Genomic DNA, 288,358 nt, shown 5'->3' with positions numbered 1-288,358 from the left:
CAACAGAATAATTCATATCTGGATTTATAAAAATCATAAGATTAGGTGCTGACGTGGTACAGCCTTATGTAACCCTTCGCCATAAATTAAAAACAGGCTCTGGTGTATAAGACAGACTTCATGGGCTCAGACAGACTAGAGAAACATATTGCTTGAGGGACTATATCCTCTTCCTCACTCTGAAGTATGCTCAGTAAGCATGGTGAGAGGGCTCACAATTCCAAACCAAGAGAGATGCAATCCTTCCTCCTCTTCCCAGGTTGTGGAATGGTGATGGAGTGACTCCATGACCAGCATCATCCTCAGTGGTGCAGTAGTCTCCATGGCTGTTATGCCTCTCTCCTATACACGCAGTGGTCTTTCACCAGTGGATGCAGAGAGTCACAGGGTGTGTCTGCACAGCAAAAGCAGTGCATGGGCTAGCCTACCCATGCAGTGCACTGTACAGGTTAGATGACCTGAGCTAGCTAGAATCCAGCCAGTGTGGGTAACAGTAGCAGTGAAGACATTGCAACACTGGCTGAGTGGGCTAGCAAGCCATGTACATACCCAAGGCCCATGCTGGGCTTTACTACCTGCTCTGAAAAGCCCATGCTACACGGTCTTCACGGTTGTGGTTACCCACCCTAGCTAGATTCAAGCTATCTCATGTAAGCTGACCCACACCCAGCTTTTGCTGTGAATATACATCCATATGGAATGTCTTCACAGATTGTTAATCCAGTCTCTTACTTGGATGTTACCACTAACCCTCCTCCAATCCACTCACAAGACAGTCTCACCCGATTTTGGTGGTGCTTTCCATCTGGGCTAACTGACTTGTCTGGAGCCATAGGCTAATACCAAGGTGCTGTTTTCATTCAGGCTGATAACCTGCCCACTTTGCAATGAAGATGCTGATAGTCCTCCAATGCCATCCCACAATGCCCTCCCATGTGCCCAAAAGGACAGACTGGTTCTCCCACAAGTCATTGGGAAAGGAGCAGAACCAACCAGCTTACTTCAGCACAAAGAACTGTGGAATATGCCTCCAGACATCACAGCGACAAACAGAGGGGAGTGCAGCACCAGTGAGGACATAGTAACTCAGGTATGACTTTGCAGTGTGGCTGCTCATACCCGAGCTAGGCCAACCTAGACCTGACTGCCAGTCACCCAGGTTAACTCTGCAACTAAGATATACCATAGTATAGTTCCATTGTTCTGCCCCTCAGGCTTCTACTACTTCTGCTGGAATTCTGCACCACTGTGCAATGCAGAATTTGCACAGAATTAATTTTCTCCACTGATTCCCCCCCCCACCCCCGCAGAATTTGTGATTTCTGCATGAAAAAATAATGACAGCCCAGCCATGTGGGCTCCTGCTGGCAGCCTCAGGCAGGAGCCCCAGCCACCACGTGGCTGACGTGATTGCATTGTGTTATTTTGACAAAAAATATGCAGAATTTTAAAATATTGTTTACAACCTTTTTAATTTTTTGGCACAGAAGTATCTCAGGAGTATTCTATGCATGAACAAATGACACACATAGAATCATAGAATATCAGGGTTGGAAGGGACCTCAGGAGGTCATCTAGTACAACCCCCGGCTCAAAGCAGGACCGATCCCCAATTAAATCATCCCAGCCAGGGCTTTGTCAAGCCTGACCTTAAAAACTTCTAAGGAAGGAGATTCCACCACCTCCCTAGGTAACGCATTCCAGTGTTTCTCACCACCCCCCTAATGAAAAAGTTTTTCCTAATATCCAACCTAAATCTCCCCCACTGCAACTTGAGACCTTTACTCCTTGTTCTGTCATCTGCTACCACTGAGAACAGTCTAGAGCCATCCTCTTTGGAACCCCATTTCAGGTAGTTGAAAGTAGCTATCAAATCCCCCCTCATTCTTCTCTTCTGCAGACTAAACATCCCCAGTTCCCTCAGCCTCTCCTCATAACTCATGTGTTCCAGTCCCCTAATCATTTTTGTTGCCCTCCGCTGGACTCTTTCCAATTTTTCCACATCCTTCTTGTAGTGTGGGGCCCAAAACTGGACACAGTACTCCAGATGAGGCCTCACCAGTGTCGAATAGAGGGGAACGATCACATCCCTCGATCTGCTGGCAATGCCCCTACTTATACCTCCCAAAATGCCATTGGCCTTCTTGGCAACAAGGGCACACTGTTGACACAGAGACAAACAGTATTCAGGGAGTACAGACCTCTTCTGGAGGATCTACATATCCTATCCACCCACATAATGCAGCGGAATTATACTGGTTCCACTGCATTTGGGACCTTCCATGACCTTTATTTTGGCTATGAGAATTTGGCATAGTTGAGCACAAAGCTTAGAAAAAGAACATTATAAGCTTTGAAATGCAGATCCTTTTAAAGGATTTGCCGATAGCTCACATGTCCAGTGGGGATCATTCTGGAATACTCTGTGGCATTTTCTGATTTTAGAAAAAGATAAAAATCAAAAATTCCTAAGAGTAGAGCTGGTCAAAATGTTTTTCAATGAAAAGCTTTATCTGTGAATAGACAGCTTATTGGAACAGTACAGAAGTTTTCACAATTGATTTCCATATTGTTCAAAAATTTCTCATTTCAATTTGGATCAAAATGGACATTGAATTATTATTAAAAAAACAACAAATATTGAAAAGTTTTCATTTCAATACATTTTGGTATATGGAAATTTTTTAAAAATACAGTTTTCTCTTCATTTTGTTCAACATTTTAATGGAAAATACTCAGCATTTTCCAACCAGCCCTACACATAGGAAAATAAGTGAATGGTGCCTCTATCTAGAGAAAAAAGAACAGGAATACTTATGGCACCTAAGAGACTAACAAATTTATTTGAGCATAAGCTTTCATGGGCTACAGCCTACTTCATTGGATGCATGCAGTGAAAAATACAGTAGGACAATTTTATAGACACAGAGAACATGAAACAATGGGTGTTACCATGCACACTATAAGGAGTATCTGATGAAGTGAGCTGTAGCTCACGAAAGCTCATGCTCAAATAAATTGGTTAGTCTCTAAGGTGCCACAAGTACTCCTTTTCTTTTTGCGAATACAGACTAACACGGCTGTTACTCTGAAAACTATAAGGAGAGTGTCAGTTAAGGTGAGCTATTACCAGCAGGAGAGAAAAAAAGCCTTTTGTAGTGATAATCAAGGTAGGCCATTTCCAGCAGTTGACAAGAACGTGTGAGGAACAGTAGGGGGAAGAATAAACATGGGGAAATTAGTTATACTTTGTAGTCATTACACAAAGTAAAACTATTTCCCCATGTTTATTCTTCCCTGAGACTCTCTTATGCAAAGGCTTCTCAGGGAGTCTTAGAAAAGAGCCTGTGTCTGTCTACCTCCGTTCCTGCTCTGAGAGAATTCTCCCTGCTGTAATGTGGCCAGAGCAGGGCTCAGAACCTCACCCATAGTGTATCTGAGTACAGCAATGTGACATGGCATAATTGGTAACAAAAGAGTTATTAATATCAATTCTTTTATCCCTTCTTTGGCAGGTTTTTTAAAAATAAATTCTGACCCAGACTTACTGGACACAGTTAACCCCGCATGGTCCCATGGGAGTATATTCTTATCTATGTTATCTCTATGGACCCTTCAATGTACCATCAAGCACCTCATAATCTTGAATACATTTATCTACCTCAAAGAGGGTGTTGTGAGGGATAAGTTCTGTTATCCCCAATTTACAGATGAGGCACTGAGAGGCTAAATGATTTGCCCAGAGTCACACAGAGCAAGAATTGAAAGGGAGTTTCCCAAGGCCCCTAACCCCTACACTGGATTATCCTTCCTGCAAAAGGAGTTTTTTACCCTCTGTACAAAATGGGACAGCTGCCCCAATATGGACATTTGCCTCTCCTCAAGGGCAAGTAGTACTCTCACCACTGACCTTCATATCTGTTCCTCCAGGGGAGTGGCAGCTTTAATCTGTGAAGCCAGGATGCCATGGGAATATGCCAATCAGAACAGTTTTGGTGTAAATCTGGCATATAAGGCTTAGGGGGTCAGAAACTATGTTTTTTAGACTTGGAAGTATCAAATCACACACTCCAGCTTATTTAAATTGCCACTGGTAGTCTATAGGCTTATTATTGTTATTAACTCTGCAAACCACCTTATGCTAGGTTAATCAAAACATCACGAGATTTCAGAGCAGACAGTTAGAGTAGATGCATGTGCAGAGCTCTACTTGCCTGAAGCATGAGGATTTGGTCTTTTTAACATTGACATGATTTCTGCACACAATGGTAACATATTGTGTAGTTTTTCTAAAAATATAACACTAAGCTTTTTGGGCTACCAGTCTGTAAATATGAAAGTGCAGGTTAATATTCTGATAGCTAATTTATCACTGTATAATATTCGGTTTGTGTACTGAGCAGAAATAATACAGTTGTGCCGAGCTGAATTTAATAGCCTCATTTCAGTAGAGTTTAGTGAGCTCTTTCTGCATTACCAACACATTCAAAATAACAGTGTACTAGCATTTTTCTGGATTACATTTAAAGACATTGCCCTCTAGTGTGACAGATTAAAAACCCTTGATTTAGTTTAGGGCTGTCAAATTATTACAAAAATTAATCATGAGATTAAAAAAAGTTGCGACTAATCACAGTTTTAATCACACTGTTAAACAATAATAGAATACAATTTATTTAAATATTTGTGGATGTTAGGTAGGAAGTGTGTGAGAGTATGTTGGGGGAGTGTGTGCGAGAGAGAGAGAGAGACAGACAGACAGAGTGCGCATATGTGTGAGAGAGATAGAGTCTGTGTGTGTTGGGGGAGTGTGTGAGAGTGACCAGAGGCTCCAGGTCCTGAGCAGCTTGGCCAGGGACCCCACCATGGGCGGCGGGTATAATAGGACCTGGGCTGCAGTGGCCCCAGCCCTTCCCTGAGACCCCTACTGCCTCCTCCACTCCACCCCCAGGTCCCCACTGCTTGCTGCATCCCTCCTTCTCGGGACAGGGGAGTGAGGAGGGACGCAGAGGGCCAGCAGCTGGTGGACTGAGGAGGCTCAGCCAGGTGCTGGGGCTGGTAGCTCGGCAGGGGAGATGGGGCATTCAGGGGCGGGAGGAGCTTGCGCTGGGGGAGGCCGGCAGCTCGGCCAGGTGCTCAGGGCCGGCCCACTGCTGGCGAGGGGAGGAGGTGGTTGCGTTAGGGGTGGGAAGGGCGGCTGCTTGGCCTGGCGCTTGGGCAGGGCCGGCTCCAGGCGCCAGCTTTCCAAGCAGGTGCTTGGGGCAGCATTTAGAATGGGACAGCAGCCCATGTCCCGCGGCAGCAATTTGGCGGCAGCTCCGCTGCTCTTCCCGCCACGGCAGCTTTTGGGTGGCAGCTCCGCCCAAGCAATTCAGTGGTGACTGCTTGGGGTGGCAAAATTGGTAGAGCCACGCCTGTACTTGGGAAGGAGACCATCAGGAGTGGGGGGCCAGCGGCTTGGCCTGGCGCTTGGCGGGGAGGGGATCAGGGGGGCCAGCAGTGGTGGCTCAGCCCGATGTGGCTGGGGTGGGCGGGCCAGGGCTCCGCCAGTCGCGGGGCTCCTCAGAGTCAGGGTTTCTCCTTTTACAGGGTGGGAGGGGGCTTTCGGGGCTCCAGAGTGTGGGGGGCAGGACCTTGGGTGGAAGGGGTGTGGCTCAGCAAAGACCGGCTACATGGGTGGTGGAAGGGGTTCACCCCAATATCAGCCCTCCCTAGCCCCGCCTCCGCTCTGTGCAGCAGACAGGAGGCTCCCAGTCCAAAGCAGCTTGGCCAGGGGCTGCTCCATGGGTGGAGGCAGGAGCAGCAATGGAATCCCTGTCTTGGAGCCATGCAGTGGTGCCCCCCAAGTACAGCACACTCGTGTGCGATTAATGCTAATTAAAAAAACATTAATTTGTTTTGCATTAATTGCAGGTGTTAACTGCAATTAATTGACAGCCCTAATTTAGTTACAAAATGCAGATTGACATCAGTTTATATCATAAAATTTAGGGTCCCAATTGTAGGATTTTCAGTAGGCCTGTATTGGCCTAACTCTGTGCCGGCTGGTCAACAGGACAGTCATTTTGTTCTGTATTTGTACAGCACCTAGCACAACGGGGACTTGGTCTATGACTGGGACTCCTGGGCATTACCACAAGAATATTAAATTATCATTGGGCTTCAGTGGGAGCAGAGTTAAGCCAGTACTGAGCACACCTGAAAAATCACCATGTGATATTTTCATATAGCTGTACAAGACACTTTAAAACTTACTTTCATATCCTAGCAATAGATCTCATGCAAAAAAATTTAAGAAATTCAAAAAAACCACATAAGTACATTAGATTTGACCAACATTTATGCATCATGTCATTCATTGGCTCCACAAATCAACTGTCCTTGGCCTTTGTTGTCTTTAAACACAAAATTACAACCCACCTATATTAATCCTTCTGTGCAGTTCCAATTTGCCTCCAGCTTTCTCACCCTTCCTTTTAACCATCAATTTCTTAAATTTATCTTTAACAGATACTAGGGAGAAAGAGAGAAAATGGTAACTGCTAACTACATCCTTTATGGAGTAACTGAAATAATTGATTTTTGAATGAGTAGTTTACTTTATTAGCATTCTGAGTGTTCATTCCCCACTCTCCCAAAATCCATATACAGTACATGCCTCTTTAATAGAGCTGCAAACTATGTAACCCAATACATAACAGTAATAATAATACCATCAACCAATATAGGAAATGTACAGTACTGTGCATAGGTTGTGTCTTGTCATAATTAAACATGTTTTTATAACAGTATATTACCGGGGGAAATAGAATGAAATCAAAACCAGAGACACTGTGTGAACGTGACAATGCCTCTGGCTGGGTCATTTGAAAGGACTGTAATAGTGAACTCTGGATTTAAATACCTATGTCTCCACTGCTTGAGCTAAATAGATAAATCGGCTTAGAGGCAGAAGCTGACTCAATACGTGGCCAAGCCACTAGTCGGGGACAAAAAACCACACTGACTAGAGATAGGTTGCAGTAAGTTCTCCTCTCTTCTCATTACATCATGGCTTTGGCTCATTGGGTGATTTAAAGCAAATGGAATTTTGAAAACAGTTAATCTGAAATATATAGACTTGTCAATATATTTCTTATTCTGTTCTCTAGGTGCCTGTCACCATAGCAGCTACATGATCTGGTAACTCTTGTCCTCTCATATAAAATGCTTAATGTTCCCTGCATGAGTTGAAAGGACTACTTTTAAGATCATGGTCACACCATCATCCCTAAGCTTGCTCGCTCCCTCCCTCTCTCTCTTTTAAATAGATATAGCATTGTGTACTGAAGAATCAAAGCGCCCACTGGGATTTTCTAACAAAATGTACTTAAAACATAGAAAGGATATTCTACTGTAGGAGAGATCAAAATATCTCCTCTATCCTGTCTTCAGTTCATTGCTGGGTAGATCTTTGTCTGCTCTCAGAAAAAAAAACAGATTAATATAATTAAACACAGGTCCTAGACAGAAAATTATTTGCAACTATTTACTGCTTGGTCTGTGTTCCGGCACCTTTACTCAATCAAGATAGAAGTAGGTGTTTTAATTATAACACTAGCAATGAATTCAGAGATCATTAACCCTTTCTAGAGCATTATATTAGAGCATAGATCTAAATGTCTGCTATGAATATAAGATCTCTTTTCTCTCTGAAGTTTTCTGATAGCCTCATGATTTGGATGAGCAGGCAGTATAAATGGGGAGTCCTCACCAGGGCTGAGTGGAGTGGACAATTACCTCCCTTGTTTTACACACAACACTTCTGTTAATACACCCAGAATGACATTAGCCTTTTTTGCAACGGCATCACATTGTTAATTCATATTCAATTTGTGATTCACTAGAACCCCCGGATCCTGTTCAGCAATACCACCGTCTAGCCAGTTATTCACATTTTATAGTTGTGCATTTGACTTTTGCTTCCTAAGTGAAGTACTTTGCACTTGTCTTTACTGAATTTCATCTTGTTGAATTCAGACCAAGTCTCCAATTTATCAAGGTCATTTTGAATTCTAATCCTGTCCTCCAAAGTGCTTGCAACATCTCCCATTGGTGTCATCTGTAAATTTTATGAGCATACTCTCCACTCCATTATCCACTAATGACAATATTGAATGGTACCAGACCCAGAACTAATCCCTGCAGGACCCCACTAGACACACCCTTCCAGTTTGACAGCAAACCATTGATAACGAGTCTGAGTGCTGTCTTTCAATCAGATGTACACCCAACTTTACAGTGATTTATTCTACTAGGTCACATTTCTACAGTTTGTTCATGAGAATGTCATGTAGGACTATATCAAAAGCCTTACTAAAATCACAATATAATCACATCTACTGCATCTCCCATATCCACTAGCTGAGTAACCCTGACAAAGAAGGAAATTATGTTGGTTTAGCATAATTTGTTTTTGACAAATCCATTCTGGTTGTTCCTTAAACCGTATTATGCTGTAGGTGCTTACAAACTGATTGAGAATTTGTTCCGGTATCATCCAGATATCAAAGTTAGGCTGACTTGTCTATAATTTTCCAATCCTCTTTGTTATTGCACAGTAAAGCTTAATTTTAAAAAGGCTAACAACTCACTACATAGAATGTGAATTTTTAAAGCTGCTTTTAAAAAAGTAGCAAAACAAATAAAAGCATTATTTGACCTGTCATTTACCACAAAATCATCATCATTCACCTAGTTATAGTTCCTGTTGGCTTTTCATATGCTTCCAGTTCCCTACCTTTGTAGGACTCCTTGTTTGCTATTGTTAAATGAGCAGTAACAAAATGACCTCTCTGAAGGTGGTATTGTTCTAAACTGGAGAACTTTAGTAAAGCACCTCAACATATAAATCACCTCAACAGCCATACCATATTTGTGTAGCATGAATAACTTTCATGGCATGGTCATGGCTGGACCAATAGAGCAGTAACTACTCATCTACCCTTCCTACTTCACCAACATCAACATATGCCCTTGCTTTTGCCACCCTGATTCTGAATTTCTGTTCTGCATCTTTTAGTGCAGTTAGCCACATTATAATCCCCTTGACAATAGAGAATTAGGTGATTTTATTAGCCTACAGAAAAAAATATTTATTCCTTAAGAAAAAATCTTCTCCAAATAATAGATTTCTAAAGGGAAATTCAGCTAGGATGAGAGAAGTAATACTCCGTCTCCAGTAGCTAAGATCTGAAAAATATAGCTGTGGAAATATACTGTGAAGTGCAGCTTTACTAAGACCCATATGGAAGTCTGAAATGGCAGCCTGTGTGGAGGAAGAGCCTATTCTGTAATATTCTAAAATGTCTTGAGAAAAATAGAATGTTCAAGTCGTATTGACGGGATATTTGACAATAAATCCAAGCTACAGACTAAGGATGGAATGCCCCCAAATATAAACACCCTCCAACATTGGGGAAGGTTCAAATCCAAATCTGATCATCACAGCCTGCCTTTACTGCCAAGGTTCAGATCTGGATCCAAACTTTGGGTGGGATTTTCAGGACACCTTATTGCCTTAGGCCGCTTTGAAAATTCCAGTTTGTTTTGCTCAGGCCCATGTCCATTATGGATGACACAGAACTTGTGCTTTGGAGGATTATTTGAATGACTTATTGCCACAGATCCAATCTTTTTTCTTCAATAGAACTAGTTAATAACTAGATCAATCATCACTAAGGTTGATTGGAAGCCGCCCTGATTAGCTGCTTCCAAAGGACCAGATCTATATTTGGAGTCAGACCATATTGTGTCTTGCTAAATTGCAGCCAATTTCTTTACTTGATGTCCCAGACAAGGTTAGGACTGTGACTTGGACATGGTGCCCCTTACAGCTAGTGATACCAGTACTGTTATGAGTCAGGCCCCACAAAATCCCGAGGCTTTAAAATACATTTTGGATTTTTTTTTATTTGCCATCTATATTTTGAGTCTTTAGAGCGGGAGGGAGGAGGGCTTTAAGAAAAACGTGTACATTATTAAACATTTATAGTGTGGTAGCATTTATAGGCCACAGATTGGGCCCCATTGTGCTAGGCTTTATACGTATATATGACAAACAATTCCTAGCCCAAAGAGGAATTACCAGTATCGAGCGACTCATGATTTTATCATGAAAATTGGCAACAGCGTATCAAAGGATGATGACTGTGTCCACTGCTGACAGAGATAATTTAACACTTCCTAAAGGAAAGCAGGATGCCAGTTTTCTTCAGATAAATAGCCCATTGATTCAGCTTTTCCACACACCAGAACCATCCTGCATCTCGCCTCTCATCTAGCCAGGATCTAGCAGACAACCCTTCCTATACAGTAATATGTTTGAGGCAGGGTGACCCTCTGACAAAAGTTTGTGCTCCCCTGAAGGTTGCAACCCACAGGTAAAGAACCCCTGAAACAGCATTTCAACCCATATTTTTGAAGCTGATGACTGTGCTTATGTTGCCCTGTTTCCAAGATAAAGTCACTGAGGAGGTGGTAGCAAGGCAAGCACCAGGTTTCTTTAGATTTCCTTAATCTTTGTCAAGCATGTTTGCATCCTGAAGGGTGTAGATACACATGCAGTGCTATTGCTGGATAATAAAGAGACTTCCTCCTATGGACGGACAAAGGAGATCATCCTGCCAATTCCTTTCCAGAAGATCCAAGTTCAATATTTTAGATCTGTCAGCAGACAGATACCACTGAGGTGGTGTGAAATGACTGTGGACCCTAAACATGATAAAGAGTATTGCATATGATTACCCTCAACAAGAAGAGAATCAATGTTGGATGTCAGCCAATTCACCCTGGAAGATCCACTCATCCTGGATTCTACTAAAAATGACTTAGTTGTCTTTTCTAGACAAAAGATGAAAATATAATGTTAGCAGAGGAGCCTCAGAACCAGTATCAGCATCTGGAAGCAGAGTTTCTCAGTGCACCCAACCTCCTCCACAGCAAAAGCCATAACATTCCCTCCCTTGCCCCCAACCACCACCAGCAGCAGAATAGCCTCAGGACCACAGAACAAGAGATTGCAAGAGCTTTCATCATTTATGTCTGAGGTTGTTTTGCTTTTGTCCTATTCTCTCTGTGGAACCTCAGTTGCAATAGCATCAAATTAAGAGGGGCACCTAACATAGAATGCAGGACTTCACAGCCCAAATTCAACCTCAAATCCTGTGTGTTTAAAAAAGGATTTTTAATCACATCTGGTGATAATCAGAAATAATTATCAAGCAAAGTATGTACTTGGACTGATACCAACTTCCAAGATTGGTGAAATCTGGTTGGCAGCTCAAGAAAAAGATTCAGAAACAGTCCAAAGCTAGTGATGCAGTGCAGCTCACAGGAGAGTTCGCAGAAGAGAGTGACCCAGTTGGTACATCAGTCACTGTGCATATTGTCCTAGAGGATGACTTTAACAATGTAAAGTCACCTTCATGCATAGGTCCTCCAGCCTTAAGAGCACTCAGGAAAGCCTCTAATGAGCTTAATCAAGACTTTAAACTAGTGGACTCTCTGACATTTAAAAGGATTACCAATAACTAGAGCTATCAAGCACGCGATTAATCTTTTTAAGCTTTTAATCGAGCTGTTAAACAAGAATAGAATACCATTTCTTTAAATATTTTTGGATGTTTTCTACATTTTCAAATATATTGATTGCAATTACAACACAGAATACAAAGTCTACAGTGCTCACATTATTTTTATTTCATATATTTGCTTTGTAAAAAAACCAAAATAAATAGTATTTTTCAATTCCCCCATTACAAGTACTGTAGTGCAATCTCTATCACGAAAGTTGAACTTTCAAATGTAGACTTATGTACCAAAAATAACCGCATTCAAAAATAAAACAATGTAAAACTGTAGAGCCTACAAGTCCACTCAGTCCTACTTTAGCCAATCTCTCAGACAAAACAAGTTTGGTTGCAATTTGCAGGAGATAATGCTGCCCCCTTCTTGTTTACAAAGTCACCTGAAAGTGAGAACAGGGTGTTCGCATGGCACTGTTGTAGCCAGCGTCACAAGAAATTTACATGCCAGATGCACTAAAGATTCATATACCCCTTCATGCTTCAATCACCATTCCAGAGGACATGCGTCTGTGCTGATGATGGGTTCTGCTGGATACTGATCCAAAGCATGTTCATTTTCGTCATCTGAGTCAGATGCCACCAGAAGAAGGCTGATTTTCTTTTTTGCTGGCTAGGGTTCTGTAGTTTCCGCCTTGGAGTGTTGCTCTTTTGTTGCTCCTCATCCCTCTCAGATTTTGGAGGGCACTTCAGATTCGTAAACCTTGAGTGCTGTAGCTATTTTTAGAAATCTCACATTGGTACCTTCTTTGCGTTTTGTCAAATCTGCTGTGAAAGTGTTCTTAAAATGAACATTTGCTAGGTCATCATCTGAGCTTGCTATAACACGAAATTTATGATAGAATGCGGGTAAAACAGAGCAGGGGACATACAATTCTCTCCCAAGGATCCCAAGGACATACAATTCTCTCTCACAAATTTAATTAATTCATTATTTTTCTAATGAGTATTATCTGCATAGAGGCACGTCCTCTAGAATTGTGGCCGAAGCATGAAGGGGCATACAATGTTTAGCATATCTGGCATGTAAATACCTTACCAAGCCAGCCACAAAAGTGCCATGCGAACGCCTGTTCTCACTTTCTCACATTATAAATAAGAAGCAGGCAGCAGTATCTCCTGTAAATGTAAACAAACTTGTTTCTCTTAGTGACTGGCTGAATAAGAAGTAGGACCGAGTGGACTTGTAGTCTCTAAAGTTTTACATTGTTTTGTTTTTGAGTGTAGTTATGTAACAAAAAAAAATAAAAAAAATCTACATTTGTAAGTTACACTTTCACAATAAACAGATTGTACTACAGTACTTGTATGAGGTGAATTGAAAAATACTATTTCTTTTATTATTTTTACAGTGCAAATATTTGTAATAAAAATAATCTAAAGTGAGCACTGTATACTTTGTATTCTGTGTTGTAATAGAAATCAGTGTACTTGAAAATGTAGAAAAACATCCAAAAATGTTTAATAATTTCAATTGGTAATCTATTAATTAATCGTGTGATTAATCATGATTAATTTTTTTTAATTGTGATTACTTTTTTTGAGTTGATTGCATGCGTTAACTGCAATTAATCGGCAGTCCTACCAATAACCTTTTTGTCCGCCACCCCCATTCCCTTGTCATTCTTTTTAGTTAATATACTATATTTTTATGTCAAGGGCTTTAGTTCACCAAGTGGTTGATGCGCATAATGGGCAATTCAGACCAGGCTGCACTTTCAGTTACTTTATCTAAAATAAAAACTCAGGGGGAACAACCCACTCTGGAGGGAAAATTGAAGCTTTTCATTCCAAAGCTTATTTAGAAAAAGAAACAACAGTACAAAGTGCTTGCAGGGACAAACCCTGTTAGTGACAGCAACCTCCTCTATCTGGAAGACAAGATATTTCATAAAGGATCTATAATTTTGCATCCCTCTCCAAAACATGAACTAAACAAGAGTCTTTTAGAACTTGATAAAAAGAACTTGGCTCAATTTACACATCAAAGACAATCTAGATGCCACCAGGCTGAGATTTAATGCTCTGATTGACAGAGGGAGCTCCAAATAGATTAGTTCCAGCTAGACACAGATTTTATTCCAAGAAGGTAATACTCCAGGGAGATTGTTAGCAAAGTAGGCTCAGGGCTGTACTGCACCTACATTAATCCCTGCAGATAGCACAAAAGATCGGAGATCTAAAAATAATATTTAAAAACCAACAATGCTTCCTTTGGATCTTTATAAAAAAATCTGTTCAGCGCAGATCTTTCAAACTTCTATCCCAGTGAATGGATTTGTGAACTGTATCTGCATTCTGATCCTGGACTGGAGGGAAGAGATGAACAAGGTTGGGGTTTTCAAAGGTTTAGGGAGTTAACACTCCTAGTGGAAGCAGTTTGCTCTTCATATTCCATTCTAGGCACTGAAAGACATGAGGTTGCTCAAAAGATGTCTTTAAAATGCTAGTGTGATGCTAGTTTTTAATCTTCTCCTGAAACTTCCATCTCAAATTTAATTTTCTCAAAATCAACCAAACTGATCAACTTTCAGGTTTCAAAATTAGCTTGGATACCTAAGCATTAGCCGGCCAAATTCCTGGGATCCCCTGACCCAGTGAGTCATTTTCTTCTTCTCATGATTCTAGGGAGTTGTTCTACTATCTTTGGGTCTACAGCCCAAGTTAACATTCTGGTCTTCACACTATTACAAATTTTACTGTTTAAGAAAATCAAAGAGGGCCTCTTCAGGTGGTTCTTCCTTCTCTCTCTGAGTAGGATTAATGTAATTAGAATGGCAATAGTCCATGAAATACCATATTTACTGCATATGTTTCCTCCCGTTATAACCAAAATACACATGTACGGCTTGGACATCTTGTTCTCTCGCTTCATCTGACATGGTGCATACCCACACATGCACCTATCCAATCTCAAGATGGCTAGAAAAAGGGAGAGCTTGCTTTTTAAGTCAAGCTTTTATAACATCATGTCAACTTGGCTTCGGAAGAGACTGGGTAGGTAGAAGCAGGAAGGCATACCCCTTTGTGAAAATAGAGTTGGCATTGGTAGAGTCAATTATTCAGTTGCTCTTCTTACCAAATACCAGCTAACATTCTGGGGAAGTAGTCTTAGACATGCCTAGCCTACTCAAGAATTTGAAGCTTTTTATACTGGGGTGTAAAATTAAAAGAGATACTGTTACATTTCTGGAGAAAGCGCCAGAAAAGCTCACAACATATTGAGTAGAGAGTTTGTTACAGATGGTGGAAGGAGTACAATCTGGTTGAATAGCCATAAAGTCTTAAAACAACAAATAAAAGACTGTATAAGATAAATAGTTCATAGATTATATAATCATACCAGTTTCCTTAACAGGTTTATTTCCAGCGTTAACCTACTCTATTTAAAATGCAAGGTGGAGATAAGTAAGAGGACACATGGCTGGCAGAACTAAACACAAGTCAACTCCTTTTGGGTCCAAGTTTTTCCAAATCAATTGCTTTAGTGTGGTTTTTTCCATATCTCCCATTTTTCACAAGTTTCTGTAGATTTGGTTGGACACCAGTGAGCTCACTTTGTATTGCTTTTAATAAAATATGTATATCTTCAAAGCTGGAGGTGGTGGTGGCGGTGGCAACAGCAGCAAAACAACCCAGGTAATTAACCAATATATATCAAAAGCCAGGCCCTAAACTTCTGGGGTAAAGAATGATACTACCCCAAAAAACCAAATGCCTCCTAACAACTGCTTTCATTAATAACTTGTTTCTTGTGTACTCTGTAATGTTCACAGAGTTGTTTAGATTCTGGTACATATGTGAAATGAATGAAAACTGTGGGAAGTTGTGTGTAGGTGTACAACAGCCAAGCTGCTAAAAGTTGAGTGCGACTGATGTGGAGATAGCAGGCTATGTGTGGAGAATGATAAATACAGGGGAGGAAAGGATTAGTCCACATGTGAATGGTAGCTTGTTATACATTGTCTGCAGTATGCCGTAACTACCACACCCAGGAACTTGATTGGCATGCCGGGCTGTCCCCTGCAAAGCCCCTTGGGGGGAGGAGGAGGTAGAGGATAGCTCTCCTCAGCAGAAAGAGAGGCAGCCATTTTGGGACTTTCCTGGTAAAAGGGCCTGAAACTGACCCAAGCCCATTGGTCCTAAGGTGGCGGGGAGGGTTCAGAGAGTCCCTGAGGAGGCAAGAACAAGACACTCTGCCACCTTGGATGGGGGTTACACAGGTGAATCCTTAGAAATTAAGTTTTCAGGTTTGGACAAAACCTACAGCTGAATGCTTCATAAAAAGGTCAGTGAATTTCACGCAGCTCTTGTGTTTATGTGATGCCAAGTGTCACACAGTGGAACCCATTCATTCCGCTGATGCCAAAAAGTGATTTTTTAATGGATTTTTGTGATATAAAGGTAACATAAAACTAAGTGTAAAACAGCTGAGAACCAATGGGGAAAAAAACGCTGCTTGCAGTATAGCTCTCCAAACACTGAGGGTTTTTTCAAGTTTCTCCTCAGAAAAATCTACAATTTCTGAAGGTGCTCCAGTGCCTCCCACCCCTATTTCCCTACTTTACTGCCGCCTTATTTAAGTCTTGCATAAACATGTTTAGCAATAGAAAACCCTTCCAGACCCACCGGTTGAGTCATCTTCCTCCTCCACACTCCCAGCTTCTGCCATCCCATGTGGAGAGAATAAGTGAAACCATGTGCAGAATTCAAATCTTAGTCTCCTGGATGAAACTCACCCAGTGCACACATCTAGCACAAGGCTCTAAGCCTCGCATTAAGGGCATGAGCAGTGCTTCAGTGTGCAGACGGCCTCATGCACTGAAGTGAGTTTCACCTTAAGATTTGGTGACTAGTCCTAAAGTTGGGAGTTGGGGGTTAAATATAAATAACCCCTCGTTTTCATTTAAAACATGCTTCACATGGCATAGGAATAAATGGCAAGAAAACTCAAGTGTACTAACCTGAGCTAACTGTTGCCTTGAAGACAAGCCCTGACACAATAGTCAGCAGTGACTGGAGATGGTCATGGTGACTTTGGTTTTAAAAAGGTGCCTAATCCCCTTGATGTCTAAGCACTGAATCTTCTCCCTATTTTCATGAATAGGGCTTGGTAAGGGACATTTCTGCAGTTGAGCTAGCTTCTTGAGTGAGAGCAGCTACGCAGGGAACCACCACTCAAGCTACCGAGTGATTTGCTCAGAAGCACAGAGCGATTGGATTTGCAATTAACGTGTTGCAACTCAAGCTGCCGCATCCCCACTGCACTGCGAGCTCCATCAGTGCCAGCGGCACTTGAGCTTCAGCTTCCCATCCCAATGGGCCAGCTAGCTTGAGTTTAAAGCACCACCTAACTGAAGCTAGCAATTTGTGCGTGGGGACGGGAATCAGGTTGGGAGTAACAATCATAGGTGCTACCGCACCCCCTGGCTTGAAGTGGTTTCCATCATATACAGGGTTTACAGGTTGGTTCAATGGCTCTCAGCACCCCCACTATATAAATTGTTCCAGCATCCCTGGCAACAGTTAAGCAACATCTCAAGCTAACACTGCAGTGAAAACAAGCACCTAGTCTCAAAAGTAAGCACAGGTCAGAGGCAGGGGAGTTTTTCACTCCAGTTACATGCAGTATAAACGAAGGCACTTCTGCAGACAAGCTAATAATTTTATGTCAGTTGTCAGAAGCCATCATGGGGATGGTCAGGGCTAGTGGTTGGAGCCATGGGGTCAGAGCCAGAATCAGGAGTCCATAGAGGGATTGGAGCAAGGCAGGAACAAGAGCAAGGCTTGAGGAGTTTGCAACCACTGTCAGGCAGGAGAGAGGGTAAGCCCTGGAGTGTAACTGAGCAAACTGAGCTGCTGTTCCTCTCATGGGGCTTATATACCTGTCCTGCGTGTCACCAAACCAGTTCCTGGCTTGTGAATTGGTGGGAGCCTTGCACAGGAGCTACTCATCACTTCACAACAGTGTTTCTTAAAACTAATTAATAGATTTCCAAGACCAGATGGCACCATTATGATCACATAGTCTGATGTTCAGCGCAACACAACCTAGTACTTCCTGCACAAGGCCCAGTAATCTTGTGGCTGAACTAGATGATATTTTTTAGAAAAATATCCAGTCTTAACTTGAAGACTCCAGGTGATGGAGAATTTACCGCATCCTTTAGTCAATTCTTCCATGGTTAATCCATTTACTGTTAAAAAGTTGCAGCTCATGTGGAGTTGAATGTTTTCCTAACCTTAGCTTCTAGCCATTGGATCTTTATATGACTACATTTGGGTTTGAAGCCAGTGTTATTATAGTACTGACTTCCAATACCAAACACCAAAGCAAACTCTATTAATAAATATTAAAGATTCCAAAACTTCGACTATTTTTCTAAACAGTATGACTCGCAGATTTAACAGGAGCATCACAAGACCCAACCAGTCACCAGTAATAAGTGATGTGCTCACTTCTTCACAAGGAATTGAACTAAGATCTCTAATTTCCTGCTCACAGTCTTTAAATTATAACTTTTGTTTATTAGCAACAGCATGCTGAACTTCAGCACATGATCCAACGTTCAATCCTTCTCCCATTGGGGTCAGGAAACATCATATTGCAATACCCTTATTCACATTTGGTAGTAAATTACTCCACTAATCATCCCATTAACTTCAATGGAACTTCACAACTACTCAATGTGAATAAGAATATCAGTCTGGGCTTAAGGTTTTGCTATTGACCTCAGTGAGAGCAGGCTGGGGTCATTACAGATTAAATGCTCCATGAGATCAGTCCCCTGAATCTTCCAGTCCCACCAACCTCCCTTTAAAGGGGACATTTTAACTCACACACTAAATTCTAATTTTTTTGAGTGGACAAGAGTTATGATTCTAGTTGCATTATTATTGAAAATAAAGAGTGGGGCTCACCTACATTTTCACTTCCTACTGCTACTTGGGACTATTGTTAGTGATTATTTGATTGAGAGAAGAGGAACATGTGGAGAGGGAAATGAGAAACAATGAATGGTTAGACGGCTGTGCTCTGCAAGATATATTTAGAATCAATCATATTGCAGTTTGTTCAGCCAGGCTAGTGATCGTAAATTGTACAGCTTTCCCCAGCTCACTGGCTGTGCAAACTATTCACTTTACACCCTTTGAATTGCTTCATGTTTCCTGCACAGGCATTTACAGTGGAATGAATGTGTGCAGGGAGAGGCACAAAGTGAAAGAATCCTTGTCTGGGTCCAAGCTGAAAAGCCTTGGCTCCCTGCAAATGGGAAAACAAGGTGAGAAGAGAAGGTGGAAGTATAAAAGCGGCAGAGGGAGGGGTTGTTTATTGTTGGTTAATTGCAGTGGTTTTGATTTGTTAGTCCCAGAGACGTTATTTGTTTTGCTTCACTTCATTACATGTTAACAGAATTGTTCACTAAGAACCCAGAGTCTGGCTGCCCCCTGCACAGGAGCACAAGGAAGGAAGAGTACGTGTACAGGGGACTGGCTACAGTTTCAGTCCATATTCCCCCTGAATTTGAGTATGGCTCCTGGCTAGAGCAAGAGCTCCAAAATGGCCCATGCTCACACTTCTTCCCCCATCAGCTGACTGGAGAGGGGAGCATGTACTCAAGACCCTTAAGAAGTGCAGCTGTGTCACCTCACACATTCATAGAAGATCTGGAAACCAGAATTGTATGGGAATGATCTGAGTTTTGTCATGACATATCTTTCACAGAACGTGTGGTAGCAGTGAGGTGGGAGCGAAGACATACCTGAGGTGGTCTGTCCAATGTAGCAAAAGAGCATCACCCATGGACCCCTGGCCTAGAGCTGCTCTGGAGCATTACATAGGAAATTTCTTGTGTGGGAAGTGAACAGGTCCCAGGATAGTGTTCCCCACTGGGTGAATATCTTGTTCAGAGCTGAATTGTGCATCTCGAATTCGTGATCTGTGGAGAAGTGCCTGCTGAGATTGTCCACCAGAGAGTTCTGCACACCTGGTAGGTCTGTCACCAAGAGTGTTATGTTGTTCCTGATGCACCAGTTCTATAAGCTGATTGTTTTCTGCACAAATGGGATGGAGCAAAATACCTTCCTTTCTGTGTAAAGGTAGTCATGTTGTCTGACATTATCTGGATATGGCAGGACCGAATGAGTGGGAGGAATGCACTGCAGGCTAGACAGACTGCTCTGAGTTCTCGTAGGCTAATATGAACCCTGGTCTCTCAAATAGTTCAAGTGCCCTGTGCAGTATGACCGTCCAGGGGGGCTCCCCGTCCTGTGAGGGACGTGTCCATGATGATGGTCATGTCGGGCGTGGATGTAAAAGGGACTCCCACATGCACTTGTTCCAGGTTCATCTGCCGAACAAAAGAAGCCATGACTCCGGTGAGAATTGTTACCAGACAGACAAGAAGAATACCAGGGTAAGCAAACAGACCAGAGCTAGGCCTGTAGGCAATAGAGATGAAGCTTGTCAAATGGTGTTATGTAAGTACATGTAGCCCAATAGGGAAAGACAGATCTTGACTGTGGTCTGAGGATAACCTGTCTTATCAAGTTCATGGTTTGGAATCTTTCCCTAGGAATGTAGGTCATGCTGCAGTCGAGACTAGGGTCACTCCTATATGAGCTCTGGGGAGTCAAAGTGGATTTTTCTTTGTTGACACAGATTCACAAGGAAGTTAGCAGACACAGCAGGAACAGGGTCACTGACAGGCAGAACCAGCAAGGAGATCCAATCTGGAGCCAGTGCTCCAGATACAGAAAGACAGTATAGCCACCCTCCTGCAGAAAGTGGATTGATGCCAATTTTTGAATAAAGACATTCAGTGGGCATAGACTGAAAATTGGCTTCCATCCTCCATTTTTCCTAGGACTAAGAAATATGGGAAGTAAAAGCCTTTCCCCTTTGTTGCTGAGGTAGCACTTGCTCTATAGCCCCTTGCTCAAAGAAAGAGTCTACCTCCTGACAGAGGATGTCCTCATGAGAGTAGTCCCTGAAGAGGGGCAGAAAGAAGGTTTGTAATGTGGAGGTGAGAAAAACGTGACTGTGTAGAGTGAATGATCTCTAGCACCCTCTTGTCCATTGTTACTGCCCTCCAGTTGTGAGTGAAGTGGGTGAGGTGGCCACCAAAATGTGGGGGGAGTGTAGGATGACATCAATATAGGAACATGGTTCTCAAACATCCTCATCAGTAGTAGCCCCCAGGTGGTGGGTGGAGTTGAGCAGTGACAGTAGAGGTGGAGAAGGCCAAGTACCTGAGTCTTTTTACCCTCTGCAATTTGTACGGCAGTTCATAACAGCACTTGTGATACAATGGTTATGGGGATGGTCTTGGCCACTACACTTGTTTGTGGTGTTTCCTCTATGGAGCTAGGGTAAAAATAACCAGGGAACAGGGGGGTTGTTCTGGTGTCTTTGACTGAGTAAAGGGATGCAACAGTTTTTCCACTGAATAATTTAGCCTCGTCTAAAGGTGCGGCCTCAATGGTATTTTGTACCTCCCTGGGGAACCCCAAAGACCAGAACCAGCACCTCCTTACAATTGCTATAGCTGTCCCTCTCAAGGCAGTATCAGCAACATCCACTACAGCTTGAAGAGATGTTTTATCTACCAGGCTTCACTCATCAATCAGAACTTGGAATTGGGCCCAGTCCTTCTGAGGGACTTTGTTCTTAGAGTCTAAGAATTTGGAGTAGTTGGTGAAACTGTACTTTGTTAACAGGGCCTGGTAGTTATCGATTCAAAACTGAAAGCTGGTGGAAGAAAATACCTTTCTCCCTAAGAGGTCAAGGCTTTTAGCACTGTCATCCATGGGTGTTAACTTGGCATGTTGTAGCTAGACCTCTCCGTGACTGCTTGGACCACCAGGAAGTTGGGTGATGGGTGTATAAACAGGGGCTCCATTCCCTTGGCTTGTACAAAATAACATCTCTAAGACCTTTCTGGGGGTGTGGATGCAGGAGTATGCTAAACTACCCTGGCTGGTTGCATAATGGCCTTGTTCACTGGAAGGACCACTCTTCTAGTACCAGAAGGTTGTAGAATATCCAGTAGTCGATGCTGAGTATCCAGGACCTCCTTAAGTTGGATCTGAAACTCAGCCTTCAGCCTCTGCAGGAGCTCTTGGTACTGTCTGTGGTCATCAGATGGGGATAGCAAAGATGGGCAATTGCCTCATCTAGCAAGGAGGAGGATACCCCTTTTGGAACTGTCAGTCTCAGTCAATGAATGATCCGGCAGGATGGGACAGGGGAACATTCCCGTCTCCTCAAGTTGGTTTCTTCTTCTGGTGTCGCAATGTCCCCAAGCAAGGTTGGACCCAAAAGAAAAGGAGATTGTGGGTAAGGTAGGGCAAAGAGTCTCCAGAGGTGTAGGTTTCAGTGCATCCAGGTAGTTTGGACCAACATATCTGATGCATCCCTGGTTATCATGGATGGCGAATCGTTGGGGGGGCAGACTGGTCCAGAGCAGAGTCAAGCCTGGAACTCTAGATGGTATCAGCAGGTGCCGATCCTTGGGCTTATGAGTTGGAACTGAATTCAGTACTGACAGATCCTTACTTAGTTGCATCATACCTTCATGTTCAGGAGGTTTGAGAGGACCTAAGCCCTTAGGGACAACACATGAGGACTCATCTGACTTGGGTGGAATCAGGGAGGGATCTTTTAATCTCTGAGCAGTTTAGAAGATCTGTCCTTGAGTTTGAGACAGTGCCCTTTACTCTCATCAGATGCCCTCAGAAACAAATTCTTTGTTCTGGCCTCAGCTCCTGAGTTTGTGCATGGAGAGGCACTGCCCACTGACTGAGGCCATTTTACAGGAAGGGTCTCCCCAGCCCAGGTCCAACTGAGGTCTACATGAGATGCTTCTTTAATCAGAGCTACTGTGGAGTTAAATGGAAATTAAAAGGAACAGTCACACAAGTGAATGCCTGCAAGCTGCGTGGAAACAAGTTAAAACACCATAATAGAGTCTGAAACTAAATGTGTACTCCAAATGTGAAGGGGGGAGGGGAAGTGCTACCATGGCTAAACAGAGTAAAAGAGGTGTAAAAGGCACAAAGGCACTCTTTAAATATCGGAAGTGAAATTCTAGTGAGGAAACTAGAAAGAATAAAGTCTAGCAAGTCAAGTATGAAAGTATAATTAGGCAGGCCAAAAAGCAGCTAGCAAAACACACAAAACCTAATAGCAATTTTTAAAGTACATCAGAAGCAGGAAGCCTGGCAAACAAATCAGTGGGGTCAAAACGCTAAAAGACCACTCAAGGAAGACAAGACCATTGCAGAGAAGTTAAATGAATTCTTTGCATCGATCTTCACTCCAGCAGATATTGGAGATCCCCACACCTGATCAGTTTTTAAGGTGACAGGTCTGAGGAACTGTCCCTGATTGAGGTGTCAGTTGAGGTGGTTTTGGAACAAATTGATAAATTAAACAGTAATAAGTCACCAGGTACAGATGGTATTCACCCAAGTGTTCTGAAGGAACTCACGTAGGAAATTGCAGAGCTACTAACTGTGGTATGTAACCTATCACTTAAATCAGTTTCTGGACCAGACGACTGGAGGGTAGCTAATGTACACACCAATTTTTTTAAAAAGTCTCAAGAGGCAATCCTGGCAATTACAGGTTGGTAAGCCTAACTTCAGTACCAGGTAAATTGATTGAAACTATAGTAAAGAACAGAATGACCAGACACATAGAAGAACATAATATGTTGGGAAAGAATCAACACAGCATTTGTAAAGGGAAATCATGCCTCAGCGATCTATTAGAATTCTTTGAGGGGGTCAGCAGACATGTGGACCAGGGTGATCCAGTGGATATAGTGTATTTGTACTTTCAGAAAGCCTTTGATAAGGTCCCACACCAAAGGTTCTTAAGCAACGTAAGCAATCGTGAGAAAGAGTGAAGGTCCTTTTATGGATCACTGACTGGTTAAAAGATAGAAAACAAAGGGTAGGAATAAATGGTCAGTTCTCACAATGGAGAGGGGTAAATAGCAGAGTCGCCCAAAGATCTGTATTGGGACCTGTGCTGTTCAACATGTTCATAAATGATGTAGAAAAAGGGATGAACAGTGAGTTAGCAAAGTTTGCAGATGATACAAAATTACTCAAGATAGTTAAGTCCAAAGCTGACTGTGAAGAGTTTCAAAGGGATCTCACTAAACTGGTGACTGGGCAAGAAAATGGCAGAAGAAATTCAGTTGTTGATAAGTTCAAAGTAATGCGCATTGTAAAATATACAAAATGATGGGGCCTAAATTAGCTGTTACCACTCAAGGAAGAGATCTTGGAGACATTGTGGATAGTTCTCTGAAAACACCTGCTAAATGTGCAGCACCAATCAACAAAAGCTAACAGAATGTTAGGAACTGTTAGAAAAGGGATAGCTAATCAGACAGAAAACATGATATAAATCTACTATATCATACTATATAAATCTACAGTATGCCCACACCTTGAGTACTGCTTGTTTCAGAAAAGATCTACTAGAATTGGAAAAGTTACAGAGAAGGACAACCAAATGATTAGGGGCATGGAACAGCTTCCATATAAGGAGACATTTAAAAAAACAGGACTGTTCAGATTAGAAAAGAGATGACTGAGTGGGGATATGATAGAAGTCTATAAAATCATGAATGGTGTAGAGAAGTGTTATTTAGCCCGTAACATAAGAATCATGGGTCACCCAATGAAATTAATAGGCAGAGGGTTTAAAACAAACATAAAGAAGTACTCCTTTACATATCACAGAGTCAACCTATGGAACTCGTTGTCAAGGGATGATGTGAAGTGAAGGCCAAAATTATATGGAACTCGTTGTCAAGGGATGATGTGATGTGAAGGCCAAAATTATAACTGGGTTCAAAACAAACAAAAGAATTAGATAGGTTCATGGAGGATAGGTCCATCAATGGCTATTAGCCAAGATGGTCGGGGACACAACCCCATGCTCTAGGTGTCCCTAAACCTCTGACTGCTAGAAGCTGGAACTGGATGACAGGGGATGAATCACTCAATAAATCTGTTGTTCTTTCGCTCCCTCTGAAGCCCAAGTCACTGGAGTGTGATGTCCGTTTTTGTGTACTTATGTGTGGTTAACAAATTACACAGGCAAATGTTATGTTGTGGACACAATTAAAGCACAGTTGGGTTTGCATATGAACTGCAAAGTTGTGTGTACAAATGATTTATGCATGTACGACAGAGGCTGGATTGAGGCCATTGAAAAATTTCAAGATTAAAGATGCAGCAGGATGCTGTGTTTCTTAATTGTGTTCCACATGCTGTATACAGTAATATAATCTTGATAGGGCAGTTCCTGTATTGTTTGCTCAAGGTCCGATCTGGATAAGTATCCAAGTGCCCAGCCAGAACCACTTCCACTAAGAACCAAGATCTCAACACTTAGTCAATGGGTATTTTGACTATGTAAGCACTGAAAGATTAAACTTTATACAATTATCCAATTAAAGTCATATATAGCATTGACTCAGTGTCAGTCTCGCTTGTATGTGATTAACTAATGATTTCTTTCATTGGTGGTATGCTGTGACCCTGCTTGATGCCATTAAAGTTTGTGACAACATAGGAAAGCCCCAACCAGCAAATTGTGAATGACTTAAGTGCTTTGGAGATTGCTGATTTGGCTGCAGCACTCACAGGAATTCATTCTCAGCTGGTTTCCTTAAAACAAAGTGATCCTGTCTTTCAGTTTAAGAAAAAAGCTGCAACTGTTGAAGCAGCATGCACTTAATAAGCTACTTCTAAATCTGGCTTCATCATTTCAGTCTGTGGACTAGCAGACCAGAAGCTGCAGAATCCTTCTCAAGTAAGTCTTTTCCTTTAACGTACAGCATGCCTATTTCTTCATTTAAAATGTATAACAGGCAGCCAAACTCTTCAGCACAAGACCCATCGTGCTGCAATCTGATATCTGAATTTCCTGTTTTAATGTGATTTAATGTATCCTGTTGTTTAATTTGGCAGACATTACTGCCTTTAAAAAAGGAAACATTTAATATATTATGGGGCAAGATGGCAAATTACATGGGTGCAGCTGCCCAGAGCTGCAATGCTAGAAAGCTAATTGAATGATTTATACTTGACTGTCATAATAGGTTTTTTGGGGAAAAAAAGAATTCACCTTTCATTTGCATAATGCACATCATGGAACAAGCCTATTTGCTCTCATGGTAAATGGAATGTGCATCAAGAATATGCTGCTGGCCATCAAGTATGAAATTAGGAAAGTGATTTTTTTATCTGCAAAAGGGAAAAAAGTCATTCGGGCATTCTACCCAAATAATACTAAAGCTGATGCATACATATTAAGCAATACTTAGTGATTTGTACTAAATATTGGAGGAGAATGTTTATAGTGGATGATTGTTGAATTATACAAGATATTAGTCAATTGTTGCTAAATCTTAACATTAGCTTTCATGTATCAAAGAACTTATTTGTATGCGAGACAGCATAAATCCTATTCCACTTGCCAAAACAAATGGCACGTATGGTAGCCTGCCTTTCTCAAGAGTATTTGTACAGTTCACCAGACATGTTCATCAGGACCTGATGAAGTGAGCGGGGTCAGGAAAGATAAAGGGAAAAGGAGCAGTTTTTACTGTTTAAGTCACAACCGTTGTAGGGGGAAGTTAAGAAAGGAGGTCCTTGCAGCGGATAGCCCAAGGGTCTCTACATACGATTGCTGTAACATACACATACTTCTTCACTTAGTAGCTGCTTTACTAGCTGCTTAGGTTCCATTAACATAGCACGTGATCCACCAACAGTGAATGAGCAATATGTGTAGTGTAGAAATTCACTGTAACTACATAAGCATACAACACGCTGCGTCTCTGCTAGTAATGTCCAATTACACTTTTAACACAACATTTTCTTCCACCATCCTTCAGCAACACAACATTTTATGTATGGGAAAATATATTACCTGTATAAGTCAACTATTCAAATAACTCGTTTGTCATAGGGAAAATATCCAAATACTTTCTTCTGATTCCAGCCAGCCCCCTAACCTACTGCAAGACCAATAGGAAAGAGGTACATGTATTTCTCTGGGTTATTTTCAGATTGTTCATAACAAAACCTTTTTAAGAGACACACAACATCAGGCCAACTCATTTATATGCAGACATGCTTTTGAGCACCTTTTTTCAGAATATGCTGAAGAATGGAACTAGAGCAGCCATTTCCTTATTTATTGTATAATAGAGATGGAAAATCTTTGGAGGATTATGCACAGAGAGATAATGAATACATGTGAAGAGGAGGAACAAAACCACCGGCATAGGACTTTGGTGAACAATACCTATTTCCTCTGGAAACAAGAACAAGTATCCTGGGATCAGAAAATTAGGGTCTGTAGTGAATTCTTGGGATAAGAGAAATTTTGACAGAGTTTGAGTTAACCCTATGATAGCACACAAATGGGCAGAACTCTGACAGCTGTGCCACAGGGGTTCTCTCAGCTGCTGATAGTTCAACATAAATTAGACTCAGGACATGCAATTTCAGTGTGATAAGACAGCCAAGAGAAGGTATTACAATCTCAGGTGGCATATAGGCATTGCATTTCTGTTATTCGTATTGCCATTCCTTTTCAGTCAGAAGAAACTGCCTTTCTACACCTGGGAGTCTTGTAGGCAAATAACATGGTATCACCAACCCAGGTTGGTCAAAAATGATCATTCTTCCAAAACATTGTGAGACTTTTAAAAATAAGAAAAACACTGGCATTTTTATTTGCCTCATGATTTCTGTGTCTTTCAGATGCATGTAGGACACATTTCCATGCTTTTCTCTGCGATTAAGAGGGCTAGAAACTTTCATTTAAAAAAGTAGAAAGTAGAGATTCTCACATAGTCAGCATGACTGCAGGAGCTGGAGCTTAAAGGAAAGCATGAATTATCATGAGGTTTTACTTGGGAACACAGAGTTTTGCTTCAGAAGAACACCCAGCCTTCTGACCTCAGATGGGCTTGAGAATTGTGTGTTATTGTTAATTAGGGCTCAAGATTTTGAAAAAACCTTTGGTAGAGCCTTGAGATGGGTGTCAGCCTTTCTAGCTATTTATTGTTTTATGAGAGATGTTAGCTGAGTGGTTTCACTGTAAGGCAGCTGCATTGCATGGTGCCAGAAGACACATTCTATTTGTATTCATTATTAAAATTTATCCACAGTGCCAATTATAATATATTTTAATCTCCTTGCTGTAGGAGACAGGCTCAAGTGTGTTGCAGTTTCCATCCCCAGCTTGGAACTGTTGCTATTCCTTTTGTTGGCATAAAATTAATTCTGGGGTATTAGCAGTTATTGTACATAGCCTCCTGTCCTACCCTCCATTTTCTTCAGGACAGGTAAATTAGAAGTGACATACCAGCTCTCTCTCTCTCACACACACACACACACACACAAACCCCACTTCTGAACATGCTCAACTGCTGCTTGGCTCATCACAGAACCTCAACAGATGCTCCCTGGAGACAAGGACTTACGAAAATTCTGGGTGGGATCAATGGGTCCAGGAAGCAATGGAAACTTGTGGCATGTTCCCCACTACACCCAAATAGATATACAAACAGGAATTAAACACATTTAAAGCAGCATGCCCCCCTCCATGGTCTTCTCCATGGCCTTTGCCATTTAGCCACAGGGGAAAGCACCACATGGTAGCTTGGCCTCTGAAGTAACTGCTAAATGGTTGGGGTAATTTTTTGAGGGGTGGGGGCATTTGAGAACAAGGTTGCTGGGGTGGAAGGACTCCCTCCACCCCAATGCGCATGGAGGCTCCAGGATCAAGGGGTGGGGAGAAGAGTTCCCTGTATTTTAAGGCCCAAGCTTTCTGCTTCCTTTTCAGCCCCCAAAAGCCATCTCCTCTGATTAAATCAAGTAAATTAAACTCTACGAGCTTTGTCTTACAGAATTTTCTGTCCCCATCCTATAGGCTAGATTACAGTGAGGCCCCCCAGGTCAATTGTATTTTTTAGAGTTAACGGTTAAAGTCCCACAGTGACTTGATATGGCACAAATGGTTTTGAGTCGTTACACGACATTCATGGATGACTATGGATAACAGGCTTTAGAACACATGCTTGTATTAATTTGAATGGACTCAGTCAAAATAAGACTATTGTAGTGACATCTTATTCTTTTGTGGCTTCTGCCTTTGACAGATATCCCTGTCCTGAAACATTTAATTGTTGGACTTACTGATTTTTGCAGTTGTAAAGAAGTACGGAAACATTAAAAAATAAAGAGGATATACTGAATGTCTATAATAGTACCAGGAAGACTTTCCAAAAGTCACTGGACTAGATCCAGGTCATGTTAATTTCATTGTTAAGACAGATTCACATAATAAAATAGGTTCCTTTTGCAGGTCTGTACATTAAGTGGTCTGTAGTGCTGATTCTGCAGGTCATCTAGACTGGACAGTTGTAGAGTTACCAGGGGAGAACCTCAGCACAGGAAAAAAGTGGGTGTGGATAGGAAAGAAGGAGTATCCATGGTAATATGTAGAGCTCAAACAGTGGACAACAGTTACAAAGATTTAACACCCCACAGGCATTGGAGAAAATGATTTATGCAAAAATGTACACAAAAATCCATCAAGAAGTTTTGATTTCAAATTTTCATTTTTGAATAGTTGTTTCCTTTTAAGTGTTTTTTGTCCCTCTCACCCACCCATCCTCCTCCTTTTTTCCCTCCCAGCCCCTCAGCCAGCCACTTCCCTCCTCTTTTTTCCCCCTCATTTCATTAATGAAAATAAGTGTTGGGCAGTAGGGGGAAAACAAGAGAAGATGGAGACAAAGGTGTTGGAAAGATAAGAAAAAATGAATGATATACCAAATTTAAAAAATATATATATTATGTCAGGGTTCCCTCCCCACTCTGAACTCTAGAGTACAGATATGGGGACCCGCATGAAAGAAAGACCCCCTCAGCTTATCTCTACCAGCTTAGGTTAAAAACTTCCCCAAGGCACAAATTCTTCCTCGTCCTTGGAACCGTATCGCTGCCACCACCAAGTGAGTTAGACAAAGATTTAGGAAAAGGACCACTTGGAGTTCCTGTTTCCCCAAAATATCCCCCCACCAAGCCCCTTCACCCCCTTTCCTGGGGAGGCTTCAGAGTAAACAAGGTGAGCACAGACCAGGCCCTTGGACACTAAAAACCAATCAGGTTCTTAAAAGCAGAACTTTATAATAAAGAAAAAGTAAAAGAAGAACCTCTGTAAAATCAGGATGGAAGGTAATTTGACAGGGTAATCGGATTCAAAACACAGAGGATTCCTCTCTTGGCAAAACTTTAAAGTTAAAAAAAAAACAGGAATAAACCTCCCTCTTAGCCTAGGGAAAATTCACAAGCTAAAACAAAAGATACTCGAACGCATTTCCTTCCTATTACTTACAATTTGAAATCTTAGATGCTTAGTTTAGGTATGGCTTTAGTAGATGTATTTTCCCTGCCCTGGTTCCTCACTGTCACAGAGAGAACACAAAGAAACACAAAACAAAACAAACATTTGAAAAGTATCTTCTCCCCTTATTGGTTCTTTTGGTCAGGTTCAAATCAGATTATCTGAGTTTCTTAACCCTTTACAGGTAAAGGAGGGATTTTATGCTACCCTTAGCTGTATGTTTATGACTATAATATATATACATACAATTTAAACAAAAAGAAGGAAATTTTTCAAACATTTTTTCATTCAACTTTTTTGACCAACTCTAAAGCCAAGCCCTGCAACAAACAAGTGGCTTTCAATAGGTTTCCACGTAATTCAGATGCAGCCCTGCTGCAGCTCTAATATTTGCCAGAAAGCAGCCACCACACCATCCCAGCCTGGCTTCTGGGAATGAGCATACCGCATGTGTATAAGTATTGTGCAAAGATATAGATAATAAATGAAATGAGGGAGATGGTTTTGCTTGCGCACACAAGATGACACTGGATTTGGCCTCCATGGAGTTGTGGTGAGGCACAGAAATATTTGCCTGTGTGTTCTGTACCCTAGTGAACGGAGGGAAGCTAGGAAGGGCCAGCAGCAGCTACAGAAAGTAGTACTTGATTGACTGCGAAGTCTGCGCCAAGGAGTGGAGGCTGCAGCAGAAGGTGCATCTGGGGAGTAGATAGGCCTGTCCCCTGCAGAGAGAAACTGGCTTCTTTGCTCCAGTATAATCTGCACAATGCAGAATCCCTGTAGCACAGGGAAAATCTTTATACTGCCTTTAAGGAGCCACTGTCCCCATGGCCGGCTCTACCAAAGACAGTATAACGTACAGTGGGCCTGATTCTATGCAGAACGTGAAGGTTGGGTTTTAGGGCAGAGCAAAGAGAATATTAATTGTGCAGATTCCTAACTGTGAAGCAAACATTTCTAAAATTACTCTGCTCAGCTATGCAGTACCGCAACTTTTTTAGGCCCCTACCTCATTCCTCTGTAACATTTTCATTATTGTGGTTGGGAAGTGGGCTACACCTTTACCAAAGGCATTTAAGTTCAGAAGATACTGAAGCTAGTTTTAGTGTTCAGTACTAAAAATACTCAAAGTACATTCAGGAAGCAGACAAAAGAGTAACTCATCCCTGAAATTTTCTTTCTAAGCAAAATTATAATATACTTCAAACAACATAACTGGCTATCAATTTATACAGATACTGACTGGGGTAGTCATATGAAATGGACCATGACTTGCACATCAGTGTCTGCTTGAGACTGAGTGAACAGGCAAGTAGGTCAGGCCCCCTTCTTCAAGACCTGCAATTTGTTCCATCATTACTATAATTAAAGCAGTGTGGAAAAGTCAGACTTAGATTGCTTTCCCCTGCTATGATTTGTTTGTTTGAGTGGTGTGCTATTCGTGCACCAATGAACACGTTGAAAAGTTGGGGCTGTGAGAAGCCTTTTCATAATTGAATTGCAAGTTTGTCATTTATCTAGGATTGTACAGAATTTTATATAAATGTTCGCCTCACAACACTGATGGTATTCTGTGCTTTCAGAGACCATGGCAGGTACATTTAGCCAGTTTAACCTCTGTCAGATTCAGAATGACTAATATGAATGGAGAAAAATAGCTAAATGGATCAATTATTGACCAAACAATTAAGATTCTACATTCTTAGGATGGATGGCTGTTGAAAGCCCGCACTCCCAGTCCATTTTCATCTACTAGGATGTAAGCAGACTTGGCAGAATTTAATTTTCATTTTTTTTCCTAATTTTGATTTCGATTTTTATTTAAGAATTTTTTTATTTTTATCTTTTATGATTTTTACAGTTTCTGGAAATTAAGGATGAGGGGATAGGATTGGCATTTGGACAGCATGGACACTGGAGCTGCAGAGGGTCTCCTAGCACTGACAGTGGGGCCCTAAGACACCAGGGCACAAGGAGCAAGGGAGGCTGTGGTCCCAGCCCCATGGAGCAGAGATCCCCTACCAGGAATGCAAGGAGGAGGATGAGCCCCTGACAACAGGGTGCTGCTGAACAGTTCTTGCCCAGGCACGGTTCCCACATCCCTGGCTGGTGAATGAGGAAGCAGGGCTATGACAGCACAGCTGCAGAGGGCTCCCCGCGTGGCTGTAGAGCTGATGACCTGAGCCTTGCAGATGCAAGGTGCAGGGAAGACTGAAGTCCTGGTGGGGCAGTGCAGAAACCCCAGCCAGGGCTAAGACCTGAGCTGCTGCAGAGCCAGTAACACTCAGTCCCCACACTGGCAAGACAGGGGCAGAGAGGGGGGAAAGCTGCACTCCTGCCAGCTGTTACCAACGTGTATCGATTTAAATTTAATCCTGCCAGGCCTCGATGCAAGTATGGAAGAAGTATATTACAACCCATGGTTGAGTGTCTTCTATATATGGAGTCATTTAATTTGCATATCAGTAATTTTCAGAATCCAGGATGGTTTCATTCATTATCAGTGACAATTTTCTATTTTTTCATTCTAGCAAATACTAAGTATCAACAATTCATGTCCCTAAAGGAAATTCCAGTTTAACATGTTAACTGGTTCTATTTGGCAGCCCAGCTTTGGAAGAGATCAACAAGTCTACCATTATATTGGTTCAGAGGTCTACGGGACCCTGTAAAATAATGAGAAAGTGACCAAGGTGTATTGGAGTTTTCACTAGGGATTAAAGACTTTCAGTAAGAGGGTAGTGAATTATGATGCCTTTTGGTAGATGACCACAGCTGAAGTTCATTGCATATCCTGTCCATTATGAATACCTGCTCTATAAAAGATGGTTAGATTTTAGTGGTGTGGAATTTATGCCATGTAATATCTAGCCTGCCTAGAAACAGGAGTTGTCTCTCATTAACAAGCAAATGGGAATACTTTCCAAAAAGATGTTAAAAGGAAACCAGGCTGATGAGTTTTTATGCCAACCCGGCATAGTTTAAGAAATTAATACAAAGCTTTCTTGTCTAAACGCACATCAGTATTTTGGAAGCCATTAGAGCAAGAAACCATCCCCAAACCCAGGGCAATAGAAGAGGAACATCTGTATTACTTGGAGGGGCATGCTTAATTGTGCGATGGGAAGAACTGCATAGTTTTACTGACAGTTGCCTCAAAGAATGGTGCATTTAGGATATGATCCAGAGCCCTGAAGTCTATGGAATTTCAGGGGATCAGCCTTCAAGCAGCCTTAGTGGGGTGTAGTGTGCAGTAGAGTAAATATGAAGATATTTGTTCACTGTAACCTTCAGTTCATTACATTGAATGTAGCAGGTTGGAAGAGTAGACCGGGAAAAGAGGGGGGAAAGCATGGGTGAGCAGGAGATAAGGACAAGGATGCAGAAGGATAGGAATAGAAAGATGTACAGATCATAAGAGCAGAGATGGAGAGAAAAGGAAAACAGACAGACAATTGAAGGACAGTAAAGGGTAGTTGGTGGCACTGGAGAAAGAACGGAGAGTTTGGTGAGAGGCAAGAAGTATTGTGCTGATGCCTCAGATGAAATAAAAAAGGAGAAAAGTGATGCTGATGGCACTGGACATACTAAAATTCTGAAGGCTACAGGCTGAGGTTGCAGTAACTGGAAGGAACTCCTAGTAGTTTTATTTAAGTCCCTGTCCTTTTTCCCTGGATCCTATTAGCGGGGACGAGTACTCTACAGAGATGAAATCACCAGCATATGGTATAGTGCATTGAGTTACTTTATTTGGAATGAAAAAAAATCAGTTATTGTTTATAACCTGTTTAAAAAACTTAATCACATGAATCAATGCAGTATTTCTTAGCAACTTGTTACCAGTGAAACTTTTAGATTTGTTTACACAAAAAAAAATGTTGTTTGATAGAGAATATTTTTAATCAGGCACTAAAAATGCATAGTTTCAAGCATGCACAACCTTTGTGGTGCTAAAGATCAAATAAGAATCCCACAAGAGTTAATGGAAACAACATTTAACAGCTGAGACCCCAAAATGAAAACATTTTTCTGACCGCTACTCTGAGAAACTTCCAGTTGTCATAACAACCTGCTGCAGTTCTTTTAGTACTGCTACAAAGGAGAACTTCCATTGGCTTTTGATACCATTAGCAGGAAAATAAAGCCTCCCGAAGGTTAAAAAACCATTACTTTTGTTTAAATATATATATATATATATATATATACACACACACACACACACACACACACACGTAGAAAAAAATTCTCAAATAAAAATGAGATTTCCATTTCCAGCTCTTTGAACTGTGGTCTGTAGAGATTTACTCTGAATCAATTAATCTTTGAGATAGCTACTCTGTCCTGCTCCACCTTCATCCAAAACCTGCAGGTGTGCACAGTGTCTGGGTAAAATGGCATTCACCACATAAATAAGCGTAAATTAACCTTTATCAAAAAAAATTAATATGCCTTGCTAAGCCCTTCTGCTCATAACAGGTTCACTAGATGTGCTCCAGAAGCCATTATTCTGGGGCATCTGAGATATCAGACTAGTCCAATAGAATATCTAATTTTGAGAGGCTCATTTAAAAAAAACAAACAAACCTCAGCTACTACAGTGAATGGTGCATTAGAAACAGGTATGAAAGAAAGATAGCTAAGCGTTGCCTTATATCGGGGTAGGCAACCTGAGCCTGAGAAGGAGCCAGAGTTTACCAATGTACAGTGCCAAAGAGCCACAGTAATATGTCAGCAGCCCCCAATCAGCTCCCCCTCCCTCCCGTCCCAGCGCATCCCGCCCACCGGCAGCCCTGCAGATCAGCGCCTCCCCATCCCTCCCCACACCCCCGATCAGCTGTTTCGTGGTGTGCAGGAGGCTAGGCGGGGGAGTGGGAGGATTGAGGGCATAGCAGACTAAGGGGAGGGGACGTGAAGGGATGGAGCTGGGGCAGAGCCAGGGGTTTAACAGTGAGCACCCTCCCAGCACATTAGAAAGTTGGCACCTGTAGCTCCAGTCCTGGAGTCAGTGCCGATATAAGGAGCCGCATATTAAACTTCTGAAGAGCCGCATGTGGCTCCGAAGCCACAAGTTGGCCACCCTTGCCTTATTTACACTCATTTTGTTAATATAAAAGGGAAAAAAGACGAAAGTTTAAACAACTCCATAGCTAAGATACAAACTGGACACACCTGAGCCCGGTTCAGTATTTCAGTTATCGGTACTATTTACATTACAATAATGCCTAAAGGCCACCATTGAGATTAGGCCACCATTGCACAGGGCTCTGTACCAACACATAACAAGAGTGTCTGTCCCAGATATACTACCATCTAAATCGTTAAGACAAACAATGGGTGGCAGGAGAAAGAGGTGAAGTGACATGGCCAAGGTCACACAGCAGATCAGTGGCAGAACTGGGAGTAGAAAACATGTCTTTTTATTCCCAGTGCATTCCTGTTCCACTTAGCCCACATGGCTTCCAACTTACGCAGTGATTCATAGAATCATAGAATATCAGGGTTGGAAGGGATCTCAGGAGGTCATCTAGTCCAACTCCCTGCTCAAAGCAGGACCAATCCCCAACTAAATCATCCCAGCCAACTGATGTCAACAGGGCTACACTAACATACAGCTACTGAGAATTTAGCTCCAGAATCTGAAAGTGTATTAAGAGTGATACCTTCAGTTCTCACTTAAAATATTGTCTGCACTTATTAAGATCTCTATACGAGCTATTCTAAAGCTATTAGAAACCAGGCAATCATCCCTCTAGCAAAGGAATATTGGAACAAGAAATAGTACAACATTTAAACTGTTAATAGAGCTCTCTGATGTTATTTCTTTTGAAAATATTGCCTGGATTGCTACAACAACACATTACTATTCACAGATGTATCCACTTGCACAGGAGAAAGAAATCCTCTTTATGAGCAAAGTCTTCAAAGGCATTCAAATGCTTATGAAGATTTAACTCTATATGGCATTAAGAGCAGAACGCTTTAGAGAAAAGATCATGTACCATATGGAAATTAAGTAACTGAAGTTATTCCATTATGATAGTGTGAAACAGGATAAGGGTTCAATCCTGCAGGCACTTATGCACATGCTAATTTAATATTGGGCTTCTCTATGTGGAGCGTCACTGGTTGCAATTGTTTTTGTGATGCAGATACTTGCTCAGGAGGGACTTGACTGAGAAACTGATTTCACGTGGAAAGTCATTGTATGGTGTCACCTTTGGGTAAAAGCTGACTTAGCCAGAATTTTAGGCGGGTGGATGTGAAAAGATCTGTCTTATGAATTCCCAAGCCATTCCAGTGCCACTCAAGTAAAAGTCGTCTGTCATTTCAAAGGACCTCTGTCCTGGTATGAAATGCTAAAGACCCATTCAATCCAATGCAGATCAGGCCAAATTGTCAGAAGCAAAGTAGCAAACATTTTATTCTTTGTATTTGTCCCTTTTCCCTGTCTAGGGCTGTCCATCGATCAAGCATGAATATGTTATTTGTAATTGCAAAATACTACTAACAACATATTTGAATCTGTTGGATTTTAATGAACAGCTTGTAGCTAGTAGTCTACAGAATATTCAAAACTGAACATTTGTTCTGTGCAGCTGGCCACCAGGTCACATGATGTGGGGACTCTTTTCTGATTGGACAAGGTAACTTTTATCAAAGAAGCAGTGCCTGAAGAAGTCATTGGGATGTTGAATTTCTCAGAGACAAGATGGGGAGCAGTTTAGGGAAATAAGTCAGGTGATAAGCAGGACTACAAACCTTTAGGAACCCCAACATCTTTTCCTGTTCTCTTTTGCACACACAAAGAACATTATATCTGACTTCAGACATGGCCACAGATTGCAAAGCAAATGGGCTCCTTTGTGACTGAGGAAGGGAGAAAGATCACTTAAGTTTGTTGGTTGTTAACAGCTTTTTCCACATTCACACTATGGATAGTTGAATTAGTGCTTCTCATGCAGATCACTGTCATGCATGAGCAAGGGTCTCAATCCCACATGAATAACAGCTCCTCTCCAAACACACGTGAGCTGCTGTTAAAGAGTCCATCATGAGTGAGAGTTTTGCTCCATTTCTGGAACTAATAGGTAAATAAATGTTTTAAATTGCAGCAGACCAGAACTTCCATTTTGTCAGACACTAATGGAACCTGAGACTCAGAAGTGCTGGGATGCATTAGGCCAGACCTCTGAAGCTTTGGACACTCCCACTTCCTCTAGTGGACCACAATAAATATGCAGAGATCTGTGTTAGTAGATAATTGAATTTGGGCCTAAATTTAGGTTGCATAGTGAGTTCTCTCATCTCTAATAGGAAATGCTGCTGAAAGTGTCATGAAAATGATTGTACTACTGTCAACAGTAAGAAGTTCTCTAGCCTTTCCACCAAACCAGCACATTTCATCTTGAAATGGTAGGGAGAAGAAGTGCTTCTGAACTGACATACTTAGGGCAGATTATAAGGTTAGAACATAGCCCTTAACCTCAGTTTGCACATATGTAAAAATCAGCATCACGCTTCCCTTCTTCCCGGGGCTATTCAGACTTCCATAAATTGTGAACATCTGTAAAAGAACTTAGAGCCTCAAGTGAAACGTGCTCTAAAAGTGCCAATTCTTCTATTACCTCCTCTCCTGTTCACAATATGGAACCTTGCCTTTAATGTTTTTATTTAAAAATAAAGGGCCATTAAATTTTAATCTAGAGGGAAAGCAGGCAGAAAATTAAGAATACCTTTCTCTCTTTGCCGTTAGGGACCCTTACAGATCTGCGACTGGCTTTCTAATGGAACAGAGCACTTTAATAGTATTAGGACGGGGGAACTATACCATGACCTTCTGTTATCTGATTTTAAAAAGCCCTCCAACAGAATCACTCCAGATCTTACTTGATAAGAATTGATTTACATCATTGTAGATTGGTTCACAGTTCAACAAACAGGAATATATCATGTGCTACTCTGGATCAATGAGAGCCCATGCACTCAATACCCTTGAAAATTTACATGTGCTATAGATTTAGTTGATCAGCAGGACTAATTAAAACAATGCAAATGTGCTATTGATCCAGTTCTGAAGGATGTGTGATAAACTGTGGAGACTGGATGGCTGTGTGGGTCACAGAGAGGCTTCTGTTTTGTGTGGCTAGGCAAGGATGTAGGGGACTGTCCCTTTACTGGTGACAGCTTACACACCAATGCATAAAGAGAAATGGAGGCATTGTCAAAGGGTTCAGAAAGCTTTGCGCATGGCAGACCCACTAAGCAGGAGGGGCCTGGAGCGATGGCCGAAGAAAGAGCATGCTGTGCCTCTGCCTTTGCACATGCACCTGGAGCAGGAAGCGACCCTGAGGGGAGATGCTCGGGAGTTTTAACAACGGACAGTTACGCTAAACCCCGCAGCTCCAGCGAGGAAAGCTTTGAGTTACAGAGCAGCACCAGGTCAGAAACTGAAAACTTTGTTAACAGCAAAAATAAGGCTGAAGGCTATCAATCCCATCGATTAAAGCACTGTCAGAAGGGGGGTGAAAAAAACCCTGGTTGGGAGCACTCTTCTCTATATCCAGTGGGAAACACCAGCCAAAAGTGCCATAGGCGGAGGAAGGTGCAAACCAAAAGCAGCTCATCTGCATCTGACTTGAGTGTTGTGAGTCAAGGATCATTGAGCTCTGTCTCTATCGTGGAAGAAAAAATTGAAGCGAAGCTCAAGTTCTCTCAGTTTCTTAATGAAGTTACTCTCAGAGTGCTCGATCCCATGAGCATGAGGGCGTTTAGAGCTGCTAAGCTGAAAAACACCTGTGTGGCCGGTGGGAGAAGCCTGGAAGACTTACGTATTAAGAAGTCTCCTGAAAGCTGGAAAGAGAACACATTAGTCAGGAAAGGCCTTCAGAAGACAGACCTAGAAAGCTTAAGAAGTGATGACGCTGTGGGTGGGGCACAAATACTCAAGTTAGAGAAGTCTTTGTCTCTGGATACAGGACCGTTTGGCAATAGTGTCTCATGTAGAAGTCCTGTCCTGCCTGCAGAAACCAGGATTTCTCAAATCAGTGAAATGGCGGCCGGAAAGTCTGCTTCTCTACCTCGAAGTACAAGCACGGTGAGCCTCTCTCAAACCAATTCTTTTGGCTATGTAGATTTAGCAGTACTGAATATTGATATGACTATGGTAATTGTCTCCCTTGGGTGGGCCCTAACTGTATACAGAACCTTATCACCCAAGTAGAGCAAGACATAGGGTATGTCTACACTGCAGCAGGGAGCAAACCTCAGCGGTGTGGATGTTGCAACTCGGGCTAGCCACTTCAGCACTGACCCAGGGATGCTTGCACAAGTCCGTCTACCCAGGACGGGAGGGTCACTTCCTGCTGCATTGGAGACATACCAATAGAGGTTTCTTTTTCAGAAGCTGAAGGCACTATCTACAAGAAATAAGGGGTGGGGGTAGGGGGAAAGACAGTGAAGGCACTATGCATCCTACCAACCCTTTCCTCAGCCACTCTCTGAAAGCAGGACTGGGTGATACAAAATTCAGTATGTTTATACCTTTGTGGCAGATCCTATCGTCTGAAAACCTCCCTAGGGTTAAGTGTCTGGCATTAACAGGTCTAGCAGAAGAGATTCCTATCTGGCTATTTTTAAAAGCTAGATTAAGAACAGGGAGGGAAATTGCTCTGGGCTGAGGCTCTTGACACTGACTGGCAACAAATTAAATTTATGTAATGTCTAATTTTTAAATCTTGGTTGCAGTAGCTTTTTAATTACTATTATTGTTATTGCATAAAGTTGTCAGGCATCTTATGTTGCAGAACTCTGAACCGATCCATAAAATAGTTATGCTCCAGGATTATTAATTGTGGGCCTGCTAAAAACATTAGCCCAGAGACTGTACTTTTTAAACACACAGATCTCCAAGCTGTGACCTTACGTGAAGACAGCTATTAAAGCAATGTGCTCTCAAAAGATCACTTTCAGATCAAGTGTTGCTCACAAGAGGCTCGCATTTGACGAATACAGTAGGTCTGCTTATTCCATGCAGCGGACAACACCCCCCTGTGCTTCCCTATGCGCTCGTTCTAACTCTGGTCATTTAACGTAAGTATCAGCAACCCAGGCTAAGGATTTTATAGGGTGCCCTTGGATGTTATCTATCTACTGTCTATCAAAGAGGGCCTCAGGGGTGGGAGACAATGAAACAAAGAGAAGCTGCATGTTCCGTCGCAGGTCACAACCCCTACACAGAAAACGCAAGCACCTTCTCATGAATAGAGGTAACCTCACTGGGCCTCAGATCCGGTTCTATTGCAGGAATCATGTTTTCTTTGCGGGTTCAATTAGCCACTTGTCACATCATCTTTTCCACTGCACAAAACCACGCTCTGTACAGACCTGAGAGGCTAGGAACGTTCAGCCAACCGAGAGGTATGACTGACTCAATGTTCGTTGAGTGCTTTATAATTCCAATCAGTTAATGTAAGCATTAGCCTACTTTACATTTTAATTATTCAATTTAAGCATCAGCCTGTTCTAAATCTAGTCATTTAAAGTTTAACGTGCATCTTATAGCAGCAAGCCATGCTCCAGCCTGAAAAGATCCATATGTGAAAAGGAAGGAATGGTGGGGGAGGAAAAACCTTACATACAACCCCATTCACTGGACTGGGGCTTTCATGTGAGATAAAGTTACTGTATAACTATGGTGGGTTATTAGAATTTCCTAACTGAATATATTGCTGTAATTTAATATGGGGCTATTAGATAAACTTGCAGGAAAGCAACACAATAAGTAAACCTTGCGAGACAATAGTATACTTCCAAGGCTGAAGTGACGTAGCTGTTTTGCCAGGCTAGGAAACAACGGATCAGAGGGCTACAAACAATTAAAAAAGCACTTCTCTGGACAGAAGTGGAGGGGGGGGGGAGGAGAAGGAGGTGCACAACTGTCAGGGGCATAGGTTGCATGCAGTGTTGTAGCCACATTGGTCCCAGGATATTAGAGTGACAAGGTGGGTGAGAAGAAAAGGAGTACTTGTGGCACCTTAGAGACTAACCGATTTATTTGAGCATAAGTTTTTGTGAGCTACAGCTCACTTCATCGGATGCATAAAAGTGGGAAATGCAGTGAGGATGTTTTTATACACACAGATCATGAAAAAATGGATGTTTATCACTTCAAAAGATTTTCTCTCCCCCCACCCCACTCTCCTGTAGCATCTTTTATTGGACCAACTTTTGTTGGAGCGAGACAAACTTTCAAGCTTAAATAGAGCTCTTCTTCAGGTCTGGGAAACTAACTCAGAATGTAAGAGGGGCATGGTAGACACAGAGAGAGGGCCTGAGGAGGAGTCTGAAAGAGTTGGATCCTTTCCCAGATTCAGGAAATGGTAAGACTTAGGGAGAGGCAGACAGGCATACAGACTGATTTGTTGTTTTTTGTGATCTGTGTTCTCTGAAGTGCTTTTGTTTTAAATAAATACTTTGCTTTAAGAAGGCTGTTTGGTTACATGGTTACCACTATCACTGCTCTCAGGTGGATCAGAACTGCAGGAACTAACTACCTCAGCAGTTTGCAATCACAGGGGACTGAAGCCCAAGACTTGGTCTGAGAGTTGGAAGATAGAATGATTCCAGCCTGAGACAGGTGACAGCTAGAGGGCTGAGAGGGGATGCACATGAAGAAACCAGAAAGGGTAAGAGATGCAGTTCACCCAGTGACTGTGATATCTAGGTACAGTGTTAACATCCCATCTCTTGCAGAAAGTGTCATGGGATGTTTAATTCCCCCCCCCCCCCACACACACACACACACACACTTGTATATTTTATTTTAAAACACATTTGTGGTACCACTGCATCCTAAACACCAAGGTGGGGCAACAGTTTGGTACCAACTCAGTAGGTGACATTCTTCCCCCTGGAACAACTTGGGTTTTCCTTAGAGGTCCTCCCATCCATGCATTGAGCCAGCATAACCTTGTTTAGTTTGTAAGATCTGATAATGTCACAGCTGCAGGGGATATGGCAGAATTCCACAGGATGTAGCTGCAAGCAATAATATAATGATGAAGCCAATAATAAAGGAAAGTGATACTGAAACCAACTATCTTGGAATTGGAAAAGGTTCAGAAAAGGGCAAGAAAATGATTAGGGGTATGGAACAGCTGCCATATGAGGAGAGATTAATAAAGACAGGGACTTTTCAGCTTGGAAAAGAGACGACTAAGGGGGGATATGATAGAGGTCTATGAAATCATGACTGGTGTGGAGAAAGTAAATAAGGAAGTGTTATTTACTCCTTCTCATATCTCAAGAACTAGGGCTCACCAAATGAAATTAATAGACAGCAGGTTTAAAACAAAGAAAAGGAAGTATTTTTTCCACACAACACACAGTCAACCTGGAACTCCTTGCCAGAGGACATTGTGAAGGGCAAGACTATAACAGGGTTCAAAAAAGAACTAGATAAGTTCATGGAGGATAGGTCCCTCAATGGCTATTAGCCAGGATAGACAGGGATGGTGTCCCTAGCCTCTGTTTGCCAGGAGCTGGGAATGGACAATGATTACCTCTTCTGTTCATTCCCTCTGGGACACATGGCATTGGCCACTATTGGAAGACAGGATACTGGGCAAGATGGCCCTTTGGTCTCACCCAGTATGGCTGTTCTTATGTTCTTAACTCCATCCCAGAAATCACAGCCATTGGCAGCATGTTTCTACTGCAGGGAAAGGAACAGTTCTCAGAAGGAAGAAGCAGGCGTGCTGCTCTCCACAAATGGGAAAGAGAGCTCCACAACATTCTGTGGTGGATTTCCAAAATGCACGTTGTGCATGCCACAATAGGAGCATGCCTACTTTTGTACACAGGAATAGTTGTGGTTACAAGTGCGAATGCATGAAAGTGGGGTCTGAGATGAAAAGTCTATCCCTATAAAATTGAAATATTGCATGGGTATAGACAAGGTTGGTTCAAAACACATCTTGGGCTCTTGCCAATCCATTCTGTTGAGTGCCTTCTCCTATGAAGAGCACTAAAACTCCCTCAATTCACGTTTATAGTAAGATTTTGAAAGGGTGTGCAGCTGCAAAAATGAAAATGACTGGAAGTTGGGGAAAGAAGAAAGGACCCAGAAATAGGGGCACAACCAACCAAACTGAAGTTCAGCAAGTTGTGGGGCGTAGGGCTTTGTGTGACATAGTGACACGGAATCTGGAGAGAGAAGAGCTTAGTGCCAGCTTTGTAGAGTGACATCTCCAAAAAATGCCTTGTCTTCCTCCTCAGTCTGTACTGTACAGTGATCACCTCCTCAGTCATGAAAGAGAAGGGAATTCAGCTTGGTGAGAAAACCAATTAGTTAGAAAGCACACACTTTGTAGGAAGATCAGTGCATGTTTAAATACATTCTTGACCAAGACTTCAATTAGTGTGTACAATAGAACATTCCTTTTCTGTTGTGATAGGTGAAGAAGCAGTATCTGCAACTTTAAAAATAAATAAATAAGCAAAGGGGGTACACCTTAGTGAAGTATAAATTAGACTATCGTGCCCCTTCCAATCCCCCTGAAAAAGATTAAAATGTTTTAACAGCTGAAAGAATTATAACCAATAAGAGATATTTACATGGACAACATTTAAATTCTATAGTTGTGTTTAGAGATTCATACGATTCTAAGGCCAGAAGGAACCATTGTGATCATCTAGTCTGACCTCCAGTAGAACACAGGCCACAGCACTTCTCCAAAACAAATTCCTAGAGCAGAATCTTTTAGAAAAAAAAAATCCAATCTTGATTTTAAAATTGTCAGTGACAGAGAATCCACCATGTGCCTTGGTGAATTGTACCAATGGTTAATTACCCTCACTGTTAAAAATTTGAGCCTTCTTTCCAGTCTGAATTGATCTAGCTTGAATTTCAAGCCAGTGGATCGTGTTTACACCTCTCTCTGTTAGACCAAAGAGCCCATTATCAAAAATATTTGTTCCCCAAGTAGATTCTTATAGACTGTAATTAAGTCTGGCATGCCATCATCCAGACAAATTAAAAAAAAAAAAATCACAAGGCACCAGGCCCAGACGGCATCCCAGCTGAGGTTTCTAAAGCTGGTGGAACAATGCTCCAGCACAAACTTTACCAACTCCTCGACAAAATCTGGAGCTGCTTGACTTTCTTCCATCTGACTTTAAGAACACCAACACTTTTACAATATTCAAGGAAGGGGACAAGTCTTTGTGCGGGAACTACAGAGGTATTGCCCTCCTCTTCATCACACTGAAGATCCTTGCCCAGATCCTACTAAACCGCCTTCTCCCCCTTGTCAAGGAACTCCTCCTCGAATCAGAGTGGCTTCAGGCCATCCCGAGGCACAGCTGACATGATCTTCGTGGCATGAGAGATTCAGAAGAAGTGCAGAGAGCGACACCAGGAACTGTTCATGGCATTCATTGATCTAACCAAGGCCTTTGACTCTATCAATCGTGATGCCCTATGGAAGGTGCTACGTAGGTTTGGCAGTCCACAGAAATTCATTTCCATCATCAGACTAGTCCGTGATGGGATTACTGCCACCATTCTGTGCAACGGCACAGAGACCGAACCATTCATCATTCACACTGGTGTCAAGCAGGGCTGCATCACTGCTCCAACACTCTTCTCCCTTTACCTTGCCGTGATCCTGATTCTCATCCGTGACTGTCTTCCTGATGGAATCAGGATTGAGTATCTGAGGAGTTGACCATCCATACACCTGTTACGAATTATACCCGACAGGTCAGGCACAAGAACTGCTGCGAATTATACCCGACAGGTCAGGCACAAGAACTGCTGCGAATTATACCCGACAGGTCAGGCACAGTTCGAGTCTAGGCTGAGGTACACGAACAAAGTCCACAACTGCAGAGTTCCCAAAGATACTAAGTTTATTACGCTCGAGCTTGGTGCCCCCCTGCTAAACAGGAGGGGATCCCGAATGCAGGTTATACAGAGATTATATACCTTTTAGCAAAGCATGTTGCCTCATGCATCGGAAACCTTAGCCAATAGACAAACCCTTCCCTTATCTACCACCTATCCCTGCTAAGTGCATCCCCCGTGCTAAACCATTACTTCAACTACACAACATGGTCCTAAAGCAATGCACCAGTAGCCTTTCTTATCAGGATGGGAGGCTCACATCAAAGCCAGGAGGCAGGGAGTTAGGAACAGACAAAGAACAGAAACCGGGAGTCGAGACAGGCTGGAAACAAGGGGAGGGGGAGGATTTCACAGGAATGCAATATCTAAGGAACACTCCTCCTGGTGCATGATGTGTTTAATTTCAGACAATGGTGGGCCCCAAACCAAAATGGAGTCTCATATGCACATATGCTAACTTTTCCTTAACACACCTCCGATGTCTCCAAACAAAATCTAAGATCACGAGAATTGGCATCACTGACCTTCAGTATGCAGATGACTGTGTAATTCTCACACACACACACAGGCCGACCTGCACACCACCCTAAATCTTTTTGCAGCTCCCTATCATAGCCTGGGTTTCTCTCTCAATATTGGGAAAACCAAGATACTCTACCAGTCCTCACCTACACAAACTACTCTTCATACTCCACAAATCACCATCAGCGGAGAACCCCTGGAAAATGTGGACCATTTTCCTTATCTTGGTGGCCACCTCTCCCAAACAGCCAGCATTGACACAGAAATTGAATACAGAATCCACTGTGCTGGCACATCCTTTGGAAGACTACTCAAATGAGTCTTCAATTAAAGGGATCTGCAAATAGGCACCAAGATCTTGGTTTACAAGGCAGCTGTCATCCTTACCCTTCTCTGTGTGTGTTAGTAACCTATAGATGATACCTCAAGTGGCTGGAGTGGTTCCAACAGCATTGCCTCAGGAGGATTCTCAGGATCAACCGGGAAGACCGACGCACTAACATCAGGTTACAGAGTGGTAGCCATATTAGCACTGGTCATGAAACACCAACTCAGCTGGGCTGGGCACTGTGTACGTACGCCAGACACTCGCCTCCTGAGGCAAGTGCTCTTCTCTCAGTTAAGTGAGGGAAGAGGGGCTTGCAGGGGGCTGTGGAAGCGCTTCAAAGACATACTGGAAGTACACCTTAAAAAAGGAGGCATCAACCCAACAAACTGGGAGGACTCAACGCGGAATAGAACACAGCGGCACAATATCATACACCAAGCCACAGCTCGCTTTGAGGAGAACAGACGTGCTCATGAGACAGAGAAGTGACAAAGGAGGAAAGAAAGGGCACAACAGTCCAGATAACAACTATGTCTCCTCCAAGATTACACCTGTCACTTCTGTGGGAAAATCTGCAGGGCACGAATTGGGCTCCTCAGCCACTTAAAAACCCACCAATGAACCCAATTGGCAGACATCATCCTCGCATCGAGGGATAGCCAAAGAATCAAGTCACCCCTTAACCATCACTTTGTTAAGCTAAATAGATTGAGCTCCTCAAGTCTGTCACATAAAATTTCTAATTCTTAATCATGTAAGCGGTGATAGGTAGTTACATGGCATTATCCTTATCAAGGTTCCTCCCCCACTCTGAACTCTAGGGTACAGATGTGGGGACCTGCATGAAAAACCTCCTAAGCTTATCTTTACCAGCTTAGGTCAAAACTTCCCCAAGGTACAGAATATTCCACCCTTCGTCCTTGGATTGGCCGCTACCACCACCAAACTAATACTGGTTACTGGGGAAGAGCTGTTTGGACGCGTCTTTCCCCCCAAAATACTTCCCAAAACCTTGCACCCCACTTCCTGGACAAGGTTTGGTAAAAAGCCTCACCAATTTGCATAGGTGACTACAGACCTAGACCCTTGGATCTTAAGAACAATGAACAATCCTCCCAACACTTGCACCCCCCCCTTTCCTGGGAAATGTTGGATAAAAAGCCTCACCAATTTGCATAGGTGACCACAGACCCAAACCCTTGGATCTGAGAACAATGAAAAAGCATTCAGTTTTCTTACAAGAAGACTTAATAAAAATAGAAGTAAATAGAAATAAAGAAATCCCCCCTGTAAAATCAGGATGGTAGATACCTTACAGGGTAATTAGATTCAAAACATAGAGAACCCCTCTAGGCAAAATCTTAAGTTACAAAAAAGATACACAGACAGAAATAGTTATTCTATTCAGCACAGTTCTTTTCTCAGCCATTTAAAGAAATCATAATCTAACACGTACCTAGCTAGATTACTTACTAAAAGTTCTAAGACTCCATTCCTGGTCTATCCCCGTCAAAGACAGAATATAGACAGACACACAGACCCTTTGTTTCTCTCCCTCCTCCCAGCTTTTGAAAGTATCTTGTCTCCTCATTGGTCATTTTGGTCAGGTGCCAGCGAGGTTACCTTTAGCTTCTTAACCCTTTACAGGTGAGAGGAGCTTTCCCCTGGCCAGGAGGGATTTCAAAGGGGTTTACTCTTCCCTTTATATTTATGACAATCCTCTCTCTCTCTCTCTAACATCCCGGTCTCTTTCCTATCATATTATTTTGGTGGTAAATTGCAGGGAGTTTTGCTCCCCTCTGCTTCATCTCTCAGAGGTGACCACAGGGCTCTTGGTAATTTCTAGCTTTGTCAAAACACAGATCAGTGAATGCAGGATTGTGGCTTCTTCCTTCTGTCAAATACTACAGTGTAAAAAGGAAATGGCTGATGCCCTTCACAATATAGGAATTGACACCACCTTTCCAATTTTGTTAAAATTGGCATCTTTGTTGTCCTCTTAAGACAATGAATTTGATGCACAATGCCTCAGCCTTTGATATGGTATTATGGTCACTTCATCTGCCTATCCATGCATACTGTACAATATTATCTTACATGGTCCTGTAATATCACACAAGAGCCATATGTCAAAATCATCAAATTTGGGTGCTTAAAGTTATGCATCTGAACTTATGGCCTGATCCCACTGACCTAACAATCTTCAGAAGCAGTAAGTGCAGAATCAGAAAATTTGGAACTGTTTTCTCTAATCAGTGTTTTCCCTACAGTGCTCCCTGTGAAACTGCCAGTATGGTATGGCTAATACCCAATGAAGCACTAATGAATAGTTTTCCACATATCTTATGCATTCACAATATAGTCTCTTGTGACCTCAGGTATATACAGGTTAACTTTATACACAAGGCCTTATGGTAGGAGGGCCTAGAGCACAATACCATGAGTTATAGGAACTTATGACCAAAAGTAGGGATTCCTGCTCTGTAACCTCTCAGTGACTCACTTGCTAGCTATGAAACCAAACCCGTGACTGATTGTTTTCTGTTCCTATTTAACTGAACAGGTAGTTGTTAAACTCCCGCCACCCTTGCACTTCTAAGCATGACTCAAATACGGAGCACTAGATCGTCTCCTATTGCTTTGTCTGTGACAATGGTGACGTAAGTGCTGGCGCTGCCATGCAGCCTATGTGCAATTCCATCTTTTGAGGAATAGAGTTAAACCAATTCCTCTTGTCATGATAAAGCCAGAATCAGCTCCTTTGCCCATTGTCAAGAAGAGTGCAACCATCATGCATTGCAGGAGATACCAATGTAAAGTTTTTAGAGCAGCAGATGTGGCCCAGTTTTACAAAGACACAAGATAAACAGATTGTGTTTTGAGAGTTCTCCTTGGCTGCTCTAAAACCTCTCTGCTGTTTACTAACGGAACTGTGCCTACCTGACTACAATGCAAAAAGCTGAGGGATTCACAATAAGATGTATGTGGTCAATTATAGTTTATCTGGCTGTCAGATAAAGACTAGATCAGCAGCTATTCTAAAATGTGTGGATTGCTATAAGCCAGTACACAGCATAGTGGGCAATTTCCTGATGCTGGCCAAGAAGTTCTCTGTCTAAGATGCTTGGCAATCGAAAATTGGAGTTTTGACTTAACTAAATTGGGGGGAGGGGGGAGAGAAAACAAACCATTTTCCTACTAGGTCTAATGTTTAGCTCCAGAGGGGCACTTAGTAAAGGGAAAATCTTGCACTAGATTGAGTGATACCAAGCCCTTACAATTCACATTGATTTCAGTATCTCTAAACATCTGGCTCTCAGGAAAGCAATGTAATGAGAACCTATGTTTGGTGGGATTCTACTGCTATTTTGTTAATGATATTTAGCCCACCTCTTACTGACAAGCATTTCCCAATTGTGTAGTTTGCCTTTGGCTGAGATGGTGCATATACTTTTGAGATGGTGCTGTACTTTTATAGCAAAATAAGCGCTACTGGCCTGTGTAGCTGACTGTTGCCAGACATGACTGCAAACTGAAGATATGCAGTGTTGGTGTAACCATGTACCCACCTGGTCTCTCTGCAAACTGAAGAGACAGCTAACCAAAGGAAGATAGGAAGGAGGGATGGGACAGCAAATATGATGAATCGTTGATTTTTTATACTGATCAGATACAGAAGGAATACTGATCAGTATTCTCCAGCTCAGATTTTCCTCTTTTGTGTAAAAACTTTCCTGTATAACTTACGAGAGAGAACAGTTTTTGAAGATGTCACTACCCACTTTCAGCGCATATTCAGTGTTAGGGGGCTTATTCCTTCACCCACTTACTTCCCTGGTCCTTCTCGCATGAACAGAGAGCAACAATACCCAAAGTCCAAAGGTGCAAACAATTCGATGTTTATTGGGGTGAACTTCCAGCAAGCATGATTCCAGTTTCCTTCCTTAGTATCCTCCTTCCCAGCTCTGACACCACAGAGCCTTACACCTGTGTCCCTGTTCCCATTCCTACCCTTAGCCAAACATTATTCCAACTTCCTTACTCCCATTCCCTGTTCCCATTTCCCCCTTTAGCAAAACATGATTCCAATTTTCTTACCCCTGTTCCCATCTCACACACCCACATGCCCACCCCCACCCACACCCAGTCACTTCCTCATTGACTACAGATTATATAGTAAAACTTGAGTTCTGCTTAGCTATACCTTAACCAATCATTTTCCTGAAATTTAACTAACCAATCCTAACATATTGTAACATGATTATGTAACCAATTATATCCCACCACCTCAATTAGTTTACACCCAGCAAAATTAATTATACAGCAGACAGGAACAATCACAGAACCAGACAGAGATTATACAGACAAACAACAGCAAAGTGGGAACTATAATGACAAAACAATACAGAAGTGAGGATTTCACATCCCAGCTATTGATAAGTGAGTTCTTGCCAGACAGGATGCTATCAAACTAAGTTTCCTTTTACATTTTCTAGGCACTTCCCTTTCTCTGGAGGTGATAGGAATACAATCCTGTCCTGATAGTGCCTAACAGCCCAATAGCACCTTATTTCAGTGTGACTAGTTTGGAATGTGAGGATGTGACCGTTCGCTTCCCCGCTTATGGCTGCCTAAGCACAGGGCCACAAACTGTCACAGTAAGAGAAGGCCCTTACACCGGCAGACAGTGGTTTTGATTCTTTCTTTTATACCTCTATCACTAGCCAAGTGATAAGAATACACCTAAATTCTTAGAGTATAGGCCTTTACAGACAGGCCTGAATATCTATATCCTAACATTCAGTGACTGAGTTGACATCTTATCCTACTATGGTATGGCCATTTGGTACACACAAGCAGATGGATTGCAGCGTGTGATGAATCTGTTAGGACCAGAGGGAATCATTATCACAATAACTTACCCTGGCCTGCATAGCGAAAACCTCCGAGTGGTGCCGAGGTGGCACTCTTCTTGTTTAGAGTGCAAGGGAAATCCCCAGAGGGAAAGCTCACTCCGTTGTGCCGTTCGTATGAGGTATTGACTTTTTTGTCCAACTCATTCTCTGGCTATTAGAATTTTAAGAATTCCAATCAGTGTCTTACTGAATGCAATTAACAGAAATATAGAAGTAACTTCTTACCATTCCTCCATGAGCAAAATAAAGGTCCAAACCTGAATCCATCACAAAAGGTATTTGTGGAGAATCAGGGGGGAGAGAGAGAGATCGATACTCCTGTACTTTCAGCAACAGTTGGATTTTAAGTAATCCATCTTCTCTGTAGTCTGACACATCAAGGCCTCAGTGCTGTGTAGATTTCAGAATTGTATAGGAAACCTTAGTCTTAAAACTCTAATGCTCAATGAAGCATTGACAGTTCAAGAGCAGAAGCCTTGAGGAGTTAGGCTAGAGACTGGAGTGATTATATAAAGTGTGGATAATTCTGACACCAACCATGCTCCCTACCTTCCCTCCTGCACTCACCAACACCTTGTTGCATTATTATTACAGCATAGGAATCATGGGGATGTAGTCTTTGGATGGCTTGGTATGGGAGGAGGAGCAGGAGAGAGAACATTTGGTATTTTAAAAGGATGCTTTTTATATTCAGTTCTATCAGAAGGGGATGGAATAGCCACAGCCAAGCTCAGGCATTTGTTTCAGCAAGCATCCCTTTGCTTAGGAGCTCTGAATTGACACCATCTCGATTCTAAAGGACCTTGCTTAAGACTTAGCATTCACAGATAAAAACCTGACAATACTGAGGTCAACAGGAGTTTTGCAGGGCTAGGATTACATCGCAGGTTTATAGGCCTGTAACAAAGCAAAGACTCACTGGCACGGCTCGTCGTGGGAATTAGCACTTTTCCAGCCTCGGAGCGCCCTCTGCTGGCCAGTGTCTCACCTCCCTCAGGCCCCCCCATGTCCCTCCCGGACCCCGGTGCCCTTTGCCTTGGGGTTCTGCTGCAGCAGTATCCCACTCTGGGTCTCCCCTCTCAGGGGAATCCCCTCCTCCTATGCCCACCTTGCCTCAAGTGGCTACTGCCAGTTGTCATCTAGCCCTGGAGCAAACTGCACTGGGCTAGATGTCATCTAGTTGTCATCTAGCCCTGGGGCAAACTGGGGCACTGGGGCAAACTGCAGTCTGTGATGGCCACTCATCATTGGCAAGGGGTAGGACCAGCTGCCTCTGCCTATTCCCAGGCTACACCTCTTTAGCCCCAGTACCTGCCTTGGGCCTTTAACAAGGCTGACAGCCTGGGAAGTTGCCAGGCTGGAGCTCCCCTTGCCTTTCCCCAGCCCTGCTCCGCTTCAGGTACCCTATTCCCAGGCAGCTAAGTCCTTCTCCCTCCAAGGCTGGAGAGAGACTGACCCAGCGCCTCCCTGAGCCCTTATAACGGGGCCAGGTGTGGCCTGATTGGGGCTTGGCCCAGCTGTGGCTGCTTCCCCAATCAGCCTAGCCTTTTTCCACCCGAGTGGGGTAACTGCCCCGCTACAGGGCCCCTGGCTGTGCTTGCATATGTTTTCAGCCAATTAGCCCCTTTCATTTTTCCGTTCTTATTTTCTCGGGTTTCATCGGTCAAGCAAAAAAACCTCCATAACCTGTCTGGTTATTGTCTCTGTGGACAGCTGGTAATGGTGTCTCCACAAGAGCAGAAATCAGAAGTAAAGGAGGAAAGATGCACAAGCCTAAATTTTCCATTTCCTTTTTGTCTTGATGGGTAACTACAATACTATATTTTTATCACTTTGCAATGCTACGAAGAGCTACATTCCCTCTCCCCACACACACATGCAATTCCCAAAGAGTATCTCCCAGCAATAAGCAGGTACTGTTGGCCTCTCCTGTGCTTCTAGATCCAGAGGGGAGTTTGCCTCCAGTGTCAGGGGTCTCTCTACTGTAGCCAGCAGAAATGTGGAAGAGACCAGCTCTTCTGCAACTGCTGCCCAGAACCACATATCAAAGAAACAAAACCCATTCGTTATTTTGATTGGAAGGAAATTGTTTAACCTTCTCAAAACAAGGAAAGGAAACCTCCTGGAGCTTGTGGGGAGCGAGTGAATGCACAAGGTGAAGATGGACGCACAGCAGCTTATAATTTAGGGCTAGAGTCATAAGGAGGACTTAGGGTAATAGTGAACATTGCAACATCTAACCCTGACACCCACAGCCCCGAGTTAGGAATCCAGGCTCCCTATACAACGCATGGGGAGTCTCAGATGCCTAAAAGAGGGATTCACTGAAGCCAGCGCACTGAGTGGGAAGCTGTCTATGGTAACCAATAGACGATGCCAAGGAGAAGGGAGTGGCCTAAGCCCTGTCACTCAGATGTACTTAGCATTCATCTCCAGTGGTGCTGGAACTAGGGGTATGGGGGTGCTAGCTGGAAGTAGTAATAAAAACCAAATACATGGTTTCCATCATCAGCACTCCTGCTATAAAAATTGTTCCAGCACCCACGTTTGTCTCCCATTTGGAGAAATGTCTGCAAATCTTCTTGTGGATTTAGGGGTCTAAGCCAGGTCAGTCATTTTTCATGAAAAACAATGATAAGATTGTGGAGTACCCCCTTATCCTCAATAGTTCAGTGGTTAGGGCATTCACCTGGGAGATGGGAAACCTGGGGGTCATGTCTCTGTCTCTGTGAATCAGGTAAGATGGGGATTTGAACGGAGGTCTCCCACATCCTGGGTGACTGCTCTAATCTCTGGGATATTCAGTAAAATGGGGGGGTGCACCTCCACTACCACCTATTCCTCCTGGCACTCTTTCAAGTGAGTTGGGTGTGCTCTGAGCATGCCTATGGGATCAGGCCCCACAGGTGAAATAGGTAGGGGAACTTTTAGCTGTGAGCTAGGTGCCTAGCAGCTTGGCACTGCCAGGAATTAGGTGGCTTTGCGCTTGCCCACTGGCAGAAATTTAGGTGCCTAAGTAGCAGATGTGTGGGAGCTCTGTGAATAGCAGTGCCACCTAGATGTTGAATTTATGCACCTCATTCCTCCTTACGCATCTAGCCTTCAGTCTAAATAATATAAAGGAGGTGTGATTTAGGAAACAGTCACAGAAGGGGAGTCTAGGAAAGCCATAAGGAAGAACTTTCTATGGTAATAAGCTGTGTTTAAGAACCAGTAAGTACAGGGTTACCTGCAGCCTGAATAAAAATAGGAAAAGAAAAAAGTTATTGTAGTATTATAACCAAGTCTTTGCTGTTCTCTACCACAAAGAGCATTCCAGAACTTGTTGGAATTTAAAGTGACAAAGCCTCAGATAAATAGTGTCTAACAGAGTTTAATTAGTCTTCACCAATAAGCTAGCTAACAAATTTCTGTTTGCAAGTATTTTGCAAATGGTTCTTGATTTCTGAGGCTGCATTAGTTATTTGCAAGCGTTTGCTAAACAGTTTATTTAAACAAATGTCAGCCTATGCAGTGTTCATGAACTGTGTGTTTTTTGATGTTCAACACTGGAGGTGTGAGATTAGTCCCTTAAGTCTCATGGTAGGCTCTCCCTGACTGGCTACCTGCAGCTTTTTAAATGAGAATACTGAACAAATAAATAAGAGTCTTGTTCCAACACACATACTCTTTTATTCCCCCTGAGAATAAAGACGCTCACCCCAAAAATAGCTATTCCTGATATTTGTACTCACAAAAACCGATAGTGTGAACATGATCCAACTGAATAGCCTTTCAGAATTCATACTAGTGCCTACAAACCTTTACTTTTGCAGAAGTCAACCAACTTTCTTTGCAGCAGAAACTCACACAGTGTACTAGACACAGCCTATTTCTGGAGATCCAAAGCTGAACCATAGTCAGGCAACAAGAAACTGGTGGGATGACTGAGCAGAAACAAAACATAGCAACTAGCAGCAAGACATGCTCAGCATTAGAGAATCTTTATCAATACAAATCAAAAACGAGGGATCATAAGCAAGCAGTCTGGATAAAGGCCCTTTCTTCCCCAGGTAATCATCTCTTTCTACCACTCTAGCAGCAAAATTCTTATAGTCCTCTCCCTAGACAGCTAGGCCAGGAAATGTACTTGGAAGTGTGTTTTGTTTTTTTTAAAAGAGGAATTTGAGAATCATTATGCTACAAAAAAATGAAAAGCCTCAAAAAGTCCCTGCTCATTAGGGATTTACATGAAAGGGTAAGATAACAGAGACTGTACTGAAACTCCCCCCAAGTCTCTGTATTTAGCTGTGGAGCTCTAATGGGGATTAGACTCTTCAGTTGTATTGCATACACAACTCTTATTCACATTTTGTTATGTTGAGGTCTGATCTCTTTCACTGTCTTTTAGTGGCAAATGGAAAATGGACAGTAAGCCAATGCAGAGTAGAAGCAGAATCAGATGATGATGATGATATCAGCAAAAAAGCAAAGCTGTGGAAGGAAATAAAGCAAAATGTTATAATTGTACGATCTCTAGCCAAAGAAATAAGATTAAGTGATGTTAATCCTGTGAAAGTAGCTGCCTGGATTGAAAAAAAGCATGGGGGTTAGTGTAAGAGCTGGGAGGCTGCAAGATGGTGATCTTTTAGTTCAGCAGTTCTCAAACTGTGGGTCGGGACCTCAATTTAATGGGGTCACCAGGGTTGGCTTAGACTTGCTGATGCCTGAGCCCCATCACACGGGGCTGAAGCCAAAGCCCGAGGGCTTCAGGGCTCAGGTTACAGTTCCCCTGCCTGGGGCTGAAGTCCTTGGGCTTTGCTTCCCCACCCACCCAGGGTAGTGGGGCTTAGGCTTTGGCTTTGGTCCCCACACTTGGGGCAATGAGGCTCAAGTGGGCTCAGGCTTTGGTCCCGCTCCTGGGGTCATGTAGTAATTTTTGTTGTCAGAAGGGGCTCGCGGTGCAATGAAGTTTGAGAACCCCTGTTTTAGTTGAATGTAAAAAACGAAGAGCAAGCTGATAAACTGATAAAAAGTAAAATGCTATGGAAAGTGAAAATAAGTTGCCAGCTACCAAACTGCTTGACTGAACTATAGGGGGTAATATATAGAGTGCCATTAGAGCTCACCAATGATGAGAGCACTAAAAAGCACAGGTGAAGATGAAGTTTTAGTAGTAAGAGACTAATTAATAAAAGAAGAAGAGAAAGCAAGCCATCAGCTGCTGTACTGAGGTCATTTAAGGGAGGGACTGTACCCGAGAAAGTACCATTAGAGTTTCACATACTCAGAACCAAGCCATATATCCCCCTCTCCCTTAAGATGTTATAAGTGCCAACAGTATGGGCATGTAGCAGCTGTTTGTAAAGGGAAAACAAGATGTGGCAAATGTGGGGGAGAGCATTCCTATGAAAATTGTATAGAAGGGACAGAAGTCAAATGTAGAACTGCAGTTGTAACCACAATCGGGTATATAGAGGGTGTATTGTGGCAAAGCAAGCTAAAGAGATACAAAAGAAAAAAATTGTTAACAACATGTCTTATGCGGAAGCTATAAAGCAACTCTCAAAGCATCAGTTGGAGAAGGAGATACAATCAGCAAAGGAAAAGGGGAACGGCAGGCGTAGCCTCATTCTATAAAGAATATGATAAACACTGCAGAAAGAATAGGTGATCTACCAGTCACAAAAAAGAAAGATTTATTGCATTTTTGATAGAAGTGTTAAATTGTACATTATAAACTGGGCAAAAAGCAAAAAAAATTGAAATTAAAACAAATGCAGCAGAAAATTACTTGTATATTAGCAGTTTGCCAATGGACCGTATTCAAGCAATTTTGAATGACGTTAATGGTGAAATACGACTGGTATGGGGATCTCAGTCTGGAGTTGGAATGCACACAGTCTGATAGCACGTGGTCAAAAACTAAAAGAAAATATCCTGGCAATGAAAACTAAACCAGATGTACATACATCCTGGAAATAAGGTTGGTTGAAAAGCTCACTTTTAAAATTCCAGGGTATATTCCCTTGAGGCAAGACTAAAAAACAGGATGAAGAGGCAGCATAAGGGAAAGATTAAACTACATAGCCGTAGAGCAGGGGTCTCAAAGTCCCGGCCTGCGGGCCATCTGCGACCCAAGAACCTCCCCACTCTGGCCCGCAGAGGAGAGACGCATGCAGATACGCTGCCCACTGTTGGCTGCAGATACCACCCCCCGCAGCTCCCATTGGCTGGGGGAGAGGGACAGAGGTACCATCACTAGTCACTGAGCAGAGTCAGCCATGGAGGCAGCATTATTAGTTGCCAGGCAGAGTCAGCCATGGAGGCGTCATTGTGAAAAAAAGTGATGCCTATAAACAAGTGAAAATACCGAACACAACTATCTGATGCACACCTGGCTGCAATCCTGAAGGTTTCAACTGCTCAGTCCCTGCAGCCAAACATCAACAAACTGACGGAACTGAAGCGTTGCCAAGTGTCCGGCGAACACTAAAAACTCTCTGGCAGGCGAAGAATGGTATAAACTTGTACAACAGTTTTATTATTTCTAAGAAATTCGAAATAAAAAATACAATATAAACGTTTTCTTTTCTGAACACCATCTTCAGTGACATTATTGGCCCGCTGGGAGGATTTGAGGACTGGCACTGGCCCTAAGGTAAACTGAGTTTGAGCCCCTGCCGTAGAGAATGAAGAAGGACACCTAGAATATAATGCTGTTTAGAGCCCAATGCAGAAGAGTAATATTTCTTTAGGGATTTACAATATCTATAACCCACATGGGAATTCAGGAAGTTCAGAGCTACAAGAAATAGTGAAAAATGCTAAAAGACCATATATTATATGCAGCGACCTAAACAGTCATAATAAATTGTGCGGAAGACAGATAACTGATTAAAATGGTGCATGCTTAGAGAAGTTCATTGATGAAAACAACCTACTCATTTTAAATGATAGCACCACAACTAGATTTAATGCAGCAGATGGTAGCTTTTTGTGCTTAGTCCTGGGAATTATAACAAGTAAATGCAACTGGGAAATATATAAGGAATATACATTACTTTTTAAGGGCAAGGTAAGATTGAAGGTAAGGGAAAATTACCCTCCTAGAATTTTAAGAAAGCTAACTGGGAGCTATTTACAAGTAAATGTACTGAATTAGTGAACAACCATTGTGTGAGTGATCATATAGAGAATTCCAATGACAATGCAACAAAGGGATTAATAGCAGCAGCTACTGTAGCTAGATACTGAAGTACCCCAAAACTAAAAATTCACTTCCATGTGTAATGAGGAGTGGGAAATGGCTGTTAAGGAATGGAACAAAGTCTATAAAAAAGTGAAAAGTACAATGAATTGTAAAGACCTAATGAAGTATAACCAAAATAAGGGAATAGCACAAAGAATTATAAAAGAAAAAAAAAGAAAAAAGCAAAGAAAGTGAGTAGGAGGAAGTACTGTGAGTGCATAAACAGAGACACCAAGACATCCGAAATATAAAGGCCAATTGGAAGAATGAACGGAATTCAGACTAAGAATAACCACATCCCGAGTCCTATTGGGATTGACAACATAGTGGGAACTTCTGATAACGTGAAAGCAGAAGTTTGACAAAACCTTTCCGAGGAACATGTAATGATGAAAACCAAAGTGAAGTTTTCCACTAAATTAAAAGACAATTCATTGAAGAGAATCATGATCTATTACGTAGCTTGGGTAAACATGAAGATACTACACTGAATTAATGGTTTTGTATGCAAGAACTTGAGAAAGCTATTGATATTAGCAAGAATACATCCCCACGTAAAGATAATATGTGTAACATAATGTTTAAATCTCTCTCTGACAGCAGTTTGAGGGTTATCGTGGAAATATTTAACACTATATGGGGGAAAAGGAGTGATACCAGTAGGGTGGAACCATGCAGTAGTAATTTCATTACAAAATCCAGGCAAACTAGCCACAAAAATGGATGCCTATAGACCAATTGCCCTTATGTCCTGCTTGTGTAAAATTGTGGAGAGAATGGTGAATGAAAGATGTCTGCCTATTTGGAAAACAATGGTATTATAAATAAGGTGCAGAGTGGTTTTAGGAGAGGAAGACACATCATTGATCACATTGCTAAATTAGAAACTGAAATACAAAGAAGTATGAGGCACGAGGGTTTCATGACAGCTGTCTTTCTAGATATTGAACAGGCATATGACATGCTATGGAGGGAAGGCTTATTGTACAATGTAGGTGCACAGGGGCTAAGGGGAAGAATGTCTGGAAGGAATACGGAATTTTTGAGTGAAAGGACCATGCAGGTTGGAAAAGTTATGTCTTTATATATATTTAAAATGGTACACCACAGGGAAGTATCAACTCAACCTTATTTAAAATTATAATAAATGATCTCCTAAATCAAATAAGTGCTGGGATAAGTGTCACACTGTTTGCAGATGATTGTGCTCTGTGGATTAGGAGTAGGAATATTGAGGTGGCAGAAAAGAGAATCAACAAAGCATTACAAAAGACCCCTGACTGTGGAAATGCATGGGGAAATCCATTACTAAAAATCGAAGGACTGATCTTTACAAAAAAGAAAGCTACAAAGGAATGTAAACTGTATCTGTATGGAGAATAATAGATATAGTTTAAAAGGGTCAAATTCTTAGGGGTTATATTTGATACTGAAAAAAGAAAAGGAGTACTTGTGGCACCTTTGGTGCCACAAGTACTCCTTTTCTTTTTGCGAATACAGACTAACACGGCTGTTACTCTGAAACCTGACATTTGATACTGAATTACTTTGGAAAGATCATATAAACTATGTTAAAGATAAATGTACAGGAAGGATTAACCTGCTTAAAAGTCTTGGTGGGACTTGAGGACAAATAAGAAAACACTGCTGATGGTATACCCAACTTTAATCAGACCAGTTATTAACTATGGCTGCCAAGCTTTTGGGTCAGCATCAAAATCAGAAATAAAAAAGTATGTTTAATACAAGCCCAGGCACTACAAATTGCGTGTGGTGCATTTGTTACAACACTTATAGGTGCACTTCTGGTCGCTTCTAGTGAAATGCCAGTTACACTATGAAAAACTACTGAACCTAACTTTCCAGGCAAAAGTTAATAGGAATTACAATGCTGAAAGTATCAAACAAATTCATGAAGATTGTTGGGAATTTTATAGGTGAACTGTAGCACACAACATTAGAACTCCACATGCCATTCAAGTTAAAGTGGATGCAGGAGTTGAAAGATAAGGCAAAGCTGAATGAAGTCAAAACATTTCTAATCATGGGAAAACCAGTTATGGATGGGAAGTTGCATGTCTAAACGTGGATTTAGACTTCTTTTATAAACTTTGGGGTAAAAAAGAGACATAGGTATTAAAAATGAAGTGTACCATATATAGCTAAAAAGTTGAGCCAGTTTTGTCAAATATATACAGACGGGTCTAAAAAAGAAAAAACCAGGAAGAGCAGGGAAGGCATACTGTATACCAAAATTGGGAATTAGTATATCTGAAAGAATATCTGATTAGCTAGCTGACATGGCAGCCGAACTAGTAGCAATAATGCTAGCATTAAATTGGATCTGGGATGTACGCCCAGCAGCAGCAGTTATTTTTTCTGATTCAATCTCAGGGTTTACGGTGATCAAAAAGGGTGTCTCAGTATGTAGAAGTGATTTATTCAGAGAAGTTAAATTTCTAATAACAGACTTAGTGCAGATGTGGATACATGTAGCATTAGCTTGGATCCCAGCGCATATTGGGAGAACAGGGAACAAAATGGCACACAAAGCAGCTAAAAGTGCTGTAAGAAATGCAAGGATTGACATAGACATGCCCTTGAGTCAACAGGAATTCAAAAGCCTAGTACAGAAAAATGTAAAAGAGGAATAACAAAAAAAAAATAGATTTATGCAAAAAAGATTTTTTTGCCCTAGAGTTGAGGATTATGACATACTTCAGGGACCGGATAACACGAATGAGGTGCTTTTGTTTGGTGTACTAACTGGCCACTGTGGCTTAAACAAAAATATTTTTCCAGTAAAAAGACACAAAAACAGACTATTTGCACTCTGTAAGGTGGAAGAAATAATTGACCACCTTTTATGGGTGTGCAAGAGCTTTGATAAAGAAAGGGGAAAGATTTTTGAGAAATTCAAATGTCAAGGCAAAAAAATTACATTATGTGATTTAGTAAAATCATTGGGGAAAAGGAGACTTATTAAAAGATGCTGTTACTTTACCTGAACAACACAGGGCAGAAGGAGAGGACCTAAACTGCTAAGTACTGAGGAATTATAGTTGGTGGAGGCTATAGACTATTGAGTCAAGTCTGCTTTGCCATAAAAAAAGAAAAGGAAATGTTACAGACAACTGGTGTGATGCTGGGAAGAAAGTTTTATTTCTCACTTTGCAAAACAGCTAATGTTCCTCTCCCATGAAAGGGAATCAAACAAAAAAAAAAACACCTATAGCTGAGTCATTATTTAATAACATAATAATTAATTAGACATCATGACAATTAGATAATAGGTATTTTCCACTCTAATTGGACTTCTAGTAGCAGAAGGAAAGCTATTGGTCACCTCTACTGGTGACTTGGCTATTTAAGTACAATAGATCAGCGCTTTGCTCTATGCATTTCTCAAAACTATGAATCCATTATAGTGGTAATAAATGTTACTGTGTGTCCTTTTAGCTGTAATGGAATTTTACAAAGGTATACGTGTGTTGCTTTAATGTGACAAGAAGACAGAGCTAGCAAGCAGTCAGCTTTTAAATCCTTTCTTTCTGTTGAGAAGCAATTGTTAGCTGCTTCACTGCTGATTATTCTTTTAATCTTGCTTTATGGGAAAGCTTTGTTGTCAAATGTAGCTCAGACTGGTTGTAGAAATATACAATTTTCCATTTCATATCAGACATCAGTCCATGAATTCTGGTATCCTACAGTGGAGAGCATATGAGGAAGCATCAGAGGAAGGCAAATCCTTCCCATAATCAGATGGTCTACGTTAGGGAACAGAACATCAGACTGGGTTTTATTCTCTGCTCCCTCCACCTACTTGCCATGTGACTTTGATTTCAACTGGAATTAGATTCAACTGGATTAAATTTAAAAATCTGGGCTCTAACCTCTCTGCCTCAGTTTCTCCATTTATAAAATAGGGATAAAAAATTTTTTAAAGCGCTTGGAGATCTTCACATAAAAAGTGCAATGTGAGTGCCTATTGTATAACATACCCAATAAATCTGCAATTCCTGACCCATGTGGGGATCAGCCTATTCCCTAAATCACAGTTTCATTACCCTTATTTTATCACACAAAGTAATTTGTTATTGAATCCATTGTGGATGCCTTATTGAAAAGCAAACCAAAATATCTGGCTTTATTGTTTCCTAGGAGTATTCTGATTCTGACTTTCATACTAAATGGTTCTATCTTATTTGGGGTCTGTTCAAAACATTTGTGATATAGCCTGAAATTGTCAATACTTTACCTTTGTTTTTAACTGTATAGTAGAAAAGGAAGTTGTGGTGGATGTGGAGATGCAATGTAATTATTTAAGAACACTGAGATGTAATAATTTTATGAACGTTGTACGTGACCTGGTCAGTGAGATGAAGTTATTGTATATGGGGTTATAAGACTTTCCTATGTGACTGTATTGTTCTAGCTTAATAAGGGGCTACAGGAATAACAGCCAGAGAAGCAATGCAATAATGAGTGATAAGCAACCTATAAGCAACCTCAGCAAATATTGGGAAGGCAATTACAGGGCAATGGCATGCTTCCAGGCCCCAGGCTGAAATGACTTAGCTGTTTTGCTAATGCTGGGAATGAAGGGATCAAAAGAACACTGAACAGTTAAAAAACAACTTTTGAAGGAGGTGGTGGTCACTTGTCAGAAACTGCCTAGGGCAGTGGTTTTCAATCTTTTTTTCATTTGCAGTCCCCTAAAAAATTTCCAGTGGAGGTATAGACCCCTTTGGAAATCTAAGACAGCGGGTCTCAAATTTTAGCAACCCGAGGACCCCCATTTTGATTTTAAAATTTCCACAGACCCTCAAGTGCCCTGTTCAGCCCCAGGCCCTGCCCCCACTCCACCCCCATTCCACCTCTTCCCACCCCTTCCCCTCCTCTTTCCGCCCCATCCCTACTGCTCCCCCTCCCTCCCAGCATCTCCTGCATGCCGCTGAACAGCTGTTCCCTGGCCTGCAGGAGGCACTGGGAGGGAAGAGGAGGAGTTGATCAGCAGGGCTGGTGACCCTGGACAGGATTCCGCCCCCTCCCTCAAGCGCACTCCATCCCCGTTCCTCCTCCCCGCTCCTTCCCAGTGCCTCCTGCATGCCACTGAACAGCTGTTCCCTGGTGAGCAGGAAGCGCTGGGAGGGAGGGAGAGAGAGGAGTTGATCAGCGGGGTTCATGGACCCCCTGGAGTACCCTTGTAGACCCCAGGGGTCCACAGACCCCAGATTGAGAAATGCTGATCTAAAACATAGTCTGTTGACCCCCGGTGGTCTGCAGACTACAGGCTGAAAACCACTGGTGTAGGAAGACAGGATGACACGGAGGGAGTCTAAAGAAGTTGGGCCTTCCTAAATCCAGGGAGTGGTAAGCCTTAGGGAAAGGCTGGCATATGTATAGACTGGCTTATTGTTTTTAAGATATTTTCTCTTACATGCTTTTGTTCTAAATAAATAATACTTGGCTTTAAGAAATCTCTCTGGTGTCTAGATATCACTGTCATTGCTCCCAGGGGGAACAGAACTGCAGGCTCTGCGCCTAAGACAAACCTGCTAAGAAAATTACAAGTAGTACCACAGTACTGCAGCCCCAGGCACTGTCTGAGAGAGAGAGAGAGAGAACTGGAGAGACAGGGTGTGTGCGGGGGTCAGATCAGAGGTGTAGTTATCCTGGTAACTGTGAAAGAAGTACACAGAAATATTGTATAGGGAAGTTTAGAACATTTAAAAAAATTTCAGCAGTATTCATTGGGGTAACTGGTTATTTGGGTGTGATGGAGCGAATAATGCCCCAGTAGACAGTGACACTGAGATGCTGTGCATTATCTTTAAGAGGCTTATGCAGTGCAAGGTACAGAACCCCTTCTGCCACCAAGGGACTCCAAGAAGGGCAGGAGCTGAAGGTGTTCTCCGGATAGACAGTCAGCACAGAGCAGAGATAATCGGCCTCATTGCAGCTAATTCTGATTAGCACCACAGAAACAGAACATAGGGATCCCTGCACATATTGTGTGCTGTGACTTCTGCCAGTCCTGGACTCCCAGCAGTACATGCATAATTAATTAAGGAGGCTGTAACTCAGACTTCATTGATTCTGTTGTGGAAGAGGATTTTAAGTGGCAATGAAGAGGGGCTCCAATCAAGTGAGTGTTTAAAGAACTGTTAAGCAGCTGGCCAACTTCATTCTTAATGTAACTCATCATTGTCATTGTCTTCTTGCTACACTAATTTATTTCCTCTCTTAATGCTCCACACTAACTACAAACAGAGTTACCAACACTTGCAATATTTAGATGTTTTTCTTAAAGCCTCAGCTGCTGGATCAAGAGAGTACATGAGAATCTTAGCTTTCATTAAAAAGAAGTATATTTCTAGCCATCATTATTGTGGAGAAAAGCTTGAAAACATTAAGTGAATGCCCCCAAAAGGCTCAGAAAGCAGAAGGTAAACATAATCTGAAATGTACTTTTTTTTTTAAAATCTCATGATTATTAAGACAATCTCATTATTTTGGGGAGCGGGGGGTTTTGAATGCATGCTGTTAGCAAAAATGTACAACTGAGGTAACCACTGAGTTTTAAGTTTAATGGGTCTGAATAAACAGCTACTTCCTCACTTTTGGAAGAAACACAGTTTGAAGGTGATGATGGTTTCCATGAACAGGGATTAGACTGGAGATGCTTTTGCTGTTGTTGTCACTAAGGTAAAATACAATATTATGTGCACTTTGGAGCTGCTCTTTACGGAGAACCTGAAGTCAAGGTCAGAGTAGTGGGTCTTAGAATGTAATCCTGGAAACACTTACTCTGGTGCACAGTGCTTATTATTGTGAATAGCCAAACTGAAAGTAACAAACATGTAGGAACAGTGTGCACTAGCAAATAGTTGCATATGCCATATTGACATATGCCTATTGTGGATTCTTTCTGCACACATGTGGAATGTACACAGGAAACACAGAATTTACCCATCCACATTTTGTGGTACCAATTTTTGATGATTTGGCCCTTTATTTTCTTAACAGGAAATTATTTAGCTTCCCTATTTTGAAGCTTTGGGAAAAATCATAGCTTGATGACAACTTACATGGACAAAATATACTGCATTAATTTTTACCAAGTTTTTTACCAAAAACTAGACTGCTACATTTCTGATAACGAAGAATGCCAACAATTGTCTTTAGTTATAAATAATTTGTTTCTGTGACTGTCTGGTTTATTAATAGTTTGCCCAGGCCTGATTTTAAATATAGTTTGATAAATTTTCAAAACTTCAAAGCCTCACACATGATAATTTATTTAACTCAACTACTTAGTATACAGGTAGCAATTTCTTCAAAGCAACAGCTTGTTTAAAATTCCATCTGCATAAGTTATTAATTTGACCTGATTTGTAATATCTTTCTATAAAAGGATTTCTTTAACATTTCAAAGAACCATGCTTAATCACTTTGTTTTTTAACAATCAGTCATGTTACCATTTTCTTTTCTATAGTCACATGAAAATGCCTCTTTCCTTTATGCACTTTTGCTTTTATGGGATCTCTATTTGCTATAATTTCAAGTAAGTTGTTTCCTCAAGAATTCTGAATGGAAGCTGTGCAGCAGTTTCTCCTTTAGAGGATTTTATCTTCAGGCTGTTGATCAAATGGAGCAACATTTTCTGCCCTCTTTTCCTTCTGACTTGGCTTCATGTTTAATTGGGTAGTTTTTAAATTATTTATTTATTGTTACATTGTGCCTTGATGTACATTGCCTACAGGTTGCAATTACTCATTCCCAATGGGAATCCCTTTGAATCGCTGTAAGGAGTGGGAGGTAGGGACAAATTATTGAAAAGCAAATGTCTGTTTTCACTATTGTATCAAAGCTCAGCAACTTTTATGTGAAATGTTCTGCTTTTCCCCATTCCCACTCAGGCCAAATTTTTCAAAAGGGATGAATGATTTTAGATATCCCAATATTTGAGCACCCATCTTCAGACACACTAACGGGACCTGATTTTCAGGGGATAGATGTATGCTCAGCAATTTGTGAAAATAAGACCCCTTTAATGTGTCTGTTCTGGGCCAAGGTGTTCGAAGCACCACAGGCCGGCAGAGGCACTCTGGAAAACGAGACCCACACGCAGCTAAGCAGCGAGTTATCGGCTTTATTGAAGGTTAGTGACACACCCGCAATGGGGACTCCAAGCATTGCTGTCACGGAGGCGGAGAACCCAGCACACTGGAGCTTTGCCTGGGATGGAGTCCAACGAAGGGGCGATCAGCGAGCCATAATAAGCAGTGCACAGAAACAGCTCATAAATATATAATTAGGTACTTTCCTAAGGGGGCTTTCCGCTACCTGGCAATGGGCCATGTAAGGCAGACAAAACCGCCTAAAACCGGTTTGAGTTGGTTCTCCATGTCCTCCAGTGACCGGGCGGCCTCGAGAAAGCGGAAGTTCCCTAGCTAGACTGTAACAAAGTCTTCCGCAGTCCCTTACAGTGTCTCAAGTTGAGTACCCAAAAATTGAAGCAACCACAATCACTGGATACTTTTTTTAAATCTTGGCCTTATTAGTTTATGGGGGTTTGCCCATTTGGCACGAGTAGTGTTCCTGGAAAACATATTGCAGTGTTTATAATTGCAACAAACTTCAACTTTTTAACAATCCAATCAATAGCTGTTTTAGTTGTTCCTGTTCTTAATGTGTTTTTAGCAGGATTTATTCTAGTTGGCCAAAAAATAAGAAGAGAAGTTGATAAGAGAGTATTGATTTAACATTAGGTGTAATGGCCTATTGATTTAACCTTATTCTGCCCCACTGGAAATGCCATGGCTGTCTACTCTAAGATTCCTCTCTATTGTCACAAATAATATTTAGTAGTGTAATCTTTCTCAATGGCTGTGAAATAGCCATCCCTTAGCCTTTCTGCCTTACCTATCTCTATTAGATTAAAACAACCTGCCATCCTTAGAATAACTTTCCACTCTGAACTCAAATATTTTGTTTCTTATTTAACTGAAGATGCCTCCTGGCCTGTTCAAATGCATATTGTTATTACAGGTATCCCACAGTATAAAAGGCACATGGTTACAAAAAACTGAGGGAAGTAGATGCTGTAACTGATACTGATCCTTGTGTTAAAAAGCAAACATGCTGTTGCCTATCAGTAGTTCTGACTAAATAAGTTTCTTGTATTCCATGCTGGCTGAGGGAGTTCAGTGCAGACAAGAACAATGAACTCTAAACAACTCATATATATTGATGATGTCTGAATAAGTGCCTTAAGGAAGCTGAAGGCTCCTCCCATTCTGAGAAGATGACTCTCCAAGAGATGGGGCTACAGTTGTTAGATGTAGACAAGCTGTGGTGACAGGGGATATGAACATCAGAAATTCTAATAGCTGGGCATATAACGTTCATGAGAACCTATTCAGTAGCTTGCCTATGAGGTGTAAACTGGTAGCGCTCACGAGACTTCCAGAGTGTGCTGTGGATGAAGCAGTGGCCATGGTGAATATACAGAAGAGAGGTCCTGGAAGCAGAGTTTCGATTACTAGAGCAAAGATGTCTTTTTAGGGCACCTGTGGTAACTTTCTTTGAAATATCTCCAGTACCATGCATACGGCCAGCTAGACAAGGGAAACTCTGTGGTATCAATGTGTAGGTGAGAAGATTGGGCATAGAGAAGGGCTTCAAATGATGATGTGGAAAAATGGGGTAAAGAAAGAAGTACCAATATTTGAAGAAGGCACAAAGCTGTTTGGGTTAGACTAGAGAAGACCGTGAGAAGCTTCAAAGGGAACTAACAAAGCTAGGTGAAAGGGTAGCAGAATGGCAGATGAAACTCACTGTTTACAAATGCAAAGTAACATGTTGGAAAGAATAATTTCAGCTGTGCTCTAAATTAACTGGAAAAAAAATGCAGGGAATAGACCAGAATATCTTTGTGGACAGCTCAATGGAAACCATGCCACTCAACATGGTGGGGTAGTCAGAAAAGTAGAGAACATGTTACTTACTACATATAAAGTTTAGGATGGAAAATATACTGACAATATTCTATAAGTCAGTGGTTCACCCTCACCTAGAATATCTGGTGTAAGGGCCCCCAGGTTCCCAGGCAGCCATCACACCCTGGCCACCACTGGGCAACTCATCCAGAACTACTGGAAGTGATGAGCTAGCAGAAATCTGAACCCCCTCCCAGAGGTATCGCCCATGATGATCCTGATTGGGATGATGACAACTCTACTGATTGGCCTAACCATATTATTTAAGCTAAAAGGAGGCACGGGAAGTTGTCTGAATGCCTGAGACACTTCCTGACTGGCAGCTGCACTGGACCTGAGTCTTGCTTGATTCTTGCTTCCTGACTCTGGCTCTGACCATCCCTGATCTCACCATTAGGTCAAATTGCCCACCTCCCAGTCTTGACACTGGGTATGTTTTGGTCACCTTATTTCAAAAATGGCAGTGCAGAAATAGATTTCAGATATGAGCAATGAAACCTAGTAAAAGTTTAGAAAGACTTCTGTTTGGGGAGAGACTGGTGGGGTTGAGACTGTTTAATTTAGAGGAAACATCAGAGTGGGATAGAAAACAATGAATGGTTTAGAGCTGGTAAATAAGGTGCTCCACTTTAGACTCTTATAATACAAGCATAATGAAACCTTCAGTAAAACTGAAAGGCACTAAATTTAAAACTGCTAAAAGGAACCATTTTATTCAATGTATAACTTCCCCGTGGAACTCTCTGCCACAATATAATATGGAGACCAATGAGTTTAGTAGGATATAGAACACAATTGGGCATTTATTTGGAGGATGAAAAAATCCACATTTATGGTAGATAGACTAAAATGTTTGTTTAGAAGGAATACATACCCTCAAACCATAAGCCAACTGTGGACTGACAAGTTAAGAAGAAACATTCCTCATGGAAAAGTTCTTCTACACATTCACTACAGCATTTCTTGTACTTTCCTGACACATCTAGTATAGACCATTCTGGGAGACTGGTTTAGATGGTGTGATTCAGCGTGGCATGGATCTTAACTTGGTGGTTGTTCTATAACTTGCTTATAAATTTGTTGTTTAACTATAGGCACATAAAGCACTGAAGGCTGCAGAACCAGGGTTACCAAGTTGGTCACCAACAGATCACCTTTATGCTGTTAATTGATTTGTATACTTCTATGGCATCCTTTCTTGTCTCCTCTAAACCATCTTCTCACAGGGCAGTCACAAGGAATTAAAAAGATATTCAGCTGTACTAAAAAAGGGGGAAGTATAATATGAAAGACACCATGAGCCAGCTTTTGGTATCCTTATTTATGTTGCATAGTCTCTTACTCTGCAAGTTGTCTTGTTGATTTCAGTGGGACCTCTCATGAAGTAAGAAAGTCACTATCTGGTCTTATGTAACTCTATAAATTAATGGTATGTTCCAGACAAAGGTCCTACATAAGTCTAAGTATGCTATTTCAACACTATTGCCTTTATCACCAAACTTGTAATCTCATCCAAAAAAAAGATAAAGTTACTTTGACAGGATCAGTTTTTCATAAACCCATGTTGATTTGCATTAATTACAATATTCTCCTTTAATTTTTATTAATCAGGTCCTGTATCAGCAGCTCCACCATCTTGCCTAGGATCGATGTCAGGCTGACAGGCCTTTAATTACCTGACTAATCTCATTTACCCTTTTTAAAAAATTGGCACAACGTTAGCTTTCTTCCAGTCTTCTGGAACTTCCCCACCACACCAAGACTTACTGAAAAAAAATCAACGTTAATGGTCCAGCAAGCTCCTCAACCAGCTCTTTTAAAACCTTGGATGCAAGTGATCCGGACCTGCTGATTTTAAAATGTCTAACTTTAGTAGCTTCTGTTTAACATGCTCCAGCCATACTAATGGAACAGAAAGAGTTTTATCACCATATGATATATAGAACAGAAATATTTATTGAACAGGTTTGCCTTTTCTATATTGTTATTGCTAATTCTATAATTTCCATCTAGTAATGGACCAATACCATTGTCAGGATTCTTTTGTTCCCAATATATTTTTTAAAACTTTTTACTTATAGTCTTTAAGTCTGCTGGGCCTAGATTTCTCCTCATGTCCCTTTACTTCCTTTAGCAATTTTCTGCAATTCCTAACTTCTGATTTGTATTCATTACTATCAGATGTAACATTTTACAAATGTAACAAATGGAAGAAATCCCCTTTCTTCCACTTGTTACATTTGTAAAAAAAAAAAAAAAAAAAAAATTACAGCGGTCTTCACTTCCCCTTCAAACCAGGTTGTTTTTTAACCAGTACAGTTTTCTTCTGTTGTGGGACTGTGGCATCTAATAAAGTGTTCTTAAATGATTCCCAGTCATCATTCACATTTTTCTGGCTAAATTCTCCCTCCCAGCTGATTTGGCTCAATTCTTTTCAACGTGGTGAAATTGGCCCTATTAAAGTACCAAGTATGTACATTATTATTACATTTTACTTTATACTAATAGCAAATGAGATGTCAGGAGCCAGCAGTACTCCTCCCTACCTCAGTTGTATAGGAGTATGTTTGTTTGAATGTGAGACTGCATAGGGATGGCTAAATCATGTCCATCCCTCCAGGAAGTGGCCTGGAAGGAGGAAGTTCCTATGTACTGGTGGTGAAGTCCAGCTCTACAGCAGTCAATGGTAAAACTCATATTGACAACTGGGGAGGGCCCTAAATTTGTAGGGTGAAATCCTGGCCCCACAGAGGTCAAAGAATCAGGATATGTTCCAGCCCTACATATATATATGTATGTATAATCAGCACTGACTGCCATAAGTCTTTTTTCTGGCTTACTCATGGAAAATCTGCGTGTCTTTTTTTCTTTGACTATTTGAGTTCTCTTGTTTCCATTTGTTTCTCTCCCTTACTTTTAACCTTCACCTGAAACTTTGTGTCTTGCTGGATTCATTATCTTGTCATGTTGGTGACAACTCTGATCTCCCTGGTGCTGTGCTTCAGTGCCTCACACACCTATTGTTAAAATGAACAACAGATTTCACAGCTGAACTATATGACTAAATTCCATCTTGGGCTTCCGCTCTCTGTTCCTGGGTTTGGACACCAGCAAAAGAATTTAATGTAAATATAGTCATGTATTACATGGTTGCGTATCTGTTTTACTTATTTATTGTCTGCAGCCTGCATTTCCTGCTTTAGAAGGCTGATTCATTTGTCAGTGAGTTTTTCAGCATTGAACTTCAGTTTGATCCTTTGTAGCTTTGATACAAATTGTTCAGCAAATTAATGCGCTTTGTTTATTTTAGTGCAGGAGCAAACTAATTATATTTCACTGTTTGAGATTCAGGGCTTGATTCTTATTTACACTAAGGATCCTTACATGCCTCTGGTATTGTAAAGGGGCCTTCAATGTACTTTACACCCAAATTAAGGTCCCTTTACCATGCTGGAGTAGTGTAAAAGGAGGCTTAGTGAATCTATCTGAAATATTTATATGACATTCCTGTCTCACAATCTTTAAAAGTATTTATCCTCATTACTCCCCTGGAAGGTAGGTAAGTACTGTTATCCCCATTTTACAAATGGGGAACTGAGACAGAGAGACTTGATGACTTTCCCAAGGTTACATAGGAAATCTGTGGCAGAGCAGGAAATTGAAACCAGGTGGAGCAGGGATATGAACTACTGGACCATCATTCCTCTTGGAATCTGACCTCAAATTATTATTACAGTAGTTTAACTGAAGGTATGTCTACACTGCATACCACTGGTGGGTACATATAGCTACATGCCACAGTGAAAAGTAATCTGTGCAACACTATGGTCTGTAGCCAGATGCATCAGTGAAAGACTCTAGCAGTTGGGAGGCAGTGGGGAAAGGCTCTGGCAGCAGGGAGCTGACACTACACGGTGCAGACAGGGGAGGCACTGTTTGGGTGTGTGGAGAGTCATGTAGGGTATGTCCTCCACAGTGTTCAGGTGTATCTTTACTTGCCCAAGCACTGCCTCACGGCCTATGCTGCTGCTTATAACCATGCCAGGGGAGCATGCAGTGTATGTAATCTACACACTGCTCTAAGGAGTGAGATTGGGGCACCATTGTGCAAGATGCTTTATAAGCCTATAGTAAGAGACTGCAAACTATTTGGGGCAGGTAAATATAAAAGAAAGGGCAGGAGAGAGGGAGTATCCCATCTTACAGATGGGGAACTGCGGTACAGAGTAAGGCCTCGACCAGCAAACACTTAACTTCAGTGAGACCTCTCATGTGAGTAAAGTTAAGCATATACATAAGTGTTGGCAGGATTGGGGTGCTAGAGATCACATAGGAGATCTGGGGAAGATCCAAGAACTGAACCCAGATTCTTGAGCCTCTGTGCTGCCTTAGCCAAAGGACCATCCTCTGATTCTTCCTCCAATTTTGGTTCTCAAATGAGAAACTTTTGTTTTAAACATTCCTTGTTTTCACCTTTAATTGAAAGCGAGTGGCAACAAAAAATAAACAGTGTTACTTAAATATTTATTAGTTTACTAGCTTCCCAGTCAAACATTGCCTATTCCCCAAACCTGTGCATTGTGCTGGGAACGAGTTATTCCTGTTCTTCTGTGCGCACCTATTGTTTTGATGCCCAGAGCCAGTCTCGTGGTGATGCTGAATACAGTACAGTTCTAAAAATATTCACCACCCCTCCAGATGAAAGCAGCTGTGTTGTCCAAGCCAAGTGTCTGACCCTGCACCACTGAAGTCAATGGCACTAGGTCAGGGCCTGTTCTGAAAATATCCAGGTATTTTTCACATTAATGTCCTTAGATTTCTAGAGGTACAATATCATTATGGAAAGGCCCTATGGAATTTAATAGGAAACAATAATCATTCTATAGGTCTCTTTTAGAAGTATCCTACAGAATGTACGAGAGATTGCCATGTTGTCAGATTGTACAGGATGGTCCAAAAAGCCATGAGCCCATCCTCTACTAAATTCAATAGTAATTGAGAGTAGTTTCTATGAAGATATTGAATTGCTATCCAACAATATTTAATAGAGAGAAAACCATTTTCTCAGATCTAACCTAATTTAATGTCTCTCCTCCATCAAATCTGCCTGAGGGAAACCTGGTTCAATTCTCAGTTCTACCACAGACTTCCTGTGTGACCTTGGGCCAGTCACTTAGCCTTTATGTGCCTCAGTTCCCCATCTGTAAAATAGGCACTGCAGATGTGAATGCCTGCACAGATCCTGATCAGGTGCTCAGAAGTGTGCAGACACCCATCCTCATCTCCTCTGTGACTCCATCCTACCAGCTGCTATATTGCACTTAGGGCCCCAGCCCATGCTGACACGAGAGGAAGTGACTCTATAATGTGTTGGCAGAGGGGACAGGTTCCTTCCTATTGGAGTAGCAACTGAGGAGATCATATGGGCCACATTGAAGCCATCACCCAGAGAGCAACCCCCTGCTGACAACTCCAATAAGAGAGCTCACAGGATTGAACCAAACTGGAGCCCATCCTCAATAGGCAGCGAGGAGCAGCTCGCTGTGGGAGAAAAACAATTCCAGTGACACCACACCCTCTCCCCTCCTTACAAATAAACAACTTCAGGGAGTGCACTCCAGTCCCTCTCACTCACCACAAAAGGAGCGATAATGGGATTATGGCAGAACCTTCTGCAATTTCAGGAGGAGGGAAAGAGGGTTAGGATATAAAGGCCCGTTTGGGGGTGGGGGGGCCATTGACTTCATGCAGAGCAACTCCCAGAATCCTTCCCTTCCAATGGTTTTGCAGCTCCTATCCCTGCAGCAAGTGCAGATCCTCTCACGCCACGTTCCATGCCAAAGCTGGCACACATCAGAATCCATTAGCCCAACAAGGTGCTGGGAGATGCGTCACTAAGGGGCTAATGTAACACTAACACACACAGTTCACAAGCACAACAGAACGTTAGTTTCTGGTATAGGATGTCATCGTATGAAATTTCTCATTCTTCTCTCCATAGCCTCCTTATGGCCTCTACTTAAGTTTCAGCCTTCTGTTCCAGTTCTCTCTATTGCAGCCCTGTGAGATGTGAATGGAAGAACGATCTCTTGCACCTGCATCGATTCACATATGGTCTGTGGCTCAGATGTCACTCAAAGTCTAGGTAAGGCAGAGACCCAAAGGAGAGTGTGTGCATAGTGTCTGGCATGTGACTAACGATATAGCTAAAGAAATCACACTGCTTCCATGATGCAGAAACAAATCTTACTTTTGAATCAAATAATGGTATAGGCATTAAAGGAGGGAAGAATCTCTGAATGGGGAAGAAAAGAACTTGCTCAAAGTCATGGAATTCCATCATTTTAGCTATTTTAGCAGTAGGATACAGAGTCAGGAACATTTTAGGCCTGTTTATGGTCTTGTTTTAATACCTACAAATCCAATTTGTAAGTAGCTTTCCTCTTACACTATTACAGTAATCGGTTGGCAGGCTGAGTCTATTGACAGCATACTCAAAAGAGCTGATGAAAGGAAAATTTACTTTCCCTTACAATTTTATTGTAACAGGATATTGAATGGCAAAATGCCCTGCCAGCACATGATCAGACATAGGTACTCTACTTCTTTACGGTGGTAAGGATCTGGCACGTCTACACTGTGAGAAAAAAAAAACCCAACAACCCACACACGGCAGTGGGTCTCAGAGCACGTGTCCACTGACTCAGACTCATGCATTGGAAACGTTCCAGCTTGGGCTGGAGCTTAGGCTCTGAAAACTGCTGGGAGGGGGCAGGTCTCAGAGCTCAAGCAGGAATGTCTACACTGCTATTTTTGCCCCTTAGCGCCTGCCCGAATCAATTGACCTGGTCTCAGACTCGCTGCTGTGATTTGTTTAGGGTTGGTGGTGGGTTTTTTTGCCAGTGTAGATGTGCTTGTGATCTCTCTAGGACCTACCTATAGCAGAACAATAATGACATATCTCTATTAGACATTTTATTGGACTTTGTTTGCTTGGATAATACCAGTCCATTTTACTTGAACCACACTTACTAATTATGTACATTGCAGTGTGTATAACTCAGTTCAGACTCTTTTCTATATACTGCACCTTTAAATACCTGCTGCTGAGGCAGCTGTCATTTTGTGGTCAGACGCAGCCCACTCTGGGGCAAACAAATTGTGCTCTCTCATGGAGACTTTACATTTGCTCTGTCTTTTCTGACCAAAAACGTATGGTTACTCTTTCTGTGTAAGAAAAACAACAGATCCATCTTCTTTGTAGGACAGCTCCTCACAGAAAAAAAAAGTCCTACAGAATTTAATAAGGATGAACCTTACGGGTCTCTGCAGATACTTAATGGGGTTCTGTAAAAATTACTCTAAAACCTATAGAATCTATCTTAGGTATTTAGATGCAGCAGTGGTCAAAAAAGCTAACAGAATATTAGGGACCATTAGGAAAGGAATAGATAAGACAGAAAATATCATAATGCTGCTATATGAATCCACACCTTGAGTACTGCATGCATTTCTGGTCGACCCATCTCAAAAAAAAGATAATGAGAATTGGAAAAAGTATAGACAAGGGCAACAAAAATGACTAGGGGTACGAAACAGCTTCCACACAGGAGAAATTAAAAAGATGGGGACTGTTGAACTTAGAAAAGAGATGACCGAGGGGAAATATGAGAGAGGGCTATAAAATCATGAGTGGTGCGGAGAAAGTGAACAAGGAAGTGCTATTTAATCCTTCCTAGAACACACAAACCAGGGGTCACCCTGTGAAATTAATATGGAGCAGGTTTAAAATAAACAAAGTACTTCTTTACACAACACACAGTCAACATGTGGAGCTCATTGCCAGGGGATGTTGTGAAAGCCAAAAGTATAACTCGATTCAAAAACAAATTAGAGAAGTTCCTGGAGGATAGGTCTATCAATGGCTATTAGTCAAGATGGTCAGGGATGCAACTCCATGTTCTGGGTGTCCCTAAACCTCTGATTACTAGCAGGTGAGACTGAATGATAGGTGATGGATCACATGATAAATTGCCCAGTTCTGTTCATTCCCTCTCAAGCATCTGGCAGCAGCCACTGTCGGAAGACAGGGCTTGATGGACCATTAGTCTGTCGTTGTATGGCCATTCTTATGTTCTTAATTATCCTTCCAACACCCCTGTGAGGTAGGGAAGTCCTATTATCCCCCATTTTACAGATGGGAAACTGAGGCACGGATAGATTAAGTGACTTACCCGAAGTTACTTAGAAAGTCTGTGATGGAGCAGGGGCTTGAACATGAATCTCCTAGGTCCTAGGCTATTCATAGATTCATAGATATTAAGGTGAGAAGGGACCATTATGATCATCTAGTCTGACGACCTGCACAACGCAGGCCACAGAATCTCACCCACCCACTCCTGCGATAAACCTCTCACCTATGTCTGAGCTATTGAAGTCTTCAAATCATGGTTGAAAGACTTCAAGGAGCAGAGAATCCTCAAGCAAGTGACCCGTGCCCCATGCTATGGAGGAAGACACAAAACCTTCAGGGCCTCTTCCAATCTGCCCTGGAGAAAAATTCCTTCCCGACCCCAAATATGGCAATCAGCTATTGCCTAGACCTGGACCATCCTTCCTCTCTGTGGTACCTTTTGAATAATTTTTGGAAACCTCCTATACAATTCTATAGCAGATATTTTATTTTAAGTTCTGTAGCCCTTTTCCACAGGAATAATCAATTTTTCTAAAATCTACACTTATGAAAACCTTATTTTCTTTTGTTTCTTCCTTTCAATACTTCCTTATCTGGGCTCCTCAGTTAGAAATAGATGGTCAAAATACAGAAGAAAAATCTTTGCTGAAGTTTTCATGAAGAAAACTTCCCCTCTCCTTTCTCCCCCCTCCCCCACTTTTTTTTGGGAGGGGTGTCAATCTTTGATTTCAAAACATTTTGACCAGTACTCTCTGGAGTCATGGGCCTTCTTGCTTCACCCTATTAAAAACAGTAATTCATCATGCTCTTTTGATCCTACCCTAAATGCAGAGTCCTGCATTCTGTGCTGGCTTACATCTGTGCACCCCTTTTGAAATCTACTGGCAAGCTACTGTAGCTGCTCCTTGTATAGACTGACTTAGTTTGCAGATTTTTTTTTTCAGTTAACATGTCTGTTCCTTCTTTTCTGCACTCCTGATCTCATAGCTGCATTTTGAGTGATATACTGCACTTCATAGGGTTGAGGCACTCCTGTGAATTCCAGGGGAGAGCATTATATCAGTCAAAATTTCCCATGAGGATCTGAGCACAGAATTTTGCCATTAGGATTTAAATTCTTTGACTCCCTGTTCTCAGGTTGTCAAAAAAGGATTTCCTATTAAGAGAGGCGGGGTGGGGGGGAGGTTTAGAATGCATACAAGCCAACGTGCAGACATTAAGACCCTAATTCTCCAAACACTTAAACACATGAGTAGTCTTGCCAAGTTCAATGGGGCTCCTCATGTGTGTACTTAGGTGCCTAAGTGTTTGCAGTATTGGGACCCAGTAATGAGTAACTAAGCAAATTGCTGGCAATATAAACTACATGGAGGTATCTTAGTAACCATGTTGTAGTTCCAGCCCAATGCATTGTTATTCTGAACTGAAGATGTAAACCAAAATTCTTCATTTCATTAGTTATGGAACTCAACATTTCATTTTGTAATATCTAGTGCCATTAACATATATTTTAATGGTTATCAAAGAAGAGAGTCAGAGGACATGGTGTTGCTAGGAGACTGTTACTTTAATCCTGTAAATCTTCCAGGTTGCATATAATATCCTGGCAAAAAAAATTAGACTCAAGTCTGGCAGAACTAGAAGAGTAACTTTAACAAACAGGCATTCTACAAATGCCAGATTAGTTTAATTTCACCAAGTGCATATTTGTTTACATTCTTTAAATGGTCCATACTTGACTATTATTTGTTTGTTCACTGATACTTGATTTAGTGAGGCAGAGCAAGCTTTGTTTAAGCATATTGAGCTGGATTCTGCAGTACTCATGGAGACAGAGTCCCACTGAAGTCAGCTAGGAGCAACTGGCTTCAATGAGAGTTTCACCTGCATCAGAATTGCAATATCAAATCCCATGTTACATACCATGGCCCTGATCCTGCAGGGGGTTCACCCACACAGAGCTCATTGCAAGATTCAATGTGCCTCGCTAGTTATTACCACCGCTAGAAATTACCTCGCTAGTTATTTACCACCAGTAAATGCATTTCTTTCCATGCAGATACAGGTCCTAGCATATGCAGACTAATGCCACTGAAATGTTTTCAGTTGCCATTATGGAGCTCTGAGCTCTAACTGACCACGTTTCCTATTTTTTAGCTTCACTGAAGTAGTGGAGTCAAATGCCTTCTAAATCAGAACTTTCTATTACCTGGTTCCCTTAATCACAAAGATTTTTTTTTCCCCTCAGAATTCATGTTTAAGATTTGATGCTAGGTTTCTGATGATGATGTGTTCTTTGTGACTCTGACAAATTGTGCTAAACATGAGAACCCATTAACTTCAGTGGCACAACTCATGTGCTCAAAAGTTATGCATGTGCCTATGTGCTGTACTGTGACTTTAGGACTACTTTGGAGGCCTATATGTTAATGATGTAGATAATGCGTTCTTTATCTAATAAGGGACATAGAGCTTTTATTTCTCTAGGAGTCTGGAAAGATCCAGATAATATTTCAGTGGAGGTTCTTAAAGCAAACTTAAGTAGACATTTGATAGGTCTCTTACAAAAGATATGGGAAGAAGGAAAAGCATCATAGTGAAGCTGCCAAAGAAAGACGACCTTTGTCAGTGTAAAAACTGGAGGGGCATTCAATTGCTGTCTATCCCAAGTAACATATTTATACATATTATTCTAGACAAAAAGAAAGTGATAGATTCAAGGTTATGACAAGAACAGGCAGGGTTCAGACATGAGAAATCATGCATAGATCGAATACTAACCCTACGTATCATCACAGGACTGTCAAACCAATAGCTTTATATGAATTTTATATATTTCCAAAAAGCCTCTGATACAGGGGATAGAACAGTTTTATGGAAGTTGCTACACTGCATGAAATCACTCCTACATTTGTGAACATCATTCAGTGCTTCTATGAAAATATAAACATGCCAAGTAATACATAACAGTGAACTGACTAAGCCATTTGATGCTACTACAGTGTCAGACAACATCTTATGTCACCAATGATCTGTTTACTGGTAATAGATTGGATAATGAGAGAGAGAGAGAGAATACAGAACAACCAAAGGGCATACAATGGCCTTCCACAGAGAAGTCTGAGGATCTTGACTTTGCAGATGACGTCATCATGCTATCCCATACCCAGAGAGACATCCAAGCTAAAACAAATGATCTCCAGGATGGAAAAAATCAACACCAAGAAAACTAAAACAGTGAGAATCAACACACCAACAAGACCCACCAAGAACACTATCTGGGACTGGCATGAAAGAGGTCTGATAGTTCACTTATCTTGGCAGCATTGTAAGTACAACAGAGGGAACGGATGAAGATATTAAAGCCAGAATAGTGAAAGCCAGACATGCCTTCGCAACTCTAAAGCCAATCTGGAGAAACAGAAATCTTGCCCTCCAAACAAAGTTTTGAATATTTAACTCCATTGTAAAGTCGGTCTTACTATATGGCACTGAAACTTGGAGACTTATTAAGACCTTACTATCTAAACTCTATGTTCTCATAAACAGCTGCCTTAGACAAATCCTTAATATCAGATGTCCAGAAAAAAAATCACAAATGAAGAATTTTGGAGGAGGACAAAACAGAAACTGATAGGACAGAGAATTACAGAACGAAAATGGGGATGGCTTGGACATGTATGGAGGAAAGATCTGAACAACATAATAAGACAACGATTAGACTGGAACCCTGAGGGCAAGAGGCAATAAGACCAAGAATGACATGGAAATGCACAATAAAAGCATATTTGAAAACTATCAAAATGACCCAGGAAGAAGCTAGGACTGCAGCAGGAGACCACCAAAGAAGGAAGGCAGTGGTGAAGGTTCTTTGTTCCACATGGACCAGAAAGGCATAAAAGAGCTTTTATTACTCTAGGAGTTAGACTTTTTGATTTCTCAACATAATCTCCTTCCTTAGAAGTTTTTAAGGTCAGGCTTGACAAAGCCCTGGCTGGGATGATTTAGTTGGGGATTGGTCCTGCTTTGAGCAGGGGGTTGGACTAGATGACCTCCTGAGGTCCCTTCCAACCCTGATATTCTATGATTTCACACCATCCAAAACCCAGTGAGGTCAGTCTTTCCATTGACTTCCTATCTTTAGGCTTTGGATTGGGACCTGGATACTGTGCTTATCTTAAGTTACTGTGCTTATTTTAAGTTACTCACGTAGTTTTATGCTTGTTAGATACAAAAAACTCTGAAGCTGAATGAAAAATGTGATATGAGATAAAATCCTGACCCCATTGAAGTCAATGGGAATTTTGTCACTGACTGCAAAGGAGGCAAGATTTTCCTCACAGTATTCAGAGAAACTCACTTGACAATGCCTCTCAAACAGTTAATGATCCTGGCTGGTTTATAATTATATTGGATATATATTTAGTTCTCAAATCCCATAGTACAATACAACTATTATACTACAGCTGTGTCCCCCATTCTGAATGTGCAATCTGTCCCCCACTGTGGGGACTGTGAATAGCATTAGTGACAACAAGCATGGCTGAATCATTGACAAATTCAACCTTAATCATCTTCTTTTTCTTGCCTTGAAAACTAGACTATTTAAATCTAACTGGATCAAAACTATCCAAAAATAGCGGTGCATAAGGAAAGACAGGCAAGTGAAACTGCTAGATAATACTGGCTAAATGTTCCTGAGAAACGTGACATGTGTGAGAAACCAGATGTAATTTTAACAATACAGCTTCCTTTTTGACAAAGGAATCTCCAGAGTCTGATTTCATGTATCCACAATAAAACTTAACAACTCGAGTGTAAGAGTAAGAACAGACTCCTTTAAACTTACAGGAAAAAAGCACCACTGAAGAACATTGATGCAGAACATACTGAATATGAAGAGAAAAGACCTCTTATGACCTTGTAGTAATTAAGATACCATCTAAGTCCAGCACAGAGCTCACCTTACTCAAACATTTCACAAAGACACTACAGGACTCAATGACTAGCCTTGCAGTTTTGCAAAAGACCAAAAATCCTTGGTAATTAACGTGTGCGGGTTTCAGACTTTTGTGCATTCTAAACAGATAGCACATTATTTACTAGAACATTAGGGCTAGATTGTGGCTGACCCTTGAGAGAGAGTGCATGGGGAAGAGGGCAGGAAGACCATCTCTCACTTGCACAGCCTACCTAAAGTGAGATGAAGAGAAAGGATGGTCCAGTGATCAAGACACTAGTTTAAGATTTGGGAGACCTAGCTTCATGTCCCTTCTCTGCTACAGGCTTCCTGTATGACCCTGGGCAAGTCACTTAGCCTCTCTGTGCCACAGCTCCCCATCTGTAAAATGGGAATAAGAGCACTTCCCTACCTCGCAGGAGTGTAGTGAGGAACAATACTGTAAAGATTGTGAGGTGCTCAGACACTACAGCAATGGAGTCCTATAAGTAGCTGTATGTTCCCTAGGCATCCAGACACCTTCAAGTGGGTAGGGAAAGACACTTTACAAACTTTAGTTAATCGGTCTTATGAGCATCAATGACCCACTGAGGTGGGTATTATTAAAACCTATTTTACAACTGAGTATACCAAGGCACAGAAGCCCACATACTTGCAGAACTAAGCACATGCTTAAGTCCCATTGATTTGAATAGGTTTAAAGTTTTTCTAAATAGGGGTGGTATGCTGAATTGGGGCCAGTGTGCTTACACACATTCAAATTGTTAGTCAGTGGCAGAGTCCAAAATAGAACCAGGCAGACCTAGTCTTGCTATAAAGCCTCCAAATGAGTTTTGAAGTTTCAAGTTTTAACACTGGATGTTACTCACATAGTTTTAAGACTACAAATATCATATTAACCATCTTAATGAACAACCAGCCTGTTCTCTCCTTTTTGCACACATCTACTCTCTTTAATGTTAATGGGGATTACATGTACAAAACAGAGGGACACAGGACTGGAAGGGACTTCTGGGTTATTGAGTCCAGTCCCCGGCTTTCACAGGCAACCATATACATAAGAGAATTGACTTCTACAAGTGAAAACAGTGCTGGCATCAATTGACAGCACTTCTAGGAATTTGATCCTCTGTTTTTTACCTCATGCTACCGACACATTTGCCAGAGAGGTAATTTGAACCATTTCCCTTAATTAAGGTAACCTAGCACTTCTGCCTCCCAGTTAATTGCAGAATTGGAGAGGTTTTTTGTTTTAAATCTCTTCCATAATGTCTGGACAATAATGCTGTTCCCTTTGTAGATTCCAGGGCCAGAAGGGCCCATTATGATTGTCTAGTCTAATTTCCCATACAAACGCAGGCTATAGTACTTCCCCAAAATGATTCCTTTTGAACTAGAGCATATCTAAACAAACAAAAAAAAAACCAAACAAAACACACCACCACCAGCAGAGACTGATTGGACGAAGAAGATCAAAGATCTCCTTAATATTAAATCTCTGATCTCATTCTTTCATCTGTTAAGTAAGGTTTTTTCTTAAAACAATTACAGGAACAAACCAAATGGTGTATCACAGGCCAATGGCTTTTTAATTAAATAGAGCACCCACTGCTCCAGAAATAAGCATAGCATCCTTGGCGTGGCTTTGAAGTATGATAAATGTTGGTTGGGACTGGGATAAAGAGAATGTGAATCAAATGCATATTGTTACCCCTCTGCTGTGCGACAGCAGGTGTTGCGTCCTTGCACGTCAGATTCCTTTTAGAGGAGACATCAGTGACATAGCATCCAGATATATTATTAGTGCAAGTTGTTTATATTGCACTATAAACACTAGTCCTTGAACAGGTGTGTCACAAATAGCCCACAGGCAATCCCCCTCTTCCAGGAATCTCAGCTAAAACACTGCTGCACAGTTCCCTGGAAGCTACTTTGCCTTGAGAACGGATTCTGATTAGGAATTTAAGTCAAAAAACAAATTCTCTTGCTGCTTGCCACAGCTTCCCCCCAAAACGAACATTACAAAACAATACAAATATTTCTTCAAAGACTGAACAGTGTTCATGTGCTAAGAAAAATAACTTTTTAGACTATGTTCAACAGCAGCACGTAGTGACTCATGCCATAACAATACTATGATGTGAGTACACTTATAGATAAATAAGAAAATGTACACTTCGTATTAGCCAAGAATTTAAGAATATAGGGTTCAGAATTTTTGTAGTGCTATCTACAAATAGGGAAAATAAGTTATTCCATTATATTCATCTCCAGTATGTAATCATATATATGTACATGTACATAAATGAGTTTATTTCAGCGATCTTAGGACTCATATGTTGCTATGCTTCACTCAGACTTTGCTCACAGAGGATATTATAATGGCCATCCATAAAGTCAATATCTGCCAAGAGTTACTGCACAGTGGTACTTGCAATGCCATAGTTACTTCCTAGTCACTTCTCAGACACCTCTTTGTACACCTTCTGACAAATGCAAACTTTTAAAATGTTTTAAACTGCTGTGCTGAAATACCTTGATGTAATTATAGACTTCACTTCTGGGTTAACAATGTATATATTATATACAACCACACAACTATATTAGCAATGTAGGTAAATAATGTCAAGTACTAGCTTAAGAGATAAGTACTTCAAGTGGTCTATTTGATTTCATTTCCTTCTTGCTCCTTGGCATCTACTCACAATATTTTCAGATGCATTGTACCTTGTGGGGTCAATCTGAAACCAAGCTTGCTGCAAATGCACTGTAGAATGGTGACTGGGATATGTAATGCTGTTACACCTTTTGATTTTAGCCTTTTGTAGTCCTGGAGCATAGGAGGACACTGAATGACAGTAAACAAACCAAATGCAAGCTCTGTTGTTGTATCCCAGCATGGTAAAGAAAGTGAAAACAGTGTAAGTGTACATCTGTTTGTGGTTACATTTTAGATTACAAGCTCTTCAGGGAAGGAAATACCTCTTACTCGATGTTTGTACACCTCCTAGCACAGTGGGGCACCAGTCTCAACTGGGCCCTCTTGGTGCTACTGTAATCCAAATAATAAATGATTAACAAGCCAGAGGAGGCAAATACAGCACAGATGAAGTCTGAGTTTGGGAAGAGAGTGTACAGCATGTATAAAAGCTGATTAACTGAGATGGTCTGCTTATAAGGTGAAGCATAATTGTACTCAAAACCTTTGGGGCCCCTAAAGTGGCCTCCTAAGAGGGCACTATTTGCTGATTGTCTAATATGGGTTGCCTCTTGTGCAGGTTTCCCTGGATTGTTTGCTAAGTAAAACCAGAAACACAGGGGCAGATCCTCAGCTAGCATAAATTGGCATATAGTTTAACTGAAGTCAATGGAGCACAATTTACACCAGCTGAGGATCTGCTCAGTAATAACCCAGATTGAAAACAATGAGGAAAAGTGAGAGTACAGTGTAACAAGGGAATGAGTTGAACTCACTGAGTGAGTCACCACTGAGCAGACCCTCAGCTGGCATAGATCAGCAAAGCTCAACTTCACAGGAGCTATATTGATATATACCTGCTGATGATCTGGCCCTGAGACTTAAAGCCCTGGTCTACACTTGGGGGGGTGGAGGGGGAAGAGGGAAATTGATCTAAGTTACGTAACTTCAGCTACGTGAATAACGTAGCTGAAGTGGATGTACTTAGATCGACTTACCGTGGTGTCTTCACCGCGGTGAGTCGACTGCTGCCACCCCCCAGTCGACTCCGCCTGCGCTTCTCGTAGGCGGTGGAGTTCAGGAGTCGACAGGAGAGTGCTCGGGGTTCAATTTATCCCGTCTAGATGATGTTCCATTAAGAAAGCAAGACAAAAATCCTGAGAACATTGTGAGCTAAAACAACCTGAAAATGTTACAGTTTTTCTAGGTATTCAGGGGGAGAACCGTAGGTTACATTTGAAAAATATTGATGATCTCCCTTCGGATTTCTTTGACACTCATATAGATTTGAGGTACTTGGTTTGGAAGACAGAAAGGTTTATAAAGTGAGAATTATACTGGAAATTCATTTTTACCTTATGATGCTGTGGGAATTCCTAGACCTTCCCAAGTTTCAAGAGGAAAGCTTCAGATATCCTCGGTTTTCTCTTAGGAGAGGAATTCGATCCTTAAATTATTCAGTCATAACAGAAATAAACTTTTGGTGGCAAAGAATTCTTATACAATGTGATATCTCCTAGCTCACAAAGAGATGAAGAAATCAATTCTTGTTGGATGTGCCCAAAATATCACACTTAAAAGCTGAATTTTCTTAATATTTTCCCTTGAAAATCTCATGGGAATACTTTTTCTGTGGTACAGATTCATCCATTGCATTCAGTATGGTGAGACCAATCAAATGCAACTGTATACTTCATCTGGTTCTATTAAAATTAACATGGATTAAAGTTCAGTCTAGTCCTGAGGACATTTTGAATGGTACTTTGTAGTCTGAATAGATAATTCTCTGGAATTATCTGTGTATTATCACAATACACAGACTGTCTATAATCAGATAGGGTTAAACCTTGTGACACTAATGCCCCATAGAAACAAAACTAAAAAAAAGGCTACACTGGCTTCTCTAAATCTTTATTCCGACTATGGGCACAATGGAAATGCTGAAATTAAATTGATAGTCGCCCACAGGTTTAACATCCTAACAGATGATGTGCCAGGAAGGTCTGTCAGTGGCACCTTGTTTACTACTCTCACCACCACAGAAATAAAATCCAGTGTCCTCCTCAACAAACAACAACAACAAAAAGGAAAAAACCATCAGACAAATACTGGCCCATTTAAGGGAGCTTCTCTCCCTCTTCCCCCCAGTGTTGTGCTCTTGTCACTCAGGCAGCAACTCAGACTATATCCATGATCTTATGTCCCTTAAATTGGAAAGGGAGTTTTTCCCCCATGGACTTCAGTGGGTGTTGAATTATGCCCTATATTATCCCTCTCTCCCACCCAAAAGAGAATATCTCCTCCTCCCCACTTCTCCTCTCCCAGTCCTACAGTGAGATGCCACATTCAGATGAAAAGGTGGCCCAAAATGGCCCTCTGCCTGAGGAGGGAATTGAATGTAGGCCTCACGGGTAAGTGATCTAGCCATGAAGTAATAAGGTGGGCACCTCCTCCTACATTCAAAATCTGGCAGGGACCCTGCTAGGCAGCTTCTGAGCAACATGGGTGAGATAGGTTTCAGAGTAACAGCCGTGTTAGTCTGTATTCGCAAAAAGAAAAGGAGTACTTGTGGCACCTTAGAGACTAACCAATTTATTTGAGCATGAGCTTTCGTGAGCTACAGCTTACTTCATTGGATACATAGCGTGGAAACTGGGTGAGATAGGCATTCGCCTACCTAGATCGCTCTGGAGCTTAGGCAGGAGATAAGGTGTCCAGATGCCTAGAATGAGGCTGCAGCGTGCATGCCCAGAGGCAGAAATTTAGGCACCTAGGGAACTTTGACAGTGAAAATGTAGGTGCCAAGTGAGTTTAGGCACCTACAGGGTTAGGCGGCAGCCCAGCAGTATTGTTGTAGATTGCAGTGGCACCAATGCGGAACGTACACACCTACATACACCCTAAGCTGCCTGACTACAATAGAGGGGTTCCCAGCTCTGGATTTGCAAGCAGAGACAGACACCCAACTCTGTGAGGGGCTGGGGTTTAGCACCCAGCCGTGTGGTCCACATCGCCCATTGGCTAGTTGGGCAGTTTCCACACCGAGTGTGCTGCCTTTTGTGGATCTCCCATTCTTAGTCGCCATTTATTGTAGGAGTTTAGGCACCTAAATCAGGCTTTTTGTATCGCGATTTTATTCCTGTGATTTCCTAGGTGCCTAGAAGTTAGGCATTGCAATGCTGAGGACTCAGGCCTTCTAACTGAAAACCAACATCTTAAAACCTACCTCACAGGCACTCACAGGTAACCAGTGCAGGTCCCTAAACATAGGTGTTGTGTGTTCTCTATCAGGCTCCTTTGGGGGCAGCCATATTCTGCATCAGTTCTAACTTGCCAATCAATTTAATTTTTAGCTCCATGCAGAGGACATTGCAATAGTCTAACCTAAACGTCATCTTTGTTATTGACCTTCTAATACAAACCTCCTTGCTAACATGGAAGGTCTGTAGCAACCCGCCCTAATTTCCATGCATAAAAGCTTTTCAACCATTTGGATTTAAATGATGACTACTATTCCTACCAGTAGTAATGTGGTAGCAACCACAGCTCCAGGAGTCAGTATCAGGGCAATTTGTAGTTGACATTATACAAATACACGAGGGGACATGAATTCACAAAGTTTACTATGTAATTTGAAATCCATCGTAATAAATAAATAAATACATACATACATACTTGGTGCTTTTTCTGTTCCCTTCCGTCTGAGCATCTCAAAACTGGCTCACAAAAGTATCAGATTAAGCCTTATGGCACTTCTGATGAGGGATAGTAAGTAAGCTGTCACAGGAGAAAAGGTCCTCTCATGGATTGGTAACTGGTTAAAAGATAGGAAACAAAGGGTCGGAATAAATGGTCAGTTTTCAGAAAGCAGAGAGGTAAACACTAGTGTTCCCCCATGGGTCTGTACTGTGCCCAGCCCTATTCAACATATTCATAAATGATCTGGAAAAGGGGGGTAAATAGTGAGGTGGCAACAAAATGGCAGATGAAATTCAACGTTGATAAATGCAAAGCAATGCACAGAGGAAAACAATCTCAACTATATGTATAAAATGATGGGGGTTAAATTAGCAGTTACCATTCAAGAAAGAGATCTTGGAGTCATTGTGGATAGTTCTCTGACAACATCCACTCAGTGTGCAGCGGCAGTCAAAAAAGCAAACAGAATGTTGGGAATCATTCAGAAAGGGATAGGTAAAAAGACAGAAATATATAAATCCATGGTACGCCCACATCTTGAATACTGTGTGCAGATGTGGTTGCTTCATCTCAAAAAAGGTATATTGGAATTGGAAAAGATTCAGAAAAGGGCAACAAAAACTATAAGGCGTATGGAACAACCTCCATATAAGGAGAGATTAATAAGACTGTGACTTTTCAGCTTGGAAAAGAGACAACTAAGGGGGGATATGATTGAAGTCTATAAAATCATGACGACTGGTGTGGAGAAAGTAAATAAGGAAGTATTATTTAGTCCTTCTCATAACACAAGAACTAGGGGTCACCAAATAAAGTTAATAGGCAGAAGGTTTAAAAAACAAAAGGAAGTATTTTTCCCACACAACGCAGTCAGTCTGTGGAACTCTTTGCCAGGATGTTGTGAAGACCAAGACTATAACAGGGTTCAAAAAAGAACTAAAGATCATGGAGGATAGGTCCATCAGCTATTAGCCAGGATGGGCAGGGATGTGTCCCTAGCCTCTGTTAGCCAGAAGCTGGGAATGGACGACAGGGGATGAATCACTTGATCATTACCTGTTTTGTTCATTCCCTCTGGGGCACCCGGCATTGGCCAGTCGGAAGACAGGATACTGGGCTAGATGGACCTTTGGTCTGACCCAGTATGGATGCTCTTATGTTCTAAATGTAATGTAATTATTCCCACTTTACAGATGAGGGAAACTGGGACACAACAAAGTAAGTAAGTCTCTCACCTAAATTCACACATTAGCTCAGTAGCACAGCCAGAAAGAGAGCCCAGAACTCTTTATTTTCAGTCCTTCATTTTAAACTACACAAACCATCCCCCCAGCCTCTTGAATAAAACTAGAAAACAAAGTACCAGACAAGTGTCTGAAGGTCAGTCATTTTCCTCTGATGCCGGCAAAAACTAGAAGCATAATGGAAGCAATGAACTCAGCCCCTTGTGGCATGCAGTGACCCTTCCAGCTCACACTCACAGCAGCACTGAATAGCCCTGAAAGGAGCTGCGTCCAGTCTCCCTTGTCTGCAGGGTCTTCTTTTGAGGTAGTGGTGTGGGAAATCAAGTGATACCCCATATGACACCACCCCATACACCAGCATTCCACACCCAAAGAAAAACTCCAGAGGTTAATCTTTAAACCAGTGCCACTTAAACTACCCAGTTCTTGCAAACTGAAAAATCATAGGGCTATTAATAAGATATGATTACAAAAAAGCAATTCTGGACCCCAAGGTAATTTTTTAATCTCACAATCTGGGATTTACCACTGACTGTCCCAGGCTTCCAGGAAACATGCTGTGATTGCATTATGTGCATTACATCCATGAGAATGTAGCTAGAAAGGGCTTTTCCTGCAGCTGGCATCTTGTACACCAGGATATAGTCAAGAATGAACCACTGGATTTGCTATGATTCTTCATACATTTCATCAGAGATTATTATGTATCCATGGACATGACTAATGGCTTCATGTAATGGGCAAATCAAAAGTATATGAAGGGGGGGGGGGGGGTAACAGAGTAACCAACAGTTTGCCACTTTGAATGTTTTCCTGGCTATTTGACAAGTAAATCCATTTAACCATTACATTTGCATTTACCCATTTTATATTTAATACAACGGTTACTCAGTAATGTTTAAAGAACTCATGATTAATAGGTAATGCTTTCAGTGTGAAATTTTAGGATACTGAAATTTAAGTAAAATTAATCTCAGAACCTTAGGATTGCAGAACTGCTCTGAGTTTTCATTCCCTAGCTACAATAAACATGAGCCCAAAGGGTTAATAAGGTTCAGTGCTATTGGTATGGCAAGTAGGATTCAAAGCAGTTATTGAGGGTCTAATACTAGATAATGATGACTAGAAAACCAGAGGGCTAATGACATTCTATGCTATAGATAATAAAAGAAATCAGAGGTTAATGAGATTCTATGCTATGAATAAACAGGAGTCAAAGGGTTAACAATGTCCTAGAGCATATATATTGTAAACAGAAATCAAAAGGGTTAATGAAATTATAGGCTACTGATGTAGTAAGCATGAATCACATTTTTATATGGTTCAAGGCTACAGATATGGTAAGCAGGAATCAAAGCGTTAACGAACAGGTTATATGCTACAGCTATGGTACAGAGAAATCAAAGGGTTAATAGAATTCTGTGCTAGAAATATGGTAAATGGGAATCAAAGGCGTTATCAGCAGGTATGAAAGGGTTAATGTCCAAGATACATGTACGGAGCTGCTAATTGTAAAGACAGAATATTACTTGGAAAAACTAATTTGATTACCCAAAACTCCTGCTAAGGATGCTATGCTTGTGGCCATTGCATCTGGCAAGATATCTGTGAAACAGATTAATTGAACTCAAATTAGCGTAAGATTAAATCACTTGATTTCAACAGCCAGCAGAATCCTTCCATAGTGCTTACCATGCACAGACTAGCTCTGCATTTCAACTTTTTCCTATGAAATCCAATAGGCACAGTAACCTGTTACTTGCTTTTTCATTTTCTGCCTCAGCGCTACAACTGAGTCATTCTGTTGCCTATGGCTCCTGGGTATACAGTGTTTCTGCAGCGTGCTGCATTATATCTGAGTTAATCCGTCCACGTTATTTTCTGCTAATGCAGTTGCGGGGTTCGCTTTCTGATGCTTTGTAGACACTTGTCAAAAGCCATTTGGAAAGCCTAAACTATGCATAAATCTGCACAGTGAATGTTTTCCTTTATTCATTTGCTCCTATTATTTGATTTCTTGTAGGCCTCTGCGACAGAAATGGAAAAAATAAGGTAAGTCAGACAGTTTATGTACATCTCATTATAGTCAAGAAATATTCTATTGCACAATAGGTGATATAGGGTCTTGAAAAAATATTTTGCTTAATATGATGGGTGTGAAATATTGGATTGCATGATAATGTGGCAGAGGAGAGCCGTGGTTTAGAGACAATAGGAAGTGAATGTGGTTTGGCTAGTAAATTTGTTTTGCAGACATGTTAATTCAGAAGGGGTATTCTACACACAAACATGTTTTCATTATCAGATGCAGAGTATATTTGATTATATAAATGTTGTAGTCACTTGTCCATTTACTGCAAAAGTATGCCATTCTGTTTTCATGAGAAAGGTGGATCAATAATTTATGAAAAATCTAAAGAAAACATAGGCTTGAATTCAAAGCATCTAATTACTGTGGTTTGTTTCTGTGTAATGCTGTAATAGTGGTGTTCATTTCATTTCTTGACTACCCAGATAAATCTGGTGTCTTCTGTGTTTCAAATGTTGCTATACTGTACAGTTTCTGAGCACAGCTCTCTGCTTTAAGCAAAGGGAGATGGCTTTTATAAATACATAAGTAGCCCCATCTCATGTCTGAGTGTAAGCCTGCTTTGGGGAGGATATTGCTTTTGTACATGTTGCAAAGAAAAAAGAGAATGAATTGTAGCCATTTTTAATCAAATACAGTCTGCTAAATACAATCCACAAACCATATCAACCGATATATGGAAATACTTAACTATTGATTATCCTTAAAGTATTTTTATAAGGCTTATTTTCATGTCCAGTTATATCTACTAGACTCTCAATTTGTTTTCAGTTAGCAAGCCCAAATTCCTTCTCAGGACCTACTGAGGCAGTTTGAACAGCAGGGCTAACTGATAAAGCACAAATCTTAGATTTATTAACTTTAAAAAGGCTACTAAGTTTGTTAAGCAAATGAAGGGAAGTTGCAGTACTCTGGGAACAGCTAGGGAAAGGCAGTAGTGCTCAGTTGTAAGAGAACCCAGAGGTTTGAAGTTAGCATTTGGAGACTTCTGGGCAGGAAGCACAAACAAGTCCCTTGCTGGAGTTTAGTTGGAAAAGAGTGGGAAGGATTAACTCTTACAGTACACTTGATCAAGATGCACGTTTTGGAAGTTCCTGGTATAATTTATTAATTAAGTTAGTGCTGATTTTACATTTCTATGCAGTGTTGTCTCATGGGAATCAAAGTGGTATAATTTATCAGCTTGATAAGACACTCGTGATATAGTGGGGTTATTTGTATACAAAAGAATATAAATAAACGGCACAAATCCTCAAGTCAATGCAAGTTTGGCCTGAGTAAAGACTGAGTAAGAACCTTGGGATTTGGCCCAGTATTAAACAAAACTTTGACTGTATTGAAACAAACATCTGTGACTATGCACACCCATATTTTCATGCACAACTTGGTTCACAGTGCAAGCAAATAATTGTTTATGTACTTGTGTGCACAGATATGGGAACCTCTACAAATATCATCCCCCCCCCCCCCCCCAGTGGTCTTGGTGTCTGCTTTTAACAAACACAGCTCTGGCTGTATTTGCAATAATAGGCTGTGGAGCCTAGGAGAAGAATGAATTCAGAAATATATGCAACAAGGGCAAAATTTTGCTTTGACAAGAGATACTTAGCAGCTGACTAGAAAATATTAACATAAGGATATAAACATTTGGGGAACGGATGTTGCAGCTGCTATCCACATAGACTCCACTGAAGTTAGTTACTCTGTGAATGGATCTGCTACAAAGTCAAACCGTAGCAGCCCAATGTCACCCCACTGAAGTAAATGGGTGTTTTACTATTGACTTCAGTGGGAATAGGGTCAGCCTGTATGCTAGCATCTTGATATTTATAGCTTGTTGTTTACACTTGCTGTATACAGTATTTTACAAAGCAGACATTTGTTCCCATTCCATATCTCATCATAAGCACTCTCTGCCCCAGAGGGGCTCAGGAGTAGGACAGTAGGCCAAGATAGGTGGTCATTGGCAGAGCTACTTGGGGGTAAGCTGCACTGCTGCAACCTGAACTTTGCTTGGCTCATGCCAATCATAGTTGTCTCATACCTGAACACAAACTAAATCCACCTTCAGCATTTTGAAAAATGAAACATTAAAATACTACAGTACCATCACTTTAAAGGTTTGATGAACTCACAAGCCCTGTAAGATCTTGCCTTCAGGAGCTGTAAAAGTCTCTCTCACAGAGAGTGTGGAGTGTGCTCAACACCTTAAGGCCAGTGCCCTTGGTTTCCTCAGGACTACAAGGCAGTACTGCTTGTAGCTGGGAGAGTTTCTGATGGCTGGCATGTGGGGAAAAGTACAGTATCATGGTGGGAGCCATTCCTATCCTGTCTGGCTTGTGCACACACTGAACTCTCGATGTGCTCTGTCTCTTCTGCTACCAGCTCCTGCCACATCCACTGGGTGGTAAGCTGCAGAGGGAGGTGTCATACACATCAGCAGCTGGGAAGGGCTGGTGGCCATGTGAACAGCAGCTGAGATAAGGCAAGTGAAGAGAATAAGAGCCTCAGGCCACTTGCACTTTTTTGGAACTAGGGTGACTGAGACAGAGCTAAGACTTGAGAAAGCAGGAGGAAGGGGCTTACACCAGGACACAGAGAGAGAATCACATTCATCTGGATCTCATCTGTCTGAGCTTCCACAGGGTGAGAGCTAAAGGTTAAAAAAGGTTCTTGCATTCTGTTCTCCATTTAAAAAATGAGCCTTTTAAGTATCAAAAATAAGCACAGGGACTCCACATTTCATATGGCCCACTCAAACAGCAGTCCTTGGGACGCCATAGGGCCAAATATCTGAAGATTTTAAAACCTGTTCTTATAGAAGTCCTACTGTATTTGAGCAAACCCGATGCATCTGAAGTGGCCTTGAGGAATGGTGCAGTAGGTTCCATAAGACAGACAACTGCTGACCCAGGGATCTACCACACTTTGGAATTTTTGTGGTGTTCTGTTGTCCCAGAGCACTTGACTAGCAGTGGTGTTCCAGAGTCCTTTTGCACAGAGGGAGGAGGAGGGGAGAGTGGGAGATTTTCAGAATTTATTCTGGCATGTGGAGAACTTCCTACAGAAATAGAAGCATGCTATTTTTCTGTAAAATTTCAGTTAGAAAAATAATTGCTAAATGAAATCTTCATGCTGTGACTAATTCTTAGCAGTATAGAGTAGTGTTTACAATAGCTAGAGGTACCAATATATTAGGCAGGAATTAAGGCTAACTACTAATCACAAACCTCTTGGGGATCAGCATTTATCTAGGTTGGGTGTGCATGTTTATCCAGACACTTTAAAACATTAATTACTACTGAGTACAACCTTTTAAAGCACAGTTTTTGGATTCATTGCTCAAATGTGTCTACCAAGAAGGGATGAAAGTTTCAGACCTATGGTATGTAACAAAGTAGAGTTTTGAAATGTACATTATGTTCTGTTCTATTTAGGTTACTGGTTTGGGAGCTGAGTGCCAGATTTTCCGGGTGATCTAGAAAATTTAGCATAAATTAAATATAATTTTATTTAGCATTACTTAGTTGGTTTTTTCATGCTTCCAGCCTTGCACATCCATGTTTTTTGATGCACCAAAATGTGGCCACTCTGAAGATTGTGCACGCAGATCCAGAGGTCAAAACTGATAGACAGTATGACCAGGACAGGGAGCCAGGACTTGGGGGTTCTACTGCCTAGTAAGTTACAGATTCATCCCCCTTCAAATTATAGGGTAATAATATTTTCCTACTTTGCAAGGAAATGGTTGTGAAGTTGAGTCTAAAAAGTCCTTTCAGATCCTTGGATAGAAGATGACCATCTCAGAATACAAAGTTAATTTATCTGTTTTCAACCCTAACTCAGTTTTGATACCATCCCGTGTGGGAAAAGCTATTTTTCTCTCCAGGTAATCCTAGTGAGGTCAATAGGACTATTTGTTCAGTCGGGTTCTGTTCAACCTGAGTAAAAATATCAAAGTATATCCCTAAATTTAAAATGGCAATCCAGACATACCAGGAATCAGTTCTAGATCCACACAATGCAGAAACAGGATTTATTGTATCTCCCTATATGGAAGTTTAAATAGATGACTCCCCCTGCTAATTCCTTTTTTGCATCTCCTATTCACATCAGTGGTATAGCAAGATCATGACAAGTAATTAGTTTAATCATAGTGCATGGAGCAGTGGTTGGTTCCCTATTGAGGTGTTTACATTCTTTTTAGTGTTAGTTGTAATAATTATAAAAGTAATAGGACTTCTGTGACAATTCATCAAAGAAACTCAAGTCAGTCATTTCTGTAAACTGCCTAAAGTCTTGACAACCCTGTGATGGGAGCAGGTCTGATCCTCATGTTAAAGATGACAAAAATGAGATGAACGGATTTGCCCAAAGCTCACACTTACAGAGCCGGTGATAGAACCTCTCTCTTGAATTCTCATACTGTGCTTTGTAGCTGGATATTTGAGCTGATCTGGGATAACTGATGGGTCTGCTTATTGATTAGTGCAATTTTAAAAAATAGGCAAAGACACCCAGAGCACTGGAGGAACGCTGTTATTGTAGTTGAGTAAAAAAACTGAACACACATGCATGTCCACTCGACCATGCTGCATTCCCAGCACTTGTTACAGCTCTCTTCACATGGTAATGCATACGCCTGCCTGCCACTAAGTTCCTTCCAGTCTGCCTTGACTCCTCTATGGTTTGCTCTTTCTCCCACCTCCCCCCCTCATTTTTTTAAAAACAATAAGAATTTTCCCATCGGGCAGCACCAGCAGCAATAGCAACAGTAAGAGACCTAGTGTAGACAAGCTTCTGAAGCCACTGGTGTTCCTAATGCTGTCATTTAATCCTGCTCACAGGAGTTCTGAACTACTCCGTTCTCTCAGTCTCATCCCTGACACAACTATCCCCCTTATAACCAAATCCTCAAGGAGACATGACAGACATTAAACAGGCTGAGAGCTCGGGGAAAGCCTCACAGGGATGAAGGAACAGAATGTATTAAGCTGTTACACGGTCACTGCTGCAGATAGTTTTTCTTCTCATAGACTCCAAGGCCAGAAGGGATGATTTTGATCATCTAAGCCCAAGGTCCTGTAGAACACGGGCCATAGAGCTTCCCCCAAATGATTCCTAGAGCACAGCTTTTAGAAAAAAAACACCCAATCTGGATTTAAAAATCACCGAGGATCGTGGATTCTCCAGGACTGACAAATTTTTCAAATGGTTAGTTACCCTCTCTGCTGAGATAGCAGTTGCAGTTTGTTGCTCTATGGCTGGGAAAAATCCTATTGCCCGGAAACATGGAACAAGCAGAAGTGATGAAAGGCAATTAAAAGCGTCCAGCAGAAAAGTTGACAGAGAGAACAGGACAGGATGGGGCCTGGTTGAATGATACCAGGTAGAACAGGGGAGGGTGGCCACAGGAAATGACTGGGAGTAGAACAAAGAACTGAACTGATTCAGGGGTGAGCTTTGTACTGCTAATCTCCTATCAAGTGGAGCACTACAGTGAGTCACAGAGGAAAGGGGTGTGCCTCCTTGATACAGCCTTACAGGTAATGCCTGGGGATAGAGGAGTGGGAAGGTACATTATTCCACAACTGAACATTATTAAGGAAAAAATTGCAAACTCTGGCCCACAGTCAGTTCAAAGGCAGTAACAGTCCAGTTTGCTAACCAAGACAAAGTAGGCTGTTATACTATTAACGATGATGTAATTACTTGTTGCTGCTACAAAACAATTTGATTAGAAGAGGGAGAGGCTCTACTACTTTGTTACAGCCATCGACATTTGCAACTTTAAAAGCACCTCTATGCTACCCCACAGTTTGCTCTATGGGCATGTGAATAGCAGCACTCACCAGAGTATTGTGCTGTAAGTCCCATGAGCAGATGCTGCCAGCACAAACTAAAAAGGTTCCTAGTTCGCATTAACGGAATCCTCTTCAAACCAGACTCCATTAATGTGAGCTAGGAAACTTTTCATTTGCACTCACAGTGTCCACACGAGGGAGTTACAATGCAGCACTTTGCTGCGCATTGCTGTTCACACTCCCAAAATCTGAACTGTGGAGGAGCAGTGTAGACATGGTTCTAGTTGTCACTGGCAAGGGTTAGGCAATTCAATTTGCAAATTGATCTGTGATTTACAGACCAACCATTCAAATACAGTTGAATATGTCCACATGGACTGACTTTTTTTTTTTTTTAATCCAGAATACAGCAACCTGCCACCCACCCCCATTTTTGGGGGTGGGGGAGGGTTAAAATAAAATCCAAACAGGACTGAAATTATTTAAGGTTATAATGAAGGCTCAAGGCCAAATAAGGGTATAGTACACAGCACAGGAGAATATTCTAAGGAATCAGGTATAGACACACTTTCCAGAATTCATGTCTGAAAGATGAAATAGTGTGTGTAACACTGAACAAAGCATGAAATGTTTTTTTCACTAAGGGCAGCACTCTTGTAAGTGGCTATAGGACCTTTAAAGTTGATTCCCTGCAAGTATGTGACCATTCTGCTGCTCAGGTGGTGTGTGTCACTTTGGCCAGACAAAGCTCTTGTTACTACATTACTCTAAAAATAAGGTTACCAAAAAGTTTTCCCAACTTGTTTAACACCACTCATGATTTTAGTTCTACAGTCTTACTGCTAACCAGCTAAAAATGGCCTTCATCTCAGATCACTGTATACTAACTCATGGTGTGAAATTCTTTATAAAAGCATTTTCAAAGGTTCTTAGGTTTCTTACTGCACTTGCTGATGGATCCACTGACAGCTCTATAGCTGACCAAGAATCAGCTTACATCAGATTTGTGCAAAATGGGACTTGTACTCTGTTGCTATATACTTGGAATCGGGGGTGGCTAGTATACAAAAGACAGGAAACCACTCAGGAGTGCTGGTGATCTAGGGAGAAAAGCTCAAATGAAAACTGATTGATCTGAATTTAACTGAAGAGCCCTTCTTGACTGCCACGTGAAGTGGCATAAAGGTCAAGTTTGAACAAGACACTCCACAAGTGGAATTTGTGAAGTTCATCAACTATAAGCTGGGCTTGCTATTCTGATCTCAAAAGACTATACCTTTAAAAGTTGGAATTTATTTTGAAACATTTAAATTTTACCATTTAAGTCCCAAAATACTATGCTATCTTCAAGCTTTTGCTGATAGCTCTGAAAATACATGCCTCAAAGGTATCTACCATGTATCAAAAATGATCATTTGGCAGTCCTCCATTTGGAACCACCATATTGCAGTAACTGAGTCAGGAAGTAGCTTAATTTAGGGGCATTCTTCGGAGATTCAAACAGGCAAATTGGTGAGCATGTTTTACTTCATGATGGAGTTTATCACCATTTTGACAGATGTCTCTATCTTAAGAAGATTATCTCTTCTTAGAGATGTTGTAAAAGCTAGAAGGTGCCATGAAGTACTGAATGGCAATCCTGGTCCTTTCTTCCTTCTCAAAAATTAGCTTTAGGTATGGGAAATTTGAAGGGCTAAACATTATTTATGGGGTTTTAGCGACAAATCTGCAGGAAACCCCCCCCATAACTTTATGCTTAATGTAGCATTTAACATGTAGATGCTAGATTTTCTAGGCTATAGCCAACACTAACCTGGCTTCCAAGCTTAGATTCCAGAGTGGCCTACAAGATAGAGAATATTGAGCAGTTACAGTAAAGTACACAGACAATTTGCTAGGCCACTTAACATAGATAATAAGTAAGGAGGAAGATGAGAAAGTGCTACATCAGTGGTAGCTTTTAAATACAACTTCAGAGGCACTCAGATGCACTAGAAAGGACATTACACATGTATCTTTAAACAGAATTTCTAACCACCAGGACACCTGCCCATCAGGATGCATTACTCATGGTATAAATATGGTTCTCATTCTGTAGCAATGAAGTTGTAGAACATGGGTTTTTCCACAATGAATTTAATAAAAAACAAGCGCATACACATACACACAAAGCATATTCCAAGATTTCATACAGATGTATGTGGACAACCCAAGTATAAATGCTTTACAACCCCACTGGATTATTCTCTAGTGACCAGAAGTGGGAGTAGTAAAAAAAAAAAAAAATTATTCATGAACCCAGGCACAGTGAGTACCCAATAGCAAGCAACAGTAGTGGAGGACTTAGGCAAGGACTGTTTTGCATGATCAGAGCTAGATTTCAAAGTGGATGGATATAAAACTTAAATGGAATGCAAAAACTGGTTGAAAGACTATATCGTTGTAGTTATCAACAGTTGGCTGTCAAACTGGGAGGATGTATCTAATGGGGTCCGGCAGGAGTCTGTCCTGGGTATAGTACTATTTAATATATTCATTAATGACTTGGATAATGGAGGGAGTAGTATGCTAATAAAATCTGTGGGTGACACTAAGATTGGTAGGGTTGATAGCATGCTGAAGGACAAGATTAGAATGCAGAGCGAGCTTGACAAATTTGAGAATTGGTCTGAAATTAAGATGAAATTAAATAAGGTTCAAAGTTAAGGGGAAAAATAAAATGCACAACTACAAAATGGGGAATAACTGGCTAGGTGGTAGTGCAGCTGAAAGGGATCTGGGGATTATAGTGGATCACAAATTGAGTATGAGTCAGCAATGTGATGCAGTTGTTAAAAAGGCTAATATTCTGGGGTATATTAACAGAAATGTTGTATGTAAGACACAGTGAGTAATTGTATTTCTGTATTCAGTACTGGTGAGGCCTCAGCTGGAATACTGTGTCCAGTTCTAGGCACCACACTTTAGGAAAGATGTGGACAAACTGGAGAAAGTCCAGAAGAGAGCAACAAAAATAAAGGTTTAAAAAACCTGGCCTATGAGGAAAGGTTAAAAAACTGGGCACGTTTAGTCTTGAGAAAAGATTGAGGGGGGAAACCTGATTGTCACAGTTTCAGGGCAACTGCAGCTGTACTCCCCACCGTGGTCCACTAAGGGCATCCACTTTAGGTTTCCAGCTCCCAGCTGTCAACTCTCTTGGGTGGAGATCTGTGTGTCTCTCCTGCCTGACCAGAAATCTTATGGCTACACAGCTCTCTGCCTTACATTGTGATATCCTCAGCAAGCCAGGCTGCCTAAAATGGCTAATGCCTTCACTTTGCTTTCTCTCTGAGGGCCATGACCAATGTAGCTATAAGTCACCACACAGGTTCTTCTAAGCAAGCACATTTTCTCTTAAGGTAGAAGTATTACAAAGAAAACATTTAAATAATAAAAGAACCTACATGCAAGCTAGACAGTTTACCCAAGATCATTCCCAACTCCAGCCTAGGGCTGTGGTAGACTTTAGTCCTTCAAAACCCCCAACTCGGTTTCCTCCATAGTTACAAATTCTTCTGTCTTAGATCCAGAACCAGACCAGAGACTGGGCAGATCACCCATATCTTTATACTGCTCGGGCCTTGAATCTTGGCCTCCTGTAACAGGTAATCAGCAGACAATGGCCCTCTCCTCAAGGTAGAGCTTCAAAAGGCTGGGTTATTGCATAATCAAAGTTGGAGAATTTGCATTAACCTCTCCATAGAGATTCCCCAGAAAGTCCATTTAACACTCACTGTCCCTTAACGCATACTGGTCTGGCACATTTTCCATATAGTCTTTTGAACTCAGATCTCACATCTATCACCTCTGCCCCCTAGAGAGGTTACCTACAATCCCAGCCCACAATCCAATAAGGCCTTGCAAAGGATATTACAGGAAGTTGCTGTATCTAATCACACTTAATAGTCTTCAAATATGTTAAGTACTGTTACAATGAGGATGATGATCAATTACCCTTCATGTCCACTGAAGGCGGAGGAGAAGTAATAGGCTTAATCTGCGGCAAGGGAGATTTAGGTTAGATATCAGGGGGTGGAAAGTTAACTATAAGGCTAGTTAAGTACTGGAAGAGGATTCAAGGGGAAGTTGTGTAATTCCCCATCATTGGAGGTTTTTAAGAACAGGTTAGACAAATAGCTGTCAGGGAAGGTCTAGGTACACTTGGCCCTGCCTCAGTGCACTAGATGACCTCTTTAGGTCCCTTCCAGCCCTACATTTCTATGATGCTATAATCCAGAGTGTTATTAAAGTGGGGAGATTTTCATTGATTTTAAATAAGTTACATATTCTCGGTTTTTATTCACAGTCTCAGGCTGCTATCAGTAATGGCACTTTATCATTTTGATTTACATTGACATGAGGGCAAACCTAAATATGAAAGATCAAGTGAGAGCCAGACACACTGAAAGCAGGAGAATAAAAATGAGAAACACTGGTATAATAATCCAAGCCATGGAGGCAATCATCTCTCACATTGACTTACTCAGGGGAAATGAGACCACAGCTTAAAAGCTGGGACAACCACATTTTCCCCATGAGAACGCTACGTATGAAATCCAAGGCCCAGAACCTGCAATGTATGGGTGCACCTCTTTGCAGTCCTTTTGAAATCAGTGGGGCCTTTACACGGATGTAGGGATTCACTGACATGAGTTACATTGCTGGACCAAGCCCTTGTCCCACCCAGGGATAAGTGATGATAAAAATAATTTCTAGTCTACTTCCTTTCTATACAAGGTTTAGGCCAGAAGCTCTGTGCTGTACTTGGCCGCAATCTCACCATCCTTTGGTGTTCCCACTGTCTTCCATCCACACTCCTGTACAGAGCCACTGCAGAGTTTAGCTCCTCAGCACATAGATAGCACTGTTATGTTCACAGCACGCACAAGTTAGATAAAAACAGAAATACTCTTCCTGGAAGGTTGCAATCTAACTCTACTTTATTTCTTAGAAATGAAAATGATAATGCAGGCTGCTCTCTAAGGCATAATTCACGCTACCTTTCTTTAAGATGACTCTTTGCAGACTGACTCTGCTAGCACACCTTGCTCCAGAGCCTCCTAACCTGCAAGCAAGACAAGGAAACCCTCCCACGCAAAGTGATCGATTGGAATTCCAACACAGTCCTCAGCAGACCATAAGCCAAGGGTCTCAAACACGTGGGCCGCGGGCAGAGCTATTTGCTGTGGCCCGCCAAGCTCCCTGCACCCCCCCCCCCAGTTATTTCCTGCAGCCGCCAAGCTCCCTTCCCCCACTGCCCCCCCAGCATGCCTCATCCCTGCTCCTCTACCTACCTCCAGGCGCTTCCCGCTGCCAAACAGCTGGCACTTAGCAGTTTCCAGGAGGGAGGAGCGGGGAGCCACGTGCTCAGGGGAGGAGGAGGAGAAGAGGTGGGGCAGGGGCGGGGATTTGGGGAAGGAGTTGGAATAGGGGCAGGGAGGGGGGGAGTTGGTGTGGGGACTTTGGGGAAGGGGTTGGAATGGGGGCAGGGCCTCATGGAAGGGATGGAGCGGGGGCGGGGCCAGGGGCAGCGGGGCAGTGTCAGTGGTGCGGCCCTTGGGCCAATATATTAGTCTTCATGCGGCCCTCCTGGTAATCTGAGTTTGAGATCCCTGCCATAAGCAGTGCATGAGCTCTCCTCTTCTCAGTCCTTCCTCCCGTACAGCAGTTCAGCTGTATTCTGTGCTCCTGGTCCCCTGAAGGATTTTATCACCTGCAGGTTCTTCACTATGTTGACAGGCTCCCTTAACACAAGCGCTTTCAACAGTGACAAGTTGAATACCATTGAGAGAGAAGGGTGGTTCTGTGGTTAAGGCGCTGGGTCTCAGGAGACCAGGGTTCTGTTCTTTCTTGTGTGACCTTCAGCAAAGTGCTGAGGGGCAGATTTTTCAAAGGCATTTTTAAAGATGCCAGTAGGCTCATAGTCGGATTTCAAACTCCCAATGGGAGTGGACACCTAGGTGCCTAGTGGGATTTTCAAAAGCACCCATCTGCATCTTCAGAAGCCTAAATAGCTTTAAAAATCTGGTCCTTAATCTCTGTGTCTCTCCCTTTCCCATTTGTAAAATAGGAATCATACTACTTTGCTACCTCACACATGGGTGTTGAGGAAAAATGGATCAAAGTTTGTGAGGTGCTTATGGGCTATGGAAATGGGGGCCACAGGTACTTAGACTAATGGTTTTCAACCTTTTTTCATTTGAGCACCCCTAAAAATTTTCAAATGCAAGTGGACACAGGCTGAAAACCACTGACCTAGACAGACATTCCCACCTTCTTGTCAATTCTCTTGCAGCACACCCCTGTGCTGTCCCAGCCCCATCGTAGCTTTTCTCTTCTCAAGTTGCAGAGCAACTGTGAGCTATTTGTTGTTCCCCTTTCTGTTGACCCATTCACCTTGGAATCTTTTTAATCTTCCTACCAGACAAACCTATAGCAGGGAAGTACCAGAATCAGTCCTGATGTGAGAGATCTAGTGTTCCTGTCATGTACTGGATATGGACTGATTACAGAGCTCCTGCCCCAGAGACATACATGAAGGTGTATTCTCTTTAAGACAATGTACTCATCACTCCAGCTATTACCAGATCAGGTAAAGCATGTTGCACACTGTTCCACCTAATGGTGGAACAGTACAAAACAGTTTAGCATTACATCTCGCCCTTTAAATTTTATAAATAGTAGGAATGTAAAACTTAACTATCCCACTATCTTTGAAGTTCAGTATGATTCAGTCTGTTATGCATCTCTGAAACATATTGGTTTTCTAATTATATAACCCAAACGCCTAACAACTTGGTCATTTGGCTGCCCATTCATTACAACTGGCTGTGGCTGGCTTGAAATCTTTGAGTCATCTTTTTTTTCCTGCATCAGCCACTTGTAAAGTTCTCTGTTGACTGTTTTTTCTGAAGAACAAACTGTCGATGTTGACTGTTTCTGTTGAACTTTCCACTGTCTGTCTCAAAGGTCATATGATCTGTACGACTAATTATTTTTCTTTAAAACAGCTGGAGTTCTCTATCCTTTTTCCTCCATCCAGTGTGACACAAAGCAGTCACCAGATTCTAGAGCCAGAAGTTCTCCAAGTGATGTCTGTTGAAAAAGTGTTTGTAAGCTTGGGTAGGGGGCTTTTTATCCAGTTTGGCTACTCGCTTTATGCCTGACCACTTTAGAGAGGAGTACTATTGTTCCAACATTAGAAAAAAATCTGAGTCGTCTTCCCTTCAGGAGTTTTGCTGAACTCTGAATGCAAAGATTTGTCTTTAAGTTGTTTCTGTGGTGAACTGGCTCATGCAGTTCAGAATACCTCAAGGGCTAGTCAGGGCTGTCAGGTGACTTCAGCTCAGAGAGGTTGATGGTGATTGTAAGTCCCTTGTGAGAGGACTGTCAGTGTTCCTGAGTAAATTTTGAAGTTACTAGTCTGTGAATATTCAGTTTCATTGTCCAGGCAGGCTCCATCACCACATGTGATAGATCCCAGAAACAATGCCTTTTGATTGCTTGTAATGAGTCAACTCCCTGACAGCTTTTGTGCAGTAAACAGCTGCAAAATATCAATATTTTGTGCATTTATTACCATATTGTACCATTGGCTGGACATGCATTACTTGGGCTATGAATCTTCCCATATCTTGTGCATTTAGTCTGAAAGTTTTTGTAGTTAGCCTGGAATTTGTCCCTCTTAGACTCAAGGGTCTTATGATAATTACTTTTAGCATTTACTCTGTTTGTTTACAGCGTCTAAGTTTCTGATTTTTCAAGTTGGGCAAGTTGCTCTTAATTTTCCTGTTTCACCAGCTCAGGCTGCTTTTTGCTATTTGAATAGCTATGTGCAGGGGTAAGTCTGTTTTAGAGTATCATCTGCAAGCCATATGGCTAATGTATTGCTAGTATTTTCATGTTTTGGAGGCCCAAAAATCAGTTTTCAGACAATGCATATAAAGCTTTGATAAAAGATTCATATTCCCCAGCTTGTTGAATTCTCTGGTGAAAACATGCCCTTTCATAAACCACATTTCTCAGCGGTATAAAGTATGCATCAAACCTAGCCAGAACCCTTTCACAGTCATCTTTAGAGGTCTTCAGTAAAAAAAGTAAAATATTTAAAGATATGCTCTGCCTGCTTCCCCATAGCATAAATTAAAGAGCATACCTGGATGTCTCCAGTTTCCTTATGGAGTTTGGTTGCAATGAGAAATCTTGCAAAAAATGTTGCTTTCAAGGTGTTCATTCTGAAAGTCTGTGAAAGGTGAAGTTCTCTGGGGCATTGAAGAGTAATGAGAGCTACCCTGCAACCTTTGTTCCCTTTTTTCCCCTTCCTCTTGCAACCTTTGTTGTAGCTTTCCTTCTCTTTCTGTGCTCCTCTGGCAGTTAAGTTACCTTTATTTCTGATGATATGTCACATACCAGATATGAACTGGTTACAGAGCTTCCATCCCAGAGACATATGAATGTGTGTTCTCTTTAAGATACCTCAATGTACTGAAAAAAGAAAAAGGAGTACTTGTGGCACCTTAGAGACTAACCAATTTATTTGAGCATAAGCTTTTGTGAGCTACAGCTCGCTTCCGATGAAGCGAGCTGTAGCTCACGAAAGCTTATGCTCAAATAAATTGGTTAGTCTCTAAGGTGCCACAAGTACTCCTTTTCTTTTTGTGAATACAGACTAACATGGCTGCTACTCTGAAACCTGCCAGTATAATATTGTTGAGCGTTTTATCACAGCTCCCATGCGATGGGGAGGGAACAGCCAAACTCAAATGTCATGGCTCGTCTGTGAGGGAGGAGATGAATTAATTTGATGTTTTGGACCAGATTCTCGTTTTTGATCACACTCCTTTGCACAGCTTAGGTGGTGTAGAGGAGCCAGATCTGGAACTTCCCAGTAAGCACAGCTCTCATTTGGTGCGGAGGTGAAGGAGCTGGCTCCTACACCGCACTTAAGGAGTGTGTTGGGGAAGACAGCAGGCAGGGCAGGGCTCCTTGATTCTCAGTTGGTGTATGGCCATTTAGGGACTATATGCAGTTGGAGTAACTTAGAAAAACCCCTAACTCCAAGCCAGGGCCAGTACAGACTAGCCTAGGGTATTAGAGTTACAGCTGGCTCATAAACCCCTACTCCCTCCATGCTTTCCTGCACTGAGCCCACAAGAGAAACTGTAGCTCAATATCCTTTCCAGGGAAAGCAAATACATATGAGGCTACAGCACTTAAGAGGGATACTGCTAATAAGTGCCATCCATCTAGATCAGCCCCACCTAAGAAGTAGTGGGTCTTGCATATTCTATATATTACAAGCAATTCTGGGTAATAGGTACATCCTGTTAATAGGAATGTATCCTTTTACAGTTTGATGTTCCTGTTTCTGTAACCATAGACTCATTTGCTAGCCTTTTACCATAGCCTACTTGTAAACTTGGCAAAGTCTCAAGACATTTAGTTAGGAAAACACAGATTGTTTTTACATGCCAGGAGTTTCTAAAGGTTTTCCTTCATAGACTATAAAGCTGCATGTTATCTGTCTAAATATAAAAATGAAAGCATTCCTCAGGACAGATGTCTCCTTAACTCTGGCATATCTTCTGTGGTGGTGTTGGAGCTTTCATCAGAAAAAGGTGCCTATCCCTTTTTAGCGGAACTGTATGTACATTGCTGTGGATTTCCACTCTGGAAGCATTTTCCTTCGGAAACTGAAATCTGTTGTACAGGTGTTTAAAACAGTGAAGAAAAAGGTTAGCTAAAAAAAACATTATAATCCAGAAACATGTGGCAGACAACAGTTAATTGTCACTGGTTGGTGGGACTAGAAGGAAACCCTCAAGTAAGATTGTAGATATTGTGACTGTAAATCGACTTTGGCAATAGTTTTGTAGTTAAAATTCCATTGAATGCACTTCTGGAAATGCTGGGTGGACCTGACCTACCTTATTGAGTCTTTGCATTCCCATCTCCATCCCATGAAATAATCCCTAAATCTCGCTACAATATAAAAATGAGATTTGCCAATGTTTTTCTGTTTGTAGTTCCTACAGCTGTGAGCTAATAATGATGACAGGCAGAGCTAGCATTTCTGACTCAGATGCCAATGTGGATTGAAAGTGTCCCTGCTCCTTATTTATCTTTTATTATATATTGGTATCCTGACCGTGCTGTATTCAAAATAGTAGAATCATGATTCATCATTCCCACATCCTCAGATGCCTTCCGCATTATTTCCTAGAATGACAGCTACTTGTCGTGGGATATCTAGCTCATTATGTACAAATTAGCTAAAAAACAAACAAACAAACAAACAAACAAAGTATTGACTTGTGCAGACCACACAAAATTAATTTGAGATCAGCAAACTACAGTTGTGCAGAACATAAGGTGAAAATGACTCCAGAAACCAAGTTATTTCCTAATCTAAAAGAAAAGTTACTACAAATCTGAGGATTCAGTGTGATATCACTGTCTAAAAATGCAAAAATAAAGAGTATTAGTTTCTATATAGTAATTCTGTCGTCTGTATCTATAACAGCTGTTCAGTTTGAAGTCTTGCCTGTTAAGTGTATGTATGAATTGGAACTCACACTAAAGTATGCCCAAACCAATCTGAGTTTTGTATGGCAAGTCTTTGCTAAATAATTTATGCACTCTCAAGACCATAGTTAACTAATTTCTTTGTTATTGGTCACCAGATTTATCCAGAGGTTAGTTAAATTAAAGTGAACTAAGACAGAAGACCTTATAGCCAGCAGGTAGAATCAGCAAACAGAGGAGATGCCATCCATTTACTTGGGGAAGCTCTTTTACATAAAGCAATTGGTTGCACTTTCCATTCTTACTCTGCCAGTTTTCTTCAGCACTGGCACATTAGGGCATTGGCCTGCGGTCGTGCTTTAATTACTGAAATTAAGACCAATCATGTAATAGCAAAAAAGTGTAAAGGATGCTAGTATAAGCAAAATGTCCACTGAGTTTGCCCACTTTAATCACTTAGGGCCTGATTTTCATAGGTGCTGAGGATCCACAGGACCCATTGACTTCAGCTGGACACTGGAAAACGTGAACCAATGTTTTATACTGTAAAGACTATGATGGTTTTGTGGTTAAAGCAAAATACTAGCAGTCAGGTGATTGGGATTCACTCCCAAGTTCTGGCAAAAAAAATTTGTGCAACCTCAGGCAAGTCACAAAAATTCTGTATGTTTCTCCAGGTGAAAACGTTTACCAACTTCACTGGGGCACTGAAGAGCTTAAATCCATCAATGCTTTTAAAGCACTTGCAGATCTTTGAATGGAAAGCTCTGTCAAAGTGGAAATATTATCTATAATTGTGTTTTTTCTGAATTGTTAATTCTGCATCTGACATTTTAACATATTGCCATGGTAACCAGCAAAAGTCCTTGCCATGAGCATGTCTTCAAAACTTGTATTTACAACCTGGAAGTACAATGGGATTTGGATCTGCTAACTAAAGGTAGCAAAGCTCCTACTTGTAGTTTAAATCATGTAAATGGACGTAAAACTTGTTTGTAGTCAAAAAAGAAGAAGAACCAACCTTGACTGGTAGAACTATAGTGCATACAGGAATTGTTTGAAAGGAAAAGTGGAGCTATTATGCACAGCCTAGCACTCTGAAAGCTCAAAACTGCAAGATATTTCTAACTGTGAATAAAAGCGGGAATTATATTTTTGAACAATGGGTCTGGATTCGCTGCTTTATTCTGTTCTGTGCCACTGTAATGGCATTGAAACAAACTACAGTCGAAATTTGCAAGCCTAGCACTGGTAGTTCATGGAACTCTAACTAGGGTTCATTGTAATCAAACTTCAAAGGCAAACATTCACTACCCTATCACCTCCCATTACTCAGCACTGTTCCTAATCTTCTTACCTTATACACCTTTACAAGCATCCTGAGGCTTGTTGGAAAGGGAGAAAGGAATCCAGCTCTGAGGAAGTGGTTCATTAGTTTCCTATTTGTACAACTCAGACCATGTCTCACCCTGCCTGATTTTGCATGGCTACCCAGAGAGATATTAGGAAGCAATGGGAACTATTATTGCTAAGAGGATTCCAGCCACCTATTACCGAGGGATATAAAAGAGTTGAGAGAATCTCCTTGCGTTCCCACCCCCATCACCACCTGATCCCATTCAGGGGTTTCTGGGGGGAAAAACTAACAGGAAAAAAAAATCTGTTTCTGGGAAATGTTGGACAGACCTTTTTGTGAAGGTTCATTCCATGACTAGTCGAAGAGTGTATAACAGAGTTTTATTTTTAATAGTCCAAAGACAAATTAGTGAGATAATTATATTCATTCTGGAGCACAAAATAGCTCAAGTATGGGAGCTGTTGAGAACATTTACCACAGTGAATTACTGAAATACTTCTTGTAGTTTATTCTGTTGAAATGGGGCACTAACAGAACAGTGCTACATTTTTTCCTTATTGACTTTTCAACATACCAGATTCAGGTGTATGAACAAAAGACAGCAAGGTCAAGTTATTAAGGATTCTAAAGCCCAGTCAGCTGTTGTGTTCAGTTTATCCACCCCTACTGTGCAGATAATACTTACATACAATACAAGGGTGATGGGAAGCTTACCTAATCAATGCTGGTAAAGTGCTTTGACAGTCATCAGATGAAAGATGCTAGATCAGCATGCAGAATAGTAGCAGAATAAGTAAGAAGTAAGATGATATTTAAGTGTAGATGTTGCATGAAGTATTGCCATTGCAATTTTAAATAAATATGCAGCATGGTTTGGATTGTTTGGTAGACACAATAATGTTTAGCACTTATCTAGAAACTTTCATGACACTTTAAAAACCGTCAGCCACCCCTCAAGACTCCTCTCTGACTCATGCACTTATTTTCCTCCATTTTAAAGATAGGGAAACTGAGGCAGAGAAGATTTAAGTGACTTGCCCAAGATCATACAGGAAGTTTGGGTCAGACCCAAGATTAGAATTCAGGAGTTTCTGGTTCTAACTTCGCTACCACTGTATCTGAAGGAGAGAAATAAAAATCCAACCTTACTAATGAGAGTAATCCTTACTGAAATGAGCAATGCCACATTACGCTGGGAAATAGAGCTCAGACCCACACCAAACAAAGCTTCCCCTAAGAGTAAATAATAATGCTCTTGGCATTTCTGGCTCCTTTCCCCAGTCCTCATGACAGACTCTAACACTTTCTTATGGCAATAGGCTCCTCCCCATTGATCTTTGTTTCCAAATGTTGTGGGTTACTGGCACCCCTTCAGCCAAGGCCCAGGTGCACACACCCTTCCTTAATCCATCCCTGGAGGTGAGTAGTCCCTGTGAACCCAATGGGAACCCTTGTAAGACTAAGGGCTACTCACAGCTGTAAGGAATACAGGACTAGGCTCAAACTGTTTAATGGGAAAGCTCATAACTATTCTGTAGTTTGTCAAAGGGTCAAGTTGCTGATGTAAATGGGCACTATGCTACTAATGCCAATAAAGTTACTCCTGTTTATTTCAGTGGTGAATTAGGCACCCTCTCACTCTCTAACCCAGCTGAAGCCCTAAGGATTTATTCCTGCCTCTTCCTGTGTACTAAATTTATAGTCAACCAATCAGGGAATAGAAGAAATAGCATGTGATGAAGGTGATGTAATGTTATGAGTGTAGTTACATACACTTTCCTTTCACATCACTTCAAAAAATTAGAATTGCCCTGCTCAAGCTATCCCTTTTCCATACTCCTCTCTCCCCGATGTATTTATACCTCTCTAATTGCTGGTGTGTCTGGCAGCACACAGCTTGTCTCTACTATGATCCTGACCCCACATTCAAGCAGCAGCAACAGCTGCGTGAACTGTCTCTAGATTTTTGTGTGTTTAGGGCTTAAGATATTTCAACATGTTAGAGCCGCACACCATCCAAAGGTTTAATTTGCAAGTGCATATTAAACAAAACCTTAACTTCTCAGCCACTGGGGTGCTGAAAGGCCAGGGTTATTGGTTAAAAATTTGGACAAAAGACAAGTTTTGAAGCTTATCTAGTCTATTGATCCATTCCTAGGAAAGTGGATAATTGTTAGTGACAGGAGCTAGATGACATGGGCTGCTCCAAGAGGAGCCAATGATAAAGGACTGCTGGGCGGACTAAGATATTAATAAAATGCAACTTTCATCATCATGCCTTCTTCAATAGAGGGTGACAGGTAGGATGTGGATTTAGATTGTGTAACAAGGTAGGGCAGGGCTCTCCTACAGTAACAGGAGACTGCAGCTGCACTGGGGTTGCACCGTTGGAGCATGCTACCCTTTAAAAAGGCATTGAAATCTTGCAGAAAATGCTGACTCACTGTGACACATATAGCTCATTAACTCCACCCTGCATATAAGACAGGTGGGAGGAGCTGTTTGGTCAATGGGAATGAGGGCTTGGTACAGATGTCTTCAGGGAAACCTCTAGAAACAGCCAAGCTAGGGACGAAAGGTTAGGCTGAGGTTTTTATTTCATTTCTCAACAAAGCCAAACCCCAGGAAGGGGGTGCGGGACTAATACTATGTGTGTTGATTCTCTTCGGGGCAAAAGAGAAACACCAACAACTTACAATGGTGGTTAACCTGTGCATTATATCATGTACATGGCAGATGAGACATCATATCAGGCAGAGCTCCCCCTGGAGATGCTGGCAATGTGGAGAGCCCCACTGGTCAGTTACTCCCTGTCCTGAGGAATTCCTCACTGGGAACCATTGTCTCAGCTTACAGGAGGAAGATCTACCCAGCAGCCTTCCACCCTCTCAAGAACATTAGATGGGCTAAACATCTAAAAATATCCTATCCCAGCAGGACGTTTGGATGGAGCCCATTTGAAAAAAATAGTCACATGTCAAATTGTTAACAATTCTTCCAATCTACTTATGATTCCCCTGACTTAACTGGATGTGGACAATGGGGACCTTCAACAAATGGTTTTGATCTGACTTGTGTGACTCCATGTCCCCTCATATATTCTACCTGAGGGCACTCCCTTAGCTGCAGCACCACAGCTATGGGACACGTATCATTCACAGCTGTGGTGCAGAATTTGAATTCAGTCCTAGGGGCCTAAGCAATTCTGCTGAAGTCTGATGCTAGCCAGCTAAGAAGAGAAGACAGTTATGGTGGTCAATGGGTGGCAGAGAGGAAGGATGACCCAGTATTTAGGGTGTTAATCTGGGCAGTGGGAGACATGGGTTCAATTCCTGGCTCTACCCCCTTCTTCCTGTGTGACCTCAGACAAGTCATTTGGGGAACTGAGGCACAGAGACTATCTATAAAATGAAGATAATAGCACTTCCCTACCTCACAGGGGTGTTGTGAGAAGAAATACATTAAAGTTTGTGAGTCACTCACATGCTACAGTCACAGCGGTCATATAAATATCTTAGGTACATGGGTGTGGCATAAGAATCTAAATAGTCATGGTACAATGACCTAACATTTAGGCTATTACATTGCATCATTAAGTGAGGATGGCACATTATACTGATGTAACATATATAATGATGTTATATCTGTGAGAAATATCACAATGCTCTCTGCACTCCATACACTGACAAAGTAGGTTTGAGCTATGAGTTCTCTTCTTACACATACTTAGTTGAGAAACAATAAGATTTACTCTGATTGTTGCATACAATAGAGAACTTCTTAAAAATTCCAAGAAATGTTCAAGAACAGGAGTGAGATATACAGAAAGATCAAAAGCCATTATTGATATGGTACTCCAATATATAGGAGTTCTGATGGTTCAAGGGACTCTTCAGCCAGACAGCAATACTGTTTGAGTGCTAATTCTAAAATAAAAGGATATCAGTTGCCATTTTAGGAAATTAGTCTTGGTAAGTTTGCCTGGAACAGATTCAAAATGGAGCATTTTAGGCATGGAATTTAAAACAAAAATAGCATTGCACATTTATATGAATTAGAGCAGTATCGGCAGTTGCACTGGCCTGGATTAACCTAAAAACTAGACTGACTGTACAGTATATATATGGTAGTTCCACGCAAGGTGCTGTCACTGCTGGTAGACAGAACCCTGCATCCATAGAGGACCAGCCTGTAAGAACACGGTTGCTGCTCTAAGGACCCACTGAAGAGTGACACTGCAACCTCCCTTCCCATGTGTGTACATACCCAGCCCCTCCCAACCTTCAGCTGTTTTCTGTAAAGACACCTACTTGTATCCTAAAATTTTTGACTTCAAGGTAGACATTCCTGGATTCTCATTGGATACCAAGATGAGGTCACAAGTAGAGATGTATCATACACACATCCCTCCATTTCTAACTGCCTCCAGGCTCCTTTAAAAATACATTTTTGAAAGAGATCCCCCAAGCCCACTTCAAAGCCAGAGTGCAGAGCAACAGCCGGCATTCCGGTGTCTAGCTCTGCAGCACTAGCAGGGAGCCCTGCCCCACCACCTCTTAAATGGTGGGATGGGAGAAGTGTCTTTCTGGGGCAGTCCAATATGGAATGATTGGTGTGAATGCAGTTCAGCTCTGCTAGCATCAACCCTTGTTTTTTAATAGGCTGGCTCCTTGTGTGCGTGTGGTGTTTTGCTCTAGCAGGAGACACATCAGCAACAAGTGCACGTGATCAACACTGCAGCCAGTTAAGAAGTTGAAAGAGATGGAACCAAGAAGGAGAATGAATAAATCCTGCAGCCACACTGAGTGAGGAATTAAACAAACAGCTCAAGATTGGAGGATAGTAGTAAACGTGTTCTCCTTGACTGGTCCAAAAGTTGCACTTAGACGGCTACTATAAGAGTTATTATGACACACAATCATCAGCTGGGCTCAGAAATGCACCCCCATGATATAGTTTTGCACATTTATTCTGGATGCATCACTGAAGTTTTACCTCATCTTCTAAAGGGTCTAATGAGAGTAGGTCAACAATTTCCATATTTTGAGTTTGAATTTTTTTTCCTTGGAAGTTCAATTTTCAACTGAAAAACCTGAGAGTAAGAAAAAAATTTAAAACATTTGCAGGTGTTTTTGACTAGGTATAGAACTAATCAGAAATTTGACATGAGAAAGTTTGTAGCCTCTGTAAAAATTCCTGCAAAAAATAATTATATAATTTATTTGACCAGCTCTAATTCTGTTCTTGGCCACAGTCAGAATCTAGATACTGAACTAGAGACCCAATCCCATGAGCCTTTTATGCACTGGAGCTCCGAATGACTTCAGCGGGTGTCCTGAGGTTACAGGATAGAGCCTTGGATGAACCAAAGATTTGATCCAATTTATGTTATAGAATTCTATTTAGGACACAGATTTTTATGATTTTTTGTGCTAAAAGTTTCCATCCAGAGTAATTTCTGACAAACATCCAGTTCAATAAGTGTTACCAAAAAACTATAATCATATTTCATTTTATTAAAACTGGTCTTGAGAAAGAAATAAAGTGTTTCCATCTAGAAAACTGTGATGGGCTTTTCTAGTTTCATTTAGAACCTTTTGAGACATTATGGGCAGGACTGTCAGGGATGGGCAGATACAAGTGTACTGCTAAATTTGAACACACAAATACAAATGCATGCACAAATATTTGCTTGTGCACATGGCCAGTTGTGTGTCTCATTACCCATTTGGTGCACAGTAACAGGCAGATTTCTGTGCCCAATCATGCTGGTACATTCACTCATTTTAAATAAAGGTTAATCTTTATGATAAGGATTTCGTTCTTGAGATGTGTATTAAATAAAATTCCAGTTTCATCGTATAAATATGAAGAACCAAATTCTGGTTTTGAGGACATCCATAACCACACCAAAGTCAATCAAGTTGTATGGGTGCAACTAAGACCAGAATATGGCCCCAATAACTAAACACAAAAGCAATTAGTTAAATCTGTCTAACTGTTCTCTCAAGAAATCAAAAAGTGGGTTGCTTAGCAGAGGTGATCCTATAAAGGGACAGTACAGTTGAACTCAGTACATTTAGGCATACTCTGGGAGCTTTCTTACAACCATAGGTTGATTCCTTAATTACAATGCCACTTGTGTAAGAGGACAGTGGGGCCAGTCTGCTCCAGGGTAGGCACATGCCTCTCTGGCTAGTTGGTTTCTCCTCTACTATGCAGCACTCTAGATACATACCCTCTTCTTCTCCACCATCTGCTCTGCTTCCTGCATCTTAGGCAGAAAGTCCTCTTGGGGCCTGCGAGCTTCCCCTTCCTATACCCAGTGCCAACAGGGGAAGATCCTCTTCAGGGATACAAAGGCAAGAAGGAGCTGAACAAGACAAAAATGTATGCTGCAACACAAGCCTTTTCGCCGGGATGTTTCCTCTTAAATCGAAATACAGCTTTCAATCTTATCTCCATGTTATTCTGAATAGAGCGGTGAAGTTCAGTCATATGAGAATTAAGCAGAGTGTCATTTCTCCCCAAAATAGGTATTTTGGGAGCCTCTCTGACTTCACTGGATTTTGGATCAAACCCAGGATGATCAGCTGCTTGGATGTAGGGTGGAGGAGTAAAAGGAGTTGAGAGCTTCTAGAAGCCACTGGTTAAGGTTCTTAGACAAAAATGCAGAGGGCTGGTGCAATTTCCCAGCTCAGATGGAGTCATCCCGTCTCTGGATACTGTAAGTTATTCCTGCCAGAGATGGCCTATTGTTGAGTCATAAAAACGTTACTGAAGAGCAACTAGATTCCCAACTCCCACCTCTCCTCTGCACCTGCATAAGCACCTTACCATAATCTATGGTTAGCATTTTTGTGGGAGCCTCTTGTATTAAAAAAAAGTGGCAGCATATCATGGTGTGCCTTTGAATTCATTGTATTCTACTAAATATTGTCTAAATTGTATGAAATCACCTTTATTGAATATAATTACTCAACAGGAACCCCAGTGCATCATTGTTGAAACTTCACTTCAAACTCTGTTATTCCAGCACTTTGTGCTACTCTTCTACTAATTTATTTTTACCCTCTTTGGTTTATAGTTGTTGAGCTTTTTGTATTTTCATTCAATTAGCTAAACAAACAGACCTTTCTCAGTTCGTACCAATTTGAAAATCAGAAGTGTTTAAATTGCAGGAAACATAATATGACCTAGTCATTCTGTTATGCAGTATTAGTGTTTAAACACTTACAGCAATAGTTGCATTACAACTGGCATATGTTAGATAAATAGGTTAGACAGAACTGAGAGCGAGATAGAAATTTAATTGCTATGACATGCAGTTGCATGGAATAGTTTATTGTTTGGAACTCAGTGACATTATCCTCTCTTGTTCTCCTACATATGAGATGTTCCTCCTTTTCTTCTGTCACTTCTGCTAACACTAACATTCCGCCACCATTACCAAGGGAAGGGATATTCATCACCATACCATTATAGAACAGGGAGGATTTTCAAGGAGTTTATACTGTAAAATACATCTCCCACACCAAGCAGTGTATAAAGTCCATGTAAAATCATTAACAGCAGCATGCAATGTTACTTCAAGTAATTGTTACCCAGATGTACAGGCAAGAACCTGCCAAGTCAGGGTTACAAGACAGCCTGCACAAAGTGCGAAAAGATTTAACACTGAACTAAATACATTATTTAGGCAATAAGCCTTGCAACACAAATGTCGACTTCCATAGCTGTGTCTTCTTACCCTCCTCCTATTTTGTCTCTTGTATTTTTTAAGATGCACTTCAGTTTATGAAGAGTGCCCAATCTGGAAGTCTAGGCATCTAATATGCTTTAGAAAATACACACAAATGTGACACTAAGTCAATGTATGAGAGGATGAGAAAAAAAATCCCCCAACTATTCATTTCAACTCCCTCCATGACACCAATCAATGCTCCCCTTCAAGGAAAGCCTAGGATGGTAGAATCTTTTCCTTTGATCAAGTCTTAATTTGGATTTAGTTTACTGTGGCTCCAATCTGCTCTTATGCCTTAATAGAAAACTGCCTTTATCCAAGAATGAGAAAAGTTTCATTTCCATAATCCAGAAAATCCTGATTCTAAATTCACCTTACAGTAGGTGAAGTGGAGACATAAGTGCTTTACCCTGTAATAACATTACTACAAGCTTCTGCGCACATGCATTATGAAATGTACTGTCAAAACAAGCCCACTGAGATTCAAAGATCAGTCTAAAAATAACAGGCATTGACTGGAGAGAACATCTTGTCAATAAACCCTAGCAATCAGTGAAACTGCTGGGAACAAATAACTACACTCCATGACTGCCAGAGCACACCCCACAGACCCCCAGGCATTCCCAGTGACCAAGGAAACTCTGGCCATGCCAGTGTTGTGCTAGAGAGGTTCCATGAAATCTCCTTTGTTAGAATTGCAACAGCAAACGTAAAGAAGGATCGAGATGATTTCTCTGTGTTTGAATCCGCCTGTCTTGATTCTGCTACAGCATTATCATCAGAGATTAATCAATCTCTGGGGCTCCCAAAAATACTTCAGGAGATCAGAGTTTTACCTTGGATTGGACTGGTTTATAATCAAGTGGGAATTACTTTCAGAAGCTTTTTTGCAGGGGCCATGCCCGAGGCCCCTCTTCTGAGGTCCTCACCCAACCCACCTACCTTCAAGTTATACAAGTTGAACCCTGTGCTTTAATGTATTGTGTATTTATCAAGAGTAAAGCATAAAACCTCATAGGAGATGCAATATGAGTTTGTTCTGTGCTGCTACCTCCTTCATTAAACTAAAACTTTAAATAACCGTAACTAAACACACACACAAAACCTAAAAAGTGAATACATTTCCCCATCTGTCCTTTGTGTGAGCACTTGGGCTTGTGGTACAGAGGATGTGTTACAGGCTAAGGGGAATAATTTCTATGAGATGCCTTTTTAAAACAGACAGAACTTCACTGTGGCTGGCCTCCAGGCCTACTTGCAAAGCATGACAAAGAAGAATGGCTAGGAAAAGGAGTGTCCCAGGGCTGAATACAGGACTGGGGGGCAGGAAGTTTTAGGTCCAGATCCTCAAAGGTACTAGGCACTCAACGCCATTTGAAATTAATGGGAGTTAGGCACCTAGATACGTCTGAGGATCTGGGCTTTCATTCTTATCCTGGGTCTGACAGCGGCCTTGCCAAGTCAGGGAATATTTCTGCCTTGGTTCCCTCATCTGTATATGGAGAAGATTTTTTTTAAAACTTACATCATATTGGTATTGGGAGAATGAATGAGTTAATTTCTCTAGTGTGTTCTGAAGATGAAAAATGCTGTACGAAAACCTTGAGTAAAAGCTACCAAAACTGCTGATTTTCCAGCAAAGAGATATATGTATATCCTACATATTCTACTTCCAGTGAGCAGCTAATTCCTGGATCCCAAATAGAAAAGGTCAGTATTCTCGGTAGAGAACTCCTTCACTCTGATTATGCCTCACACATCCCTTCTAGAATCCTTCTGTTGGCTTCTTGCCTCTCCTCTCTTCACATTCAAGCTCTCTCTCACACACACACACACACCAGCAAAGCCCTTCATGAACTGACCCCCCACCAAATCACTGTTCTTGCTCCCTTCACTCCTTCAATCGCTCCTGTTTTCCCTGCTTTGTGCTTTCCTATGCTTGAGGCAGGCTTTCGCTTCATGGGCCTGAATTACCTCATCTACTGCTGTAACCCCAATTACAAAGGATGTATTCCTCGCTTACACGGGTGTAAATAAGAGGTGAGGGGGGGAAGTCAAATTTCAGGTTTTCCAAGCACCCTCTTTTTTCAAATTTCTCCTTAAAACCCACTTCCTCCCACGAATTCTTCCTGCCTTGCGCTCCTCCCCAAGAACTTCTATACAACCTCACATAGCTGAATTGTTTCCCCATGCTTTGTGTTGATTTCTTCTGCACAAAATCAGTGGCAGAGGTGGGGCTACCTGGCCCCTTCATATTTCTAAATGGTGCACAATACCATGGACTCCAATGGAGCCATTTACACCAGCTGAGGATATGGCTCATAGCATCTCATGCTGAGAGGAATTGAACAATGCTAGTTCTGACACCCTACAGTTGCAGGGGCCTTCCTTTGGTAGGATCCCTTTCAGGGAGGTAGAGAGAATGAGAGCTCTGTGCACCTGCTGCTCACTCTCCACATCACACGTGGAGTCATCTAGAGTTCGTTGGCTGTCTAGTGTGCCCTGTGCTGTGAACACCCCACCATAGCATATGAGGAGCATAAGTACCTAGTGAAATGTTGATGGGTTGGGTATCTGAGCTCTCCTTTCCTTTTCAGGTCATGGCTCCCCTCCCTTAATGTTTGTGTGTCCCATAGGGATCTTCTCACTCACCAACTGCCTACCCTCTCTCTCACCAACTGCCCACACATAAGGGACTCATCTAGGATGCTGAGGCTACTATCACCCCTTTCAGCTGCCTTCTATGAGCCCTCCCCTCTTCCCAGCAGCAGCTCAGCTCTCCAGGCCCTTCCTATTTCCCCTGGCTTTCATAGCCTTTGCCAGGGGCTTCTTCCAGGCTACTTTTCCCCTCCAGCAGCTGCTGATACTGTATCCATTACAGGCTTCTTCCAGCTCCCTCTCCCCATACATGCTCTCTTTGAGCACTGTCTCCCTGACCCCCACAGCCTGCCTGTCCCTGTATCCAGCTTTGAGCCTTCCCAAACCGAACAGTTATAATAAGCCCCACTCCCGTCACCAGAGGATGACAACGGTAGGACTGTGCATGCACAACAGAGTTCCCCAGGAGGTGCCCACACATAATTAAGCAGAGGCCAAGGGCTGCGGAACTTTTTGGTGACCTATCTTCCCATTCCTAAAAACAGTCACCTCTCCAGGTAAGGATAGAGCTTTGAAAAGCTTTGCACTGCTGTTCTCTGAACTAAGAGGACTGTCAATTTCAGCTGATATCTAAATTCACTTGAAAGAGTGAGCTCTTCAATGTACATGATCATCTGCATTGCAACAGGCAAACTAGTTTTAGGATACACTGTTCCCATACACAGTGAAGAAAGGTCTTGCTCTTTTATTCATTTATATGGACCTTGGGAGATGTATCATGGCACGCCTGAACAGAATGGACTTTAAACAAACAAACAAACATCATTCCAGCCCTATCAACTGTGCTCAATAAGGCTGGGTGATTACAAATGTTCTTGTATATTTCCTCTTTGATTTTTAATCCTTGTTTACCTTGCCAGGTCAAAATGACCAGAAAAGTGGTGGAACACTTGGTAAAATTGCCACCGAGCTTCCCAGAATGAACCTCGTATTTACAGGATCTTAGTGAGACCTCAGCTTGTTTTAAACCTGTGTATTCACTTGTGCTGTCTCCATTCATCCCCCAGAGAAAGACATATGGTTAATTGTAACCTGACTGACATCAGCTTGGTAAGAACTCCTGCAGCAAATTACTGTCTTCTTTTAAAAAAGTACTGAAAAGAACCTGAAGTTGAACACTGGAGGCAAAAAGGAAGAATTATATCAGTGCTTTCACCCTAGCCATCGAAATTGACAAGACAGACCACTCTGAAATAAAAAGCCTTCTAGTATAAGGAGGATAAACTTTCTCAACATTTCATTTCTATTTGTATGTACATAAAATTTAATGAAATATTTAGTGATGCTTGAAATGACAGCACAGCATTTTAGAAGATTTACAGAATACAGGCTTGTGTATTCTGAGCTATTCCTGCTCCCTACTACAACACAAGGCATTGATCTTCAACTTTGAAACTCACTTTAAACTAGAACTGTGTGAAGCTAATGATCGGCTGAACACTTCATTAAATGTTATTTAGTTTTCCTCTCCCATCAATTAGTCCCCCTCCCTCCATCTCCTTGACTTTTATCTCTAATCCTTCTTAGCCTGATTCTAAGACAAGAGCTTGGGCTGAAAACCTTTCGATTTTGTTTTCCCCGTCTAAAAATATCAACGTTCCGCATGACATCAATCTCAGTGACAATTCAGATGTTTCTTTTAGCAATATGGGGCCTGGTTGATGTTGTGTTCTTAGCATACAAACAGAAGTTAGATAAAAATGTAAAATATTCCATCTGAAAGGCTGGATGTAACTACTTTATTTCTTAGAATTCAGACCACCACACAAGAACTTCAAAGCAGAAAGAGACAAAGCAGGCTACTCTTTGAAACAGAAAGCTACAACTCCACTCCACCTTACTCTATGCTGGCTCTCTGTAGACTGACTTTGATCATATATTTCCCTGCAGAGCCCTTGCTGTAAGCAGGACCAGGAACCCCCTTACTCTTAAAGTGATAGCTGTAATATTAAACAGTTTTCAATACATCACAAAGGAAGGAGGTGAGAGTGCTGGGAACCTCCAGGATTGGCCTCACAGATGCTGGCTAGGTTGGTGGAGCAAGAAATGGGGGGAAAAGAAAAAGCAGTTTCTAATTGGGAATAAGAGTTGAAAGAACCCTTGTAGTGTTGAGAGGACAGTTTGTCCAATTATCAAAAATATAAACCTTGTGAGAGTGGTTATAGCTCTGTTTCAAAGTCACACAGGGACTGAAAGAAATAAAAGTCAAGGGTGAAATCCTGACAGATTGAAGTCAATGGGAGTTTTGTCACTGACCTCCCGAGAGCCAGGATTTTACCCTATCGCTTCAATTACACGTTTAAGGCACAGGCCAACGTAAGGCCAGTTATAGATCCTAAATGCAGAATTCTTCCCAGAGTTCCCCAGAATGGTGGCCAGTGTTGTATAGTAGAGGGAGGGCTCTCACCCTGTATTCTCCCTGACTGCATGGAGCATTTTGCACACCAGGGTGTACATGGAGGGAGCAGTCTCTATGTTCAAGGGAGTTCAGGAATTAGTTGTAGCTGGCTGCTGTATGGGAGCTTAATGGGAAAAGGAAGGTAGAGAACAGAGGGGGTTTCTTGCACCCTCCCCCAAATTGCTCACCCATGAAGCAGAAGGGCACAATTAGACAAAGCCAAGACACGTATGCACTGGATTCAGAGCTAGGCTCTGCCTTGCTGCCAATTTGATTCTGACAGTTAAAATGGATCACATAGGAACAGGACAAGTGGACACTGAGCCCTGTACCACACATGGATGTCACTTCTCAGCAAGATTGCAGTTATCAGCAAGAGACTCAGAAATGCTGGTTTTAATTCACCTTCATTTCAATCACATTTCGCAGTGGTTTGCCTTCTGACAAAGGAACTTTCCCAGCCTGAGCTATCAATACTCTAATGTGATGTGAGTAAATAAAAAGGATATTTCACTTGGGGCTTGATCCCACAAGGTGCTTAGCACCTTCATCTCCCACTGACTTCAGTGGCAAGAGAGGGTGCTTGTGTAAGGGGACTGTTCAGTGGGGGTGTTTTGGTTGGCTGGCTCCCAGTACTAAAAAGGGGGAAGGGTCAATGGGGAATCAGGACCCTGAGACTGACTGCCCCCAGGAACAATGGGGAGAGGCCAATGCTCTAGGTCAGCCTGAATGACAGGGCAGGCAGGCTAATCAGGGAGTCAGGAGGCCAGGGAGGTCCCGTCCTCTGCGTGAGCTGGAATTGCCTGGGTCACACAGAGTGGGGCCGAGCTAAGGAGAAACCAGGGGCTTAAGCTGAGCTGGGGAGCAGAGCTGTGCTGGATCCAGAGGGACCAGAAAAACAGCCCAGAGAGAGCAGACCCTGTGCTGGGAGCAGAGCTGCAGCCCCAAAGCCAGAGGCACAGCCCAGAGAGAGCAGACTTGCCCTGGGAGCAGAGCTGCAGCAACCAGAGCCAGAGGGGCCAGAAAAGCAGCCCAGGAAGCAGGTCAGTGCTGGGAGCAGAGTCACAGAAGCAGCCTGCAGAGCAGACCTGTCCTGGGAGCAGAGCTGTAGCAACCAGAGGTAGAGGGGCCAAAGAAGCAGCCCAAGGAGCTGGCAGCAGAGCAGCAGCAGTGCTGAGACAGAGTGGTGGAGCTAGGGCTGGAGCAGTCTGGAGCTGGGTGTGGTGAGCAGCTGGGGAGAGCGAGGGGGACCCTGGGCAGCAGGCCCAGCACAGGGAGACGCCTCAGCCAAGAGGCTCTGCAGGCCAGGCTTGGATCGTAACCCCGACAGGGCGGGGGCGACACTGGGAAGAAGGGTCCTGCCACTTAGAGCCTGAGAGCATGTGGCCACCACCAGAGCAAGTGTCCAACCCACAGCGTCCCTGCAGCAAAGCCAGGGCCTGAAAAGGAGGCCTGGGACTTACAAGGAACAGACTGTGAACTGCCCTGACATTCCAGAGACACTTTTCAGAGTAACAGCCGTGTTAGTCTGTATTCGCAAAAAGAAAAGGAGTACTTGTGGCACCTTAGAGACTAACCAATTTATTTGAGCATGAGCTTTCGTGAGCCACAGCTCACTTCATCAGATGCATACCGTGGAAACTGCAGCAGACTTCATATATACACAGAGAATATGAAACAATACCTCCTCCCACCCCACTGTCCTGCTGGTAATAGCTTATCTAAAGTAATCGTCAGGTTAGGCCATTTCCAGCACAAATCCAGGTTTTCTCACCCTCCACCCCCCCACACAAATTCACTCTCCTGCTGGTGATAGCCCATCCAAAGTGACAACTCTTTACACAATGTGCATGATAATGAAGTTAGGCCATTTCCTGCACAAATCCAGGTTCTCTCACTCCCTCACCCCCCTCCAAAAACCCACCCCCATACACACACAAACTCACTCTCCTGCTGGTAATAGCTCATCCAAACTGACCACTCTCCAAGTTTAAATCCAAGTTAAACCAGAACATCTGGGGGGGTAGGGGGGTAGGAAAAAACAAGAGGAAATAGGCTACCTTGCATAATGACTTAGCCACTCCCAGTCTCTATTTAAGCCTAAATTAATAGTATCCAATTTGCAAATGAATTCCAATTCAGCAGTTTCTCGCTGGAGTCTGGATTTGAAGTTTTTTTGTTTTAAGATAGCGACCTTCATGTCTGTGATTGCGTGACCAGAGAGATTGAAGTGTTCTCCGACTGGTTTATGAATGTTATAATTCTTGACATCTGATTTGTGTCCATTTATTCTTTTACGTAGAGACTGTCCAGTTTGACCAATGTACATGGCAGAGGGGCATTGCTGGCACATGATGGCATAAATCACATTGGTGGATGTGCAGGTGAACGAGCCTCTGATAGTGTGGCTGATGTTATTAGGCCCTGTGATGGTGTCCCCTGAATAGATATGTGGGCACAATTGGCAACGGGCTTTGTTGCAAGGATAAGTTCCTGGGTTAGTGGTTCTGTTGTGTGGTATGTGGTTGTTGGTGAGTATTTGCTTCAGGTTGCGGGGCTGTCTGTAGGCAAGGACTGGCCTGTCTCCCAAGATTTGTGAGAGTGTTGGGTCATCCTTTAGGATAGGTTGTAGATCCTTAATAATGCGTTGGAGGGGTTTTAGTTGGGGGCTGAAGGTGACGGCTAGTGGCGTTCTGTTATTTTCTTTGTTAGGCCTGTCCTGTAGTAGGTAACTTCTGGGAACTCTTCTGGCTCTATCAATCTGTTTCTTTACTTCCGCAGGTGGGTATTGTAGTTGTAAGAAAGCTTGACAGAGATCTTGTAGGTGTTTGTCTCTGTCTGAGGCGTTGGAGCAAATGCGGTTGTATCGCAGAGCTTGGCTGTAGACGATGGATCGTGTGGTGTGGTCAGGGTGAAAGCTGGAGGCATGCAGGTAGGAATAGCGAATAGGAATAGTCAGTAGGTTTCCGGTATAGGGTGGTGTTTATGTGACCATTGTTTATTAGCACTGTAGTGTCCAGGAAGTGGATCTCTTGTGTGGACTGGACCAGGCTGAGGTTGGTGGTGGGATGGAAATTGTTGAAATCATGGTGGAATTCTTCAAGGGCTTCTTTTCCATGGGTCCAGATGATGAAGATGTCATCAATATAGCGCAAGTAGAGTAGGGGCTTTAGGGGACGAGAGCTGAGGAAGCGTTGTTCTAAATCAGCCATAAAAATGTTGGCATATTGTGGGGCCATGCGGGTAGACACTGTTTGTGATGTTCCCTGCCACAGAGCGGGGTGATGTGTTTCCTTTAACCTTTCCCATTTTTTCTTATTCTTCTTAAATTTAATTGTTGATTAAATAACTTGCATTTGCTTTAACTTGTATGTAACGGTCAGTGGATCAGAGAAGTGCCCAGTGCAGAGAGAGTACCCCGGAGTGGGGACACCCTAGCCCCTGTCCTAGGTGACCACAGCAGGGCTGGGGGTCGAGCCCCCCAGGAATCCTGGGCCCAGCCTTGTTGGGGTTACGAGGACTCTGCCAGACAGGAGAGTGGAAGGGGAGTCCTCAAGGGCAGGGAGGCCACTGAGTAAAGGAAGTGGGAGCGAGGACTCAGATCCTTTCGCTAGCCCACTTCACCAGGATAGTGCAGAAGCCAGGAAAGTTCCGCACAAGAGCAGGACTATTCCCCCGCTTTACACTTGGCTTCTCACAGAGAAGTCCCCTTGACAGCAGCATCTGTCATAACAATAAGAAAAGGAGTACTTGTGGCACCTTAGAGACTAACCAATTTATTTGAGCATAAGCTTTCGTGAGCTACAGCTCACTTCATCGGATGCACGCGGATGTAACTCACGAAAGCTTATGCTCAAATAAATTGGTTAGTCTCTAAGGTGCCACAAGTACTCCTTTTCTTTTTGCGAATACAGACTAACACAGCTGTTACTCTGAAACCTGTCATAACAATGAGGTTCCTAAAATGGCTATTGTAACATTTTACACTGTGCCAGAATTCATTGCCTGAACAGCAACAGACTTACAACGGTGTGGAAAACTCTGATCCTTCCTATATAATTTAGGCATAACGTGAGAGGACAGATGAAAGTTAGGTCACTCAGTCTTATAAGAGCATTTTTAAACAAAACATAAGAGGTCACAGGGTATTGTAAGCCAAAAATAGGAATTATTTGTATCCATCATATATAGCACACTACCAAAGTCTGAGAAACTGGGGAAGAGGGGTAACCCACCGCCTCCAGATACTCTTTCCAGAACAGAAATGCAATCTACTGGATTATTGGAAAACTAACGTTCAATGCATGGCAAAAACTACTCTATAACAACTACATAACTGAAGACTTACACTTTCTACATTTGCGCCCTTGAGTCAGCATTCTCAGAGGGCCCTGAACTCTCTTCTCACTTCCTCCTTTGGTCTGACGCACCCCAGCGTTGATTACCTTTGGAAAGCCTAGCAAATGTGATGTTTCTTCCTAAGGAGGCTGGATAGTAGGGAGGGGTCTTTTCATGTCTACCACCACCCTATCTTCACTGCAACTCAGGACTGCAATGTGGGAGTCATTGCCGATTACTCCTTCTCCCATGCAGTCTGGCTGGGACTAAGAACTCACATAGGGAAAGTGGGGGTGAGAGGTTGCAGAGTCTGAACAGTGAAAAAAATTTTCCAAATTAAATTTTTCCCACAGGGAAAAAATGATAATTTTCAAGTTGTGTTTCAAATTTGAAATTTATTTTGGTTTTTGAAAAGCTTTTGTTTGTTGCTACTGAATGCACTATAGATTGCATGTCTAATGCCTTCCCCCAGACATTGTTTTCTCTCATTTTTCCTCTTTTCACTTTGTACGTTTTTAAAATTCTCCATCTTTGAAAAAAGTGACAGACTGGAGGAATGAAACACCAACTTTCCCATTCTACCTTTCCCAAACGTGGAGATGATTGGAAACAGAGTTGCAGAAAGGAAGGGGACAGGGAGGTGTAAAAATACATACAGTCAGGACCCCACCTATCTTATTGCATTTACTAGCAAAACAGGAGGAAATGACAACACTTCAAAATTTTTGATTGTCTCAACTATTTCATGTAAAGTTCCCCAAGAACAAGTGAAAAAAAGTGTTTCATTTTAAAATCTATGAAATGGAAATAGTATCAAAATTGTTTTTGCCATTTGTTAACTCTCTCTAGTACTAACTTTAAGAACTACACAATATAGCAGACTATATTTTTAAGATGTGAGCTTAAACATACAGTAATAAACCTGCTGGTTTGTTAGTGCATACCTTCTCTTAATCACAGCTGAGCTGAAAGAAAAGGATCTAGGCCCAGATCCTCAAAAATATTTAAACTCCCGACTTCAGTGGGAGTTAGGCACCTAGATACCATTAAAAATCTGACCGTTAGTGCTTGTGCAGCCTCTCCCCATGGTGTGGCTCAAGTCTCCTTCCCAGTGCATGTTATTTGGAGTGGCTTCTCCCCTTTGCTGGGTCCTGGGTTCTTGTGCAGCATCAGGTGCCTCCACCCAAGGTGATGCCTCTCTGTGTCCAAGACACAAGGGATACTTTCCCTTGGGAAGTGAGTAATACTACCACTCCTGACAAGGAGTATCAAATCCAGTACATACAAAACAGGGTACATCAACAAAAGTCCCAGTGAAGAAATTATTACCAAAATTCTATCTTCCTGCTCCCAATAAGGACAGAGTTAGTGTTAACTAATAAGTACTAAAACCTGAACAAATTTCTCACCGCTCACAACTCTTCCCAGCCACCAGCTCCCTGTCTGGTATCTTCCCAGGCACATGGTAGGCTCAGGATGAGTTCAGAGATGAGTGTTGCAGCACTGTGAACATCAGCCAGCTTAAACAAAAAAAAAGGGGTCCTCTTACAGAATCTTTGGCCCTGGCTGGAGCAGCGTCCTCTCCTGTCTCCCTGGTTTGGAGATCTGTGGCTCTCGGTAACCCAACTGCCTGGCCCAAGCACTAGATCCCACAGCAGTTCCAAGACTCACTTTGTAGGGAGTCAGACAGACTCCCTGAGCTGTTCAGCTTCCTCTCCACTCCAAACTCAGACACAGACAAGGTTTAATTTGAGTCAGGCTGTCCCCTGCCACTGAGGGGCTGAGCGGCCCTGGCTCATCATTGGCCCAGTAAACTACTTGTCCATATCATCCAATGCAGAAGCCTCCCTACTGGACTCTGCAGGTGTTTCTGGTCCATTCTGCCCTCACTCCTGACTCCAAGCATGCTGGGAAATGGTGTCAGATGGTTCTGTTAGTTGGTACTGTTGTAATCCATAAGACCCCCCTGAGAGGCTCAGTCCAGAGTTCCAGAAGTGGAGGTTACACTTGGAACATCTACAGCACTTGCCTCTGAGCATGCTATCAGACACCTAGTAGGGGCTGATGTACTACAACCCACTCTGCAGGGCGTCAGTTATAACCTTAATCTCAGAGATTAGTACCTTTTAGAAACACTAAACAAATTTTCTTCTGACGTTAAACTTTTCTCTTTTCTGAAAGAGGGTAAAAGAGCAAGCCCGTTTTGATGTTTCCAACTACAGCCATTCTTTTGAGTTACTGGACTGCAAAAATGTCATTTGGAGCAGTGTGTTATCTTCATGTGTGAATACATTAGCAGCTGAACCCAGTTTTTTTTTCAAAATCTTCGGACTGAGGCAAAACCTGGAGAATTTCAGAGCAAACTGAGTGTGTTGGAGAAAGCCAAGGAACTAAAAAGCATGAAGGGGCAGCAGTATGGAATTTAAGGATGGGGTCTTCAGTAGTGTTCAGTGTTGGCCTAAATATGCTCCCAGTGAAGTCAACAGTAAGAAGTGCCATTGGCTTCAATGGAAGCAAGAGTTAGACCAATGCTCAGCATCCTGAAAACTCAGTCTGAGTTTACGGCCTGAGTATGTAAATGGCTGAGCTTCTCCTGAGTAGTGCTCAGCACTTTGCAGGATCCAAACTCCCATGGCATATGCTACCCTGAAGTGTAGTTAGTAGCGTGCTCCGGAAATCCTTCACATTTAAAGATTCTCTCTAAAATGTAAGATTTGTTAATAATAGCATGTTGTACCTAAAATAGCACCTAACATTTAATCTTTGGCAGCTGCTGTTGGAAAGGTGTGTTTAAATATTTTAACCGTTTACATCTTCTTAATGTAGTTTTAGTTAGATATTGTCCAAACAGAATAAACTGCCTGCCATCCATGAGCTCCACAATTTATATCAAGATAAAGATTGAAACTCTTTTCTACTGCAAATATAGTTCTGTTTTTCAAGATAGCTTACAAATCAGCATGACAGGAGTTAACCAAGCAGTAGTAAGTAAAAAAAGGCAGATAATTCAGGCAGTTCATAATAAATTTAATTGTGCACTGATTGCTCACACCTGGTGGTTTTTTGTGAAAGTTTTTGCTGAAGTTCTTTCAGAGAGTATTGGCCTTTATCTAGATACAGTAAGTGGTTCAGCCCCTGATATAAGTGGCCTACAGGCTTGTTATTCATCTGAATACATCCACCACCAACCACTTCATCTAGTTTAGGAAAGTATCCAGAATCATTTCAAATTCCTCCACTACCCAGTCTTCATGCTCCTTGGGGATCAATTTGACCCATGATGCTTCCAAAACTTTTCCCCCTAGACATCTCCAGGACCACCATCTCTCAGATGTTCTCCAATCTAGCTTTGCCTACTGCTTCCTCAGAAGAATCTGTCTCCCACACATCACAGTGACTCTTCTAGAACTTTTTCCTGTGTAATTATTTCTTTGTATAATAGTAGCCAGAGTCTCCAACTGAGACTGTGCAGTATGAAGAACCATATGTCACAACACCTGGTGAGACAGGGTCCTTGCTCTGATGAATTTGCAATCTAAACAGTCAAGACAAACAAAAGGTGGGAGAGGATACAGAGGTGAAATGTCTTGCCCAAGGCTACACAGCAGGTCAAGTGTATTAAGAGTGGATTGCAGATGGTTATAGTTGGACTTATAAAAAACAAACTTACTGTTACTACCCAGAAAACAGATATCAATCATTCTATACTCTATGCAATCAAGGGACAATAAACTGATTTTCAAATTAAAAACCTTCCACAGGAAACAGTCCCTGCTAACTTAAAGCTATCTCCATTTGTTTGGGTGGCATATGATTCCAGCCTCAAATATTAGCTAAATTTTAAAACTAGTGTTTTGAAAACATATCTTTAGCAGTTATTTGTGTTATGCATTGCAGTAGCACCTATGAGTGCCCAATCTTGAGCAAGAGTCCCATTGTGCTAGGGGAAAAACAAACCAAAAAGAGGCCCTGTCCAGAAGAGCTTACAAACTACCCACATATCCACTTATATATATAGAAAGTGTGAAAGATTTTGAGGAGATATCAGACACCTAAGTGCAATTCCAGTGGAATTTGTCCACAGATCACACACACACACACCCCTACAGTATTTTAACTACAGCACCAACAATATGCTACTCACAAGAAATTACTGAGAATATTAAAACAGCACAAATAATATGTGAACAGGCTGTAACCAGCAAATAGATTAAATCCCAAAATGATTATTCAGTTTGAGATTTTGCTGAAGTAAAAGTAAAATCTGAGTAATAAAAAATAGCTCAGTATTATATAATTAACATTGTTATTTCTTTGTCACAATAGAGTATTTCTTAAGTGTTACTGTAGGGTTCTAGATAACCATTAAGATATGTTATTTAGTATCGAGTCTAAGAATTAACTGCTTACGTCAGTGGTGGGTAACCTGCCACCCATCAGGGTAATCTGCTCGTGGGCCACGAGACAGTTTGTTTACATTGACCGTCCGCAGGCATGGCTGCCTGCAGCTCCCAGTGGCCGGCTGTGCCTGCCAATGGTCAATGTAAACAAACTGTCTCATGGCCCAGCCAGCGAATTACCCTGATGGGCCATAGGTTGCCCACCACTGGCTTAAGTGAACTGTCAAGAGTACAGTGTCTTGTTGAAAAGATAGCTCTGAAATGATCTATGATTACTTAAGAGACTGGAGATCCTTAGTCCACAGTGCCAGCAAGTATAAAATAAAGGTTTCTTTGCTTTAAGAAGATCAGCTTTACAAGTACAATACTCAAAAGAGAATATTAATAGTATCTGCCTAGAAATAATCAGATACAGGGTATGACTAGGGTTTTCACCACATTTTTCTATAGCTGCATGGTTTTCTGAACTTGTTTCTTTTCCTCCAAATTTAATCAAATTGTACTCAGCTAGCTGTTAAATTCCACTTCTCTTCAGGTCTGCTAGTAAATCTGGTGCATCTAAAGGTTCCAGATGGACAACCTGGAACCTATTTAGCCATAGAAAAAGGTTCGGGGTGTGTCCCTAAGCGCTCCACATCTCCCTACCAGTGTGCCCCAGTCCTGATGCATAGTGATAACTAGGGTTGCCAACTTTCTACTCACACAAAACAGAACACCTTTGCCCTGCCCCTGTCCCACCCATGCCCCACCCTTTAAGGCCCCACCCACCTTACTCCATCTCCCCTCCCTCTGTCACTTGCTCTCCCCACACTCACTCACTTTCACCGTGCTGGCTCAGGGGGCTGGGGTGTGGGAGGGGGTGACGGTTCCAGCTTGTGGGTGTGGGCTCTGGGGTGAGAGGTTTGAGGTGCAGGAGGGGGCTCTGGACTGGGGCAGGGGATTGGAGTGTGAGGGCTCTGGCTGGGGATGCAGACTCTGGGGTGGGGCTGGGGATAAGGGGTTTGGGATACAGGAGGGTGCTCTGGGCTGGGACTGAGGGGTACGGAGGAGGATCAGGGCTGAGGCAGGCTGTTGGAGTGCAGGGGGGAGTGATAGAGGGTTTGGGGTGCAGGAGGGTGCTCTGGGCTGGGACTGAGGGGTTTGGAGGGTGAGAGGGGGGGATCAGGGCTGGGGCAGAGGGTTGGGGCCCAGGAGGGGGTCAGGGGTGCAGGCTCCAGGCGACGCTTACCTTAAGTAGCTCCCAGAAGCAGTGGCATGTCCCCCGTCTGGCTCCTACATGGAGGCACAGACAGGCAGCTCCACGCCCTGCCCCATCCGCAGGCACCGCTCCCACTGGCCACGGTTCCTGGCCAATGGGGGCTGCGGAGGTGGCGCTTGGGGCAGGGGCAGGGTGCAGAGCTCCCTGGTTACCCCTACGCATAGGAGCTGGAGCGGGGGGGGGGAGGACACGACATGCCAGCTGCATCCTGGGAGCTGTGCCATGGCACCAAGGCTAGCAGGGAGTCTGCCAGCCCTGCTGCACCAACCGGACAGTCAACAGTCCAGTCAGCAGTGCTGACCGGAGCCACCAGGATCCATTTTCGACCAGGTGTTCCTGTCAAAAACTGGACACCTGGTTACCCTAATGATAACCTCTAGCAAGATTCAAAGCAGGGCTATTACGGTATTCAAATTTTTTTTATCAGTGACCTGGGACAAAAATTCATTACTGAGAAAGTTTATAGACAACACAAAGATGGGGAGAGTAATAAATGAAGATGACAGAGGTCACTGATACAGAGCAATCTGGATCATTTGGCACGCTGGGTACAATCAAACAATATGCCTTTGCTCAAGCTAAATCTAAGGAGTGTAGGCTATACTTACAGGATAGGAGATTATCCTGGAAAGCAGTGATTCTCAAGGAGATTTGGGGGCCATGTTGATTAATCAGCTGAACATGAGTTTTCACTGTGACACTGTGCCCGAAAGGGTTAATGTAATCCTTAGATGCGTGAACAGAGAAATCTTGAGTAGGAGAGAGGTTACATTCTCTCTGTATCTGGCACTAGTGCAGACACTACAGGAATACTGTGTCCAATTCCTGTGTCCACAATTCAAGGATATTGAAAAATTGGAGAGAGTTCAGAGAAGAGCCAAAAGAATATTAAAGGACTGCAAAACATGCTATAGAATGGTGGACTCTCTACTGGTGCACCCCTCAGACCAGTCATAGCATAGCAGCTCTTTCCTGTCCAGCACCTCATGTCAAGGTCACTCTGGTCCGTGGTGGTCTGCCTGTTCTCATGATTCAGCCCTCCAGGTCAGGTCACTTTAAAATCTCTCTACTTCTAGGGGGACAGAATTATTTGTTGGACTTTCTCAGGCCTTGCATCAGGTCTCCAGCCCCCAAAGTCCTTACACCCTTCTCTCTGGGCTCTGAATTTCCCTTATCCCCTCTTATTAGGGGACTTCACACCACCTTCCCATTAGCTGGTAGGGGAACCCAGGCCCACCTTTGACAATGTGTTCCTCTCCAGTGACTCTCGAAGTAGCAGGTAAGGTCTGCTTGTCACATGCCTTGCCACTAGCCCACCTGGACTCTTGCCTACCATTAGTCTTTCTTCAGGCCTTTTCCCCCAGTCCCTTCCTGGGCTCTTTGTAACAAGTAGCACCTCCCAGGGCTTCTGCCCAGAGGTCTGCTTCCTATTCTTGTGTCAGGAGCTTTCTCCAGTCCTGCACCTTCCAGGTATCTCTGCTTTCTAGGGCCAAGAGAGGGACAGCAGAGTTCTTCCCTCTCTTATGAGTTGGGTGAAACCTTGTTACAGGATTAAGACTGATAATTGAAGAGTGAGTTCACACCTAACATAACTGTAAGCATAAACCGCCTCTAAGACAAAAGGGCTGTGTGAACCCACCCAGGAGTTTTTGCTGAGTATTGTTTTGGATAGGAGCGTTTGTGCAGGCATACCAAAGAAACTGAGAAGAGACAGGAGAGAGGGCGTGCACACATACACGTGCCAAAAGGAGTAGCTAAAAGCACAGGACCCTGGAAGAAACCTAGGGGGAAGGTTTTGTGTCAGGGATGCAGGCTGAAGAGTGTGCTCTTGATGTTGGGAGCAAAATAAGTTTTCTCTGAATGCTGAAGAACTCAAATAGCAGGAGACAAGATCTGGTACATTTTTTGAAATTAAGCAAAGCTACATAAAAAAAATGCTTAATTACCACTAATTTCTACTCCCAACTGGAACATACACAGGGCACCAGACATTGACTAGGTACACATCTCTCCCTGCAGTCCCTAAAACTCTAGCCCAAAGACTCCTTGGACTTTACTGTCACTCACTGTTGAGCATCACCACTTCCAGCTTCCTACTACCTCACACCAACCTTCCTCCACCCACAGGCTTCACTGTTCTGAGGTGGCCTCCTGGCGCAAAACCCTCCAGTTCTAATACCAGGCCTCCCAGGCATCGCTCTACCTTTAGCTTAAGGACCAAAACCTGCTTTCTAGGATCACCTTCCTGGCCTTCTTTTTCCCATTACCCTCTGCTCCTTCCTTTAAGAAGTCCCAACTCCTCTCCAGCTGTGTTTCATCACTAATTATGCCTACCACCCCTTCCCTGTGCCTCCCAGTGGCCTAATTGTACTCAGGCACTTGTTAGATCCTGATTAACGAGTGTGGGGTTTACACACCCTACCACACATACCTTATCATGAAAGACTCAAGGAGCTCAGCGTGGGATATACAAAGGTCACAGGAACAACTCTGCACCACAAAACTTGAATTAGGCTGTTAGGATCCCTATACAATGAATGGGGATAAGTAGATGCCTTAGACTGTAATCTACAAGGCCAGCACCCTAGGTGGGGACCTGCCTAAACTAGGCAATGGGAGATGCTAGCCAGAGGAGTTTCCTAAGCCTCCCCCTCTTTTGGAGATAGGCACCTAAGTCCAGGCTGCTGGGAGGCAACTAGCTTTGCTAGCTATCCATGAACTGCAGGAAAGCAGGTGCTCAGCCACCTATGTTTCATGTGAGGCACAAAACAAAAGGGGCAGGAAGGAGCAATTCCCTTATGACCTTTAGCCTAGTGGTTGTGGTACTCACTTAGAGTGTGGGAGGCCCCCAGGTTAAGTCCCCCTGCTGTCTCAGGGAGAGAATGGGTATGAACAGGCAACATGCTACCTCTTCAGTAAGTGCCCTAACCACTAAGCTATAGAGTCCTTCTAACTCTTTCACTGGCTCAATTAATATGTAATTGTCTAATTAAAGTGAAAGAATTTCAGTAGGAGAGAATGACAGAGCCTCACATCAGACTATTCCATCATTTACTGGTTAGGGCACTTACCTATAAAGTGACTGATACCTGTTCAACTCCCTTCTCCATCTCAGGAGAAGACTTGAACTGTGGTCTCCCACATCCTGGGTGAATACCCTAACCCAGTAGGTGAAAGGTTATGGGGGGGTCCTCCTTCTCTTTTCTCTCTCCCCTCATTGGTTGTTTCATGTAGGCTCACCTGAGGTGCCTGATCCCATAGCCATTCTCAGAGGCCACACTGCGGATCAGGCCCTTGTACACAACTGAGGCGGATGAATGCCTGTCTTTCCCGGTTTGCGAATTGCTCTGGGCTTTAGGCGGCAGATAGCCATCTGGATGTCTATCACGAGGCAGCACTGCACGTACTCAGGCTGGAGATAGGTGGCTGGGTGCCTAGAGAAAGGCTGGAGTGCAAATGCCCAGAGGAAAAAAAGCGGTGCTTAATTAATTTAGGCACCTACATGGTGAGGAGGCAGCCAGCCAGGAGTTTTGTGGATCACAGTGGTGCCTAAAAACATGACTTAGGTGCCTAAGTACCTTGGTGGCTCACACTCTCAATCTACCAAAGAGAAAGTTAGGGGTGACTTGATCACAGTCTATAAGTACCTACATGCGGAACAGAAATTAGATCATTTGCTCTTCAGTCTAGCAGACAAATGTATAACATATCCAAGTACTAGAATTTGAAGCAAGACAATTCAGACTGAAAATAAGGTGCAAATTGTTAAAAGTGAAGGTAATTAACTATTGGAACAACTATCCAAGAGTTGTGGTGGATTCTCCACTAGTGGAAATTTTAAAATCGAGATTGGATGTTTTGGTCAGAAGGTCCAGTGACCAACTGGCCTAGTTGTCAGGTCGTGGATTTACAGTTTCTACCAAGCTAGACATCTCAGAGAGGGCCCCTGAATCAACCCCATGTGCTCTGATTGCTCCTCCAGAGGTTTGGTCACTACCAGGTGGAGGCGGGGCAGCATGACCCAAGCCCATCCATTCCGCCCGTCCGACTCAGTTATTGAACTACTCCAAATTATGTTTTTCCCTGGGACACTTCCTACCAGTCTGGAATGCCTCAGTTTGGGGTGTGGTCATTGGCTTAGTAAATTCTCCTGGGTCTCTTATGGTATGTCTACACAGGGATAAAGAGATCCACGTATGGCCTGGGCCAGCTGACTTGGGCTCATGAGGCTCAGGGTTTGGAGCTGATAAATCACTTTGTAGATGTTCAGGCTTGGGCTGGAGCTCAAGGTCTGTGACCCTGCGCTGGTGAAGGGTCCCAGAGCTCAGGCTCCAGCCCAAGTCCGAACATCAATACAGCAATTTTTTAGCCCCACAAACCCAAGTCATCTCACCCGGGCCAGCTGCGGCTGTGTCACAGGTCTTTTATCCCCGTGTAGATGTATGTGTTTGGTGGGGAAGGAAACATACTTTTAGTGTCCTGTTCAATCAATCTCATTTAGGGTTTCCAGCTAGCAAAGCTATTAAGTCTCTCCTGCTAGAGCAGCCTTTACAAAGCTGTTGCCGCTCCTGGCACAGCTCTCAGCATCAACCTTGCTTCCCAGTGCCATATGCAGCTCATTCCTGCCCCCCCTTTTCCTGGCCTCCCAGTGTTCTTTTAAACTGTTCCTCCACTAGGAGCATGCCCTGCACCTGTTGAAAGGTGGGGCCTTCTTAGCCCAGCCCTGGTTCAGTGCGGGGCCTCTAGACCCCATCTCACACCCTCCCACTCAGTTTCCGAGTCACCAGGTCTACTTGGGTTGACAGTCCCCCCAGGTCTCGTGAAAAGAAGTCCACATTTGTATGGTCTTTATTGGCTTGATGCAGTACTTCAAAGTGGTATGGCTGCAGGGATCAATACCACCAGATGACTCAGGGGTTATGGTCCTTCATGGACTGTAGCCATTGTGGGGGCATGTGATCTGTCACTAGCTGGAATGGTTGGCCCCACAGGGAATAATGTAAGGTCTCCACAGCCCACTTTACCACAAGAGCCTTATTCTCTGACACCGAATAGGCATCTTCAGGGACAACAGCTTCTTGCTGAGATGTAGGATGGGATGTTCCTCTCCCCCTATTTCTTGCAATAGTATGGCTCCAAGGCCGACATCCAATGTGTCCATTGTAAAGTGAAAAGTTCTGAAAAGTCGGGGTGAAATAAAACGGGTTCCTTCATCAGCTGTGTTTTTTTAATCCCTGGAAGGTCTTGGCACAGGCCTTGCTCCACCAGATCTGTCCAAGTGAAACATATTTTACTAGGTCATCAAGGGTGTGGCTATGGTGGCAAAATTGGATATGAACCACCTATAATGCCCCACTAGCCCCAGAAGCATCATACTTGTTTCTTTACAGAGGGGATCGGGTATTTTGACAAGGCCTTTTACCTTCTCTACTAATAGGTATCGCCCTGCCCCACCCGTGGTGTATCCCAGGTAGTTCACTTCCCAGTTGGCTAATTGACATTTATCTGGGTTAGCCATCAGCCCAGCCTCGTAGAATGCTTGTAGAACTGCTGTGAGGTGTTTTATGTGGTTGACCCATGTCCCACTGTAGATGATGGTATCATCAACACAAGCAGCTGCATGCTAGGTTGGCACAATACCTTATCCATTAACCTCTGAAATGTAGCCGCGACCCATGCAGACTGCAGGGCGTGATTCTAAACTTGAATAAGCCCCAGGGCTAGAGAAGGTCATCTTTTCCCTGGATTCAGGAGCAAGGGGGCTCTGCCAGTTCCCCTCAGGTTAGGTCAAGGGTGGATATGTGCCTGGGTAGCCTCCAGACTCTCCAGCAATTCATCGACCTGTGGCACAGCATAGGGGTTGAATTTGGATATTGTATTCATTTTTCAAAAGTCAATGCAGACCCATATTGAGCCATCCTGTTTGGGCACGAGCACTATCAGACTTTGCCACTCACTGTGTGACTCCTCGATGATCCCCGTGACGAACATGTTCCGTAGCTCTTGTCACACAGTCTCCCACCGTTTTTCTGGTTAATGGTTGCATGCTTTCTCGCACTTCCTGGCTGCATTCAGTCTCTATACAGTGGGACACTGGGTACATGTGGCCTGGTAGTTGCCAAAAACGCAGAGATGAACGTGCTGATGAGTTTGTGTATCTTCTCTTCCTGCTAAGGTCATAAGCCTTCCCCAGTTGATTTGGTCCCCCAACTGAGAAACCATCATGGCACAGGGGTCACATTCAGGCTCAGGAGGGAACGGAATGATGAAGAGTCCCTCCCATTCTTTCCATACCTTCAGTAAGCTGACATGATATATTTGGGTTGCTTTCCTCTTCCGAGGCTGGCAAAGTTTATAACTTCACTATTTCAAAGTGGGCCAACAGCTTGGATTCAGCAGTAGGTAGCAGAAATAGCTCTTGGTCCCCCAGTTGGAATTCTCAGATAAGGCGCCTTTGTTGTAATTCTTCTTCTTGTTGTGTTGCTCCTTCAGCAAGTTCTCCTTTGCAAACTCGCCCAGGGATTTTAGCTTCTCTCTGAATCGTAATACATACTCTATTGAGTTGGTGGACTTTGACTCCTGCCTCTCCCACATTTAACAAATCAGATCTAATATTTCCCAGGGTTGTCTCCCATACAAAAACTCAAACGGGGAAAATCCTGTAGAAGCATGGCAATCTTCCTGTATGGAGAACAGAAAGGAGGTTAGGAGCTGATCCCAAAAACAAGGATGGAAGGTCATGAACTTATTTAGCATCACTTTTAAGTTTTATTAAAAGTGCTCCACCAGCTTGGCAATCTGTGGGTGATAAACAGATGTTCTTAGGGGTTTCACCTTCAGCAAGTTGCATAGCTTCTTCAGTAATTGTGAGATAAAATTGATTCTCTGGTATGTGATTATTCCTTTAGCAAACTCTATCCTAGTGAATACTTTCATCAACTCGGTGGTGATGACTGCCACCTTCGTGGAGTGGAGAGGTATCACCTAAGGGTAGTGTGTAGTATAGCGCATTATCACTAAGATATTTGGTATCCTGCTATGCTTTTTTTCAAAGGGCCTATTAAATCCATTCCTACTCTTTTGAATGGGGACCTACCATAGGGAAGAAGTACTAGAGGGGCCTAAGAGACCTTCCTCCGGCTTTCCCACTGACATTTGGGGCCTGAAGCGCACTAGTCCCACACTTCCTGGTGGACATCATACCAATAGAATCTTAGGGTCACCCTTTCCAATGATTTTCCCCACCCAAGATGTCCTCCACAGAGTATCACATGGGCCAGCTTTAACACCTCCCTTCAAAACTTTTGGGGAATAAGGAGTTACATCCAAACTTGCCCTGTCTGTGGGTCTTTCACCACCTGGTAGATTTTTTTACTTTGTAATTTAAAGTGTGGCCATTGTTTCAATAATCATGGGTCTTGTACTTCATCACTGACCTGGGTGAGCTGTTCGTAGGCCTGACTCAATGTCAAATCACTTTGTTACTCGGCGATGAAGTCAGGTTGGCTCAAAAAGCAGGTCTGTGTCGGGGGTGGAGTATGCTGGTCCTTAGCTCAAGCCACTGAGGACGTTGATATTCCTTCCCCGGGGTCATTGTGTCCACCAAAGCTGACCAAAGCTGGGGGCATCCTCTCATTGTGTCATCTGCTTATCCCTCTTCATAGAATCATAGAATATCAGGGTTGGAAGGGAACACAGGAGGTCATCTAGTCCAACCCCCTGCTCAAAGCAGGACCAATCCCCGGTTTTTGCCCCAGATCCCTAAATGGCTCCCTCAAGGATTGTACTCACAACCCTGGGTTTAGCAGGCCAATGCTCAAACCCCTGAGCTATCCCTCCCCCCTCTTCCCCCTCTGGGACCTCTCCCCTCATCCTAATCCCATCAGTTCCCAGAAGAACTGCCAGTCTCGCCCAGTTATCACAGGGTAGACTAAATTCAGGGCCACCTGTATGTGAGTGGTAGCTGTATGGTTCTGTATCATTACCTGGACTTACCTTGTGGGTATGGATGTACATCCCCATGGATGTACTGAAGGAGTATAGTGCCCAAAGGTTCTTTCTCACCCCAGCTCTCTCTGACCATTGTCTGACTACAGCCCACGTCTATTAAGTTTTGGACACTGACCCCATTAACCTATACCAGAACCACCAGTTTCTCTGATCCCCTCTTGCAGGCTCTGGATTTGGCTACCCAAATCTGTCCATAACTACAATCTATATTCAAACAATCTTGTTGGAACTGGACTGGTTGACTTCACACGAAGCAGTTGTCTGACTGGGGCTTGGAGATACACTCCAATCGAGCTCCAGGCAGAAGGGAACTTGCTGCCCAGGAATTCTTGCTGATCGGCCATAGACATAGTGACACTTGGAAGGTATGTAGCGAATGAGGCAAGACGCTACAGGAAGAGAAAGGATAGTTAAGGCAGTTGACTGCCGTGCTGGAGAATTGGATTCTATCCCTGCCACAGAGTTCCTATAAGATTCTGAACATAACCACTTAAGCTGAGCCTTTAAACCAAAATCTTCCACGGCAGGTCACTAAACTGAATGGTCTTTGTTTTCTGGGTGCACAATGTGAGACACCTGGGACCAGATCGGCAGAAGTGCTGAGCACTCACAACTGCAACTGAAGTTAGTTGGCGCTGTGCTATGAACAATATACAGTACTAGAAAAATGCTAAGTACCACTTCTCGCAACTTCCCTGGAATCCTCTGTACCTCACAGCTCAGAACCCTCCTCGCAGGAGGAAACAAGCATATTCAGCATTAGCAAATTTACCACATTGCCTGCTGGTGACTCATTACAGCTCAGCAGATTCATCACAGTAGCTTTCCCCATAACACCTCAGAAGACCTTTGATCTTAAACTAAACTATTCTACTTTCATAGCTTTTAGAAAGCTCCAGAAAACAGAACAAACATTAACACTTGAAACTAGGGCCCAGATCCAGAAAGGTAGTTGGTCTCCTAATTTCCATTGAAACCTTTGTGAATCTGGGCCTAGGTGTCCACAACTTGGCATATCTACTATTTAAGTCATTTTAAGATTCAAGTTTGTATTAAAATTTGGAAACAGATCTAACATGCTTTATCAAATTGAATAAATGCACTTAAAGTAGCAGACCAGTGTTAGTTAAAGCAAAAATGGCAGAAATTATGCTTTAACTTGTCTTACAGGACATAAATAGTGCTGTATAAAAAGTATATAAATAACAATGTCAGAGCTTGGATAATGCTAGTAGCAGATGTCTCCCGATAATGTATGTGTCCATTCACAGCCCCTTCATTTCAAGACACTCTTCAAAAAAGTAGTCAGTTTAACCCTGCCCTAATATACGGCCTGATTTTGACATCTTTACTCCTGGTGACTAGTACCTTACTTCCCTATTCCTTTCAAGAGCAAGAGCAAGGGTGGCAAAATCAGGCCAAGTATTATTCACTTTGTGTATGTCTGCTCAAACAGTTATTCACCTAAGCCTTGGAAAGTCTGAGAAAGCAACAGCTGTGAAATGTCCAACCCTCAGGAGGCAGGAGAAACACTATCATCTTCACTCTGGCTTGTAAAAATCTTCACATCTCTTCTTGTATACCAGGAATAGTGTTTTTGGAAGAAGAGTGTATGAGCCAAATTTATGCTTAGCAGAAGCCTCCGCTTTTGCTTCAGCTTTTACCCATCTGCAAAAACTGGGGATTTCTTTTTCTTTTCCACTGTGTTTTCCTCTCCCAAAACATTATTACTTAAATATGCTAGTTGCAAAGCAGCTCTTCTGCGTCTGTCCCAGTCATAAAAGGATCTGTCATCTGCCACCCTCAATAAACGGAAAAGCAGCTATTTGTTCTTGCAGGACAGTGAATTGATGTATTGTGCATAGTTAACGAGCAAATATCTTGGACTTGTTTGCAAAGTGACTATTGGTCTCAAAGTAAGTGTGGTTCCTGACAGCTTGGTTGGAGACTAAATTCAAAGTAATATATTGAATATACCAGGCCAATAGTTTGCCTTGTAGAATAAGTGAAAAAAGGTTATTACAGTAGTATGCATGGAGTAAGACCTCACTTGACATCAGAATTTGTTTCCCTTCCATCACCCACAGAGCAGGATGCTAAGGAAACTGTTGTGTGGAAGAGCCTGAAGACATTAAGAATCAATAAAGATATGAAAAAAGAGAAAGCTCAGAAAGATGAATGATATTGTCAGCATACAGTATAATAATACAGTATTCCAAAATAGCAATCAGGAGGTTTTATCGGCATTTAATCAGGCTATTTATAGAGGAGGACATTTTTCATGCAGGAAATAACACTGGCTGTATACTATAACTATAAAAATATTACTTTTAAGCAGGCCATGCTGGTTATATTGTTTTAGCAGCTAGTCCTTTATGGAGAAAAAAATGGTCACTGAACTGATAACATTTTCCATTCCCCCCCCCCCCAATTATAATTTCTAATGCATGACAGATAACATATGTATGTGTTATCACTGGCAGACTAGAAGAGCACACAATTTCCCACATAAGTCAGGAATGCTGCTAAATTCATTTTCATATTTATATGCCAGGCAAATAAATAAATTGTATAATCACTCATTATCTCTCAACCTTGCACTTGCGAATTGGATTAGAGTGACTACAACTGACACTGATTATCTGAGACAGGATGTTATTAAATCCCTTTTGGGGAGTTTTGTAAGCTGAGATCTGTCATATTTGGAGCAGAGAGCATTTCTCTGTATTAACTTGTGTATGAGGACTTACTAGCAAAGCAAGAAACAACAGGCACTGAGAAGCAATAGAGAGAGAGTAAAATTAATATTTCTCCATTGTGTACCAGAATATTAATTTGCTTATTTCCTTAATATGCTTTGGCAAGCATATCTGCATGAAAACTGCTAGCTGTATGCAGTACAGAATGCATGGACGTAGCATTCCTAGGGTAGGATATCTTCCCACATGGATGCTAATGCTACATCACTTTCATTTTACACCAGGTTTGGCAAAACTTACCAGTGCATTTTAGCTATATAGATAGATTTCTGGCAGTCAGATTTTTCCGAGTTTTGGGTTCATATGAATTGCAAAACTCAAAGGCCCCATGTAAAGAGTGTCCCTCTGGAGCACCTCCCTAGCTGGGCTGGGGCCCCTCGCTATGCCCAGTTTCCACCATAGGGTTGGCCTAGTACAAGCCACAGCCTCCTACCTGTGGTCGTGGCCTCGCCTTTGTGGGTCTGCTTACTTTGCTTCTGAGTGGGGGAAAAGAAAAAGTATAGGTCAACATAAACCAAGCCCCTCCTGGGGTCAACAACTGCAAGACACCACCTTACTTCAGGGATGCCTGGGTAGCAGCTTTGCTGGAGTCCTTATGGCTGGGTAGCCAAGTCAGTCCCTCTCTATGTGGCTTGCCCCTTGGGTTCGCTGGACTCCTCACAAAACGGGGTTGGTTTCTGGCATAAGGATTCCTCCTGCTGTTTCAGGAGCCACTCTAGTCACTCCCTTCTCAGGGCTTCTCCGCCTTGCATACTGCAGCTTCCTCCTTTTAAAGCCTTCCTTCTTACCATGCATGATTTGCAGGGCTACCTCAGCCCACAGAATCTCCCAAGCTCTTCCCAGTCAGTGCTGGGTTTAAATACCTCATCACATACCCTGCCCCTCAAAAATGACCCCAGAGAGTTGTGTTCTATGGTGGGCATGCTGTCCTTGGCAGCTGTAGTGTCTGCCCTCTGAGAAAAGAAGCAGGCGTTTTTATGGGTCTTGCTGACTCTGTGGGACACCTAGAACCTGTATGGTTGTAGAGATAGGTACCAGTGCATGATCCTCGCATCCACTTCCTTTTCTATTACTGAGTATGCCTTTTCACACAGCAATCATTTTCAACACAGATACAAGATGTGGTGTTCCTCTCCTTTGAAGGTCTGTGAGTACAGCCCCAAGCCCCACATCTGATGTGCCTGTCTGGAGTACGGACTTCTTTGAAAAGTGGGGGTTGCAGAGCACTGGTTCACAACATAAGCTCTCTTTTAATGTTCACAAGGCCTTATTACAAGCATCAGACCACTGTACCTTCCATTGTCTTCCATCCTTCATGTGGTCAGTAAGAGGGGCTGCAATAGTTGCGAAGTTTGGCATTAAGCACTGTGTTACCTAGCCAAACCCAGGAACTGTCTATCTTGCTTCTTGCTCATGGGCATCAAGTAATTGGCCAAAGCCTGCACCTTGTCTGCCCACCTCCCACCATGTATCCCAAGTATGTAGCTTCATGGTTTCCGGTCCTGCACTAAACTGGGTTGGTAGTTAGGCTGGTGCTGGCGATGAACTGTACTACTGTGGTAATGTGGCTGGGATGACTGTCCCAATCTTGGTTTTATATATAACTATGTCACCTAAATAGGCAGCAGAGTATCGCCCATGCAGAAGGAGAACCCGGTCTATTAGTCTTTGAAAGATCACTGCCACATGATGCAGCCTGAACACATCATTCAAAAGTAATACAGCTTGAATGGTGTGGTGAATGCAGTCTTCTCTTTGGAGTCCGGAATGAAAGGAATCTACCAGTACCCTTTTGCAAAATCAAATGTAGATATGTACCTTGCTGCCCCGAGACATTCCAGTAGCTTATCTATCGCAGGCATGGAATATACATCAAACTTGGAAATTGCATTGACCTTATGGAAATCCATGCAAAATCTCATTATGCCATCAGGTTTGGGGATGAGAACTGTGGGGCTTCAACACTCACTGAGTGACTCCTCCACCACACCCAGGACCAGCATAGTTCAGAGTTCAGTCTTGACAGTGTCCCACATCCTCCCGTAAGGGTCAAGCAGTCTCTCTTACTGTTTGTCCAGGTTGTATCTCAGTATAATGATATGTCAAGTACTGTTTCACAGTAGACTTGAGAACACTGCTTCTGTCAGCTGGTCCAGCTGAGTGTCTTGAGTTGGCTTGTCCCTAGTGTCTCCCCAATCTCAACAGAGCTGGTCTTTACCATTGTTGGGATCTCAGGGCATAACTCAGGGTCTGTGGCAAGGGGAGTGATAAAAAGGGCCTCCCTATCATGCCAGACCTTGAGTAAGTTGACATGATAGATTTGGATTTCTCTCCTTTTCCCTGGGTGCCATACCTCATAATCTACGGGGCCTATCTGACACAGTACCTAAAAAACCCCTTGCCATTGGGCCAATAACTTGGACTGGGAGCTCACCAACATTGGCTAAATCCCACGAACACCAGTCCCATCACCTCCTTTCCATCTACCCACATTGGGACCACTACTTTAGTGGGGCTTTTCTTGCATGCCCTAGCCTCTGCAGTCCATGCTTCCCCCAGTCACACTACATGCTGGGGCAGTCTCTGCAGCAATGACCTGCCTATCCACAGGACAAACACTTCCCACCTGACAGTGCAGACGTTGGAGGCGGGCACTGCGGGAGGCTCTTCTGTCAGCCTGACTTCGCTTGCGTCTCAACATGATCCCTACTGGGCAGAGACTATAGGGCCGAGGGAGGGGGATTCCTTCTCAGATTGTCTCCCTTCCTTGCTGTCCTGCTGTGGGGACCCAGCCTCCTTTCCGGGAATCTGGATCCTAGTGGGGGTGAGTCGGGTCTTATGCCACACATCACTGTCTCACAGTGAGTTCCTTTGTCTGCCAACGTTCAGCCTCTGGGTGTCTCAGTAGGGTTATCAGCAACTAGATAATTCTCCATAAGACCCACTGCCTCCTTCAAGGTCTCAGGCCTATGCCTTAACACCCAACCTGAAGCAGGCAAGATCTTGCTCAGTGAGAATGAACTCCACCACCTATTCTCCCATCCGGAACTCCAGCCTCAGCTACTGCCAGCAGTGGTCCTTTAACTTCTGGGCTATCGCCCGAGGGCATGTGCCCAGTGAGTACCTCTCCTCCTGGGAATGCCTATGGTGAGTCTCCTGGGATATATCTAAGTATCTGAGGATGGCTCTTTGACCCTCATATAATCCTGCACCCCTGCTGAGTCAAGTTCACAGTATGCAGCTTGAATGGATCCCAACAGCTGGGTTGCGAATAGTGTGGCCCAGTGCTCCTGCAGAGGAAGACTTCTGCTCAAAAGCAGTGAGAAGTGCCTTAGATTCAATCAGGGTGCCCATCTTAGCCAGCTTCAGAGCTATGGGCATGCGGGGGTGGGGGGGCAGAGTTCACGGCCTCTGAACCCTAAGTGTCCCTTGGGGCTGAAGCACTGTTGCATCTGTTGCACCAGGTTCTGTTGTTATGCCTGTTGGTGCATGGCTAATTCCGTCATCATCAGTTGCTGCTGCTGTACCAGCTGTGGCTGGGTGGCCTGCTGCTGCTAGTTTTCTCTGAGCCATTGAAATAGTTGTTCCAGATCCATTCTAAGGTTGTTTTGGTCAGGCACCTCTCAACTTTGAACCTCTTTCCCCTCCCCCTTTTCCCCTTCAGCAGGGCCAACCAACTGCCTGCACTCTCCATCACTTTGTGAAAAGAGTCCTTCTGGGGCACCTCCCTAGCTGGGCTGGGACTCCTCGCTGCACCCACTTTCCACCACAGGGTTGGCCTAGTACAGGCCACAACCTCTTAGTCATAATAGTGGCCTCGCCTTTGTGGGGCTGCTTACTTTACTTCTGGGTTAGGGGAAAGCAAACGTTCAGATCAACGCAAACCAAGCCCCTTCTGGGGTCAATAGAAAGGCAAAAAAAGTCCAAGACACTGCCTTACTTCAGGGGTGCCTCAGCAGCAGCTTTGTTGGCATCCTTATGGCTGGTTAACCAAGTCAGCCCCATCCCATTGGGCTTGCCCCTGCAGTTGCTGGACTCCTCGCAGAGCTGGGGTGGTTCCTGGCATGAGGGTTCCTCCTGCTGTGTCAGGAGCCATTCTAATTTCTCCCTGCTCAGGGTTTCCATATTTTGTGCACTGCAGCTTCCTCTTTCTAAAGCCCTCCTCCCTACCAAGCACGACTGGCAGGACTGGAGGGGTGGGGTGACCTCAGCACATAGCGCCTCCCTAGCCTCTTCCCTGTCAGTGCGGGGTTTGTACACCGTGTCATACCCCAGTTCTCCACTGCATTCAAGCACAGGAGGATGCAGCAAGCCAGTTACAGCCGTCTGATCATCGGTTACCCAGCCACAGTGGAAGTTAGTCCAACTTTCCCTGCAGGCATAAACTCCAAGGGCAGGCACAGGGTCACCTGGGGAGCAGGCACAGTAGAGCTCTGTTTCACCACGCCCCTGTCCCAATCCCACCCCAGCATCCCAGCATGACTGTTCCATACACTGGCATAGCAGCTTTCATGCAGACACATGGATGAATTTTAAGTGGCAGGCTGCAACTTTTATTAAATTTAAATACAGGAGAGGGGCACTACCTGTCCATCACCTCTAATCTCCTATATCAAGCGTTTAGGTGGTTCCAGTACAAGGGTTACAGGGCTCCTACCATATAACCTGTAACTAGATTAGGAGTTACAGGGACCTACCATATAACCCGTAACTAGGTTGGGAGTTACAGGGTCCTACCATATAACCCATAACTAGTTTGGGGGTTACAGGGTTCCTATCATATAACCCATAACTAGTTTGGAGGTTACAGGGTTCCTATCATATAACCTGTAACTCATGCAAGGGAGACAGGGCGCCTACCATATAACCCATAACTCAGGGTAGGCTCTCCTCAGCCTACACCCCAGAACCCACCTTGTTCTGAGTCCTACCACCCTCCCCGCAGCCAGAAAGATGGTGACCTCAGCCCATGAGGGCTCCAAGGTCTCACCCAAGCCCGCAAGGGCCATGAGGTCTCACCCAATCTCATGAGCCTAAGGCCCCTCAGCAAAATCCCAGTTCTTTTATTTCTGGGAACCATTTATTTTATCCTTTTAAACCACATTGTGAACTGGCCAAAAGGGGGCATCAGCATCTAGCTTGGTCACACACACCCCTAACCAGCCACCTGGTATCACAATTCCTGCCCATTCCTTTCCCACACATTCCATCCCCATATGACAGCACCTCCATTTGACAAATGCACGCCAGGCAAATCAGACTCGGAGGGCCTACTACAAGGGGCTACCAAGCCCACAGTTAGTCCTTCAGCTGTCACAAGCCAGGGTTACAGACTTGTTGGGGCCATCACAAGCAGATCCCTATTGACAACTGGGTGAGCCCCCAGAATCTGTCAATCTGAAATCAAGACGAAGCATCGGCAGACACCATTATCCACTCCTGGGACGGGCAATTGCAAGAAAAAGGATGTTAAAACAGAGTCAGTGTAAAATGGAGGCCCTTGACAGTCTCCTTACCCAAGTTAGCCAACTGTCTATTTAGAATATGGACCATGGATCCATGCATGGTTGAGAGCTGTTCCACAGGGAGGCAGCCCAGACATATTTCTTCCTTTGTGCCAAAGAATGGCTGCTTGTAGTATCCTAGGGTGGAACAGGGCTCAATTCATCATGGAGGCAGCTAACCCCCTGGGGCCACGGGGATACCACAAACACACTCCCTAGAAACTGGGAGGGAGATGGGAGTGGGAGAACCAAGTCTCAAGTTTACACCCAAATATTTTGGGTTGTAATGAGGTAGCTGCGGGGGAGGAAGGGGGCATGTAAAAGCTCAGTTCCATAGGTTAAAATGACTTTGTATGGATTTTTGAAGGATGTGTACTGGATTGCTAGCAGAATGTTTACCCAGTGCATAGTTGACATATAAATTTATGAAAGGTAATGGCAGAAGGGCTATCCAGAGAATAAACCTGTCTAGGCAGTAAGTCAGTGTGTTTCCCTAGGATGCCGATCAGCACCCTAGTTACACCCACTGCTATAGGGGAGGTGATGCATCAGTCTGACAGTGATCCTGCTATATCCAAGCCAGCCTTATGGACTTGCCTAATGTAAATGTGAGGAACCCCAAATGACTCTTTGGAACAATATGTGTGAAGTGGATTTCCCACAAAGTACCGAGGGAAAAGTGTCTGCTTCAAGCAAGTGTGTTTCAGCAGCCTGTCTCTGCCAGAAGTAACACAGTGAAGGCAGGTAACTGATCAGCCAGACTATATCCCAGTCCAAATGGAGTGAGACACTCCACCCAAGAGAGGCAATGACTGTGGAACGAGAAACCTAGGTGTGGGTCCCCTTGCTGAACTCCTAAAGGGAAATATAGGTGCAGTTGCCCTAAATTGCGACATATAACCAGAAGCCACTACCCAGAACACAAAGCTCAGGTGGCCTCATGGCCACCTGAAGTTCCGTCAGTGTAATTTCTTTTGCCTCTTTAAGAGCCTCTATCAGTACCCTGACCAATTCCAGCTTCTCTGCAGGGAACCTAGAAACACAACAAACTATGTCCAGTTCAATGCCCAGGTATGTTACAACTTCTGTTTTTTCAGTGGTGAGGGGGGAACCCTGAGGCACTCAGCTAGGTTCAGAAATGCCTGAAGCATGCACTCACCATTGTCTGTCCCAAGTTTTCCTGCAAATAATAAGTAATTGAGATAGTGCACTATGTGATTCAGGCCAATCTTGTATACAATTGCCCAACATGGAGATGTCTCTTTTGTAAGCAGCGCGTGACACTGTGCACCTCATGGGCATGGCTTTATCAAAATAGTAATAACCTTCAACCTGAAACCCAAGCAAATTACAGTCTCTGAGATGCACTGGAAGCAACCTGAATGGAGACTTGATGTCGCATTTAGCTAACGTCACCCCAGCGCCACATACCTTGACTGTGGCTACCGCTGTATAAGATGAGAAGTAGCTCATCCAACACAGTTGGGAGTCTATATAGTGATTTACCAATAAGCCCCAAGGGTAGGACAAGTAGTGAATAAACCTGTATTCCCCCTTCACCTTCTTCAGTACCATACCTCGGGGAGATATGCACAATTCCAGCCTGGGAAGGGGCCTGCCACTCTTCCTGCTGCCACTTCTGTGGTTCTCTCTGCCCTTATGATATGCTCAAAGCCTTTAATGGACTTCAAGTTCTCTGCCCTGCAATGGCACCTCATTCCCACATAAGATTTGAAAACCAGACAAAAAATCCATTTTATAAATAAGTTGCATCTTTTTTGTTGGGGTGGTTCAGTAACAAATTCCATAATCCGTCTCTTAATTGGAGAAGGAGCCTTTCCCATGGTTACTGACAGCCAGAAGAAGTTCCACGTGGCACCTGGGAGTTAGGTAATGCTGGGAGTTAAGTAATACTAGCCATTCCACAATCCTCCCCTGCCCTATGCTGTCTGATGTCCCACAGCAAGTGTCTTCTTCCCTCACTGCTGAGGCTGTCCCCCTTTCACCGCCAGCCTCACTGAGTTCCGCCACCCATTGAGGCAGGCGAGGGGATTCCCTACTCAGGGAGAATTCTCCAGTCTGAATCTCTGGCTAGTTTAAGTTCACTTTGTGAACTGGAGAATCCAGCCCATTGCTTTGGTGTGATCCCTTGTGAAGCTTGCAAGACTTGCTCTTTCATTAGAAAAACGTTTGTGGGGTTTTTTGCTTGGTTTTGTTGGGTTGTTGTTTATTTATTAAACTCATTGGTTTTAACAAGTTTCACTAGTTTTGGAAAAATCTTTGACTGAATTCTCTTTGTTGCCTTTGGAAGACATTAAGGAGCTAGTTATTTAGATGCAGTCTCCAGTTATGTACCTATAGATCTGCAGATACAAAATGGAGGTTGCACTGAGACCTCTTTGAAATTCAGGAAGTTAATTTGTACTTCTACAGGTTTTTTTTTCCAGTCACCACTTGATAAGAAGGTGAGCACAGAAAGAAGAACCATAAGTGTTTGTGTATATAAAGTAATTAATTACACATATGTTAAGAGGCACAGAATGGGCTGGATAATCACAGCAGGAAGGCAAGGACAGAAACTATCAAACATAAGATTGACAGCTCACTAAAAAAGCACTCAGCACAAATGTACAGTGGAAATTAGACATTTTTCCTTGCCTCCTTTTTTAATTTTCAGGTTTATCTAACCTGTAAGTTAGTGTGATGGAGAAAAATCCACTGAATCTCAGCCTATCCCTTATTTTTACATCCTCATGGATATCTGCCCACACATGATCCATGTCAGATGCCAAACTGAGAGAAAACAAGCTTCTCAGAGGCGGTGAGCTTTGCTCTTTTTATAAACCCTGTTACTGTCAAGTAAGTAGTAGACTGTGCCCGTCTCCTACTCAATTGAGCAGGGAAACAAGGTATATATGCCCCCTCTCCAGCATACATACAATCCTGCTCAGCCAAGACAGACATACCCTGATCTTGGGTCTGGTGCAGAACCAGTGCATAAGTCTTGAATACTTCCTTTTTTGAGCAAAGAGGTGGAGAGGGGACATTCCTGTGGCTCCACCCTCTTGCTGGCCAGAGTAGATGTCCAGCCATGTGCAGAGAGGAGAGGGAAGGAATGTAAATTACACCCTTTCAAAGGCTGCTGTAATTTACCCCATTTCCGCTCTTTCTCCTCAGTCCCCTCCCCCTTTCAGAACAAGAGGGGAGCAGGGTTCAATTGTACCTCAGAGGGATGTCTCTGAGGTACAAGACCTCCAGTGCTAGTCAGTTCTGGGGTAGAGCAGCTTATGTATCACCATCTGCTCAGGGCTGTGCCTAAAGCATCATCTATCCCTAACTAATCACAACAAGATTTCAGAGAAATAGGAAAGTTTGCCTGAAATACGTTACTGGTGGCTAAGCCATAGCACCCCAACACTTATCTCAAACAAGAAACCTCAGCTGATCTTCTAAAATGATAAACTTCTCAATGATTAATCAACAGCTGAAGCATGATGATATCTAGAAACTAATAAGCTCTTCTCTTATTTACACTAGGGTATTTAATTTTTAACACTCCAGCAAGGCATCATTTGAGTTATTATTCATTAAGATGCTAGAGTATTGGAAGCAGACCAGACCTCATCACAAGATTGAAGAAACCGCTTGTAGTTTTGCTATCAGTTGTTAATTGTGAGGTGCATATAAACCTGTCCTGTGGTGCATTGGTTACATTAGAACATCAGTAAGATTATTCCCTCATCTATGGATCATATAGATTTTTCAGGGTTCTTTTAAAGCACTCTCCGATCAGATTCTTGTAAATGGTGATGCATAGTTGGCATTTTTGTATAGGGGTTAACAGATGTTTTGCATAATTCTTCAATTTCAAAAGGGGAATTTTCATTTAAATTCTAAGTTAAATGGCAGGCTGTGGCCCTTATTTTCCCAAGTAAAGGCATCATTCTGCTACCCAAACACTCAAACAATGGGTATTAATTATTATTATTATCATAGGGTATTAGTCAATGTGGGTAAATCTTATAGTAGTATCTTTAATGGGTATTATAATCCAGAGGGATTATTTTCTTTAATTATATTATTTGCTTTGGCAACATCCCGTTGGGCCAAATTCTGTTCTCAGATATATCTACGTTAATCTGGAATGATTTCACTGACTTGACTGAGCAAAATTTTGCTGTGGTCCTCATTGGGAGTTATCCGAGGAAGGGTTTAGATCCTCAGGATTTGGCACAAAGCTACTACTACAATAATGAAGTGCACTTACAAAATGCTGTTCCTCGGGGTACTCAAAGTGCGTCATCTAGGTATCCCTTGCTTTTGAGATGTAGCTGTTGCCAACTTCACTTTACCGTAACTGCAGCAATCAGTAAGGTTGTCCTTTACATCGTTGTTCCAGTTCTGTTCAGATATTCTCAGTGCAGGGTTATGCAGGTGCAGCAATTACACCCTGTTCTGAATATGCATCCCACTATGTCTAGAGAAGCCTGTACAAACACATGCTGATGGGTTGTTCCTTATAAGACTAAGTACTCATTAATTATGAACACTGGAAAGTAGGATATCCTGTACACGTTGTCATTAGCCATCAGATACATTACAAGCTATATAAACATTCTTGGTTGTTAAATATGAATAGTAATTAGGTGAACAAAATTACGGTCTTTGTTTCCATGCCAAGAAGTATTAGGCTGCATTTTTAAGGCATGCGGGAAAACAATCTGGATTCAGCTTGTAGGGCCAGAGCCAATAGTTCTTACTCAGATGTTACTCAGGAAAACCTGCCATTGACTTGAGTAGGAATTTGCCTAAACAAGGACTGAATAGAATTCTGGGAAATATCCAGTCTTCCCAGTACTGCTTGATGTTAATGTTGGGCAGTGATTAAATATTGTACAGGAGTTCCTGTTGATGATATGCCTATCTGTTATCCTTTTGTTGGCTCTGAGTCCACTTCTGCTGAGTGTTAATTATGGTTTCTGTTGCTTGTTCGGGTTTATTTGCTTTTGTGTTTTTCATTTTCAGCAAACATTTTACAGCTATTTTTCTGCTGCTGTTGGATGTGCACAGTACATGGAATGCAGAACTTGAATCTCAGCCCAGATTTAATTAAACGTACTACTGCCACAGTGCACGAAAGTTACTTTGTTGGCCCAATTGATACTAAATATAAATCTGTTTAACTTGATGTGGTACAGTGCAACTATAAAGACCTAATTACTGAGCGGGTGCTGCTCTAGTGAAGTCAATGAGGATGCACCCATTTAGACCCAGGGTGAGTTTGGTCCTACAAATCTTTTTTGTGACCTACAACAGGTCTCATGTAAGATAACCAACAAAGATGTGGGTTGAAACAACATCTTGTGTGTAGATTTAGTATTGCTTTAAAGTAATATAGTGTGAATTTCAATACGTTACTTGAATATCTAAATTATGTCGTAACCTGCTAGTAAGCAGGTTGTCTAGCTAGGTTTCCACTCAGATGTCTTATGAGCTATACCTAGCCATGGTTTATCCTCTATTCATGCTGCAGGGTACGAAATTCCTGGGTGCCAACCTGCCTATGGCAACCTAGAATTCTCCAGGGCAGGCTCGCAAAATCTTCACCTACCCTCTGGGACAGGTAATTAAAAAGTGATGTTTTGTTAAGTTATGCTTTCTTTCTAACTTTCTCATGTCAATCATTTGTTTCTATTCTTCACATCAGTCTTTAGTTACTCACATCTATACAATGCTATACAATATTTCTGAATCAGGGAAGTAGCAGCAAATCTATTTGATAGTATTCTAGATGATTGTCTTGTGGCAGCTTGTAGTAATTATTACCAATATGTATAAAAGCTGCAGTATTTTCAGATTCCTCCTATTAGTTGTTAGCTTTTCAGTCAGTGTGGTTATGAAAATACATACACATTTCACCCATTATTGACGTAACAGTAATTTGACCAGGTTACATTTCTTAATTGCCAATGTTTATATATTTCTAGATCTCTTTTGTTCTTTTTTTCCTTGGGCTCCATGAATCAGGTTCTCTCAAAGTAATAGGTGCATAGATGATGAAAGGATATGCTGGAGACAGGCTTACATGGAACAGTCATGATTAATTTTAGCTTGATGTTCCTGTGTAGAACGTAGTATAAAGTAAACTAAACTAATGACTTTTTCCATTTTTTCCCCATACTTGTCTTTCATTTTCTCCTACTATCTCCACGGATTTCTCCTTTGTTCCTTTTGCTGGTATCCACCCAACATCATTAAAAGTTGCAGGTACCTAGAAATGATACTGTTCACTCATCCAATAAAATTTTCACTGGGACAAATATTCAAAGTGGAAAATTCATAAGACAACAAAATAATGGTAGGCTTGCCCTTAGGGTGTCTTATTGCAATATGCAGATTTTCCTCCGAGAAGTGTTGTGGTTTCCCACCCTTACAGAGATCTTAGTACAAGAAAGAATATATATATATAGGATTCTTCAGATACTTCTTGGCACACTGTATATTACAGAGTGTGCTGAAGAGGGGGAAGAGACATTCGACATTTGGAGAGAAGTAGACTTCCATGAGCAGCGGACATGTCATGTACTGGGAAAGTGGTTTAAATTACAGTACATATTTTCTAATCCTTAAATTAACTGCAAATGACTTCTATTTTTACCATGGTCCAGATATGAGAATAACTTTGCTTCATGGCATCTCTGCTTCCTGTCCTGGCTGAAACCAGGAAGTGACCAATGGAACCAAGATAAAGCAATATATTTCCACCCTTACAAAAAGAGTTTGCGTTTCAATTTGGCTTGATGTTTGGGAATTCATTTTAATCAGAACTAGTTTGCCCTCCCATAGTGTAACCATTCAGTGTGATCTTACCTGTGTTTCTTTTTAAATGGATTACTATCATGGAGTTTGGAGGGCTTGACTATGGTATAAGGTACAGTATATAGTAGTCTTGGTTTATGACCAGCTAAATGGTCATGGGGAATATATGGCCAGCCCTCTGTGGAGAAAAAGGTGGTTAGGGACTATTTAGAAAAGCTGGATGTACACAAGTCCATGGGGCCGGACGAGTTGCACCCGAGAGTGCTAAAGGAATTGGCGGCTGTGATTGCAGAGCCATTGGCCATTATCTTTGAAAACTCGTGGCGAATGGGGGAAGTCCCAGATGACAGGAAAAAGGCTAATGTAGTGCCAGTCTTTAAAAAAAGGAAGAAGGAGGATCCTGGGAACTACAGGCCAGTCAGCCTCACCTCAGTCCCCGGAAAAATCATGGAGCAGGTTCTCAAAGATTCAATCCTGAAGCACTTACATGAGAGGAAAGTGATCAGGAACAATCAGCATGGATTCACCAAGGGAAGGTCATGCCTGACTAATCTAATCGCCTTCTAGGATGAGATTAGTGGTTCTGTGGATGAAGGGAAAGCAGTGGATGTATTGTTTCTTGACTTTAGCAAAGCTTTTGACACGTCTCCCACAGTATTCTTGTCAGCAAGTTAAAGTAGTATGGGCTGGATGAATACACTATAAGGTGGGTAGAAAGTTGGCTAGATTGTCGGGCTCAACGGGTAGTGATCAATGGCTCCATGTCTGGTTGGCAGCCGGTGTCAAGTGGAGTGCCCCAGGGGTCGGTCCTGGGGCCGGTTTTGTTCAGTATCTTCATAAATGATCTGGAGGATGGTGTGGATTGCACTCTCAGCAAATTTGCAGATGATACTAAACTGGGAGGAGTGGTAGATACGCTGGAGGGCAGGGATAGGATACAGAGGGACCTAGCCAAATTGGAGGATTGGGCCAAAAGAAATCTGATGAGGTTCAATAAGGATAAGTGCAGGGTCCTGCACTTAGAACAGAAGAACCCAATGCACAGCTACAGACTAGGGACCGAATGGCTAGGCAGCAGTTCTGCGGAAAAGGACCTAGGGGTGACAGTGGACGAGAAGCTAGATATGAGTCAGCAGTGTGCCCTTGTTGCCAAGAAGGCCAATGGCATTTTGGGATGTATAAGTAGGGGCATAGCGAGCAGATCGAGGGATGTGATCGTCCCCCTCTATTCAACATTGGTGAGGCCTCATCTGGAGTACTGTGTCCAGTTTTGGGCCCCACACTACAAGAAGGATGTGGATAAATTGGAGAGAGTCCAGCGAAGGGCAACAAAAATGATTAGGGGTCTGGAACACATGACTTATGAGGAGAGGCTGAGGGAACTGGGATTGTTTAGTCTGCAGAAGAGAAGAATGAGGGGGGATTTGATAGCTGCTTTCAACTACCTGAGAGGTGGTTCCAGAGAGGATGGATCTAGACTATTCTCAGTGGTAGAAGAGGACAGGACAAGGAGTAATGGTCTCAAGTTGCAGTGGGGGAGGTTTAGGTTGAATATTAGGAAAAACTTTTTCACTAGGAGGGTGGTGAAACACTGGAATGCGTTACCTAGGGAGGTGGTAGAATCTCCTTCCTTAGAAGTTTTTAAGGTCAGGCTTGACAAAGCCCTGGCTGGGATGATTTAATTGGGGATTGGTCCTGCTTTGAGCAGGGGGTTGGACTAGATGACCTCCTGAGGTCCCTTCCAACCCTGATATTCTATGATTCTAAATGGTTTTATTCTTGTAATGCCTGCTAAGCACACCTGAAATTCATTCACTGTCCATTTGTAGTCCTTAGTTCCTAATAAAAATGAGCTTGCATTTAGGGAAAAAATATCACAGCTGGATTTCAAACACTCCAAAGTTTTAGGGTATTCAGATCCTGAATTTTGGATCAGGTATTACTAGTTCCTGCAAAAATGTTTACCAACTTTTAAATGGAGCAGAGTAAGCTTAAAAGATTATGCTAATATCATTGCATGAGCAGCTGAAAAAGAACTGCAAAATGAACCAACCATGCAAAAATAATTTTGTGATGATAAAACCTAAAAATAATTATGAGTTCCAAGGTAAATACACCCAAACCATATGCAAACTGTTCAAAATTCTTAGTTCTTCAAAACATATCTGGAAATCTCACCAGAATTGGCTTTCTGGTTGTATTTTAGGAGTTCTGCTTCTGGGTGGGACCAGGAAGTGCACAGGTGTGTGAAAATGAAAGATACTGCCTATAAAAGTTTTCAGAAAATGTAAAATGTGGGCAGATTGAATTTTATCCAACCTGGTTCTTCCATGATTTAAAAAAAAAAAAAAAAAACCCCACTCCAGTCACTTCATAAAGAAAAATCTCTTTCTGACTTCAGAGACCATAAAAGTGGCCCCTGTACTGGGTACAGTACTGTAGGCTGCACTTAAGTAATAAGTATCTCTTTACAAAAGGCAAATTCAGGCCATTTCAGTCAGTCTCTAATAAAAACCTGTTAAAAAAGTTAAAGCCACTTTAATCCGTAAATGAGTTCTTGAAGCCGCTGGCTGTGCAGGGCTGATGCAGACAGAATCCCTGTGCAGGAGCTTGTTGTACTGTGCTTTTCACAGCTGCTGATGAACAGTGCTGCAGGTGCTCACCTGAGCATCTGCTGCCAGATGTTAGCCCTTCTGATGCTGTACAACAATCCCCTGCTCCTAGCCTGGCTCTCTCCACTGCTAAGGGAGAGCTATTGACGAGTCCCTGTGTAGGAGTTTTGGGGGCAGGAGAGGAGGTTTCCTGCTCCTCCTTCTCCCTAGTGTACCCACAAAGGAGAAGACAGAATTTAGCCCTATGCTGAAAAGCCAGCTGAGCTGAGTGTGTAGAATAAAACTACCCTCTGCTCAGCTAATAAGTCATGACACTGGAACTGGGAGAACAGTTGTTTGAACTGATTTCACAACATGCTGAGCAATGGCAGACTTGCTAGAGGTGTACTCATTTAGATTCTTGCGGAATAGGAAACTTCTCAGTTTGCAAGTCCTAAAATAGTGCCGCGCAGCATCTAAAACAAAGAGGTGAGGATCAAAATAAAGAGCTAATGACGACAGCACATATCTGATTTGCCATAATAGCAAGTTAATCACCCAGCTGAAAATCATTTGCAAATGTCAGAAAACTGAAGATATTTTTAAATACTCAGCTACACAAATTTCATTCAGATAACATTAGGGGCCATTTCTGCCCTCAGGTAAAGCTCTCAGTACTCCCATTCCACTCAATAAGTATTGTGCACATGTAACTGAGAGCAGCATTAGTTCCCAAGGAATCTGAATTACATTTACAGGACATAGATTGTTCAGGCTAAATGATGTTCTTTAACTCACCCCATCAAGCGTTGGTGTTCCTGGCATCTACACACTGGAGATATATTGTGTTGCCAAAAACCTTGCACAAAAATCCCTATTATTATTCATCCTCTTTCTCACAGCATGCTGCTCTGACTATAGAACACAGCCATTGTGTGATAGACAGTATAGAATGTCAAAGAACAGTCCTATAGCAGCTGCCAGTAGAATTTCAGCAGTTACCACCCAAGGTATCTGAAATGCCACTGCTATTTCCCATTATAGGTAACAGCTGTATTGTCTCTGATCCCATTACTGTTGGCAGATGTTTACTTTCTAAAGGTTGGCCCCTGTATATTCCCATTTTGGGTACAACACAAATTGCTTGTGTGACTTTTGCCATGAAAGATGACCAGAGTGCAAGTGTGCATAAAAAAAGGACAATCAGTTAATGAAACTTGTTAATATATAGATATACACTACATACAGAGTATGGGGAGGGGGAAACATTGCTCTTTCTAACTCCTCCTTCCAGAACCAACCTAAGATGTCTTCTCCCAGAGCCAGAAGAATATATACATAGTTGTTCCATTCAGTTAACACAAACCCTCTGTAAATGCCTGGCATGAAACAAAATTTGATATCTTCCATTGTTGTATGCAGTGTCATTGTAGCTGTGTTGGTACCAGGCTATTAGAGAGACAAGGTGGGTCAGGTAATATCTTATTGGACCAACTTCTGTTGGTGACAGAGACAAGCTTTTGAGCTTACACAGAGCTCTTCTTCGAGTCTGGACAGTGAGAACGTTTCCCAGACCTGAAGAAGAGCTCTGTGTAAGCTCCACAGCTTGTCTCTTACCAACAGAAGCTGGTCCAATAAAAGATATGACCTCACCCATTTTGTCATGAAACCAACAGCTCCTAGAGAAACAGCCCGATGCAGGTGAGCTTTAAACCAAAAGAAAGAAAGCAGGAACAAGAAGGAGAAAAAAACAGAGGGGAAAGAAGTTGCCAAATGTGAAGAGAGAGATTGTATCCCTCCATCTAGCAAGTTCTTTGAATCTGACTGCTTTATCTGAAGTAGGACAGGAACTGATTCTCTTTCCTTATGCCACATCATCTTTCCATAGGTCTTCCTTGTCCTTTTAAAGGAAGTGATAAAAAAAGATTCAATGTGCCTCTGTACATGGCACTTCACTGATCCTTACTATGTGCTGTATTCTGACAGCCACGCACCTTTCTGATACTGAAAATGAACATTTAAGACAGGCACAAAACAAAATGGGGCAGTGTGTGGGTGATCAAATGAGCTTCCTCTTAGCAAAGCCATAATAGTGTTTGAATGTGGCTGTCAAGCTATTCTAGATGGATCAAGAATAAACAAAAAAGAAAAGAAAGTAGATGAAGAAGCAGGAACCATTAACATTATTAGAATATAGTGTTATGTGTATGAAGAAAAGGAGTACTTGTGGCACCTTAGAGACTAACCAATTTACTTGAGCATAAGCTAGTCTCTAAGGTGCCACGAGTCCTCCTTTTCTTTTTGCAAATAGAGACTAACGGCTGCTACTCTGAAACCTGTTATATGTATGAGAGCTGATGTGGCAGGTCTTCCTTAGTAATAGCCTGAGGGAGTGGAGGAAGTACTTATTCTTAACTGCAAGCCAAAGCAATCATTGACACCCCCTCTCCCCCCCTCCCAGAAGTTGTGTTAAGGTGATCTGGTGTGATTTAGGGATGCTTTATGAACTGCCTAGAGAGCTTCCACTTTGCTTCCAAACTGTAGTGGTAAAATAGACGTCTACCTCTAATTTTGCTATCCCCATTTCTTATTCCCTTGATATTTTTTTATTATTATTCATGACTTACTAGCCTGGATTCCCTAGAAAAATAGAGGGCAGATCATTGGGTCTTTCTCTGACATTGCAGGATATAAAAAGTAGTCAATGTTCATGCCACAACTTAAACTGACTTGCTACACTGACAGGCAACTTCTCAACAGTCAACTTGTTAGGCAAGTTGAGCTATTTGTTACAAATAAATGATCTGACCTTTTTCTGAATCATGCTTATGACTGCAAATGTATTTTTGTTTTTCACATGCTTTTACTAAATAGTTTATGCAAACATGTATCAGCCTTTGGTATATTAGCAAATAACTGAAGTGAACAGTTGTGATGCTCAGTGTGTGATTGGTCATCTAAGTCACATGGATATTTTTTTCTCCCTGATTGGATGACTGGAACTTTTAAGACAGGAGAATAGAGAAGAGTAAACAACAAGAAGAGAATACCTTTGTACAAAAGCCAATATCACACATGAACAAAGTGTAGTCGTTCTCCAGTTACACAAATATTTGCAAATGGGCAAAACAAACAACCACTCACAATCTGAATGCATGTTCAGAGAGTGTTAGTAAGAGATAGGAAGCAGGCTCACCTCTTTGCTCTGCATTTTGTTCTTCTCTTGCATCTTTTCTAGCTGTTCACCCTTATGTTTTCCCCAAACACACAGACAAATTCAAAAGTGATATAAATTAAACGCCTTTACTCAAACTCTATTAGACCTATGTGTAACTAGGAAACAATTCCATTTCATGAGAAATATCTAGCTTTTGCAGTACAGTTTTATTCCAATGTGGAACAAAAACAAGAGCTTTTGACATTCATGAAAAAGCAAGAGAGAGAGATCTCAGAATAGCAAATAGCCTGGTGGTTAAGGTTCTCACTTGCAATGTGGGAAATCAAATTAAAGGCCCTGCTCCTAATCAGGGAGGACAGGGACTTGAACATGGGTCTTCCAGTTCTCAGCCAGGTACACTAGGCTATTGGCTACTCTGCAGTAGAATAGTCTCTTCACACCTTCCCTAAAGAAATTCCATCCTGGAGCTCAGCAATGTCTCCACTGAAATCTAAATATTTCCACAAAACATTTCAGTTTTGACATAATAGCATTTTTGGTGGAAAAAAGTTTCCATCAAGTTTCACATTTGATAGAAAGTTTGACCCGCTCTACTTACAACCCTTTGCTAATGTCTATTTAAATATGTCAGTTGCTCTAAAAATTGCTGCGTCTAGATAAGTCAGTCAGTCTAGACTCGAAAGAGAATCTAATTAGGATAGCTTGGCGGGGGGGGGGGGGGAGGGCAAAAGAAAGTATAGATTATGATAGTTTAGACTTCCTCTATACTGACTAAGACTTCCTTATTGTTTGCAGTGTTGTTGTAGCTGTGTTGATCCCAGGAGATTAGCGACAAAGTGAGTGAGGTAATATATTTTATTGGATCAACTTCTGTTGGGGTGCAATGGCTGGCACTTGGCAGGAGTGGCAGCTAGTGGTTAGAGAGTGGTATGGGAGCTTAGGCTCTCCTACTCCATCAGGATTTGGCCCAGAGCCCTGGGGTAGCCAAGGTCAGGCACCCTTGAGCACCTTAAGACAGTCCTCCCTGGACCACTTCTTACCCCTCCACTCTATACTTCAAGCTTTTTCAGTCTGTAACCAAAATAATGTAGAACAAACATAGTGCCTTTAGTCAGTCTGGCTTCTAGCGGAGCAGTTCCTCTCTTCTTGGGTATGTCTTCACTACCCGCCAAATCGGTGGGCAGCGATCAATCCAGCGGGGATCGATTTATTGCGTCTAGTCTAGATGCGATAAATCGACCCCCCACAAGTGCTCTCCTGTCGACTCCTGTACTCCAGCGCCATGAGAGGTGCAGGCAGAGTCAGAATATGGAAGCAGCAGCAGTTGACTCACCATGGTAAAGACACCATGGTAAGTCGATCTAATTACGTCGACTTCAGCTATGTTATTCACATAGCTGAAGTTGCATAACTTAGATCGATCCCCCCAGTGTAGACCAGGGCTTAGAGGAGCAGCTTCTGTGTCCTTCCTCAGAAGCTCCCAGGGAGGGTCCTTCTCCCTGCCTTCTGAGCTGTCTGGGTGCCTTTTAAGCCCCACCTCCACCTGGAGCATGCTCAGCAGGGACGGTGGGGTGGGGTTGTTTAGGCCTAGAGTTGATCCTTGACCCTTTTACTCCTGCTGTGGTGTTTGTATACCCTGTCACACAGGGAAAAGAGAGCAGCTTTGCTACACAGAGCTCTTCTTCAAAAGAAAGCTTGAAAGCTTGTCTCTTTCCCAACAGAAGCTGGTCCAATAAAAATATTACCTCACCCACTTTGTCTCTCTAATTAGATGTCTTTAGTCACTTTTGGCTTAAGCCACTAGCCTTCTTATTTTTGTGTGTGGCACATTTATTTTTCTCTCTCATATGTATAGCCTCATCGAGCTGTAGCTCACAAAAGCTTATGCTCAAATAAATTGGTTAGTCTCTAAGGTGCCACAAGTACTCCTTTTCTTTTTACCCCTCAAAAGAGTCTCTTCAGCAAAATTGGCTATCTTGTTAATAAGAGCTGCAAATGCATTTTGAAGACTCCGGATACAAATCAAGTTAACAGAAATATTAAATCACTCTTCAGAGATCTGACTGAGATTTTCTATGCAGGAGAATTATATAAACTGCAGAGGTTGGCATAGCTAGCGGTGCTGCTTATGTTACAGTATGGGTATCCTGATTTATAGCAATAAGTTATTTCCTTCCCATCAACTATGCTGCATCCTGGATTCCTCGTGTTCGGCAGAATAGAATATTCCCCAAAATAGAGGTTTGAATTCCCCACTGTTCACTGTTATTTGGGTAAGTCATGTCTCTGCAGTTTTCAGCACCTCAGGGAAACCTGACTGCCTGGTGAAGAGACTTCATTTAATAACTCGGGAGTTTTAATCTATTCCTGAAAGCTGTAATTTTATTCATTATGTTTCAATTTGACCCAAAAAGAGCCTTTGGTTACTGATAGTACATTCAGAATAGAGCAGTGATTCCCAACCAGTGTGCCTCGACACACTGGTGTGCTGTCCGGCCTGAACAGGTGTGCCATGGAATTTTTTGAAAAGTACATGTGAGAACAAGGGGAGGAAAGCTGCTTTCTGATTGGCCATCTGCCGTACTGCCCCGCCTCCTCCAGAGGCAGAGCGACCGGTCAGAGCTCAATCGCCCTTTCTTCTCCCCCGCCCCTCCTGTGTGAGCCAGGGGGTCAGCTCCTCTGCCCCTCCCCTTCCCTCTTGCAGCCTCTGGAATGTGAGGTGCGCCGCGGCAGAGAAAAGGTTGGATACCACTGGAAGAGAGGAGATGTTGTATAGCCATAGTATGAACATATGCCAAGAAACACACCATTTTCTACTGAGAATAATGGCATTCACCGCACATAACAGCTGGCAGCTGATCCTCTAAGGACTTTTTGCATATCTAAGGTTAGCTATTCATCTTCATATCATCTTTTCATATGATATTTGTATTGAATTCAATGTGTTGGGAAGTTCTAGGCTTTCAGAATTTATGTTCTCTCCACTAACCTGCATATTGCGGCCCTCACACACTTGCCACAGCAGAGATGACCCATACCTGCTGATAGTTCAGGGGGCACAATTTAAAGGTTCAGCCACCCCCAGAACAGCTTCAGTCATGCCCCCCCCCCGCGATAGCCCCTCCACTTACCCTCAGTTTCCCCTCCTGGAACGCACGGCGCCTCCCTGCAGCTCCCAGCTGTTGCTCCTGCCTCTCCCCATTGGGCTCAGCTCGTAGCTTGTTGACTCCAGCAGCTACCATGCAGGGAGGGGGCCTGGCTGCACCAAGTGTTTGAATATGGCCAGCAAACCCTGGCAGAAATCTGGGAGGGGGATGTGACCCCACAAGCCACCTCCACCCTTCCACACCTTCCCTCCCTCCCCCGCATTGCCTCTGTATCCTGGAATAGGAATAATTCCCATTTAATCCAGAGACTGTTAGGCTGATGCAGTCAAAATGTGACTTCAAGCTATTTTAAGTTAGGGGATGCAACGGTTCTGCCCTCATATGAGCTAGTCCATGATTTCAGCCAGGTTCAGACAGGTATATTTAGCAGAATTAACACAATTATAACCCAGAAAGAGAAATTCTGCATTAGTTGTCTGTACCCTGGGGGACAAAGAACAAAAGTAAAGTAATCACCCCAATGCTGCAGTAGTCCTATTGTAAGATATTGGTCCAGATCTTCAACTCACATAAGTGGGACCATTTACATCTGGCTCATAGTGTTTAGGACCATAAATACTATAGTACTTATAGATATAAATAAATAAAAAGATCTCTTGCTCTCCTTTCTGTCTCCCCTTTCATGTGACCCCTTAGTGTTTGATGGCTGTTGGTATGCTAGCTTGAGCTCTTTAGGTATAGTTGGAACTACAATCAGGGACCCCTTCCATTTGTGTGTGTGTATGGATGGGGACTGGGAGCTATAAAAGCAACTTGACATCCAAATCTAGCTCATTCAAGCATTTATTCTAAAGCACATACATTTCCTCCCACCCACACAAACACTCACTTGTCAGCAGCTTTCCATATATGAATGGAAAAATCAGCACGTAATTCATCAAATGCACAATACACTCTCTGATGCTCAAACCCTTTGAAAAACATGGGCCTATCAGACTGGACAAAGAAGGGCCTATGACAATTAGGGTCCAGACACCCTAGGAAAAGAACAGGGAGTCTGAACCCCAAAGAGTAAGCAATTGAATCAACTGGATGTATACAGTGTTATTGTGTGTAAAATATGTCAAATAAGGTCAGTTTCAAGTCTCCCTCTTATGAGCTTTTTTCCCTTTTATTTTTTTTTTCCTGGTATGGCAACTTATCATTATTTAGGGTAGGAAAATTCTAGCCAGGATGTCTTAATGTTTTCCCATTACCACCAACAGCTCGTGGTTTGTCTCTTCCTGGGTATGTACAATGCTAGGGGCTTGGAGCTGGTTGGGGAGGCAACCCCTCCCTGCCTCTCTGACCAGCTTGCTGTTGTGAGGTGGAGCTGACTGTTGCAGCACAAATTATGAGCAGTTTTATATCTACATAAATACTGTCTGTATACATCTCATAATGACCATCAAGTTCAGCGCATGACAAGCTTTCATAAAAGACTTACTTGACCTATTTTTATATACACGAACATCGAATCAACTGGTTGTATAAAATTGCTTATTCTTTGAAGTTCAGACCCCCCTGTTCTCCACTCAGGGTGGCTGGAGCCTGATTGTCACAAGGTCATATGTAGGAAAAGGCCCTCCATCATCAAGGACTGAATTTGTGAGGAGCTCAAGTCTGTGCACACCAACATTCAGGTCTGAGGCGGTAGGGGGCATACTGGATATTTACCTGTTCAAATACCAGTTTGAGCATGCAGTTAATTATACTTGGGTCCAAACAACCTAATCTGAACACCTCAAATCTTTGGGGATGTATGGATTGGGTTCCAGATCTAAACTACAGTAGTCCTCTGTTTCTAGAATGGGCTGAAACGAATCCCATATCTAAATCCTCCTGAATGAGGCAAAGTTCAGATGTGGATCCAAACTTTGCAGTTTGGGCCCATCTCTCCACTTAACATGTGCACAAATCAGTTTGTTCACAAAAGTGCAGACATCGCAGCTTGGTTTTTGCATTCCCCTTTTGCAAGTTTTCCCCTTACTATCCAAAATAACATCTTGATCATTTGATACTTGGTGAGATAGGATATTCTATTCCCAAAAAAACCTGCCCAACACAGTAATACAATTGCTGTTTCATTTGGGACCTTTTTAATAACCTGAAGAACGTTTGGAAAAATCTTGAGCATTTTCTTTCAGAGTAAAGTTCTCAACAATGTTGTGTTGCTGACACAGCCAGAATGCCCCTGTTCCCAATACAACCAGAATGCACTGGCACATCTCTGATCCCAGTCAGAGGTTTTCTGCCTTCTCTTCACCACCTCAGGCTTGAATGGCTACACTGCCCCCATTTGGGCTGTTTAATATTTGTATTAGGATAGGCACTGTAGGCATTTGCTTTTCCCTCTCATTAGTCAGGCTTTCTTGTACCTCAGTTTCCCCTTGCTGGTCTGCAGTCTTCCTGTGTTGGTTGGTAGTTTGTGTCTCACTATCCAGTTCCCCTGTGACTGGTTCGCATTTTAGCTCACAGATGCATGAAACAATAGGGAAACAGAAGCAGGCCCCACAGTCACACAGCACTCCTCCCCACCCTGTTGAGCCTTTTCCTCCTCAATTGATGGATAGTCATCTCAGCCAGCACTAGCAGGAAGTTGACAAGGGGGGGTTGCAATGTTGTGGGGCCACAGGTAGGCTGTGCATAAATACAGAGATGTGGGGGAAAGTGCAGCCAGAATATGAGATTCTGGAGGCACAGGAAAAGGGGCTTCAACTCTTGGCAGATGTGCACCATGGCTTTCCCATGCCACAGAAGAGGCAAATGTTGGGACTCCATGAACCATGCCAACACCATGCATGTGTTCATGTCCCTATGAAGGAGCTACCAGTTTATGTCCCCGAGTGGGCTTAACCCAGATTGGCATTAGCTTTGCAAAAATGTCTTCCTTCCCTGCAGCTCTGCAAGCAGAACATTTAAAAATGTAACCACCAGACAAGTAGAGACCATACAGCAGCTCCTGCATTCCCTCAGAGCTTTCTGCCATGGTCTGTACAACCCTCGTCTTTCTCCTCTAGAGTAAGACAGCCTTCTACGCAGTCAGTTCCCAGTCGTTATTGCGTCCTTGAGTTGCCTCAGGATCTTGGCTAGGAATTAACCTGTGAAACCCCAGGCAATAGTATGACTTGGCAGATATTGGAGAGGAGAATGGCAGAGCTCAGTGGTTTGAGCATTGGCCTGCTAAACCCAGGGTTGTGAGTTCAATCCTTGAGGGGGCCATTTAGGGATCTGGGGCAAAAATTGGGGATTGGTCCTGCTTTGAGCAGGGTGTTGGACTAGATGACCTCCTGAGGTCCCTTCCAACCCAGATATTCTATGATTCATTGTCTCCTCTAAGGTACCCAAAAGGCCTGGTCCAATACTGGCAAGTATGGGTAGTCACACTGTTTATGGACACACATGACAGTGCTAAAGTAGTTTTTCATGTCTGCTTTACAGTCATATAAGCAAACCAATAAAATATGTATTAAATTTTGGAACAGATCAATTTGCAGAGAACAACATGATAAAAGGTCTGCAAACACATTTTTAATGAGGCAAAGTGAAAACATCCCTCAGTGAGAGGTTCCCTGAAGATAGGATAAATATTTAGAATCTTATTGACTGTCCATATTTTTAGAGAGAGATTTTAGTTAATCAAAATGAATAATAGCTTAAAAACCATTCGTTATCACAGCAGAAGTGCTTTAGAGATCATTAGAAGAAATGAAGAACCACTGATGCAAAAGTTATTTCTTTGTTGGATTTTGGGTCCTATCCTGCCATTCCTTGCTCCTTTGAAACTTATTACTGAAGAAGATGTGAGTTTTGAGAAGTGAGGAAATGCAGGATTAGACCCTTTCTGAGCTGTACTGCACAAGGGGCTACATATTTCCACTTAGGCCTGGTCTGCACTACATGGTTAGCTCAATGCAAGGCAGCTTACATCAACCTAGCTCTGGAAGTGTCTTCACATAAATTTGACTCCCGCCAACGTAAGTGCCCTGCTATGCCAACTTAATACCATCATCTCCTCGAGTGGCAGAGAGTCAGGGTCAATGTAATTAGATTGCCACAGTGCCAGTGTAGACACTGCATTACTTACATAGACTGTTACTGGCCTCCAGGAGCTGTCCCACAATGTCCCATACTGACCGCTTCGGTCACCATTATGTACTTCACTGGCCAGGTAGACAGGAAGCTCCCCTCCCCTTTAAAGCCCTGCAAATTTTTGAAATTCCTTTTCCTGGTTGCCTGGCTTGGCAAGCACACCTAACAGTTCTCCATTGTTGAGTGGAACTGCCCACCTGACCATGCCTGCTACATGCTCCAGAGGCGCTCCTGCCTGGAGTACACAGGAGGCGTTGGATCTCCTGGAACTGTAGGGAGAAGAGGCTTTGCAGACAGAGCTCGCACCAGCCATAGAAACGCTGACATCTATGAGCGGATTGCTCAGGGGATGCAGGAAAAAGGGCTACAACAGGGACCAGCATCAGTGCTGAGTGAAAGCCAAGGTGCTGTGGCCGGAATACCAGAAGGCTAACAATCGATCTGGTACAGAACCGCAGACCTGCCACTTTTACAAAAACCTACGTGCCATCCTTGGCAGAGACACTACCACTACCTCCAAGAGCACCAGAGATTCTTCTAAGGAGCCTGAGTCCCAGGCCCCTGCCATGAACAGCAAGGAGGAGGGGGTGGAGGAGGAGTATGGAGGACAGGTGACTGGAAAATCCTGCTGTGCAGCAAACCAGGACCTGTTCTTGACACCACCACAATCCAGCCTGTCCTGACAGTTGAGCATTGGCGAGTCTGATGCCAGGGAAGGAACCTCTGGTAAGTGTGCTGTTTATTTTGAAATTACAGGGATGGCACCCCCAAAGTAGCAGGACACATCTTTTGATTTGCCCATTTTAACCTGTGCTAGAAGAGGTAGTGAAACAACCGAGAGATAGAGTTGCTATTTGCTTTTCATTCCCCTCTAGAGTAAGGCAGTGGGAGCTACATGGAGCAGTTTTTTTATATGCAGTGGAATGCCCCGTGAATCCTCCATAGAGATCTCGAAGAAACTTCCATGGAAGGACTCTGCAATCCTCTGCTGAAGGTTTCTGGGGAGGGTTGCCTTATATCTTCCTCCACGGTAGGACACCTTCCCAAGCCACTCAGCAATAACTTCAGCAGGCACCATTGCCATACACAGGCTAGCAGCATATGAGCACAGGCGGCATTGGGACACCAGCAGCAGCTGTGCTTTCTCTGCCTCTGTTACCCTCAGGAGCGAGATACCAGCTAAAATCACCACCACCGGTGGAAAATGGTGCCAGTATTCAGTGCCATTGCCCTATACAACTATATCATGCTAGCAAGCTATTCACCTTGCATTTCCCTCACCCCCTGATAGGCCATACTCACCATGGCTGGTGCTGTGACTGACACCATGCTCTATCAGTCCCAAGCAGAAGTGAAAATGTAGTGTTTACATTTTGAGGAACAAGGGGAGTGAGATCAGCATCTTAAATTTTGATTTCCAGTGTGAATACACTGACAATGGTACATCTGTGTGTTGTATCTGCAGCTGCTGCCATTGCGGTAGTCAGGATCTCCCTCTCTACACCTGCAGAACACTTGAGCCAGATAAGGAGGAGAAAGAAAAGGACTCAGGATGACATGTTCCAGGAGATCCTGAAAACCAGCGCTGCATCAGAGAACAAGCACAGGGCCTGGAGGATCATCCTTGCAGAAAAGCCTGAACAAAGAGGGTGGAGAGGAGAAAGGTTCAGGAAAAGGAGAGAGACACTCAGCAGGAGATGCTTGCGCTTCTCAGACAGCAAAGAGAGATGCTTCAGATTCTGTTAGACCTGCAGGTTCAAAAATCCCATAGTCACCTTCCTCTGCAGCCCATATAAAACTCTGCATTGGGACCTCCCTATACACCCCCTCAACATTCCATGTGGCATAAGGGGTTTGTGCAATTTATGTGAAGACACTTCCACAGCTAGGTTGATGTAAGCTGGCTTGCCTCCACCCAGGGGGACACTAAAGAAAATAACAGCTTTACAGACATTACTGTGAAAGACACAGCTTGTTTTTTGTACCTGAAATGAAAAAGACTGTTCTTTCCCCTTCGTAAGTTCTGTTTACTTAATTTATTAAGTGCTAAGTGTCTTTTTTATTTGCCTGGTTCATGTTACACAATAAAAGTCTATTTTTTGGAACATAATTCATCTTCATTAGTTCACAACATATGCTGGCTGGTGAGGAGCAGGTCTGACAGTGATCAATTTCCTGTTACTGCACGGTGTCACAGAACTCATAACATCATTCACAAACAATATTAATAGGTGTATTGACAATGTTAGATTCCTACATACATAACAATCCCTACACAATTTATTCTGGGCCACAAAAGAGCAAGGCCAGGTAGAGCACACTACAGCAACACACAATCCTCTGGCTCACTATAAAAATGGTCTTTCAAAGCTTCCCTGAGCCATATAGCTCCATGTTGAGCTCTTTGCATAGCCCTTGTATCTGGCTGTTCAAATTCAGCAGACAGCCGCTCCACCTCTGCCCTGCACCCCAGCAGAAACTTTCCCCCTTTTGCTTCACATATATTATGCAGGACACAGCAGGCAACTATAACCGTTGGGATATTTTTCTCACTGAGGTCCAACCTTTTAAGTAAACAATGCCAATGACCCTTCAAATGACCAAAGGCATATTCAACTGTCATTCTGCACCTGCTGAGCCTGCAGTTGAAGCGCTCCTTGGTGCTGTCGAGATGGCTGGTGTATGGCTTCATAAACCAGGGGAACAAGGGTTAGGCTGGGTCCCCCAAGGTCACTACTGGCATTTCAACGTTCCCAATGGTAATCTGCCAGTTGGGAAAGAAAGTTCCTGCTTGCAGCTTTCTGAACAGTCCTGTGTTTGTAAAGACACGTGTCATGCACCTTTGCTGACCAGCCCACAATGATGTTGGTAAAAGCATCCCCAGTGATCCACCAGCATGTGCATAACCATAGAAAAGAAGCCTTTCTGTTAATGTACTCTGTGGCAAGGTGGTCTGGTGCTAAAATAGGGATATGTGTGCCATCTATCACTCCTCCCCACCCTAGTTCAGGAACCTCATTACTTCAGAACCATCCACTATGTCCTGCACATAGCCCAGAGTCAGAGTCCTGTGTAGCAGGAGGTGATTAATGGCCCTGCACACGTGAATGACAACAGCCCATGGGGTGGATTTCCAACTCCAAATTGATTCCCGACTCTGGCATTGCAAGTTTCCACAGTGCAATCAGCACTCGCTTCTCAGCGGTCAGTGCAGCTATCATTTTGGTGTCCCTGCACTGGAGGACTGGGGCAAGTTTGACAAACGGACCCAGGAATATGGCCTGTGCGCCCAAAAGTCCTGCAGCCGCTGCTTGTCATCCCAAACCTGCATGACAATGCAATCCCACCAGTCGGGGCTTGTTTCTTGAGCCCAGAACCAGTGCTCCACCATCTCCAGCTGCTTCATGAATGCCACCAACAGCCTTGTATTGTTTCTTCCTATGTCCCACAGCAATCTAGCCTCCAAGGAGTCATTTGTTTCCCGCAGTTCCTCTTACAGCTCTGCAAATACTGCAGGATCAGGTGCCCTGTGCTTGCAACACTCATGACAATAGTACTCCTGTCAGAGATGGTGGACAGCAAAGACAGATGTGCGGGTTTGTGGGACTTTGAAAAGAAAGCATGAAATATTATGGGTGGCAGATGAAATTATGGGATGGAGAACAGTGTATTATGGGAAATTGACCCCATGCTCCCAGTCACCCCTGTGCAACTCATTTTGGCCCCATCAGGCATTGCAAGAACTTCCCAAAAGTTGCTCTGGAATATGGCAAATTGCATAGTGGGATACCTACCCACACTGCACTGCATTCTGCATTGATGCAAGTGTTCCTGGTAAGGAAGCATGCTGCCAACTCAAGGAGCCAAGTGCGCACACACACACAAGTGATTTAATAAGTGTAGCAACTGTATGCTGAGGTAACTTAGGTCAACATAATTTTGTAGTGTAAACATGGTCATGGTCTTTGAAGTTGTTAGCAAATGTGCCTTTCCTGCCTTTTCTTTTTTTAAATCTTTGTCCTGATGCTTTAATGTAAGGGGAGGGGGGGAGAGAAAGAGAGAAGTCCATTCAATTATTTTCCCCACTAAATCATTTTCCTGTGTTTTTAATTATAATATAGAATATATGCCATGTGATGAAGAACTGTGAATGCATGTTGGCAATAGTAAATCCTGAATTAAAATGTAGTGATTCTCTAGAGTTAAGAGGGTATGGTCATCATGCCTCTGCAGAATTGGTGTATGACAACTGGAAAAGAAAGGCACTTTTGTATTAAATGGAACGAGCTTTTGGAAGGTCATTGTTTAGGAGGAAAGAAAAAATGCAACGTAATTGACATGACTACTTGAAACTCCACCTTTGATCAATCTCTGTCTCATACCTTCTTGACAGTGCTATATCAAAACAGAGTGAACCCTTTCCAACATTGTATGGTTTCAGAGTAACAGCCGTGTTAGTCTGTATTCGCAAAAAGAAAAGGAGTACTTGTGGCACCTTAGAGACTAACCAATTTATTTGAGCATGAGCTTTCGTGAGCTACAGCTCACTTCATCAGATGCATACCGTGGAAACTGCAGCAGACTTTATATATACACAGAGAATATGAAACAATACCTCCTCCCACCCAGTGTCCTGCTGGTAATAGCTTATCTAAAGTAATCATCAGGTTAGGCCATTTCCAGCACAAATCCAGGTTTTCTCACCCTCCACCCCCCCACACAAATTCACTCTCCTGCTGGTGATAGCCCATCCAAAGTGACAACTCTTTACACAATGTGCATGATAATCAAGTTAGGCCATTTCCTGCACAAATCCAGGTTCTCTCACTCCCTCGAGGAAATGGTTTCAGAGCTGCACCCCATATGTAGAATGCAGGAAAGCATGTCAAGTATTCTTAAAATTGTGAAAAAGAAAATTTGTGCCAAATTCATCCCTGAACTCCACTGACTCTCTTGGAGTTATGTGAGTTCTGAACTTGACCTATTACATTTTCTTTCTGAAAGAAAATATTCTTCCCTTATCTAGCGTTGTTTCTGTCTCTTGTTGTTTTACCGTTGCTTCCTGTGTTTTTCCATGGACAACCGGAAGCAAAGTAAAGCCTGCGTGTAATCAGCCAAAAAAAAAAAAAAAGCAATGGCCTTTACTTGAAACTGGTAAGGTGTGTGTATGGTGATTCATTCATGCAGAAATATACAGCCAGAGATAATCCTTCTCCATGCTAACACACGTTAGGATCCATCACTGCTTTCATTATTAATCCCAATACTGGAGATTTATTAGACCCCGATTCAGGAAAAAATCCCTATTCAAGAGAGTTAAGGATGTGTTTAAATCCCATTGAAATCAATAGGACTTAAGCACACACTTAAAGTTATGTACATTGTGTTGTCCTGAATCAGGATAGACTTAATCACATGCTCAAGTGCTTTCCTGAATTGCGGCTTTATTGGTGTATTTGTTTGTGAACATCTGGCAGAGTTTCCTGGTTTTCAGCATTCCCACTCTTTCTCTCTCTTCCCTTCCCTCTCTTCCTGCCCACCCACCCCCAAATCTTATTTCTATATTTCTCAGCTTTCAAACTTTTTGTAAGTTTTTATTAATAGATTTTATTTTAAATTATATATATATTTTACACACACACCTTTGACCCTATCATCAATTTTTTAACCTGAATGTAATATATTATATACAGCATGTTACTAAAGCAAACTCTCTTGTATACTTTTTAACTCTTAAAAAGAAACTTAAAAAGCAATCCAGTTTATCTATCAGAATGAGTTAAAATGGATGTTAAATAGGAGTTGTTAATTTTTAATTCATTTTTAAATGTTGATACTAGAAGGTAAATGTTGGACAATTTTGTCTTTCTAGTCAAAAAGGTGGTCACTGGGTTACGTCTCTAGAAATGGTCCTCTCCTTTTCTCAGTATATGGACAGCCCCACGTTTCAGAATCACTGCTTACTGAAACAGAGTAACCCTGGTCTTGAAAGTAGCTTAAATATGTTCTATCAACACTTTCTATTCAATTTTACATAGTTATAGTTGTTGCCTATGGTGCTAAGTCAGCCAAGCATTCAAGCATGTACTTAACTTTAAGCAGGTGAATAACCCACCATTTTTGGCAAAGCACGTAAATACTTATACCCTTCAAAGCTGACTTCTTGGGGACTAAAGCATCTGCCAAAAAATTAAGCACGTTTGAATGCTTTGCTGAACTGAGGCCATAAGCAACAAATGGGTCTCCATTTAACACAGTATTCCTGCTTCTTCTCCTTTCGTCTTCCTAACATGCTCATAGAGTAATGTATCATAGTAATAATTATAAGGCCGACTATAACTGTATGCATATTTCTAAAGATACTTTCCTATAAGCAACCACTATGGACCTGTTCCAAAATGCACTGGAGTCCATGGATAGATTCACTATGCACTTTGGATCCAGCCCTATATTTGGCTTATAGTTCCTTCAAGGTACTGATCCTTTAGGAAGAAGTGGAAAAATAGAAATCCAGACCACTGTGTTAAGCCGAGAAGCATTTGTTCTCTGAATTAAGATATATTATTTTTAAAATAAAGTAACTACTAGAGGTAAGCCAAGTACAACTGTAATCGTGCAAAAAAAAAAGTAATAAAAACAGAAACAGTGTTGGCAAAACATTAGGCTATTTCCAAGGTCTAGGTTACTCTGTTACAGTAAGCAGGAATTTTAAAGCTTTTTCCTTTAATATACGTAGGTTCTTTTTGTAACAAAAAGAAGAGATACAAATGAGAGCCAGTGTATTAAAGACAAGTCAAATAAGTATCATATTGCCAACTCTCAAAATTTTATCTGGACTCTAGCAATTCTGGAATAGATTTTACCTGTCTCATGAAAATATGATGAAAGGCACCAACTCATGAATTTTCCTTGATTTAGTTTGGCCACCATCTCCTATTACTGCCAACGGGGCTGAAGATGGCCATTGTTCCCTACTGTCTACCTGTTTGTGGAAGTGAGGCTGCCACCCCCCTCTATTTTCAATGAGATTGAAGACACACCCTCAGGCAAAATGGCTGCCTCTTGGTTCAGGGGGCTTGACGGGACATAGACTGTGAGGAGCAGTATGGATACTATGAAAGGTGGATGGGACAAGTGAGAGAGGGTTGGCATGGGGGAACAGGAGGCAATTTAGGAGTTACGGGGAATGGGTTGCAGGGGATGTCAGGGGCAGTAGGGAGGGGTGGAGATTAGGGGTGGGTGGGAGGCAGAGAGAACTGCCCAGTCTTGGGCAGAGAAGTAGTAGCGGGGAGATTCAGGGAATTGTTGCTTCTTGCAAAAGCTGACCCAATCCCATAACAAAGCCATAGTGTGCTTGAACACAATATCACCTGTGGGTGAACACTATTCACAAATTTCAGAGTAGCAGCCGTGTTAGTCTGTATTCGCAAAAAGAAAAGGAGTACTTGTGGCACCTTAGAGACTAACTAACAAATTTATTTGAGCTCAAATAAATTTGTTAGTCTCTAAGGTGCCACAAGTACTCCTTTACTATTCACAAAGCAATCATTCCATATCTGACCTATCAGTCCCCATCCTCAAGGAAACTTGCACAACACTTTCAAAAGACAAGCCTGGGATCTTAAATTCATAACTTTACTAGACACTAAAAATCATGGACAGAACAGAGACTGGATTTATCACCTATTACAACACTCTATAACCCAGTAACAACCCTCCAAGTCCTCCCACAGCTGCCTTTCCAACGCCTCCTTTCCTTCCCCACCCATGACTGTAAGGAAGTTAATGGGCCACTTCATCTTGAATGGTCCCATGAAATATGAGTGAACTACTTGTGCTAAACAAGCTGTAGCTCACGAAAGCTTATGCTCATATGAATTTGTTAGTCTCTAAGGTGCCACAAGTCCTCCTTTTCTTTTAACCTGACTTGAAGAAGAGCTCTGTGTAAGCTCAAAAGCTTGTCTCTCTCACCAACAGGAGTTGGTCCAGTAAAATTACCTCACTCATCTTGTCTCTCTATTGAGACATTATCACTTATGAGTGATTGATATAAATTAAAAAGTTCTTTAATCTGTGTATCTGTAACTCATCAACCCTACACATTAACAAATTCTGTGTGAGTGTGACTCATATTAGGTCAGTTTGTCTCAAGCCAGCCCATTTTTTCCCCAAAGAAATAAGCTTGGAGTGGGATTGATAGCAGATGGCGGGTCCCCAACCTCAGGGGTGAGGAGAGGGTAAGTGGAGTCTCCATCTGACCAACCAGGAGACACATTTTTGTACACCGTTAAGGTTGACTTTTCAACCTAAATCATCTTAGACACATTAGCAGAGGACTGGAGGGGAGTTAAAAAAAAAAGTCAAAAGACAGCCTAAAAAACATGATTTGATAACTTTTAAAATCAAAATTTTGGGCCCCACTCTCGTGATTTTGGGTGATTCTGTTCTCTTGAGACTGGTAATTCTATATGTGGCCTTTAACCAATGGTATGTAGCCCCTTGACATTCTTTCAGGCCCCAGCACACTAAGTTTAGGTACAGGCATAAGCTGTGTTTACGTTCAAAACCTTGCTCCTTTGACATCCATGGTAGTTTTGCCATTGACATCAAAGGAATCAGGATTGGGCCCTTATTTTATCAAATGTTATATTTAGCATATATCAAAAGTAAGCAAGGTGACTGTACAGGGCTCACTTTTCTGCCCACCCTCTGTGCTCAGCTTTTGTCCTGCGTGGGCAGCTTACCCTCTCTGCCCTCAGGCCCCCTGGGCTCCTTCAGATTACTCCCTGCTCTTTCTTGAGGACCCATTCCTAGGCTTCCTTACCTGGAGTCCTCCACAGGCCTCTGCCTGCCTTCTGCACTCTTCTCCAGTTTGTTTCCCACTGCTGGGCTTCCTTCCTCTTACCTCCAACACCTAGTGCAGGTGTAGCAGGGCAGGGCTGATTGAACAGGGCTGACTGGCCCAAGGGCTCTGGGCTCTTAAAGGGGCAAGATGCCTTATTACGGTGACAATGTGATTCATTTGGTAACATTCATGCCACTATGTCATAGTGTATTCAAGTACCATATCAGGACCTGAGCTCATGCTCAAAGCCAGCATAGCAATGAAGTACTAGCAGAGTCTGTATTATTATTACATTACAGTTGCAGCTAGGCATAACAACTTTTTATCGGGACCTCATTTTGCTGTACGCCGTACAGACAAAGTAAGAGACAATCCCTGACATGAAGAGTTTGTAATCTAAATAGACAAAGCCAGATTATTATTATTATTATTATTATTGTTTTACAGATGGGGAATTGAAGCTGTTTGTACATAGCATTACGTAAAGTAGTTTTAAATCATTTCAGAAGGAAAGACATCACATAAAACCAAAATTTGGTTTTTAATGTATTCTAAAATGTATTATATTTTTATTGAGGATACTTCCACAAAATGTCCGGTGATGGCATTTGGCTACCAATGATGTCCAGTGATGGCATTTGGCTAGAAAGGATGGATGGAGAGAGACTGTCAACATGATTATTTTAAATAAAATTATAACAAAAATTAGTTAACAAATGAATAAATACTGTTCTCTTTCTTGCTACAAAAGCCATAATTTTTTTGGAAATATGGATAATGAGGCCACTTGAAAATAGTGGATCATTAAAGAGTCTTCCAGAACTTCTAAATGCTATAACTGCAGTGTTTGTTCTTCCAGTACTTTGCAAGAACAGAAGGGGGAATTACGGAAGCGCCTATCCTACACTACCCACAAACTGGAAATGCTTGAAACAGAATTTGATTCTACACGCCAATATCTTGAAATTGAACTGAGACGTGCTCAGGAAGAACTTGAAAAAGTAACCGAAAAATTGAGAAGGTATTTTTTTTTAATAAATAAACTGTATTGGGAATATACAAACTATTGTACTTAACAATGTATAGATATTCACTCCATTCATTATATAAACATGTTTATAGTACACATTGCACATACACATATTTGTTACATACCACATATATATATATATATAGATATATGTCTGTGTGTCACACACACACACACACACACACACAATGTATGTCATTAATTATATAAAGATTATATAACATACAATACACACTATGCACACACAAATATACACACACGTGTGTGTGTGTATATTTGTGTGTGCATAGTGTGTATTGTATGTTATATAAACTTTATATAATTAATGACATACATTGTGTGTGTGTGTGTGTGTATTATTATATACACACACACCTATCATAAACACAAAGGATATTTATATTCTCTTTACTAAATACAGTGTAACTGCATTGACATTAGTTGAGTTATGCTGCATTTACGTTGGTGAGAGCAGAATTAGGCCCTGTTTTTCAAAGGTGAGAAAAATTTATGTTCAATGTATGAAATGTTATGAAGTTTCATATCATGGCATGGTAAAACATGTTACATTTACTTCCAAAACGTATGACGTGAAACAAAAAGCCTTCTATTTAAAAATAACACAAACTGTGCAGAAAATAAGGCACAGGCCTGTTCTAAATTTAGGGCCCAATCAGTATAAATAATCGTAATAATCTAGTCCCCATTGACTTAAAAGGGAGCAGGCTCTAGCCTTAAGTGTGCACATGACTCTTAAAATCATTACTTTTGAAAAACTCTGAACCAAAAGATTCATTTATTTATGAAAAAATGCAGTTGAACTTTTTCTGAAGGCATCATCATGTAGGAAAATGGACAGTGAATCACACCTAATGCAGGTACAAAAGTACCTTTCCAAGTAGAAACAGAAATCGTGCATAACGTTTCTTAATTGGACTGTAGCATTAATAAAAGTGATAACAGGTAATTGCTATAAATAAAGAATTTTTAACAGGTTGAATTTTAAGACACCAGTACAGGAAATCAGGTTAGCACATGCTTAAAATTAAGAAAAATGGTTTCCTGAATCAAGGCCTAAATCAAGAGATACAGCATAGACTGCTTTACATGATTTTGCCATCTACTGGCTTCTACATAGAGCAGGCAGTCAGCTGTCCACACTACTTCTGTCTACAGCACATTTTTCCCCCTCTCTCCTATCGCTTCATTTACATCGGAGCCGTTCAAAATAACTCCATTCTCAGTATAGTTTTCTCCAAACCCTTTCACACTGTTTTCCAATAAATTGCCATGTTAACCATCCTTCTGACTGTACATTAAATTACTTTTCCTGAAGAAGTACATTTTGCAGGGCAAGTGAAAGGCGCAGGTATAGAACAGGGAATATTTGGGACTTTCTGGATTTGAAATAATATTTTACTTCAGGCACATCCTGCTTAAAGTGTAAGTCAGATATTTCAGTCATGTTATAAAAAACTCCCACAAAATGTGTATTCAGACTTGAAATTAATCGGAGATGCTCCCTTTTGATGCAACTTTTAAAAGCGCATCCAGGTAACTCGTTCACTATGCTTGGAATACTTATAGGAACATGCCTCTGTATTTAAGCATAGTAACCATCTTCTGCCATAAAACCCGCTTCAACTTTGCCTTTTAGAAAATGTGCAATAAACCTTCCATCAGGACTATATAATTTCTTCCCTACCATCTCTGCTTATTTATAATATACATTTGGATCTCAGAAGGAGCCATGAACATTATAAAAAGACTAATCATGCAGTCAGTGGGAGTTTTGCTAGAGTAAAAACTGCAATATTAGGTCTGTAGACAGGTTGTTTATATAGGTAGGGTCTGATTTTCAGAAGTTCTGAGTGTGATGGGTTGGACCCCCCTTCTAGGCCACCAGCTGATGTACTGGGGGCTCACTGAGCCTGCCTGTCCCACCAGCCTGGGTGCTCCTTACTCTGTGCTGCTGTAACAGGCTCTCAAGCCTCCTTCCAGCACACACACAGGTAGGGAGACACCCAGCTGTAGAATCACACAGTCTGCAATCAGCTCTGTGTGGGGGGACTCAGCTTGGGGAATTGCCCCACACTCCTGTGCGCATACCCTCTGGAGCAGTGGTGGGCCACATGCGACCCATCAGGGTAATTCATTGGCGGGTCGCCAGAAAGACTGTTTATATTTGCACAGCCACCCGCAGTTCCCAGTGGCTGTGGTTCACCATTCCTGGCCAATGGGAGCTGCGGGAAGTGGCGGCCAGCCCATCCCTGTGGCCCACACCACTTCCCACAGCTCCCATGGGCTGGGAATGGCGAACTGGGAGCTGCGGTCAGCCATTCAAATTTAAACAAACTGTCTGGGGGCCTGCCAGTGGATTACCCTGATGGATTGCATGCGGCCCATGGATAGCAGGTTGCCCACTACTGCTCTGGAGTGTGTACCCAAAATTATAGTGTCTTGCATTGTATAGAGATCTATACGTTGTAAGCTCATGAAATTCGCCCCTTCCCTCAATGTGGAGGAAGATATGCACAGTTTTTTGCCCCTCCAATTATGAATTGCACAAAGTGGGTTTTAGAACAAACAAAAAACAAGTTTATTAACTACAAAAGGTAAATTTTAAGTGATAAGGTATAGCAAAGAGAACGCACATTACTGAGCAAATAGAACAAAACACGCAAACTAGACTGAATCCATTAAAAAAATTGGCTACAAATAGTAATTTCTCACCCTGAATGTTGTTTTAGGCAGGTTGCAGAGTTTCTTGAAGGTAAACTGCACTGCTTGCAGTTTAAATCTCCAGGTATACCCTTCACAGGCTGACCTTTCTTCCTTGTGCTCAGCGCCTGACTCCCCCAGCTTAATTCCTTTGTTGCTTCAGGTGTTTTCAGCAGTCTTCCTTCTTGGGTGGGGAGGCAGTGGAGAAGAGTCTAGATTAACTCACTCCTGAGACTTAAATAGGATTTGTATATGGCAGGAATCCTTTGTTTCCCAGTTTGACTCCCACCCCTTCCCATGAAAAAGTACCAGCATGTCAGAATGGTATCCTGTACCAGGTGACATGATCACATGACCCTGCAGTGTCAAAGCAGCATCCCAGGAAACTTCTCAGGAAGGAGGGAGATTAGTATCTTCAAAGTCCTATTATCCTTTCTAATGGCCCATCCAGGCTGTTTGCATATTTCTGGTGGGCATTCCCCAGGTGAAAACACAGTTGTAATTATTAAATAGTCAATATTTCTAACTTCAGATACGTAAATGATACATGCATACAAATTGGATAATCACATTCAGTAAATCATAACCTTTCCAATGATACCTTGCATGACTCATCTTGCATAAAACATCTTAGTTATGCCATATTCATATCATAACAATATTTCTATGAAGGATATGGGGTGTAAGGTCACACTGAGCACCTAGTACTTCAGTTCAGGTCAATGAGCCAGATCCAGTGCCTGTTGAAATCAATAGAAAGACTGCTGTTGACATCAGTGCACAATGGATCAGGTTCAGTGGATGCTGTGGATGTTCAGAACCTCTGAAAATCAGGCCCATAAAGTGTTTCCATTGATAATGTTCTTTGCAATAAATGAAAGTATTAAAATCAAATGACTAAGAGCTTTTCTAATACTCTACTTGGTAGTTGGTTTTTTATTACGAAGAAAATTTATGCAAAAAAAATTATGTTCCAGGCAGGTGCTTTCTCCTCCGAAGACTTATCATGTGGGAAGCCCAAAATACTTTACAAGGTGAGCTTTAAAAATCGTTTCTATTGAGAATAGCAAAAACATAAAAAAAATGAGGCAAGATAAACACCTAGAAATCCCCAAACTGGAAACAAACATTTTAATCAAAAGTATGATCCAAAAGAGTGTCAGCAACATGTAAAAATAACTGTATGAAGATCAGTGTGTAAAGAACAGTAAGAGCAATATAATAACACCAAGAATTTATCTCCCACGTTGTTCATTTCTAAAGGAAGAGAAAGGTAAATGCGAACAACTGTTCTAGATAAGCACAGAGTAACATGGTCCCACTTGTACACTAAAAAACATTTCAGTCATTAAAGTCATACTGCTGCTCTGAGCAGCATTCTCCTTGAAGGCTGGACGCTCCATTAGCCATTGCTTCAAAAGCCTCCCACACCCTTCATTTAATCTATAGTAATGCCAAAACAAACTGTCTTTTTTGTTTGTTTTAAACACAACGATCTCCTGTTTAGGGAGGGTACATTTAGATGATTTGGTGGCCTATCATTCTCTAAAGGAGTAGGATTTTCTAAGCACACCATGTTGACCTAAACTGCTCCCACTGAATTCAATGGTAAAACTTCCATTGACATCAGAGGGAGCGGGGTTTGGCCAGTGCTGAGCAATTTTGAAATTCCCACCCTTAGACTATAGTTCTGCTTTGAAAAGTGGCTGAAATGGCATTGCGGGGTTCCGTGTGCCTCGCAATGATTTCCATATCAGAATCATAGAAATGTAGGGCTGGAAGGGACCTCGAGAAGTCATCAAGTCCAGCCCCTTGTGCCGTGGCAGGACCAAGTAAACCTTGACCATCCCTGAGGGGTGTTTGTCCAACTTGTTTCTAAAAGCTTCCAATGATGGGAACTCCATTACCTCCCTTGAAAGCCTATTCCAGAGTTTAACTACCCTTATAGTTAGAAAGGTTTTCCCAATATCTAACCTGTGTTGTGTTTAAGAGCGTGCTCAGTTTAAGAGTAAAAAAAAAAAAAAAAAACACACCATGCATTTTGACTACCAGTCCTGAAAACTCAAACTGAGCTCAAGGAGCCCTGCTGGAATCATTCCTTCTTTTGTACTCCAACCAGTAATAAAGGTTCTGCTGGTCAAATTAGGCCCACGCCCACATCTGTACAACTCTCAGATTATGTCTTCAGTAACAACTGTGCAAAACCCATCATCTCCAGTTGGAATTTAGAATAGAATTCTGTTGCTGCACAAGGAGTAAAATCCACTTAAACATATGTGTTTAAGTGCTTCACTATAGGGGGATGGACTTCCGCATGTATTTAAGTGGGTTCCTGAACAGGGGCCTCACAGCTGTGTTGGCTCCTCTGCAGCGCTAGTAGGAGAAAAAACATCTTATATTTGTAAGAAAGTAGATAAAACTTTAGAGAACAGACAAGGAACAAACCTGTTGAATAAGAAGGTGTCATTTGTAGTCACTCTTCAAAGCAGCATTGCTATCTAGGTGAAATTTCCTCCTGCGCAGAGGAACAAGGCCTATGCTCCATTTAACCAACATTTTGAGGTCTCAGTGCACATGCTTTGTATGAGCTCTCTGCACAGGGGTGAATTTTATCTTGCAAGGGGAAGGTATTTTCTGCTACATTAGACCACAGATATTTAATGGTAGTGATGATCAGAATTCTTTTTGTTAGACCCTCAGAAACATGAGCAGTTGCACTGCATGGGTGCACATACCCACACATACAGAGCACAACGGGGCCGTACAATTTGAATTTACTACAGGACACAGAGAAGGCACCAAAAACATAATAAATGAACAGGGTCACATCAAATAATTCATTCTTTGTAAAAGGCAATTCACAGCTCAGTCAACCCAATTACCACTGAAATTTACAAAGCTGCCAGATTTACAATTTGAAAGTCTTAGGCACTGCAAAATTCAGACAGACAATCTGGGTGAATGCTTTTTCTACAAGTGGGGTTATGTTACCATTTGTTCATTGCAGCTCAGATTAATTTTCCCCACTCCTGCTTTATTTTTAAATGTATTGCCAAAAGATTTTATTTAATATTATATTCTTTTCCTTTCATACCTTTAATGCTTTTTTCCATATATATTTCTGGGTCCATTTCCCCTTCCCCATTCACAGTACTGACACTTCTTTTGGCCCCGTGGGTCTTTTATTTTTCCAGTTTGGGTTTTGTGCGTGCGTGTGTTTATCTACTTTATTTTGACTACCTTTGCATACAGTTCTCAATAGAAACACTTTCTGAAGCTCAGCTCCTTCTATATTGTGGGGGTTTTCATAAAAATGTAAGGCTGGAAGAGACCTTGAGAGGTCATCTAGTCCAGCCCTCTTCACTGAGGCAGGACCCAGTATACCTACACTACCCTGACAGGTACTTGTCTGACCTCTTCTTAAAAACCTCCCTTAGAAGCTTATTCCAGTATTTAACTATCCTTATAGATAGAAAGTTTTATCTTAGATATTAGGGAAATCTCCTTTGATTAAGATTATTCCAAATCACTTCTTATCCTACCTTCTGTGGACATAGGGAACATATGTGAAGACTGTTATTAGGTTCCTCCTCTCCCCCAGTCCATCTTCTTTTCTCAAGACTAAACATGTCCAGTGTTTTTATCATTTCTTTATCGGTCAGACTTTCTAAACCTTTTATCATTTTTGTATCTCTTCCTCTGAACTCTCCAATTTGTCTACATCTTTTCTAAAGTGTGGTTCCCAGAACTGGACACAGTATTCCAGCTGAGACTTCACCAGTGTCAAATAGAGCAAGATAATTACCTCCCATGTCTTACATACAACACTCTGTTAATACACCCCAGAATTATATTAGCCTTTTTTCAGAATTGCATCACAATATTCACTCATATGCAATTTGTGATCCACTGTAATCCCACATACTTTTTAGCACTACTGCCTAGCCAATTATTCCCCTTTTTGTAGTTGTGTGTTTGATTTTTCCTTCCAAAGTACAGTATTCTGCACCTTATTCAATTTCATAATGTTGATTTCAGACTAGTTCTCATTGGTTGTTTTGAATTCTAATCCTGTCCTCCAAAGTGCTTGCAACCCTTTCCAGCTTGATGTCTTCCACAGATTTCATAAGCATAATCTCTACTCCATTATTCAAGTCATGAGTAGAAGCATTGAATTGTACCAGACCAAGGACAGACCTCTGCAAGTCCCCTTCCCAACCCCGGACACATCCCCACAGTTTGCTGGTGAACTCTTGATAATTACTCTGGTCTTTCAACCAGTTATGCATCTTCCTTATAGTAATTTTATCTAAACCACATTTCCCTAATTTGCTTATGAGAAGTTCATGTGTCCCCTGTCAAAAGCTTTACTAAAATAAAAATGTATCACATCTCTTGCTTTCCCCCATCCACTCGCTAGTAATCCTGCAAAAGAAGGAAATTAAAGTGGTTTGGTATGATTTCTTCTTGACAAATCCATGTTGGCTTTTATTTATAGTCCTATGATCCTCTAGGACTGGACAAAATGATTGTTTAATAATTTGTTCCAGTATCTTTCCAGGCATCGAAGTTAGGCTTACTGGTCTATACTTCTCCAGATGCTCTTGGTTCCCCTTTTTAAGTACCTTTCTCCAGTCCTCGGGGACTTCACGCATCCTCCATGAGCTTTCAAAGATCGTCACTAATGATTCTAAAATTGTTTCAGTTAGTTCCTTCAAATACCTTTGGGTGAATTTCATCAGGCCTTGTTGACTCGAATACATCTCACTTATCTAAGTATCCTTAAGCCAAAACAGGAAAGGAACAGGTTAGTGTTCCTTCCCCCTTGTCATTAACATTAATTGTGTTAATTATCTAGTCACAGTTTATCTTTTTAGTGAAGACTGAACAAAATTGGCATTAAACACCTCAGCTGTCACTGTTTTGTTGAGGTTTGGCTCTTGTTTAGTGAGCTTTGTTAATTTTCTAAAAATTTGATTTGAAAAGGAGTACTTCAGAGAGCTAGGGTTTATATGCTACAGGCCACAAACTCATGTGGATAGAGCAAAACTGGATGGAAATGAAATAGGGAGTTAAGAGTAGGAGAAGCAGGGAGCAGTGGCCCATGCCTACTGAACCCCATGGAGTGGGGGCACTGTCAGAGTGAAGAGTTTAATATTAGAAGGGCCCACCAGATCACCTAGGGCTTGTCTACACAGAAACCGCTACTGCAGCACCGTGGTGCGACCACAGCAGTGCCTCTATAGCGCTCCAGTGAAGACTCTACACCAACAGGAGAAACCCTCCCGTCAGCGTAGGCAATCCACCTCCCCAAGAGACAGTAGCTCGGTCGATGGGAGAATTCTCCTGTCGGCCTAACACTGCCTACCCCGGGGGGTTAGGTTGGTTTAAGTGCATTGCTCAGAAGTGTCAATTCCTAGTGTAGACCAGGCCCTATGCTGACCTCCTGTTATATCACAGGCCACCAACACTACCCAGCATCCACACTAAGCTCAACAACTAAAATTAGACCAAAATATTACAGCCCACAGGAGGTTATTATGTGTCACAGGAAGAGTTGTGTTAATGTGCTCCTGTGCTCTTTGAAGTCAATAGCAAAACAGTGCAGAATCAGGCCTGTGCTCGATTAGGAGCAAAGCCCCAGGGATCGGCTACTCTCCATCGTATGCCCCCATCTGAACAGCATAGATAACTAACAAGCTAGAGAAGCATTAGGTCATGTTCTATGCCTGTAACTTTCTTAAGGGTGTAGACAGGCAGCCTCATAGGGTATGTCTACACAGTAAAGAAAAACCCATGTCAGCTGACTCAAGCTCGGGTTGCTGGGCTGTTTCATTGCTGTGTAGACTTCTGGGCTTGGGATGGAGCTCGGGCTCTAGGACCCTGCAGGATGGGAGGGTCCTAGGGCTTGGGCTCCAGGCTGAACCTGGAAGTCTACACAGCAATGAAACAGCTCCGCAGTCCAAACCCGAGTCGGCTGGCACAGGCCAACCACAGATTTCTCTTTGCTATGTAGACATACCTGTAGCATTTGTTCTCTCTCTCTTCTATTGCTTTTGCTGGAGGAAGGTGGGTAGGGTGTAATACAGCCTCAGACTTTTCTTTGTCATGCTGAATCTGGCTAGCAGTGACAGCATATATAGTGGCTGCAGAAGCAGACATCTATATGGAGGCTTAATATGAATTGCTGCATGTGATAGGAATAGAGAAGATACAGAGATCTGTGAACTCCAGCCAAGCCATTTAATCACCTAGAAATTTGTAACAATGACATCAAGAGATGTAATCAGTTCAGCTGGTGATTTCATGAACTGACCTCTAGTCCTGTACAAGGGCTCGTTGTACACACTCTCTCACCAATTTGGTCATCCACTTGGCAGACAGCATTACCACAGAGCCCTTTTCTAGGGTGAAGTTCACCTCTGTGTAGTTGTCCAGCAAAAGTTCAGTACAGCATCTTAGCCCTCTTTAGGCTCTCAAAATAGGGCTCAAGGGCCTTGAGTTGACCCCTCCTCCCCGGTGGGAGTTTCCCCCAAAGGGAAGTCCTCCTTTTTCCACAGCTTTACTAGGGGCAAAATTTTTCCTCACAGATCTTAACACCTAGATTCCATTCTCCCTACCCTGCAACCCCAGAATAATTCTGCGCAGATAGGGAAAGCGAAATCCCAGAATTATGATCTGCTGGTGCAGTCTCTAAATGGGGAATTTTGCCATATAATTGGAAGGAAAATCTTTACAGCACAAAGCAGTGGAAATAGGTCTGAGATGCCATTCTATTTCATTCTAAATCAGAGATAGGCCTGATCATCCCCTCACCCAACTCTAGGGCAGTTTGAATCCATAGTTCAGTCCTCATTTCAAAGCTTTTCCCTATCTCTATAATCGGTCAAACCAAAACCATTGGTTCTAGGCCCACTGTACTTTGGGGAAGCTGAATTCAGATTCAAACTTCTCAGCCTAGGCCCAGTTGTTCATTACATCCAAGTTCACTATTAGCAGGGTCCATTGCCTAGGACATCATAGTGAAGAAGGCCTTAGGTCTGTTCCCATAAGATGTCCAATGCAGAGATTTGAGAAGCATTTAGATTAACTTTTCAAACCTGAACATTAAGTTGCCAGTGGCCCCTTCTGTATGCAGGTAGGGGCCATTGGGAACTTAATGTTCAGGTTTGAAAAGTTTGTGAATCCATGCAGTTGATAATCTGCAGACCATGCCTCTCCCCCAGCTCCACCACCAAAATTCCTTAGCATGGTGCACAGGATACAGTCCCTCTGTTCAGGTTCTCACATTCTGGTGCTCTATGCATACTTATGCCCGGGAATGGCACTGGCTCTTGTGTTTTCGGGGCTTCTGGCACAATTTGCCTCTAAATATAGTAAGAAAATATGACAAAGTGGTTGTCTCAAGAAGTGGATGGTAAATATATTGCTAAAGCCTTGGGCTTTAACATAAGAATGGCCATACTGGCTCAGACCAAAGGTCCATCCTGTCTGCTGACAGCGGCCAATGCCAGATGCCCCAGAGGGAGTGAACCCAACAGATAACGATCGAGTGATCTCTCTCCTGCCATCCAGCTCCACCCTCTGACAAACAGGGGCTAGGGACACCATTCCTTACCCATCCTGGCTAATAGCCATTAATGGACTTAATCTCCATGAATTTATCTAGTCTCTTTTAAACCCTGTCATAGTCCTAGCCTTCACAACCTCCTCAGGCAAGGAGTTCCACAGGTTGACTGTGCTCTGTGTGAAGAACTTCCTTTTATTTGTTTTAAACCTGCTGCCCATTAATTTCATTTGGTGGCCTCTAGTTCTTATATTATGGGAACAAGTAAATAACTTTTCTTTATTCACTTTCTCCACACCACTCATGATTTTATATACCTCTGTCATATCCCCCTTAGTCTCCTCTTTTCCAAGATGAAAAGTCCTAGCCTCTTTAATCTCTCCTCATATGGGACCATTCCAAACCCATAATCATTTTAGTTGCCCTTCTCTGAACCTATTCTAATGCCAGTATATCTTTTTTGATATGAGGAGACCACATCTGTACACAGTACTCAAGATGTGGGCATACCATGGATTTATATAAGGGCAATAAGATATTCTCCATCTTATTCTCTATACCTTTTTTAATGATTCCTAACATCCTGTTTGTTTTTTTGACTGCTGCTGCACACTGTGTGGACGTCTTCAGAGAACTATCCACGATGACTCCAAGATCTCTTTCCTGATTAGTTGTAACTAAACTAGCTCCTATCATATTGTATGTATAGTTGAGGTTATTTTTTCCAGTGTGCATTACTTTACATTTATCCACATTAAATTTCTTTTGCTATTTTGTTGCCCAATCACTTAGTTTTGTGAGATCTTTTTGAAGATCTTCACAGTCTGCTTTGGTCTTAACTATCTTGAGCAGTTTAGTATCATCTGCAAACTTTGCCACCTCACTGTTTACCCCTTTCTCCAGATCAATTATGAATAAGTTGAATAGGATTCGTCCTAGGACTGACCCTTGGGGAACGCCACTGGTTACCCCTCTCCATTCTGAAAATTTACCATTTATTCCTACCCTTTGTTCCCTGTCTTTTAACCAGTTCTCAATCCATGAAAGGATCTTCCCTCTTATCCCATGACAACTTCATTTACATAAGAGTCTTTGGTGGGGGACCTTGTCAAAGGCTTTCTGGAAATCTAAGTACACTATGTCCACTAGATCCCCCTTGTCCACCCGTTTGTTGACCCCTTCAAAGAACTCTAATAGATTAGTAAGACATGATTTCCCTTTACACAAACCATTTTGACTTTTGCCCAACAATTTATGTTCTTCTATGTGTCTGACAATTTTATTCTTTACTATTGTTTCAACTAAATTTTCCCAGTACGGACATTAGACTTACTGGTCTGTAATTGCTGGGGATCATCTCTAGAGCCCTTTGGGGTTACATTAGCTATCTTCCAGTCATTAAACTCCTAACTATTGATAGGCAGCAGAAGTAAATATACTTTAATATTAATGGGAGCCCAAGTTTATGCTGAGGTGCAAAAATACAGGTAAAAAGAAATATGCAAACCTTCTAATTATATCATCTCATCTTTGTTTTAGGATACAAAACAATTACCTAGCCTTACAAAGAATTAATCAGGACTTGGAAGATAAACTTTACAGGATGGTAAGTTTTTTTAAAAAAATTAAATATATTTTTATGGTTCTTAAGTTACAGGACAAATGGCTGCATAACTGGTATGATTAAGCTTGTGTTGTACACAAGGGGATACTAAACCAGGGAGCATGACTTTATCAATCTAATGAGCCAGCCCTGTAGCTGGCGTATATCTGCATAGTTCTATTAACTTCAACAAAGATGTGTCAATTTATATCAGTTGATGATCTGGCTGGACAATTTTGGCTTTAAAAGAATTCTGGTTAATATCTTCTTTTTCCTTAGGTTTGTAATATTTAGGTTTTAATTAAGAAAAAAAGATTTAAATGAGGCAATCCAAATGACCAAACTGAAAAATTTTTCATGGCTCTTTGGTACATTCATTCAGCTTTATCAAGTGATTTAATTGAGCTTGGAGAGTTTTCATATTCTGTCATAACTATCAGTCAGTCTCAGTATATTCATTTCTGTGTCAACATTGGTCCTACTGCGATAGGCCAGTTAGTAACTAAGGGGGAGAAATTATTGCACCAGGTATGGGCCTCTAGGTTTATAAGCATTATGAATAAAGCACATGAACATACAGTCACACTCTGCTTGGAGCTGTAAAAATACCCTGTAATTTCATCAGTGGGGATGCTTATTTGTTAATGCACTTTTAACATAATATTCATTTCTAGGAAGATTTTAAAGAGAAATGTGGGTGTGATGTTGAGGAGGGATATGCATGGAACAACAATTGTAAACATTGTGTTGTGAGGAATTCTCTTGCAGTGCCTGGATCTCAGAAGGTCTTCAGGTCTTTACCCTTCCTGGACCCTTCACATCAACCCTGTAACCATCCATTCCCAACTCACCTTCCTTTCTGGTCCTTTAACAATCCCTCATGCATGCACATACATACTTAATGCTGACACAGCCCTTTAAGGATGCTAGTGCAACACCTGGGGCATATTGCACAGAATAGCATATAACAGTTGAATGGAGAGGCAGACTGGAGCTATGCAAAACAAACTGGGCTTGACAATGTGCCTGATGAAGATGGGGGAATTTCAGATTTAGAAAAAGAGGACGACAGGAAATGGATTGTTAGACATTGGAGGGTGAAATAGGGAGGGAATCCAGGAATGCACAATTTAAAGCCCTCCCCCCACCCCCAGCTCTAAACCAAAAATTGGAAACAGAACCTTAAATCTGAAGATTTCTCCTCCAGGCTCCAAATATCCTTGGACCCATTCATATCCCAGGAATTTTGTGCAAATAAAGGATGCAAGATGTGATCCATAGTTAATAAAACATCAAGACATTAGTAACTGGAAAACAATTGATAAAGTGAGGGGCAATGATGGAGAGAGTGAGCAGATTTGTCTTTAAGTTATATATATTTGATTATATCCTTGTCCCCCATCCATGATATGCTCATTTCTTCTTTTATTGTAAGATCCTTGGAACAGGGATTGTGTCTCCAGCTGTGTTCGGAAAGCATCTAGCATGCTGTCATTGCGACCACAGTGCAACTAAATAATGACACTTCAAAATTCCAATTGGTAAACAAAAAGAAAGAAAGAGGTAACTCCAGGCACTCATAGAAAGTCACAGTTTTCTAGGTCATACCAGATACTTCGAAATAAACATGAGCTCTCAGACCCACAAGAGAATCTGTGCTTTAAAGCATGAGAAGAGAATCTCGCAATGAGTGGAACAGGACATGGTCCCAGTGGAGACCCTCACCTTTCTTTATTCCTTCCAGCATGAGAGGAAGTGAAGACTGATTCACAGGAACTGAAGAGGATCTCCAAGACTTTATGGAGCACTTAATCTCAGAGTTGCTTTGTCTTCTGAACATTGAGACAGGAGAACCTGTTGGCAAAACCAGACAAAATCAAATGGAAACTAATAAAAACAAGGAGGATTATAGCAGATAGGGTGCCATGCTTGATTCAAATGGCCCAAATCATTTGATTTTCAGCACACATTGCAAAGCCCAAGCTTTTCGGAAGAGTGGGGTGAATTAAAAGCTGAGCTGGCTATTATTGTAGGCTAGGATCACAGAGGTCTTTCTCCCCCCACTTTCTGTGTTGGGGAAGCAGCGGGACGGATTTTTGTTGTCTAGGTCAGTTTGTGTTTCACTGTATTTCAAAAGCATTTAAAGCCTCTGGATGGATGGTGCTGTTTTATAGAAATCCCAATAAACTTAAAAAATAGGCAAAAAACAAACTCATGCAAGCCTTGCTTTACCTTTGCCTATATATTTTGGTTCATATTTGGGTACTGAACAGTTAACATATCCAAATGGAATGAACAGGGAGGAGGTTGGGGAACAAAGGCAATACTTTTACAGTCCTACAACAGCATGTCTGCAGGCGGAGTCCCATTGAAGTTAAAAGAATGCTGTTCAGACAAAGGGCTCTGAATGCTTCTCTGCTGGTGCAGGATTGGGGCCTAAATTTGCTTTGTTTTTGCATCTATCCTCCCCCCCCCCCCAAAAAAAAAACAGAAAAGAAAAATATTAGGTGGACAAGGCAAAAAAAAACCAAATCTAGTAACTGCCCTATTTTGGAGGAATCTGGAATTTTAAATTCACTTGTGCCTACTGTTAAAAGTGGCGTAAAAATTAGTTCCATTAAATAGAAAAAAAAACTGAGATTTTTCTTTGTGTATCAGTTGTTTTTCTCCTAACCTGTGCCTGCTTTTAAATACTGACCTATAAAACATTTTTTTAAAAAAAACTTTAACAACCTTGTGACTCTAGCCAAGTATTGTTGCCCAACTGAAAGTCGAAAAACAAAATGTAATCCATACTATCCCTGCTGAACGTGGCTAAAGGTTGAAACATGCGGTCCTTATTCAGATAAAAAAAATCAATGTTAGTATGGTCTAAATAAGCACTACCATACTAAATTCATGTTACACCAGAAGCTAACAGATTAAGAACTTCAGCTTCTGCTGCTACAAACGTCTGTTCATAGCATAGTCAAGATCTGGATTTGGAGAAGATTTGCATGCTCCTGTCATCATCAACTTGTAGAGAAGTAAAATACAAACAATATCACAAGGTTCAAATCATTGGGATTTTCAGTCTTTATTGTCCAATTTTTAAGTTCTTCACCATTTTGACTTCAGAAATTACACCCAGGTGGTCTACAGCTATAGCAAGGCATGTATCTATCTATGCCATACATTGGGATATCAGAGGAAACTCAACCAACCAACACCCTTAATCTACAGCAAATTTGCATGCAACAATTTCACTGGTTGTATGAAGGAGATTGCACAGGTGGATTACTTGGTCCACCTGCACAAATCAACACAAATCTCCCAGCACACACACACCCTCCACACAAATACCCACACAGAATATGCAATAATCCGAAACATCACCCTGAAACCTAGAATATCTGTTGAATTGGTGTGAAGCACTGAGGACAGCTACAAGCATAACTGAGAGCTCTTTTTGTTTAGAAGAGTGTTTCCCAAACTTGGGACGCCACTTGTTCAGGGAAAGCCCCTGATGGGCCAGGCCGATTTGTTTACCTGGTGTGTCCGCAGGTTTGGCCGATCGCAGCTCCCACTGGCCGCAGTTCGCAGTGCCCGGCCAATGGGGGTTGCGGGAAGTGGCGGCCAGTACGTCCCTCGGCCTGTGCCACTTCCCGCAACCCCCATTGGCTGGGCACTGCGAACTGCAGCCAGTGGGAGCCGCGATCGGCCGAACCTGCGGACGCACCACGTAAACAAACCGGCCCGGCCCGCTAGGGGCTTTCCCTGAACATGTGGCGTCCCAAGTTTGGGAAACACTGGTTTAGAATATCACCAGATTCAATCATCACTGGGAACTGCAGTCTGCTTCTGTCCAATTTTTAAGTTCTCAGCCATTTTCAGGGAATGGGGTTAGGGTTTCAGGTACTAGTATGCCATGAGAACCCGATTCTCATTTATATTATGGCCACTGTTGCAATGTAAAATAGAGAAGTTACATTTATACCCATTGTAAAGAGAGATCAGTATAAATGAGTGTCAGGCCACAAAATGTGTTAAGACACTTGAGCACTCCACTGGTGGTTATTCTGATTCCTGTCTATGAGTGAGGAGCAGAGCTCTGGGGTTCCAGACACTACTTTATTCAAATCTTGCATGTTCTGGGGCTTATCTAGTCTCATGTCCATAATTCATTCTCCAACATCTCCAACAGGGGAACCTTCAGATGAATGAAATATGACTACAGTTTAGCAATGTCCAGAGCTCAAGGATAGGTGAGTCTGTCATGGAGATATCACTTAAAAGAAACAGGTCTCGTTGGGCAAAAATTTTTGGAAGAAGTTTCATGTCAAAAAAGTAGATTCTGTGATACTGCTACATTTTGCAAATTAGTGTCAGTTTCATACAGGGCCATAATTAGGGCAAGGTGAGTGGGGCAGCTGACCAGGACGCTGAGCTGCCAGGGGCACAAAATGGGGCAGCCCACAGGATCAGGCCCAGCAGCATCAGGGCCCCCCATAGGATTGGGCCCAGCAGCGTCTGGCTGGAGCCAAGGATGCTCAGGGCCTCCTCTGCCCGCAAGGTTGCGGGCCCAGTGATCCCGGCTGGATCAGGTTCCCAGGCACTAGGACCCTGGGCAGGGTGGCAGGCAGGCAGTGCGCTGAGTGCTGCTTGGCTCCTATGGAGCATGCTCATTGCACAGTAACGTCTGCTGAAGCCGCTGCCCTCACTGGGGATTTAAAAAGTTAAAGGGGGGCAAAGGGAGCAAATGCGGGGGTAGGTAGGGTCTGAGCAGGGGGTGGAAACTGACTGCATGGGGGTGGGGGGCAAACAGCTGGAAGTAGAGGCAGGGGAGGGGCAAAGGAGCAAAATAGCAGGGGTTAGGAGCCAGAGTTTATCCGGGGTGAGGCACTGCCACATGGTGGCAGAGGACGAAGCCCCAGCACAGGATGGGGCAGAGCGGGTAACAGTTACCCCGGTGGGATGAGCCACCTTCCCTGCTTGGCAAAAAAGGGGAGGGAGGACAGAGGGGACCTTCCATGCTTTTCCATGAGAAAATGTTCAGACAAGAAAAACGAAGACCTCCTGGGCCACTTGTGATTTGCAGTTAGGGGAAGCAACAGTAGAAACAAAGAAAGTAAACACTGCACAAGTAAAACATGCCCTGCTCCCTCCTTGAGCTGTGTTTTCCTGTTACTGTGACCTACCCTTACCTGTTGCTGCCCCAGCCTGATTCAATTGTTATTACAGAGAACAGAATAAGAAGCCTCCCTCTGACCCATTGTTATAATGCTCCATCCCCTGGCCAGCAAGGTGCACTCACACATCAGGGAATTGACACCTTCAGGGCAAACTGGCCAAGGATGCTGAACACACCTTGGCTTTTCTTTTAGAAGGTCTCTACTTTTGGGCTACGGACAATTTTCAGTTGTGCCCGGACAGATAAAAATGCAGGCCATTCACTGCACAGGTGAAGAGACCAACAGGGAAATCTGCACTAGGTGCAAATCTGAATTGGGGCTGCTGGTGAGATATGCACTAGCAAAGGAACAGGTCCACTGTGACCGGTCCTTGTAGCATTCTAGGCTGTGATCCAGCCAGTCTGTTCCTGACACCCTTCTCTATTAGACCAGGGCCATCACCTTGGTGATATGTCCATCTACTCACTATAACCATGTGTGGCAAGATGTGACTCACCAGCACAGTGCCTCCCGCTGGTCATCCTGGGAATTAGCTCTCCAGCCTCCAGAGTGCCCTCTGCAGGCTGGTGTCCCACTTGCTTCAGGCCCCAGTGTTCCTCCCAGACCCCGGTGCCCCTTCCCTCAGTGTTCTGCCCTCTGCAGTCTCCTGGCAGTCTCTGGGTCTCCCCGCCCCGGGGAATCCCCACCTTGCCTCAGCGGCTACTGCCAGTCCTCATCTAGCCCCCACACACTGCAGTCTGTACCACTTATCAGCAAGGAGGGTTTGGACCTGCTGCCTTTGCCTACCCTTAGGCTGCCCCTCTGCAACCCCAATACCTGCTTTAAGCCTTCAGCAAGGCCTGCAGGCTGGGGGTTTTCCAGCCTGGAGCTCCCCAGCTCCTCTGGCCTTTCCCCAGCCCTGCTTCACTCTAGGTACCCTGGTGAGCTCCCAAGTAGCCAGTCCCACCTCTCTCCACAGTTAGAAAGAGACTGCCTGAGTGCCTGGCTCTCAGCCTTTTATAGGGCCAGCTGTGGCCTCATTGGGGCGTGGCCCCAGCTGTGGCTGCCTTCCCCATCAGCCTAGTCTTTGGCTTACAGCCCCAGCCCTCTCCCAGGGCTGGCTGTAACCCTTTCAGGCCCGGAGCAGGTGACCACCCCGCTATACCATGGCATTGGCATGGTCTCACACTGAAGCACCGCATAATCTGATTTCACAATCACCACAGCCATATACTCTCTTCTGTCCCCACACTTAGGTGTAAGGGGCCTTGCCTGGCCAGAATTTAAATGCCATAGAACCATAGGGTTAGAAGGGACCCTAAACGGTCATCTAATCTAACCTCTTGCCAAGATGCAGGATGTATGATGCCTCTTATCAGCTATCACAACTTAGCTTCCGCAACTAAATGATACTTCCCACACTGGCCTTATACAAACAAGCCATGCTGCTATAATCCTTTACCTTTAAAGGGACATAATCACAATTTGCTTGGCAGGATTCAGCAGGAGAAATGATCAGGTATAAACCAACCATAATATTGTACTAGGAAGCAAACAATAATCAATACTCTTCTTAGAAAAATAAAATCACAATGCAAAAGGTAAAAAGCAAATCTTATAACCTCCCCCACCCTAAAATGGCTGACTCCATCATATAAAGGCCAGAGAAAGGATGGCTTCTGCTTATACAGAGTCAGATGCTATGGTGGGAATTCAATTGCTAGATAATCCTCCTCCATGGTAGATTCATTCTTTGTTTACTCTTGAGCCCCTTTTATTCTCCACTGTGTCACTGAGAGAAGTGGCTGTTTATTCTAGCCACAGTCTCACTGCGGGGTGATGGAAAACCACCAATATCGCTTCTTTTATAAACAGAAAAGCAACTTTTTGTCTTTCTGAATATGTTTTATGCTATTAAGTCATTGCAGAATCCATATTTATGTTATGATTATTTTCAGTCCATGTTGATTTTCGGTGCCTAACAATGAGTTTACTTACAGGATATATAGGATGCTATAAGGATGTTAAAGGATGTGAAAATGAATGTGGCACCTAAAAGAATCATACAGTAGCTTTTATTGTCTACCTACTGTACCAATACGCAAAAATAAACGCGTTATTACTCTATAATATCCTAACTCAAAAAAAACGGTAGTGGGTGCAAATATGCTTGTTCACCCAGAACGCCAAAATGCCTCGTTACGGCTCTGGTTTCACAGAATCGTTTCAGTTGGGAGAAAAAATGAAAAAAAGTTAGAAAATTTGACTTTTTTTAAATAAAGCATTTCAATTTTCAGTTCAAAACAATTCATTTCAACATTTCCTTTTAGTTTTTAAAAACTAAATTAAATGTTTTTAACTAGTCAAAAATAAAGCATTCAACATTTCATTTGACCTGAAATAATTTCCTCACCCCCCCCGCCCCCAGTTTTTGAGAATTGCCAGAGAATCCCCAAAACAGCTCAACTTGTGAGAGGCCAGGGCAATGGAACTGAAGAGTTGGGGGAAGGGTTGGTGAATCTGGTTGGAAACCTCAGTTTTTCATAAACGTCTAACAAACGGATTCAACCAAGGCAATAAACCAGTAAAAAAGTATTATTACTTCACCTACCTTGTCTCTCTGCGTGAGCCAAGGCATGGACTTTAGAATAAAAATCTGTACCTGGTTTTCCCATGACAGCTACCAATCAGCCATTAGTATTTAGATAAAAAACTTGGAAGATGGATACAACTAGGAAATGTCAGGCTATTTCTGACTTATACCTAAGGACTCCGAAAACCCAGCATGTGATTTTGCTCCTGCATAAAGAATGAAGACTTTGAAGGTGACTTTGAGCAGTTGGAGTGATTTAGAGCACCTCTTTTTTCTGCACTAAGAAGCACTTGCATTTTTTCTTTTTGCTGAATGCCTGATGAAAGTGAAATGGAGGTGACCTAAATATACTTTAAGGGATTTGCATCCCAAAGACAAGAAAATTTAGAGTCAGCGCTACCTGACAGGCTCATTTTCTCACATTCAGTGAGGACAGTTGTGAATTTTCAGAGACATTTAGAGGGATAGTCAGTCAGGGCAGAATCCAGAGAAAGTGTGTTTCTGAGAGCCAAGAAAAATTCCTAAAAATCTTCTTTTTGGGACAAAATTACTCGAAATGCCAAGTAATTTATAAAAATAGCTATTGAAAAATCTAATTTCCTAGATGTTTTAAGACCTTTTCTTTTTATCTTAGAGCCACTTTTCTTTACTCCCAAAACCCATGTCTAGCTATTGCTCTCACACACCTTCTTCCCTCCACAAATTCACTCTACATTCAGTTTTCCTCTGTCCAAATCCTTTTCAGTAACCTCACCAGCATGACAAAGTATTCAGCTGTTGCCAACAGGACTGGCTCAAGCTTTTTTGCCACTCCAAGCCAAAAAAAAAAAAAAAAAAAAGCAGCCTGGACTGCCGAAGTCAAAAAAAAAAGTCAGCATTGTGGAGATGTAAATGCATATCCATGCACAAATCTGAGACTTGCGTACACATCAGCTGTTCTGTGCACATGATTTGAGCAGGCACAGATTCATTTTTCATTCTGTGTGTTTGTGTACAGGAGTTAGTTTTCCACTAGTAATGGCATAGATGAACCATAGAATATCAGGGTTGGAAGGGACCTCAGGAGGTCATCTAGTCCAACCCCCTGCTCAAAGCAGGACCAATCCCCAACTAAATCGGGCTTTGTCAAGCCTGACCTTAAAAACATCTAAGGAAGGAGATTCCACCACCTCCCTAGGTAACGCATTCCAGTGCTTCACCACCCTCCTAGTGAAAATGTTTTTTCCTAATATCCAACCTAAACCTCCCCCACTGCAACTTGAGACCATTACTCCTTGTTTTGTCATCTGTTACCACTGAAAACAGTCTAGATCCATCCTCTTCGGAACCCCCTTTCAGGTAGTTGAAAGCAGCTATCAAATCCCCCCTCATTCTTCTCTTCCGCAGACTAAACAATCCCAGTTCCCTCAGCCTCTCCTCATAAGTCATGTGTTCCAGTCCCCTAATCATTTTTGTTGCACTCTGCTGGACGTTTTCCAATTTTTCCACATCCTTCTTGTAGTGTGGGGCCCAAAACTGGACACAGTAGATGGATTGATCCCACATGTCCATTTCATATTGCAGCACTTGCTAGTTCTGACTCAGTGGCTGAAAATAACAAAATGGGAGGCTGTTTCTAAAGTCTCCTTCCTTTCTGCCAAAGTCAGAACTTTTCTTCCTCTCCCCATCCCCAGTAGGAAATCTTTCACTAATTCTGACAGCCTGAGGACGTACAGAACCTCTCTCATCACCCTGTTTTGTATGGCGACAGAAGACATCTCACTTTCAATTTTCTTTTTGTAACAGAGCAGGTCCTCCTTGCTTTCCAACATGCTGCATGTCTCCTGGTTTCTATTTCCAGTTTGTGATTGCTCTATATTTACTAAGCATCTGCCTGGGTTTTGGACTCTCTCTGCTTCCAGGTAAAATGACCAGACGGTTCCAATTTTCAGGGAATATTCTAGTAACAGTTGTTTTTAAGTATCCTGGGATATGTTCCTGTTTACTGAGTTTTTCAAGCCATCCATTTCATCCTGGTACCTGAATTTCCATGTCCATGTCTGTCTGTCAGAATACAGGGCCTGTCTCCTGGCCAGCAGGTGGAAGGTAATTTCAGCTGGAATTTCCAAAAGAAGCATGAGAGAGTTATGTGTTCAAATCCCATGAAATAGGGGTTAGGCACCTAACACGCTTAGGCTCCTTTAAAAACACCAACCTGGGTCCATTGTCATTATTTGTGAATGCATTATTAGTGAGGAGTCCAGAAAGACCTCTAGGCTGCATAACATTTTGATAAAGGAAAGGGGGCAAATACTCTTTAGTGAAAGTGATATTAGGTTTCCTCTTCCTGCTAGGATCACCTGTGTCTTACCTAGCTTTACCTTCAGCCAGTACTCATCATCCAGGTTCTGTTTTCATTCATGGACCTGGTGCTTGCATTTAAAGTGATGGCTGCCACATGAATATAGCTGATGTTAAAGGCTTTGATGTCTTACAGTCACCATGTCCAGTAGTTTGATGTACACATTGAATTATATGGGGGAGCGAATGGAGTCTTGTGGGATTCCAGGAGTGAGAGTTCTGGAGGCAAAGGTGTGTTTGCCCATTGTGATCATCCAGGGTCAGCCTCTGCTGAAGGATCATAACCAACTGAATGGGTAACTGCTGACCCCCTCTAGAGCTCAGAAAAATCCCAGAGCATGGATGTTTGCCCATTGTTCTTGACTAGGAGGAGATTGGCTGCCAGCAAATGTTTGTGCACCTCATCCCAGAATAAAACCTAAGAATAATACCTAGTTCTAATGTAGCACTTGTCATCTCAAATGCTTCACAAAGGAAGACAAGAATCAGCAACCCAGTTTTTACAGATGTGGAAACTAAGATTCAGAAAGGTGAAGTGAATTGACCAAGGTCACCCAGCAGTCCAGTGGCAGAACTGGGAATATAAATCATGTCTCCTGAGTCCCAGTCCAGTGTCCTATCTACTGGACCACATAGGATATTGATAGATGACAGGCACAGTTGGAGATGAGACAGCTTTCCACCAGTTTTTATCCCTACTTTTTTTAAAATACAGATGAAAAATAGACAGGCAGTGTTTGTCATAGCCTAAGAACATACCTGAATGGAATCCATTTAGTCTGGTTCCCTGTCTCTAGAAGTGGTTTCTACCAATTGTTTCCAAAAAATCTATTTTTCAATGAAAGAAGAAACACCTCACAGAAACAGACAGCCCAGCAGCTACAGAGTTCAAAACAATGTAATTTTGACTGCGCAGGAGGGAGTATGAAATTAATCGAGATAGGAAGAAGATAATGACTTGGGGAGGCACATAGAAAAAAAGAGGGAGAAAGGTTAGCTTGAATATTGGACCTCTAATAATTGAATCCTGTACACTCAGAATCGTATATAGAATCATTATTGTTATGACATTTGTCAGTTTTATTATTACAGTGACTGTCTCCAGCAGCATCCTCTCTGTTCACTATAGACTTAGTTACTTGCCTCTTTTACAGGAAACAAATATTTCTTCTTTCAAGCTAGTGTCATTGCAACATTCTCGGAAGATGTTATTAAATTGACACAAGGGGATTATCATGGATCAGCACCATCTCTCGTCCCTCCAGCTAAAATGTATTTAGTACATTACCACCCAACACTGCTCTACCCTCGGAATCCAGGCTGTTCATTTAAATTCACTGATATGCAGGGAGATTTAAATTAAATTAACAAAATTTGCTTGTAATTAGAAGCAGTGGCCGCATAGACCAGGAGGTAGACCAGCTGGTTCAAGAAAAGGCTCTTACTAATAAGATGAAAATTAGAGTATGTCTTTCTTCAAGCAGAGTAACAATGGTGGGAAAGTGGTGTCAGATGAAGACTATATGATGGTTTTATCTGGATGGTGTGGCTAAAGGCAAGGTTAGGCAATTTGACCTTTCTTTCTGTACTATAAGCACATGGCAGTAGGTATAGTTTGCATGCAAAAGAAAAAAAATCAAAATAAGACACATGCTTCTCTTTCTGGAGAGAGGAGGAGACAAGAAAGGTATTTGCAGTACTTTGTCACTGGGTTGGTCTCAGGATATGAGTCAAGATGAGTGAGGTAATATCTTTTATTAGACCAGCTTCTGCTGGTGAGAGAGGCAATCTTGTCTTTCCCCAAACAGAAGTTGGTCCAATAAAAGATAGGAGAAAGACATTCCAGATGTGTTGTCAGGTTGCTTAATGCAGTATTGGAAGGCACCCAGATACCACAGTGATACGTGTGGTATAAAAAATTATGTAGGATAGAAAATAGAATTACATCCAGTTATAAACATAACTAAAGCTGGAAACAGCTAGTTCTGCAGAGAAATAGCCCTGTGAGAACAGGCCAAAACAGTTATAAACAGGAAAGGAACTTTTAACAGAATGCTACAGTCTTAATCTAGGACTGGGGAAAAACAGAAGAGTGTAGAAAAAACAAACAAAAAAACCAACCTCCAGTGGACTTTCAGTGGGTGCACACGTTTCCTTATTTTGCACCATTTAATTGCTGCTTGTTCTACATCACCTTTCCACATATCCTTCTGCAGGAGGTGGAGACAACTGGCCCACAGGAAGTAGAGAAAACAGGGTACAGGGCCTACTTTGTCTTGCACACCCAAACTCTGGATGGCCTGAGAAGAGATGACAAAAGAAAATGTTTCAATTCAAGCAGACCTGACCTAACATGAAATATTTCTATTTTCCTGATGAGATCAGGGTAACATTAAATTAGGATTATTTCTCTGTAACTGAACTAAACTACGAGGAGCAGATCCTACTCCTGAATGACAAAGCTCCTATTGGACTTCAGTACAAGCAGGCTTGCACCCTATGGGAAAAATACCGAACACTTAACATCACTACTTTTCTACAGAACAAGGGCAAACAAAGAGTGACTCAATATTATTCAAGCTCCTTGCTTAACAAACTGCATCTTAGCACTTCCATAACACAATTTCTTTCTGTGATATGTTATTAATTATACACAATTTTTTTAACCATACACCATGCAAATTAACCTTTGAATCTGTGACATTTGGTAGTCAAGGAAACAAACCTTTGAGGCCTTTTCTAGTATGTAGTTAAATATGAAGTGAAGAGCAAGTAATTCTTCCACTAAAAAGTGTCAGAGCATGAGAGCCAAAGCCTTAGATAAATCACTAAGACCCTTCCAAGATACCTTTAAATAATGCTGTACTGTTTAGATATAGAGAACATAAATCCGACTGTGCCCAAGGTCATTTTTAAACAAATGACATACTGGTTATTATTAAGAAGATTAAATTCTATAATTTAACTCTGATGGACACAATTAGATTGGTGTATGCAGTGTTGTTGTAGCTGTGTCGGTCCCAGGATATTAGAATCAAGGTAGGTGAGATAATCACTTTAATTGAACCAATGTCTGTTGGTGAGAGAGACCAGATTTTGAGCTTGCAGCTTCTCTCTCTCACGAACAGATGCTGGAGATTACCTCACTCACCCTGTCCCACAATTAGATTGGGTCAGTAACTCAGATTTGAGGCATTATTTCCCTCTTTGTTTACATGTCCCTATGTTGCAAAATAGTATGTGTTAGGGATATAGAAAGTGAACTTGCATCAAATCTACTCCATCCAGGTCCTCCTATTGTTAATAAAGATTTTCAAGTATGGTACACCTGAACATGCCCATACTCCATGGGGTTTTGACTCTAGATCAGAATTCCAACTTTGTAGCTTGAATCTCTAAGGAACGCAGATTTGGACAAGTAGTTCAATAACTCCATGCTGCTGTATAACATTAAGGAAAACAGATTTTAAAGCTATCAGATGAGCTGTGCAAATTGTATGGACAACTACGTATTTGCACTTGCATTTACCTGATTTACTTGCTTAAATACAGATTTATTCCTATGCAATGGGAAGTGCACTGACCCCTTGTGCAAGGGTTTAAAAAAAGTGGCCTTCAGAGAGCAATTCTGTTGAAATTGCTAGCATTCTCTTTTGAATAAGAAGTTACCAGTGTTTACACGTGAGATCATCCAAGTAACATTTTCAAGCTACAGTATGGTTCCCTAATACAATGGTTATTGAAAGCCCATGCACACAGCCATTTGTTTCTCTTTGTTAAGGATATAGACCAGGGGTGGGTAAACTACAGCCTGTGGGCCACATGCGGCCCATCAGACCTTTTAATATGGCCCTCGAGCTTCAACCAGGGAATGGGGTCAGGGGCTTGCCCCACTCCGCACGTGCTGTGGCTCTGCGTGGCTCCCGGAAGCAGTGGCGTGTCCCCCCTCTAGCTCCTATGCGTAGGGGCAGCTAGGGGGCTCTACACGCTGCCCCCGCCCCAAGCGCTGCCCCCACACCTCCCATTGACCTGGAAACACAGCCAATGGGAGCTGCAGGGGTGGCGCCTGTGGACAGGGCAGCATGCAGAGCCACCTGGCCATACCTTCATACAGGAGCCAGAGGGGGGACATGCTGCTGCTTCCAGGAGCTGCTTGAGGTAAACGCCAACCGGAGCCTGCACCCCTGGCCTTCTCCCACGCCCCAACCCCTTGCCCCAGCCCTGATCCCCCTCCCGCCCTTCAGACTGCTTGGTTCCAGCCTAGAGCCCCCTCTGTCACACCCCAACACCCTGCCCCAGCCCAGAGCCCTCTCCTGCACCCTGAACTCCTAATTTCTGGCCCCACCCCAGAGCCCTCACCCTCTCCCACACCCCAACCCCCATTTCGTGATCATTCTTGGCCCACTATACAATTTCCCTACCCAGATGTGGCCCTCGGGCCAAGGAGTTTGCCCACCCCTGACCAAGACACTGTACAACTCAAAACTACAATGGTTAAATCCCCCTAACATATCTCCATACTATCCCCACTCATCTCAACAACTCCTAGAATTACTTCCCTTTCTGAATCACCTCTAAAGTAACTTGCCTAATTATTTTGTGGTCATGGAGTATATTGATTTCACAAGCAGCTGTGTATTGGCAGTCTCAAAATCTTTGCCTTCCTATTTGCAGCAATGCTGCACTTCCTAATCATTGCAGGGCATACTCAAGTGAAAATATTCTCTTTATTTTGATAAATAAGTAAGTATATCCCAAAAGTTCAACAGTCATTTTCAGAATGAAAACCCATGTTCAAAGAAATGTATGCTAGTGATTCCAAATTCATCCTAAAAGAACTCACAATATAATGGAGGACTTAAAAATTAATTAACTTGAACCAGTTTACTGGGGGGTTATATTTTTTGACTCTACCTTTGTAAACATAGCACAGCACCATCTGGCAGGATGGGGATCAGAAAAGACATGATTTAATTATATGTTCTGTCTGACTAAATAAAATTCAATTAAGGATGATGTGATTATTAAATCAAAAACACATTAGTGGGTGTCAGTCAAGTGTGTAAGCATCAAATACATACATAACCATAAAGAAGCTATCCAAGTACTGGCCAAAAAAAATCAATGAAAATACCTAACAAATTTAGCTCAGGTCTCTCAATAGAAGATGTAAACTGAAATTTATTTACAGAATGAATCTTATGCACTAGCGGGTTGTATAACTCTTACTCTAATATTAGGTGATCTAACTAGCAGTTATTGGTTGTTTTGCCACAAAAGTTAATGTTACATTTTGCAGAACAAACTGAACTTAATATGGCACAATGTAACTGACACTTGTTCTGCCTTGATATTTAAACACTACTTTTTAAAAAGTTTGCATAATTTTCTATTTAATTCTAATGATTTTCTTTCAATTTCACAGAGCAAGTATACAGAAACATGAGTGCATGCAAAAATAAGAGACATCAAATGAAGTAAAAATATCATTCCTACACAAGATGTAAGGAAAGCAGATCAAATGCTATCAAAGATGTTCAAGTTATCAAATGAATTTACTATTAAATTCCTTTAAATAAGGTGGAATCAATCCCCTAATCAGATCACTAATGAGCAGACAGAAGGATGATTTCAGTTTTATTAGATCTCCAAAAATAAAGAGATGGGGCTAAATGAACTCTGCTCCAGCAGTGCAAAGTAGTCTAAAAACCAGTTTAGACAGTTCCATTGAAATTCCCATGACACAGGAGCTCTCTTGGGGATGTAGAGCCACACCCTACCTTTCCCCATAGTCCCTGGTTTGTGGTACATTCTGTGGTCTGGCTGAAGCTGCTAGGAATCCCCAGAGCCTGCAGCCTCCTGTGAGTCTCAGGGTGCTCTGAATTATGCTGGGGAGCTCTCTGCTCCTGGCAACCCAGCGATTGAAAGAGGAGGAAGATAGTGTAAAATCCAAACTGTGTGTTCCTTCCAGCCTCCCATCAACACACCAGGGTTCTACGCCAACCACACTTCAGATGGACTCAATGATCAGGGCCACAAATTCTTGAGACATTTAAAAAAAAATAAATTAAATTAAAAAAGAAAAAAAAAAGACTATGGTCAAGGTTTGCTGGGTCTATCTATCGGGCCTATCTATTTTTAAAGGTAATTAGAGGAAGAGATGATTTCATATTTTGTGGGAGCGAAGGGGAAGCAAGTGTCTAAGTCTTCAAAAGTTGCCACTGATGTTGGTTGCTCCAGATTTGGGATGCTTCAGCTATCTCAGGCTTGAAGAACTCCGGCTGGAATTATGCTGATTAACATTGTTGAAGACTTGATATATCAAACTGGGCATCCAAAAAAAATCAAGGTAGTCAGCATTAAACATTTTTGAAAATGCAGGCCTAAACTTCTAGGTACCAATAGCCCTAATTACCCACTTTGGGGTTTTGCCCTCAAACCCTCATCCTGGTCCCAACATGCCCCAAACACTTCTGCAGGAAATACACTCGTGGGATTGGGCAAACTAAGGTTTTCTTCTAGTTTGAGTCTCCCCCACTGCAGGAGGCAACACACTACAGCAATCCATCATGGGGACACTGAAGTCTCACACCAGCTAACATTTAGGGGATCTTCAGCTCTACCAATCTCCTGACTAGCACCACCCTTGGCTCAATTCATATAAGAAATGTTACAGGGGGAATCAGGTCCTTGAGCCACCTCCCCTAAACAAGTCCCATTAAGTATCCCAGTCAGACTGGGATGAGGCAGTGCTCAGTCCCCATCCTCTGATACTCCAGAAACTGCTCAGACCCACTTTCTTGTAGGGTTCAGTCTGCATTTTATGCCAAACCCTTCCACCAGTGCCTCACAGTTTTAAATCCCTACATCACTCAGTCCTTCTTTACTAGTGCCCTAGCCTAAAGATCTTTCTAGCCTGGGCTCTTTTGGTAGACTCAGCTAGCCTTGTGCTCCCCGCTTATCATGCTTCCTTCCTGGCTTTTATCAGGTTAGCCAGCAGAGGGCTAATTAGTTCCTTACCTCCCCAGCCTCTCCTACTGATTAGCTCATTGCTCAGTTGGCAGTCACTGGAGAAGCTAATTGAGGCTTCAGTAATCAGCATGCCAACCCACCTGTCAGACCGCAGCACTCTATCACTTTGCTAGACACTAAAAATTATGGACTGAACAGAGAAACTGGATTTATGGCTTATTACAAAAATCTGTAGCCACTTACAAACCCCCCCGCCCCAGTTTCCTCCCCCTGACTGGAGGGGTGCTAACAGGCCACTTTACCTAGAATGGTCCCTTGAATTGTGTTAACTACTAATGCTAAACAAGGTGTTCTACTTCGTATTTAGCTGTGTCACTCTGATTTAATTTCCCAGATCTGAAGAAGAGCTCTGTGACTCTCGAAAGCTTGTCTCTCTCACCAACAGAAGCTGGTCCAGTAAAAGATATTACTTCACCCACCTTGGGTGTCTAATATCCTGGGAACACCACTGGATACACAGACCAACTGGCAGTACTGAAACGCACCATTTGTATGCTTCGCAGATTTTTTCCCCCCAGAAAATTAAGTGAGAAGGAAAGAACTGGTTGAATTTCAGAAATGTTTATAGGGCAGCCTAGACATCTGAGTCTGTTGAACAGTAAGAAGCTGAGGGGACACCATTGCATATATACTCATCTCCTGGGATCAGAGAGTCACACTGTCAAGGTTCCTTCCCCACTCTGAACTCTAGGGTACAGATGTGGGGACCTGCATGAAAACCCCCTAAGCTTATTTTTACCAGCTTAGGTTAAAACTTCCCCAAGGTACAAACTATTTTACCTTTTGCCCTTGGACTTTATTGCTGCCACCACCAAGCGTCTAACAAATATATAACAGGGAAAGAGCCCACTTGGAAATGTCTTCCCCCAAAAATCCCCCCAAACCCTACACCCCCTTTCCTGGAGAAGGCTTGATAAAAATCCTCACCAATTTGCATAGGTGAACACAGACCCAAACCCTTGGCTCTTAAGAACAATGAAAAAGCAATCAGGTTCTTAAAAGAAGAATTTTAATTGAAGAAAAAATAAAAGAATCACCTCTATAAAATCAGGATGGTAAATACCTTACAGGGTAATCAGATTCAAAACATAGAGAATCTCTCTAGGCAAAACCTTAAGTTACAAAAAGACACAAAAACAGGAATATACATTGCGTTCAGCACAACTTATTTTATCAGCCATTTAAACAAAACAGAATCTAATGCATATCTAGCTAGATTACTTACTAAGTTCTAAGACTCCATTCCTTTTCTGTTCCCGGCAAAAGCATCACACAGACAGAGAGAACCTTTGTTTCTCCCCCCTCCAGCTTTGAAAGTATCTTGTCTCCTCATTGGTCATTTTGGTCAGGTGCCAGCAAGGTTATCCTAGCTTCTTAACCCTTTACAGGTGAAAGGGTTTTTCCTCTGGCCAGGAGGGATTTTAAAGGTGTTTACCCTTCCCTTTATTTTTATGACACACACATTGTCACGGGAAGAGGGGATTTCTGCTTTATCCACAATACAGGCAACAATCTCTTTAGAACAATGACATAGGAAAGGATTGCCATGGTGAATGTTTTATGGTAACATTTGTTTCCTCCACATAAAGCTCAAGTAATCTAGCTTTATGCAGATGAAGTGCAAGAGAGGTAAAAACCATCTACTCCAGCTAGGACCAGATGCAGGCATTACTCCAGTCTATGGCTGGAATATTGGCTGCAGCCTCCTTCTGGCACCACTGGTGCAAGGTGTGAGGGCCACATCAATGCCGCTCCCATGGCTCCACAGTGAGAGTGGAGCAGGGGAGGAGCTTTTGATCCTTAGCCAGGCTAAGGATAAAAGCACATCCCCTGCTCCACTCTTAGACCGAGTGTCTCAGCTCATCCACTCATCTCCTATTGCCTGCATGTGTCCTCTTTGGACATGCGTGAGAGGAGTGGGCATGGGGAATATCCTTCTGCTAGTGCCTGCAATGGTAAGAGCCAAATGAAAGGCACCAACAGACCTAGCTCAAAGGCACTTAGGCCAAGGATAAACGCTGCCCCCTTGCTCATTCACAATTGGAGAAGTGTCCCCTGTCAGAGGCTCCCCACTGGGGCCTGTTTTGTTTTACTACGAGTTCTCACCATCATTTTAGCAGTGGAAAGTACCATTTTTTAAAAGGAACATTATGAGACAGGATATTCCTCTGAATGAGGCTTGTTTTACCTGCTGATGAAAAAAAGCAATTGGTTTTCTCTCTTCAAATAAGGTTTTGATGAAACCCTTACTTCAGGCTTCCTCTTTCTCAGCTTCTACAAATTCACCCCTCTGAATAAATAGCCAAAGATGAAAAAACAAGAGCTAGAAAATGCTCCATGTGGAAAAGAAAAGAGGAGCCAGGAGCCCTCGAGAAAAGACTTGTTGGTAAATTCTGTAGTCAGATGCTTGACCACAGTGTAGTACAGGAAAAATCAATTTCCAGGAAGCAGTCTTATGTAGCATTGTTAAATTCACCTTATGCAGGAGTTGTGCTTCCAGACATACACCCATAAATCTAGCCTTTTTACACCCAACCTGTTTATAAGTAACAAAGTACTGAATGCATCATCTGGGGCTAGATTTAACCAATTATCTTTCTGCCTTCTTTCTATTGGACCCTGGTTTATACCTTATCTCTTTGTTTTGAACACATGCATTCCAGCTGCAGGTCTTTGAAGGTACCTCCCCATCTTGTACTGGGGCAGAACATTAAATGTATTTTGACTTTGACAAGTTTCTTATTTTCTAATACCAAAGTTGACTTCAGCTTTGCAATGTGTTATGGGATGCTTAGCATAAGTGAACAGGATTATAGAAAGACATAGGCCAATTCAGGCCATGTAACTGCTAGAAATATATATATATATATACACACACCCACACACACACACCACATTTATATTGATATTATGTGCTTAATGCATATTACTATATGAGGTGTGAATAATACATATTGATAATGTGACAGATAGATATTAGCTCAGCATATATTGGTCAGACTGCAAGAGGGATGTAGATTTGCTAGCTATTTCCACTAGTGACAGTTCATGTACATATTGAGTTTCTAAATTTACTCTCCTTTGAGCTGATTTAGTGCAATTATAAAGATGAAGAGAATAGAAATAAGGAGGATTTGATACATTACCTACCTCTTCATTGGATTGTCTGAAAACAGATTAGTATCCTGCTTTCTTGCAGGACTCTGACTGCACTAAAACCAGTCTGTGCTCCTCTGCTGCACAAGGTTGGGAGACAGGATTAGATTTTTCCATTAAGAGGGTCTGTGTTAGGGCTAGTCTACACTAGAAGTGCAGCCAGTCTGGTGAAGATGCTCTGCCAACAGGAGAGAGCTCTCCTGTCCACGAGAGGTGGTAGCCACATCAGTGGGAGAAACTCTCCCGCAGACATAGTGCTGTCCATACCAGTGCTTAGGTTGGTGTAACTTACGTCGCCCAGGGGGTGTGGCCTATTCGCACCTCTGAGTGATATAAGTTATACCGACACGAATGGTAGCGTGTACAAGGTGTCACATGTGCAGCAAGGAGCTCAGCTCCACTAAGGCTTCCTGTTCATAGCCACAGCGCGGAATTAGGGGAGTGTCTGACCTCAGGAATTTGCTGGTCATTCTCCACCATGTAAGGTACACTGGTGCTGCAAGTATCACTGCAGCCTAGAAATTTAGTTAAAATCCCAAAATGATTCTGTCTGGACCTGGGAGGAGAGTGGTTTATCTCTCAAATCTCATTAGGGTTGCCAGTCCTCTGGGATTGATCTGGAGTGTCCAGGAATTAAAGATTAGTCTTTAATTAAAGCTTATGCCATGTGATGAAATCTCCAGGAATACATCCAAAAAAATTGGCAACCCTAAGCCTCATCGGTCTTCCTCATATTAAACCTAGCTACCCACGCTTGGTGCCAGGGAGGGATTTGCCCCGTTGTAATGAACACCCAACGCTACACAAGTTACAAAATGCTATAGCATTATGAACATCCTCTTTAAAAAAAATCACTCATATTTTGAAGCACTGAAGTATATTGCAGGAAGCAAAATCTTAATGTGCTAAGGAAATGAAGAATGAGCTTACACTTTTGGAGGAGGAAAGCTTGGAAGCTTTGACTCTAACAAATGAATTGGATCCGTTTCCTTGCACACTGCCAACTCAAAAGGGTAAAAACCCAAAGACTTCCAGCATTTGAAAAATTCTAAACACAAGAGCTAATTGGACCAAAAGACAGGCGAGGACAAAGAGCAAGCCATAGAGAGTGGCTTTATATGTGTACAGATGCATTTTTAACTCCATAGCCAAGGGGTTGAATAGAAGAGTAAGGCTTTTTTTTTTTTGGCATGATCTAGCTGATGAATTTTTAATACATATTCTCTTCCTAACTCAAAGCAGTGTGTTCTGTCAAACAGGAGTCTAACATGATGTGCAAAGCAAGAGAAATGAGGTTCAAGCATCAGATAGTTAATATGTGATCTGTACAGCAGACACTGCACAGGGAAGAGAATCTCAGCTGCCCCATGTTCTCCCGCCCCCACTGTTCCTCACACGTTCTTGTCAACTGCTGGAAATGGCCCACCTTGATCATCACTACAAAAGGCTTTTTTTCTTTCACTGATCACTCTCCTTACAGTGTGTATGGTAACACCCATTGTTTCATGTTCTTTGTGTATATAAAATCCCCCTACTGTATTTTCCACTGCATGCATCCGACGAAGTGAGCTGTAGCTCACGAAAGCTTATGCTCAAATAAATTTGTTAGTCTCTAAGGTGCCACAAGTCCTCCTTTTCTCATAGCTTCACTGACTTCCTGATTTACACCAGCTGAGATTCCAGCCCAGTTATAATTTATGTAAACCCTTAATGAGATGGCTACCAAGAGGACTAGACTAGACACCAAGGTCTTTTTCTCAAAAGGAGGTCTGAAATACACACTTTGTTTTAGGCACACAATCGTGTGCCTCTATGTTTTTAAGAAAATGGTCTTTGGTTATCTGAGGAAGTTTTGGCCTAGTGGAAAGCACATTGGACTAAGATTCAGGAGAACTGCATTCTATTCCTGGCTCTGCCCCTGGCCTTCTGGGTGACCATGGGCAATTCACATCACTGCCCCTGCCTCAGTTTCCCCATCTGTAATATAGAGATAATGATACTAACCTACTTTGAAAAGCACTTTGAGAGCTACTGATGAAAAGTGCTATATAAGAGCCAGGTATTATTATGAAGTGTTGGATTGGGATTATCAAAAGGGCTCAATGTTGACCTCATATCACTGGGAGTTTTACCATTGACTGAGGTCTTTGGAAATATCCCACCCCACATGTCTACTCTGAAGCTTCTGGATATTAAGATGATTCAAACAAACTACTCAGTTAAATATCTAGTGGTATCCAAGACGTGTTCAAAATATAGTTATTGGTTGATAGTTTGAGAAGAAAAGACTGATTGTAACTTTACTCCTAATCAATGTAATTAAATTGGGAAATATTTTAGAGTAATTATTAAAAACAATCTAAGAATCATTATCAAAACGTGTAGGCAGAGGATGCCAACTTTCGTCAAAGGACAGAACTGTCTCTCCTTTTCCTACAATATGGTTTTTGTATTAACTGGACAGTCAAGCACTATTAAATCAGAAGCTGTATGAAGATAACGAGCTGTTCTTTCTGTGAGCCAATATTGCTCATGGTGAGAGGGGAGTAGTTTTTTCTTTATACAGTTTGTCTAAATATTTGTGCTTGTACAATGGTCAATATCCATCTCTGGAGGTATGAGTAGCTCCTACTGACCTCAATAAGAGTCGCTACAGGGTAGTACCCTGTGGTAAGAGCAGGGGTGAAAGTAAGTTAAAGGACTTACCAGTACACCGGAGTCCTGAGCAGGGGGCATGGCCTCAACCAGAAGAGGCATGGCCTGAACCGGAAGAGGCAGGGCCTTAAATCCCTGGGCCTTTTAAATCTTGATTTAAAGGGCCCAGGGCTCCAGTTGCGGTAGTGGCGGCTGGGAGCCCCGAGCCCTTTAAATCACCCCCAAGCTACCAGCTGCAGAGGCGGCTGGGAGCCCCAGGGCTTGGAGGTGATTTAAAGGGCCCAGGGCTCCAGCTGCTGCTCCCACAGTGGAGCCCTGGGCCCTTTAAATCACTGAGGAGCCCTGTGGGCTCCTGGCTGCCACGGCTACCCCAGGGCTCTGGCAGAGCTTTAAAAGGCCTGAGGCTCCACTGTGGTAGTGTCTGCTGGAGCCCCGAGCCCTTTAAATCCCCGCCTGAGCCCTGCTGCCCGAGCCCTGGGGTAGCGGCGCCCGGGGTCTGTCAGAAATTTAAAGGGCCCCAGGGCTCCAGCCGCCGCTATCGCTCCAGCCCTTTAAATTCCCTCTGGAGCCCCACCGCCGCTACCCCAGGGCTTCGGCAGCAGGGCTCCAGAGGGGATTTAAAGGGTCAGGGCAGTAGCAGCAGCTGGAGCTCCAGGGCCCTTTAAATCCCCACCAGAGCGCCGCCGCTGCTACCCCAGGGCTTTAAATTGCCGTCTGGGAAAGGCGGTCCCAGTAGGGTGCACTGGCTCTTGCCGGTATGCCGTACCAGGGCTTACTTCCACCTCTGGGTAAGAGTATAGGGCCACAGAACTGTGAGTACACCAGTATCATTACTAAAAGTCACTTTCAACTTAGCAGGGTGCAAAATCCCATGCTTTGCCTCCTGTATGTAATTCCAGCAGGGCTTTTAAAGTAAAAAAAACTACTGTAGCTAGATCTGGGAGTATAAAAATCTTTGTTCCATTATTAAAGGAGAGATCAGACTTAACTCTAATTGTACAAAGGCTCTGCAGAACTTGGAAGGTGACTCAGTGGCATGAAACTGAAAGTAGTCAGGCCCTGTGGTTTGTAAAGGAAAATCTGATGAGCTCTGATTTGCAAGTGGTCTAGGGCCTGGATCATCCTCTCCCATGGGTAAACCTTCAGGAGGGAGCTCAGAAGGAGACAATCCCTGAAAAGATCTCCTTAGAGAGTTTCTGTGCGTCTGAACTACTCAAAAGCTTGTCTCACAAACAGAAATTTGTCCTTGTTTCTCTAATATCCTGGGACCAACATGGATACAACAACACTGCATACAACTATATTCAGGTTGCTCCCAGCCCCAAAGGACCAGTCACTTACCCCAGGTCAATTTGTACCTAGACAGCTTAAAGACAAGGATAGTAGCCAATCTTGTAACAAGCTAACAAAGCTTTATTAACTAGGAAATAAGGAGTTATTTACAAGATTAAAGCAGGCAACACACACACAAATGAGTTACAGTCTTACATTCCAAATAATAATAGAAATTTTTATAATAAGCAAACTCTATCTGTTTTTTAGGGCTGACCCAAGCTAAACAGTTGGGGACTCCCTGCTTATGCTTAGAAATCCTAGCCCCTCAGGGTTCAACAGCATAGGAATGATACATTCTCCTTAACAAGCATTTTTATTCTCTTCCCGCAGCATTCAAGCTGTGATGGGAAGAGGGCGTGAGTACATAACCTCTGCAGGGTTCTGGTCAAAGCAATCAACAAAGTGTTGGTTCCACAAAGGCCCATTTGGATTCAGTAATCCTTCCTGATGGGCAGGAGATCACACTTTCTGTAGGAATCCAGTATGTTGCATTAGGTGAAGTTTGCTTTTTTTTCCTGTTTGGTGAGTTACTTAGTTTCAGAACAAACATTTTACAGTTATAGAACAAACATTTAATTATTACTTTATAGCATGGGATAGAGAGGTTTTAAGTGACATTCATGCATGCAGCAATTTACAAGCATTTCATAAAGTCTAAATGTAATGCCAACAGACCCTGGTCATCAGTGGGCAGGATCGAACCGGGGACCTCTGGAGCTTAGTACATGAGCCTCTACCGCATGAGCTCAAAGCCAACTGGCTGTTAGCTAAGGTTGTAGAGCAGATTTTTTTTCTTCTCTCTCTTCCCTCCGCCTCTCTCTCCCTCCCCCCACCACTAGATGGGACAGAACACCACACCCAGGAGGTGTGTGGGTTACATAAACACATTGATATAAGTCCAGTACCTATCTTAATAATACTAGCACACAGGTCAGACAGGCTGGTTTCCAGCTATGCATTTGTCAGTGTTCAGTTGAGACCTAAAGTCCTTGACATGAGTTGGCCCCTGGTTTGCCAGCGTCACACATATTACCCTCCAACATGGAGGAATGATGGCCACAAAGGAAATAGGCAATAGTTTTGCCATGAAAAGATGTCCACACTAAGTTTGTTAGCAGGAAGGCTGGTCTCAAGTGGGGGAAAAGCACAACAGATTGGGAATTTGAAGGAAAGTTGGAAAGGCAGGGAATTGCCAGTAGGAATGAGGCAGGAACAGAATGATGTTATAAACTGCTGTATATGCTCTACAGTTTTATGATGGTGAAATTGAAGAATGTGGTCAGGGTCTGTTGGCATGGGTTTGCTAAAATTCCTGACATGGGCATCAGCCATAATCTGAACCCCATCCTATCCCAAAGAAAGGTGCCAAGGGGAAGAGAACATGCTAATTTTTGTTATCTTGTAGTTCTAATGTGTTTAATTACTGTCAATTTTTGACATGATTTTGTTGAAGAAACCAGGACAATTTAATATGATCATAACAGGTTCTCTTAGAATTTTATATAAAACATTTGTGTATGGCAATTTTATAGAAGCCAAATGAATCATTCAGATTACCGCTCTACAATGTCTTTCAGGCAAGATACTGTACAAAGAATTAAAATTCAACAGCACAAATATTTACATAAGAGTCAAATTGAACAGAGGATTTAAATCATAAGCTTCTCAGGAGGACTGTGCTACACAAGAAGGAATTTTGAGTCTTGGGATAAAAGCTCTTGACCAAAAAGACTTAATCACTAGTGTTAAGGATCACCAAAGGCCAATATAATTAGACATTAAAGCAGGACTCATTAGAGTACATAAAAATTCTGAATGATAGTGAATTTGGGGGTGCTGAGATTTTTAAATACATATACGGTTATTATAGGGATTGGCAGAGTCAATGCAAGAACTGCAGGACTAGAGAAATATCTTGGAAATGCTAATAATCAGTAGGAAACATTCAAGGCAACATTGTATACAGGATGCAGTCTGGACTGACCTCTTTTTGGAAGCCTGTAAAATTAGTAATGATGATAATGAAGCCCTGTAGTGATCAAAGCATGAATCATCACTGTAGCTCCCAACTTAGGCAGGAGGAGGAAGAAAGTCTAGGACAGGGGTGGCCAACCTGAGCCTGAGAAGGAGCCAGAATTTACCAATGTACATTGCCAAAGAGCCACAGTAATATGTGAGCAGCCCTCCAGCAGCTCCCACCACCCTCTCCCAGTGTCTCCCACCCACCAGCAGCCGTGCCAATCAGTGCCTCCCCCTTCCTCCCCACACCTCCTGATCAGCTGTTTCATGGCATGCAGGAGGCTCTGGGGGAAAGGGGGGAAAAGTGAGGGTACGGCAGGCTCAGGGGAGGGGGCAGAAAGAGGTGGAGTGGTGGCAGGGCCTGTGGCAGAGCCAGGGGTTGAGCAGTGAGCACTCTCCAGCACATTGGAAAGTTGGTACCTGTAGCTCCAGCCCCAGAGTCGCAAGGATATACAAGGAGCCGCATATTAACTTCTGAAGAGCCGTATGTGGCTCCGGAGCCAGAGGTTGGCCACCCCTGGTCTAGGAACATATCTACAGAGACAAGGTTGGTGAGGCAATATCTTTTATAGGACCAACTTCTGTTGGTGAGAGATACAAGCTTTTGAGCTCTTCTGTGGTATCTGAACCCTGTTGAATTCAGTGGTGTCAACAAATGTATAGTTTACTCTGTATTCCCCTGTGCAGAAAGCCTATAGCATACATTCAGCCTTGACTATATCCCTCCCATAAACAGCAGAACTAGTGCATTGACAGAACAATGTCAGGAATCAGGGTCTGCAGCAAAACCAGTCTCTAGGCAACCTAATGAGCACAGCTAACCTGTAGGCTGCCTGATTTGCTACTAATCAGGTAGTGCAGCCAGAGTCAGCAAACCAGCTCTTAAGCCCAGCAGTAAAGCATGTACAGCGTTAGAGAGATCAGTCATAGATTATGGGTCTCAAGCCTTTAGTTCTGAATCCAGACTGGAGCTTAATCAATTCATACTCAAGTGCTACAGATGGCATGTGGTGCATTTCTTATGACACCATTGAGTGTAATGCAGGTAGCTTCCAGAGAAACGCCTATCAATTTAAGAGCATAAACGTTAGATCTGACATTCTGGGCTAAAGTCAAAGGAAATAGTGGAGACAAGAATATTGGACAGGTATATGAGGAATGTTGGGAATTAAGCAAGCAAAACATAGCCAGGCACAATAAAGTCCCTCATGCTCTTAGGATTAAAATGTGGGTGGGTTTTAACAAAAAGTCTTAACTGAAGAGGAAGAACTAGAAGAGACTAAAATTTATGGTTATGGGACAGTAAATTATACCTGGAAAATAGTCTCTCTGGACGTGGATTTAGAATTGTATAATAAAATGAAGGGAAAGAAAGTCATCCTATATGACAGATAAGGTTTATATATGGTAAATAGAGTCACCATTGCCAAATATATACTGACAGATCTAAAGATGAAAAAACAGGTAGAGTGGGAGCAGGCTTTTTCATCCCTGAGATGGGAGTTAGAAGAATATCTAATTGCGTAGCCCTTATGACAGCTGAATTGGTGGAAATAATGTTAGAATTGAACTAGAGGAGGGATATACAGCCTACCACAGCGAATATCTTTTTGGATTCATTATCAGTTCTACTGACAATTACAAGGGGTGCCTCAGAAAGCAGGAGTGCTCTAATCAATGAAATACGGTTTTTGACAACAGAGTTAGTATGCTCGGCTGTGATCATAGTACTAGCCTGGATTCCAGCATATACTGGGATACTTGGCAATGAAATGGTCGATAAGGAAGCGAAAAATGCTTTTTAAAAAAATGAAGTTGACATAAAGATTCCTTTGAGTACACAGGAACTTAGGAGTTTAGTTTTAAAAGGATTTTAAAAGGAATGGCAAGAATTGTGGACTAAGGAGAAAAGAGGAAGAAGATTCTACAAAATATGCCCCAAAATAGAGGAAGATGCACTACTCCAAAGCTATGAAAGGATCAGAGAAGCGCTCATATTTAGACTTAACTGGTCATTGTGTTTGCATAATAATTTATATTGATTGAATAGGCACAAAGATGGGTTATGAATAGGGCTATGATTTTGTCACAGAGGTCACAGAATCCATGACTTCCAGAGACCTCCATGACCTGAGCCTGCAGCGGCTGGGAGCTGCAGGGTTCCCCCATTGCCCATAGTGGCCAGGAATTGTGGGACCCTGAGCTCATAGCTGCCACAGTCTGGGGAGAGAGTGCCTAGGAGTGCTCTGCAGTTCCCAGCCGGTGCCCCCTGGCCGCAGCAGTCAGCGGGGGGTGTCCTGCAACTCGGAGCCATGAGTGGTGGGGATGCCCCGCAGCTCAGAGCCAGGCCCCCAGGGATAGTCATGCATATTTTTAGTAAAAGTCATGGATCAGTCACAGGGCTTCTGTGAATTTTTCTTTACTGCCTGTGACCTGTCTGTGATTTTTACTAAAAATATGCATGACAAAATCTTAGCCTTAGTTATGAGACATATGTAAGGTTAAAAAAAAAATGTTGATCACCTGATATGAGAATGCAGGGAGTATTCCCAGGAAAGATATCCTTGTTATGCAATTTAGATACTTTAAGGTGACAGAATATACTATAAGAAGTTTAGTGAGAGTATCTGGAAAGTGTGGTAAAATTTAAAAAAAGGATTATTGTATTTTTAAGGGCCTAGAGCAGGGTGAGAGTGTAGTGAGATGAATGTTCGAAGAATATAGTCGGAGGCAGTTCTCGATGCAGTAGATTATAGAATATCATGGTTGGAAGGGACCACAGGAGGTCATCTAGTCCAACCCCCTGCTCAAAGCTGGACCAATCCCCAATTTTTGCCCTGATCCCTAAATGGCCCCCTCAGGGATTGAACTCACAACCCTGGGTTTAGCGGGCCAATGCTCAAACCACTGAGCTATCCCTCCCCATGATGAGTCTGCTTTGCCATAAAATATAAAAAAGCAGCAGGAGTTGTTCACCAGCTGCAATATCTCCTGTGTCTGCTTGTTCCAGCCCTTCTCCTGCCTTGCCTCACTCCAGTAATCTGGCTCTGACCCTCAGCTCTGATTCCTGACCCCTGCCACTAACCTCCCACGTATCGGTCTCAGAAAGAGAACATTAGTTGAAGAGTGGCACCATGTAAAGGAATTTAAAAATATAGCTAACTGGAATTCACACACTGTAGAGGTGCATAATTTATTTTTTCCTCATGAAAAGATATTGAAGGGGTAGGTGAAAGAGAGAGGACAGACATAATTGGAAACGCAACTCCAGGAATGCAAGTGAATATAAGCTTTAAGTCTTGCTAAAACTGAAGCTTCCAAAAGGACTATCCATGGTCCAGGGAAATAGGTGCACATTCAATTGCAAACAAAATTGTGTATGGAAGAGGTAAGTGACCGAACCTAAATCAGCAATATTGTTATTCTCATAGGGCCCGATCCTGCTCTGTTGAAGTAAATAGGATTGTCACCATTGACTTCAATGGGAACAAGCTCAGGGACATATTGCCTGGAACATACTTTGGGACACCAAGAGCCACTCTAACATCTTGACAGAGGCATAACACATTTTGCATATAGTTTAGATATGCTTGAGTCAGACACAAGTTATTGGGCTCAATACAGGGTTCAAATTTTATAGCCTATGTTTTACAGGAAATCAGACTGTAGACTTTAAGGCCAAAAGACCTCATTATATTTAATTTTATATTTTTTAAAATAAAAAATAAATGCACACAACCCAAATATTTGCTTATATTTCAGTCTTCCTTTATAGATGACAAATTGCTCTGTGGCTGGAGTTCTCCAGAAATTACAACCTTCAGTTGAATAACCTTGTGCTTAGTCTTGCTCATAAAGAAAGAGGTTGGTTGCACAGAATATGATGACAGGTTTCAGAGTAGCAGCTGTGTTAGTCTGTATCCACAAAAAGAAAAGGAGGACTTGTGGCACCTTAGAGACCAACAAATTTATTTGAGCATAAGCTTTTGTGAGCTACAGCTCACTTCATTGGATGCATTCAGTGGAAAATACAGTGGGGAGATTTATATACACAGGGAACATGAAACAATGGATGTTACCATACACACTGTAAGGAGAGTGATCAGGTAAGGTGAGCTATTACCAGCAGGAGAGCAGGGGGGAAAAAACCTTTTGCAGTGATAATCAAGGTGGGCCATTCCCAGCAGTTGACAAGAACGTCTGAGGAACAGCGGGGGGAGGGGGGATAAACATGGAGAAACAGTTTTACTTTGTGTAATGACCCATCCACTCCCAGTCTTTATTCAAGCCTAAGTTAATTGTATCCAGTTTGCAAATTAATTCCAATTCAGCAGTCTCTCGTTGGAGTCTGTTTTTGAAGTTTTTTTTGTTGAAGAATTGCCACTTTTAGGTCTGTAATCGAGTGATCAAAGAGATTGAAGTGTTCTCCGACTGGTTTTTGAATGTTATAATTCTTGATGTCTGATTTGTGTCATTTATTCTTTTACGTAGAGATTGTCCAGTTTGGCCAATGTACATGGCAGAGGGGCATTGCTGGCACATATCACATTGGTAGATGTGCAGGTGAACGAGCCTCTGATAGTGTGGCTGATGTGATTAGGCCCTATGATGGTGTCTCCTGAATAGATATGTGGACACAGTTGGCAAGGGGCTTTGTTGCAAGGATAGGTTCCTGGGTTAGTGTTTTTGTTGTGTGGTAAATGGTTGCTGCTGAGTTTTTGCTTCAGTAAGCAAGGACTGGCCTGTCTCCCAAGATCTGTGAGAGTGATGGGTCATCCTTCAGGATAGGGTGTAGATCCTTGATGATGCGTTGGAGAGGTTTTAGTTGGGGGCTGAAGGTGATGGCTAGTGGCATTCTGTTGTTTTCTTTGTTGGGCCTATCCTGTCGTTGGTAACACCGTAGTATCCAGGACGTGGATCTCTTGTGTGGACTGGTCCAGGCTGAGGTTGATGGTGGGATGGAAATTGTTGAAATCATGGTGGATTTCCTCAAGAGCTTCTTTTCCATGGGTCTAGATGATGAAGATGTCATCAATATAGTGCAAGTAGAGTAGGGGCATTAGGGGATGCGAGCTGAGGAAGCATTGTTCTAAATCAGCCATAAAAATGTTGGCATACTGTGGGGCTATGTGGGTACCCATAGCAGTGCCGCTGATGTGAAGGTATACATTGTCCCCAAATGTGAAGTAGTTATGGGTGAGGACAAAGTCACAAAGTTCAGCCACCAGGTTTGCCGTGACATTATCGGGATACTGTTCCTGATGGCTTGTAGTCCATCTTTGTGTGGAATGTTGGTGTAGAGGGCTTCTACATCCATAGTGGCTAGGATGGTGTTTTCAGATCACCGATGGATTGTAGTTTCCTCAGGAAGTTAGTGGTGTCTCGAAGATAGCTGGGAGCGCTGGTAGCATAGGGCCTGAGGAGGAAGTCTACATAGCCAGACAATCCTGCTGTCAGGGTGCCAATTCTGCTCCCCGCTGCTGTTCCTCAGGAGTTCTTGTCAACTGCTGGAAATGGCCCACCTTGATTATCACTACAAAAGGTCCCCCCACCCCCGCCCCGCTCTCCTGCTGGTAATAGCTCACCTTACCTGATTACTCTCCTTACAGTGTGTGGTAACCCCCATTATTTCATGTTCTCTGTGTATATAAAATCCCCCTACTGTATTTTCCACTGAATGCATCTGATGAAGTGAGCTGTAGCTCACAAAAGCTTATGCTCAAATAAATTTGTTAGTCTCTAAGGTGCCACAAGTCCTCCTTTTCTTTTTATAGAATATTATAGGACTCATTGTCTGAAACCCCTTCAAGCCACCGCTAATACAAACCTAAACAGAGAATTAGTTTAGTTTGTGCACTGACTTTTTAGCACACACAGTGAGAAAGACAAACAAGTGATTATGGTGAATTTTAGTAACACATGCAAAAATTTTCTGTGAAACTTTACAAAACCCTCAAGTGACTGAGTGTGAAGTAGCTTTTGTAGTAGAAGTACGGGCTAATGGAAGAAGCTTCCATTACTTAAGATATTAAAATACTAAGAGGAAAGTCCCAGTAGTATATTGATTCCCGTGGGGTTTTTCACTGTGCAGCTAATTTTTAAAAGCCTTTGATTCTCCATCATCTCTCAGCTACCGTGCTTACCCAATGTTTAAGAAAAAAATTAAAGGAGAAAGTTTTTTTTTTAAACGGAATTATTGCACAGTCTTATAAACCTCTGAACTTCAATACTCCACAGCTAATCCATTCCTTGTTGCTAAAAAGTTTCATATCATCAGGAACCGAGATGGTGCCATCAGCTATTCTGGTACAGGAAATGTCTGTTATATGATTCAAGAGCTCTGTAGTGCAATGCAAGCACTCACACGCTTAATGGGGATAATTCACCACTATATAGAGAGAGTCCAAACAAAGCCCTGTGCACCATTAATAACCCTGTAAGTCATTAATTCAGGAGCTTAAGTGCTAAGTAGAACCTTGTGCATGCTCTTTGCCCTGGGGTGAATATCATCCTAATTGCTTAGGCTTCATTATTTTTTCCTCTCACAGGAAGATTTCTAACCTAAAAAGAAGCTTCCACTGAAAATCAACTTGGCTAGATCAGCCTGCACTATCAACCATGGGAAGTGAGCCTATGAATGTATACACCGGTCCCTAAAGGGCAAGGTGTGTTATAAGTTTCTTATTGCCATTTGTTCATTTTCCCAATATTAAGTGAAAATGAAAATTAAAACCATCAAAAAAGGAATGGAAGTTAGGTGAACACATCTCTTCTTTGCAGTCTTCAATGAAGCTCATGACTCTGGGACCAACCCCCTCTCGCCCCCAGGACCTGTACTGGCAGCCAGCTGGCTTCCAGGTGGTGTTTAAACAAGTTGGTCTTGATCTATGAAGCCAGAGGTAGCCTCACACCTTTCCTACAAAATGAAATTTGTAATTTTTCAACTAAGGGGAAAACATTTAAAAATAACATCCTGGGGCTTAATCGTCACTAACTTTAAGTGGTTTCTAGACTAATTTTCTCAGTCTAAGGTGTATTTTTTCTAACTGCCAGCCCTGCAAACCCAACCTGTGATCTGAAGGCCAAGGTGTGTCCTTTCTGGCTCGTCCCATCATCACCCATAATAGAGATTCTCCAGTTAGGTATTATTATACATTTGCTGAACTCTAATAATTTGTCCAATGCTATAGGGAACTTAAAGTTTTGGGGTTAAATGTACAGTGTGGTATAAATGATGATACATGTTGTATCAGTAAATTGGTGCCACTGAGCCAAATCCTTCCTGTTCCCATTTAAGCCAATGCCAAAACTCCCCAACTTCAGTGGACAAAGGTTTAGCCCAGTAAGCACAAGCTGGATAACTTGCATGCCAAAGGGGATTAATCAGGAAAACTAAGCAACAGGAGCTGTAGAAGAGACTCTTTGCTCCCTTGGTTGCTTTTCCTCACACAACCTTACTCTCTTGACACTTCAGATGATACAAAATTATTCAAGACAGTTAAGTCCAAAGCAGACTATAAACAATCACAAAGGGATCTTCCTAAACTGGGTGACTGGGCAACAAAATGACAGATGAAAATCAATGTTGATAAATACAAAGTAATGCATACCAGAAAAAACAATCCCAGCTATACATACAAAACAATGGGGTCTAAGTTAGCTGTTACCACTCAAGAAAGATCTTGGAGTCATCATGGATAGTTCTCTGAAAACATCCACTCAGCAGCAGTCAAAAAAGCTAACAGAATCTTAGGAACCATTAGGAAAAGGACAGATAATGAAATATCATCATGCCAATAAGTAAATCCATGGTATGCCTACACCTTGAATACTGCATGCAGTTCTCATTGCCCCATTTCAAAAAGAGGTATTAGAACTGGAAAAGATACAGACAAAGGCAATGAAAGTTATTATGGGTATGGAACAGCTTCCATGCAAGGAGAGACTAAGGCCTAATCTTCCATACAAGGAGAGACTAAAACATGCCCTAAGACAACTAGGATTGTTCTACTTAGAAAAGAGATGACTAAGGAGCAATATGATAGAGGTCTATAAAAATCTGATCTGGAAAAAAGGAACAGGGAAGTGTTACCTACCCCTTCACATAACACAAAAACTGGGGTTCACCAAATGAAATTAATAGGCAGAAGGTTTAAAATTAACATAAGGAAATACTTCACACAACACAAAATCAATCTGTGCAACTTGATTCCAAGGGATGCTGTGAAGGCCGAAAGTATAACTGAGTTCAAAAAAGAATTAGGGCACGCTATACTAGAGAGTTGCCACTGTAAGCTCTCTAATGTAGCTGCTCTAAGCCAACAGGAGACAGCTCTCCCACTGCCATAGAACTGTCCACACCAGCACTTATGTCAGTGTAACTTACGTTGCTCAGGGGGATGGTTGATTCACACTCCGGAGTGAAATAAGTTATGCCGATTGAAGCTGTAGCGTAGCCAATGCCTTAGATAAATTCATGGAGGATAGGTCCATCGGTGGCTATTAGGCAACAGGATCAGGGATGCAACCCGATGCTCTCGGTGTCCCTAAACCTCCAACTGCCTGAAGGTGCGACTGGATGACATGGGGTGGATCACTCGAAATTGCCCCATTCTGTTAATTTCCTCTGAAGCATCTGGCACTGGCCTCTGTTGAAAAATGGGATACGAGGCTAGATGGGCTATTGGTCTGACCCAGTATGGCCATTCTTATGGGAAAATAAGAACAGGAAATTTAAACCTGTACGAGAGAGCACCATGCATGTCTCTCCTCTAATGTGCTCCACCAACTCTGCCTTACATCATGATAAATTTCCATGCAGACACTCCTTAGAAATGCAAGGAACCAGTACAGAGAAAATGAAGTCATACCTATAGCTACATCCACCACAATCACCCCTTCATTTGGCACCTTACATTCAAAAAAAAGACTTTGCTATAAGAAAATATACCAGGGGAATTTCACAAATTCTGTTGATGCACAAGCCTGAAAAAGATCCACAAGCTAAGAAGGGCTGAGATGGGAGTCTCCACCCCTACATGGGGAGGAGTGGGGATGGGGAGGAAGAGAGGCTGGACCTGCTGGCAAGGACAGCAGAGGCCATGCTAGTCCCTACTATGGACCATGGTAGCCCTCACAATGGAATTTGGAACCACGCTAGCTCCTTCAGAGATAGAGAAAAGGTGCATGTACCAGTAAGGTTTGCAGAGGGTCAGGAGAGGCTATGCCAGGAAGCAACCCAGGGAACTGCCTTTCCCCATCCCCAGCCACTCCCTAGCAACTGCCTCTGTGCTTCCCCCTACTAAACACTGCGGAAGGGCAGGAGAGGCCATGAGACCTTTAGTAGGGCTGGTGAAAAAAATTCTGTCTAAAGTGTTTTTCCTTTTGTCAAAAATTTCCTATTTGAAAATGTTTGCAAAAGGTATCCACTTTCCAGGAAACTTTCAACTTTTTAAGAAAAAAAAAAAATCAAACACCCCAAAGCCAACAAGATTTTTATTTTCAGCTGAAAACCAAAAAAACTTTTGAATCAAAAAATCCCACCACTGTGCCTCAGTGGAATTCTTTGGGTGTGTCACGCCCCCATTCTCCTCAATTGGCTGGGTTCCCCAGCTGAACTACATCTCCCATGATGCACCATGACCAAGGTGTCCCATGATGCACTGCAGTAGCTCGGCAAGGGATATCATAGTGCACCATGGGAGATGTACTCCAGCCCTGGAGCCCAATTCATGGAAGAGAATGGCAGCTTGTGGCATTTGAACTGCAGTTCCCAGAAGGCACCACACCGGCATGTCTGAAGTGAAAGTTTTAAATTTAAAGTTTTCAGCCCAAAGTTCTTGGTTTTCTTTTTTTTTTTCTCCACCCCCACAACATTGACCCTGAATCTATTTGTGTACGGAGGGCAAGTTAAAAACCAGGGCAGCATTTTTGCTAAGGCACATAGGCAGAGGGATTGGGGAAGGAATGTAAGTAACAAGATATTTCACTGATATTTTGTTTATATGTTGTCCACTATTGTTTGTCTGCATTATCCATTTAGTTGATAAGCTTTTCACAGTAGTGCTCATATCTTAGTTTGTACAAAACCAGGTACAATGAAACCCTTATCCTAAGTGGGACCTTTGGCTCAAAAGACATACAGGAGCCAGACTTGCTGAGCAAGAAGGTGCCGTTTATGCACAGTCCCTTTTCTATCAGCACATTTTAAATATTAAAATTCCTGTTTCCAAACATTGCCCTTACCCTTTGCTCTCTCAGTTAGTATTTAGATGGTACCAAGAAGGTAGTAAATAGAATACAGGACACTGAAGTTTTCCATGCAATCCGCAGTAGACAGAGGAAGCAGCTGAAGCATCCATCTTTAACAATGGCATAAGTTCTCTGCTGAGCAATAAAAGCTGCAGTTTTCTTTATGAGGCAAGATAAGTGCTATTAAACTGATGAACGAACTAGTTCCATTTTATTTGTTCAGTCTTTCCCACCACTATTCCCACAACCCTACTTAAACTACCAGATTGTACTGTACATAAGTTCCTATGAGCTTGAAGCCCACAGAGGCTGTAAAAGAACTGTAAAGGCCCTCCAAATGAGGGAAGTGCCTAATTTTAAAGTGTGTTATTATGTGGCCCCTTAATTGAACAGAAAGTTATTATCTAGTCTGGTGAGCAAAGGGTTAAAGAATTCAAGTGGGCTTGAAATATGCGGTCCAAATTAATCCTCAGATTGTGAAGCATCTCTTTAGGGAATTTTCCAGGTAGTTTAAGAGATCATCCTTCATTACAAGCCTCAAAGCTAGTGCTGCTAGTTATCCGTAGAAGGTTTAATCTCATCTTGATGAATCCCTATAGACTGTACTGTGGAACAGAATGCTTTTGATCTAAACCTTCAGAAGCCTAATTAAGAGATGCAGGGAATCAGTTAGTAACTGAATCTCCCTCCTCCCCCCACAATCAGGATAAAAGAAAATTTTGTCAAAGAAACAAAGTTAAGGATAAATATTTGCTTTCAGTGGCATGTTTATGAAACGCTGCCTGTTAATTAGTTCCTATGAAGCTAGTTGGAGTCCCAGTACTGTTTTAATATGGTACAACCAGCTAAAAATTACCTTCAGCAAACCAGCTCAGAATATGGTGAGAGGGAAAAAAGGTCTCATTCAGGTTTAGCTAATCCTACACTTTGAAGGAGAAGCCTCCAAGGTGCTGCTTTACCATCTGTGGTAAGAAAGAAGGAATGGTGAGCTTGTCAGTAGTTAAAACTTCTTAACTGTAATAACTGGGACAATGGAACAGACTGCCTAGGGAGGTTGTGAAAGCTCACTTTCACTGAAGGTTTTCGAAAGGAGGCTGGATAGCCATCTGTCTTCTGTGGTTTAGACACAACAACCCTGCATCTTGGCAGGGGAATAGACTAGAAACTAGATGACTCTTGCAGTCCCTTCTAACCCTATGATTCTACAGTCAACAAAGTACTCCGGCTCATGCCTCGTTTTAAGCATCTAAATCAGGGATGGGCAAACTTTTTGGCCCAAGGGCCACATTGGGGTTGCAAAACTGTATGGAGGGCTGGGTAGGGAAGGATGTGCCTCCCCAAACAGCCTGGCCCCCGCCCCCTCCTACTTCCCATCTCCTGACTGCCCCCTTCAGAACTGCCAACTCATCCAACCCCACCCCCCGCTCCTTGTCCCCTGACCACCCCCATCCAGGATCCCTGCCCCTAACCGTCCCCAGCACCTCACCCTCTATCCAACCCCCCCTGCTCCCTGTCCCCTGACTGCCCTGACCCCTATCCTCACCCCCACCCCCTGACAGCCCCCCACCCCGGGATTTCCACACCTATCCAACGCCCCCTGTTCCCCGTACCCTGACTCCCCCCCCCAACCTCCACCCCATCCAACTGCCCCCTGCTTCCTGTCCCCTGACTGCCCCCTGGCACCCCCTGCCCCTTATCCAACTCCCTCTCTCCTCACTCTCTTACCATGCCACTCAGAGCAGCAGGAGCGGCGGGCCAGAGCGCTGGCAGCGTGGTGCGCTGAGGCTGCAGGGTAGGGGGGACAGCGGGGGAGGGACCGGGGGTAGCCTCCCCAGCCAGGAGCTCAGGGGCCGGGCAGGACGGTCCTGTGGGCCGGATGTAGCCCGCGGGCCATAGTTTGCCCACCTCTGATCTAAATAATCCCAACTGACTATATGTAACAATCACTGGTCAGTGTGTGTCCTTGGAGGAGGTATAACCCTAACTACAGGGCCTGCTTCTCCACCTCAGGCTCTCAGCTCTGGAGATCCCCAGTTTATTGTCTGGTGCAGGGATCTCAAACTCAAATCACCATGAGGGCCACATGAGGACTAGTACATTGGCCCGAGGGCCACATCATTGACACACACACCCCACGCTGACCCTGGCCCCGCCCCCCCACCCACCTCTTCGCTGTCCCCATTCCAACCTCTTCCCCAAAGTCCCCACCCCAACTCTGCCCCCTCCCTGCCCTGTATTACCAGTGTGCTAAGCTCTTTGGAAAATATGGCTCTACATTTTGGGGTCTATATGCGGGCTGATCTTTTTTGAAAATCTAGCCCTGATTGTGTGTGCTGAAAATCAGGCCCAGAGCATCAGTAAAAAAGATACAGTCCCTGCCCCAAAGAGCTTACAATCTAAACAGCATGCTGCGGAAACATGGGGGTAGGGATGCAATGAAAAGCAAAGCAATTGAGTGGTCAGATTTAGCATGTCTCATAAAAAGTTACATGGCTTTTATTCATATGTTGTTTTAATTTTTGAGTTCTGTGTGATGTTTTGTTAACGCTTACACTTTTTTATGGAAAGGACAAGAGCTTACCGTTTTTTGGGCAGAAGTGCGTTTTAAGGAGGAATTTGAAGGGGAAGAAGATAGACCGGTGTCAGAAAAGCTGTTCCAGGTGTAGGGAGTGCCACATAGATTCAGTAAACAAAAACAGCAAAAGAGGATTTGAAAGGTTTTTAATTGTAGCAAAAGAGTAATTTACATGTAACCCTCCCTCCAACATACATATTATGAGTGATTTAGAGCCTGATCCAAAACCAATGGCAAGCTCTTTAGGGCAGAGACCATCTCTTTTGCTGTGTTTTTACAGATCCTAGGACAATGGGTCCTAGACCATCACTGAGGCTTCTAGGTACTACTGCAATACAAATAAACAATAAAAGAATAAGTCAGTGGGAGTTTTCCTATTAAGTTCAGTGAGTTTTGGATCAGACCCATACTGCACCTGCAGGGCTGCAACACTCTATTGTATCTGTATTTTTTCTGAGTTTGCATTTTTGATCATTATTGGCATTATTTTAAGCTTTCCGAAAGGCAGAGTGAGAATTTTAATTGTCTTGATTTCATATAAGCACCAGTTTTCGGAAAAGAGGTTTAAGAAGCACTAACCTTTTCCATCACAGCAATCCAAGACTATGTCACTCAAGTTCCCATACGTTCAAGCAGAAGCTTGTATAACAGTCTAAAGGAAATACCTATTCAACTATTCTTTTGAAAAATGGGGCAGCGAGTATTTGTTTGAGGGATGTCATAAAAAGTGACCTTTTTCCAAAAAAACTTTAGAAAAAGAATCTTGACATTATTAAAGGGTTCAGCTTCTGGGGAATTTTTCTGCTTCGTTTTTTATCAAAAATTTTACCCTTATTTTAATTGAGATTTTTTATTTACTAAAACCAGTATTTTCTCACTGGAAGACAGTTTGGGAAACAAAGTTTAAGTGATTTCAATAGAAGTATGGGTTAACTTTACAGTTAAAAGGTCATGGAAATTGTCAAAATGGGAAATGGATCTAGTTTAAACCTTGTGAAATGGAAACAATTTGTAAACCTTTGGCAAAATTGCTTATCAACCTCCTCTAGATATAAGCAGTTATCTGGACAATGACCTGAGAAATGCCACCCATCCATGAGTGATACTGATGGAAATTTAGTTCAGATCTGGGTGCCATGTAGAATAGAATCTTGAATCCTATTTTTGTCCTTGCTGTCGCCTTCCTACTCATTCACGTACATTGTGTTTTTCTATTTGAGGTCTAAGTGCAAGAGCACTTCATAAACGCCTTTTTATTTAGAACAGTGTTTCATCTCCACAGGTTATTGTATTTTATTGCCTGTGCCATACTACTGCAGACTGTCTCCCACTGTTCGGGACAGTGGTAACTTTGTTGATGAGGAAACGGGTTCCCACGGTTGTGTGACCATGGTCTTCAGGGTCCAGACAAACTAAGAGGAGACTTGAGTAGAGTACAGGAGTCCACAGAGTTTACTGAGGGAGTGCCCCACACCTACCCTGGGCAGGGGTTCCTTGTAACGGGCTGATTAGGTTCCTCAGGGCTCTCCCAGGAAGCCCTATAGTCTTTTTATAATAAAATACAGAAAAAGTCCCATGCAGAAAACAAACTCAACCATCTAGTGCCAGGCCTACCTTTCTCCAGAGGGGCTCAGGCAGCAAGCAGTCTCTGCAGATCTTCTAAGCTGATCCTTTCCCCCAGGAAAGGAGGAATAAAAGGTTTGTTCTCCTTCCTACTCAACCATCTATCAACTAGAGAGCTGCTCTCTTCCCCTTTTTTAACTGTCCCTTCATCACCTGACAGCAAGTCCTGGTGTAGCAGGGCACAGCTGAGTAGACCTACAGCAGCTTGTTAACCCTTGCTGGCTCAGTTTGGGGTTGGTATCCCCTATTGCAGCTCTCACATGCTCCCTGGTTTTCAAAGGACACGGGTGGTTTTTGTAATTTCATGGAAGTCTTTGGTCCGAAAAGAGTCTTTGTTGCTGGCAACTATTCCTGCGTAAAACTCAAATATTGTCCCTGATACACAGCTACAGTTGGAGCCTTCCTTGCTTAAGTGATGTCAAAAGAACAGAAGATAAAGGGAGAAAGCAACATCCCATACTGAACTACATCATTTCATATTTCAGGTCCTATTGGGTTCCAAGGAGGTGGGCGGCCACAAGCTAAAGGACCCTCCCCCAGCCTATGGAGATAATCCACAGAGCCTGAAAATTCAAGAAATTATGGGGACAATGAAAAAAACCCAACAAGGATGGGTGTGAAGGTCAAAAGGTCAAAAATAGGGAACCTGAAGGGGGCACCAAGCAGAGAACCCCGGACAGTGCCCACTGCTCCTCAAAAGTGTCAAGGGAGCCAGTGGACGCCGCCCAGAGGAACTCTGCCTGGATGTGTGAATGGAGGGAGGATCAGAAATAGACTCCAAAGTTGCAGAGAACCCCCTCAGCCAACCTCCTCTCCCTAGTGTTATAGATGCCTACCTTGGCCATCGCTAGGAGGAAGTTGACAAGGAGGTCCCACAACTTTGTGGGGCCATGGATAGGGTGTGCGTATATAAGGAGGTGGAGGGAGAAGTGCAGCCAAAAACATGAAAGGAGGTCGAGGAAGAGCTGGAAAAGGGGCTGCAACCTGGCGCACTCAAGGTAAACGTGCACCAGGGTCTCCCTCATGCTGCAGAAGGGGCAGGTTTCAGGGACAGGAGTGAACTGCACAAAATACATCCCCATGTTCACGGCTCCATGGAGGAGCCACCAGCTGATAGCCCTGGTGGACCAAGGGACTTGAGTGGCCCACTGGGGTTCCTCACCCTCAACAGATGACATTAGTTCCCGCCATTTAGTATCGGTTCATATTACAGGTCTTAGGCAGGTATCTGAACATTGGTATTTTGGTGAGCAGGTTTGTGTGCTCCACTGTGACACACATGTTCATGTAAGGGGCGGGCAATGGATCTTCCCCTGATGCTATGGCTTGTTCTAGAACCATGGGGTTCCTGGCCCTCCATGAGAGCTACAACTGAGAGAGGATTCATATATATCAATGTGGTACAGAGGCGAGCTAGATCAGTTTGGATTTCCATCTCTGCTGTGAGCAGGCTTACCTGCTTTTTGGTTAAGAGTTGCCTATTTTTCCATTTGGGATCTGCGTAGATAAAAGATGCGAAGGGCCAAAGTGAAATTTTAAAATGTCAGTCAAGAGCTTCTCTTCCCATTACTATGCTGCTGCACTATCGCCATTCATACTTTTCTGCCTCTCTGCTCTCATTACCTTCAATGCTAAAAAATATCTGTAGGACTATTGCTAGCATCACAGGGCTATATTCACACTACCCCCAATTTAGCAGTCCCTTGCTATCCAGCAACACACTTAAGCACATGCTTAACTTTAGGCATATGCTTACATCTGACTGGGTCTCAATCCTGTGCCTAAGTGCTTTGCTCAATAAAGATAGACTTAAGTACATGCTTGAGTGCTTTCCTGAATCATGGCCACTGGGAGAACAAGTGTGAATGCAGCACATCAGTGTGTGGGGATTGAACACAATGTCACATACATATATTCTGTATATAGGCGTGTGTGTGTTTATATATCATCTTGTATAAGTTTTATTTCTACTGCATGTATATTTGAAAAATCCTGTTCATTTTCAAAAGAACAGGCTTGATAAGTTAGTTTACTCACTATCTGTGCAGTGACATTTTAATACTTACAGTGGAGGGTTTTTTTAAGTAATTCTCTTTCAAAGAAGTGCTGTGCAACTAGTTTGTATAGCAGGCACTTACTAGTCCCCTCTAAAGTTAAGTTTGCAAAACTGATCCTACCATTGTCCCCTGTTTTGCCTGCTTGTAACTTTTTGAAACATTCATCCTTGGACCTGCAGTTTTTCATGTTTATTCTCTACCTGAAAGGAAGCTTTTAGAAGTTTGAGCAAAATCTCTTCAGCTGTTTTTGCATTATGGACAAGTAGAGTGCAAAGAGGGTAGGAGCCTTCTCACTGTTAAACGTTCTGACCACATTTTTTTAAACCTGGCTAGCTACAGGAAAAAGAAGCACAAAACTTCCATAGCTTGAAAAAAGCCCTCAGTGTTGCAGAAGGCACAGTAACTATATGGTGGTGTTGTGAAAACAGTCTGCTGTGTGGCCACAACTCAACCACATTTCTTGTAACTGGGTTACATTTGTGCCACAAGCTGGTTACAAAATCACAGTTCTATTTAAATGCTGACAGGGATGAAGCCTGGTCTCTTTTAGCAGCTGATCAAGGTCTTTGTATTGTGCTGGTCTGATCTATCCTTTCCTACTCACAGAACACTTGAACAGCTTCTTAACCTGCAGGTCTGACTCTGCTCCAGCTCTTTGAGACAATTCCGTAAAGTAGAGCTCAGATGCTCTTGAAATGTCATTACTTAAATTAGTCATGCAAATACGATTCTAATGTTCATTATCCAAAATTAAAAATCAGCTGCCATCTTTTCTGATGTACATTTAATGGGCTGCTGGTGGGGGCCACAAGCTTAGATGTAGATGAGCATCGCTGCTAAAGTGCCTTAGGAATGGCTGTTCCCAGAGGTTACCAATTCTAATTAGGGATTTGTAAAAACTCAAATTAAATAGGTCAGTATAGATTATGATTGTATACTAGCAGGCTGATATCATAGGTCCCTTTATGTAATGAATAGCAAAAGAGAGTCAACTGTGGAAGGAACCATTTAGACTGCGGCACTATTCAACTGCTTTTGTTCCTACAGAGAAGGCTTTCAGGCTCTCAATTCTGAATCTGTAGCAAGTCTGTGATCACTCAGTGGTGATGAATAGTGAAAATTAACATGTATTTAGACACCTTTCTACATAACTATCATGTCTCAGCTCCATTTTCCCTCTTCTCCCTCCCCTCCACTCCCATTCCCCACTCCATTGTTGACCTCATTTAGGGCCCTGCTTCATGATAACCTGTCTGTCTTCTGGCACCTCTGAAAGCTTTTCCAAAGGATGATCAGAGGGGGGTCCCTCAAGCAACCAAAGGGTTCTCTTCTACAGAGAGGCTACGTGCCCCACTTTCACAGCATACCCAGCCCAAGGAGCACAAGGTGTTCAGATGACCATCTTCAGCTACTCACACAGAGAAACACAGATTATTGCATCTGCACCCTGAATATGCAGATATAGGATCAGCCTTCGGGGTGGTAACAACCCCCTGATGAAATGTCAGATCAGTTTCTAACTTACAAGGATCCTCACCATTGTCAGGGAAGAACGAATGCCTCCACTACAGGAGTACCTGGGTAACATTCCATGGCCTGTGTTATGCAGAAGCTCAGACTGGACAATTACAACAGTCCCTTCTGCCCTTAAAAACAAAAATTGTGAAAAACAAGCCCAACGTCTTCTTGTTACTAGATCTCTAAAAAGTGAGAGGTTTCATTCCAAAATATCCCTGAAAGGTGGATTTCTGTGCCAGAGGGGTCAAGAGGTCCTAAATCTAACCCAGACTTCCGTGATTTGTTCACAAGTTGCATTCCTTTTGTGTTTCCTACGACAATTAGGCCATTATTTCAAAATCATCCTGGTGTTTTCAACCAACTGGAAAGTATGGGTTTTGAAATCAATGCCCACATTGAAAGAAACCAGACAAAAGAAGAAAATGTTTCTGGAAGAAAATGCCCATGGCATCTCACTGCATTGCCTAGCCTCACTGCAGCAAGCAGCTCAAACTAGACCCCTGAAGGCATATGGATACCATAAGCTATGGATTACCTAGGGTGACACTCCCTCCCAGCCCACAACGAACAAAAAAAAAATCTATATTAGCTTATTTTTACCTAAAGCAATAGCAGGTGAGGTAAGAAGGAAAGAGGAACATATTGTTGTTGATTGCCCCAAACCACTTTATGTGACATAATGCAACAGAATTTGCATCATGTAACTCAGGGCAGCCAGACACTGCAGGACTTCAAGTGTTTGAGTGACATTTAAACTTGTTTTGATCCAGACCACACTTGACAACCCAATAGCCCTGATAGTGAGACCCATGGCTGCTCCTGAACCTTGGCACCTGTGCAGCAACGTGCATTGTTGCTCCTACGCTGTTAGGTCATCTGGAGGTTAGCCTCTCATTCACCTGATAAATATATCCACACATGTAGAATGTATTCACTCTCTTATTTAGAGTGACAGACTAGAATAGGACATAAGGTAGGATTCTCAGATGTAGCTGACAGAAGAATAAAATAATAGATTTGACAATCGATGACTGCCTAAACCCTTGTCACACAAATTACTTATGACAAGTCACAATCATTACAGTGCTTAAACACCCCTCCACACTAGCACATTTACTTCAATACAGAGATTTGAAAGGCTGAAAAGCAAATGGTGTCTCAGCACTTTAGACAGGAAATTAAATTACAAGAAGCCAGAAAAAGGACCCACAAACTGGGTACAACCTCTGGGTACGAAAACAGAATGCAGCGTTCCAGGCTGCACAAGCTGGCACATCCCACCCCAAGACTGACCATTTTGAAAGTACAAAGAGGCACAGGAAAAGAAGCCATAGCAGGCAGACAGATGCCAAGGTGATGGGAGAAGCCAGATTGATTAGATTAGATTAGATAATAAGGTTTACCTGAGCTCAATGTCTCTGTGTTTCCAAAGAGATGCATATACCCAGCCCACAATACAGAGGGATAAAGGAAGGATAATGGATACTGCAGTCTACCTATGACATACTGCTAATGGGTGAGGTATATGAAGCCAGACAGATTGGATTAGATACCAGGGTATGGCTGAGGTTAAGACTAAGGCTCTAGGTTTCTCAAGAGCTGCACATAGCCAACCCATACCGTGGAATGGAATCAGGAGATATTGCTAACAAAAAGCACATATAGGAGCTCCAAAGCTCTGCTATGACCCTCCTCCTTCAGCTCTTGGCACCCCGAGGTGGGATCTCAAAAAGGGATAATAAGTTAAGAGCCTGTAGCTGGCATCTAACATGAACACAAACACACAGCACTTCACTTATTAATAATAACTTGACACTAGAATAATGTCTTTTGTCCACAAAGTTGATTTCAAGCAACATACAGGGATCACTCCACACCTCAGTGAAGTGCAGACACTCATAGGGTGACAGGTGGACTTCAAACAGTAAGCAAGAGCACTACCCCTAAAGGCTTCCTTTCCTGTGACAAACTGTGCAGGATTTGCTATATCTGGGCAGCCCCTTTTATGAGAAATGTAGGGTTTTCATTTGCAGGGCCAGACCCCAGTTGTTATATATCAGGGTAGCTCATTGACTCCAACGAACCTGTGGCAATTTACACTGACTGGCTCAAAAACTTGCCTTTTTTATATTCAATCATTTTCCCCAAAACATCATCATTAGAATAGCTCACACTAAGCAGAGTTTATGTGCACTTTTGTACTGAGAGTAAAACCATAGACAGCTACCAAAGCATTTCTTAACTGCAAGATTTTCTGTCAAGCCAATTCAACAAAGCTTTCCTACCTTTTCCATGATTGATAGCTCTTACAGTACTTACATATTTCAGTAAGCAATTTTCTAAACAGGTTTTATTTTCAACAGCCTGGACTTGCCTCTGGGGTGATTATTGTGTCTAAACTGCATTTTCCAGAAGCCAGAGGATATACTACAGCCTACACGCAGCCTCGCCTTACCTCTGTAGGAAGAGAGAGAATCTGTTAAATGATTTGAGCATTTGTAACTGAAGTGCATGTACTGTACAGAAAGGAAACAACAGATTACACTGAGAACAAATGAACAACAATTCAATTAACACAGTGTATATACCTGGGAAGTTACATTCCCTCCCACCTCCCCCGAAGAGCTGTCTGGAAATAAATGAATCAGCTGAAAGCAGTAATTAACCCTCAGAGTGATGTCACTAAACACACACTGTGGTTAAAGAAGAATTCATGAATATAAAAATGATAGTGAAAAGCTTATTATAAATATGGTTTCCATGATCTCTTCTATGCTTCGCAGAGACATATATTGAAAGTACATTATACACTTCACAGTGGAGACTTACAAGATCCTTGTAGTATTGGGGTCCCTGGCTGGCTATGGGCAACAACAACAACAGTGTGGTGGTTTTGCTAAGCAGGGGACTACAGGTCCCAACAGCACCACCCCACTGCACTTCCCCTTTCTCTGGCCAGGCAAGGGAAAGGTCCTGAACCAGGAAGAGGCTGAGCTCTGTTGGAAAGCAGCAACCAGATAGTAAGGCAGAAACTACACAGAGGATCTCCCAGAAACTGTATGCAGAGCTGCCAGTGGAACTGGTTGTGGTTGCTGGACATAACAGCTGGGTGCAAGTCTGCCTGAGGCGTTGGGGGTGCAGTGGAGAGACGGTGCAGAAAGCCCCAGTGAGAGACACTAACTGAGCCTGACTCAGAAACCTTGAAGCTCCTTTTTGCCACAATAGAGATAGGACTGAAGAGGGCACCCGAGGCACTGTGCCTGAAGACCCCTGACTTTTGAGTAGAGTCCCGGGGCCCAAACAAGAATTAATTCATAGATTCCAAAGCCAGAAGGGACCCTTGTGATCATTTAGTCTGACCTCCTGCATAACACAAGCCATAGAACTTCCCCAAAAGAATTCCTAGAGCAGATTTTAGAAAAACATCCAGTCTTGATTTTAAAAATGGTCAGTGATGGAGAATTCACCATGACCCTTGGTAAATTGTTCCAGTGGTTAATTACTCTCACCATTAAAAGTTTACGCCTTATTTTCAGTCTGAATTTGTCTGTCTTCAACTTCCAGTCACTGGATCATGTTATACCTTTTTCTGCTAGATTGAGGAGGCCATTATTAAATATTTGTTCCCCATGTAGATTCTTATAGACTGTAATCTCACAATTAAACTAAACAGACTAACCTCTTTGAGTCTATCACCATAAGGCTTGTTTTCTTATCAGTCTCATGGCTCTTCTCTGAATCCTCGCCAATTTATGAACATCCTTCTTGAATTGTGGGCACAAGAACTAGACTAATAGTGCTCATATCCGTGCCAAATATAAAGGTAAATTAACCTCTCGATTCCTACTTGAGACTCCCCTGTTTATGCATCCTAGGATCACATTAGCCATTTTGGCCACAGGGTCACACCGGGAGATCATGTTCAGCTGATTATCCACCACAACCTCCAAATCTTTTTCAAATTACTGCTTCCCAAGATAGTGTCCCCCCGCCCATCCTATTAGTAGGCCTACATTCTTTGTTGTACGTTTATATTTAGCCATATTAAAACACATATTGTTAGCTTGTGCCCAGTTTACCAAGAGATCCAGATAACTCTGAATCAGTGATCAGGCCTCTTCCTTATTTACCCCTCCCCCAATTTTTATATCATATTCAAACTTTCAGTGATGATTTTATGTTTTCTTGCAGGTCATTGATAAAAATGTTAAATAGCATAGGACCAAGAACTGACCCCTGCAGGACTCCACTGGAATTACATCCACCCAGTGACGATTCCCTTTTCACAATTAATTTTGAGACCTATCAGTTAGATGGTTTTTAATCCATTTAACAGGTGCCATGTTAATTTTATATCATTCTAGTTTTTTTAATCAAGGTGCTGTGAGGTACAAAAATCAAACGTCCTATAGAAGTCTAACAGCTACGGCTCACTTTGAACTATAACTTTTTAAGCCTTTGTATCCAAGGGTATTTGCAACCTATCCTTTTCCTGCCAACCTTAGTAAAATACCCTCTCTCTTAGCCATGCATTTGAGTGGTTACTGGAACCCACCAGGGCTAGTGCATGCAAGGCCTAGCTGCTGAATCACCTATCGCATTTGCCTCTGCATCACAGTACACCTAGCACACTACTGCTACAGCACTGAGAAGCCCCAATAATTTCACCTGAAATTTCTGCAGCTCTATGTGCTGTGGCCCTGCCAACTCGCACTCAGACGTACCCCCTGCCTGACTGACTTCAGAGACTGCTTGCCACTAACTTGCTCAGTTCCTATGCTAGGGATATTCTCTGTCAGACAGATCTGGGGCTTTTTGATCTCCCCTACAACACTCCATCCCCTTTACCTGGTGTACATCGGCTGGAGTGTGGGTGAGAATCTCACTCTCCACATATGTCAGGCAGATATAGTCTACTCATTGCAATGAAAAGGCAGAGTTCTTGGGACACTCCCTTCTGGAGACCGATTTCTCTTTTGCTGTCAGTTGTGGTCCAACACAGGAAGGTGTATGGATCCATCAGGCTCCCACTGTTCAATAAAAGGGCAGGCGAGAGAGATTTATCAGACCAGGTTGTCTCAGAATAACCCTTGTGAGAGATAAAAGAGTCTCAGCCTCAAGAAACATCAGGGCTCCTGCCAATCAATCCATTTAAGGCTTACTACAGTGTCTCAGATAGACCTTCTTAGATACACATTGGTTAACCTATTCCAAGGTCCACCCACATAGCTCATCCTTGGGTCTCAGGTATGGCCTATAGGGCATCATTGGACTGACTCCATGGAGCACCTCGAATCTTCTAGCTGCAGACCTCATAGATAAGACTTGACATTTTGCAGTGTTGCCTTTGTGTGCTCCAAAAATGAGCACACTCCCAAAGGGATGGGTTCATAAACCTCCACTTCTTACCATACTACTGGTCATCCTTAAAAAGTTCATTCTGTAGGCTCAAGGTCTAGAAGCCATCCAGAAATTAGAGGGTTATTCCTACACATTATGCAAAATGCACAGTTAATTGGCAGCAGCTCTTCACTAGGAGCATTTACTGTCTCTCTCTTTGTTCCCCTTTTAGTTTCTTTGAACTCGTTTTTTTTAACTGGCTAACAAGCACAAAGAAACAATGATGTGACCAGTGCAAGTTGCATAAATTTATTAGCGAGGCAGGGACGTGACTAACACACTTAGTGAACCATGAAATGAAGATAAAAATCAAAAGGTCTACATCAGATGTCACAAACAGAATGCTTTTATTCTAACCCAAACCACTATGAATACTGGTGCTGCAACTGTTTTTGTGCTGGTTAAATATATTTCCAACCAGAATGAGAGGGGCCAAGTTAAAAATGTAGATAAGGCGAACATTGTTTTATATCCTGGAGCGTTCTAAAACCCTTGGCCCAGGATCTGAAGTAATTTCAGGACACTTTGGGAAATGTGTGAAAGGGGATGGGATATCCCCCCACTGCAGGCTCACTTCCACTGATGTCAGCAGGAGTCATCGGACACAGGGGGAGAGTTGGAACATGGAAACCTTCCTATCCAGTGTCCTGGAGGAAAATTTTAAGGCTTTCCCCTCTTGTTTGAATGGAAGCTGAGATGGAGAAAGAGGAACCTGAGGCCTATGAACTTTCCTCAACTAATAAAATATGTCACTAAAGCATTTATACTGACCAAGACAGAAAACATCAAGACCTGAAGCCAGCCGGGCTGTGGGATTGACATATGGGTATTGTGATAAACTCAGGACAGACAGCTGCAAGGGAGGGGCAGGTAGAAAACAGTCCCAGAAGGTTAAAAGGCCCTCCTCCCTATCAACTGAGGAGGGGTAACTACAGGTCAATCAGGTACAGCTGAGAGGGGGTTACCAGAAAATCAATTAGGATCAGCTACGAGGGAGTTACCTGAGGTCAGTTAGGATCAGCTGATTCGAACTAAGGGCTGTCTGAGACCTTTTTAAACCCTCCCCTTTTGGAAGAAGAGGGGAGGATGAGAGAGAGAAGGAGTCAAACTGCCAGTAGGCTAGGAGCAGCAAGACAGCAAACCTCACCAAGAGGGGTGGCTGCATTCCCTCCCATAAGGGAAGAAAAACAAGCCCAAAAGACTGGCTGAGAGAAGGAACGGACTGCCCCTGTGCATCTTAGAAGGACTGTTTTACCCAAGCCCATCTCACCAGGGTAAAAACAGCTGAGGCTGGTGAGACTGAGAAGGTACCTTGCCACACGTGGTGTCCTGGGTGCGATATGTGAGCGAGACTTCGTGGCAAACCATATCAGGGCAGGGTAAATCACCCACAAGAAGAAGAAGAAAAAATGGAGGAGGTAATGAAGGCATTGGTGCAGGCCACTGCAGCCCAACAAGAGGCTACCAGGGTTCAGATGGCTACCCAGCAGGAGTCAGTGCAAATATAGCAGGAGACAAATCAATTACTGTTGAGCCAGGCGGCCCAGGATCGAGCCACCCAGCATGAGGTTGTGAAGCAGCTAAAGGCCCTGACCACTCTGATAGACAGCCTCCCTGGGACCTGGCCCCTGCGGGCAAGCAACTACTTACAGAAGATGACAATGGACGATGAGGTAGAGGCATATCTCCTCATGTTCGAGAGAACGGCCCTACGGGAGGCCTGGCCCCCAGACCAGTGGGCAAGTATTCTTGCTCCTTTTCTTTGTGGGGAGGCCCAGAAAGAGTATTTTGACATGACAACAGAAGCAACTACAGATTACCCCCCGCTGAAGGCGGAGATCCTGGCAAGGTCTGACGTGATGGCAGCCATAAGGGCCCAGCAGTTCCAAGAGTGGAAATACTAGGACAGCAAAGCACCGAGGTCCCAGCTGTTTGACCTGATCCACCTACCCCGGAAGCGGCTGTGCCCTGAGACCCACTGCCCGGAGAAAATTATAGAAATCATAGTTTTGGACAGGTACATGAGAGGGCTATCACCAGACATACAAGGATGGGTCAGTCAAAATGATCCCTCCCCTCCTATGATGAGCTAGTTGCTAGTCGTAGAGAGACACCTAGCAGCCCAAGAACTTTCTCGGACCCCTGGGGAAGGAAGGCGCCAGAATAGGATGCAAGCCTTTGCACTGAGGGCCCGGGTTGCCATCGCCCCGGGCAGAACTATGGAGGGGAGGAAGGAGGCTGAAGAGCAGCCAGAGATCATGGAGAGACTTGGGGACCAGGAGAGAAAGACTCAGGGGGTAAGGCCCAACAGCCCAAAAAATAGGGGGCTGCCCCAAGCAGGGTACAGATGTTATGCATGTGAGGAAATAGGGCATATAGCTGCCCAATGCCCGAACCTAGAAGAGACCATGCAATGCGACCTAGGAGATATAGGAGGACCATGCGACCTAATAAATCTAGTAAGGGTTGCGATGGTCCCTCATAGATATACTAGACCAGTTAAAATGAATGGCATAGAGACCACCATGTTAGTGGACTCAGGAAGTGCGGTCACTCTGGTCTCGGGAAAGCTGATCGGGCAAGACAAACTATCTTGGGCCAAGCACACAGGAATATCCTATGTACATGGGGATGTCAATTACTACCCGACTATCCCAGTAAAAATAGAAGTCCTGGGAAACCCCAATAAGGTGACGGTGGGAGTAGCCTCGAAACTCCCCTATCCAGTCCTCATAGGACGAGACTTTCCAGGGTTTGGCAGCCTACTCCCCGGAGAGGAGTCAAAACAAGGTGATAACCCCAAGAGCAATGGGATGACCCCGATAGTTAGCATGCCCCCGGTCTTCCATGAATTTGCCCAGGCTTTGTTCTCTCCTCCTGGGAAGCCCAGGAGGACTCGGCAAGAAAGGAGGCCAGATAAGAGGAGGGGAACGAGAATCTTGGCCCAGAACCAGAAGCCTACACTTGTAGGGGAAAGAGTTGGCCCAACTGACAAGGGGACTATGCAGGCGGTCAATGAACCCACAGCCGGACCCAGTTCCCCAAGGACTCCCCCCGAGAGAGAGATAGAAACAGATCCCCCTGAGTTTGGGCAAATTGGACCTTCACTGGAGAATTCTGGGCAGGATCAGGCCAATGATCCGATATATAACAATATTTGCAAAGAAGTAGTTGAGGTGAATGGGGTCCCTGTAGAAGGGAGAGTCAAGAGCCCAGGGCCATACTATATGATAAAGAGGGATCTGCTATACAGAATAGTCCGGGTCCAAGAGCAAGTTGTGGAACAGCTCTTAGTACCGCAGAAGCATCAGAGGGGCATGATGGATCTAGCCCACAGCCATCTGTTCGGGGGGCATTTAGGGGGAGATAAAACCCTCAATCGAATTCTGCAGAGGTTTTTCTGGCCCGGAATTTATGCGGCAGTCCGATGATATTGTGCCTCCTATCCTGAATGCCAATTACATGGCCTCCAGCCACACTTAAGGGCCCCTTTGGTACCTCTGCCGATTATTGAAATCCCATTCGAGCAAATAGCTATGGACCTAGTAGGGCCACTGGAGAAATCAGCCCTGAGCCATCAGCACATACTGGTTGTGCTAGATTATGCCACCCGATACCCCAAGGCCGTACCCCTACGGAAAACTATGTCCAAGACCATAGCTAAGGAGTTAATTCAAATTTTTTCTAGAGTGGGGATACCCAAAGAGATCCTGACAGATCAAGGAACCCCCTTTGTGTCTAAATTAATGAAGGATTTATGTGCAATGCTCCACATACGGACCATAAGGACGTCAGTCTATCAGCTGCAGACCGATGGCCTTGTCGAACGCTTTAATAGAACATTAAAGAACGTGACACGAAAGGTGGTGAGCCAGGATGGAAAGAACTGGGATGCCCTGTTGCCATACCTAATGTTTGCTATAAGGGAGGTTCCTCAGACTTCAAATGGGTTTTCCCCATTCAACCTGTTATATGGTCGCCACCCCGATGGCATACTGGACACTGCCAAAGAGCATTGGGAAGAACAGCCGAACCCAGGGAGAAACATCATCGAGCACGTGTTGCAGATGAAAGACAGGATAGCCCAAGTCCCCTCCATAGTGCAGGAACACGTGGCAAGGGCACAAGGGGCCCAACAGACATGCTACAATCGCCAAGCAACAATCTTAAAATTCCAGGTGGGAGACCAGGTAATGGTGCTCTTACCCACAGTGGAGAGCAAGCTCCTGGCCAGTGTCAGGGGCCACATGAAATAACAGAAGCCATTGGAGAAGTCGACTACAAGGTCCAATAGCTTGGTCACCGGAAGCTGGAACAGATCTATCATATAAATCTGTTGAAACCTTGGCAAGACAGAGAAGCTCATGTGGTCTTCCTAGGGTTGCCAACTCCCAAAAGCAACCGGCCCGGCCAAGTGGGAATATCCCCAGAATTGACCCCCTGAACAATGAACTGAAGTGATCAACATGATCAAACGCAACTAGGATGTATTCTCAGAAAAGCCAGGCAGGACTACTGAGGTTCACCATCACATCCTCACAGAGCCTGGAGTGAAGGTGAATGTCAAGCCATACCGGATCCTGGAGGCAAAAAGAGAAGAGATCAAGATAGAAGTCAGGAAAATGCTGAAGTTAGGAGTCATTGAAGAATCTCATAGCCAATGGTCAAGTCCAATTGTCCTAGTACCTAAGCCTGATGGCAGTATGAGGTTCTGCAGTGACTTCCGGAAGCTGAATGAAGTGTCCCAATTTGATGCGTACCCTATACCCTGGATAGATGAGCTAATTGAGCGATCGGGAAAAGCATGATTTTTGTTCACCCTTGACCTGACCAAGGGTTATTGGCCAACAAAGAGAAGACAGCCTTTTCAGCACCAGAGGGACTGTATCAGTACACTGTCCTCCCTTTTGGTTTACATGGGGCTCCCGTATCTCTCCAATGACTCATGGACAAACTGTTGCATCCACATGGCAAGTATGCGGCTGCCTATCTCAACGACGTCTTTATACATAGCCCAGACTGGGGGAGACATTTGGAGAAGGTGGAAGCAGTCCTGGACACCCTGAGGAATGCGGGGCTGACTGCAAATCCCTCCAAATGTGCGATTGGGCTAGCAGAAGCCAAGTACCTTGGGTACATAGTGGGGAGGGGCGTGGTGAAGCCCCACCTCAACATGTTAGAGGCAATACAGAATTGGCCCCGACCAGTCCGGAAGAAATAGGTCAGAGCATTCCTGGCACTAGTTGGATACTGTAGGCGGTTCATCCCCCACTTTGCCACCAGGGCATGCCAGTTAACAGACCTAATAAAAGCCCGTGGCCCAGACATAGTAAGATGGACCAGAGTGGCCGAGGAGGCTTTTGCAGATCTGCAGACCACCCTCTGCACCGACCCAGTGCCGATAGCTTCAGACTGGGAGAAAATTTATCTTGCAAACCGATGCCTCTGAGGTTGGGTTGGGAGTGGTTCTTTCACAAATGGTCAGAGAAGACCACCACCCAGTCCTATTCCTCAGTAGGAAACTCCTGCCCAGGGAATGTAAATATGCCATAGTAGAGAAGGAATGCCTGGCAGTAAAGTGGGCTGTAGAAAGCCTTCGCTACTACCTACTCGGATGGAGGTTTACCCTCGTCACAGTCCATGCCCCTCTGAAGTGGATGCACGAGAACAAAGAAAGAAACGCAAAAGTAACAAGGTGGTTCTTGTCGCTACAACACTTCCACTTCAGAGTACAACATAGGTCCGGAATCAAGCATGGAAACGCAGATGGCCTGTCGAGGGTGCACTGTTTGCTGACCCAAGTAGCCCAACTCTGGGGGCAGGGATATGTGATAAACTCAGGACAGACAGCTGCAAGGGAGGGGCAGGTAGAAAACAGTCCCAGAAGGTTAAAAGGCCCTCCTCCCTATCAACTGAGGAGTGACTACAGGTCAATCAGGTACAGCTGAGAAGGGGTTACCAGAGAATCAATTAAAATCAGCTGAGAGTGAGTTACCTAAGGTCAATTATGATCAGCTGATTCCAACTAAGGGCTGCCTGAGACCTTTTTAAACCCTCCCCTGTTGGGAGAAGAGGGGAGGATGAGAGAGAGATGGAGTCAAGCTGCCAGCAGGCTAGGAGTAGCAAGACATCAAGCCTCACCAGGAGGGGAGGCTGCATTCCCTCCCATAAGGGAAGAAAAACAAGCCCAAAAGGCTGGCTGAGAGAAGGAACGGACTGCACCTGTGCTTCTTAGGAGGACTGTTTTACCCAAGCCCATCTCACCAGGGTAAAAACAGCTGAGGCTGATGAGGCCGAGAAGGTACCTTGCCACAGTATTTTTTGGGCAGCTTGTGATAGATACTAATGCACACACTTTGTTGAGCATCAAATAGGGAAGATGGACCAGGATCCCTGTTCTCTCTTTGACCTCTCCAGTTACCTGCATCCTCATAAGCTTGTTTTGGGGAAGGCGTGTGTGCTGCTCAAAGGAGGAAGCCCACATCTCTACTGACCGAATCCTGAACCTTTTCTAGAACAGGGGTTCTCAACTTTTCTCTCTGAGGCCCCCCTCGATATGATATAAAAACTCCAGGGCCCGGCAGGGGCCTTAGGCATAGGTGTGGTTTGACTTCTATTGGGCGGGGGCCAGCAGGACTTGAGCCACCTCCACATGGTGGGGTCCAGGGCGGGAGTACCAGCTCCACACCCTGACTCACCTCAGCAGGCCACCCGCCTGTCTGGTTTGGGGGGTGGGGCCACAACTAAAAATTATAACTCAGGTGAGGAATTTAGCTCAAAAAGTTTGAAAACAGCTTAGGGTGCATGGAGGGGGTAGCTGGGGCTCTGTGCACATACAGGGGTGGCTGTGGGTGCAAGGAGGGGGTGGGCTAGAAGCTGTGTGCAGGCATGGGGGTAGCTCAGGGTACAGTTGGGGGTAGCGGGGGCTGTGTGTGGGCTGGGGGGGTAGCTCAGGGTGCAGGGAGGGAAGTGGCTAGGGGCTGTGTGGAGGCAGGGGGTAGCTCAGCATGTAGGGAGAGGGGTATTAGGGGCTGTGTGCAGGCAGGGGAGTACCTCAGGGAGGGGGAGCACCAGGGCTTGGGGCTCCAGAATTTAGCCCCGTGCTTCCCGGCTTCAGTCACACAGGGGGACGCCAGGGATCGGGGCTTCAGCCCCGCAGGGCCCTGCAGCCGCCTTGAAAGGGCTCATGGAGCCACAGGGGGCTGCGGATCCCCGGTTGAGAACCGCTATTCTAGAAGATACACTGCTGAATTGCCCACTCTGCTTTCTTTGCTTCCCCTGCTGATAGCCGCCCAACAACGGTTCCAAGGTGAACACGCCCATACCAGTGCATTGGAACCCCTTAGTTTTCTGTAAAAAGGATGTTTTTCAAATCCCATTCAATAATACTGGCTCAGGCACATGCTCTATTCATATCACTGCAATGAGGAGAATAGAACGGTAATGACCAGCTCTAGATTTAAAACAGATAAATGGCTTTTTTACTGAGAGAAAATGGCAGGGTAAAGCATATAGAAAAAGGTTAAAGGCTACCTTCCCCACACATGCCTCAGCGGAGGATTTAAAGATGGGGCAGGTCCTCGTTCCATGGAGGAGAGAGGCAAGGGGAATAGCCTCTGTGGAAGGGAATCTCTTTGGTTTTGTGCAACTTATAAGTTTCTGTGCTTAAACAATAAATTGAGCCCTGCTGTAAGGCCCTGAAATGGATGCAGGAATAGTACTGGTACTTTCCTAGGTTTGCAATATAGCCCACCAGCTTACAAAGACACTGTCAGATCTGCCAACTAAATAATAGATCTAGGAGATTTTATTCCCTTCATGCTGGATTTAAACTGTCAATAATACTATTGTTTGATTCTAAAACAGCTCCCTTTCCAGTACAGCTATTAATCAAATCAAACTCAGATGGCAGACAGCAAAAAGTGACAATTTTTTAAAGTGCTTATTTTCATGAAACCCTTCTGCCCGTTGGAATTGGCAGCAACAAGGGCTGGTTTCAATATCTAGGGGTTCCTCTTCAACAATACAACACAAAAACAGATTGAGCCCCCACTCAGTAACCTGGGGCAATTACACACACACCCTGGAAAAACAATGAGGAGTCCGATGGCACCTTAAAAACTAACAGATTTATTTGGGCATAAGCTTTCATGGGTAAAAAACCCACTTCTTCAGATGCATGGAGTGAAAACTACAGATGCAAGTATAAATATACTGAAGAGAAGGGAGTTACCTTACAGGTGGAGAACCATTGTTGACAGGGCCAATTCAGGCAGGGTGGATGTGGTCCACTCCCAATAACTGATGAGGAGGTGTCAATACCAAGAGAGGGAAAATTGCTTTTGCAGTGAGCCAGCCACTCCCAATCCCTATTTAAGCCCAAATTAATGGTGTTAAATTTGCATATGAATTGTAGCTCTGCAGTTTCTCTTTGAAGTCTGTTTTTGAAGTTTTTTTGTTGAAATATGACTACTTTTAAATCTGTTATAGAACGTCCAGGGAGACTGAAGTTTGTTCTCCTACTGGCTTTTGTATGTTACCATTCCTGATGTCTGATTTGTGTCCATTTATTCTTTTAGGTAGAGACTGTCCAGTTTGGCCAAAGTACACGGCAGAGGGGCATTGCTGGCACATGATGACATATGTCACATTGTGAATGTGAAGGTGAATGAGCCCCTGATGGTGTGGCTCATGTCGTTGGGTCCTCTGAGAGTGTCGCTAGAGTAGATATGGGGACAGAGTAGGCAACGGGGTTTGTTACAGGGATTGGTTCCTGGGTGTCTCTAAGAGGCAATACTTCCCCTCTTGTAAGCAGAGTCTGAGTGTAGAAAAGAAACTTTTAATAAAAGGATGGAAGTAACGCAGCATTAATTTGTGAAAACACCACAAACAGGGTTCAAAAGCCGTGAGCAAAAGACTCACCCTCAAGTAAGATGGGCAGTGTCCTGTTCGCTCAGGTTCTTAAATCCAGCAACCAAAAGTCCTTTTAACATGCCTGTCCCTTCTCTGAACCCCACTCACAGTTTTGTCTTTGGTCAGTGCAGACCCAGAGGTGCATCTGCAGAGTTCACCTCCCGCCCTCGGTGGAGGAGGGAGGTAAGAAGGCACCTTACTTGCTCCACTGCCCAGACACTCGGTAGGCACTCCCCTTCGCCAGCTGCCCTGCCGGGCAGTGGTGCTGGAACCCTTTTAATAGTGGGGGTACTGAATGCTAGCTCCCTTATCCCTGTCCACAACCCCCACCCAGCTGGGCCTGGAAGCAGTGCCGTGTCTCCAGGAGGGGGGACACAGAGAGGAGTAAGGGGGCAAAGGCTGAGGATGGGCACAGGGCCAGGAGCAGAGACCCAGACACGGGGCCCGCAGCCAGGACCCCGCATGCAAGGCCAGTAGCAGAGCCCAAGCTGCAGGGCCAGTGGCTGGGCCCCTGGGAGCAGGACCCAAGATCTGGTCTGGGAAGTGGAGGCCTGGGAGTGCTGCAGCACCTCCCTGCACACCTAGTTCCTGCACCTATGCTGCCGGTATCAGTGATTTCAGCTCTGCGGTGGGTAACAAGACTCTCAATTGAGTCTAAATTAGCTCTGTTATTATACAGTGATGAGGGGATGGGCCAAATGGTGTCTGGAACCCTTAGGCAAGGCCCATCCTCTCTCAGCTCACTGGGGTTTGGAACCCATGTCCCCTACCTAGCGAGTGTCATTTAGTTGAGGATGAGTCCCTTAATCAGGATGTGTCAAGTACAATCCTACTGTCCTTGAGCCACACAACAAGGATAACAATGCTTTATTACTTCTGCCTCAGTAACAAAGGAGACTGGGGATCCAACACCAGTGATTATTTGGGCAAGCAATCCCATCATACTGAGCATCTAGACAGGGTGGGTGTGCCCATGCAAATGAGATCAGCTCCTGAAGTCGTCTTCCACAGGTCATCACTACATGTCAGGGGAGAGCTCATTCGGACTCTGCTTATATACAAATGCTAGAAGCCTAAATAGTAAGATGTGTGAACTTGAGTGCCTCATATTAAATGAGAATATTGACATAATAGGTATCACAGAAACTTGGTGGAATGAGGATAATCACTGGGACACAGTAATACCAGGGTACAAAATATACTGGAAGGACAGAACAGGTCATGCTGATGGGGGAGTGGCACTATATGTGAAAGAAAGCATAGAGTCAAATGAAGTAAAAATCTTAAATGAACCAAACTGTACTAAAGAATCTCCATGGATAGTATTTCTGTGCTTTAATAATAAAAATATAACAGTAAGGATATATTACCGACCACCTGACCAGGATAGTGATACTGAGTGTGAAATGCTCAGGGAGATTAGAGAGGCTACTAAAACAAAAAACTCAAAAATAATGGGGGATTTCAACTATACCCATATTGACTGCATACATGTCACCTCAGGACAGATGTAACAGGGTTCACTCACAACTGTGGCACCTCCTGCTGGCTGTCTTGCGAATTAGCTCTACGTGTTAGTGCACCCTCTTCGGGTAGTGCCTCGCTGCCATCACTCCTGCTCTAGGACCCAGGTCTCTCCAAGGACCGTGGTGTCCTTTTCAGCAACACAGCACTCCGGCCATGCCATACAATGTGCTCCCCCCTTCCCGGGGACCTGCAGTCCATTGTTCAATCATTTCCCTTAGTGGCTACTGCAGCAAGTTGTGTGGCCACTTCCTCGTGGCCCCAGCATCCTCTTTGCCCTTCCTCAGGGCCTCTGCCTGCAAACCCCAACAGCCAGCCAGGAGCTGTCTCTCACTCCCCCGGTCTCTGCTAGCAGCACTGCTCTATCCAGGGTGCTGGCAGTTCTCTCAACCCTCCAGAGACACAGTCCTTCCTCCCTGGGCTCCCAGCAGAGAATTGAACTCCTCTGCCTTGCATCTCCCTTTTTATATGGGCCTGCTTGGTCCTGATTGGCTGCCCCTTGCGCAGCCTCCCTAGAGTTGCTTTTAATCCCTTTTCTGCCAGTGAGGGGCAACTACCCCGTCACAACAAGATACAGAAATAAAGTTTCTGGACACCTCAAATGACTGCTTTTTGGAGCAGCTATTTATGGAACTCACAAGAGGAGAGACAAGTCTACATTTAGTCCTAAATGGAGCACAGGTTCTGGTCCAAGAGGTGAATATAGCTGAACCACTTGGTAATAGTGGTCATAACATTATTAAATCTAACATCCCATGGGGTGTGGGGGGGGAATAAATGGTCAGTTTTCAGAATGGAGAGCATTTAATAGCAGTGTCCCACAGGGGTCTCTACTGGGACTAGTACTGTTCAACATATTCATAAATGATCTGGGAAAAGGAGTAAACAGTGAGGTAGGAAAATTTTCAGATGATACAAAATTACTCAAGATAGTTAAGTCCAAAGCAGACTGCAAAGAGTTACAAAGGGATCTTACAAAACTGGATGACTGGGCAACAAAATGGCAGATGAAATTCAATGTTGATAAATGCAAAGTAATGCACATTGGAAAACATAATCCCAACTATACATATAAAATGATGGGGTCTAAATTAGCCGTTACCCCTCAAGAAAGAGATCTTGGAGTCATTTTGGATAGTTCTCTGAAAACATCTACTCAATGTGTAGAGGCAGTCAAAAAAGCTAACAGAAAGTTGGGAATCATTAGGAAACGGATAGATAATAGGACAGAAAATATCATATTGCCTCTATATAAATCCATGGTATGCCCACATCTTGACTACTGCATGCAGATGTGGTCACCCCATCTCAAAAAAGATATATTGGAATTGGAAAAGGTACAGAAAAGGGCACCAAAAATTATTAGGGGTATGAAACAGCTTCCATATGAGGAGAGATTAATAAGACTTTTCACCTTGGAAAAGAGACAACTAAGGGGGGATATGATAGAGGTCTATAAAATCATGACTGGTGTGGAGAAAGTAAATAAGGAAGTATTATTTACTCCTTCTCATAACACAAGAACTCGGGATCTCCAAATGAAATTAATAGGCAGCAGGAAGTATTTCTTCACACAACATACAGTCCACCTGTGGAACTCTTTGCCAGAGGATGTTGTGAAGGCCAAGACTGTAACAGGGTTCAAAAAAGAACTAGATAAAATCATAGAGGATAGGTCCATCAATGGCTATTAGCCAGGATGATCAAGGATGGTGTCCCTAGCCTCTGTTTGCCAGAAGCTGGGAATGAGCGACAGGGAATGGATGACTTGATGATTACCTGTTCTGTTCATTCCCTCTGGAAGCACCTGGCATTGGCCACTGTCAGAAGACAGGATACTGAGCTAGATGGATCTTTGGTCTGACCCAGTATGGCTGTTCTTGTGTTCTTATGGTCAGATGCACAAATAAATGCAGGTAAATCTTCATTCCACCCCATTTCAACACAGTTACAAGTCATTGTGGCAAAGGAAAGGGGGAAAAACACAGAGAGGAAGGTATTCCTAAGTCACAGCTCTGTCAAAGTAAAAAGCTTTTATAAGAAATTCAGACAACTGCCCAAAGAGTAGACAGAACTAGGTGTTGGTCTGTATAACTTTAGAAGCAGATATGAAAATTGGCTTCCACATGCAATGCAAACCTATGCATAAATGGGTCCAGCATTTTGTTTTCTCTGGACTTGGGTTCCAGTATTCAGGCCAGAAATCATGTTCTATTTTCTTTGTAGCAAGACTTAACCTACCGAGTGTCCAATTCTGCAACTTTCCTTTAGGATAAGAAGAACACATTTATACAAGAATAGCATTCAGCAAAAGCAGTGACCCTGAAATGTGGCTGCAATGTTACTGTATTGCTATATCCAGCAAAGCCCCATGTGACTGATAACCTAATCTATATCATCAGTCTTCTGCGAGATTGGTTTAATCAGTCCATCCACCCAGCAGCAGCTAAGTGCCAGCATTAAAGCCATGGAAAAATATTACAGACAGCTAAATCTGAAACAGCTCTGGGGAAAGCTGAATTAGGAGGAAAATGAGACATGGGTAATGTATTAACAGACTTCAGAGCAAAATTCTCTCTACACTCAAGCAATTTACATAATGAGGCTTTTTCCTTTTTTACACTGTTACATTCCACATTAGTTATTTAACATTATTACACTTGGCAATAGGAGGTTTGAATGGGAGCACTGCTAAAAAAAAGCTACTATGTTTAGAAGGGTCTGGCGGAGCCTGGAGGTTTCAATGGAACAGTTTACCTTAATGAACTTTCCTTGCTCTCCACTGAAAAACAACTGGTTATGGGGATTTCTTCTATGTATTCTAAGGAGCTTAAGTTGATGGGGGGGGGGATCTTAAACAGTACTATCTGAAGTGAGGCTGTTCAAAATAGATAACTGAGATTGGAAAAAACAAAAATAAAACTTGAGGGGCTAATTCACACAGAAAAGACTCATAAATGCATCTAGCATGTTCCCTGTACTAAGCAGCCTGGAGATTCTACATCCATTCACACTGCTAATATGTAAACTAGATTTGAAATCTTTCCACTGGATATTCAAATTTATATTAAATACATGGGTGATATTGGCACATGCAAAGGTTTATACATATGCATATGAGCCTGTTTCAAGAAAGGATGGTTTCTGAAGGTGTATTTATGTGTCGTCTAAAGGCAGAAATAAACAACTTGATAATAATATTGCAACAGCACCGAGCAGTTTCATGCTAGCATGCTGTACACATATACATAGTAACAGCTAGTCCCTGCCTTGAAGAGGTTACAATGTAGATGGTGGAAGAAAGGAAGCACTATTATTCTCATCTTATATGCAAGGAACTGAGGCAGAGAGTGATTAACTTGCCCAAGATCACACAGGAAGTCTGTGGCAGAATCAAGAATATGAACTTAGATCTCCCAGGTACCATGCAATGCCTTATCCACAAGATCATCCTTCTTCTTCTAACAGTGGCCCTTTGAGTTTGGATGTAGAGAGAGTCCATAGATGGGGAGGAAATTTCAGCGTGGGATCTACTGCAGACTGGCATCAGCCATAGCACAAGAGAAAAGTGCTTGCTGAACAATAAATATCTCTGCTCATCAAAGAGAGCATTCAGCTAAACAGTCTATTTTGAGGCAGCAGTTAGAGGAAAAATCAGGGGAGAGCTTTATTTGCCCGCTGCCCACCTGCTTAGTAAAAATATATGTCAAAAAGGGGCTGGGAAATGAGAATCCAAACAGCCACACAGCAGAACAAAGTGTGGTAAATATTCTGGGTTTGGTTTTGTTTAGTTAGAATGGGAGGTTGACCCTTGTTGTTGTAGCTGAATCTAATTAAAATACATTTGCATATTAACGAGATCTGTGATAAATATTAATGAATTGCAAGTTCCAAAGTTCAGTATTTCACAGTTCCTTCCGAATTCATTCACTTCTTTATTCAGAGAAACGGCCAAATGTCTCTCCACATCCCCACATAAGCAAAGTCTCAAGCCAAAACCTCAGCTGCAAGGACTCCCAAACTTGTCAGATGTAACTCTGTAGCTGAACCCCACATTTTTGGTAATTTAGCCATTATAAAGATAGTTAAAGCTGCAAATGTGGATGTGCAGACCCTGCAGTAGCCCGGTGTAGTACTCACTTTCTCCTTTTTTTCTGTTCATTGCCATGACAACATATTTTATAATAAGAAAGAGGACGTGTACTACACAAGGAACTGTGAGTTGCAGGGCTCAGTTAAATGGGCTGTATTCAAACAAGACTCCAGTTAGCTGGCTGGTAGATGGAATGAAAATTGGGCATGAATCCGTCTTTCATCTTCAGAAGCCCCCAGCCCCAGCAGACAACTATTAGTGGTTGTCAGGCCACCAGACCTTCCCCCTGAAGATAATACTAAGGGCAGATACCCAAGATGCCTGGCAGGGTGCATAGTAGAAATGGTTGGGAATTTTCTAATAAAACAAGGGAGGGGGAGAAGCCACACCCCAGAATACCTGATAGTTCAATGGTAAGGGTATTCACCTAGGATGTGGGAGACCAGGTTCAAGTCCTTGATTCAGCATGTTATCAAAATTTTTAAAGGTTCTGATGTGGAATGGGAAAATCTTTGAAATCTCAAAAACTTTTGCAGAATGGGAAAATTGTTTCCTGCCAGCTATAGTGGACTTGGAGACCTATTTTCTTGGTGTTTTGGAAGAACCAACTTCAGCCCTAGCTCCCGGAATCTTCCAGCCATGCCATCCATCAAAGTGAAGCTAAACTGTGCACAGGTTTTTGACTTTATTAAACATAAAGTAGGAAAAAAGCATAATAGTTATAACTTACTTTGGTCTGTTCAAAGAGCCACACACAGAGAACTATATTCATTTGACTATAGCCATGTAAGTATATTTAGCTATTGAGCATTGGATGGGTACACTGTTGAAAATCCAAAGAAAAACAAACAGCAAGCACATCTCATCTCAGCCCATCCAGTTTAGATATGGCTGCCATCTCTCCCTTCACCTGTGTGCCCTGGCATCTCCCTATCACAACAAAGACTGGTTTCAGAGTAACAGCCATGTTAGTCTGTATTCGCAAAAAGAAAAGGAGTACTTGTGGCACCTTAGAGACTAACCAATTTATTTGAGCATAAGCTTTCGTGAGCTACAGCTCACTTCATCGGATGCATACTGTGGAAAGTGTAGAAGATCTTTTTCTATACACACAAAGCATGAAAAACATCATCTTCCTTTCCAAATGCAAACAGATGGACATCGTACCAAAAGGACTGAAGGTAAAAAATCCATTACAATCTACATACCACACAGACTATGCTGACAGCTTGTGCCGCACGCTCTCAAAGAAACTGCGGAATCACCTGATCAACATCCTCTACAGCAAACAGGGAAAGATTAAGAATGAGCTCTCAAAAATGGATACTCTCATAAAAAAACAACCTTCCACACAAACTTCCTCGTGGCTGGAATTTACTAAAACTAGACAAGCCATTTACAACACACACTTTGCTTCTCTACAAAAGAAAAAGGACACTAAACTTTCTAAACTACTACATGCCACAAGGGGCCACAGCAATGGTTCCCTCAACCCACCCAGCAATAACCAGTTGTTAACCTATCCAACTATACTCTCAGCCCAGCAGAAGCAGCTGTCCTATCTCGGGGCCTCTCCTTCTGCCCCTCCACCCCCACGAACATGACACAGTTCTGTGGTAACCTAGAATCCTATTTTCGACATCTCTGACTCAAGGAATATTTCCAGCATACCTCTGAACAACATACTAATCCACAGAGACCTCCCTACCAATACTACAAAAAAGACGGATTCTAGGTGGACTTCTCCTGAAGGTCGAAACAGCAGACTGGACTTCTACATAGAGTGCTTCCGCCAATGTGCACAGGCTGAAATTGTGGAAAAGCAGCATCACTTGCCCCACAACCTCAGCCGTGCAGAACACAATGCCATCCACAGCCTCAGAAACAATTCTGACATCATAATCAAAAAGGCTGACAAAGGAAGTGCTGTTGTCATCATGAATAAGTCGGAATATGAACAAGACGCTGCTCGGCAGCTCTCTAACACCACTTTCTACAAGCCATTACCCTCTGATCCCACTGAGAGTTACCAAAAGAAACTACAGCATTTGCTCAAGAAACTTCCTGAAAAAGCACAAGATCAAATCCGCACAGACACACCCCTGGAACCCCGACCTGGGATATTCTATCTACTACCCAAGATCCATAAACCTGGAAATCCTGGGCGCCCCATCATCACAGGCATTGGCACCCTGACAGCAGGATTGTCTGGCTATGTAGACTCCCTCCTCAGGCCCTATGCTACCAGCACTCCCAGCTATCTTCGAGACACCACTGACTTCCTGAGGAAATTACAATCCATCAGTGATCTTCCTGATAACACCATCCTGGCCACTATGGATGTAGAAGCCCTCTACACCAACATTCCACACAAAGATGGACTACAAGCTGTCAAGAACACTGTCCCTGATAATGTCACGGCTAACCTGGTGGCTGAACTTTGTGACTTTGTCCTTACCCATAACTATTTTACATTTGGGGACAATGTATACCTTCAGATCAGCGGCACTGCTATGGGTACCCGCATGGCCCCACAGTATGCCAACATTTTTATGGCTGACTTAGAACAACGCTTCCTCAGCTCTTGTTCCCTAACGCCCCTACTCTACTTGCGCTTCATTGATGACATCTTCATCATCTGGACCCATGGAAAAGAAGCCCTTGAGGAATTCCACCATGATTTCAACAATTTCCATCCCACCATCAACCTCAGCCTGGTCCAGTCCACACAAGAGATCCACTTCCTGGACACCACAGTGCTAATAAACGATGGTCACAAACACCACCCTATACCGGAAACCTACTGACCGCTATTCCTACCTACATGCCTCCAGCTTTCACCCTGACCACACCACACGATCCATTGTCTACAGCCAAGCTCTGCGATACAACCGCATTTCCTCCAACCCCTCAGACAGAGACAAACACCTACAAGCATTCTTACAACTACAATACCCACCTGCGGAAGTGAAGAAACAGATTGATAGAGCCAGAAGAGTTCCCAGAAGTCTCCTACTACAGGACAGGCCTAACAAAGAAAATAACAGAACGCCACTAGCCGTCACCTTCAGCCCCCAACTAAAACCCCTCCAACGGATTATTAAGATTTTCTACAACCTATCCTGAAGGATGACCCAACACTCTCACAAATCTTGGGAAACAGGCCAGTCCTTGCCTACAGACAGCCCCCCCAATCTGAAGCAAATACTCACCAGCAACCATATACCACACAACAGAACCACTAACCCAGAAACCTATCCTTGCAACAAAGCCCGTTGCCAACTGTGCCCACATATCTATTCGGGGACACCATCACAGGGCCTAATAACATCAGCCATACTATCAGAGGCTCGTTCACCTGCACATCCACCAATGTGATATATGCCATCATGTGCCAGCAATGCCCCTCTGCCATGTACATTGGTCAAACTAGACAGTCTCTACATAAAAGAATAAATGGACACAAATCACATGTCAAGAATTATAACATTCATAAACCAGTCGGAGAACACTTCAATCTCTCTGGTCACGCAACTACAGACATGAAAGTTGTGATATTACAACAAAAAAACTTCAAATCCAGACTCCAGCAAGAAACTGTTGAATTGGAATTCATTTGCAAATTTGATACAATTAACTTAGGCTTGAATAGAGACTGGGAGTGGCTAAGTCATTATGCAAGGTAACCTATTTCCCCTTGTTTTTTCCTACCCCCTCGCCCCCCCCCCCCCCCCACGTTCTTGTTAAACCCTGGATTTGTGCTGGAAATGGCCCACCTTGATTATCATACACATTGTAAGGAGAGTGGTCACTTTAGATAAGCTATTACCAGCAGGAGAGTGGGTTTGTGTGTGTGGGGGGGGGGTGAGAAAACCTGGATTTGTGCTGGAGATGGCCCAACTTGATTATCATACACATTGTAAGGAGAGTGATCACTTTAGATAAGCTATTACCAGCAGGAGAGTGGGGTGGGAGGAGGTATTTTTTCATGCTTTGTGTGTATATAAAAAGATCTACACTTTCCACAGTAATGCATCCGATGAAGTGAGCTGTAGCTCACGAAAGCTTACAACAAAGACTGTTTATCTTGAAACACAGTTCTTGCCCCTGTCGTCTTTAAGTGGAAAAACTCAGTTTCTGCAATAGGTAGGGCCCTCTGGCACAAGACAGATTAACAATTTATTTTCTCTGACCCTCCCAGAAAGTGAATATTTTAACATCTTTAATGGTGTAAATTTGTCTCCACAGAATACAGCCTTGCCTGTGGCTTTGGCAGTCTGAAAATAGTAAACCACTTCAAACAAATATCTGATATGCCGCAGAACAAATATAATGAATTACTAATCACTCTTTGCTGTAATTGTAATGGTATTTCTGAAAGCCAGGCTTTATTAGCATTATGAAGAGGTGTTGAAATAAGGATCAATGTCCTGGGAATTATTGCAGGGGGAAGCCAAGATGACACAGTGATACATCAAAAAGCGCAATCATGAGGCTGTCATGTTCTGTGTACCGGTCTCTACAAGTTCTCGCTTTGCTGTTTGTAACTTGACAAATACCCAGTAAATGAATAGACCAATTTGACTATGTTTTTTCAATTGCCAGTGAAGATGTGTATTCTTTAACTAGACCCCTGCTGGTTGAATGCACTTGTAAATACACAGATTTTCTGGGTACCAATTTTGCTGAAACCCCATAGAAAAATATTAGACAAAGAAATAAAAAAATGCTTTTTGAATGTCAGTGTATAAATGACCAATACTGAATCTCACATTCCAAGAGCCAGATCGCTAGCTGGTATAAATTGACATAACTCCGATGTTCATTAAAAATACTTTTGTCATTATTTGTTGGTTTCAGTCTCTCAGGTCACCATATTTTTATTACAATTTCTGTGTGTATGGGGTGGGGGGATATTCAGCGCTAGATCCTCAACTGGTATAAACTGACTTACTGCAGCAAATACCCAGTAAAACTGAATTACTGCAGTGAATACTCAGTAAAATATACAAATCTAAACAATATTTTGATTATGCGTAAAATAGTAACACATACACTAGGCGTGTGGCCTTTAGGGAAGCATCGTGAATAGAATCTCTGTTAACTTAAAGAGTTACAATAAAAAGAGGTTTTATTTCCACCACTAGATTTTGTTCTTGTTCTGTTTAGATTGCAAGATATGCCCCTGGCCTGCCTGTTTCTTTTCTTTTCTATTTTTTTTCCCCTTCTCTGTTTCTTTTTAAGTCTTTGCCAGTTAGCTAGGCTGTCCCTTGATTCAAGCAGAGCATTTCAAAGTTGTGCTGTGCTCAGACTGAGATTATGGTGCACCTGGATGGGAATTAGAGGGTGCACAAGTTTGAACTGAACTACTTTATTGCCCCCCCCCCCACTTTTGGAATGTATACAAATCTGGTGGGTGGAGCTTGTGAGAGAGCACACATATACTCTACCAATGGACAATTCACTGAGTGATTATTGGTTTCCTTTAGATTTCACCTTGATAAGAGAGAGCTGTATTAACAGCATCTATAAAAAAAAAGAAAATTAAATCTCCACAGAACACTGAAAATGTATCACTGAATAGTCAACACAGAACAGATGAGGATGCACACTGGCTAGGAGACCCATCCTTTCTTTCCTTCTAGGTATTGCACTTATCTCTGGCTTTTGTGATTACAGTGAACACTGTGTGTAGTCTTGGAGCCAAATTCATAGTTAACAGTAATTAGGTGCAATTCCACTGACCCAGAGGAGCTACACTCCCTTGCACTCATTAGCTGTTTGAAGTCCAGGGCATTACATCAGGAATAAATTCATCTCGTGTTTATTCCATATATACCACACATTTATTCTCTGTGCAAAAATAAATCCACCTCATTTGGATTGTAAGGTTTATTTCTTACACATTGAGTACTTATTTTGCATAATTATAGCTGCATCTAGTTCTCCTACAGGTAAATTGTTCTGTCTTTGTGTCAAAAGTCCCTATCGTGTTACAGGGCTAGCAGCCGCACTGATTCCTCTAGAGTCTCTCTCAGCACATCCCCTCAGGCCCATGTCTGTAGCTTTCTCAGGCTGGAATTCCACAATTCTCCCACTCTTAGACCCGGTCCTGGGCTACTGTACCCTTTGGATCAACTGTGTTTGCACCTGCAGTTCTTCCCTTCGGAAGCTTCTAAGCAGCAGCCCCTTAGCCCAAAGTATTGTTTAATCTTAGTAGCAGGAACAAAGTATAGCATAAGAGAAAAAAGATTTTAACAATAAATAATCAATATGCAAGTCTTACTTACCTGAGGCTTACCATCCCCCAGTGCTGGAAGCTTAGGAAAGCCTGCCGGCTCCAGATTCTCTAGCATGGTCTTTGTGCCTCATGTTTCCCATGAATGTCTCCCAAAAAACTGCTTGACCTCTGGTCAGAGGGAGTCTTTAACTCTTTATTGTCCTTATCTTTTGGTTCCCAGTCTCAGCAAAATAAGCTCTGTAAGGTGGCTGGAGCCAAAGAAGTAGAGTCTTCACAGTTAATAGCTCAGGCTTTTCTCTCTTAACCCTTGAAGTGGTTACTGGGAGGTATTTTACCTGTAGCCATTAGTTGCCAACTGCCTGCATTAAACTAAACCAAAAAATGCATACAGTAAACATCCCAATGACCCCATATAGCCATACAGTTACTATCCCAATAGTAAAGTCATATATCATGTTCATAAAACATTACAGAGCAGCTCTCTCTAGGTCCTTCACAGTCCCCATGATTTTAATGGGAAACATGCTAAAAATGTACACACAGTTTTTAAAATGTTGCCTTTAGGGAACAGTTCTTCTGTCAGAGCTTCGTTCTTTCTTAACACACATAAAAGCCAATAGTGAAGGCCAAAAAAAGAATCCCACTTACATTCCCCATCAAGTAAGTGATACTAGTTCTGCCAGCATGTGCAGGTTGCAGGGTACATATTACATGAAGGCAACATGGACTATACTTTTTGTCAAAGCTTGTGTATCTCTCTCCCCTGGAAAGAACTACATCTGCTTAGTGCTTTTTGTGGCTATTAGCAGGAATGCTGTTGATTTGCCTCAGTGGTCATTATGTGTATTATGTAGCATGCAGAGGCACCAACAACCACAAGGAAAATGAGTAAAGACACACTTGTATTGCTACAAGTTATATTGAGTTTAAGCAAGGGAGGATCCCCATAGAAGGGCTAAGCTTAAAATCATTGAGTGACTCTCCCATTGTCCTAATGAATTAGGTTAGTGAGTCAGTACAGTGATTTTTAGTTCTTCCTTCTCGGTAGCTACAGAAAATTGTACTTATTCAGGATATGTAAACTGAACAAAGAAACTTCAAAACAGTGTTTAAAATTCCCTGAAAATGTTTCAAAAGCTCTATTAATATGAGTTGGGCAGCTGTGTAATCCCCATGGCTGCCATTTTTATGATAATAGCAACAGGAAGTACACTTTGATGGTGTATATCAGAGCAGGAAGATCAGAGCTAAAATCAGACACATGGAGATTAGCAGGATTTTTCTACAGCTCTTTTGGTTACCCTTGGACATCTGGTTTTCACAAGATGAACATACATACTAAAATGATATCTTTTTAAACCACAGAAAAAATACAGAGCTTATCTAAAAAGAGCTGCTGAAAACTCCTTCTGTTCCCTTTGTCTCCCGTGTCTGATGTCCAGACTTGATAGATGTCATCAAGCTGTTTCCAGCTTTATTTCATATTCATACTTTAAATATGGGGGCCCAATTCTCAGCTGCTGTAAACTGGTGTATTTCCATTATCTTTAATTGAGCTATGTCAAATTATACGAGCTAAGGATCTTGCCAAGAATTTTTTTAAATCTATATTAGTAGGAATTATATTAGGTCCAGTTTTATATTAGATAAGGTGATCAGAAACTTTTTCATCCCAGTGCACTTTAACAATTGTTACCACCTGACAGAGTCTTTTCTGCACCTATAGTCTCAAAGAAAGAGGCCCAATAAGATACCAGGCCCAGAGAGTTTGGCATTTGATTAGGGGGATTCTGGATTGATTTATGTTTCCAAGTAGAAATTACATGAACTCAATGTTTTTTTCTGGTTTCCACACCAGACAGAATACTGGCTATTTGTTTTCTTTTGAAAGTCTGAATGAAGCAGGATTTTATATGAATCTAGGGACTTGTCTACACTGGAAAATTTGCATCATGTTAGAACACAAACCTGAGAATTATGGTATGTAGCACAATATTAAACGTGATTCAGTCCCTGTCAACACTGAGTGTTCTCATGCTTAACATTGTCCTCTTAAGAATTCAGGTTAATCATGGCCATCTGAGTCCTTGTTTACACTGAATATTTGACACAGGGTTAGCTACCATGACTGCTTAAGGCTGTGGTCTAACACAATGTGATTTCCCAGTGTAGTCAATCCCTTAAAGTCTAAACATAACTCAACGATTGCAAAACCATGCAAACAAAAAAGGAAAAAAGAGTTCACACAAATTCCTATGACCTGACTTTGCACAGACCCATAGTGAAATCTCTGCCTATTAAAATCAGTGGTAAAATATCCATTGACTTCTGTCAGGCCAGGATTTCACGCAGTGCATCTACAATATATTTTGTCTGATGTAATGTTGCTTTTATAATGTTCCTATGACTAATATATGTACTCCCAACTCTCTACTAATCCATCCCCCCCGTTCAGTGAGATGTTGGCAAATGCTTCCAGGAGGTTGGCATATTTATTACAACAAATTCACAGATTTCCTTGCTCAGTCTGTATTTCAGGAAATGAAGCTATTGCTCTGTCACCTTATATCCCACTTAAAGGGCTCCTTAAATAGAATTTAAATACGAAAATAGTAACTATTCAAAGAGGAGGCTATTTTAGTTGCTACAATCACTGCACTAAAATATAATACAGAGCAGAGTGAGAAGGAGAGCCCATATTTTTCCATAAAAACAGATGGCTGGATTGAGGATGATTTCAACAAAAGGGCTGATGAGTGAACTGTGGAAATACTATAAAGATCCTTTGAATATCACATATGAAGTCCCACTGATCTCCCAGATTGATATCCCAGATTCCTCCTTCCACAGAAATTATATTGTGACATGCCCTGTGGGAGTGGCAAAAAGTTTGAATGGCCCAGGTAGTGACTGACTATGGGTGACCCTGTGCAATCCAATCCGCAATGAATGGCTGGTTCAGATGACACCAGATTAGGGCTCCTTGAAAATTGATCATAATTTCCACAAAAATATGGACATTTTGTTGTTGTTCCTTTTGAATGGTCCACTTGGAAGGGCAAGGGAATGGGAGTTAAGTGTCCCAGCTCTGCCACTGACTCGCTGTGTGGTCTGAGGGAATTCACTGAACCTCTCTGCATCACAGTTTCTGCTTCAGTAAAATGGGGATAATGGTACTTCCTCACTTTTGTCTGAGGTCTTAGGATGAAAGCACTAAGTTCTAAGTAACATTGTTATATTTATGGCTTAGTCCTACTTCCATGAAGTCAAAAAGAGTTTTGCAAACAACTTCAATGAGACTAGGATCAGACCTAGGGAGCATATAAAAGGGAGGGGTTATTAATGCCAGCTGGCAAACAATTTCCCTTTGTTAACCAAGGGCTTGATTCTACAGACATTTGCTACCAGGCATAGTTCTTAATACTATAAATAGTCCCATTGACTGGTGGTAAATAAATTCAAGATCTGGACTTAAGGTCAAATCCAGGTCTCTAGAGGTGAAAGAACAGTAGGTTAATTTAATATACTTCATATGCTTCTGCGGACTATTTGACACCTGAAACTAGGGAGTAACTGCTGAAATTTGAAAATATTTACGAGTGGAGGGTGGGAATGGGGCATTTAGTTATCGCCTACAAATGTACAACTACACTAAAATATTAGTGATTCATAGCCACGGAGGCAGAGTAAAACAATTCTATTGTTGTTTAACTGTGCTTCCTAAAAATTACTTAATGTTAAAAAACATAACTGGAAATTTGTTGATCCATTTTTATTATTTAATTAAAGTAATGCTGCCATTTGTAAGTTAGTGCATCTAAATATCATGCAGTAAATAGAAGCATTGCTCAGAAAGGGCCCAATACTTATGTCACACTGGTATGGCTTACCCAAGAGTGCCAATCTCAGGTCAGACTGTCAGAAAACAGGGCAGACACTCCAAACTGCTGGTATATTCTATAATTAGATTTCACCAAGCCAGTAACAAATGAGTGCTCCTAGATTACTTTATTAGTCTTACCATGGAGACACAGACAATCCCCTTAAGCTCTTCAACCCCTCTTTACTACCTAGACGAACTAGGCTTTGTGATGAAAGCTTATTAAAACCAAAAATCACCTCACATTAGGTTACTTCCAACCCCAAAGGGTCAGTCATTTTCCCCAGGTCAATAGATACTCTGGATCTGACATCAAAGAAAACGCTGACAGTCAATTTCTCTAGTAAACTAACTAAAGGTTTATTAACTAAGAAAAAGAAATGAAAGTTATTGAGAGGCTACCGCAGATAAAATACCTTAACAGGTGAGTCAAAGTTTATAAATCCACTATGATAGCAGAAATGTAGTGATCTGCTAGTTTTCCATAAGTCTCTCAGGGCTACCCAAAATAACCTTGGGGATCTCTGTCCACTTGCTCAGTATTCCACCCTGTCAGAATCCATCAGTCCAGAGATGCAGGATAATTCCCTTAAACCAGTATTTATAGTTCCTGCTCCATAATCTAGAATCTGAACAGTGTCTTTACCCACATGGGTTTTGATGAATAGCAATTGCAGATTGAGTCTGTGAATTTCACACAAGGACCCTTGCTTTGAAGTTAGCGTTCTTTTCTCTGGCGTTCACAAGTAATTTATTTACAGTGATATACATAATGCAATTGCCTGCCAATACATTATAAGAGGGATAGATAAGTGAAGCAATTCGACTGTCATTCATTAGTATTCATGAAGTTCTAACACCTGAATATACTCACATTTTGATCTAGGGTTATTTAAGTCCCGGGACATGCATAATGTAATGTCTGAATGCATCGTGAGCTGTAGCTCATGAAAGCTTATGCTCAAATAAATTTGTTAGTCTCTAAGGTGCCACAAGTACTCCTTTTCTTTATACATAATGTAATGTGATGGCAATCAACAGATTTATAGATAAGTGAAGACAATGCCATTAACATTCCCTTTGAACTGATCTAACACAGGCAACCTGCTAGACATCATCACAACTTAGACTCTCACTCATATTCAGCCACAAACTTATTCCATGTATTCATCAGCCAAATTTTTCAAAATAGGAGCCTTGTACTTAGGCTCTGAAGTCCATGCTTGTACTTAGGCTCTGAAGGCACCAAAGTGTGGGATTTTCAGAAGTGCCTAAGTGTCTTAAGAGTGCAAGACCCATTAACTTCAAAGTATAAGTAAATGTATTAGAAACTGGCCCTAAGTGAATTGATTGGTACTTACTTGCTAGAGACTGTTTTTTCACTTTCTAAACATTACTGCAAATTATTTGCACGAACAAAGTGTTTTGCCCCTATTAATAATTATGCTGGAGATTTTCAAGACAAAAGGCAGTTAGGTGTTTAATTCCCCTTGAAAGTCAATTAGAGTTAAGATGCTTATCTGTCATCTGTGCCTCTGCAAATTTCCTCCTACAAAGACTCATTCTGTGTAGTAGTTACCCAATACCATCTCTATGTGCAATATAAAAGTAATTGAATATTAATAACACACAACAAGATTTATCAGGGTTCAACCTGTCACCCTCTGGAAAAGCCAATCATAGATTGTTATGTAGTGATGGCCAGCTCATTCTAACGTCTTACAGTCCAAACCCCAAGTTGTTTTTAAGAAAATGTTCAAATGCTTCAGAAGAAATCCACAACGATTGACCCAGTTTACCTAAGCACTAGGCTAAAGAGCAGGCTGTTGACCAGCTGCCTTTCTTCATCTCATTTTATGCCGTTAAAGTTTTAGCAAGCTTTGGACATCATCAATCACTGCTCAGTTTTGAGAGATGATAGAATGCCTGCACAAATGAGGTTTGCAACATGATCCCCTTAAGGGAACATCAAGAACAGGATTTTCATACCTGCCAAACTGAATGTGACATTTCCACAAGCAAGCCCTTTCATTTGCATCAATGAGACTGATTTCAAAGGATCTGTGCACACCTCAAAGCTCTCCATGGATGGCAAGGAAGTCAGCAAGTGATCTTGACTCTGAGGATGACAGAACTTTATTGGAGAAATTCCTCCAACAGCTGAAATCATTGTCCTTCAAAGCACTGAAGTGAGTCTAAAAGTTAGTATCAAAGAGATAACTTTTTGGCTGACTTCACTTACTTTGAAGGACAATAGTATGAGCCTTCACAGATCCACTGACAAGCAATTAGAGTATTAAGTAGGTCATTTTGTTCAGCTTTTGATACTCATTTATATTCTTAATCCCTTGAATTCTTTATGCCCGTTCACAGTTATGCACATGAAAAGCCAGAAGCAGATAGTCTAAATATGGTGGTCCTTATTCTAACCCACCAAACATAAATGGTTCATTAATCTGAAGACAAACCCAAACACTGTTTTGGGGTTTTTTATTTGCCACAATCATTTATGCACTGCACAGTGATGCTAGAAGCCAGATTTAATGTTCACTGGTAGTTGTGAGGTTGCCTTGCACATACTGTGAGCTGGGCTTTGACCTGAAGGTTCCTGCTTATTTATAACCTGAAGTGGTTCCAGTCCTTTTGTAGTCTAAGGTCTCTGCTGCACAATGACTGACAGTTACATGTCTATTAAGGTTTGCTTTCCATTTACATAATTAATTGGCCACTTCATATCCTATGAATAATATGGATAAGATTTTCAAAAACTCTCAGAACTGATCTATCTTTGCTCCCACTGCATAATGAGGCTAATGGTGAGTGTTTTTGAAATTCCCACCATATACTATAACAATCTATCAAACTATAACAAGGATGTGGTATGTTGTACTTCTGCCTCACAAAGTGTATTTTCATACCTATTAAGGCTCAGGGTCCAGAAATCTGGAGATTATATGCAAATGACTCAATGCCTTAATTTGAAAATTTGCATGTTTTATTATTATGCACTGCCTCATTTATGTAAGTGACAGCAAATGTCCTAGATAGCAGAATTTAAGTCTGACATGGCTGCGCCATGAAACAAGCTTTAGAGACACAGGAAATGTGGTGTTCCTGGTTGACTCTGCAATCTCTTTGGGTTGGTGCCCTGATAACTCAGGCTGCTCTTTGAGACTCTGCCCTTGATTGTTCCTTGTCCTGCATTGGGTGGAGGACTGCAGTCAGATTGCTAGCCCTTGTACTGCCTGCTGCTTGCTCTGGGTTGGAAGGGGGATCTGGCTGCATCCTGTCATCTGCCGAGGATGCTCCGGCTGGGCTGCCAGATTCTAAGAGGGTCAAGTTCTGGCTGCTTCTTGCTCCTTGATTTCTGGTGATGAGGGCTCTGGCTCCCCTGCCTGCTATCCCTTGGCTGGGGTGAGTCTCTGGTTGCTGACTCATCGTTACTGGTCATAGGTTCCCATGGCCAGAACACTGTCCGATGCTGCTCCAGGCATAGCTCTGAGTCTATGGCCATGGGTGATTTGGGAGACTATGACTTAGAACCCTCTCGGTTGGGGTCTCAGGCTGTAACCATAGAAATCCTGCCTAGAGCAACCCCTTACCTAGGGCATCTCCTCAGCTCTCCAAATCAGAAGACTGAAGCTGCTGGTCAGGAGCAGAAGAATTAAGAGCTGAGAACGGGAACCTCCATGCCATGACAGTAGACTGACCAGCTCCATACTTGGATGATTTTTATTTATTTGGATTTTAAACTATTTTTTATTAAAAAATAAGATGCCTATCCTCGGCTCTAGGCACTTTAGCACCTTTGCTAATTATACAATATGATGAACTCAGCCAGTCAGACACCTACAGAAACTCATTTCCACCCCTTTATTGTTAGGGAAAGCCCTTTCAAAAACCCTATGGAACAGGTGTCTTTTGCAGCATGCCAACAGGGGTACCAAATTCTCTCTATTTTGGACCAAGAAGAAGCAAGTTCCAGAGTCTCGGTACCCTCACCAAGAATGATTTGCCAGCTACCCCTTCCCTTTTTTAATAAAAGGGATGCAATTTGAACACCCCTGCTAATGGCAGCAGTGGCATTATGGCACAGGGAGGCCATTCCTAGGCCATTTTAGGACTTTATAGGTCATAACCAACACCATAACTTCTACCCAGACACCAATAGGCAGCCAGTGCAGGTCCCAGAGCACTGGTGTCATGTTCCCAGTGAAGTGTCCCACTCAAGAAACAACCCACTGAGTTCTGCATCAGCCTGAACCTCCAAATGATTTAAAGGAATGGACCCATGAAAGTGCAGTGCAGTAGGATACTCTTGATATAACTGTGATGTGACTGGAATAACAGAGACTTGGTGGGATAACTCACATGACTGGAGCACTGTCATGGATGGGTATAAACTGTTCAAGAAGGACAGGCAGAGGAGAAAAGATGGAGGATCTGCACTGTATGTAAGAGAGCAGTATGATTGCTCAGAGCTCCAGTATGAAACTGGAGAAAAGCCTGTTGAGAGTCTTTGGGTTAGAGTAAATAACCCAAAGTTTAGAGGCGAGAGCAACAAGAGTGGTGTCGTGGTGGGCATCTTCTATAGACCACCAGATGAGGAGGATGAGGTAAGCGAGGCTTTCTTTGGACAACTAACAGAAGTTTCCAGATCACAGGCCCTGGTTCTCATGGGGGACTTCAATCACCCTGACATCTGCTGGGAGAGCAATACAGCAATGCACAGACAATCCAGGAAGTTTCTGGAGAGTGTTTGGGACAACTTCCTGGTACAAGTGCTGGAGGAACCAACTAGGGGCCATGCTCCTCTTGACCTGCTGCTCACAAACAGGGAAGAATTGGTAGGAGAAGTAGAAGTGGGTGGCAACCTGGGTAGCAGTGACCACGAGATGGTCAAGTTCAGGATCCTGACAAAAGGAAGAAAGGAGAGCAGCAGAATACGGACCCTGGACTTCAGAAAAGCAGACTTTGGCTCCCTCAGGGAACTGATGGGCAGAGTCCCGGGAGGCTATTATGAGGGGGAAGGAGTCCAGGAGAGCTGACTGTATTTTAAAGAAGCCTTATTGAGGGCGCAGGAACAAACCATCCCGATGTGCAGAAAGAATAGCAAATATGGCAGGAGACCAGCCTGGCTTAACAGAGAAATCTTCAGTGAGCTTAAACACAAAAAGGAAGCTTACAAGAAGTGGAAATTTGGATAGATGTCTAGGGAGGAATATAAAAATATTGCTCAAACATGCAGGGATGGGGAAGGCCAAAGCACAATTGGAGTTGCAGCTAGCATGGCACGTGAACGGTAACAAGAAGGGTTTCTACAGGTATATTAGCAACAAGAAAAAGGTCAGGGGAAGTGTGGGACCCTTAATGAATGGGGGTTGCAACCTGGTGACAGATGATATGGAAAAAGCTGAAGTACTCAATGCTTTTTTTGCCTTGGTCTTCACAGACAAGATCAGCTCCCAGACTGCTGCACTGGGCAGCACAGTATGGGGAGGTGGTGAGCAGCCCTCAGTGGTGAAAGAACAGGTTAAGGACTATTTAGAAAAGCTGAACATGCACAAGTCCATGGGGCAGGATGCAATGCATTTGAGGGCGCTGATGGAGTTGGATAATGTGATTGCAGAGCCATTGGCCATTATCTCTGAATACTCGTGACAATCGGGGGAGGTTCCAGATGATTGGGAAAAGGCAAATATAGTGCCCATCTTTAAAAAAGGGAACTACAGACCAGTCAGCCTCACCTCTGTCCCTGGAAAAATCATGGTGCAGGTCCTCAAGGAATCCATTTTGAAGCACTGGAAGGTGATAAGGAACAGTCAACATGGATTCATCATGGGCAAGTCATGCCTGACCAACCTGATTGCCTTCTATGATGAGATAACTGGCTCTGTGGATATGGGGAAAGCAGTGGACGTGATATACCTTGACTTTAGCAAAGATTTTGATATGGTCTCCTATAGTATTCTTGCCAGCAAGTTGAAAAAGTATGGATTGGATGACTGGACTATAAGGTGGATAGATAGCTGGCTAGATCGTCGGGCTCAACGGGTAATGATCAATGGCTCAATGTCAAGTTGGCAGCCGGTATCAAGCGGAGTGCCCCAGAGGTCAGTCCTGGGGCCGGTTTTGATCAACATCTTCATTAATCTTCATTAATTAATTAATTAATCTGGATAATAAGATGGGTTGCACCCTCAGCATGTTTGCAGATGACACTAAGCTGGGGGAAGAGGTAGATACCCTGGAGGGTAGGGATTAGGGTCCAGAGTAACCTAGACAAATTGGAGGATTGGGCCAAAAGAAATCTGATGAGCTTCAACAAGGACAAGTGCAGAGTTCTGCACTTAGGATGGAAGAATCCCATGCACTGCTACAGGCTGGGGATCAACTGGCTAAGCAGCAGTTCTGCAGAAAAGGACCTGAGGGTACAGTGGACAAGAAGCTGGATATGAGTCAGCAGTGCGCCCTTGTTGCCAAGGAGGCTAATGGCATATTGAGCTGCATTAGTAGGAGCATTGCCAGCAGATCGATGGAAGTGATTATTTGCCTCTATTTGGCACTGGTGTGGCCACATCTGGAGTATAACATCCAGTTTTGGGCTCCCACTACAGAAAGGACGTGGACAAATTGGAGATTCCAGCGGAGGGCAAAGAAAATGATTAGGGGGCTGGGGCACATGACTTATGAGGATAGGCTGAGGGAATTGGACTTATTTAGTCTGCAGAAGAGAAGAGTGAGGGGGAATTTGATAGCAGCCTTCAACTACCTGAAGGGGGGTTCCAGAGAGGATGGAGCTCAGCTGTTCTCAGTGGTGGCAGATGTCAGAACAAGGAGTAATGGTCTCAAGTTGCAGTGGGGGAGATCTAGGTTGGATATTAGGAAAAACTATTTCACTAGGAAGGTGGTGAGGCACTGGAATGGGTTATCTATGGAGGTGGTGGAATCTTTAGAGGTTTGTAACACTCAGCTTGACAACGCCCTGGCTGGGATGAGTTAGTTGGGGTGGGTCCTGCTTTGAGCATGGGGTTGGACTAGATGACCTCCTGAGGTCTCTTCCAACTCTAATCTTCTATGATTCTATGAAGGGCCTGGATACCAGTGGCAAGGTCCATGTCTGAAAGGAAAAGTCACAATCTCTTAACTAGATTGAGTGGTAAAAAGCTGATTGCGTTACTGGTGCACTATGATCATCGAACAGCAGCTGGGGGTCTGAAATCACCACTAAGTTGCAACTTGCCGTAACAAATAGTGGACATACTCTCTCAGTCAAAGGCTTTGATAATACCTCCACCATCTCTTCCAGTGGTACCAGCATCACTTCAGTCTTGTCGGGATTGAGCTTCAATCAGCTTGTTTTTATTCATGCCCCAATCACAGCTGGATGCTGGCTGAGGCACTGAACTGCATTGTCCAAGTCAGACATGCAGGATTTGGTGTCATCAGCATACTTAAAACACCACACCTCACACCTCTTTGCTAACCTTGACACTGTGTTGTGTTGATATTATGGACCAAATCCCCTTTTAGTGTAAACACCATTGACTTCAATAGAGCTGTGCCAACTGACACCAGCAGAGAATTTGTCCCTATCTCTCTGCCTCAGGACTGCTGACATTAATTATGTCATTTCTAATTATGAGAATCTATGAAACTTTTTTAATAAATCAGTCGCATTTGGGCAGACACCAAGCCTGGAAAATGTCAGAGTGACAAGCTATCAGTAACTAAATTAAAATGGAAACCGTTATTCAACCGTATTCAGTATTATTCAATGTAGTGGAAGGTATTGCTGCCAGACCACTTTAATCTGCCAGTCCTTTTCATATGCAGCCATCGATACAGAATATAAATCCTAGTTTGTCCACAACCTTCCAACATTGGAAAATATAATGGGGCCCAATTCAGTTCTGTTGCACAGAAGTAACAACTACTGAATTCAGGGAGACTGAGAGCAAATGGAAACCCAGCTGGTTGAGAATTCATCAGCTGCAAGCGGTATTCAGTGCAATGTGTCTATAGTATATTGGGATATCTTAAAAATTAAATCTGCATACAATAGACCTTGGGTAAAATTTTCAAAAGCACCTAAGTGACTTAGGAGCCGAAGGCTAAAAAAGGATAAAAAGCTCCTACATCTTATTTTTCAAAAGAGACTAAGGCCGGTAGGAGCCTGAGTCCCACTGCCTTTCCATTAGTCGTAGGCTCCTAAGGGACAGATTTTAAAAGCTATTTAGGTGCCTAGCTCAACGGAAGCATGGTGCCTAGGTGCTTTTGTAAATCCCACTAAGTACCTTTACAGATCTGGTCCTTAGTCACTTTAGGATTAGATTTTCAAAGGTATTTAGATGCCTAAAAATGCAGATAGGCATCTACTGTGATTTTAAAAAATGCCAAAGCAGGTTAGGCACTTCACTCCCATTGATTTTTCTGGTCAGATTTGCAAGTTCCACCAGATGCCTAATGCATCTTTAGACACCTAAATGTCTTTGAAAATCTAATCCTAAAGTGACTAAGGACCAGATCTGTAAAGGTACTTAGTGGGATTTACAAAAGCACCTAGGCACCATGCTTCCGTTGAGCTAGGCACCTAAATAGCTTTTAAAATCTGTCCCTTAGGAGCCTACGACTAATGGAAAGGCAGTGGGACTCAGGCTCCTACCGGCCTTAGTCTCTTTTGAAAAATAAGATGTAGGAGCTTTTTATCCTTTGGCTTTTCCACGGCATATGTAAAAGCCATCATCAACACTAGCACTAGTTGCCGGTCTGACTGGCGGTCTGCTCGGCGAGGCCAAGGCCAGAATAGTCCTGGAGACTGAACTACCCTTTTTTACCCATAAATGACCATTCCAGGTCAGGGGGATGGGACGGTCTGAAGAAGCTGACACAATCTGGAGACTCTTGGACTCTCGTTGCCTGTCCTGTCCCTGTTTGTTGATAAGAAGGGAGCTTCAGTCAGCCTGACATTTTTTAAAACAAGAACCAAGTTCCCTTTGATGATTTTAGAATGTGCTTTTCTTTGAAGCGCTGCTTAGTATGTAAAGTTCGCCACTCTCTGCTTTTATAAGCTCTTTTTATGGTAGCCACCTGCTCCACAACCAGATAATTAACCTTGCTATTTGTTCGGTGCCCTCAGAACACCTAACTCCCACTGCTGTCAATTATCAGACAACGTGGAGCCTGTAGTGATGGAAGCCTTTTCCTTAACTCTGTTTCAGAGTAACAGCCGTGTTAGTCTGTATTCGCAAAAAGAAAAGGAGTACTTGTGGCACCTTAGAGACTAACCAATTTATCTGAGCATAAGCTTTCGTGAGCTACAGCTCACTTCATCGGATGCATACTGTGGAAAGTGTAGAAGATCTTTTTATATACACACAAAGCATGAAAAAATACCTCCTCCCACCCCACTCTCCTGCTGGTAATAGCTTATCTAAAGTGATCACTCTCCTTACAATGTGTATGATAATCAAGGTGGGCCATTTCCAGCACAAATCCAGGGTTTAACAAGAACGTCTGAGGGGGGGAGGGGGTAGGAAAAAACAAGGGGAAATAGGTTACTTTGCATAATGACTTAGCCATTCCCAGTCTCTATTCAAGCTTTAGTTAATTATATCCAATTTGCAAATGAATTCCAATTCAACAGTTTCTCGCTGGAGTCTGGATTTGAAGTTTTTTTGTTGTAATATAGCAACTTTCATGTCTGAAATCGTGTGACCAGAGAGATTGAAGTGTTCTCCGACTGGTTTATGAATGTTATAATTCTTAACATCTGATTTGTGTCCATTTATTCTTTTACGTAGAGACTGTCCAGTTTGACCAATGTACATGGCAGAGGGGCATTGCTGGCACATGATGGCATATATCACATTGGTAGATGTGCAGGTGAACGAGCCTCTGATAGTGTGGCTGATGTTATTAGGCCCTGTGATGGTGTCCCCCGAATAGATATGTGGGCACAGTTGGCAATGGGCTTTGTTGCAAGGATAGGTTCCTGGGTTAGTGGTTCTGTTGTGTGGTATGTGGTTGCTGGTGAGTATTTGCTTCAGATTGGGGGGGCTGTCTGTAGGCAAGGACTGGCCTGTCTCCCAAGATTTGTGAGAGTGTTGGGTCATCCTTCAGGATAGGTTGTAGAAAATCTTAATAATGCGTTGGAGGGGTTTTAGTTGGGGGCTGAAGGTGACGGCTAGTGGCGTTCTGTTATTTTCTTTGTTAGGCCTGTCCTGTAGTAGGAGACTTCTGGGAACTCTTCTGGCTCTATCAGTCTGTTTCTTCACTTCCGCAGGTGGGTATTGTAGTTGTAAGAATGCTTGATAGAGATCTTGTAGGTGTTTGTCTCTGTCTGAGGGGTTGGAGGAAATGCGGTTGTATCGCAGAGCTTGGCTGTAGACGATGGATCGTGTGGTGTGGTCAGGGTGAAAGCTGGAGGCATGTAGGTAGGAATAGCGGTCAGTAGGTTTCCGGTATAGAGTGGTGTTTGTGACCATCGTTTATTAGCACTGTGGTGTCCAGGAAGTGGATCTCTTGTGTGGACTGGACCAGGCTGAGGTTGATGGTGGGATGGAAATTGTTGAAATCATGGTGGAATTCCTCAAGGGCTTCTTTTCCATGGGTCCAGATGATGAAGATGTCATCAATGAAGCGCAAGTAGAGTAGGGGCGTTAGGGAACAAGAGCTGAGGAAGCGTTGTTCTAAGTCAGCCATAAAAATGTTGGCATACTGTGGAGCCATGCGGGTACCCATAGCAGTGCCGCTGATCTGAAGGTATACATTGTCCCCAAATGTAAAATAGTTATGGGTAAGGACAAAGTCACAAAGTTCAGCCACCAGGTTAGCCGTGACATTATCGGGGATAGTGTTCTTGACAGCTTGTAGTCCATCTTTGTGTGGAATGTTGGTGTAGAGGGCTTCTACATCCATAGTGGCCAGGATGGTGTTATCAGGAAGATCACTGATGGATTGTAATTTCCTCAGGAAGTCAGTGGTGTCTCGAAGATAGCTGGGAGTGCTGGTAGCATAGGGCCTGAGGAGGGAGTCTACATAGCCAGACAATCCTGCTGTCAGGGTGCCAATGCCTGAGATGATGGGGCGCCCAGGATTACCAGGTTTATGGATCTTGGGTAGTAGATAGAATATCCCAGGTCGGGGTTCCAGGGGTGTGTCTGTGCGGATTTGATTTGTGTGTGGGGGAGGAGAGGGGGTGAGAAAACCTAGATTTGTGCTGGAAATGGCCCAACTTGATTATCATACACATTGTAAGGAGAGTGATCACTTTAGATAAGCTATTACCAGCAGGAGAGTGGGGTGGGAGGAGGTATTTTTTCATGCTGTGTGTGTATATAAAAAGATCTTCTACACTTTCCACAGTATGCATCCGATGAAGTGAGCTGTAGCTCACGAAAGCTTATGCTCAAATAAATTGGTTAGTCTCTAAGGTGCCACAAGTACTCCTTTTCTTTTTTCCTTGACTCTGTCACACTGACACACATGGCACTTGGGAAATTTAACTATCTAATACAGTTTGCCTGTTGGAGAAAATCCTTCACAACTTTTTAAAAGAAATCTAGAGTGAAAAGTCAGGTCCTGGACCCATGGCTAGAGTGAGGAGTCAAAGCAGAAAAGAAGTAGGTCAATGGTTAACTTGCTTGGTATTCTGATTTGCTGTGTGGCTTTTTAAAAAAGATCTTACTAGATAATTGCTGTGAGCAGTATTTTGGTGAAGGAGCAGTTTCCCCAACCCAACATCTCAGGTTTGTCTTGCATGTTTCTCCCAGGCAGCTATGCTGAAGGGATCACAACAAAAGTGCTAACTTCCTGTGATTGGAATCTCTCACCCCACCACTTCAAGAGCCTAACCTAGCAGTCCTTACACAGGCGAAGCTCACTTTGAAGTCAGTTTTGTCTGAATTAGAGTCTGATCCATAGTCTATTGAAGTCAATGGAAAGTCTCCCAGCCCAGCTCCACAGACTTGTGCTAACAGGACTCAGTCCAGTGAGCTAAAAATAGGTGTGTAGCTGTTGTGGCTCGGGCTGGAGTTTGGGCTCTGAAGTCTGGAGGCGGGGGGGAGAGGGAGGATGTGCTTCAGAGCCCAAGCTGCAATGTCAAAGCACCGTCTGTACAGCTATTTTTGCACACTAGTGCAAGCCCCATTAGCACAAGTCTGTGGGCCCGGGCTGGAAGGCTCACTCCCGATGCAGTGAAGACATACCTATATTGCCTTGAGTGGGCTTTGACTCAGAGCCTTAGTGAGGAAGGACGAAAGGCCCACTGGACTGGGACTCAGAAATCTGAGTTCACAGTTACCATCTCTGCCACAGAATCTATGTGGCTTTGGGCAAGTCACTTAATCTGTGTGCCCCATCTATAGAATTAAGATAGTATTTTTATTCTACATAGTAGAAGAAATGCTGAAGTATTAAGAGGTGACACAATAGGTTACGGGCCAGTTACACCTCATCTTTTGTGCTGATTAGTTTTCAATCACAAAATGTTGCTATAAACATCATGAGTATCCTTGCAATGTGATCAGCCCAGTGGGCAGAAAAGAAAGTGGGGAGAAAAAAGTTCCCATCATTTCAAATTTTTTTCTCTTACTCCAGATGTTCCACTCTCCGCTCATCAGGTAAACCACTCACCTTGGAAATGAACTTTAGAAACAAACAACCTGATCTGTCTATCTCTGGGACCTCCCAGAAAAGTAAATGGTCCTGTTATTTTCTGTGACTATTTGCTCCTCCTGCTTGGTGAAGATGGAAGAAAATGGTGTGATTGGAACATTTTTTTTGGAGAATTTGTTAGCGTGAAAGCCAGGGTTGATCCACCTCTCCAGGTTGGAAACCCAAGTGCAACCTATGGATAGTAGAGGATGATCAATCCAGATAGTCTTTCATTTGCAATTTATTTCCCATTGTCTAAATTTTTTTTTCTGAATACATTTGGCCTTCATATTTACACAGCAGATCACCTAGTGTGCTGAGTGAAAGTAGCAGCTTATCTGGCAGCCAGTAGGGAACATACTTGGTTTATGCTGTGCATCCCTCTGGCTTTGAAAATGGCGTCATGCTATGAGTATTTTTCAGGAATTATATCACAGGGGGAAAAAATACTGACCAATCCATTTTTTATACACAGGGTCAACATTACGAAGAGGAAAAAAGGGCTTTAAGCCATGAAATAATAGCGCTCAATAATCATTTAATAGAAGCCAAGGTGACAATAGATAAGTTATCAGAAGATAATGTAAGTATTTAATTATGGATACGTCTCAAGATTATGTGTGAAAGTGAATTAGGCAATACATTTTATATGTAATTATAGAATCATTACCTATTATTTACAGTAAATGTGACTTGTCAATTCTAGGATCAGAAACATTACTATGTTTGGAATTTCTTTCACTGTATAATTTTAGCTTTTCTTACAATTCAGTTACTGTGTTGGTGTGACTGTTCCTTCAGGTTTTTCCTCTATGCAAAAAATTATAAGGATTTAGGGACATTAAATTTAAACAAAGCTATAATGCAGCTTTCTAAATACTTTTAAAAGGTGTTATTCTGCTATTGGGTTTTATGTAAGATTCAGCGGAGGTCACCGGGCAGACTGATGGAAGCATATGTCCCTTGGTACTGTATGGTGAAGGTCCTGCATTGCACATGAGCATCAAAGAGAATTCTACAGATGATTATGGTCTCGATATATGGCCCTAAATGTTGCTACCTTTCATTTGATCTTTTCATCTCACAAAAGGGATCAGATCAGCCAATCCTTACTCATTGGAATGGGACTCCTAGCATTAGTAAGCGCTGTTCGCACAAGGAATGGTTGCAGGATTGACCCACCTTAGACCCAGAATTTAGGTTTTCCCCTGCTAGCTCATGGTGTAGTGTTGTACCTATCTCTGTATGAAATGAAACATGAAATGTCCTTTGCAACTGTCATGCATCTCATTAAATATTGCTGAAAATTATCATGCATTTTGAAACTGGCAAACAAGCTCATGAAATTGTTCTCCTGTACAAACTTCAAAGTATCTGGCAGAGACAGACAGATTGCATGTGTTTAGTTCATTATAATCCCACTCCCCAGATGGAGATATTAAAAAAAATACTTATACTAGAGAAGGCATTCTAGTCTTTTTAGGACATTCTTGTATGGTCCCATATGTGTACTTATGAACCCTTAGTCATATTTGAGAGTATCTTATTCCACAAATAGCCCCATTAAGTTTAATAGGACCACTCATACAAGTAACATCTTACTAATGGGAGCAAGGAGTTCAAAATCTGGCCCTTAATTTGTACCGCAATAAGGGTGTCAGAAAAATGGAATAAATTTGTTATTCCCACTATTCTAATACCTGTAACTAAAAGAACCCTGTAAGTGCAATAGGCTTAATTCTGGTTACAAGTATAGTGATGTAAATATGGTGTAATTCCACTGAAGTCAATGGAATTTTTCCAGATTTACACTGGTATAAATGAAATTAGGTAAACATCTGCCCACAGTTATACCCCTGCAACTCCACTGACATCCATGGGATTGCATGAGAGCTGGATTTGATCCCACATGTGAACCAATTGCAGTTTTCAATTGTGGTGATTTAAAAATAGTCATATTGGATTGAACTAGAATATGGAGCATCCTCCAAGAAGCTGTTGTTGTTGTTATCACTATTATTATTCAGTATTTGTATTATATCAGAGCCTATAGGCCCCAGACAAGACTGAGGCCTGTAGTCATCTCCTCATACCTGAGGAGTCACGTTGGGCAAAATCCTGCCCTCTGGTAATGGAGCTGCATTGGTGAACCTCAGGGATGAATTTGGTCCAGTGTACTGTGCTCAAGAACTACCACATAGATCTTCCATATTATACATAATTGTTAACTAGAGAAGCTGTTGAGCACCTTATGAGACAAAGAGCGTATCCTTGCCCTGCTGACATTTCTTAAATGGATGATATTTCCCCCCACACTATGGGGATCACTAGTGAACAATACCTTAAATTCAGAAAATATGTGATGGAATATGAGACACCCTCCGATGCCACTTATTGATTATTGCTCTACTTGCCGCACTCTTGGCTTGTTCGCATCCAGATTAATATTGTATTCAAAGAGATGATTGATCCCAGTCAGATAGTGTATCCCATCATGCTGGGGATAAGGTACATCCACTACATTCAACTAATGCAATTTTCTACATACATTCTTCATACATTTTTTTGAAGATGTTTAATATTAAAAAAAGTCTCAAAAATGTGTTCTACACTTTCTATGGCCATGTCTTCACAGACAGTAAAGCAGCCAGTCTTGAAATAAGGGATGAGACATAGGAACGATTTCATTCTTGAGTGCCAAATTGTGCCATTAGGAATCTAAAGTAGCTGTCTTTGGTTTTATATTGTGCAGCAATATGCTGGAAGTATGATACGTACGTAAAATATGCCAGAACCATATGCACATGCAACAGAGATTTTGTTTTTAAATTAAATGTTTGGATTCCTACTGTTTGCATCTGTTTTCCAGAGTCAGGGTCTGAGTCACTAACGTCCAATTAAAAACAGAATTACCTGGTAACTGTTGTTTACATATATATATATATATATATATATATATATATATATATATATATATATATATTTGAGGTAGAAAGTGAGAGGTATATAGAAAGCCAAATAAAATAAAATAAAATAAAGCACCATAGTTTGCAAATATTGTTTAAGGGCATTTGAGTTGCCAATGTAGATCCAACAGGACCAAAGAAAATCTACTTTGGCTTTTCCCACATTCATAGCAAGGTGATCCCAGGAGCTTCTTGTGGAACTGATTCTGCATATTAGCTATATTTTCTCAAAAGAGGTATTCAGAAAAGAGACTTTTCCCCCTTGTTCTTTTATAGAAAATTGACGTTTTTTTAAGAGAATAAATAGAAAGGACAAGTCTGCGTGCAATGAAATTACAGAATTAGCACCCAGAAAAACAAATGAAGCTGTTTTAGTCACAAATATGTTTTCTCTCTAAACATTATAAAATGTTTACAAGTTTTGCATGGCCTGGCGTCTGTAGGGTTCTTAATCCTTTCTGTGACACATCTTTGCACAACTATAAGGCTTACTTCTGAAAATAAGCTTCATCAGTAATCACACCTTAACAGAGTGGAACATTGCATAGGTTGTATATCAGTGGCCCTATAGATGCTGCATCAGAGGATAGTCGTGTGCTAAAATAGTACAAAGCAAGACTGAATATGGAGTTAAGCACAGATTTCTGTTCTGGATTCCCCCACTAAACAGGCTGAACGAGCCAATCAGCACAGAAAGAACATAACTAACCCATTTATTTCTCCTCAGTGTGAAATCCTCTTGCTACTTCCTGGTTCATTAAATGTAATGCAGAATGCAACGAAATTGCAAATACCTTAAGTCTCATTGCAAGCCATAGTATTTGATGTCACCAAATGAGGCATTTTGGGATATCTTTAGTGAACCAGGAAGTACCAAGGGGAATTCACACAAGGAAGAAAGAGACAACAAAAATTTTTAAAAAACGTTAAAACAATATCTATGATGAATTCCCCCCTACAACCTGAGGAGACTATTCTAAGTATCTCTAAAATGGTATGTGATTTGGAGGGATATTCAGTACAGAATATTTATGCTTAAGTCAAATTTCCTTTTCATTGTAGAGTTCACCTTTATTATAGAACTCAGTCTCTCAGGCATGCTTACTATGTAATGCTGAGTTCCCCATGGTAAGTATTCACCCAATACGCTAAGTTGCAGACTAGTGTTTTTTAGGTAATACTGTTTAAAATTTCTCTTTCTGGTCCATTTTTCCCTCCACCATTTCCTTTGACAACCAGTAAAGCAACATTTCAGGAGCATGTAAGAAAAACAGAAACCTAATGAATTAGAAAAATAAAATGTGCTCTGCATTTTCCCAGGGTAAAACATACAAAGTTTGTCCAGAAATGGGAACAAGAATCAAAGCCTTAGGTTAGTTGCAAGCCATAAAAATCAGGCTTTTTTTGTTTTTTAGGAGCTCTATAGAAAGGACTGCAATTTAGCTGCTCAGCTGCTCCAGGGCAGCAAGAATTACGACAGGGCACATAAGCTTTCTGAGGTAATGTGATCAAACTTAATGAATATGCAAAGAAATAATGTTTCTTGGAAAACAGAATATTCATGCGTGATCAATCCCCAAACCTGTTTGCCTTTATAGCTCTGATTTTTTTCTCCTTTAAGAAACAGAAAGGGATGTATATATCTGTCGGTTTTCTGAGCAGAGGTGCTGGAACTAATGGTGCTGAAGGCACGGCAGCACCCCCTGGCTTGAAGTGGTTTCCATCATATACAGGATTTACAGTTTTGTTCAATGGCTCTCAGCACCCCCACTATACAAATTGTTCCAACACCAATTCAGCTGAGGGAATTGTTAACAAAATCCCAGCTTCAGATGAAATGGATGATATATTCTTTTCCGAAAGCGCTGGTATGGATTGGAATGGGCCTGCACTGATCTTGTGCAAAAAGAAAAATGTTAGCATAATCAAAGCGCTAAGAATGTTCAGGCCACTATAATGTAAAATGATAAAAGAAACAATGAGATCCTGCTGGCATCAAGGTGTCTTTCCATCAAGGTGTCTTTCCAGGATCAGTTTTCCCCATTAAGCTATTTCCCAGCACCTGCAACTATATTCCAAAAATCAATTTTAAAACAAGCTAATGGGAAAGGATATCTTTTTCTAAGGCAAACAGAAAACCCTCTTTGATTTCCAGAGTGTAAACTTTGGTTAAATTAGACTTATCCCTAAACTTTCCAAGCAGCAGAAGTTAGAGAAACTGACCCTTTCAAGTTGAGGCAAATGGTTTAAAAAAATCATGATTAGGGCTGTATTTGTGTCATGGCATGGAACAAATCATAGCAAAACATAAGGAAAAAAATATGAACATTTAGCCACATGCCCACAACCTAAGGTGAAATCCTGGCCCCAATCACTAAAGTCAATGAGATTGTCATTGACTTCAGTGGTGACAGGATTTCACCCCAGGGTTTTAAATCATCTCATGACCTCTGAGACACTGTCGGCCTGATCCTACTCTCACTGAGATCAATGGGATTTAACAGGCACTGGATCAGGCACTTACCGGTCTATTCTTCATTCTTATGGATGGGTATCTCAATGCAGGAGATTGGTCTTTTTCTAGACCAACTTTTGGAACGGTCTTACACTGGGCAGCACCGCCAAGATGTATGTTTGTATGGCAGACGTTATTGCTACTAACACACCAACTTCTTCTAGCAGTTTCATTAGCACAGTGCTCTCAAATTGCCTCATTTATGCAGTTCTTTGATAGACTAGCGCAAAACTAAATACTAAATGTACTCACTATTTCAATATCGGTATAATGCTGACAGATATTAAATACATCTGGTAACTGAGGCTGTCTGGTCAATAAGGACAATGATTTACTGGAACAGAGGCAGAGCTTCCAAATTCTCCAATGTCCTGATCCTGCAAATGATTGCAGCTGAGAACAATGTGGTAAGCACTGTATATGGTCCCAAGCATTTCCAGGTCTGGGCCCCACATATACCCAACACTTACTGAAAAGTATCCAGGGTGGTGTGTTGTGGTGGAGGCTTTGTTGGTTGGTTAGTTGGGTTTTTGTTTGTTTTTTCCCTCCTAGTTTCCAAAAGCTCTGTCATCTATTCAGCTGAAGAGGCAAATATTCCATTTATCACTGCAAGCATTTATTAGTCAGCAACTCTGAGTATATTGTGAGGAACAATTATTTCTTTAAAAAGATGAAATAAGTGGATTCATTGCAAAACATTGAATACCTTGACAAATCCATGAACAAGCAATTTTAGATGACACAAGAATGTGAGCTGTGGTATGGCGTACCACTAACATGATATCAATACCATTTTAGTAATTCCAGTCTCAGTGAATGATAGCCAAAAAGGAGTCAATAGTTCTTTTTTTCCTTAAAATACTTCAGGATATAAATATATAAATAATGCATAAAATAGATCAAACAGTAGTGTAATTATTGCAGTATGCTCTCACAAAAATGGCACCTATCCAGCATAGTAGTTTCACGCTAAATGATCCGTTTCTTTTGCAATAGTAACCACACCTTTATGGTGATTTACATGATCTTATTTTACAACTTGTTCTTTCAATCTTTGTTGCATCTGTAATTATTATTACTAATATTTCTATCTGCCAGAGTAACAGCAATATTCAGACCTTATTTCAAATGGAGGATACATGCATTAAATTAACAACATGTGAATTAACTTAAAATATCATGGAAGGTGTATAGATTAAAAAGGACGGTCATCTTACGCCAAACTAACAGGCTTGCCATTTCACATCACATCATATTTTGAATGCTTTAAGGTCTCTGGGTTAAACCAAGTATAAAAGCTCACAAGTGAAGCTGGAAAATGAGGAACCATATATTAAACAATGTGGAATCATTATCCACAGTGCTCACCCTTAAAAGCTTTTTGCCATAGAGTAATAGAGATGCTTACTTCAATATTTGCAGTATTCTTTATGCTACTGTAGGAAATACAGCTATTTATTTAGTAATGATCTTATGTAATGATATAATGCAACTGGTAAGCTTTTAAGAGTGACCACTGTATAACTGATATAAAGGAGCAGAAGAATTTTATTTCTGGTATTTGGTCGTGGTTGTAAAAAAGTATGGGTGAATAGTGATGGGTGAATCTCAAAAGGTTCAGTGTTTGGGGGTCAAGTACGAATCCAAGGGCTAGATTCTTAGTTGGTATAAACTGGCACAGCTCATTGACATCAATGGAGCTACAATGATTTACACCTTGTACACACTGAAATAAATAATACTGTCTAGTCCACTCATTCACCTGTGTTCCATAAGCGCAGCTAGACACCATTAATGACTTTCTTCCTATTTTCCTTCCCCCTACCACTTCTCTATGTTACAGCTGCCATCTGACTTTCAGGAGAGAGTCAGCCTCCATCTGGAAAAGCACGGATGCAGCCTTTCTGTACCCTTGTGTCACACATCATTTGCTGACAACATACCAACTTGCGTAATCGCTAAGGTACTGGAGAAACCAGACCCAAACAGCTTGTCTTCACATTTGTCAAGTACATCTGCAAGGGATCACTCTTTTCAAGATTCTGTTGGGAAGCTTGGCCAAAGGCCCCAATATAAGTCTGACATCTACTGCAGTGACACTGCCCTTTATTGCCCTGAGGAGAGGAGGAGGGAGAGGAGACAAAGTGTTGATATGCAAGTAAAAGATGTGGGGTTTTTGAGGTCCCAGAACTCTACTGACAGCACTGTAGAAGAAGATGGCTTCCATTCTAGCTTCTCTCATGAAGCCTTCCCGGAATATGTTACCTCTTTACCAACCTCAAGCTCCTACTCCAGTTTCAGCGTTACCTCTGAGGAAAAAGAGAATGCCCAGGCCAGCACTCTGACTGCCTCCCAGCAAGCAATCTACCTGGGCAGCAGAGATGAAATGTTTGAAAGAAAGTCATGTTCTAGTTATGAACATCAGGGAAGTCCTAGGTTTGCCAAGTCGAAGTCCGTACAGAAAATGGAACTTGCTGATAACAATGAGAACTCTCCCACTTTTACTAGGACTCTGCCACCTTATGCTAATGAGCCTTTTCATTTCTCAGCCATAACGACGCAACAGGCATTGGCAACTCAGAAAATGCGTAACGACTGCATGAGCACCCATCTTTCAGAAGAAGACTTACCCGGGCGGTGGAGGCAGCTGAGCGTAGAGGACATTGGTGCATATTCTTATAGGAACGCTGGCAGACTATCACCCTGTAGCTTTTCGGAGCAGTACTACAGCAGCCCTGTAAAAAAAGCAGAGAGCCGAACAAGCCCCATCTATGCTGGTTACAAAGGAGATAGCTTCTCAGAGGGAGAAGATATCTGTCAAAATAGACTTGTGGATTCTTGCTTCCTCAGAACAGACAGTGGCCTGAACATTGACATCTGCACTAGCTGTAAACAGGACAAGTTGCCCTCTTACAAAACAAAAGAACCAAGAGACCCAAAAAATGACAGGATCACAATGCAGTTGTGCAGTAGCAAAAATATCGAGAGTAGCCCCGTGTTGAAAAGAGAATACGTTGATGTAAGCCCAAACAGCTCAGCAGAATCCCTCAATCAGAGTTCAATGGAGGCTTCAGAGATCCATCAGTCTTCCAAGGAGCAAGGAAGCCATTCAGGTCTTCACAGCAAACAGCAGCAGTTTCAACGGACTGGGAGTACGGGTTTGAGTCGGAAGGACAGTCTTACAAAAGCACAGTTATATGGAACCCTTCTAAATTAAATAGCTTCCAAAACCGCAATAAGAAAAAAACAAACAACGTTTGACATTTCTTTTGAATGACAGGGTTCTAAGAAACAGGATTATTATAAAGTATATATTCAAAATGGTACTGTATGTTTAAAACAACAATCTGTACAAAACCATTGCACAGCATTTTTCACACAACATCCTTTCCCCCTGGAAGACCATCCTTTCCCCCCTTTTATAAACCTGAAATATTTTTATAATCAAAATGGTATTTATTAGATTATCCTTAATCTAAGATATTTGAGCAGCAACCTTTTTCCTTCAAGCAGGTTTCTTATTTATTTTTGTGCATGAGGCCATCAGTGCCTGTACTCTTGGAGGAAGAGGGTAAAATCATCCTTGTGATGACAAAAGTCAAACCCACTCGATAAGATACCATCAACTCTGTGTCAAGTGAAGCTGAAGTGTATGAAAATGGTGAATTTAAAAAAGTATATTTTTAAATGAGAACAGAAATGAACCCTAAGTTCTTTCATACAAATGTATTTGAGTGAAAAATGTACACACAAAATAATACAGTTATTTTCTTCTTTTATTCCATTGTGTTTCTGCTTTCCTACTTTCCCTTGTATACTACCTCAAAGTAATTGAGGGTTTCTTGGTCACATATTTTCTGTAGGCTTGCATTTATATTGTCTAAAATGCATGAAGTGTCATAATTAGTACTGTATTTTGCATTACTTAATAAAAGACACCAGTGGAAATATTTTGATTTTGTCCTCTTTAAAATATATCCTGGGGGATGCAATTATTCACAGTTGTTCTCTGTGGGATCAATCCTGAAAGGGGTTCCCCACTAAATTCAGTGGGAGTTGAGGGCACCCAGCACCCTGCTGGGGTTACTCAACACCTTAAAGTATCAGAGAATCAGGCCCTATTTAACCCTAAAGAAGGAAAATCTCCAGATAATATAAAATCCAATAAATGTATGCCTCACCAGTTGCTTTTGTGGCGCTCTCTCTTTGTTTTCCTTTTTTAATTATAAGAATGAAAATCTCAGGCGCAGATGAGTTATTCTACAAAATAGGGATGACTGCAGCAAGGGTGATTTCATTATAAGCAGCAGAAAACGGCCTGAAAGAGGACAAGACAAAACAGCTGTGGGAGAGGATGTACACGCTGAGGAGGAGAATTTGGTCCTTAATATTCATTTGAATTGTACAAATAGGATTTGCTGGATAGTGCAGTGTGCACTGATAATGAGCACCATAGTTAGTGGTGAAAACCAACCCCGCCCCCCCCTTCAAACACCTACTTCAGTAATTACGACTTTCTCAAACCAATTCCTTTGGGGATGGCATGTTCCATGACTGGATGCAACCCAAAGGTAATATTTTTTGCTTGTGTGGTTCAGTATTTTTCAAAGATAGAAACATTTAAAGACATACAGTAAAATCCTGGCTCATTGAAGTCAATGAGAGTTTTGCCATTGACTTCAATGGAGCCAGGATTTCACTCGTAATTTTTGCATTTGTCCCTAAGAATTTTCTTTTTGTTGCAATCCCTCCACTTAACAATGTACTGTTCATAGAGTAGCAGAAGGGAGATGGAAGAAACAAGAAGAGGAAAAGGATTCATGAAAGTGGGTCCCATGGACTTCACCTTCGTCTTTAATGGAAATACTCATGGAATAAGATATGACTCGATGCTGTAGTAAGGGTGGACAGAATATGGCTCTACGTCCTTATGTCAACCAGTCATATCCACGGACTTCATCTCATATGGTTTATAACCCCACACACTTTTATGGTGCCCCTGAATAGAGGACCCTTATTTAGTGTAATATAGGCCCAATACCCAATGTACTAAGAGTGGAAAGCTAAAATACTTCTCGGGTAACTTAACTAATGATGTAATTCATATTACATACTAGAAGAAAATATTGTCTCGGCTGGCTGAAAACTGATGAGTCACTCAAGGCCAGGTTTTCAAGCAGGCAGCACCAACAGCCCCCATTGTTCTCTGTGTTCTCAGCTCTATAAAACTGCCCCTTATTTATGTGCCTAAGTATTTGCTGAGCTCTTTAGAAAATCTGGCACTAAGTTCCCATTGTTCTTTGAAGGTCAAGAATATTGCTGTTGGGGGCTGTCATATCTTGCCACCTTTACTCATATTGAGTAGCACCTTATTCTGAGAATAGACCTATTGAAGTCCACCGAATTGCTCATGGCATGATGTACCCTGTGACCAGTATGAATAAGTGTGACAGACTTAGGCCCAAGGTGAATAATAAGTTTTCTAACCCTCTAACCTTAAAAGGCTAATGGAAACTGAAAAAAATTCTTACTGCGAGCTCATTCAGAGATATAGGATTGCAGCCAGTCTTTAAAAATGGTGATAACATATTTGAACGAGACAATATATTGATTTCTTGGTTCAGTGAATATGAAGATTTAGTGCAAGAGGTAAAAATTGACCTCTACATTGTGTCAAGTCAATATTTAATTCTCAGGCCAATAAATCTTCATGTTCACTGAATCAGAAGCCAGGAGTTTATTAATTCCTCATTACTATCATTCCTCATTTGATACTTATGTAACTACTACCCTTAGCAATTTATGGACAATTAGGTTTATGCTATGCAAGCTTTTAAGTGCCTGCTTGTTTAAAAGATTTTACTATGCTTTCACTCTAATACGGTGTCAATGCTTGCTTACATACCTCATTCAAATGTGTTATAGGAGCCTCCAACATATTTGGTCACGGTTTATACATGCTAGTATGCAAGACTGTAGACTAGTTTTGGACAACGTATTTTGAACAAAATATTTTTTTTCATTATAAAATAACCTTTTTTCTTAAAACAAATGTTTTCATGCAAAATTGTCAATACTATCAACATTTTTCTTATTTTTGCAAAAACAAAATTCTGGTATTTTCAGCTGAATTTATCAAACGTATATCAAAAATGTTGCCAAAAAGTTTCCTGCCATTTTTCATTTCTTGAAAACCAGATTTTTAGTAAATATAAAATGTTGATAACCATTTTGATCAAATTTTAAATAAAAAAATTGAGAACAAAATTAAAAATTCAGTATCTTTTTTAATATAAAATGGGTTGATTTCAAACTCGTCAAAAATTGCATTTTTTTCATGAAACTATTTTTTCATTTTTCTACCAACTCTAGTTTTGACTAAGAGGTTCCCTTCTTAGCAATTGATCCATGATAGGTCTAAGATGTAAGAAGGTTGGGATGCCAGTAAATGCCTGCTTGGTGGTTTTTCTTTATGTTCATTTGTTTGTTTTGTTTTTTGCATATTTTCACTTCTTATTTATTTTAGCTTGGAATCAAATCACCTGAGAACCCCTTATCAATGAACAGATCGTTGGTGTATGCAGTTAGAGGTCACTAAAGGTAACTGAACAACTTTC

The 288,358-nt window shown here is 42.6% G+C and overlaps 1 protein-coding gene across 1 annotated transcript; it reads left to right on the top strand.

The window, feature by feature from the left end:
* The first annotated feature begins 145,168 nt into the window (after positions 1-145,168).
* Positions 145,169-284,958, top strand: BEGAIN (brain enriched guanylate kinase associated). Its single transcript, XM_077820009.1, has 8 exons — positions 145,169-145,299; positions 153,190-153,279; positions 177,187-177,348; positions 181,056-181,112; positions 189,185-189,251; positions 276,736-276,843; positions 280,642-280,725; positions 283,585-284,958. Exons 1-8 carry the CDS (start codon positions 145,169-145,171, stop codon positions 284,956-284,958), a joined length of 2,073 nt encoding a protein of 690 aa, XP_077676135.1.
* The last annotated feature ends 3,400 nt before the right edge of the window (positions 284,959-288,358 follow it).

The sequence above is a fragment of the Eretmochelys imbricata genome, chromosome 6, assembly GCF_965152235.1.
Source record: "Eretmochelys imbricata isolate rEreImb1 chromosome 6, rEreImb1.hap1, whole genome shotgun sequence".
Classification (NCBI taxonomy): Eukaryota; Metazoa; Chordata; order Testudines; family Cheloniidae; genus Eretmochelys; species Eretmochelys imbricata.
The sequence above is the reverse complement of the archived record's forward strand: the minus strand, read 5'-3'. Positions and strand labels throughout refer to the sequence as shown.

Excerpts from the sequence above, each read along its gene's own strand:
- BEGAIN (XM_077820009.1), top strand. The coding sequence starts at position 145,169 with ATGAACTCCACCACCTATTCTCCCATCCGGAACTCCAGCCTCAGCTAC. Across the intron at positions 189,252-276,735 it reads AAGATAAACTTTACAGGATG|GGTCAACATTACGAAGAGGA; the intron begins GTAAGTTTTTTT and ends TTTTATACACAG. Across the intron at positions 276,844-280,641 it reads ATAAGTTATCAGAAGATAAT|GAGCTCTATAGAAAGGACTG; the intron begins GTAAGTATTTAA and ends TTTGTTTTTTAG.